Raw genomic sequence first — 288,358 nt, forward strand, 5'->3', positions numbered from 1 at the left:
TTTATTCAGAGAAGGCCCAGTTGAAGAAGTAGGCACTAGGCCGGCGTCCAAAGGACAATACAGAGACATTCCAGGAAAAGAACATTCTATGAAGTAACCCAGCAAATGCAAAGATCATGTGGCAGAACAAGATTTGAATGTTGCCAGAAAACCAAGAAGCACTGTGGCAGAGGAGGAGCATGGAACAACAGAGAAGAGGAAAAAGTCCTGCCTGGACTAGGTGGGTTTTCTAGAAAAGGAAACAAGACTTCACACAAAGAAGCCTTGTGGACACTTTGGTCTCAAGCAGTGGAGACGTCTGCAAATCCCTTTAGAATCTGTGGACCTTTGCAGGTATACCTGTGTATATCCTTTTTATTGGAGCCTCCAAATGACCCCACATGAAGGTGATAGCTGAAAATCAGAAGTTTTCTCGTTTTCACAGGATAGAAATCTGGGTCCAGTTGAGAGCTTTCGTGGATCCTTTCCAAGGACTCCTCTAGTCTACATGGAAACATGGCCTGTGTGGGAGCTTTTCTAAAACTTGGGTCAATTCCAGGTCCCCTGCCCTCCTGAGATTCTGAAATAAAGGTCATAAAGCAATTTATCAACAACATAGAGACCATAATTTTACCCCCAAATAACTATCCAGAAAGTTAACCATTTGTGCCTGAGGAATAGGGGGGAAGCATCATCCTGGGGGTGTCCAGGGGCTCCCTTTTCCCTCTTCTCATTATCTCCCCAGCTACCTCCTCTCTGGCCAGAAGTTCTACAAAGAATGTATCACTTGTTTTACCACTGTACGCTCACCTCTAGCTTAACAATGCAAACTTGTGGCTAGCTTAAAGTGCAGCACCTCACTGTAAAAGGAATAAATTAAATTAAACAGAATAAACACCAGGAGCCCAGTGCCTGGGGAGCTAGGAGCATTCCATAGAAAGCCTAGGAAGGAGAATGGCCAGAGGATAAGGAACAGGACAATACCAAAAGAAATAACAAAATTGAAGGAACAGAGCCAGTTTGGTTATGGCAGCTAAGTAATTTCAAACTACAAAAGGAATTTTAGGCTTCAAAACTCCGGCTCCCAAATAGTGTTGTAATTAGTATTATTTTCAGATTAAAGAAAATACCACTTTTGTGTAACAAATTACCTCCATTTTAAAAGCAAAAATAATATATTTCACTTCATAAAAAATGCCCAAACGGAAGCATTCTTACATTAATTATTTCACTCTATTCAAAAAGCATATCCCTGCTTGCTTTTTATTATGCCTTCCAGCTTCTACTTTGAAAAACATGTTAAGAAGCTAGAAGGTATTTTTTAAAAATGAAAGGAAAAAAAGAAAAATAAATAATCTTTGAAGCAATTAGAGCCAAAATACAGAATGCATAAATATACATGTACATATTTCTTTATTTGCCCCCTAGATTTAATTCCCTATTTTCTTCTACCTCCCTTTTTGGCACCAGAACATGAAGCATCTTTCCTTCCTTGAGCTTCAACAGCAGGCAAATGTTTGCCCCAGAATTGAATCAGATTCTGTTCTGCGGATTGATTGGCAAGAGTTTTCATAAAGGGGTGGAGTCCCCAGAGGGCAAATACATAATTTCCATAATCCATTTCTTCTCTCCCCCCTTCCTAGGAACCTAAGTCTATTTCTGAACCATTTCGTCTGAGAGTAATAATTAGCAGTGCATTGCAAAAAACAAAACGCTGTCATCATTGCTTGGTGGGGGTCTACAGTTGCACTTGTAAAATAACTAAGAATATAATTTTACTGTGGGAACAAAGAACATATGTAAAGTAAATATTGTTACAGATTTTAAAGTTTCAGGAAGAATTTTTTTTTTTAATTTGAATATTATATGAAACCAGGAGAAAGAGAATTTAAAATGTATTCTCTCAGTGCCTGCCTTCACTCTGTTTGCTGGGGCTGAGGTAAAGGTTGTCACTTACTTGGTGGAGGAAGCTGGAGCACGGGCAGGATCTCGCAGGCTTGAACTTGAAGCACTTTAAAAAACATTGAGGTATCCCCCTGAAATGAACCTCAGTAGCAGAGTCTAGAAATCCATCTCTAAATGAAAAACAAATATGCTGCCAGCATTAGACTTTAATATGAACAGATCTTGTTATACTAATATTAAAAATGATCTTTAAATTTAATGCATCTTTAATGGGAATCAGGAGTAGGAAGCTGGAAATAAATCTGTGACGATGTTGTTTGTACTTGTGATTAAAACGTTAACTGTATCCTGCGTGCCTGAGGAGAGGCCTGACTAATTTTTCATCAGATCGGGAAGAATATGACGTTGTGATGAGCTGAAGGGAATGTGCAGTGTTACCTGTGCTGATTTTGCCATGCTTGAAAGCAAAGTCAGTGCAGTCACATCCTATTTCCAGGAGTAGGGCCTCAGAGCCCATCACCTGACCAACAGCATGGCTACATGGCAGAAAACCACAGCCCTTTGCCTTTGCCAGTGGTCTCCACAGGCTCTTCTCAGGCACCAATCCGAACTCCCTGGTTCAGACTTTACCCCCAGTCCTGGCAGTGCCAGCAATGTGATTGATCACAGCATAGCACATTAGTCAGTGTAAATTAGAAGAGGGGGCTGGGATGCCAGAGGATGAAGGACAGAGCTGCAGATGTGAGAGACAGCAACAAAACTCCTGTACAGTAATTGATGTCATTAAGATGATCCTGAGTCATTGGGGAAAGCTAAATTGTGTACTTAAATTTAACTTTAAAAAAAATGATAGTGTACTAGGTGTCCCCAAACTTGGCCAAATAACAGAATGACCTTACGCATTCTGATTTAGTAAGTACAGGCTAGATATGCCCATGAACATGTATTTTTAATATGAGTCTTAGTAAGTTTAGATTTATCTGATCTATAAGATGACATTTGGCAGTGTTTATGCACACATTATCTCATTTTATATATAAAGACTAGTACAAAAATGTTAGATGATTGTCCTTTGTCATCTGAGTTATCCAACTTGAGCACCCCTTCTCTGAATTGCTTAAAACCAGTATTGTTTTGAATTTTGAACACTTTAGTGTTTGGAACATTTGCATATACATAATGAAATATATTAGGTAAAGCACCCAAATCCAAATAGCAAACCAATTTGATTCATATAAATCTAATGCATATAGCCTAAGGTTACTTTTAACAATATTTTTTTTTAATTTATGCATGAAAAAAGTTCTTATGGTATGGAATTTTCCATTCATGGTGTCGTGTTGGTGCTCAGAAACTTTTGGGTTTTTAAACATAGAGATATTTTGAAAATCTGAGATTTTTAATTTACCTGTAGTACTTAATAATACTTAGTAATTAAAAGCTAATAAAATTAATAAATAATAACAATAATAAAACCAGAGGTTGAACCTAGGCTATCCCCGGCCAGGTAGCTGTAGGGCTCTTCTGTTCCTTTTAGCTCCTTGGTTGTGCTGATTCTGGGCTTCTTATCTACTAACCTAAAGTTCTCAGAATACATAATCTAGGAATTTGTTGGAAATGCAAACTCCCAGTTCTTACCCTAACCTTGTGAGCTGCAGTGGGATCTAAAAATCTTTTAAAATTAACACTCTGAAAATTCTCAATACTCTAAAGTTTGAAAACCATTGTATGAACCCACTCAGATGTAAAGTTTTAAGGAGAAAGTATTGTGTTTCATTTGGCTGCTCTCAGAAGAATCTTCCTCATTCCCCAGAACTGTCTTTCTGTGCCATTTTGACTCTTTGTTGAGGGTCCTTCCAAATCTACAGGATCCATTGTGTTCATGTCCTTTTCTTTTACCCCCTTAAAAAAAACAGAACCCTATCCCCATAATTTAAGAGAGAGAACTGACACTCAGTACTGTCTTTCTCTTTTTTCCCCAATTATTTACCAAGATGCTAACTCTATAATTTTTATTGCAATGGAAAAGCAAACCACTCCTCAGCTCTAAAATCTGCACATGCTATCTCAGTCAACTGTGTTTTAGAAAACTGATCATTGTCTCAATTGACAACTCTGCTTCAATCTTGTGCACCCAAATAATTTGAGCATGCCATCTTCTATATCTTTTCATTTTATATGTATGTGTGAATAAAAACATTTCTTAGTGACCTATGTGGGGCCAAAAGTGATACCAATATGAGAATAATTACGAACAACTTACCCTCAAGATGCTGCCTATTTGTTGTGTGTATGAGCTATCCCTCCCTCCAACTAACATTAATCAGTAATGGATGGAATTAGCATGCATTACATCCCTCTGCTCATCTGATGTGGTAACTGAGACCTCAGTCCTGTAGTAACTCTGAAAGTTCCCCAGTGAGCTCTACTTGCCCATAGTGGTAGCTGTTTGTTGAACTTCCTTTACTGTCTGCTTTATCTTCCTTGCCTGTCGTCTTACCCTACCCAATGCATGTGTCCTGGAACAACTTCCCACTGGAGTCCTTGTGTTATGGTTTATATCTAGATATCCCCCTAAAGCCTTATGCACATGTAGGAGGGAATATGGGGAGGTGACTGGATTATGTGGTTGTGATTCTCATCAGTGTAGACTAGTCCACTGATGGGTTTATAGATAAATGTGATACCTAGAGGCAAAGTTTGGTTGGAGGTACAGGTCACTGAGGGTGTGGCTCTGAAAGGAGTATGTCTTTCTTGCCTTCATCTCTCTCTGCTTCTTAGCTACCATGCCTTGAGCAGGCCTTTTCTGCAATGCTCCTCTGCTACACTGCCCTGCCTTGGGGCCAGCCAATCATGGACTGAAACATCTACAAACTGTGAGCCAAAATAAATCTCCCTTCCTTTTACTTGTGAATGTTGATAATTTTGTTTCAGTAATGAGAAAGTAACTGACAACCTGACTTGGGATCTGTTTCTGGGGGGACCCCAAACTAATACCAGACCCCATTTGCCAAAGAAATTAAAAATGACTAGTCCAATGGCAAATGAATCAGAAGCTTCAATTCATTCCTAATATAGTAAATATTCTTCAGGACTGGCCAAAGGTTATAGGACACCTGAGAACCACACATGGTGGTGCATGCCTGTAATTTGCAGTCTTAGAGGATGAGGCAGGCAGATCACAAGTTTGAGTCCAGCAGGGCAACTTAGTAATTTAGTGCGACCATCTCTTAAAATAAAAGAAAAGCCCAGGATGTAATCATTGTTCAAGGCCCTGAGTTTAATTTCCATGAATGCAAAATGAGTGAGTGAATGGATGAATGAATGAAATGAATGACTTCCCCAAGTAAAAACAAAAGGAAAGACTCATCTTAATGTTTTTAAACATTTTTACTCTTCACCTAATGTCATTTCCTAAAGTCAAACCCACAGCTCAGGGGACAGAGGAGATTTGCAAGCATTATTTCTGTTTGATGAGAGAGACAGTGGCATCAGTGCCCTGCCACAGCGAGAAGCCGAGCCTCCTCTAAGCCTGTGCTTTGTGAGACACTGGGGAGCTGTCCTGCCGTGCTGGTGACAGAGCGGCCGGCCAGGCAGGGATCTGAACATTACATATTTGCTTGCCTGCCTGCTCCACACTGAGTGGAGTCCAACATGATAGGAACTGTTTGTTATATTATTTACTATGTGTCTCTAATCTAACCTTTTTATGTGTATGGGCTTCCTACAGAGTGAGGAGACAAATCTACTCCCAGAAGAGATGTTACAAGAATGTTAGCTGAAATGTTGAATAACGATAAATTCCTTTGAGTTTCTTGCAACGTTCTAACCCACCATGATGAAACTTTCATGTTTTGTCAGCTATTGTAATTTTGCTTTCACAAATGCAATACAAATTCTTCCCATGTAAGTGACTTTCACGTTCAGCAGTAACTTTCAGAAAAATTCTACTATTGTGATTTTAGATGGCATGTGTTTTAGGAGCTCTATAAAACACACACACCTAAGAGGTTTATATTTGAATTCCTTTCATTTTAGTCAGCTGTAGACAAGTTTCAGTCTACATTTTTAAATAATTGACTCCATTATATTTGATAAAATATAGGTTAGTTCTGCAGGCAATAGTTAGCACTTACATAGAAAGCTTTTTTTTTTCTTTTAATCTTCAGAAAGCTTGTAAATCTAAAACAATTTTCATATCCCTGTGAGGCAAGTAAGAAGCTGTAGAATTCCTAGTGTTTATAAAGGGAAACTGAGGAAGAGAGTTGGAATCTGAGGATATTGAACATGAAGTCCTTACAGAGGGAGGGGACCTTTACTCAGCTGAGTGAAGGTTGCTACCTTTTCTACTTTTCTCCTGGGCATCTGTTGGCGTAAACATCCAGGCTTATAATACTTGCAGAGGTTAGAAGCCACAATTAAAACTACATAAAATTAATTGGTGGACATAGAAGGATTTATGTGCCTTGAAATAAAAGTACTTTCAAGTCAATTTACATCTGTGACTTGTCGATTTTGTGCGGGGGTGGGTCATCTAGAAAATGAGGTAAGTATGCAATTATTCAAGTGTGTATTCCCTGAGCTACTGGCTTACATCAAAGCAGGATAAAAGAAGGCCACTGGAACCTCTCCATCATAGATCTCTACCATGAACCATATCAGTGTTTCAAAAGTAACTCTAATCTGTGACAAACTATCAGAAGAAGTCTGTCAAACCAGTACCTTTGAGTGTAATAGCCCACCTTACTGTTTCACAGTACAAAAATATGTGATACCTAGCTAAATTTCACAGGCTGATTTCTCTTTGATTGTGAGGTTTGCCCAGAAGCCAAAGAATAGAAGTGATCATTTGAGTAGTCAAAAGAAGATTCTCCCCTAACACATGCATTCCTGAAAGGACCATTTTGATGTAAGTCAGATAAGGTACCGCTCATAACAGCCTTTGGAGGAAATATGAGTACCAGATACAGATTGCAAAACAGAGGGCAACGATTTGCAGATCTCTTAAAGCAGGTATCATTTCACTAGTTATTCTCTACCTTTCATTTCATTATTTGAGTGGCCACTCCTGTTTATTTTTCTAGCCCGTGTAGATTCTAAACATGTTCTTTGATATTCTAAACATGTTCTATATAGTGGTTTCTTAAGAGAGTTTTTTGAGAATACCATCTTAAAAAATGAACCCATCACATTACCTTAGCTTTCAAATCTCTGAAATGATAAAATTAATGTTAAGATTGTTAAACTTTTTTATAAAAGTACTCTTTAGCCTCTATAGTTTTTATTACAAAATCAAACTCACACATATGTAAATGTCTTGACTTGGATCACTTCAAAGCAAACATTTTATCATGTTAAATGTATATGAATAGTAATGCTGTGCAAATTTAAGGGGAAAAAAAAAAACCCATCCCTCTCCCCCAATTAAGAGAACACATTTTCCAGATGGAACCAGGTGGTTCCAAATGTGACTGGTATTTCTGGTGAGATTGTGTTGGAATTTTGAGTACAAGAGCAATCATGCCTTACTAAAAGAGGGAGCTATCTTCACATCTCTATTTGCATAATTGATCCAGTATGCAGTAAGTCCTATAGCAGATGAGCACTCTGGGGATACCTTGTTTGTCTCAGCACATTCAGTGTCTGGGAAGCAAAGCCCATCACGTCCTCTAGTACATCATCCTTCCTCATGGATTTTCCAGGAGCTTAAGGAAACTTCTTCAACTAAAGATAACATAATCAGAAACATAAAAATGTTTCTTTTGGACAGATTTGACATGTTATAATGATAGAGTGTTTATAACTCAAAGTCACCCCCCTCTGCTGCCACTGCTTTATTTTGAGACAGCAGGCAGCACAGGGAAGCAGGCAGCTGCAAAAGTTTCCTACCAAGATGAAAGTCGTGAGATTCTTACTAAACACGGCCTGGCCATCAATGATGAAACGGGTCTGGATTCTTGGGGCTGTGGCTCACGGAGGCACCATTGTCCCCATCTCTCGTCTGAATATTTTAAGGTCAGGTAGCAATTCAGAGACAAGCAGGTAGAAATCTCAAAAAGGAGATATGGTTTTATTTAACCTAACTATGTTTGAGAAAAGTCCATGGGTGTAGTTGGTTTTCATTTTCTATCAAGCTATTTGTGGTGTATGTATAGAAACCATCATCTTGTCAGGCAATGGGGCCAATCAGGCGTATACACATGCCAAAATGACACTCTTTCAACAGTTCCAGAACATGAGTGGTGGTGCCCATACACTTTGAAAAAGTTTTGCCAGAGATGCAAATGTGGAAATGCCTGCCAGTAAACAAAGCAATTAAATTCTTCCAAGGGTAATTGTGACACATTCATATGCTGTACTGGGAATAACTTTGATGTACACAAAATTAAGGGACTCCTCTGAAGCCTGAAAAAATTACCTTTAAAGTGAGAGAAAGAATGAGCCAAATGTGGAGCACTGCCTTCACCCCAAATACCTACTTCTGAGAATGGTAAATGGAATGTTCAGACTGAAGATGCCAGAGGCTGAGTAGTGAGTCCAAAGGCCAGTGGATGGAGGACCTTATTTACATATCAAAGAGCCCAGAATTTATACCTATTATTCCACAAATTATAGAAATTTACTAAAGAAATAAAATAGACAAAAGTTAAGATCTGATTACTTTTTCAAATTCCTTATATGCAGGGTAACTTTTTCAGAAGCGTAATTAAAAGTAAAACAATTTAGGAAGTTGTTTCTAACTCGGGTGATTGAACAGTGATATCACTTGACAACTTAGGAGGGAGAAGGAATAGAATTCAGAGAGGGTGTAATAATATCTCACCAAGCAATATTCTTGGAACATTCACATGTGAGCAATTGACTGTACACATGAAAATATTTATTATCAAGGAAAATATTTATTATATTGATTGAGAACTTAGTACAGAAAAGGTAGAGGTAAACACACTACCTAAATAATTAATGTATGTGGAGTGCTTAAAACAGTAGAGAGCCATTAGCCAATGGGTCGCAAGTTTAAGTTAGGTTACATAAGTTGTGGAAATCCATAGTACAGCGCGCTGACTAGTTCATAATAATATATTTATACCTGAACACCTCTAAGAGACTAAATCTTAACAGTCCTTCCCATGCGCTCTCAAATGATAACTGTGAGGTGAAGGATATGTTCACTGGCCGGACTGTGGTACTCATTTCACAGTGTGTGCACATATCAAAACATTGTGTACTATAAATATAAATTTTAATTTGTCAGGTATAGATCAATAAAAAGCACTTAAGAGTTTTTGACACATAGTATGCCCTAAATAAGTGTCTATTACTAGTGATTACTATGATTACACTCTTTCATGGACTCTTAACTGAACAACTGAACTAAACTATACATTGAATTTTCAGTATTCCTTTCATACAGAAATTCTCCCCTTATCTGTGTTTTTATCTTCTGGGATTTCAGTATGCAAGTTAATTTCAATCCAAAAAGATTAAAGAGAAATATTCCAGAAATAAGCATTTCTTAAGTTTGACATTTACCCTTATGACTATTGTGATAAAATCGCACACAATCCCACTCTACTGTGCCTGAGATGTAAATTATCCCTTTGTCCAGTGTATCCATTAAGTATATGCTGCCCACCCATCTGTCCCTTAGCAGGTTAACAGATCTATTGTCACAGTATCACAACCTTTGTGTTCAACTTTTATTTTGCTTAGCGATGGCCCTACAGCATCAAGTGGGTAGTGATGCTACCAATTTGGATTTGCCAAAGAGAAGCTATGAAGTGCTTCATTTCAGTGGAAAAACCAATACACAATAAAATTGAGCAGAAGACTGATAAAATGCTGTAAGAGAAAGATAAAAACCACATTTGTGTAACTTTTATTACATTATATTGTAATATTGTTCTATTATTAGTATTACTTTTAGTCTTTTACCATGTCTAATTTATAAGCTAAGCTTAATCATACATACATGTGTATAGGTAAAATCATAGTATATTCAGGGTTTGGTGCTATCCACAGTTCCAGGCATCTCCTGGGGACCTTGGAACATATCCCCTGAGATTAAAGTGTGATGGAAATAGGGGCTGAGGGCACCATATGTTCCTTTTCTCCCCAAGGATCCATTCCATGATCTTTCACTCACTTGACTGATATTTCTAAGTCTCCTTTAATCTGAGTTGACTCTTCAGTTTTCCTTTATCTTTCATGACTGACACTTTTGAAAAGAAATAATCTTCAACACTGCCTTCACTGGAATTTTTCTGATGGTTTCTCATGAATATGTTGCAGTTACATCTTTGGAAGAATACCACAGCAGTGATGTCATACCTTATCAGTGCTTCCACTTAAGAGATACCTGACATTTGTATGCCTTATTGCTGGCAAGATGGACTTTAATCACTAGCGTAAGGAGGTCTGATAAGTTTCTCCATAAGAAAATTACTATCCTATTTTTGACCACTGCTGTTGTCTGTACCTTAGTGCAGTACTTCGGGCACATAATTGATTCATACATATTTGTTTTTGAATGAACAGAAGCTGTTGTTTGAATTTCTGTCTTTAAAGGAGGGCAGCTGAGCAATATATTGCCTTTCTGCCTGCCCAAGGTAGACTGTCAGGAGCAGTGTTTTATTAATCCAGGATTTTCCTTGGAAAGAGTGAGTAGGTTCACCACGTCTCCCCTTATACGACATCCATGCTGGACTTACAAAACACATAGACATATCGTTATGCTTTTGTGGGGAGAGAACCCAAAACCCTTTGTAGGAAGAGGGGGTAGTTAAGATGAGGTCGCATGGTTTTGGAACTCAGAATCCTGAAAAGTCAAAGGTCAACTTTTCATTTCTTCTCCTCTTATTATCTTGGTGATTTTTTTATTGTTACATGTTTGCAACACATGATATATTCATCTCGGGAAATGAACATAAAATATGAATTTTAATATATAAAGACGAATATATAAAATGTATAGAAATATAAATAAATATAGATATAAATACAAGTAAATATAAATATCTCTCATCTTAGCCATTTTACTTCCCTTCCTCTTCCTCTCCTGACCTCACCCTTACCTCCCTCTTAATACCCTTCTGATCCCCACAAAATATTTCCTTTGAACCAGCTTCTTTCTATGAGGGTAAAGGCAAATACCACATTTCAAGAATTCAGTGACTAAAAGTTTTATAGGCAGGAGTTCCACTAAGCTCTGTCGGGCTTTTGTATAATGCTTGAGTCTTTAGAAATAGTTGCGATAAATATTACACATTCCTCTATTTCTATAGTTGAAGAGAAAAAACATTTAAAATGTTCTTGCCTCAAATCCTAATTTACTCAGTAATTAATCTGAAATGAAAACTAATTTCTTTGCTTATTTTGACAAATATTTTAAAACAAAGGGGTTACTTTAATTTTTTAACTGACTTGCTAATCTATTTTTGATGACACTAATCTTTTTTGGCTGGAGGCAATAGCTGAGTGGCCTCCACATCACCGTTGTTCAACCTAGACTCCCTGGAGCCAGAGGTTCAAATCCCAGCCGGGTCACCCCAGCCGAAGGCTGATAAATTGAGTGCCTTGTGACGCAGTCCTGACAGGGAGGCAATCTTTCAGCAAAACCCTTGAAAGCTTATGTTTTCTCTGGACATTAATGATCCCAAATAAAGTAGCCTACGTGTCCTAAGCATATTTCTCATTAGTCTTCTAAGCGCCAATGCATGAGAGAATGTTTGAATTGTGGGGGTGGGGTGGGGGAGGTTAAACATGTTGAAAAAGACTAACTATGCCAAATGCTAGAAGATCCCAAATAGGTATAATGGGAGGGCCATCTGCTGGAAGCCACAACAACATGCTCACCCTTCTCCCCCCTCAGCGCACGTGATCCTGGGCCTTCTCCCATTTCACAGTTCTTCTGGAGCAGATAGGAAAGTATGCTCAATACATTAAAGAAAAGAATGTGCCATAGATGTGTAGCCCTAGTAGAAAGGGTGAAAGTGAGAATCGTGAATCAGCTTCTGGAGTCTTTTTTATTCTGTTTCCCTGTTACCTGTACCTTCGCCTCTACATCCAGGCAGGCCTGGTGAACTAGTGTGGGAGAGTGCAGCATGAAAGTATCAGGGTTCCCTGACACATGTTCAGTAAGCATAGGATTACCTGAAGGAGAAGGCCCAGCGGTGTGCTGCCGTCCTGGGGTCAGTGAGTAAGTCAGTTTCATGTCACAAATCTCTCTAGTGAAAACTATGCAGTTTGTATTGATCTTCCTTTAATGAACACACACACACACACACACACACACACACACACACACATTTCTAAATATCAACTAGTTGATGTGAAGTTACACACAGGCATAGATCTAATTCATGCAGATTCACATATATATTTGGTATCACATGATTATCCTGAGTGTTTTGTACCTAAAATGATCACCAGAAATCTAATGCATTTGTGTTATTTGTGGAATATGAAAATAGTTATTCAGTTGTTAATTGAATTAACTATTCTTCCTGGGGTCATTTATTTTTCATTCAAGAAATGTTAATAAATACTTTTATGTTCAAAGTAGCATGCTGTTCACTTTGCCTCTGTTTAAGTTACAGCACGTGTGTGTGCACATGACGTGACAAACAGGACAATTCACCTAGACGTTAACCTTCCAAAGGCAATAATAATGAGCAGAGAAGAACAACAAAAGTTATTGATAGATAAGTAACTTTGGCTGCCCTGAAAATAATAGGGGAATTGGATTTCAATATTCCAAAGTGACCAAATAGAATATTCCAAAGTGACCAAATAGAATTGTTGTTTATAAAAGTATGAAAAAATTGAAATATGCTGTATGACCTCTCTTAACTACATTTTTTGTAGAGTCAGCCCCAAATGGAGTAAATTGTATTTACAATGGAAAATACTTATTAAAGGTATTGGGAAAATTGTTCTGACTGGAAGTCTTGTGAAAGAATAAAATATTGTCTTCTTTTTCAAAGGATAGATTCTTCAATTTAAAAGCTGAGAACTATAAAGATTATCTAATTCATCGCCTCAGTCTTTTAAGGGGTCATGTACTCCTTTTAGAATTCAATTAAAATTGTAGACTTTCCTCTCCAGAAAAAAATCACATACAAAATGTGGTATACTATTTTACAGGTTATATAGATACTCTTCTTATCTCCAACTAAAACTTGAGTTTATGAAATCTTAGGCTCATTCAATATTCCCATTTAATAGATAAATAAGCTATAGCCCACAAGACGGCTAATGTTATGGACAAAATTGTATATCCCCAAATTTATATATTGAAGTCCTATCCTCCAGTACCTCAAAATGTGACTATTTGGAATTAGGGTGTTAGAAGAAGTAGTTAAGGTGAGATTATTCAGTGAGCTTTAATTTAATATAACTACTACCCTTATAAAAAGGAGAAAGTTAGAAAAAAATATACACAGAAAACACCATGATGATCTAATACATCTGACTCCAGAACTAACAAAGTCAGTTTAAACTCTCCATTCTGTGGCATCTTATTATGGCAGTCACAGCAGACAATACAGGTAGGAATCCCAAGTTATTTAATTAATGGTAAAGTCAAAAATGATGTCCCATTTCTCAGACTTCCTTCAAATCCAGTTATCTTTTTCTACTGTTGTGTGTCTTTGAATGGAAAGTGACAGATCAGAACTCTTGATCTTCTAATATTACTCTCCTTCCACAAACTGTATTATTCAGTTATGAAATTAAAAGATTAAAATGACTGTTATCAAATCTTCTAAATAGTTATGAAAATAGAGGGGGAAAGTCATGTCTCTTGTTCATTAGGAACATTCTGTGTAAAATCGTTTTTAGTGCTTGCATATCTTTACAGTCTTTGTAATTGGTGAGTCTCCCCATGCCAAATCCTGAATAAAGTACCTACAATGCTAGGATGGGTTAGAATAAGACTTTTCCACTGTAGTTTAGAACAAATCATTGTAATTAGTGAAAGTCATGACTGAGTATAGGAACACATCTAAAGAGTCCTACTATGTCACAATAAAGTTAGCATACAGGTGTAATTTAGTGACTTACAAACCAGATTCTGAAATGAAACGTCTAGATTTGAATTCCTGTTCTTCTACTAATTATAGTAATAAAGTTAGGTAAGTTTCTCACCCTCCATAAGGATTGATGTCTTCATCCATGGCATAGGGATAATAATAATATCTATCACATGAGCTTATTGTGGAGGGTTAAATAAAATAATTTGTATTATATGTTTGCACAGCATGTTCCAAAATTATACTAAATATACAAATATGACAACATATAAAAATCTTTTTCAAAAGCTAAAACTGAACATAGACATAGAAAAGCCTAAAACCAGCTAGGAAAAAGATAAGTTAAAAAAAAAAAACTATGATTTAGAATTATACAACTATTTAGGTCCTATACATAAAGTACAAATCATAAAATTAAAAAATTGATAAGTTAAACTTCCTTGAAATTAAAAACTTTCATTCAAAAGATATTGTTATAGGGCCAGAGGTGTAGCTCAGCAAGCGTAAGTGCCTGCTTGGAAAGCATGAGGTTGTGGGTTCAATCCCCACAACACACACACAAAAAGATACTGTTATAAAACTTTACTATTAATAAAACATTACTGTTAATACTATTAATAAAGATAAGCCCCAGACTGGAAAATATTCATAAAATGCATATCTGATAAAAGACTTATATCTAAAATACTTTAGAATTTCTTACACTTCAACAAAAATATATCAAATAATCAAGTTTTTAATAGGACAAAATATTTGAATAGATATTTCATCAAAGAAGTCCCTTGCACAAAAAATAAACAAATGAAAAATACCTTATATCATTATTCATCATGGAAGTTAAAATCATACTAAGGGTATACCTCACACCCATCAAGCAGCTGAAGTGAGAAACACTAACAACACTAAGTGCTGGAGAGAATGTAGAACAACTGTAACTCACACTCCACTGAAGAAAAGGACAAAGGTGCAAGCACCTTGTAAATTCATTTCTGAGTTCCTTAGAAAGTCACATATATTACCAACATATGATCTACCCATTTCCCTCTTAACCATTCACCCCAGAAAACCAAAAACTTGCAACATAGGTGTTGAAAAGAGCTTTATCATGATAGTGTATGCTGAGGTTAGAAAGATGAACCTCACAGGGATCAAAAGAATCTTTTGATTATAATAGATTTGCATTTTCCATGTGTGTTAACTACTTTTTCATTGCTGGAACAAAATACTTAAACTCAAAATTTAAAGGAGGAGAGGCATATTTTGTTTCCCAGTTCAGAGTTCAGCCAATACATGATTGCCTGACTCCAAGGCAGAAATGGCAGGATGGAAGGGGATAATGGAAAAGAGCTTCTCAACATATTGCAGCCAGAAAGCAGAGAAAAGAGAGGAGCTCTTTTCAGGACAAGAATACATCCTTCTAGGTTAGAACTCCAGAATTCCATCCACTGCGAACAGATCCCACCTTCTAATGCTACTGTAAACTATGAACACATGAATGGGTTAATTCCCCAATGAGTATGGTGCCCCATGATCCAGTCATTTTCCATCTCTGAACACATGAGACTTTAGGGAATATGTTAGATTTAAACCATAACAGTATGATTAGTTTCTCAAATATATATGTATTTATCTGCCAAAAATTTAGGTACACAGGTACCTTAAGTAGATATATTTTCTTTCACATAAATTTTATCTCAGTTGACTTTAATTTCACAAGGGAGTATCATCAGCCTTGGAGTCAGAACACTGAAACGTATGTCGAAGCTCTGAACTGAAAACCATATGTATGTTACTGAAAATTTTGGACTTCATTATCATGGAACAAATTGTCTGTAAATTGTCTGGTTATGTGAGATTTTCCATACTCCGAGTTAATTTATTAATGGCATGCAACACATAATTTGAGGCCATAGCTGCATATTTCATTAATACTTTATAGCATTGCTCTAGCATTTATTAACTATGATCTTAGACAAGTTATTCTACCTCTCTTGTTTCTTGGTCTGTGAGAGGGCAATATAAATGTGAATTTCATGTATTTGCATAAGAACAGTACTTGTAAAAGTGGCTGGTACTCATGTGAGTATTATATAAGTATTTAGTTAGATAGTGGGTGGAGCAATATTATTATGAGCATAAATGAAGGGCTCAAATCTTAGTACTGTTATAATAACTTCAGCAAGGTAGTCTGAGTGACCCAAAGTTGGATGACATTATCTGGTGTGTTGATTTGTTGGGATTGCCAAAATAAAGTAGCACAGTCTGAGTAGTTTAAACAATAGAAATTTATCTTGTCCCAGTTCCAGCTGCTGGAAGTTTAAGAACAAGGGTTTTCTTGAAAGCTTTCTCCTTGACTTGTAGATGACTATTTTCTCCCTGTGTCTTCACATGGCTTTTCCTTATTACATGTCTGTATGCATACTTTCTCTTCTTACTTAGATATTAGTCCTATTGGATTAAGACCCACACTAATGACTTCATTTTAACTTAATTGACCTTTTGAAAAGCCTATCTCCAAATATGGTCACGTCTGAGTTACTAGATGTTAGAATTTCAGTACATGAATTTGAGTAGGGACACAAATGAACCTGTACTGAATGATTCCCTGCTCATGAGAATTTCAGTGCTAAAACTGAGAAAGTCCTGGGCAAGCTGCCATGGGAGATCACCTTAAATTTCCCTCTTAACTTCTCTATGCCTAAATTTTCACATGAATAAATTAATGAATATGGTAGAATCTACCACCAACTGTTGTTTTAAGAATTGAAAAAAACATATTTGAAGCAATTGGAAATTTACCTAACCAATATAATGAAGATTTATTATTATGTTAATTTAGTAAAACCAAGATGTTACCTGGGATTTGAAATTAAGGACTTCAGGATACTTTGAAGGTCAATGAGTTCGAGGGTTTCTTGTTAACTGAAATGTCAAGAAGTATAGTAAATCAACAGGGGAATAAGATAATCAAAGTTTTTGTAATTTACCAAAAGATGTAGTAGGTTTAATCCTTACCAGCCCAAAGTTTAGATTGCCATAATTATTCTAATTTATGGAACACACAGCCAAAGAAATGAGAAGGATTTTAAATATTTCCATGAACCAGGATAGGGCTAAATTCTCCATTTTTAGTGAATAAACTTGAAAGACAAACAAACAACCTGGGGATGAATGGAGCTCTGTCTTAATTATAGCTCAAATGCTTTGCATTCAACTGATGACAGATTTCTGCAACTACTGCTAAGTTCTTGTTTTACTGTCCTTTCACGGTGTCACTGTATTCTTGATGTAATGAAGAATAAATGAAGCATAGAAGTCTCTGAAAAGATTTTCTTCAACTCAACCATTACTGAAATGAATGTTTGTTAGTATAAAAAATCCCTGCATTACACTATATGTGGCTTTCGAATCCAGGAAAATATCTTTCTCTTTTGTGGGAGCCAATTTGTCATTCCCATGATATAATTCTGAAACTCCAAAACAGATGAAGATCCACATCTTTAAAGAGTAAGACCAGAGACTGTGACCCTTCCAGGGGGAGAACCACCAGCGGCTCCTGAGATCCACGCCATGTTGGAACTTACGAAGCTGGGAAACCAAGCAACCAGCCTGCCTCCCTGCTAACCAATAGTGAACCTATTGGTGCACGGCCTAGAGTCAAACATCCCACTCCCCTACCCCCCTTTTCTGTCCCCCCATTAGCAAATGGGAACCAGAAATCTGAGCATCTCCTGGGAGGTTGGCCATAAAAAATAAGGGGGATTTTCTTCTACCATCTCTTCGAAGGCAAATATTTTTATTACTGTTTTGCTCTATTCTGATTACTGGTACTGCTCTATTCAATATTCTGTTTTGATAAGTTCTATAATGTTCTGTATTTCATTTTATTTTGTTATACGTGATTGAAAGAACAACTATTGTAAAGATAACGAAATATACTGTGATACCTATTACTGTTATCCCGGTAACCTGCTGTGAAGTTCTGTACCAATTTCACTACACGGTCTCAGTTGGCTTTATTCTGTATTGTTCTGTTGTTTACTACTTTCAAAATAAAATTTTAAAAAAAAGAGTAAGACCAAACTGATAAAGGATATATTTACCACTCATGTAGCAGGAATAAAGCAAGCTTAAAACTTTATTTTGATTGGTCAAAAAGGAACTTCATCTCCCCCACCTGAATAGCAAGAAATATCTGAGCACAATATTTGGGCTCTGTAGATGATAGGAAAGTATTGTACAGTGGCTGAAACTCCTTTGGGACTGATTCATTGGGGATTCTGGTGAGTGACATTGTGAACATATCGGAAAAGTTGTACATTTTGACTAAAAGGACTTTGAATGTCAAATTATCCCTGAATGTGATACACTGCAGAAAGAGGGTGTGTACTTACATCCCGTCCTCCTGATGTTTATTGTGACATTCAATAACGCACTTGCACCTGGCAGATGTCAAGTTGCATAGCCACAATGAAAGAGTCCCAGACCACAGAAGACTAACGCCTCCTTGGGTTTATTCTTAGGATGAAGACTCAAGACCTTCATCACCTAAAAAGGGCCACAAAATCTGAGTTTTATTTCCTTCTCATTCCCTTCGTTTGCACTCTAGACACAGTGGTTGGTCTCTTTGTTCTTCTTTGTGATCTCATCCATTGTTATGATTTTAAATATTATGCATACACTAATGATTCCAAATTTTTTTTTATCACTAGCCATGAGCTGTTTACTGAGTTGTAAACCATATATTCAACAACCTATTCCACATCTTTCCTTTGATAACCATTTGGTATCTTAGATATAGGCTATCTGTCTTAAAATCTGTGTCTCTGAAGCAACCTTTGAAACAAAAATTTATGCGCAAATTATTTATTTAGAAGGTGGTAACAGGGAACACTAAAGAGGGAGCAGGATTAAGAGAGAGGCAGGAAGCCCATTAAAGATGCATTTTTAGGCAGGTCTCTGTTGTGGGGAGTTGGGAATCAATTCTGCTGGGAAACTCCAGGAGACAATGTAGAACACCTTGTAATCTCACCACCAAGAACTGAGGGATCTGCTAGTGCACCTCTCTCTGCATTAGCTCTGGGAAGCATGGGAGGATAGAGCTCGCTGACACTTCCAGCTTCTCTGCACCACAGGCTTGAGGGAGCTTTGGGGCAGAGCTGCAAGTACTTGTTAATCGGAGCCTGAAATTCCATATGTGAGAATCCTAGTCTCCATTGTGATAGTACTGGGAGATGGGCCTTAAGATGCAGTTAGGATATAGGAAAGAGTCCATGGGAATTAGCCCTTACAAAAACATTAGAGAGCCTATTTCTTTTATCTACTCTGTCATGTGAGAATACAGCAAGACCACAGTCATCTGGAAAGCAACAAAAGGACCAGTAAAATCCAACCATATAGGCACCCCAATCTTGGATGTGCCAGACTCCATAACTGTAGCAATTTCTGTTGTTCAGGCTACTCAGTACAGGGCATTTTTGTTATAGCAGCCTGAGCTGCCTGAAATACTGCCTTCAGCATTCACAGGTTTAGTGAGTGCCAAGGGTTTATGGGTGGAATATCAACATCATCTGCTACACTGTCCACATGGAACTCTTTCTTAGGCTTCTGATTCTCAGTTAACTCTTTCTTAGGCTTCTGCTTCTGCCATTTTCATTCATCAAGAGGCCCAGGCAAAAATTTGGTGCCAAATTTGATGCCTCTGTTTTTTTTGCCTACCGTTATCCAGATCCATCCATCATAACGGGACAGTGCTAATCTCCTCAACCTGATCTTCTCTACAGGTACCATATCAGTGCAAACCGATCACTGCTATGTAGACATTTTTTACTGGTCTCCCCTTCAATTTTATGTCCAAAGCAATATATTTTTAAATGTAAGTAAATAATATTCTTTCCAATCTTAATGTGTTCCAAAGATGGCCAGATTCTCATTGTACTCAGAGCAGAATCTGAGCTGTACACAGTGACTTACTAGGCCCTGTGTGATCTCTGTCTTCCCAACTTCATAGCCGGCCTCTCATGCTCAATATGCTTGAGTCACATGGCCACCTTGTCACTTCTTCCCTAAACTGCTTCCTACTATTGCTGTCCCCTTCCAAGATGGGTTCCCCCTTGCCATTATTTTTGCCACCTTTTTAGTGCTACCTCTTTAGAAAGGCTATCTCCGTTCTCTAAAACAGCTCTGAACCTGACAGAATTCTGTCTTTGTCCCATCTAATTTTCTTCAAAGCACTAACTAGCTGAAATTAGGGTATTTATTCACCATTTTTAAAATTTTCTTTCTTTCAATTAAATTTAATCTTCATAAAGACAGACTGTATCTCATTAAATGTAGTCAAAGCACCCACGATAGACACATATGAGGGACTCAAAGAATCAAAGAGTGCTGCTTGCCACTCCCGAGGGCCTTGGCAAGGCTGTTTCCACTGTTGCCTTCTTTATTAACTGACATCCACATTTCTTTTTCCATTTCTTATACTTATCCTTCATATGTCACCTAAAACATTTTCCTTAAAGAGGTCTTCCCTATCCTATAAATTAGAACAGCATCTCTCTCAGTTATATACTATTCAAGACTCTCTATATCTTTCATTCAAACATTTACTCTTTCTTATAATGTGACTTATTCAGGTGACAATTTGACTAAAATCTTCTGTTAAACTATGAGCATAGGGTTTCAGTATACTTTTTTTTTAAATGAATAAAATGATAAAAGATATGACCATAAAGAATACTGAATATGGGATGGACTTACAGATGTTTATTAAAAGATATGAGTTTGACCTCAGGCTTCAAAGATGTAAGAAGATACTTAAATAATATATTCAAAATGCATTCAAGCACAAACACAAAAAAGCTATAGTAAGGCCAACACATAAACACATCTAAATGAACTGCACACTCTCACATTGTTCCTTTGTGAACTTTGATGCATTAATATTTTCTACCTGAGAATGTGAATGCAGTCTTTTGTGCTTTATTGAGGTTTTCCTCTATGGAAGTGTATCACAGAAATCTCTTTTTGTTCACCATGCTTTGACTCAAGGGTTTAGGCTTTATTATGATCTGGGTCCCAACTGGATAAGACACAAAGTCCATAAGATCATTTCTCTTTTATAACTTATAGTACACAATATTGTCTCATTTCACTGAGTTAACAAACAAAGACTGGAGAACAGTCCATTTGGAAGACGGGAACCAGTTAAAAAGAAGAGACCAGAAAGATGGAACAAAATATAGACATGTGGAAGGACTTAGAAGAAAATTTAAATGATGTTCTTTAAAATCATAGTACTTGCAGATAACATGGCACACATATACATAATCTAGGGCACCGAAGTGCAAACAAAATCTCAAACATAGCCTTTCCTTAATAGATCTTGTCATAGAGTTGGTAGAGGTTTGTTTTACTGAAAAAATATAATCCATGAAATTGTAAAACAAGGTAGTCATTTTTACAAATTTTCATAGGAATTGGCAAACTACCAAAGTTATTTGACAATATTAGGAACCTTATAATATTCCTGTCTTATATCACAATCATTTCTTAAAAACGCTAAGAAAATCTCCAAATACATGTATAAGGATTTTTAATAAGAAATATTCCTTGCAAAAACTCATAACTGTTAGAAATGGGAATCAAACTAAATTTTTAATGCTGGAATAATGGTTACATACATAACTATAGTTACATATAATTCATTATATGTATGTAATAACTTATGCAACCATTATATATCATAATTTTAAAGTATAATAATATGCAAGAGTTTCCCTAAATGTGACATTAAGGGTAGAACAACATTTTCAAAACCTTCTTATAAATTATAATACTTATTTTTTACAACAAATATTTTATCATACTTATAAAATAATTGGTTTCTCTGTTTTGTGATGTTATAGATTAAATCCCAGTCTTCTCATATCTTAGGCAACCATTCTGACATGAGCTATGCTCCAAGCCCTAACATATTTTTGTGTATCTTATTTTTAAGTCTTAGTATCAGAATAAATACTGGTTTTAAACAACTAGTACAACAGTTCTTGTTATTGTATTACAGTATCTTCGTTGGACAGCTTATAAAAATAAGAAAATTGCCTTCCTTGATTTTCTGATTTTCTAGCCGAGAGAGAGAGAGAGAGAGAGAGAGAGAGAGAGAGAGAGAGAGAGATTTCACAGAATCTGGGAACAAGATTATAATGAACCCTAACAGAAGAATAGACAGACCAGTCTCTTTCCTCTGTTTCATTTTTACCATTGGCATGCACGTTGTTCTTGTTCTGTCTCTGCTTTTAAATCAAGTTCTCTATTTCTGTCTACATGGCAGAAGATAGTTACACAGACAACTCTAAACTTCATATATTAAGATTTTCAGACATTAAAAAATTTGTTGAATCCTTATCTTGGTTGTAATTCAAATTGTTCTCTTTTGAGTCAGTTGCACAATTTTGGGCCACACAAATGCAGTCTGAGAAGATGACTATCAGGGTCTCAGCCATGAGCATGTACACAGCACTTGCCAAAATCCAGAAGCTGTATGAACTGAGGATCCCATGATTAGTAGTGTCTCTAAGGTAGAGAGCAAAATATTATCTATGTTATCAAGTAGGATGTTTCTATGATGGGTGTTGATATTTATAATTCAAATTCCTTCAACCATAAAGGGACTGTCTTGATCTTCATGTCTTTAGAGGTACAGTACAGTTCCTATCAAATTGGGTTTCTTTGAATATCAAAATTAAAGATTAAGACCAGTTTTGCTTATTACCTCCATCCTCACTCCTTGGCTTTTTATTTCCCCCTATTTTGACTCCTATTTCACTGTCTTTTTCCTCTGAACATGAGATAATTCTAAGTGGTGTCTGGGGCTTCATGCTCCTGTATTCAGATAGAAGGAGACTGAACAATGATCCTCCTAACAATTAAACAAAAGTCCCACATATTAATATAATTGTATCCTGTTAGGTCACATGCCCATCTCTAAACCAATCATTTCAACTGTATAATTGGAGCCAAACTGAAGTCTGGACATTCTGCCTAACCCTTTGAGTCAGTGGAAAATTCATCTTTCCCTGAAATATATGGACCACACAGATGGAGTACATATCTTGCAAAGAATGAAAAAAGGATCTAAATTAGCCTCCATTAGCAGTGCTGTTTTTTTAAATATTAGTGCAAGGAGTAATTGCATCATTTACATAATTTTCCTTTCCATTTTTAGATTTTCTAACATAAATATCTATTACTTATTTAGTCACATACCCCAACAACAACAACAAAAATTTGCCACGATTAACATGTTTTTCTAATCCTCAGTTTCAGCCATAACAGCACACACTCCCTACTCCTAATATTCTGATATTTTATGCCCTCCTGAATTTTTTTCCTGGTGTCTTACTTGGAATTTCTATACCTGCTTCCCCACCTCCTTTTGTCATTTATAATCTGCTTATGCATCACCCTCTTTTGAAATCTTAACTGCCTTCCCTATTTCCTCTTTCGGAGGCAAACATTGCTAGTTGTATGTATCCTAATAGCAATTTATCCTTAAAGACTAATTATATAACTCCTAATATGGTACTTGTCACGCAGTATTATTAAATGCGTGCAACTTGCCAAAACTGAACATTTTCTAACCTTTGACAAAATTAACCAAAAATGTTTTGCTTTTTAAAAATAGCCCTGGAAATTCTTCAGTATTAGCTAGATACCCAAGTCATCAAAACAGAATTGAAATAATTTAAAATACATGAAATTAAGTAGTTTTTGTCTTACATGAATGTACTTTGAATTTATAGTTGCTGCATTGGTTGTATCAACTGTGTATTTGAATAAGCAGAAATTAAACATTTCATACTCCAAGAATTTAACTTAAATAGTATAGACTGTGCATCAATCAAGGTAGTTTAAACTTCTCAATATGCCACTGCTATTTGGGCCACTCCATGATTATGGAATCCCCAATGATGACACTCGGGAATCCTCCTGTACCTCCTGGATTATTTATCTCCCGTTCTCAAGGTTAATTCACATGAAACAATTTCTCTTGTTAAATGCCAATTTTGCCCTAAGGTATGAATGTTTAATCCTCATGAAGGTAGTGGGAGTTACACATGTGCAGTGGTTACAGTCCCTTAACTAATTAGTGGTGAGAGGATGTTAATAAGAGAGTGATTTATATAATACCAAGGAACTGCCAAATACAGTAAAATCTAATTTAGACCAACTGGTGGAAAGCCAGAATTAACTGGTAAAAAAAAAAGTAGGAACTGAATGATATTCTGAAAGAAATTACATATAACTTTCCACCATATTTGTCAATTCATAGTATATTTCAGGCTTTAATGGAGCAGAAGGCAAAAGGGGAGGGGTACCAAGTAGAGCTTTTGGAAAACTTGTTATCATTTGTGAAATATTTCAACATAAATTACATTTACAATTGAGGCTTTTTATAAAACTATTGCTGTCCTAAATATTTTATTAACTGCTGTAGTTTGGCAATGTAATGGTTTTCAAAAGCCATGTATTAAATGCTTGGTCCCCACCCTGTGATGTTACTGGCAATGATGAAACCTCTAAGATGTGGGGCCTGGTGGAAGATCTTCAGGCATTTAGGGTGAGCCCTTGAAGGTGATATTGGGCCCCACATCCTTCCTTGTCTCTCTGTGGTTTCCTGGCTACCGTAATGGAAGCAGTCCCATTCCACCACATGTTCCAGCTGTGGTGTACTACGCCATATCAGGCCCACAGCCATAGATCACCAAAATCACAGACTGAAACCTTTGAAATCACGAGCCAAAATGACCTTTTTCTCCTTATATATCATTTGCTCCAGGTATTTTGGCATGGTAAGGAAAACTAATACACATTATTGCATGCTAAAAAATTCATTCATAAACTTGATATTAGAAGCTCCACTCTCTGAGGACCCAAAAAGGCAAATAAACAGCTCCCAGCTAACTGATTAGCCAGTGAAATAAGACATGCAAACCTGTTAGCAGCCAGGAGTTATTAGTTATTCCCTTGCCTTTCATGTATAATACATGGTAATAGAATACTTACTATATTCCAGTCACTGATCTAGGCACTGGGGTGCAAAAACAGGTTTTACAGGCCAGATTGGAGTCTTGACTTAATTAAAAATACTTGGGAATCCCCTAGACAGTTTTAATTTACAAATCTGGTTTTATTTCTACAACTAAATTTGACTTGGTTAGACCCAAACTACAGAGAACTCAATCACATTTCTGAGACCATCATAAAATCATTTTGGTGTATAAGAGACCTCTTTTAGTTTTTGGTTTTATATATATATATATATATATATATATATATATATATATATATTCCTTTATATATGTATTTTTATGTAATATATATTACATATATTCCTTTATATATGTATTTTTATGTAATATATATTATATATATTCCTTTATATATGTATTTTTATACAATATATTATATATTCCTTTATATATGTATTTTATACAATATACTATATATTCCTTTATATATGTATTTTTATATAATATATTATATATTCCTTTATATATGTATTTTTATACAATATATTATATATTCCTTTATATATGTATTTTTATACAATATATTATATATTCCCTTATATATGTATTTTTATACAATATATTATATATTCCTTTATATATGTATTTTTATACAATATATTATATATTCCTTTATATATGTATTTTTATATAATATATATTCCTTTATATATGTATTTTTATATAATATATATTCCTTTATATATGTATTTTATATAATATATATTATATCTATTCCTTTATATATGTATTTTTGTATAATATATAATCCTTTATATATGTATTTTTATATAATATATATTCTTTTATATATGTATTTTTATATAACATTTTATATATGTATTTTATATAATATATATTATATATTCCTTTATATATGTATTTTTATACAATATATATCATATATATTCCTTTATCTGCAGAAACTGATGCCATCCTTCCCTTTACCCCAGGTAAACATTCCAATACATTTAATGCTGCTGATTTTATCTGCACATATTCCTATAAAGCATGAATTGTTAATGCAATTTGCTTGAATTTGGGGTACATGAAGTATATGTTGGTATGTATATATATATATATGTTTATAAAGTATATTATATATATATATATATATACATACACACAATGGATAATCAAAAGATACAGTGGATGCTTAAGTATCTTTAAAAATTGTTACAGTAAAAGACATATTACCGTTAATTTTTCTCAGAATGCTTCCTCTTACTCTGAACACTTGTCCTATCATTTTGTCCACTTTCTAAAGAAGTTCTAGAAGTGCTCTTTCATGAGTGTCTTCATGAGATATGATAAAAAAATATAGTGAATTCTTCTACCAATTGCTATCCAACAGAAATGCGGGTTTGTAAAAATATTACAATGTCTTCATTCACCATTTCACTGGATCTGGCACCAGGTAGCCTCTGGGTCTTCCCCAAAGTCAAAATGACCGGAAAAGGTAAATATTTTGAATCAGTTCAGAACATCAAGGCAGCCACAATATCCCAACTAAAGACACTCGGGCAAAGAGGACTTCCAGAACTGCTTCAGAAAATGACAAAAAATGATGCGAAAAGTATGTTTAAAATGGTGGGGGGTAGCATTTTGAGGAAGATTTGTGGTAATGTGTCTCTTACCACAATAATTTTTAAAAATTTAAACACACCACATTTTTAACACATCCCGTATATGTATATGTAGATGTATATATACCATTTATAACAACTGTTTTGACTTTGTTTTTACTCAGCTCTATTTTTTAATAGTTTGTAGTACATAGCATTTACATTTTTTCTGGAATTGGTAGAGTATTTCACACATCCTAACTCCTTACATTATCCCCTTATCCTCCACTCCCTTCCCCATCCCTCCATCAATCAATCCCTTCCCATTTAAAAACAATCTATGACTAGTGGCTTCTAGTGGCTGCACTGTATTTTGAGGCATGAACCCAGCATAATTTATATGGTAATGAGCAATCATATTGTTTTTAACTTCATTGTGCCATCAAGCTAAAAGAAACATCTTCATAAGTGTTCCCTTATGAATCTGAGTGAAAAGATATCTGGTTTATATACCTAGAAGTACAAGTATATAGTTACAGGGAATAAAAGTACTTAGTTTAAGAACTTCAGAGCAATGTATCAAGGCTCTTATATTTGCATATGCCTGCTAATAATTTGGATTATGCAACTAATTCTTGTGCATATGATGGATATAATTAGAGCCTCATTATTGTTTCATTGAGTAGTTTTCTAAATACTGATGAATCTCAACACAAGTTTGTCAATCTTTTGACTTTTTCATTGTATTGCTATTTATATCCCTTGCTTGTCTTTCCATTATTATTCACCTTGTGGAAATTCCACTTGCATATTTAGATACTTGTCGCTTACCAGTATTGCATTTGAGAATATAAATATATGTATATGTTTATATCAAATTGTTAGGTACCCACCCAGTTAACAAAAGGGGCAAACTGGTACAATGTAGTTCCATCTTTTATGATAATATTTTCCTCCGGAATAAACTTGTTTTCTTCAACATCCTCCACAAAGTCTTTCCTGTTTAAACTGTGACTCAGTGAGCTCAGATGATTATTCTCTGATTTGTGGGTCTAAAATTTCTTATAATTTCACAACTTTAATTCCCCCTCCCCTTTAAATCTGAATCTCTTTTTGAAGGCCTGGAGTCTCATCTCTTGTTATAAGCTTCCCCTCAAAGTCTCAAGTGGTCATAGGTGGGGCTTTTTAAGAGATGGCTGGATCTGGAGTGTGTAATGCTGGGATTGATTAATGGTACAATGCTAGTTTCAAGGGCATTAGGATTAAGGATGTAAGTACACTGTTCTAAGTAGCCTAGATAAGCTAAAAGGGACAGAAAGACCCTGTTAAGGATCCTTGGTTGCTTGCTTTTGCTTTTTATGGTCTCCATGATCTGGTTCTCCTCTGTGATGCCACTCTGCCAAGCTACCCTGCCTTGAGGCAAGCCAGTTGTGGACTGAAACCTCTACAAACCGTGAGCTAAATAAACATTTCCCCCTTTAACTTGTGGCTGTTAGATATGTTGTCTCAGCCATGAGAGAAAAATAATGAAAACATCTCAGACAACTTTTGACATTAAGGTTATAGTGTTTTCTCTGCCCCTGCCACAAGCTTGTGCTGTGGAAGCATGGAAGATTCTGCCACAAGCATTTGGGAACACTGCTGAACTTACCCTTTACAGTCACATTATTTGAAAGCAGTGTCTTCTTATTTCTGTCAGCTTTTTAATATTTTTTTAAAAATTTTAAAATATGGTATTTTATAGCTTTTTCCTACCGAGTTTAGCATAAATACTTCACTTTTTACACCATGACCAGAAATTGACTTTCAATTATTTTAAATAAAGTTTGAAGCCTAGCTTAATAAGGATTTCTGTGTGTCCAAAATATTCCTTGACTTTATTTTCAAAGGATAATTTTGCTGGATATAAAATTCTGCTTTGACAGGCTGTTTTTCCTTGCTTAACCTTTTTAAAGGAGCTATTATATCTTATCATGGTTTTTAATGTTTCTGATGCTATTAACATAAATGTTTAGCACAGTTCCCCTTATATATTTTCTCCCCTCTCATAATTCTTAAAGATTTCATTATCACCAGATTTTAGCAATTCTATAATGATGTATGAAAATACAGTTTTAAGTTTTAGTTTCTTTCTCTTGATTGGATTGATTGAATATTTTGGATATGTAAACAAATTTTTTTGTAAAATCTAATTTTTTTTTGTCATTCTGTCCCAAGCTCTGTCTGGGACTCTGATCACATGTATTTTAGTCTTTTGAATATTGTCTCACCATTCTTTGAGGCTGTAGTGATTTTTTGTTTGCTCATTTTTACCTTTCCCCCTGTGTTCCTATTTGCATAGTTTCTTTTATTTTGTATTCACACTCATTGATTTTTTTCTTTTGTAGTAGTTACTCTACTGTTAGACCCATACACGTAATTTTCATTTTAATTATTGTAATTTTATTTCCACACATCCTACTTCTTTCTTTATGATAGTTTTTTATTTTGCACTGAGATTCCTTTTTGTTCCTTTGTTTATCATAATTCCTGTTAATTATGTACAACTATGTTAACATTCTCATTGGACAGTTCCATTATTTATGTTATTGCTTGGTCTCTTTCACTTAGCTAATTTTTCTTCCTTTAGGCTTAACATTTGCCTGTACACTCCTGTGTTCCTTAATCACTACATACGCTCCACATCATGGATGCTATGTTGCTGAGGGTAGAAGTTTAGTATTTGGCCAGTGACTCAAGTTTCTCCATATGAACATTTTAAAAGCTTCTTCTTTGCCCAGTTCCTTTAAAGACAAAGTCTCTCACTCATAATAGCATTGGGTTTTTTTTGTTTTTTACTTTATACCAGGCTTATTGAGACACAACTCACAAGTAAGTTGAGGAGCATTTGGATTTACAGTGGTCTAGTTGAATATTTTTTCAATTTTATGATGAGTTTGTTAAGCTATTAAATGTATTTTTACTATATATATATATATTTTTTTTTTTTTTTCATCAGTACCGGGGATTGAACTCACGACCGCCTGCCTGCAAGGCAGATGCTTATGCCACTGAGCTAAATCCCCAGCCCCTTTTACTAAATATTTTGAATGTATGATGACTATATTGGGAAATAACCCCACTGTAGGTGGAGAAACAATCTGTGTTCTGGACACATTAGAACCCCAAACTCTGTTCTGCATTTCCTCAGTTCAACAAAATTATTTGGATTTGCTCACTGTAACAATTAGCTTTCCACTGCTGTAATAAAATATCTAAGGTAATTAGTTTATAAGATAAAAGATTTATTTAGTTCATTGTTCTAGAGTTACTAGCCAAGGATCAGCTGGACACATTGTTCTGGATCTCAGAGGCAGATGCATGATAACAACGGGGAACCATGCAGCAGAGCAAACTTTTCACCTCATGGTTAGGATGCAAAGAGAGAAAGGGGCCAGTGCCCCAAATCCTCTTCACAAACACACCCCAGTGACATAAACACCTCCCTCAAGGCCCTGCTTCCTGAAGGTCCTCAGCACCTTCCCATACCACCACCCTGGGGAGAAAGCCTTGGGCATAGAACACGCAACACTTAACATGCAAGCTATGATATTCATCTTACTCCACAGCCTCCAAATGGGTTCTAGGCAGAAAGTCAGGATGGTTATGGCTCTTGTTTGCTTACCTCCTTTTAGGAATCAATTTTGTTCTGTGATGTATTTTCTTCACCAACTGAAAAAGTAGTCATTTCATATATTTTGTATATTTTATAGTTGTTTAAAGAGGAAGGGATAGTCTGATATGAGTACTCTGTCATGACCAGAAACATAAATCTCTGAAGTATAAAGATGAAGTATGCAGTTAGCTTATCTGGCCCTAAAGAGAAATCCAGTCCAGAACCTGCTGTAGAACTAAAGCTAATGGGAGAATTAAATTACACCAGTCATTTATAGAAGAATGTTTTGTGGGCATGTGAGCCTGACAAGAAGGAACTTAGATTAGACAGCCTCTAAGCTCTTCTCAGGATCTAGATTATATATTTGTACACTTAGACGTTAAAAGTAATAAAGACACAAATCAAAATGGATTAAACAGCAAGTATACTAATTGGAGGTATTGTAGGCTTCTGGGATGATTTGATCCAAGGAACTCATGAAATTCGTCATTTCACCTCTCCAGTCAATCATCTACAAGATTACTTTTAATCTAAGTCTGATTCTCCTCATAGTCACTTGGTGACTGTTAACACTTCTGGGCTACATGTTTGTTTATTTAAGTCCAGAGAGAATATCTCTTAAACAAAAGGCTTTTTGTCTTCCCATTGTCTCCACCAGTTAGGCCTGAATATTGTATTCACTTGTGAGCTTACTACTTAGCTAAGAAAATGGGAAAGGCATGAGCAGTGCATTTGTAAGAAACAATCATCTGATTGGTTTAAATAAATAGGAGATCATCTCCAGGATTCCAGAGATGGAACTGGCGTCATTCAAACCACCTGGCTGCCACATAAAAGCAGGAGATATTAAGATGAGAAGCACAATTCTCCTTCTAATTACACTTGAAATTTTGAAAATATACTACTTTTCATTATAGGAAATGTACTTAAATGTTTCAGATAGTATAGAATTTTTTTTCTAATTCTTAGATGTACTTATCAAGATGAAAGAGCTTATCAATATTTTCAACCAAAAGTAGCTTTTTATATATTTTATGATAAAAGATTGATTGGAATTCCACATGCTGAAATGTAACAGCAATAGTAGTTGTCTCTGAATTATTAAATTCTGATGACTTTTTTGGTTGTGTGTGTGTATGTGTGTGTGTGTGTATGTATATTTCTATCTTGTGCATTAGGCATATATTTGTTATGTAATTGAGAGAATAAATCCGTTAAGATGATGCTTTTGATGTTGCAAAAAGAAAGACAGCATTTTAACACTTAGAAGAAATCAATTTTTAGTTTCTGCATCATTGCAGCCTTAGATAACTTGAGTTCATGTATTAGCTCTATAAAATGGGGCTAAGAGCACTAAATGTATCTGGCCCCTCACCATATCTATTCATAAATAATATTAATTTAAACCTGACATTCATGTGGACAGGAATCTTTTTTCATATTTTTTTCAGATAAAGACTCAAATATTAACTAATGCAGCCAAATGAAACAAAGGGTGGAAGGACAAGCAGATTTGAACCCATAGTAGGCAGGCTGCAAAGCTGTTGCTCGCCATCTCTTCAGAGGTGGGTCTGAAACTTCCGTACACATCAGGACCCTCTGAGGGACTTATTAAAGCATGCCTTTCCAGACGCCACCTCCAGAATCACTACTGAGGCAGTCACCTGTGGCCAGAGTATTTGCATTTCTAATGATGCTCTAGTGAGGTTATTGGGGCTAGTAGCAAGATTACATAGTGAAATCCGTCAATACACATCATGTTTTGTGAACATTTAGCATAATTCCACATACATGGAAGTGTTAACTGTTCTTTATTTAGATGTCTGGTCATCACTGTCTTATTCTTGTGATTTCTGTATTCTGACAAAATCCCCTGATATAAAAAGATGTTTGAGTAATCTTTCCTTGAGTTATTATTTCTAGTGCTTTCTCCCATATCCTAAATGGTTTTCTAGTGGTCTAGAAGAGTTAATGTCTTTCCCACTTTGTAATTTAATGTTAGGGAATAAATAAACCACAAGACAAAATCTGTTATCCTATCAATCCATTTACCAGGGTCTTGAAAGCATTAAAGTAATTTATCACAAAATAATGTCACATGCATAAAAAGCTTTCTGTAAGCTCTTGTTTCATTTTAAACTTGATTTTTGTCCTAGTATCTACTCTTCACTACAGCTACATAGGTGGGTTAGTAATAAATTTGCCCTGTGGGGCTCTATTACCTTAAGGATAGTTTTTCTCTTTCATTATTATATTGAGTTTTCTACCAGCTCCAAGTTTGGGTCAGGAAGATCACACAACTGGCCTAGAGACTCTGCAGTTTACTGAGTAGCAAATTGGCTATTTTTGCATGTTCCATTCCTCAGAATTTGTGCGATGTGGTCAGTTTGGAGGACTTATTTGATGATCCTCTAGTAAGTCATCAATTCTGAATCTGACTAAAAGTTAACAATTGTTTTCCTAAAATCATTCATCAGAATAAGAAGGAATTTCCTGCAGTTTGTAGTATGGTAAACTGCCATACAACATATTGGATAGGATGGTAGTTAAATGCAATGTTCTCATTTTATGCAAATGGATACTTTTGATTAAGAGATAGATCTGGGTAAAAATATAGATTTGGAGGTATAGATGTATCTTCTACTTTTATTCCCGGAACATTTGAGATCTAGGAATCTGAAAAAGAAATACTTTTGTTAGGATTCTTCAAATACAAAGACAATCTCACTGGAGCCAGCCTAGCTTAGGCATTGAAGGGGACTATATCCAGAAAACAAGAAATCTCCATGACTTCCAGGCCAGGAAAGGCTGGACCTCTGAAAGGGACCAGAATATGACACACAGAATACAGCCTAAGATACCAGGCAGTGCTCTCTCTCTCTCTCTCTCTCTCTCTCTCTCTCTCTCTCTCTCTCTCTCTCTGTCTCATCTCTGCTTTTGTCTTCACTTTTGTTGGAAACTTTTCTCTCCCTACATCAACTTTCTGAGCTTCTCGTGCATATGGGAGAGAGAAAGACCTATCTGCAGCTCCTAAGAATACATTCTGTACTCAGGATGTTGGCCTTGATGCCCAGTGGCTTCTCAGACTCACCTTAAAAAGTGAGTTCCTAATAGACTCATCCTACATCAGATCCCTAAGGGCACACAGCACAGAAGGGATGGACAGGAGGCTACTTTAGAAAGTAAAAAGGATTTCTGATAATGTTGATCATTGTAAGTTGGAATAAAGACATAAAATACCTACATTCTAAACAAATTATTTTTAAAGAATTGTTTGTATTAGTAATTCCACATTTGGTGTCAAACCCTTAGAAACATAATGTGCTACAGAAAATCATGACATCTATTTCCTTAGCTTTTCTGGGTCTCTTCCTTTTCTCTTACAGCAACACCCCATGTGTTCATTACATCATGACTTTTTCCATTCCCTAAAGTTCTAGTGATTCTGAGTCACAAAACTTTTGCTGTCTGCCATAGCAATGATGTAGGAAGAAACACCCCAATGTCCACCCACAGAAGACAAGATAGGCCAAATGTGAAATATACATACAATGTGCTACTATTTGACCATAGAAAGAAATCACATTCTAATACATGCTACAACGTAGGTGGCATTGAGAACAGTAAGCTAAGTAAAATTGGCAAGGCATAAAAGAATAAATATATGTTCCACTTTTCTTGAAGTACGTTGGATAAGCAAATATATACATAAAGACAGAAAGTAAAGTACAAGTTACCAGAAGGTGGGCAAAAGGAGCAGAGGGGATTTACTCTTTAGTGGGTACAGAGATTTTGTTGGAAAAGAAAAGATGTGATGATGATTCCACAGCATTCTGCTTGATGCCACTGAGTTGTATACTTAAAAATGTTTAAATGGTAAATTTTGTGGTAAAAATGTGTTAAATGGTAAATTGTGTGTGTTTTACTACAAAAAAAAAAAAAAAAAAAAAAAAAAAAGCCAGGTGCCATGACATGCACTTATAGTTCCAGCTCATCCAGAGGCTGCAGCAGGAGAGTCGTTGGGCTCTAGGAGTTCAAGACCATCCTGGACAACATAGTCACACCTGGTCTTGAAACAAAAATAAATAAATAAATAAATAAATAAGTGAGGCATTTCATCCTCTTTGCATTGGTATGTGGAGTAGTATAGTGAAGTGGGCTGTTGTATTTATCTGAAAATCTGTAGGTGCAAACTTGATGTCTCCTCCTCCTCCTCTTCTTCTTCTTCCTCCTCCTTCCCCTTCTCCTTCTCCTCCCCCTCCCCCTGCCGTTGCCCTTCCCCTTCCCCCTCCCTCTCCCTTTCCTTCTCTTTCTTTCTTCTTTTGGCATTGCAAGTATAATTCCTATAAGATCTCTAGTTTTTCTCCAGTTGTCAACTTTCAGCAAAGAAACAGCCCCACCCCATCTCCACCCATAGTCAAGACTAGTAAGTGAAGCCATCAGAGCAAATTTCACCCCAAAGTCAATCTTGCCAAAAGAGTCACTGTGGAGAATGAGTTCTTCTCTGTAGAAATGTAGAATGTTAGACCAACCATAGTGCTTGCCAAACTTTAAATAAGCCAAGGTCAAGATTTTTGCTATATTTGCAATTGCTTGTACTATGTTACTTTATTTTTTATACTTACTCATTATTTTTACTGAAATATAGATTTAGAAAGAAAACTTCATTGTATTATTATAAATATAAAGCGCATATCCATTATCATAAATGGAATGTAAACCTTTAAATAAATATAATTTTAAAGCAAAGCATGGTATCAAATTCTTATTATTGTCTATCAAAGGAATAAGGTCTATCTTTTCCTCTCAAATAATGAGTTGTTAAGTCATTCTAGCAGTAAATACAGATGTTCTCATGACTTACTGAAGAGATTGGATACCATTTTTAGTGGTGACAACATTTTCCCAGCGAACCAAATATGTTCTTTGTTGTTTCTGTGTAACACTTCCCATTGTTTAAGCTTTTGCTTTGCATTTAGAGATTTTTTTAAATTATTGTTTTGTTTTGTGATATTAAGGATAAAACCTAGAGCCTTGTGCATCTAAGCAATGGCTCTACCCCTGAGCCACAGCACTGGGCCTTTTTAAAATTTTGTTTTGAAGCAAAGTTTTGCTAAGATACTTAGTCTGGCCTGGAACTTGGCTCTCCTCCTGCCTGAGCCCACTGTCTCATTTGAATACTTACGGTCGTGTCCTGTTCTTTAGGACACATGGATCTCATTCAGCCTTGTTTTAGGGATAGTAAAACAGATACCTGAGAATAAAAATACTTTCCCAAGTTGTACCATTAATGGTACTTCTTTAAACACTTACAATAACTAACTTGTGTTGAATGATCATGCCAGGTGTTCTGTCCAGTGTTTCCCAGGCATCCCTTCTTTAAACACTCACAAGAGCTGCTCAGCAGGCATGACAGGGCTTGGAGACTGTGAATTTGTGGCCCAAACTAATGCTCTTACTAAAGGATCCTATTAGATGTACCTGAGCCCCCAAATTCAGCAGCCAGCTTCTTTAGAGCTGCTGCCCTGCGCACTTCTTTTTATGTCCCTGGATTTGACTAGATGTAAATTTGCAGCACTGCTTTCCTTCCCAATCCCAGGTCCCCTACTGGGTCTCCCGTTCATTTTTAGGAAAGGAAAAGTAACCACTGAGTTTTTAGCAGAAGTGTACCTGATGAAATTTTAATCTTGGGTACAGAAAGTATTAATTTCATATGTTAACCTAATTTCATTGCATTTTTGTTTTGTATATTCATTTTTATTCTTTTCTGCAAAGGGCATCTATTAATGTCTGAGATTACATCACAAGTAAATCTTTTACACATGTAATCTCTCTCAAATAGCAATGCGTGGAAAAGCACGGGAGACCACATAAATAACAGCCATTTTTCTTTTCAGCACAGAAACTTTGCTTTTCTTTCCACTCAGCTGCTTACTTCTGTACAGCAACAGACTGAAGAAGATCATGTTGTATGATTTGGCATCTACAGAGTTTATATTTTTCAGAATATTTAATAAAAGGCCACCAAATGTTAAAATAATTATCCATTTCCTCTATGTGTGCAAGTTTTTTCCATTGCTGAATTCTCTAATTACAAAAATTAAACTGTTTTATTAATTAAGAAACTACCGTAGACATTGCAGTCACTGGGAAAACTTTTGTTTCCTTCATGGAGATATAAATCATTTTCTCAAATGATTTTCTAGCAGCTTCCACAAATCTTTCTCTGCTTAAATTTCTTCCCTTCTTTCTTATGTCAATGCCTAGCTTCTATCATTGTGTACTTAGCCCATTGGACCTTTAAGCATTGTATTTATCATAAAATACTGGTACATAAACATTGTATTTATCATAAACACTGGTATGATATAATATCATATAAATATTTAACTCAATTGTCTATCTTTTGGTGTCGTGAAAGACAGCAAGAATGAAATAAAAAGTATGAAAAAGAAAAACTCACAGCTAAAAAATGTGAATTACTTTGCTGACCATCCTTTGAACAATCTACTGCCCCAGAGTGAATATGAGATACATGACTCTTGTGTTCCATTTTCAGGTTTTCGTTCTCATGTGCTTATTTTTTTTACAGAATCACTTTCTCCCCACAATGAGTACGACTTGGTGTTTTGTGATTTTTATCTTAACAACATGCACTATGTACACTGATTTTAGATGTTAATAAGATACATGTCTGTATGCAAAGTCAAAGTGGTTTTAAGAAAGGTAGAGATATTGAGGTGTAATAAAAAATATAGTGTTTCATTTTTTAAAATTACAGTACAAACCACACTACCATTATTCCCCCTCCACATGCTCACCCTGGCTTCAAGCACACTTACCGATCATTCTCGACATCTTCTGAAACAGTTCTTGAAGTTCCCTCAGTGTCCTTATGTGGGTGCCTTGATGCCATTAATCAAATAAAAATATTTACCTTTCATGCTCATTTGAAGAAGATACAGAAGCTGCACAGTGCAAGTTCTAGTGAATAAGGAGGATGAGGACACACTGTAGTGTTTTTACCTGCCTGCCTTGCTTTGGATGGCCCTTGGCAGCAGCATTTGTTGCAAGCAGCTGAGTTAGAAATATTGTAGTCAGTGAGACAAGATTTGGTCCTCAAAGGAGCCAGTGCAGATACCTTACAACTGTGGGGGAGACATATCTCCTGCTGTGGGCCAGGCCTCAAGACAAAGGATCAAACAAATGCATCTATATACTAAAGGCTGATATTCTAATTAGCTCCCTATCACCCTGGAGTCATGATCCCATCATGATCCCTAGGGGAAAGGTCACAACTCTAAGAATGCTCCCTTCCTGCATGACTAGCTTTCCCATTTGTACCTAATGTAATCAACTTTACCCGAAGTATTAACCTTACTGGCTAACTATAGTTATGTCCCATCTTATACCCATCTGCCTTGTGAGTTCCCAGTCCGGCCCCCCTGCCTTGAACCCATAGTTTTGCTCTATAAAAGTCCCTAGAAAAGACAGTCTTGGGCAACCCGCTCAGTCCCCTTCTGTCTCTCTCCAGACAGAAGCTTTCTTTTCCTCAATAGACATATTCTACTGTTAACCTCAATTGTTCCTAAAATTCATTCTTCGATTTTAGAGAACAAGAACCTGCAGACATAGTAGGTGGGGAGTTTCATACCCCTATATCACATTCGCCATAAGTTTGCTTCTACCTTGTAAATACTCTCACAAAAAAACAGCTCCAGAACTGCTGAAGGAAATGACCAGAATGGTGGGATAAATGTGTTTAAAGCAAGTATTTAGAGGGGGATATGGCTGTATGTCTTTTACTACAATAGTTTTTAAAATTTAAATATTCATCGTAGTTTTTTTTAATCACTGTTTGCCATGTGGAATATAAGTTTTCCTTTGTTTCCCTAACACATTATGGGGTGTCATCTTTTACCTTGATTTTCCCATTCAGCTGTGCAAAACAAATTGTCGGTCTCCTTTTCCTTCAATCCTACTTGCATATGAATGGCAGGAGACCTTCTCTCTCATGCTTGTCTTTTGTAAGCTGCCTTATGCAACATGGTGTACAGGAACCTTTTACTTCTTCCAAGTAGTTTGTTTGGACTCCTAGAGAGCAAAGCCCACAGAAGCTGGGAGGTGGGCACATAAGAAAGTTCCAGGGAATGGGACAAAGCATTACAGTATCTTCTACAACTTTTCATGCCTTTTAAGACATGAACAGTACAACTCAGAACAATTACAACTAAAATGTAAACCTGTATACATGAAAAAGTTCTAACGAACAAAATTGAGAATATGATAAAAAGTTACAGAATTTTAAATCAGCTCCATTTTTCTTTCACTGGAGGCTAGGGAACGGAGGAAAAGGCAGAATCAAGTGTTACAGTGGTTCTGTGCCTGGAACCTGAGTGAAGGGGGGTGCCACTAAGAACTCCAGGAGTGGATCATGAGGAGAGATGCCAACACATGAGATGCCAATGGGACACCAGAAAGATGTTCCTAGGAGTGTGTTCACCCATTTCCTTCTTGGAAAGGTATCTTTCAAGCCTGAGGGTGCAGCTCAGTGATAAAAGCGTGACCCCGGGCTCATTTCTCAGCACCAAAAAAAAAAAAAAAAAAAAAAAAGTCAAATGCATTTTTCATGTAGTTTCTCTGTGTAGAGCATTGAACTAACATGCAAAGGATACGTAATGAATAAAATTTTATCCTTTAGAGGCTTACAGTCTATTAGAGAGATATAGACATTTAGACATTTGGTCTATGTCAGAGTGTGACCATCTGGACTTTGAGTACAGATCAGTCAAAAAAAATAGGCAAATCTCCTGCTTTTATTAACAAACTAGCATGGAAAAATAGACAATATGCAGTTAAAATATGTCTAGTAGTCATGAGAGTGATTAGGAGAAAATAATACAAGGTAATGTAGAGGGAAGTTATTTTTCAAGCAGAATCAGAGATGTCTTAGCTTAAAAAGGTAATGTTTAAACTGAGGTACAAACAAGAAAAAATAAAATCTTTAGAGGATAATATGGAAAAGTATGTCAAGCAAAGGGAAGAGCAGATGCAAATTCTCAAAGTCAGGACAAAGTTTCAAGTTTTGGAGGAACAGAAAAAATGGCACAGACTTGGGGTCAAGCAGGAAGGCTGAATCAGCAAGGTGGGAGCAACCCAGTTGGCTAAATGGATCTGGTTTTACTGATTAAACTGAAGCTAAATCATGAAACTTCTTAAAACACAGACAGTACGAATTCAAATAATAGTACTAAGTTGTTTTTTTTTTTTTAAATATAGTTAATGTCAGTGTTTTTCAGATTGTCTGAGGAGACAATTTCTTTGCAGTAATTCAGACTAGAAACATTTGTAAAATAAAATAAATATGAAGGAGTAGGAAATTAAAATGGCAAGGAAACAGAAAACGCAAGCTCATTTTAGAATTATGATGTTCAACAGTTATTGTCATATTGCTGTGAAAGTTTCTGAATGCTACATCTCAGTTCCTGTGCTTATTTGTGTAGGCTGTTCAGCAGGTCATGGACCATATTTTAAGTAGCCTGGACTATGTAACTGAAAGTTTTTAATATATTTTCAAAAGCTTTCATTGTTTACTGATATAATAGGAATAGTGTTGTTTGATAATATTCAATTAGAAAAAGTACATAATTTCATCTTATGTTCTGATGGTAACGGGGTGTGTGTGTGTGTGTGTGTGTGCGCACGCACACATACCGCGTGTATGTATCCTACTTGGATGTTATTAGGTCTTTGATTTCTTTAAAGTACAGTAATATATGAGCCTAGTGTCCCCAATGTGCTTTTGGCATTATTTATGAAAAACAGTCTTTAATTACCAAGCTTAACACATTATCCTTGATGGAGACTCAAATCTCTTTTCCAACTTTAAACTGAGCAAAAGCTTTCATCTGGCAAGGTACTGAAGCCCACTATGAAAATTTTGTGCATAGAATTATCACCAAGAGCTATTTGGCAGCTTCTCCATCTCAATGAAAAGGACTCTGTATTTTATCTTCACACAAATAACTCTCGCCACCATATAAATTATTTTCTCAATTATCTTTCAACCTTTTTGCAATAAGGTTTCCTGAATAAGAACTGGAAATATCTACATCACAGTCCATGTCACATTTCTTGATCCAAATTCTTTTAATTGGTTACTTAGCTCAAATCTATTTCAAGCACAACAATTTCCTGTAGATCTGGAAAAGCAGGGGGAAATTTTTACCTCATCTAACCCTATCATAGACTATAACCCCATATTAATCTGGGAGGCAGCCAATACTTTTCTCTGGAGTAGTGTTACTTCTCATTTAGTCTGCAAGATATTTTTGCATTAGAAATGAAATTTGGTAATTGCAAAAAGAGATTTCCAACACACATCTTCCAGTTGATCCCAAGTGAAACGTAAGCCACTAGAGCATCTTACGGCATCCAGTCCAATCGCAGTGTTGCCTCTTTTTCTTTCAGAGCACAGATTTTATACTTTTGGGAGAGAGCCAAGGGAAGTGCTTGTTCAGCACGCTCAATTCCAAAGAAGCATCTAATTTTATTATCTCCCTCTGTGAATTCCAGAGAACAATGGGCTAGCCAAAAGTCTACAGTGTGACTCAGATTTTTAAGTTATTTTCAAGTCAGCCTCACCCTTGAACCACAGCTCCTTTCCCGTGTCTTGGTGGCATGCAGCTCCACTTCTCTCTGTCAAGCCTGAGAATCTCTATCACTTTGTGATCATCTGACCCAGTAGATAGGTCTTCGGCATGATCAGTCTTGGGAGACACTGGTGACTGTTGACCACGGCCTGAAGTTTTAAGTCACATGGAAAAAAGTTAGGCTTTTCTGGAGAGAGAAATGTTCTTCCTTTGTAGTCCGAGAAGCAGCCTCAGATGGGACCATGTCTAAAATACTATGTGCATATTTGAATAAAAGCCTTGAAATGCTGTTATCTAAAAATCTGATGAAACAGTTGGCTCTATCTGAAAGAAGCACATGTTAATTGCTTATCAAACTATCAACTTGAGTTTCACAAAATGACTGATGTCTCTGTGAGTCTGTGAGGAGAAAGCACTACATTTTAAAAATAATTTTAAAAAAATAAATAGCAAAAGGGAATACAGAGAGAACTCACTGTCATTGATCCATTACTATTTTTCTCAGGTAAAGTACTTATTGTTTACATGCTAAATGCTTTCATTTGGGCATTAAATGACCTCCTAAGTTTGCAAAAATGTGATTTCTATTTTTCAAGAAAAAGACTTTTGCATGATTTGAAAAATTAGCTAAATGTGATTCATAAACAAACTGGTATTACTAATGTGTCTCAAGGGACCTTCTCAAGAAAAGAAAGAATTCCTTGGATTACCTCAAACCAATTTGGAATTTCTTAGAGTCCATGACCTTTCTTTCTCAAGCTAGTTTTGACAGGGTGAGTCCTGAAAACATCAACAACAACAAAAACATCCTCCAAACATTTAGTCGTTTAACAGAAACACAAGGAGGAGAAATAGTAGCCTGAGTTCAAACACAGGGAGGTAAATAGCAATAAATTGCTAAGATGGAACTTTCTCACTCTTATCCCTGTTTCCTGCCCAGTGAAGCACAGAAGGCTTCCTTGGTATCAGGAAGGTTTCACACATTTGATGGGAATGGATAAGCAAACTCCCCAATCTTCTAAGGAAAAGAAGCTGATAGGCAGCCAAGCAAACATCCCAGCCACAGCCAGGCAGGTAGCCACACGTTCAGATGCTGAAATAATTCCACCGACGTTTACAGTTCTTTTCCCATTTTAAAAGCAGTAATAAAAATCTTACAAAGACTTTGTACCTCCGGGCAGTACTTTTCTGTGTTTCTTTTGTTGTTCTGGCTTCTCTGATTGATTACTGCCCTGAATCAACACCCCCTCGATCGCACCTCTCTACTTGAGCAGCTGGGCAATTTTCCTCCCTGCCCTCCTGCTCAATCCCTTTCATCCTGCTCTTGGCATGAGCCCTTGATTGCAAGTCTTCTTCTCATTCTGGTCCTCAGGTCTTTCCATCAGGGCCCTCCCCATCCTCTTTTGTCCCCACTTGCCCAGCACTCTACCTGCTCAGTGCCACCGCTCTGAGCTCCCTCATTCCGCACCCCCCTGCGGCTTGTCCCCTCTCCTCATCTTCTTTCTACGTGCTGGACAGGCTCCACTCCACAATTTCATCAGGTGGCCTGGGGGTGAGGGTGAGCAAGCTGTCACTTAAGCTCCCTCTATCTCAGCCAGCCTGAAATGGAAAGTGTGATAAATGGAACCGTACGAGGCTCAATTTCGTCTGGAAATTTCAAACTTATGATGTTCAAATAGGTTCATAAATTCGCCCATAACGCGTCTCTGCTCTCCCTAATACCCAATTGCAGATTTCAACTGAGCAGGCCTCTCTACCTGTTTTTACAGCTCAAGATACTGTATTTGGATCTTGGCATGCATCTTGAGCCTTCGCTTTGGCGTGTTTTTCATCTAGTGCCCGTCCGGGGTTGCAGCCACTGCATACATATTTGCTGATTCTTTTCCAGGGGACAAGTGTCAACGGTGGACAGCGCCGGTCGTCTTCAAAGGAATTTCACTCAGGGCTGCTTTTATTTCTTTGTTTCGAAAAACCAGTGCTGGCTTTGTTGTTGGCAAATATGTTCCTACATGTCCTATCCTGGGGAAAAATTGTCAATTGGAGAATCTTTAAATTGTGCTCTCACTGCCTCCTTGAAATAAAGGCTTTGCTCCTCCATTTTCCCCTTCTCTGTCCCTCGTCTTCAGGAAATGGGCCTTCAGGTGACATAAGCATGCGTATCCAAATGGGAAGCAGAAAATTAACAGCTTGCCTTTTCATTCGCTATCCCAGACTGCTAATGTTAAATTTTTCTGCAAAATTTGAGACGTGGCTCAGTTAAATGTATAAAAGTTTAAAGAGAAGTTTAAACACATGGCATTTCCCTTTATTTCTCTTCATTAATGTATAATTACACAGGCAATAGAAGAAATTTCTTTTGCATCCTCTTTGGCCACTTTTCCCAATTCACACACCCTAACCAGATGTAAGGGCTATTTTTCACATTGTATTTTCTTTCTGCATGTACAGTATGTATGTCTGTAGAAAAATGTCTTGTGGGTTTTTAAGATAAAATAATCTTTTTGGTATGTTTTATTCCATATCTTGCTTTTCCCAGGCACAATACATTTTGGAGATCTTTTTAAATCAGTAGATATACTTAATTCATTATCAATTGCTCCACAATCCTTTAAAATGCTTATTTCAAGTTCTTGAAAATATTCCCCCCATAATGTATATTAAAATAGTGTACACATTTTCTATTTTTCACTACCTAATGTGTATTAGTGTTTGCTTTGTTTTTCTCTGTAGTATATATGAAGTAATGGAATTAAAGGTCTGTCTATTTTTAGCTTTCATAAACGTCACTAACTTACCCTGCAAATTGACTTTATCAGTTTGGCAATATCTTCTTGTGAATCATTTTTCTTTTCTTCTAGCATTTATTTATCATTTTATTTTACTATTCATTATGTCATTTCTAATATTTGCCCATCTGAAAGCACAAACAAATTGTCTTAGTCTATTTGGTCTGCTGTTGTAAGATACCCTAAATTAGATGGCTTCTGAAGAACAGAGATTTATCTCCACCATTCTGAAGGCAGCAAGTCCAAGATCAAGGCAGTAGATTCAGTGCCCAGAAAAGACTGCTCTACCTCTGTCTTCACACAGTAGAAGGGTCTCAAGGGCTCTCCCTCTGACATGTTTTAGAAGGGCACTAATCCCACTCAAAAGGGCTCTAACCTTATCACCCAATCTCACAAAAGACCCAGCTCTTAAAATTAATACTTTGTTTGTTAGGATTTTTAACATATGAATTTTATGGAAGCACAAACTTTCAGTTTATACTACAAATGGAGGAGAATTTGATAAACAATGCTTTTTTCTAACTTGATAGAGTGTGTTCTTCTGTGTGTGTTGCACCATTCCCCAGTACTCACCAAACTAACATTTAATGTGTAAAGAGATCTCAATTCAAATGCTAAGTTCAGAACAAAAGTGAAATATATATATCAAAAAGGGCTAAGAATATTTTCCTATCTTAAGTTGTTGGTACAAAAGAAATCCCAAAGAATACTAAACTATTTCTCAGATTGGAGAGGATTTATTTCAAAAACTGTTTTCTATTTTTTAAAAAGCTAACTTTTAGTGTGTTCTATCAGTTACAGTAATTTAAAACACAGCCCTTAGTGTGGGTAACACCAGCCCAGACATTAAGAAAGGATAGTGACGAAACATTTTAAGAAAACAATTTATCCTGAAAAATTCTATTTGAGTTAAATGTATGCAAACTTCAAAACTTGGCTTTTCTCAACTTATTGATCAGATTCTACTGTGTATTTTGTGTATAATCATAGTCTTGAGATTTTTAATTCAGTTCCTCAATAGGTCCACCAAGTGTTTTTTAAAATATATATCATTTAAACCAGGAAAAACACAACAATTCTTAAAATATATATGGTAAAATAGCTTTGGTAAAAGCAGTAACGAGTATCACTGCACTGTTAGACATTCACAGTAATATTAACATATCAAAGGATCCAGAAGTCCTATATCTAGACATGGCCCACCTTAGTCCTAAAGCCCATTTGTCTGTGATAATCTATTTTTCACATAACTTTTTAACATCCTCCAAGACTGTTATTGCAAGCCTAACACTTTGAAATACACTATGTAAGTACGTAAGTAGTAAGTATTTGCAGACAGAAAGATAGGAAGCCAATGAACGTCAAGGGGAATGAAAGTAAGCAACCTTAAGCCAAACAGGAAAAACATTGTAGATTCTGGGAAAGGAAACTAATGACGAAAGCAGAAGATAGACCGCAGTGAGCCACAGGAAGATGGTATAACTACATCCAATAAATAGTTATTGACTCACATGCATCGTAGGCCCTGTTCTAGATTCTAAGGATGAAACAGTCAACATGAATAAGAATTCCTACTCACTTTAAAACATTTCAAAATAGAAGTTAGAGTTCTGAAAGTTAGTAAATGTATATATAATGTTACAAATTTCTATATATCCAAAGATGCCATCAAGGAAAAGAATTTTGAGACATAAACTTAGAGCATATTTTAAAAATTCCTTTACATGAATAAGAAAATTACAAATAGGCCAGTGGCAAAATGATCAAGGGGTATTCACAAAGGAAGAAACCCGAGTGACAATAGATACACATAAGAAACAGCTTAAATACAAAATCATACCACAAAAAGATGCTACTCAACTAATATAACCAAAATAAAAAACTAATTTCATGTGATTACAAGAAAATGAGAGCCTGTTTATAACTCACTGGTGTAAAACTAAATTGTATAACTTGTTTGGAGAACATTTGGTCTGATACCTCCCAATAAAAGCATGTGAGGCACAAATATGAGCCATACTTTCTAGTAGACACATTTTCAAAAAGTAAAACAAAACAAAACAAAATAACTCGTTTTAATAATATATTTTATTTAACTTCGTGTATTGGAAAGGTCTCACCTATTGTGTTCTATATAGGTAACACATGCCAATTTGAAACACACATTTGTCAGAGTCTTGACAGCTACATATGGTAAATCACCACCACATTGGACAACACTGTACTTGTCAATAATCTTAATGTTGGCTTTAAGAAAACCAAGAATTTGAAGAGTCTTTGTTGCACACTTGTTACCAAAAAAAATTAAAAGCAAAAGTATGAAAAATATTCATCAACAAAAGAGTTTAAAATTTGTGGTATTTTTCACAACATACCTTATGATAGAACATAAAAAATTATGAGTTAGAGGTATACTTAAAGGTAACTCATGTGACAAAAACAAATTGTAAAACAAAAACAAATTGCACAAGAATGTATATAGTATGATAGTATCCAAAATGAACTATTTTCCTTAAACATCTATCAATAATATGTATATGTGTAATGTATCTGTGCAAATGTTCATTGACTTACAGTGAGTCTACATCTAATAAGCCAATTGTAAGTTGAAAATATCTTCAGTTGAAAGTGCATTTGATTCACCCAATTTACAGAATACCACAACTTAGCCAAGCTCATATTAAAAGTACCCAGACTACAGCTAAGCAAATCACTTAACACAATGCCTAGTTTCTAATAAAGTATAAAATATCTTATGAAATTTATTGCAAACTATGTTGAAAATATTGCATACATAATAAGGAGTAATTAGATGAGTTTTCACAGTATTGTAATGTCAAATAAAAATCTTAAATAGAGTCATTGTAAGTTGAGGATTGTCTGCAATGGGTGAAAGGCAAATAAGACAAAGGTAAACATTAGGTAGTGTTTATTAAGAAGAGAGAGGGCCAGGCATGGTGGCACATGCCTGCAATCCCAGCACTAGAGAGGCTAAGGCAGGAGGATTGCCATGAATTTGAATTTGAGGCCAGCCCATGACTACATAGTGAGGTCAAGGCCAGTCTGAGCTACGCAGAACTTGTCTCAAAGAAAAACAATGGATAAAGGGAAAATACTGTAATGTAGGAATGGGATGTGTTTTCTAACCTAGGGTGGCTTATATATTTTCTCATGTCACTGTAAATGCTTATTGTATATATAAATCATTTTAGACTGTTAGCAGGAAGTAGTGAATAGCATGTTCTGGAGTTTCAGTTCTCTAAATCAATGTGAACAAAAGTTTAGAATCATGAATTTTTCTTTTCTTGTTTTCTGTATATAGTGAATAGGTATTAAATTGTTTTTAGATGGAGCATTTGACCAGTGACTCTACTTTTCCCGCAGTGTCTTTTTGGTCCTTGAGTCTGGTTTGTGCAGGTTTAAATAAAATGTGTGGCAACTCGACAGTAACACCAAAAAACCCAAGACATCCAGAAAAGGACAGCAAGCATGCACACTAGGAGAGGCCAGGGAATGGACAGTCAGTGCCTTTGCTTGCCATACCTTCAGAGACAGAGCTTGTTGGTAAAGTCAATAGAGCATACTCATGATTTAGTGCCTCAGTTGTCATTTCTGGTAATAATTTCCTGTAGGTTGGACAGTTGGCAAACTGGTCTTGTTTCACTCCAAGTCTTGTTGAAGTATAGTGGGGCAGCTACTAGACTAAAATCTATTAAAAAAGCATGGATATTGAAAAGTGGATGAAATTAATTTTGGCTCTACACCCACCACTTTAAGAAACATTCGCCACAGACTATGGCCGTTCCAGGGGGAGAACCAGCAGCAGCTCCTGAGATCCACGCCATGCTGGAACTTAGGATGCTGGGAAACCAAGCAAGCACCTCCCCTCCCTGGTAAGCGGTGGTGGTCTGGCAGACTGCAGCCCCTCCAGGGGGAGAATCAGCAGCAGCTCTTGAGATCCACACCATGTCGGAACTTAGGATGTGAAACTAAACAACCAGTCTGCCTCCTTGTTACGCAATAGTGAATCTACTGATGCTGATGCACAGCCTAGAATCAAATATCCCATTTCCCTATCCCCCTTCCCCCCACCACCACCACCCATTAGCAAATGGGAAGCAGGGATCTGAGTGTCTCTTGAAAGGTTGACATAACAAACAGGGGGGACTTCCTTCTACCATCTCTTTGAAGGCAAATGTTTTTATTACTATTTTGCTCTTTTCTGATTAATGGTATTTCTCTATTCAATATTCTGTTTTGATAAGTTCTATAGTGTTCTATAATTCATCTCATTTTGATATATGTGATTGAATGAACAACTATTATAAAGATAACAAAATATACTGTGATACCTATTACTGTTATCCCGGTAACCTGCTGTGAAGTTCTGTACCAATTTCACTGCACGATCTTAGTTGGCTTTATTCTGTCTTTCCTGTTGTATACTTTCAAAATAAAATTAAAAAAAAAGAAAGAAAGAAAGAAACATACGCCACACGGACATCCCCCAAGAAGGCTGATTTGATATCAAGGTGCTATATCAGGCACTTGGCTTAGAACCAGTACAGCTTCCAAAACATTCTCACCAAAAACCAACTTAAAACAAAACACTACTGAATCAAAATAGGGTTTTCTCTATTATTCTGTAGTGTTTTCTTTGTTGTATTTGATAGGCAATAATTTATTATCCTACAGAACACTAATGTCACATACTTTACATATATGTTACAATAGGACAATGTGTTGCAATTTGCCCAATAATAAAAGTCACCTGAGTGGTAATGACAGCTGCTCCAGGTTTTCTCAACACAGGCAGAACTAGCGTCTCATAGGTAGGGCATCCTTTTCTGTAACAGGGACTCTCTAAGTTTGGTACCCAGGTCAGCAGTATTAGATCACCAGCAACTACAAAGAATGCAAAGTAACATGCTGTACCCCATATTTATTGAATCAGATACTCCAGGGTGAGTGTGGGGCTTGGCAATTTTATTTTAAAAAGCCATGTAGGTGCTTCTGGAGTCATTAAATGTTGAGAATCACAGGCCAAGATCCTGGCCAATCAAAGTACAGCAGGAGATCGTAGCATCAGTATCATCATGGAGCTCAATGGAGACGAAAAATTCAGGCCCCATTTCTAAATCTGCTGAAAAAAATATCTGTAAGTGATTACTTTGATCACTAAAACTCTAGAACATAGTTGGGAGGACAAAGACTGGCACTCTATTTTGGTGCCTGGTTTTAATGCCTATATATACTTCTGATCAGACTCATGCAGACCTTGGGAAAGTTATTTGACTATTTTCATCTTCGGTTTCTCCTCCTACAAAACAAGAATGATATTAATACCACTGGTAATCTTCAGAGGATTGTCCTGAAGGTGAAATGAAATAATATATCAATAGTTTCTAGCATGAGTCCTGACACAAAGCAAGTGCTCAGCCAGAAGTGACTATGGATATCTTTCAATCTTTTTTAAAGATTACTTACCTAACCTTGAGAATATATCCATAAAGTTATAAAACTGGATCACCTGAACCACAAATCCACGAACCTGAAATAATTATGTACTTGAAATTTGAAGGTCTCATAATAAATATTTTAGCATTTATAATCAAACACGCAGTAATTAGACAAGAACTGCAAGAAAGTCTTAGAAAATGGCACACTCAGCCTAAGTGGATTCTTCTTAATGTGCCAGGAGAAGTCAGTGAGACTTGGCAGACTAGGTAGAGACACACAGTAATGAAGAAGATAGGATAGGTTGGCCCCCAGTTTTCTCTCAAATAGGAAGATAAGTTAAACTATTTTTTTCGCATTCAATTTACCCTGGAATATGAAAATAAGGTGTTTTTCATGTTAGTGCACTCTATGGTGTTGAACTTGCAACTGAATCAGGGATAAAAGCAAGGGAATAAACAGGAAATTGACTGTTCTAAGGATGTGTTTTGCCACCAACTCAAATACTTACAATAAGTACTTTTTGTATATATTTTTTAGTAATCTGACCCATGTTATTCCCTTATTTGTGAAATAGTTCTGCTCTATTCCTACATATCTTCTGCTCTCTGCATTAGTTGCAAGAAATAAAATTAGAACAGCTTCATGTTTAACAGAATATAAAGTTCAAAGAAGGCCATACTTTATGCCTTGATAGAGTCAAGGAAGTGCCCGACTATGGGCACCTTCAGGAACGGAGTTTATGAATTAACTGGTGCTGAAAGCCCACAGAGGGAGCACAAACCGTTGTTTTTTGTGGCACATTAGAAAACAACAATGACAAAAAAAACAGCTATTAAAAATAAATTTCCTTGGCAGCGTGGCATGAGATAAAAAATTACCTCCCTGTGTCTAGAGTTCAACAGATATTCATCAAGAGTCATATTTTCTGGTTCAAAATTCGGTCAGAAACAAAGTAAGGATTTATGAAAAAAAATTTATTATAGGAGAAGTGAGGTGGCCTGATGTTTATTCTGGGCTTATCTCCTTGTATTTATGAAGTCCTATAAAGGCCGTAATTCTCCTCACTGATTCTGTGGCTTCCTTTGGCACATTCCCTATTTCTAGTAGTAATGAGCCACAATCTGTTTCACACGCAAGCAAATATGTAGTTTCATACCCTACAAATTTAGGCTCCAAATTTGAAATTTCCCTTTCTTGATCAAAAGAATCTTATATTTCTCATATTTATAACTTTCTTTCTAAGGAAAAACTCAGAGACACTCCCATGCTTCTGCCTGAGAACCTTTTACATTCTTTGTCTTCCTGAATGAAAAGTCAAAATGAATGCTCTTATATCCTGAGTGTATATTTCATCAGGTTGCTACTTTATGAGCTCTTGTTTTGTTTTTTAGTGAAAGGTTTACTATTGAAACATATACAAACATCTATGTACATCATTATCCCTTTTTAGATATTTGTTATCTAATTGAGTTATTTAAAATATAGACAATTTTCCCAAAACCTCCTTTCTGACAGTTACTTTATGCAGTTATCTATCAACAATGATTTTCCCCCTAATAATATGTGTTCACTTTTCTTGGCAAAAATGTTCAGGCTTGAATACTTATAAGACCAAATATTAGAAATTACGTGTGTGCTAATTAAATCTTCACATACAAATAGTTTCTACCTCTGATATTTTGAGAGCTAAAAGTTTGGCTAACACACACTTGTAAAAATGTTTAGCATGCTGGCTATCTGGCTTCGTCACCACCATGATAGTACTGAGGTTACTGGCTATTCAAATGTTGTTTCAACCGAAGTCCCAGTTGCTGGAGTCATCTGGAAGGTGCTCTACGTGGCCAGCTGTACCTTGTAAAGCTAGTTGTTGCTTTTTCCCACAACTACTTTATCAGCAAGCTGTGATTGGTTGATTTTCCACCATCCAAACATACCTGACTACATTGCACTTTTATCTGTTGTAACTTTTAGATGAGACTTTATATCTCTTCTAATCTAAAACATGAGCTCCAGCAGCATCCCCTTCTGCCTCATTTGGGACGTAAAGGGGACTACATATAATAAAATTTGTTAACTGTCGCTGGAATGCAATCATTTAAAGCTAGATTTCTTGTCTGAGCTCACCAAGATAACTTTTAAAGTAGTGCAAAGGATACTGGGTCTTATTATTTTCCCATCTTCAATACAATCTTGTGCTTGACCCTCATGGTATCAACATTAAAACTACCCCCATACATATGGCTGCCAGAACGTAGCAAAGGGAAATGGTTAAGTGATTTAAATTCTTTACCACTGAAAGCTTTTAGCTCATTGATGTTCAAAAATAAGTTGAAGAATCTAGCACAGACCACTCAGAAACTTACAAAGCAATGTGCCATTCACCAATCAAACACAAGCCAATTTCCAGCTATACTACTTTCCAACTACTCATGGAGATCCAGTTTAAAAGAAAACACAACCAGAGTCTCTTCTTTATGGTCTTCAGGCTGCCACTGAATTAATGCAAAGAAGTGGCAACAGAAGCTAATAACTATTCCTGATCATTGAAGCAATCTACAGAGGTGGCTGGGAGGCAAAAGAACTGGGAGAAATTGAACTTGATGGGTGGAGCCCTATAAATATCCTCTGTGCTTCTTTACTATCCCCTTTGCACAAGGCAGTGCCGTGGCATCTGCTCCCAAACTGTTCCCATCCTGTTCAAAAACTGACCTGAATATATATTGGGCTTAATGACCAAATGTTTAAAAATTCATTGCACAAGAGCAGCTGAAAGCAGTTGATTGGTTTGAACTTTATTGTATGCACCTTGCTTCCCAGAACCGCAGTAAAGAGGAAGGTCAGCTGGTAAACATTTGGGCATTTAAAAATAAGAGGCCCTACATTTCCCAGTACCCCTATCAATTTTCTTTACCCAGAGCATTAGGCCTACTGAGTGAGTTCTTTGTGCTGAACTGGCAGGCGCTCTGTTGGTTTTTATCTGCATGTCCTAGTGTACGGGGGTTAGAAATGCTTTGGAGAAGAGGAAGTCAACTAACTTGTGTTACATCCCAACCTGGAAAAGTTGTCCACCCTCATGGACTGGGGAGTCATTTCAAACTAAGGAAGCAGGAGAGTTTAATTTTTAATTTTAAAAAATTAATTTTTTCATAAGTACCATTTATAAATACCTGTCCTTCCTAGAAAGATGAATCTTCTGAAAAATTCATATTTTAGCACAGCACTCTAAGTAGACTCACCCCTGGACTGGACTCCACAGGTGTGTTCTATCTGGGTTAAGGAACAGAAACCTTCCCATAGTCATACTTCCCTTGTTGTCTCTAAAGTTATAGTCTCAAATCATCGCATTCCCCTGAAGTGTATTGTTGGGAAAAGAGATTCTTTATTAAAACAATGGTTGCTTAGCATGAGGAGACAGCTTAAGCAATTTAACTATAGCTCACAGTAGGCTTTTAAAGTAGAACCTAATTCTATTGAAACTAGTATATTATTAAGCACACCCTCTCTCTCATACCAACGACTTTTATGCTTTTTTTCTTTCCTACCTGTGGATCCAAAACCTGTGCTTCTCTCCTCTAGCTGACATGTGATCAGTCTGATTCTATTTATCAACAGTGCTGATATAAACAATCCTCAAAGAAAATAAGGCCCCGAGGCCTCGGTTCCATGGAGCCTGTTGGACGGAGGCATTTGAGGAGGAGAGCAGAGCTGAGGACACTGGAGGACACGGCACACTTTTTCTTCCCACAGTGACGAGATATTTCCTCCTGCGATCTCATGGCATTTACTGCTGCTTTCATGCCTGCCATCATTTATTTTATAAAAATTGGATCCTTTGGCTTCATTTGGAGGCCCTGGAGTATGAGTGAATGTGTGTATTAAACCCACTCTTCTCTTTAACTGATTTATTCCTTTCTTCTTTATAATTTTCTCCTTCTCAGTGTGTAGTCCTTTGTCATTAGAATGATAATCATAATAATAGCGGGGATGTAATTTCCCATAATGCTAATAGTAGCTGTGTGCGCATAGACACCCAGTTTATTCTTAGATTCATTTACGCTCTGACTTCTTCATGTCATATTTAAGTACAGCAGGTGTTTATCTTCATCAAAAATGTTTGTTGAGCTCCTCCAGGGAGCATGGGGCTGGTCCTAGGTGCTGGGGGCTTACATAGAGCAGATTTAAAGATACGGAAATACTATTGTTTCTCTCCAAGATCCTGGAGTTGGAGCCTTGTTTCATTTCTTCAGATGTTGTACATACAGAACCGTTAGTTCTGCTTACCTTAAATTTTCCTGACTCTGTTTGCAAGGATAAGGAGACCAAAGCATACTAAATTGAGTTATGAAATGGTGCCTTGCTTTTAATATGGTACTCTGCTCTAACAGTATAATTGAGAGGGATTCTCTTTTGGCAGCCATTAGACAGAGAGAATACATGGTGATTATATAAGTACTGTGATTTTTTTTTTCCTTTTCTGACACTCTTCAGCAGCCTAAGAACATGCCATTACTCTTCATGGTGCCCTTATGATACAAGTGAACAGAAATTTAAGTGGATTCCTCCACTTAAATGGGTTACACATAGTAATAATACCTTTTAAGTCATACTTTGCCTTTAAAAAGTGCTGCTTATTCTCCTCATTTTGTTAGAGATACATTCTGAAGTATTTAAAATAAAACCATAATAATACGTGTAATTATTCAAGAGTTCATCGAGAATAATGATGCCAAATATACATGTTTGTTAAAGCATTGAAAAAGTGCTTCCTTGTGGTTCATCTTGCTAAGGTATCGCCGAAGCCCAGCTAAACTGTGTAACAAGAAAAAGGTATTGTCTCTATTAAACAGATGAGAATAATGTAACAGGTCATAAACTGCTAAAGATCATATAACCAATAAATGATTTCATTAGGAACAGAATTCTGATTTTCTAAGTTCAAATCTAGTGATTTGTTTTCCTTTTAAAAACCATACTAGGGTCCTCATTGGTAATCATAACTGCAACTGAGAATTTTAGTCATGGACTTCACGTTTAAAGATCTGGCTTGACAAAAATGTTACTATCAAATAGCATATCTGAACTTATTAGACCAATTGTCTAAGGCAAACCTTAAGATAGTCCCAAATGAGCCCACAAACACCTAAAATGGTCATGTTTTGGAAAGACAGCATAATATTATAAGGATAACTTTTGGGGTAAATCAGGCTATCTGAGTGGCTCTGAATGGGTTGTTTGCTCTCTCACAGCCTCAATTCTCCAACTCTGTAACTCTGGGAAAGGAAGTACCAACTCAGAGTGGTAGCGAGTAATAAGTGAGGTACTATATTCAAGGGTTCAGCACAGTGTTAGCTATGGAGTAAAAGTTCAATACCACTAAATACTGTATTTTTACTGGTAAACTTACTATCTATGCTTCCATTAAATTAAACCTCAATCAGTACTCCTATAAGACTTGTAGTGACTGTGGAAACTGAAAGCTATTACTTAGGAAAATACTCTAGAGGATGCAGGGCACAGGAAGATTAGTTAAAATAGGTGTACCTTGGTTAGTATAATGTACTCATGTATGTCCACCAGGATATCAAATAGGAGAATGAATAAAGTCCAGAATCAAGATATTTGCTTTTGTCTAGGGCTCAAAAGGTTTGGAGACAAAACAAAAATATCACTAAAGATAATCTAATTCAAGCTTATTGGTGATAAAAATTAACAGCTACATTTTCAAAAGATGAATGGATTAATTCAAGAAGAGAAAATCTGACTAGTCAGCAAAAAGGAAATCCTTTAGGTCATGAATACTCAGAAACTACAAACTAAAATAACAATGAGATCTACATTACCTGCCAGATTGTCAAAGAATATTATTTAAAATGATAATACCAGTTACTTGTAGAGATGTACAAAATAAAAGCAATCTCATATATTTCAAGTAGAAATACAATACTAATGACATTCACGAAAATTAAATTGTATATGTGGTTCAAATCCATTTCTGGGAATCTGTGCCTTGGATATAAAGCCACAATATATGTCTTTAGATATAAAGATATATGTTACAGTGTTCATAGGAACAAAATGCTGGAACCAGTAAACAGCTAACCATAGGGATGAAACTTCCACACTATGTAATACATTCAGCAGAAACAATGCATTAGCAATATTTACAGAGGTGTTATTAAGCAAAAAGAGTAAGACATGCCGAGAAATATTTGTCAAATGGTGACATTTTAGGAGAATAAACAATATATAGCGATAAGTATGAACATGATAGATGAGCATTGATAAAAGTTAGGACAAGTACATATGAGAATGTTAAGACTATAGCACACAAGAAGTAAGAAAACTTTCAAGTGTACCAAAATGATCCACAAAAATACACACTGAGATATGACATATTCCATTTGTTATGGCATAAAACACAAGATATACATATATGTGTATATATATATATATATACACACATATATCTTGCATGTATAGGAGAATTATTTGAATCTATTAACTTATGGGAAGTTAAAAGACTGTATAATAAAGTGAATGGAAGAGTAACTGGTATGACATGGCGCTATGTTATCTAAACCACAAAAAAAAAAAAAAAAAAACCAAATATGTCTCACTGTTTTGTCTGCACACCATATCCAGATGTGTGCATGTCATTTAGGTGAAGCTTGTTGGGAACACAGCATATTTCTGTGTCTCTATATTGTTTACAGGTGCTTCTGTGCTCTAAGTACAGAATTGAACAGTTACAGCAAGAACTATGCTACCAGCAAACTCTGAAATATTTGCAATGTAGCCCTTTATAGAAAAAGCTCATTGGTCTTTCATATATGTTATATGTGTATTCATATAAGTAAAAAACAAGGTAAAGATGTAAACTAGACTGTTACTATTGGTTATTAAGGGAACATGTCTGGATGAGTAAGGAGGAATGATAATTAGCTTTTGCTAAACTAGTTACAATGTGTATGTATTATCATAATTTGAAAACCAATAAAGGATAGTTAAGCTGTGATAGTTTAAGGAAGAAAAAAAAGAAACAGTAGTCTTAGAAAACTAATTACTTAGAACATAGAAGCTAGGATTATTCATCTATCAATAAACATCTGAGTGGATCCCATGTGTTATGTATAGGAGAGCCACACAGAAGTGAGAAGGCAGAGTCTTACAGGCTGGTAAAACAACCAATGTGCAGCCATGAAACATGCTAAGATGATGAACAAAACATGCAGAGAAACAAACATTTCATTGAGAGACTTGGGGAATGTTGCACATAGGAGGTAACATTAGTGATGTGTCTTCCAAACAAGTCAGTGTTTATCTGAATTACTGTTCAGACAGAACTGAACAGAAAGTGGGATGGCTCAGCAGGTGTGAATGTCAGCTCATAGCTCATCCACAGAACAAGAAGACGTTAGGTGCAGGCCAAGAAGTGTTGCAGGATGTAGGGAAGTGGTGCAAGAAGGCGAGGATCAAAGGTAGGTTTGACGTAATAGGCAGACCTTACCTGTGGGAAGGTAATGTAAATTACTTTAGAATCTGTTGTATCAACAATGAGGAATCACTTTGGGATTTTAAAAATGTGAATACACTGATACTGAGTAACTGGTCCAAAATCACAGAATTAGTAAGTGGCAGAAGTGGGATTTGAATCTAGATAGTCTAGACAGTGGGGTACTAGTCTGTACTCCCAACCATCATGTTTTTCGATCTGCAGTGAGTTTGCTCATTCCCTTAACAAACATTCATTAATATTTCACCATATGACAGGAAATTTGCAAGGTATTAGGGATGCAGGTGTGCCGTAAAAGTTTGATCATACCCTGATGGCAAGCTAGCAGATGAATTGATTAAAAATTTTTGACTGCCATTTTGCATTGAAGATCTTGACTCTCATTCAAACTCCAGGCAGAGACATTGATTACACGTCTACGATTTCTGCGGAACAGAATATCAACAGCATAAGATTTGCAGACCTTAAGAATGGCTTAAGTAGATTGCATGAATGATGCAAACAACAGGGTTCATAGAGTTTGTCCCACTTGGATGGTTGCCTGAGGAAGTTTGGGTGGCATGCCTTTACTTCCATGTGAACTCTTACCAGATTTTACTGTCCCCATAGTGATCCCACACACAGCACTCATCCAATTGTCCTGATGCTTCATTAGGTCAATTCTGCAGAACTCTGGGTCACTGCTTAGAAATGCAGACTCCAGGATTTATTAGTGCTGTCTCCCAGCAAACACAAGAAATTCACTTTAGCTCAAACCACCCAAGCATGACAACTCTAATAATGATGTTTTAATAGTGTCTACTGTGTTAAAGTTTTTTTTTTAATCTGATATCTGACATGAGCTAACATAAGCAATATCATAGCCCCCTCCCACTTTTTTTAATAAAACAGTCCCTTAAATGAGGAACTCAGTTGTACTGTACTGATAAAAACCTAATGATTTTTAAAATGACGTTTTACTCTAATATTTATAATTTCATTGTTAACCATGATTGTATTGTGGTATTTCAGGTTATAAGCAGTAATGATCCCCAGCCTAAGTTCATTGAATTCACCTCAGAAAATTTAGGTAACTAATTATCCGAAACTACTGAGGCGGCGACTGTTTGCTTCCTGTATGATTACGCTATAATATAAGGTTTTTCTCTAATGGAACAAAACTAATCCAAATTCTTCACTTAGTATGCTAACTGGCTACTCTAAAAATTGCTGTTAGGTTACTTGCAAATTTTTGTATAATGAGTATTCAGGTTCGACTTAACAAGGTTGACATTGTTTGGGGGTAACAGATGTGTGCTTATAGAGTTTTAAATGAAACCGAGCCCCCAAAGAAGCTCAATAAACAAATGACAGTGTTTGGAAAAGAAAGAAGCTTGTTTCCTTTGATAGGGTGCAGGGAATTTAACCAACCTGTGTTTATAATTACTGTCTGGTTTAGTTAGTGCGAAAGAGTCTACTTGCTACTCACTTATAAATAAACAAAATAGGTCTACTTTCCTATTTCTCAACCTGTCTGTTGGAGCTTATTTTTCTTCTTCTGTCTCTTTTTTATTGACTACAGACAACTTACTTTATGTCCAAATTATGTTGTTCCATTTTAAACATTTTATTGGTTTTAGGTACTAGGTTTTAAGGGGTTTTTTCTTCCTTAATTTTCTGTCTGACTAATAAAGATGACACCTCTTCTTATATTTCAAGCAATCCTTCCCATTAAAACTAAATTTGAATCAGTTGTTCACATTAGGATGTCTGATTGGATACCAAAGATGATATTTTTCTTGGCAGGCAGGCCTACCCAGATAATTATAAAACATCAAATGAACATCATCACTTTGGGGCCACAGGACAACATTTCAAAGTTGACGAAGGTCGTTGTTTGGACCTTGTGAACGGGACCTTGTAACATATTTTCATATGAGAAAAATTTCATCTTTTAAATATACAAAAGTATGCTATTTAATTTTGTGGAGAATTGTAGAAATTCACTAACTGTTTTGAAATCTTTCCTTAAAGATTTTTCTATCAGCAAACTCACTGCAGTATGTCTACTGTTAGTTAATTGGAGTAGGTATATTAATTTAAACTTCAAATTGGCTTTGCAAGCTGATTTTTTTTATTTTTCCCTCCACTTCAGAATTACATGTGCCAACATAAAGATAGGTCATAAGGAATAAGATATTACATTTTCATTTCTATGCAGTAATATATTTTTAAAATCTAGCTAACCAATTTCTTTCTCAACATTACTTTGCCAATCGAAATTAATACTAGGCTTCTATTTATTATTGAAATCATTCTTCTTTGTAAAGACAGATTTTTTACTAGGGTGTGGGTTTACCTTTTGTGAAGATTGCATTAATCCATCACGAAAATTTTAAAACTCAATAAATTCATTTTACCATAAAAGATGTATAAAGCCATAAGCATTTTCCAGATGTGGATGTGGATATAAGTAAAGAAAACGCGTCTGTTCTGAAAAGGAAAAACTGTTGACATTTCTTTGAAGTGTAATCTCTTTTGTTTATTTGGTTTTTAATAGCTTCCAGCAGTTAGCCACATATTTTTTAAGTGATGTTGCTCACATACTTTTTATTTTTTTTGTATCATGAGTGGCATTAACTTACAGCCATAAACTTAGAAATTTAACCTGTAAAGGGAGGAGATCATCATTTAGATGGGTAATTGAATAATTGCCAAAAAAGTGCAAGACACCTTTGTGCTTAGAAATTTTTGAAGTTAGAACTGTGGGGAAGAGTTCAGGGAGTCAATTTTCTATTGTTTTAATCTTCAATGTTTATTTTTAACAGGCAATCTTTAGATGTTGCCTATTTAACTGGCAAGAACTTTTTATTCTTTCTCTGTGCCAATCATTTGACCATTGAATTTTAACTGAAGAGAAAAAAGAAAAATGTTCCGGATTACTGTTGTGTGGGTCACCTGCATTGCAAGGCATAATGCATGCCTGCATGTGCACAGACATGCACAAATGTAACTGTAAATGAGAGGGAAAATTTAGGCTGATAAAAAATCATTAAAATTGACTGAGTGGCTGAAAAGGCTGTGACACTGAAAAATGGAAACTATTTGGAAAGTAAGTGAAAACTTAAAAAATATATGTACAAGCTTTTGACATTTCATGATGATTTATATAACAGGCTGCATGAGAATTAATTTGATATCAGATGTAATACTGCACAAAGCAGAGTGCATTCAAGGTTGAGGAAATTTTTATATATAAATTAAGTTTGGGAATCATTTCTCATTCTGTCCAATCAATGTTTCTTAACTATTACTAACAATAATATGATTCTCCAAAGCTTAAAATGGTGGCCTTCATATGCAAATGTATTCAGGAAGGTATACGTTTTATTCCTATTCTGATGTACATTTGTAGTATACTGTATTGAAATGCTACATTTTTCTAGTTCGAGTTGATTTTTATATATCCAAGTTGGAAAAGTAATCCTAAAATGCTACTAAAGTGAAGCAATTGTTATTAGGATATACATGGAAGTCATGTCCTATAATGTTAAAAAAAATCTTAAGATAAACTTATTTTATGTTTTTTAGACAGTTCTAAGCAATGTTCTGTATGCACTGGTAATAAAATTGTTTTAAGGGATGCTCCTTGACCAGCAACTCAAACTACATATTAAGATTTGCTCTGTTTTTCATGTGTTTTCCATCAAGGAAGTCTGTGGTTACCTTCCTGATTCTGCTGGACTGGAAAAACATAGCTAATATGGTGAGATCTGGAGAAAGCTTTGATGCAGGGGCTTTGCAAATAAACCTCCAGATGCCATATGGTTTACATTCACCTCTCAATTTATTTCCTATAAATGTCTATTGAATATTCCATTGAACCAACACATGTGAAACTAGAGCTGAAAAAGAGAACAGTATATAGAATACTTTGTGGCAGCAAGTGATTATCGTATTTCTCTCCTAATATTGCTACCAGCCTTAAATGCAGAGCAAATTAGTTAAATGCCAAAGTTCTCAGACTTAAAGCAAAAATGAAGAAAAATATTTTACATTATCAAAACAACAGACCATTTTTATGTTTTAGGTAAAGCATCTCACCCTCTAGAGCAGAGGCAGCATGGAACAATGTGTTTAAGTTGGTGACACTTAAAAGAATAAAGTTCACGGTGCTCAGATGCAGAAACAAATACTATTAAGACGCAGCAAAGGAAAATCAAGTGTTAGGAGAAACGTTTTACAGGAATCTGTTTGGGAATTGACGTATGTCATATCATCTTTTCTGGTTCCATTCTGATGTGGAAGCCAGGCATGCTGCCCTGTGATTTCTGAACAAGGTTCAAGGTTCTACCAACTGGCTTACTTATGCCTCGCCTTTCCAAAACGAATCCCTCCTAACCAGTATCCCAAAGGGATGGCTGGAGACTATTTTGTACTTTTAGATAATTGTCCCCCAAAATTTAACCTACTGATTTTGTCTGTATGAAATCCATTTTTCCCCAATGAACAGCCCTACAAAAATACAAACACAGCACACCTGGCAGTGACCTAACACACAGTCCATCAGCTTCATGCTCCTGTGACTGTTGGTGTCCTCTCTTGCTTGGCATTTATATGTTAGTGCCAAAACAGAAGACATAAGAACAAAACAGGAAAAGGAGAAAGGGAGAATTTCCTCAGATATGGTATTTTGTTGGCTTTCAGTATTTGATTTGCCAAGTGTTTTATTCAGTGTTTTAATATTAAGTGTTTGGTAATTTAATAAAACAAATCAGAAAAGTACAACAGAACTGAATGTCAGTAAGGTAACTGCACATGCAAAGAACTGCATAAATCCTTAAGAAAGACAGAAAATGAGTACTTCCTCAGACTCTAGCCAGACCATAGCTTGTCTCCTGGGATTACAAAGTTTGGGTGCTTTATACATGTGATTAGGCTCATTTCCTTCACAAAAATAATAAGGTATCACATGGCAAATCATCACATTTTAGCCAATGTCTTATTTATTACTCACTAAAGCCACAGTGTAAATTTATGCTTCTAGAAACAAAGCAGTACTTAAAAATAAAGCGAGGAGCGGAGAAAAATCACTTGAAATAGCTGAAAATCTTTTCTGTGCACATCATTCTTTTGTAACACCAAAGCTGGTATTGAGAAGCCTTATATAAAATGTAAAACTTTGAAACTGAAAACAAACATCTCATTCACATTTTTTAAGATAAGTGAATGGCAAAAGAGAAATCCCTTATTTATTATTAATCATCAAAGATGCTTGAGATATTTGCATGTATTTTTCCTCTATTTTTACTATCATTATTATAAAATAGACACTGTCGTATTCTCCTAACTCTTAAAACTTCATTTTTAAGGTTTTCTTACCAAAATCTTAGATTATAGAGTTGAAAATGTTAGAGGTAAGAAGCAAGACTCTAAACTTTACATGGGAAAAATTCATTTCTAATTAAGGTACATACCTAATCATAAAAATTTTTGTGATAAAATATATCATTACTTACCAAGTAGAAAATTTTACTGTGCTCGTTTTACATAAATGCAATATATAATTAATATGTTTACTGCTTTCTAATTTTTAAAATTTAATCTTTTTTTTAAATAATGCAAGGTTAAAATTTTTTAGTGACCCATTCTATCCCACAGTCATTTTCCCCTTTTCTTTTGTTTTTGGCAGTGAAAATGCATCTCCCTGTTATAGGGCAAGGAGAAGAAACAATTCAAGAAATTCAAAAGCATATATCCCAGGAGTAACTTCTCTTAACTCATTCTTGAATCAAGAAAATTTCAAAGATTAAAGGTGAGCTTGCACTTTAAAAATGTACCTCCTTTAAGTCCACCCTCAAAATCCATGCACGAGCAGTAAATCACATAATCAAAGTTGCTGTTTGTGAGTGCTCTATCCATGACGTGTTCCTATATTAAATAAGCATTTTAAAGGAGTAAAATTAAGAAATTCAACACATGTTTTCCTCTGGTTTCATTATGATCACAAGTTGATTTACTAATTTAGGAGGAAAAATTAATATATTTCGCTCTTCTGTTCCCTGCTGAGAGTAGCAGAGTCTATGAAATAGTGTCAACTAATTCCCAGAACAAAGAAATCGCCACTATCTTACATTCTCTGGTTCCTGAGCGGCAGAGGATTCCAATTTTTGTTCTGTTGAGGATACTTGTCTTCAATTAATAATCATAGCACTGACCTTACATCGCCCAGTGTTTTTACCTTGGCAACTAGTGCCCCACGGCCCAGCCCCTGCCAAGTCATGTGCACGCCCTGCGGGTGCACTCTCTCTCTGAACCCATCAACTTGGCACTTAGTGAACTGACCTGAGAAGCCTATTGCCTGTCTAGATGAAGAGCTGTAGAAACATAAATTACCCCAAATACTATCATTCAGAATTGGCTTTTCAACAATAGATAGACAAATTTCACATTTCAATGGCCTAGAACTGATATAGCTACCTGGGAAGAAAGGGAATAAAATATTTAAACTGAATGAACAATCTGGATCACCAGCTGCGGTACTGAATATTTGATCTTGAGGACAGTCTGACGATGTAAGTAGTTCTGGTTTCTCATTATTAGGTGGAAGAGGTTGAAAGATATTCTAAGAGTCAAAAGTTCTAAATGACTTCTTTTCTAATATGAACAGAAATAGATTCCGAAGTTTCAGGAGGAAATTTGAGATCAATGAATGCATTAGAGCTAAAAGGCAAGAGTTGGATCTCTGTTATGATTTGCAAAAATATGTAGAATTGTTTGGTCCTCCACCTGTGGCGCTACTGCGAAGTGGCAGAACCTTTGGGAAGTGGGATCGGTTTTAAGGAAGTGAGGTCATGGAGACATACCCTCAAAGGAGAAATTAAAACCTGGCCCCTTCATGCTTCCCACATTATTTCCCCAGTCACCACGAATAAGCTGCTTGCTCTGTCTTATGCTGACACCATGATGTTCTGCCTTGCCAAAGTTCCAAAGTGGCATGGCCAAGTCACCATGAATTGAAACTACTGAAGCCATGAATCAAAATAAATCTTTCCTTCTCTAAATTAGTTAATAGTCTCAGTTATCTTTCACAGGGACAGAAAGCTAAATAATGCCATCTCCAAATAGTTTCCCATGAGAATCTCATGTGTGTATTCTAAGTGTAAGAGTAGACAGATTTTTAGAAGTTTTAAAATGAAAGTACTTTCCTAGTCCCTTTCTGGCTGTAGGATTAGAGCATCAACTGGTAAAAACCCTAAAGTAGACTTCCAAGCCATTCTAATCCATAAAAAAGATGTCCCACTGTAGGCATTTCTCTTGGAGTCTTTCTTCTTGGTCATTTCTATATGATCATAATTACCATTTTCTGATCATAGATATCTGGATAGAAAAAGCATCAAATCACAGTGGTTAGAGTTGTGACACAATGTAAATATGCACCCCATCTAAATTTCAGGTAAAGTGCAATACAAGTGTGGGTTTTTTTTCCCAGGATGATTAAGGTACTGTCCAAATGCGTTAAATATTTTGGTGCATGAAACAAATCTTCCCTATGTCTCAAAAGCGTTCTTAATCCCTTTATCATTAGAATTAACGGGTAGGGATGAAGGTGCATTCTTGCCCTCAAATCACTCATAAACTTCAATCAATGTGCTGTCTGCTACAGTGACAGGCATGTGAAAATCATTTCTTCATTTAGATTCAATTCTTGAATTTCAAACAACAGAAGTAGTGTCTACTTTAAGAAAAGAAACAGAACAAAGTTTGTTATATGTCACTTGGATTGCAGAAGGGGAAAAATACACTCAGCAGCAGAGCTGTGGAACCACTGCCACTAACCTCCATCCTCTGGCAGACCAATGAAGACTGGATGGATTTTGCTGTGTTTTGAATATTCCTTAAAATCATTCCTCCTAAAATTCAACCATCCCTGAAAAAACTCTGATTCACCCAACATGAGTCATACATTACCACAGACCCTGAGAGGGCAGGACATCAAGACCACATACAATGGGCAAGAAGTTGTTTCACAAAAGGACCATGGATTCTGGAACCAAAAAAGCCAAACACAACCAAGTATCCACTGTGATTGTTTCTCCTATGGTCACATTGAAAGAGTAGAGGAGCATCCTGGAGAAGTGACCTTGTCTTGTCACTCAGCTAAACAATAAAAATCAGAGCCCCTTTCACATGACACACAAGAATACTGTTAACAATATATCCAGAGAGCTGCTATGGTCCAGCCTTATATGTGTATGGGTCAGCGTCTGCCTCCAGCATTACCAGGCCTCAATTTTTTTTGTCTGTGGTGTAAACCTATAACCAAGGGGCTCCTAAACTCTATGAGTGTGTGTGAAAATATTTTTACAGAATATGTCTAATGCGTTGTCTGACACAGCTGGAATAAGAAAGGTTTATACATACAACATTTCCACTCATTTTTTCCATGGGATTTGATGCATAGCAGGCACTTACACATTTGCTGTTCAGCAAGGCTGAAAGTGTCATTGTTCAGTGACTGTTGTTGGTATGCCACAATTCAGAACTATAACACAGTTTCAAGATCACAGAGGGCCCAACTTTCTATTCAGATTCCATGTTGATAACCAATAGACTAGGAATAAAACAGTCCTGCACATTTGGAAATCTAGCTATTTCAAATCGTCTCATTGGTTGATTAGTCCCTAACTGCTGTGTAATACCTTTAAGTACTAAAATGCTATTTCAGAACATCTTATTTTCATTAAATAAGAATACTGAATGATTAGCCTTGTTGAAAAAATGACCTTCCAACTATTCCAGGAGCTCAAAATATAAGACTTTATTCTTTTCAAATCTATGTAAGTCCATGAGAACTTTGGAAACAAAGGTATTCTTCAAGCCCCTTCTCACCCATAAACAAAAAACAAACAAACCAAAAAAAAAAAAAACCCTACTTTCTATGTGTAAATTTCTTTTTCATTTTGTCCAATTTTCCCCCCATTTCTTAGTGGTAGACATCATTTTCCTATGTCATCTCAAATAATATATGAGATATTATCTGACTATAATTTACTAGGTAAGTGAATGAAAAATGCTTTCATTTACATGATTAACATTTAATTAACACTGTTAATTAACATTGATTCTTTAAAACTTTTTCAGCTGAAATATTACACTTAACATTGACCTGAACTTTTAAAATAAAAGCTAGGTGTTAAGAAAGTAGAGGGAAATTCATGATTGATAACATGTATTATGATCTAGCCTCATGTGATCTGGGTGGAAGTTATGAAGTAATGTGCATTGTACCATATAAACCCTAATGATGGTTAATGCTAGCTAATTAAGATGAACACTGAATGGAGCTAGCCTGGCTCACAAGGGTATTAACATCTTATTAGAGTCTAACAAAATATTATTTTAGTCAAAGCCGTATATAGTGAATCACTTTAGATTCTCACTAAGAAATATATTTGGAACCAAATTAGACATTAAAACAATATTCTAATCATTGTTGCCAACAAAAGTAATATTAAACACCTTCTTGAATTTAATGTTGAACCATGTGGGGTGCATTGTTTCATTTTGTTTTATTAAGCCTTAAACAGAGAAGCATGACATAACTTTATATTATCATCCAAGAGGAGTGATTATTTGCCACCCCCAGTTTTTTAAAAAAATATATGTCTCACACATAGCCAGGTAACTGCATTCAGGTAATATAAAAATATCCTTTGGACTGCATGCTAGACATCAGATTTCTGCAACCAAGATAATGTTCGTAAGTTTTCTTTTTCTTTAGTAAAATAGCTTTAGGAAGCACATAAGTGGACTGAGAACATTAAGCTAACTTGTTGATTTAACTGGCTTGTGAGAGTCACTGGAAGATGATGGGGTCATGGGAACACTATACTCATGAGTGGATTAATCCATAGATGTCTATAGCTGAAAGTGGTCTTAGGAAGGGAGTCTGCTAGCTGGAGGTGTTCCACAGGGACCTGCCTTTGGAAGTATAGTTCTTGCTGGTGCTCCCCTCCTGTGCTCTGCTTCCCAGCCAACATCAGCTAAGCAGCTTTGATCTGTCATACACTTCCACCATAATGTCTCTCTGCCTTGGAGCCAGCCAACCCCAGACTGGAACCATGAGCCAAACAAATCTCACCTTTAAATTGTGTGAATCAAGTATATTGTCCCAGTAATGGCAAAGCTTACCAACATAAGAACAAACCTAAGTTTGAGCAAGGTATTTTGCTTCTGTAAAAATAGTAGGTTTTTTGACCTTCAGATGAAAGGATCGTGACATAGGGTCAAAGTCCTATTAGTTCCTAAAATACTTTAGTTTCAATAAATTTAGGTCAGTTATTCAATGTTTAAATGCCTACACATAGTAGGAGGTAGACATGGAAAAAGATACTACCTGATAATACAACAGAAATATTCTAATAATTACAATTTCATTATTTCATAGGATTTAGGTGTCTCAAACAAGGCAACACTCTACTTGTAATGAGCTTGTCCCTAAACTGAAGCAAAAGGCCAATTTGTTTTGTAGTAGAGTATGCTACTCATTGACCCACTGAGCTATTTCCAGGACCTCTAAAGGCAAACACTGAGAAATGCCTTATCTGAGAAACAAAACTTGCAAATAAAAATAAAAATAATACACAGGATTTGAAGGACAGAGGTGCTGCTTACAGAGACTGCCTTGTAGCTTCAGCTTGAAACCCTTGCCCTGAAGCCCACTCCTCCGTGATAAAGGGCCAATGTTGTGTCAGAGCATATGAATCTTTGTATGGGATCCTTTCCACCACTCATGCCACTCTACCTCTCATGGCACACAAGCCTGGCCAGAGCATTTGTCCTCAATTATGTGCTGAATCGGGGCTGGGGATTTAGCTCAGCGGCATAAGCGCCTGCCTTGCAAGCAGGCAGTCGTGAGTTCGATAGAAAGGAAAAAGACCAAAAAAAAAAAAAAAAAGAAAAAATTATGTGCTGAATGTGTAAATGTATGCATGTGAGGTAATCAGGGGTCCCATTTGTTTCCCAAAACACTAGATAAAGAGGAATATTTATTGAATTGAATAAAATGTTTGAATGACAGCCTCTTCCATAAAAAATAGCATCTATTGGAAGAGTTCCTCTGAAGCAAGATGCATACACATTCTCATTTTATAGCACTATTGAAAGGTTGTTAAGAGAGAAAAGAACAAAACTGAATACTGTTACGTTCTGTTAAGGTTTAATATACCTTGAGTAAAACCATCAGCTGCCAAAGAAGGATATACATGATATTATCAGCCCAACGTGGTATGTAACCTGAGGGGAGAGACAGGCTGATCAGAAGGCAATTAGAAATTCTTTGTCCCTGGATCAAAGTCAGCCTAGAGATAGATTTTAGTCAGTCAACTGTTATATCTTATATCTAGATGTCCCTGCAAAGCCTTATGTGCTCATAGATGGAGTTTTTAGGAGTGACCGGATCATGAGTGTGCAGTACTGGATTAGCCTACTGAATGGTTTCGTGTAATTCTGCATTGGTTTGACATGGTTCTGGGTGTGTATGACAGACTTCCTAAAGAGGGAAAACCCACTCTGCCTGTGGATGGCAGCAACCAATAGGCTTGTAGCCTGGATAGAATAAAAAGGGAAAGAAGCAAGTCTCATTGCTTCCTACCTGCTGCTCCATGAACTGTTTCTCCTTTGAGAGTCTCCCTCCTCCATGCCACCCTGCCTTGCAGCCAGTTCACTACAGACTGAAACCTCTACAAACTGAGCTAAAATAAACCTTTCTTCCTTTAACTTGCAGGTGTCTGGTATTTGTACCAGTAATAAGAAAATAACTAAAAAAATAAATATAACAGGTGAGCTTTCGTTTACATTAGTTGCTATTATTTTAAAATGGGAAGATTACTTAAAATACAAATTTCTGACTAAAAGTCTGAAGTCTAGACAACAAGCTCAGATTCTCTTTGGCCCCAACCAGCAGCTTCCTCAAGAAGACGGATTCCTTTTTCTCTTTTCAAAGCCCTGAGCACAAGTGCCTAGCTGACCCATTAGTTATTTGAGTTGTTAAATCTGCTTTAGCTATACTACTTGAATTTTTTTTGAAAGAAAATAGTATTTATGGATTTTATATGGAAAAATTTTTTAGTTCTGGGGATTAATCCAAGGGTCTTTGCAGTAAGTTACATTCCCAGTGCTTTTTAAATTAATGTGTTTTTATTTGAGACAGAATCTTGCAAAGTTCCCCGAGCTGAGAATAAATTTGCTATCCTTCTGCCTCACCCTCTTAGAAGGCTAGGATTACAAGCATGTACTACCACATCTAACTCATAAGGAAGAATTATTTTTTATTTTAAAGAGAAAAAACAAAAACAATGATACAAAATTTCAAATCTGGAGAAACACAGACTGTGAGGATACTTATTGAAGTGAAATACAGCTTAATGTTTGTAGTATTTAGTGTTTCACTGACTCTGCAGGCCTAAAGCTTGTAGTCTGATCATCTATTCAGAGGACAACAATACACAATATAGCATCTACGGGGGGAGGGGTCTCCTTCTGAAGTGATAGCCATTGTTAATTCATTATTATCTTGTTTTAAAGTCCTGTGTCATTTTCATTGGTTTTTGTTGTTGTTGCTGTTGTTGTTTGGTTTGGTTTTATCCTGTTTTGCCTTGTTTGATTTTATTATATCTAATGGCATGGGCAACTATTTAAAAAATAACAAGATATATTATGGTAGCCATTTTGGATTTACTATTACCTTGTTTTGAAGTTCTATATTGCATTCTTTGCTTTGTTTTTATTGTTTCTAGTGTGTTCTGTTATGTTTGATTTTACTATGTCTGATGACATGAGCAGCTATTTTGAGGACAGCAATAGGCAACACGATAGTCATTGTTGATTTCTTATTATCTTGTTTTGAAGTCCTGTATCACATTGTTTTGTTTTGCTTGGCTTTATTCTCTTTAAAATAAAAAAAAATTAATGTATAATAGATATTGTGAAAGTGAAAGGGGGAAATGTCTGAACAGGGAATTGTATCATTTTCATTTCATTTTGATTGGTTTTATTCTATTTTGTTTGGTTTGATTTGATTATATCTGATGGCATGGGTAGCTATTTCAAAGATAACAAAATATACAATGGTAGCCACTGGTGATTTCCTATTATCTTGTTTTGAAATCCTGTGTCACTTGCACTGTTTTGTTTCTATTGGCTGTATTCTGTTTTATTTTGCTTGGTCTTATTCTTTTAAAAGTAAAAAAAAAATTTAAAAAGAAGATATACGAGAGTAACAATGGTTAATATGTTGCATATTATCATCTTCAAAGTAGTTGCTTATATTACAAGACATAGGCATGAAAAATTGATCAAATAATATAAACACAAACCTTTCTTTTGAGTGAACTAACAGAAATTAGTACTATAACTATCTTAGCTATAATATTTTTGTCTCCTTTTTCCTTCCTTCTTTTCCCCTTTCCTGCTTCTTAGTTTCTCTTTCCATTTGAACAGTTTCTTCCCATAATACCTATTGTGCATTTTGGATTTTGGGTTTTCAACTTCTTACACTAGGGAGGTAACAGTGTTTATACATGCATGTCTGATTTATTTTATTTGTGAGTATGGTCTCAAGTTGCATCCATTTACCTATAAAAAATCTCAAGTTTATCCTTCTTTATAGCTGAGTAAGATACCATTGTACAAAAATACCACATTTTTTATGCATGTCTTGGTCAATGTGCACCTGTGTTGTTTCTAAGATTTAGCTGTTACAAATTGCACTGCTATAAACATAGGTGCACGTATATTGCTGTGGCATGATGCTTTTAATTCTTCCAAGAAAATACCCAGAAAGGGAATAGCTGGGTGGAATGGGCCTCTAATCCCAGTTTTTTTAGAAAGCGCCACACTGATTTCTACAGTGGTTGTACCAGTCTATACTCCCACTAACAGTGGACAAGGATTCCTTTTTCCCCACAACCCCTCTAGCATTTTTTATTGGTTGATTTCTTGGTGGTAGCCATTCTTCCTGGGGTAAGAGGCAATCTCAGTGTTCTTTTAATATGTATTTCTTGAATAACCAGTAAAGTTGAACATTTTTTCATATATTTATTTGCCATTTGTAGTTCCTCATCTCAGAAATGTATATTCATCTTAGATGTCCATTTTTGGACTGGGTCTTTGAATTTGGGGGTTCTGATTTTTTGCAATTCTATATATGTTCTAGATAGAAGTCCTTTGTCTGAGGGCCAGTTGGCTAAAGTTTTTTCTCAATCTGTGGGTTGTCTTTTCACTCTGTTGGTGATTTTTTTTTTTGATGCGCAAAAACATTTTAACAAGATGGTATCCTAGTTGTTGATTCTTTGAAATACTTCTGAGCAGTCTGAGTTTTGTTCATGAACTCTCTGCCTACCCCTATGCCTTCCAGATTTCTTCCTACTTTCTCTTCCAGTAGATTTAGTGTTTCTGTCTTAATATTAAGAGCCCTGATCCATTTTGACTGTAGTTTACTGCATGGTGATAGACACAGGTCTAGTTTTAGTCTTCGGCATGCAGAGAGCCCGTTTTTCCACCATTTATTAAAGAGGCTATCTTTCTAAGACTTTTTAAGGTACAAAAATATTCTGAAAAATCATTTTTGTAAGCAAATAACAAGCAATATACACAGTATAATTCAATTTTTAAAATACCTATGAATGCATATGCAAACATGATTTGCATGCATGTAGCATATTTCATATACAAATAAAAATATTTTTAAAAGACTGGAAAGATACATTCCAGAGTATTTACACTGGTCACAATGATTGCCTTTAGTTGATGAAATGTCAGATGACTTTTTTTGTTTTATTTTTCCATCTTCTTTTTCCTTTTTCTTTTACACTGCATGCAATGAACAATGATTTGTTATCTTTTTGATATGAAGGAAATTTTCCAGTTCCATTTCTGAATACCTGTGGTTGTCAGTCATTTCCACCATTTCTTTTGTGAGGGACTCTGCCCGCCATATCTTTGTAAGCTCTGCTATCCGCATGTTTACCTGCCAGCAGCACCCAGCGCTGTGTGTTTGTTTTTCTCTTCTATGTACACACTGGTCTCTCCACTGCTCACATCCTGAGGTGCTTCACGTTGGAGTGACTGACAGGGAATCAAAATTAAAAACACCAGTTGGCATTAAAGGTCACTGCCTTATTAGAATTATTCATTCAAATACAATTAACTTACCCCTGCTCTGGGGGAAAAAGAAGAGTTTACGCCGGGGAGAAAGGAAGATCTAAAGGGTTCTCCATTTACAGCCCTTCTCCCCTTTGACTATTTCCCCCCAACAACTTCATAGACATGACAGGCAGCCTGAAACAAAGAAAGGGCAAAGAGTGGGAAGGTGTTTCCTTTGATAGACATGAGAGAGGGCTAACTTCCTTATTTTGAACACAGAATAATGTTCAGGACAAACAGGTTCTTAAAAAGCCTTACTCAAATAGTGATGCACATAGCAGAGAGTACAGGTTTTGTCTGCCTTTGTTATCCTAAAGGAGTGGAAGCTTATGAAAGAACTGTGATTGACCACCACCTACAGGAGGTGGCACTGTCATAACTGGATCATTGCTGCACCTGTGAAATTCTCATAAAAACTTAGGATACTGCTCTAGCAGTGTGCACTCCATGCACCTAAAATATTTGGAACACATTCCTGAAGACTTTAGTAGAATCCTCTCTACAACAAAGAAATCCTATCCTAGATGAAGAAGTCCTATTTTCTTTCTTCATTTGACTTTTAAGTCAGAGAACCTGGGTATCAAATCGTGACATGGTCCCAGGTAAGTCACTTAGCCTGTCTTAGTCAAGAGACATTTCTAGACAGGAAATAAAAATCATGATTCTGTTCTAGGGATTAAATTATAGCAAATTTGTACTGCTTTCAATTGCATATTTCAAATAAAAGAAAGCTTTGATGAATATTGGCTGCTATTATTTATTATGACTGTGTGCTAAGAGTTGAAAAGAAAAAGTTTCTTTAAAAAAAATCAATCCATGCCTTCAAGAAGCTTGCAATTGGGGCTGGGGGTTTAGCTCAGTGGTGTAAGTGCCTGCCTTGCAAGCAGGCAGTCATGAGTTTGATCCCTGGTATCGATATAAACGAAAAAGACCAAAAAAAAAAAAAAAAAAAAAAAAAAAGAAGCTTGCAATCTTCTCAAGGTGAGCCCTAAGGGAAGTAATTCAGCATGGCTTGAACTGTGTAGAAATCAGAAAGGTTAGTAAAGTCTGGGGCAGGAAGTGAATGAGAAAGGGGAATGAGGGTAAGTGGGCACAAGGATTCTTTTTTATATGATAGAATTGTTCTGAAATTGGATTGTGGTGTTGACTAGACATCTCTGTATGCTTATTAGAAATCACTGAATGGTACATTTTAAATTGATGGATTTTATGACATAAGCAATGCCTCTATAAATGCGTTGAGCCTGTAGGACAGCCTGATACCTGTTTATCTAGGCAAGTGGTAGTGAGACCATGGTACGAGTATCATTTGTTCTTCCTTTAATATGAAAAATATTAATGTGTGAGTTGTTTTTTCTAAACTAAAACTTCACTGTTCAGGTTTAATTGCAACATTGCCACTTGGCAATAAATAAATAGGTTTTGGATTATAGCTTGGGCAATCATCTCTAAAAGATTCACCATCACTGATCTAAGCATATAATAAGAATAGCACATGCATAAAGGAAGAAACAGTTTGTAATACAGAGGAAAGCTTCACAGGCCAAAACTGAGTCCCAAAAAGCAGGTAGCTTTTCACTCAGTGGATGGAGATACATTCTAAGCACAGAAAAAAGTATCAAGTCCCTCAAGCCAGTAGGAGTAAAGTAATTTGCTGAATCAAAATTAATTTGTTGACCACAATTGAATATTGCCACTTTTTTATATTATGTGGATTGCCCAGTTTGTGAGTATTCTATTTTCATTTCACAGTGCCACCAGAAGGTATCCTTGACCCAAGAGAAAGAAAGGTAGGGTAAAAATTATAAATTACATGCTTCCCCCAAATCATTGACCTGTAGCTTTGAAATGTTCTTGCTCTACAAATGGACATGTGAATAAAGAGATGAGAGCAGTAACTCTGTGAGGTTTTTGATTATGTTCCTCTTAAATAGTAGTGTTTGCTTGCTTGCTTGTTTGTTTTTAAGCAAGCGAATAAATAGAAAACAAAGCCCTGGTATCCGCTTCTCAGGTTCCGCAAGAACTTTTATGTGCACTCATGGGCTGGAGAGAGTCTTTGTAATCTAATTTCCCAAAATTCTTAGTCTTCAAATTCAAATGATGGCTTCACTGCATAGTATTTTTAGCTCATAAAAACCAGGTTATAGATAAGTCTGTTAACTTCTTAGTAAGTTTTAAGGAGCTGTAACCAGTACAAGTAAGAAATGACTTGAATTTGCACAACATTTGTCCAAAGGTATCAAAAAAAATACTAACTCAAGCATACTTAGGACTTATTATTATCCTGCTAATAATTAGAAAAATCAAGTGGCCGAACACACTTACAGGATATAAATGGAGGACCCTGAATAAGGACACAGTCTTAAACTTGGTCCAGTCCAGGATTCTCAGCAGTGGAGCAGAAGGCAGATTGATGACCCAGCTGCCAACACTACTTTTCCTGCTCACCGAAGTTACAAGTAGACAGCCTGCAAACAGACGGGGAGGCATTGCCATTGGAGCAAATCTGGTCAAAGACTGAGAAAGTTTTGAGAAACAGGTGAGGTCTGTGTGGTCTCTGCTGGCAGTCCACTGCCCACAGTTTGTCTGTTGCATTTACCAATGTGTTTTAGAACCTCTGTTTTCACGAATTTAGTGCTATGTATACATATAATCTAAATCTTTAGACCAGTAAACTCCAAAGAGAAGCAATTTCCAGGGCTGAATGCACCCTCATGCTCCAGAAGACTCATAAAATAAGAGCTCATTATTGACTTTACACATGGCTTAGAAATAATGCTTAATCACACCCCATTTTCTTTGAGAGTTTGAGGGGTTTGTTATTTTTTTAAGCTTTCCCTGCTTCTTTCTGGTCCCAGAACCATAGCAAAGTTCGCCAGAGAAATAAACTTCCTATATAATTACAAATCCTCAAAAAAACAGAGTGTGTTTTACTTTCTCCAAGAATGAAACACTGCAGTCAGGTCAAGAGCAGTGTCAAGCAAACAACTTTACTGTTTTGAATTTTCTAAAGGCTGAGACTCCAGATAAAGCAGCTGCCTCTTGCACACAGTATTCCTGTGATCACGTGTCATGATTGATGACAAGTCAAAACACACTGTGTTTACTCAGCTTTCATGTGAATGTGGTGGTCAGGATCTTGTGTGGTTCTGGATGTTATTAGATAAATAAGGCCCATAAACACGGTAAAGGTCTGTTTTCCAAACAAGGCAGTGTTTCCTTTCCATACCTTTAGAGGTCAGTTTTAAAGCAGAAATTCATGAGTAATATACCAAACCAAAAGGCTTGAGTTCCTTCATTTTAAGACTTTTCAAAGTAATAAATAATGTATATTTGCTGTATTTCATTCAAGGTGGGTTTCTCAACTCTGGGATTTGGAGGACATTTAGCAGCACCCCTGGACACAACCCACTAGATGCCAGTGGTAGCTCCTAAGTCATGGCAACCAAGTGTCTCCAGACATTGCTAGATGTTGTCAAGGAAGCAAAATCTCCTTTGACTTTTGATTGTGAGTCACTGGTCTACTGTTTTGAGTATACCATCAAGAAAACAAAGTTCAGAACCATCTGATAAGAGTTCACAATATGTAACCAACTTAAATGTAACCAACAAAATTAACTTTTGACAAGTAAATTTTAATTAAGCAATCTTTTTTAAAGATAATTTTTAGCTAGTATGAGTAATGGGTTAATCTGAAATAAGAGGATACAGTATTTTTCAAAGTGAAATCCAGTTTTTGTTAATCTGCATAATTCTGTGTTATACTGAAAAGAACAATTGTATTCAATTTTTGTTTCAGGAAATACTGTACCAGCTCAATGCAAAAACACTAGTGAGGTCATTTTTTTTTTTTTTCTTGCTGACTAAAACATTCCCCTGAGAAATTTCAGTCATTTCCTTATACTACTCTAGTTTATCCTTGGCCTTTCCTTAAGCATATTTTAAGAAATTCTTTGCATATTCATCTTCATTGGCGCTTCTGGTGTTATAATGAAGCATTTGTTATAAACATTAGTGACCATAATCAGATTTTAGTTTGAAACCTTATATCAGGAAACTTTTGTAGGAAAGAATAGAAGTGCAGACAGTGTTACTGAAGAAACAGTTAATACAATTTAAATAAAAAGGTTTATGGTTAATTTCAACTCATTTAGTGAATTGTAATTATATGATTACCTATAGAACCTCCATAGTATGGTATTTGAAAGATCAAAGTTAGTGAAAAGTCAGCATGTAATTAGTTTCTTGCTTTGGAGCATTAGGTAGAATTACTGCAAAGAGGCAAAACTATCATTTTATAGAGACCCTTAGGAGATTTATAATGATAGTAGACAAATATATGCATACAATATCACTCGGTGTGCTAAAATTTAATTTTTGTGAGGAAATGTGGTTGAAGATGATCACAATACATGGAGATGTTCTTATTTTAATATTGGTGGCTGTTATTATTAGAGAATCATATCAAAAGATATGTCACCAGGGAGAAAATATCATTTATAAATCACTAATGAGTAGCAAACAGTGTTTAGCTTGGAGGTATGAGGCATCTCTTCACAATGTGCATTTATGATCAAACACAAAAGATCAAGTGTAGAAAGAATAGTAGATCTATATTTTATCTCATTCTGCTAAGGGATATTTTTCTGTAGTTAGGATTTCAGTGCCTATATTTCATTTTCCTGCTCATCAGAAGAGACTCTGCATTTAGAAAATGATCTTCATTGTATCTAATTTGGAATTTAACTGTTAAAATAATGTATGATTGTACAGATTACAGATTATATAACTTTATTTATGTTCTGAGAGTAAGGCATACTTGTGCAACTTGTTTATCTAGGATAACATATCAGGAAATCTCATGGCTGAAAACAGACATCTTTTGGGGACCTTTTGAAATTTCTTGTCTTTTATTGGAAAGTGAAACCAAAGGTTGTCAGGCTCTAAATTGTAAATCTTTAGGCCTTCAATTTGCCATCTTTCAAGTTGTTACAGTAAGTTGAAAATGATTTCCTAAGGAAAATCCTACTTACAATCCTAGGTAAATCTATATCCATGACTACATTTAAGCAGCTGTTGAACTGTCTCACGAAAATGCTGAGACTTATATTTTTATGCTTCTCTCTCTTCTGGTTTTCTATCTTTCTTTTTTTATCAACACTGAAGATTAAACCCAGGGCTTTCACATTGAGCTATATTCTTAGTCACCTAAGAAATATATAATGAATATGTACATATTATTTTTTTTAATCTTGAGACAGGGTCTTGCTAAGTAAATAAATTTCCCAGGCAGACTCAAACTTTTGATCTCCTACCTTAGCCTTTCAGAGTACTGGGATTGCAGGAATGTGTCATCATACCAGAATGTGTTTTTTACCTTCTAATGAGGAAAATCAACCCATTTTCCTCAACTTAGTGCATACAAAACCTTATGTGTTGCAACCTACCCAGACTCATGGACAAACCATCATCCAAAGCAAGACCCATTTGCAATACTGTGCTGTTAGTGTCATTGTTGTTGTTGGGGGGTGTGGTTTATGTGGCCCTGTTTCTTCCATTTTCCCCTGAAATATTTCATATTGTTTTTGGTTACTGACAAGTGGTGATTCTAAAGCCTGCTGGTCCTTTGAGACAGTGCCCTCTCACTATCTTGAAGACTCATGATAGGCCGGAACCTTGAGAAATGCTTTGTTCCACCTCTTGTGCAGACCACTGATTCACATTACTAAGGGTTTTTTAGGAGAGCCCTTGAGCTTTTAACTTCTTATCTGCATTCTGAGAGACTGAAGCGGAAGGATTGCAAGTTTGAGCCTAGCCCGGACAACTTACCAACTTGGCGAGAACTTGTCTCAAAGTTAGAAAAAATGCTGCAAGTGCAGGTTGGTGCCAAGACCCTGGGATTAATCCCCAGTACCACTGGGAAAAGAAATATAGATAGATATATAGATATAGATATAGATATAGATATATAAAATTTCTTCTCCTGAAGAGCTGGTTTGCTTTTAACTTAGAAAGAGCACCAGTTCTGTCGTTTTTCACATTTCCTTACCAGTGTTAAATTCTAAGAATTTTAGAGTCACTTGGTCATCCATAATGTGCCTAAGGCTTAATAGTAAACATTTGTGGTCCAAGCCTCCTTCATTTTATTTTATTTCACTACATGTGTTCCTGTTCCTAGTCTTTCATACGTCTAATTTAACCTATCATCCTGTAAAGCGTGTCTTCACAAGTCTTTTTAAATATTTCTCATAACTAAGCAGACATGATATGGGGGAGCAGCTAAAGTTGGAGATTGATTACACATGCAGGGATGGAGCAAGGCTAGCCCTGAAACGCAGGCATCCGAGGCGAGCCACGTGAACGAGCTGCTAGGCAGAGGTGTCCCGTGATACCAACCTACCCAGAGTATAAATAAACACACTGTAGTTGTTGGGCGGTTCTCTTCTCCCTTTGGGAGAGAAGGCTCCAACTCTCCTCAGCTTTCTGTATTCTGACGCTTGTCTTTATTTCTCCATCCTCCACTGTTTGTCCCCCAGTGGAATTTGAGAGCTTTGCTAGACATAGCAATAATATGATGAAATGACTGTAGAGGTCATACGTTCTAGTATTTTCACATTGGCTAACAAGTTGGGAAGATCTTCAGTGAAAGCAGATTCCTATAGTTAATTTAATTGTGAAATCCTTCTAATTCCTTCAGGAGGCATCAGACCACCAGCTCAGCTGACTCTTGACTATGATAGCCTGGCTGCATCAAAAAAAGGGAGACCTGGAAACACCAACAAGATAAGGAAAGATTCAAATAGCAGAACAGGATATTCATAGGAAAGTTAAGGAACCTGAAGGCGTGCTGCAAGAATGTAATTGTATATCAGCTGTGTGGAAATTACAGAAAAGATGCTGTATAGAGCAGCATCTTATTTATTACCAGCTGGGTTCCCTCTGTTGCTCTGAAGCATTACTGAATATCCTCAAAATATTCCTATTAACTAATACGCTCTGGAAGACGCTGACTTTAGTTGCTTGTAGCATGTATGTGAAAATATTTGTTTTGTTTGGTTTTTTGCATTTATTTATTTATTTATTTATTTATTTATTTTCGCACTAGGGACTGAACCCAGTGCCTTTACTCTAAGCCATGTCACCATCTCCAGCTCTTTTTTAAATTTTTATTTTTATTTTGAGGCAGAGTCTAGGTCACTAATTGCCCAGGCTAGGCTTGAACTTGTAATGAGCATCCTGCCTTCATCTTGCAGAGTGCTGGTATTATGGATATGAACCTCCATACTTAGTTGTATAGGCTTTTTGATTTCAACACAGCACTCACAGCATGTAACATGAACCATCTAACTTTTGATTTGGATTCGTATTCACAGCCTGTTATGGTTTAGACCTAAAATGACTCCCAAAGTCACATCTGTTCAGAGGTGGGAATTTTGGAAGATGATTGGATCACGGGGGTACTATACTCACCAGTGGATTAATTGATTGATAAGTTCAGTTGAATGTGCTGTTAGGAGACAGGGCTTGATTGAAGGTGGGTCAGTGTAGGCATGACCTGGATGGATGTATTCTGGTCCTTGGCTCCTTTCTTCTTTCTCTGCTTCTTGCCTTGTCTGGAGTGAGCAGCTATTTTCTGCCAGACTCTTCTACCACACTATTTTTGCCTTGGAGTCAGCTAACGATGGACTGAGCCCATGGGAAATTGTGGGCCAAATAAACTTCTCTTCCTTTAAATTGTGGGTATCAGGTATTTTGTTCCAGTGATGGGAAAATGACAAATAGACAGCACCTGTCTATTTGTTTGGCTCATATGACAATTAAATTTAATTGTCAGTTTAACATCTACATTATTAAAGTACACTTGTGGGTGTGTCTGGATGGGTCATGGGGACATGAGTTTGGGGAGTATAACCGGTCCCTCACCCCTTCTTTCGTTCCCTTTACTCTGCTACCTGGAAACCAGAAAGTGATCAGTCTTGCTCCACCTTGCCCCGCCACCATGATATTACTGCCTTGCAGGCACTTGACCATGGACAGAAAGTTTTTAAAAACAAGGCAGACTAAACTTCTCCTTTTTTTAAATTTCAGGTTTTAGGTATTTTGTCCCAGCAATGGGAAGCCAACCAGTACAGCCCACAACACCTCATACTACATGTTTTCTGTTTGTTTCCCTCTAATCATAGTTGTTTTGTCCAACTTCAGGTTGAGGTTACCTTGGAGTATGGTTGACTATTTCTGTGGCTTTCCTTCAGGGTTTTCCCACTAAAACGAATTCCATTTACACTATGTGTCTGTATTTTATGTCAAAAACCATTTCAAATACTTGCTTAAACTTGGTGAGAATCATTTTTATTACTTCAAATTTTCCAATGTGAAGAAAACAAGACTGATTTGCTAGAATATATTGAACCAAATAAAATGGAGAGTGTTGGGAATATCCTCAATGTCCTTGTCATAAAATGGGAAGTTGTTTATTAAAGCTTTTTGGAAAAAAAGGAGGAGGTTGGAAAGTTATTTTATTTTGAACTCTGAGCCAAGATAACATAATCTGTCTAACAAAGCAATAAATATTTTGTAACTAAACCCTCTTGACTATAATCATTTAAAAATTCACTGACTATTATAAAATTAGTCTATACTTTAGTGGTCACAGTAAAAGTTCCCTGGGAAGAGGGAATAATAACTAAAAGTTGTAAGGGAGGCTTTTGGGATCCTGAGACTGTTCTGCTTTTTAATCCGCTGCTCATAAGAATATGTTCTTTTTTTTTTTTCAAAACAATGTTGTACTTTTGCATACATGTTTTAAAAGGATTTTTTAAGTTATTATTAGAATATCCAAAGAGATAGACAATCTCATACAGTAATGAGATTTTTGATTCTTATGACCTCCATGGACACAATATGGCAATACCTATCAAAATTATAAATGCATAAATCCTTTAACCCTGTATTTCAGTTTCTGAATTTTGACTACAGATAAATTGACACATACAAAAATGATGAAAGTATTCGTTGTAGCAAGAAAACACAAGGAACCTAAATCGCCATTAGTAAGACCCGCTAAGTAAAGAATGTGTGTTATGTGATATCATGCCACTGTTTAAATTTTAAAAGGAGCTTCCTACGTACTTATTTAGAAAAATCCAAGGCACATTAAATGAAAAAACATAAGTGTGTGTGTGTGCATGCATATGTGTATGTTAAAAGAAGGGAGTTTATATAAATTTATTTTTAATTCAAGAGCATATTAGAACTGAGGTGATCTTATTAGTAATCTATCTTTTTTGTTATTCTTCAACTACTCCATAAATTTCTCTTTCAAAAAAGACTTAATTAAAAATAATTACAAACTTAAAAAATAGACTCCAACTGTGGTGAAATTGATATTGTAAGGCTCATATTGCCACTCAATTTGAAAAGAAAATCACAAAGTCTAAAAAAAAGTTATTACATACAGTTTAACCTTCACAAGGTGAGTTATGAGTCAAAATTCCCTAGAGCCCCTCCAGTCTCTTTTCATATCATTTAGACTGTTTCAAAAATGTGGTCAGAGAAGAGGCATTAATTCCTTATTACAAAAGCATGTAGCTTCCATGCCACAGGAATGTGCTCCAAGAGCTGACTTCTCAAACCTTCTCTCTGTTGAGTGTTTTCCCTTCTTTTCCCTTTGATTCACTCTGATCTTTGATGAATGAATGTGAAGCTGATCATATTCAATATTTTTATTCTCGCTTACATGATTAAGAATGTAAGTGCTTTTCACAGTCAAACTGGTAACGGAACAAACAGACCCAGGAAGGGATCCAAGAAGAGCAGAGAGTGTGGCCCTTTGTCTTCAGAATGAAGAAACTAAATTTTTGATTTGTGTAATGATTTGCCCAAGGTAACTCAGGTTCTGTTCCAGGATGAGAATTTGGGTTTCCTGACACAAAGTATATCATTCTCTGTTGGGCAATCCTAGTTTGCTTAGACAAAAACTGATTTGCCAGAGATGCACCTTTGGACACTACAGGCACCCTCTCCTCGTTCTGATTCAAAGCAATGTGGAAGTGCTGATGGGTGACTCTTGATGATATGTGACTACCTTAATGAGAACTCTGTACCCTTGGGGGTCAGTGGTCTCCCTGAAGTTTAATGAATTTCTGATCAATCCCTGGAGACAGGAAAAGAACCACAAATAGGACTCTTAACTCAGCTGGTGGAGGCTTTGTATAAAATTCAGAGGAGGTTAAGAGAGTGAGATCAGCTTCCATAGGAAAGTGAATTGTGTCCATTACATTAAAAAACCAAAATTGTTTTACACAATCTTAGAAAAGTGAAATCAGGGCTGGGAATTTAGCTCAGTGGCATAAGTGCCTGCTTTGCAAGTGTGAGGTCATGAGTTTTATCCCTGGTACCAAAAAAAAAGAAGTGAAATCATAGGTTTCACTTTTGGAGTGATACATAAGTTTCATCTACTAGGCCAATATTGACTACTCAGTTCTGATAGGTAAAGGCCATTATTGCCACAGATAGAAAGAGAGCCATGACAGAATGGTGTAACTCAAAGCCTTTCACACAATTTATCCTCATTTATTTCTGCTCATATTATTTCTTGAGCACAGAGTGACATTTAAGATACCTTAACATTTTTAATAGTACATATTTGCCATATATGTTGATCACATTCATCATAGGAATTTGTACCTGTACATATCTTCATTCATTTTTTCTCATCTCCTTCTCCCTTCTCCTTCCCTCCCTTCAACCCCTTGGGTACCTTACTATCTTGTAGGGAAAATAGATACTCAAACAAAAGACTTGAAAAATTCCACTTAGGAATTCTACAACTTACTTATGATTTCTCACTTTTTTTGAAATCAAAATTATGTCTTCTCCATCATCAGTTCCTTTCAATCAAGCATGTATTTATTGAAGAAAATTAGACAGCATGATATGCCAAACTATCCCATCCATCGGTTGTTTCAAAGTCTATGCAAACCCCTTTCTGGAATGAAGCACCTTCCCCCTCTTTGTCTCCAAATTCTCTCTCTTCCAGCCTGCTTTTGCTACCGTGCAAATCTCACAATTTACATCACAGAGAAAGTTTTATCAGAAACTCCACATTTAAGGATTGCGGCATGTGGTTCCCTAAAATAGAAAGCTTTGTGACCTTTTTCAAAATCCTCCCCATCCCATATATCCTTCCCAGATACACAGCCCATTCTTTCCGTGGAAGAAAACAGTGTAAAGAATGCACAGCCAGCAAGAGGCTTTGGAGCTCAGCAGGGCCCTGGTGGATGCATGCATATACATGGGATCAGGGGCGAACCGGATGGACTGTCTCTCCCAGTGAGTGAAAGTCTTAAACCGAGATTAACCTTGAAGCTCAAATTAGATAAAAACAAATAGAAATTTCTCCACAGGAATAAGAGCTTAATATAAAGGAAAAGTATTTCGTAGCCCACATAACTTTAATTAAGATGAAAGGGTTTCCGAGTATCTGCTTCCTCGACAATCTTATGTTTAAAGATGTGTGTTGAGCTCAGCATGAAGGAACTAGTCTATGCAGCTCATTATTCACTTTTACAAGGGCCTACTTTGGGAGCTCTTTGTAAAGCTCTGGTGTTCACTTCCAGTTTTCCCTCCAAGTATGCCTTCCTCTAGGCTTTCTTACATTCTCAGAAAATCGGTCGACCACTGTATTGCAAAGCAGGTACACTTTACAAGGAAGACACGCCTTCTAGTCGAAGGGAAATGTCAACAACAGGGGCTGTCGCCTTTCTCCAGGGCTGCAGCTCTGTATTGGAAAGCAGGTGGGACCAGTTGGGTATGAAATTTCTCACATGGAATTCATTAGGACAAGTTTTTTCTTACTAGAGAAAAACCTAGTAGGCACAAGTGTGTGCACAGAAAATAAAACGAACACATAAACGTGCTGACAGACTCAGAAAAAACTTTTCAGCGAAGCTGTTAAAAGATTGACTGGAGTTTTTGCAGTCATCTTACTGGTATATTTCTGATGCTTTGGGTAAACATGCTTCCATTTCCTTGTGTGTTTTTACATCACACCTGGATATCAGCATTTATCAAAGAGCTTGGTTAGAAACAGGTACATCTCTGGAGCATCTAGAATAGCAGGTACATGGATGTCACCATCCCAGATATGCTCACTGTTGGCTTCACAACTTACTGATTTGCCTTCCCCAGTGTTAATTTCTGATCTTTAAGAGGAAGAATTGTAGTAGTATGTACAGGTTTTTCATAGTCAGAGGATTAAGTCTGATCATTATTTCATCTAAGTGTGCCTAAATCGTAATAAGCATTTAAATACATTTCAGCTATTTTTTTATATAATTAAAGATTAGATGTCAAAAAGCACACATACTGAAATATTTTCTCATAGTTAAACTTGATTCCTTTTAGGTAGGCTCTTAAGCAAATTATTTAATGTCCTAAGGCTTCAATTTCCACATCTGTAAAATGAAGACAATATTTACTTGCTTTTTCTGGGTTGTGTAAAGATAATGAGATAATCTATAAAGAGAGAGATTAAAGGTAGTAAGATTTGACTGAATGTGAAAGATTAGCAATTTCATTTCAGATCTGTAGCACATGGTAGAGAAGTGCTATCTTTGGGAATCCAGGATGAATTATGTCTCTTTACTGTTATCTTCATGGATCTAAAAATTGTAGGGAGTGTGAAGTTTATAGAATAAAATAAAAAAGAAAAAACCATAGGCCCAACAGTTCTTTATTTTTTAAACAGAGGTTTTATACCTGTTATGCTGTGGATCTAAAATGTACCCCAAAAGCCTCATTGTTCAGAGATGGGGTCTGGGAGGAAAAGTAGGTCTCTGGGAGTGTGGCCCAAAGGGTGCGCTCTTGTCCCTCCTCCTCCCTTCACTCTGCTTCCTGGCTGCCATGTTTTCCTCAGCCAGATTCTTCCACCAGAATGTTTCTGCCTTGGAGCCAGCCAGCCACGAACTGAACCTCTTGAAACCTTTAGATAAATAAACCTCTTTCCCTTAATCTGTGGTGCCAGGCAGTTGTACCAGTAATGGGAAAAACTGGCTAATACAGTGTACAAATAAAACAACCTTGGCAAACAACACATATCAGCATCTCCCATACCAGAAGGCTCCATTCCTTGGAAGATTAAAATATCAATGCCCATTTTAAAAAAGCAAAGATAGTCCACAATAAAGAAACACATGGAACATAATTTTATTTTGTGTTTTCTAGTTTTATTTAGCCACAAGTCAAATTTTTCTATAGTATCTCTTACTGATAGACTGATAGAAACATGTCCTGGAATATGAATATGATCAGAAATAAAATAATCTAATACATTTGAATCAGATTGTTGTTCCTGATCTTGGATGAGCAGCAATGTCTCATACTTTTTAAAATTAATATCCTGCAGAAATATTACTCAAAGCGTTGCTCACATGAAGTTAAATGATATAAAATATAATAAGTCAACACCCATATATGCCTTGCTCATATCAGTGCGAGTAAGATAAATAAATAGTCCTCCCTAAAACAGAAATCCAAGAGGTCTGAGTGATACAGTCTGTACAATCCTCTCTCTCAGGCAAGGTATCAAACCCAAATATTTACAGGGATCAAGGTAACATTAAGAGTCAACCCTGCTCATTGGTTCTGCAGGAAATACATCAAAAGTCACTTTTTCCTCTTAAAACAACAACAACAAAACTTTTCTATCTTTCCCTCACTGCAGCAACTCTTCTGTTTTCCCATTTTTGATCAAGAGATTTCCAGTCTTAGGAATGTCGTGCGATTGCAATAACAATGGTACTTGCTTCAAGCATAAGGAATACATCAACAAGGGTAAGGAACAGCAAGCTAAAAGCAAAATACTCCATCTAAAGGACATACTGCCCTCTGCACCAGTGAAGTGATACAACAGTGTGGAACTGCACTGACACAACTTTGGATGTTCAAAGGGAGCCTAAAATTGTGTGATTTAATCTAAAAGCTCTCAATTTATACATATTTGCTGAAATAAAACAATTCGTGTGCCCCAGTGGCGTTTATTAGCACCTCTTAGGGGAGTGGGCTTGTAAGGGAATGTTCTGATGGAATTGTAAGGTACCATGTATCAGAAAAAACAGCTATCATGAGCCCAGGTGGACCTAATCCTTTAGGTCTCCTCAAATCCAGGTCAGAATCTACAGTCCACATGTCAAGCATTCCCAAAAATTCAAGTCTGAGGAAGGGGGAATTGCTAATCAGAAGATATCAGAGCCCTGTAGAGTGTTAGTGGGCTTTAGAGTGCTTAGCTTAATTATTCACTCTTGCTGTACTTTGGATGATTGTCCCCCAAAGTTCCATATGTCAAGGTTTGGTCCCTTTTGTGGCAATATTGGGAGGTCCTCTATGGACCTATAGTAGGTGGAGCCAAATAGGGGTCCTTAGGTCATTGGAGGGATGTCTACAAAAGGGGTTGTGGGACCTGATCTGTCTGCCCCTCTCTCTCTCTCTCTCTCTCTCTCTCTCTCTCTCTCTCTCTCTCTCTGTCCCTCCTACCCACACCTCTTCCCTATACTTCTCTCTTCCTCCATCCTCTCTCCTTCTTTTCTCTCTGTTTCTTTCTCTGCTTCCTGCATCCAGACATGAGCACTTGCCTGGACACATGATCCTGCCATGATGCCACCCTCAGCCACCAGATCGGTCTTGAACTTTCAGAGAACAACCAGAACCATGAACCAAAGTAAAACCTTTCTTTATTTCACAGGTACCCTATCTCAGCTATTTCATGACAGGAACAGAAAGTTCAAATAATATTTCTGAGTGATGGCTGTGTGCCTGGCACTGTTCTGAAATCTGAGCATATGTCAGGCAACAGGACAAACCAGTCCCTTCTTTCACAGAGTTTAGGCACAAGTGGTAAGTGCCTCTGTTTCCTCATTTGTTAACAAAGAGTCATTGTAACCATTCAAGTGTGAGATGGGGAAACAGAAATGTGTTTTAGGTGATATGTCTTATGAGGGAAAAACAAGGTAGGAAGTGGGGCCAGAGAGTGATGGAGACTGGGTAGATGGTACAGTAAAGAAGAATGAAGTCACTAGGAAAACTCTACTAAGGTACAAATTATGTAGCAGGACATTTCACCTGGGAACCTAACATGTTTCCAAGTATTTGCTAATGCCAAGCACCATAAGCTTTACATGAATTAAGCCATTTCATCTGCCTGGCCACTATCAGCAAGACAGTGCTTTGATTATTTCCTTTTAACAGGCATGGAAATAGAGCCTCAGGGACGCTCAATCCTTGGCCATCTCTCGAGAGCTCAGTCCACCCGTGCTCCTGAGCCACTCCTTTGGTTCTGAGCTCCACTTTGGTTTCCATTTGTTTTCTGAGGTGGGGTGGAGTTGCTGAAGTTTTGCTTTAGGAAAGGAAGAGGCGGCCAAGAGAACTCAGCCATTCCTTGATCCTTTGAACCAGGCTCTTAACTGTCATCTATCCTCTTCCTCCTCCACATCCATAGACCAAAGAGAAATGAGAAAATGCATTTTGGAAACCTAAAACATACATGATGAATAAGGTATGTCTTATATACAGTGTTTAGGATCAGGAGTGTTTGGGGATTTACTTTTTTTCCGATTTTAGAATAGTTACATGTACATAACATCTAGGGGATAGGGCATAAACCTAAACATGAAATGCACTTGTTTCCTATATACCTAATGCATATGGCCAAAGGAAACTTCATACTGTATCTTTAGAGTATAAGCAATAAACTTTCATGTAGAATTTTCCATATGTGGCATCATGTAAGTGCTGCAAAAGTTTTGGATTCTGGAACATTTCAACTGTGGGTATTTGGATTAAAGATGTTCAGCCTTTAATTTGTTTTAGACTTTATTTTTCTCAATTTATCTTGTACCCATTAAATCTTACTCTGATTATTTCCATTAATGAAGAAGTGAAAAAAATAGTTAAATAATTAATTTCTGAGTTAATAGTTAAATAGTTAATTTCTGAGCTTCAAAAATAAGTGGTGGCAGGGTATCAAGAATTCAAAGTATATGGCATTTTGTGTCAGACTCTAATCCTGGCCCTGTCACTTCTTTGCAGTTTCCTTGCCTTCCTGATAGACTTATCACTCTGCATAGACCCTGCTTCCTAGTAGGTACTCAGTAAAAAATATTAAAGTGAGTCACTGAACTTGTAGTCCCATTTGTTTTCTCTCTAGACAATTATTGGTGCACACACATCTCCAAGATTCTTAGAGATCCTCACATCAAGGTTGTCCCTAAGTGTGACATGGCATCATTGATAACACCCAGTCTGTTGCAAACAAAAGCATTTTCCTACAGAGCAAAGAGCAGAATGAACTTTTTTATTCACTTGGTGCAAAAAGCCAAAATTAACATCTTTTTGCTATTACATTCAGCACGGAATATTTAATTCAGCCCTAGGTCGGGAATTTTTCAGATTTTTAAAATCATTTGTTGAACTAAGAGCTTCACTACTCCTGTGAAGCCCATCATTTCCTGGTATTAGATATAGACTTTCATTTAATTAATTTTAATACAGTAATTTATTTTTATATTTTCTTCTAATCTTGTCAACCCAATGTGGATTTTGCTTTTAATAAAGTACAGGGTAAGCTACTTAAAGTGAACTAATTGGGCAAAGCCTGACTTGTCCAGCTGATCAGAATGGACATCTGAAAGAAGATGGGCTGGGGGGAGGACGGGCAGCAGGGGGAACGGGAAAAAAAGCATGACGAATTCCTTTCTAGAGTCTATGGGGCAGAGGTAGCAACATGAGCAGGACTTGCCTAGCGTACAGAGTATAGCTGGGACCTGTGCAGAACCCCAGGAGAGAATTTAGAAAATCAATTTCCTTTATAGTTTAACCAGCAGCCCTAGCTATTATGAGAAAACAGGGCAAAAATCATTCTGAGTGATTGAAATGGATTGTAATTCATTCCACAGTCCTATATGTGATTTTTTCCTATGGTTTGTGCCTGGGCAAGACTGCTCTTGAGGACTAGTGTGTGTATATAATCTCATATAGATTCTTAGCTCTACACTTGTATTTTCTATCCTTTAAGAAAACTGCAGATCTCTTATCAAGCGCTCTTGTGTTCCTCTTCAGTTGTGTATTGACCTTGCCCACACTGTCTTGAGTAAAGCACATGCTAGATATTGAGGTTTAAGGAATGCATCCTTGTACTACTTGTATAAGAGAAGTACCCCTCTCTTGAAGTAAGAATCAACTTAGTCCTGTAACCCTCATTAGACTTGGCCTGTACTATTACCCTGGGCAGCAGTTATGGAACTAGACTCCCTGGATTTCAACTCCAACATTCTTGCTTGAGATCATATAGTTTCTTACCTGTAAACTGAGGATATTTCAACATCAGCCTCACAATGTTCTTGGAAGGTTACCTAAGTTTGTATATAAAGGGTTTAGTGCAACTCACAGAAAGTAAGTGCTGTGTGTTAGCTAATATTGATTATTTTTCAGACTCTTCAAACCCAACTATAATAGACTTGAGCAATAGGGGTTTCATCGACTCACGTGATGTAAAAGTACAAAAATAAACCTGGATGCAGATGTACAAATTATTTTTTCCCATCTTCCTTTCTATCTCTCTCCCCTGCTCTCTTGCCTTCCCCGTGTTGGCTTCTCTTTCAGGCAACCCTTCTTCTTGTGCCCTCCTTATCCACCACACATAAAATGGCCAAAAGCTTCCAATTCCCAGAAAACTCTCTAATGGAAATGACAAATTGACCTTTCCTGTACCCTGAAAAAATGTCTGGAACCATGACTCAGTGACGGGCTGAAGGCCTGTACTAGATCTGGAGCCTTCACTGTGACATCTCAGTACTTAGGGTAGACCTGTATCATATCTTATGGAACTCAAGGAACAAGAAAGCAAAATCTCTTTGAATTAAGAGTAGAAAAGTCGTGACTCCTTAAGTATAAGGTATAAGTCTGTTACCAAGTGAAGAGAGATACAACACACAGTTGACAGACCACAGCTAAATCTTCCGTGTGCTAAAATCCTTTATCAGTATGCCCTACAGCATCCTACTGCAGTGGTTTCTGGTGTTATATGTAGTAAGGAAGAGCATTCACCAAAGGATGAGCCCTGTACTCTACAACTATTTTTTATTCTAGTGTACATAATAGATCTGTTGAAATGGTTTTTATTAACATGCACACATACTTTTCTAAAATATACCATTGCACATCTCTTTTTCTTTCTGTGCCCTACTCTCTCTGTCTCTGTCACACACACACACATACACGCACACGCACACGCACACGCACGCACGCACACACACACACACACACACACACATACATACACACACACACACACACACACATTTCTGTTCAGTCAAAGCAGATGAGCCTAAAGGCAATGCATGGGCCAATAGTAGCAGATGCTCTAAGGATACAGTCACCTCTTTTCTTATAACACTATCTATGGAAGCCCATCTTCATCCCCTAATCTTCCTCATCTGTGCCTTTTCCTCCTCTGGTGACCATCTGACCCTTTCAAAACAAGAGAAATCTAACCATGATAACAGGCAAATAAGCAAAGTATGTGATTGAGGGCTAGATGGTGAGTATATGGTGAGTAGGGGCCTGTTCATTCCTGTCTTGGTTGGCTCTATTTACCTAGAAGGAAAAAAGTATCAGCATGAGACAAGGGTAATGAAGGGGTCTTGTGGGTCAGAAGAATTGGAAGGAGGAACAAGGATAGAATGTGTGGGTCATGGCAGAACGTTGTGGTTGTATCTAACATGTCCTCCAGAATGCTCATTGTGTTGAAAGCCTCATTTGCTGGTGTTCTTTTACAATTAAATGGATCATGAGGACTCCAACTCCATCAGTGAATTAATTTGTTGATTGGATCCTGTTTGATGGCATTAGTGATAAATGATGGAAATAGAGGGTAGGTCCTCGCTAAAGAGGATGAATCATAGGAATGTGGCATTGAGAACCATCTCTGATCCAAAGCTCCTTCCTCTTATGCTCTGGCTCTTCCTTTACTCCCTGCCTCCTGTCTCCCATGAAGGGAGCCACTTTGCTCCACTATAGGTTCCCCACTGTAGTGTTGCTGCCTCATCATGGGCCCAAAAGCAATGGGTCCAAATGACCATGGACCAAAAACTCTGACACCATGAACCAAAGCAAACCTTTATACCTTTTTTTCCCCAGATATTTGGTCACAGACACACACACACACACACACACACACACACACACACAAAGACCAGGCAGATTCACTGTGTTTACTTGGCAACAGAAAGACCACCTGAGGATTGAGGTTTCTGGAGGCCAGTGTGTCAGGAACACAGCCTCATGGGAGAGTATTTTGGGCCAGGAATAGAGGGATAAGAAAGGTCAGGAAGATAGGGTTTGGGAAATTGGGATAAAGACTTTGGATTTTCTTCCCAATGAACCCTTGCTGGAAATTATTTAAATTCTTTGCACCTCTGGATTCCACTTCTCATAAAAGAAGGGGAGAATATATAAACTTCACCCTAAAATTTTTGACCCTGAGAGACAGCAAGAATTAATTTTTAAGTGATCATTAAACTAACAGCTCAAATCTCCTGATTATACAGCATTTGTTGAAAAGTAAAATTTCTCACTCATGTATTTCTTTCTTTCTTTCTTTCTTTCTTTTTTTTTTTATTCTTTGAAGAGCTTTTAGCATTCCTCCAATATCTTGATCTTCAAATTGCTCTCCTTTTGGAACTTGTTATATGGATTTAACTCTAAAACTTTTCACTAAGAAAGCAAATAGGGGTCAATTGGGGCTGGGGATTTAGCTCAGCGGCATAAGTGCCTGCCTTACAAGCAGTCCTGAGTTCGATCCCTGGTACCGATAAAAAAAAAAAAAAAACATAGGGGTCAATCATTCAGAGTGTATTTTTTGAGCAGAGATGATGTTCCTACCACTGTGAACATATTTTCAATATTTTTGGAACACTTTGCAAAAATATGAAGGTGAAAAGGTTAAATGCGAGTGTACTGAAATTTGATGGGCAAGTCTGAAACCAGAAATAAATATTCCTTGACTTGTAGATTGATAACAATGCCAAGATTTCTCTTCTGTGAGGATTTTTTCCCTGTTTCTTAGTATTTTCAGGTAAAATCTTTTTCATCTTTTTCCGAGGTTACTGATTATAGCATCATTAGTATAGAAAAAAAGCATTTCATACATCTCAAAGTCTTAAAACATAAAATAAATTGTCCATATTATAGAAAACACACAATTCACAGCTTTTAAATCCTCATGTGAAGATGCTGTAGGGAAATAGTCCTGGAGTAAGTGAGGAATATACTAGACTGAATTGTTTACTATAATTTCAATTTTAAGTGAGTATGCTTTTTATTTATATAATGCTCTTGACAAAATGATTTTCGCAATACAACATGACTATAGATGATTTATTTTGTTTCTTTATGAACATTTAAAGCCTTTTGTATAATAAACATGTATTCTTTTCCTGCTGAAGCTAAAAATCAAATTTATAAAACATCATAATTTTCTGATGTCTAGAGAAAATAGGTTATTGATAAAATATACCAACATTCTTCTCTCCCAATAAAAAGATTCTCCTATTTCCCCACAGATCACAATCTGCAGACAAACAAAGGTCAACCTAACTTAGAGGACAAGCTCCTTGACCCACTTTATAGAGGCATTGTTGTGGTGGTTGCCATAAATTTAATTTCTATAAAAATGATACACAGATAAAGAACTGTCTTGTTTAATTTTCTCTCATTGTTAAGACAAAATATCTGACACTCAAAATTAGGGAAGAAAGGGTTTATTCAGCTTACGATTTTTGAGAGTTTCAGTCCATACTCAGCTGGCTCCATAGCAGGGTGGCCTGGCATAGGGACAGCCCCCATGGCATCAGCAGGTACCAAAGGTGACAACAGCAAAATGGAAAGAGTGAAAAGCACCCCTTTCTTCCCTCCTTTATATTGTATGCTAGCTACCTGTCCCTGGGTAGGAGCAGCACTCACACTGCCACCCCCAGTGCTAAACAACAAACCAATCACAAACACTAGACTCAGCCACCTTTGAAAGTCCTACCCCCATGACCTCATGAGGCTTTAGGGGGACATTTAAACACAAATCATTACATTCCCTCCATCTACGCTCCCAAAGACTTATGTACATTCTTTATGCAAAAGACATTTAATCCATCTCCAGGAGTTGCCAAAGTCCTAACAGTTTCAGCACTGCTGAGAAGTCCAAGTCCCAAGTCTCCTTCAAGATCTCAGGCAAACACTCGGCTGTGAGCACCTGTACAAATGAAAACAAAATTAAACACTTCCAACATTCAATGATACAAGATAAACATTACCACTCCAAAAGGTACAAGCAGGGGTATATGAAGAACCGGAATCAACATAAGTCCAAACCCCAGCTGGACAAACATTATGCCTTGCAGTTGCATGTGGAATACCCAAAGGAATCTGTGGCAAGTTGTGAGCTCCAAAGGCCTTGTATGGTTTTGCCATTATAGCACTTCTGGTGGTTGTAGCTCCCATGGCTTCTTTCTTGGGCTGGCTTTGTTCTCTTCTTATAGCCTTCAGTAGATAATCTGTGTTCCTGGCTTTTCCAAACTTCTGAATTCTCCACTGTATCTTTAGCTTCACATTCATAGCTTCACACACTGCCCTCTCAGGGGCACACTGCCTGAACACTTAGGCCTTCTAAAATTGGGGTGGAAGCCTTTTTAACCTCAGAATTCATTCATTCTACATGCACTTAAAATCAGCACCATGTGGATACTACCAAAGTCAGCGGCCAGCTGGAGCAGTAGCCAGGCTTTCCTCTCTCTTGACTGTAGGAGTTGAGTGCCTGGATCACTGGGCACTCTGAATCTCATTCTGAGGAGCAAATTCTCTATGTTGCCAACATTGTGGAACTTGGTGTGGCCATCACCATTTTGAAACCTCATGTGGCCACCATTCTGGAAAATAGTAAGATTGTTGCCATTCTGGAACATAGTGCTCTGTGGAGTTCTCTTCAAAGCAAAGTCTTTCACTTTGGCAGTTTTGAGGCTGAAAAGGGTGGAGACACACTGCTTTCCATGATGCCTCCAGGCTGTCTTTTCTGTTCTTTTGTTCTTCTCAGCAATTGAGATTTTAGCTGTATCTTTACAGTCCACAGCTTTATTAGAGCTTCCTTTTTGGCCAGACTTACAGTGTTTTAAATCATCCTGCTGGGCTCTTTGCTCTTGATTTGCAACATAAATCTTGCCAAAAACCCCCAAGAATAGCCGTGCCACCACCTCAACATTCAATTCCCTTGAAATGTTTCTTGCCAGATTAATTAGTCCAGTATCCTTAATCTTAGTCTCAGGCAAAGTCTCTGACATGAACAAAATGAAAACAAACTTTTTACCAACCCATAACACACATCATCTGGACTCCAGCAGTCAATACAGTCTTTCTTAGCAGAAACCTCCTGAGCCCGGACTTTACTGGCAGAATTTATATGAGCCTTCTGTCCTCTGGGCTCCAACCAGAATCTCCCACACAGAGCAGTCTAAGGCATTCTGGCTCTGCTCCTTTAAGAGACATCTCTGAACCTTTCCAAACTCTTTCCACAAGCCATTTCCAAAGGTTCTTAATCCCCATGGTCAGGTATAGTCACAGAAACAATCCTACTCCCTGGTACCAAAGTGTCGTGGTTACTTTTCTTGTTGCTGAGACAAAATACCCAACACCCAAAGCTAAAGAAGCAAAGGTCTATTTAGCTCACAGTTTGTGGAGGTTTTAGTCCATACTCAACTGGCTCCAAGGCAGGGTGGCACAGTGCAGGGGCAGCCGTTCATGGTGGCAGCAGATACCAAATGTGACAAGAACAAAAGGTCAAAAGGAAAAGCACACCTTTTTCCCTCCTCTATATTGTATGCCAACTACCTGCTCCTGAGTGGGTGTAGCACTCACACCACCAATCCCAGTGCTAGAAAATAAATTAATCGCAAACACTAGACTCAATTACCTTCAAAAGGCCTGTCCCCCATGACTTCATGAGGCTTTGATGAGGGACATCAAATACAAACCATAACGAGAACTGACTGGGGTTCAGAGTAAAACAAAATTCCATATACCAGGCCTCATTTTCTGTACAATGATAAATGACTCTCACATTGTTTTTTGTGCATAATTTATTCCACATTCATTTAACTAATATGTGAGGGTTCATTATTTGTTGACAAACTCTTTATGGAACTCACTACATGCCAGCACTGTTTTAAAGTGGGACTTTTGTTTTGTTTTGCTTTTTGGTTTTTATTTTGTATAATTTATCTTTATTGGGCAGATAGTATCTGAGTTTTATTAATAGGAAAATTAAGACATGAGTAACTTAAATTATCTGAAATCCCAAGTTCAGCATACAGTAAAATGTTAGATTCACATCACACAGTCAGCCTCAAACATACACACTGCCACTATGATGCACTCATTCTTGGTTTCACTTGCTATTAAACAGCAAGATGGACCAAGTTCCTATCCTCAGAGAAAATGTGCTTTTGTGGGAAGACAGACGCCAAACTCAAAACTCACACTAAGTAAATGGACAATTACTAAAAGAGTACAAAATACTGTTAAACCTGGAAAAGAAATTGTATAAAATATGTGTATATGTGCAAAAACAACCATTGCATTTTAGCCAGTGATAGGATGGCTCTATAAGGTTATTCCCCATATGATCACCACATATAATAAAGAAGGAATTCATTGAAGGCTATATCAGAGATGGGCAGTAAAGGAAACCACACTTCCTTCAATGGTTTGTTGCAGTCCAAAGCCAAGGAGGTATTACCCATTTTCAGTTAAGAGGCAGTGTGAGAGAACCATTCAAAGGTGTAGGAACAGCTTTCTCCTAGAAAAAGAATTGAGAAGAAAATGTTCATCTGAGCAGAAGTGTGAATTCCTGTGCTGCTGTGGAGTGAATTGCCAATGTCTTACTAGTCTCTGCACTCAGAAGTTTCCATGACCCCTTCCGGTCAGGAAAAGATGAAACTAAGTCTAAGAAATAACCTTAGTTTGGATCTTTTATTAGATTTCATCACTATACATTGAAAATTTTTAAAAGTATAGTCTAGGGGATTTTTTAAAAAAATTTTTGGCTCCTTTAGCAGAAAAAGGGAAAATATCTTTAATTGGCAACCAGACATTGGGTGGGTAGCAAAACACAACTATATGATCTAAATCTTAAAGATTTTGTTTGTTTGTTTTAGAATTTCTATTTTATGACTTTTTAGCCTGGACTTATTAGTATAATTTGCAAAATCCTTGTTATGAAATCTTTTGGGGATAGACAAATTCCATTTTAGAATAAAGTTATCTGTCCAGCTTGGTTCAGTTGTTCACAAGGCTATACTGTACATGTGGAGTGCAGCATCTTCTGATCTGGAGAGATAACAGATTATTTCAGATCTATGCAGAATTTAATCCAATATGACAGTGTATAAAAACTGGATGTGTTATGTTGTTGGAAGCCACCTTTTGTGCAGAAGTCAGAACTGCATCAGACATGACCTTCTGTGTGAGTGGATGGTCTAAGATGTCAGCCATGTTTCTTTGGGATCTCTGTCCCAAGGCTGTGTGCTCCTATGCCAGTGGTGAGAGGCTTATCTCCACTTTGATTCAAATTTGTTTCCACATCATTTGTAAGAGCACAGAAGCTTCTAGAGCATTTACTATGCTTTTAGCACACTCCTTTAACTGTCTCCCTTCTGTATCCCTGCATGTGTCTGTTACAGTTTGTATTTAGATGTCCCCCCAAAACCTCACGCACTTATAGGTAAAGCATTTCAGAGGTGGCTGGGTCTAGGGTATGTGATACTGGGATTAAGAGTGCCCAACCATGGCTATGAATGGCACTGGACAAAATGCAAGTGGCCTGGATGGAATATAAAGGGACAGGAAGAAATTGCTTTGCTACTTCACTGCTGGAGTATCAGACCTCCACCCCACACAGAACAGGTCCCAGAGACATAGAAGAGACTGGAAGTTGCACACATGAAATTTCTGAAATGAAAACAACTGAAATAAAGAAACAACTTCATGAGGCTGTAAAAGAAATCATATTAGAAGTAATATCTCAGGTAAGAGAAGAAATGATAATCATAATGAAAGAATTGCTGAGCATATCTACAGAGGACATAGATTTTTTTAAAGAGCATAAGGAAAATGCTGGAAACCTTTAATGAAACATATAGGAAAGAATTAGAATACATGAAACACTCCAAGAGATATCCAGGAAATTAAAAACTCCACTGAAAATTGGTAAAATCACTTGAAAGAAACTGAAGATAGACTTTTAAACCTTGAAGAAAGGATTGCAGCTATAGATCACAAAAGAAAAAATCTCTTAAAATAACAAGGAACCAGGAAACAGTAATTCAATGACTACAAGATGATGCAAAGGAAAATAATTTAAGAATGACAGATGTCAGTGAAAAAGCAGAAGTCAACAGAAATGAAATAAAAAGGTTATTACAAAAGTGATAGCAGAAAACTTTCCAACTATGGAAAAAGGGCCTGACATACAGATATAGAACTCCAAATAGCTGTGAACAACATGCATCTACACTCAGACATATAATAATCAACATCCCAGAAATTCAGAGCAAGAGCAGAATATTAAAAGCTGTTAGAGAAAGAGAAACAGATCAAAGGAAAACTGATGAGAATCACAGCAGACTTCTCAACACAACCATCAAGTCAAGAAGAGTTTGGAGGGAAGTATTTCAAATCCTGAAAGAAAACAACTTCCAACCCAGATTGGTATACCCTGAAAAACTATCTTTCAAAATTAATGGAAAATAAGATACTTCCATGACAAAGAACAGCAGAAGGAATTCATGACCACCAAACCAACAAAGAGTATTGATGGATATTGTAGAGAGAGATAAAGATGATGTGGCTCTAGGAACAGTGGCAGAGTGGGGGCACCAAGCAGGACAGGCAACTGAAGAGAGAAGAAAAATAGAGAGGCAACAACAGGAAAATAAGACTGCAGAGACAAGCCAGTGCATGCTGATCATGACCATTAATGTAGAAGGTCTCAATTCATCAATAAAAAGAAACAGGCAGAGTGAATCAAAAAACAAGACCCACCAATATGTTGTATACAAAAAACACATTTAACTCAAAAGAAATTCATAGACTAAAAGTCAAAGGAGAGAAAACACTTCATTTGACAGGAGACTAGAAAAAAGCAAGGGTAGTTTGCCCATCAACTGCAGAATAGATAAGAAAGTTATGGTGGTTTATGTGATGGAAAGCTACTCATTTATAAAGAATAATCTCAAGGCTCTTATAGGAAAATAGAGGCAATTTGAGATCAGGCACATGGGTGAAATGTTTTGGACTCACATGGATGAACATAATATTGTCTCCCTAATATAAAAATCTGAAGTAGTTACTGGGATCCAAAATGAACAATAGATATTGTGAAAGAGAAAGTGGAGGAAACATCTAAAAGGGGAAGGTAGAAGCCCTTGTTAACTTCCTATTATCTTGTTTTGAAGTCCTTTATCATTTTTAATGTTTTATTGGTTTGGTTTGGTTTCATTCTGTTTTGCTTTGTAGATTCTATTATATATGATGGTATGGGCAGCTATTTTAAAGATAACAAGATATATTTTGGTAGCCATTATTGGCTTCGTATTATATTATTTTTAAGCCCTGCATCATTTTCATTGTTTTATTTTGATCAGTTTTATTATGCTTGATGGTATGGGCAGCTAGTTTGAAGATAACAGGAGGTATTATATTAGTCACTTGATTTCCTATTATCTTGCGGTGAAGTCCTGTATTGCTTTTATTGTTTTGTCTTGATTGGCTTCATTCTGTTCTATTTAAAACTTTAAAAAGCCTGACCTGCTTTGTCACAGGCTGTTTCTCCTCTGCAGTGCCCCTCTACTATATCACCCTGCCTTGGAGCTAGCTCACTATGGACTGAAACCTCTGCAAGCTGTGAGCTGAAATATACCTTTCTTCCTTTAACTCTGGATATTGGATTAGCCTCAGCAATGAGAAAATTATCTAAGACAGTGTTCCACTATACAAACCTGATCTCTAGAGGTTGGCTACTAAAATATAGAATGGAAATTAAGATAGATTTGCCTCTCATTATATACCTTTCCTGGAAATCTGGAATTAGAAAGAACAGAAAGTTCATTTCCTTGTGGGCATAAAAGTGTTTTTCTGAAACTTTTAAGTTTCTGAGGACAAACTGTGTAGCAGATCAAGCTGTACTTCCAGGAGAAAGAAATTAAAATAGGTTCATAGGATGTGTTAGTCAGCTTTCCTTTAATGAATAAGTGAAATCAATTTATAAAGTGAAAAGGTTTAGATTGGCTCATGATTGTAGAGGCTTTAGTCCATGATCATTTATTTGGTTGTTTTTGCTTAAACCAAGCTTGATCACTGTTCCTTGGAACTGAAGATTGCTAAGTGACATAGAGACTTTAAGAACGCAGTGAAAATAATCAGCATATTCACATATGACTTCCTTTAGAGCTGGCTGCATTATTCATGGTGTCCATTTGCCTGATGAGAGACATAAATATATATCACCTGTCCTCATATTAAAGTAGCAACAAAATCTTGCAGTTGAAAAAAAAGAAAAAAGAAAAACACAAAGAAGTTTTAGTTTGAAAGAAAGTAGCAGGCATTTCCTCAAAATAGCTCTGACCCAAACCCAGCCGTGGCAGATTCAACCGGAGGGATATAAACAGAAATCACACCCTGACTGCTATAATTAAACTAAACTAGATTTTAGAGGAAATTCTTCTTTCTGAAAAGCAAAGAGTCTCTAGAGTAGTTCAGTCTTCCTAAGCACTTATGAAAACAATTATCAAATTTGATTTGCAAGTTAAAATCGTTTTTAAAATAAATCAATATAAAAATAAAACTTTATAAACCCTTCCTATTGATGTTAACCTAATACTAATGCAGCAGTACTATGTGTTTCCTGTAGTTATGTCTCAACATAACATGATTTAAATAATAATCAAATTTAAAACAGTCTTTGTCATCGTGCTTTTGTCTTAATACTCTTGTATGTTAATAGTCGCTTTATCCATATTTTATCTTCCTACTTAGTCTGATCATACTGTTTATTTCTATGGATGTGAATTCTTGATAACCTTAAGAGGATTAATTTAAAGGAAACAGGCTTTATTAGTTTGGATTTGTTTTATTAGCATTCTACAGTTTGATTAGAATGAGAAAGTCAAGAGTCTTGTTTGCCAGGCAGAGTAAAAGCGACATAAAATGAAATAAACTGAACCTCAATGTATTACTGATAGAACACAAAGACATTTTCCACAGAAATATTGTTAAGTAAGAAGGTTCTTGTAAGAGACAATAGAGGAGAGCAAAGACACTTTTAATTTATTTCTCCCAAGTCCTTTTGGTTCCTTTGTAGATATCTTTAGTTAGGGGAAGGGCATAATTTTTCTGTAAAGAGAATTTGGAAAGGAAGGTGCCAAACTATACTAGACAACTTTATTGAAATATTAAAATATTTACCATATTTCAGCATAATATTTGCAGAGGGAAAAGGAAAATTTTCTATGAGCATCTAGAATATTTTTTCTTAGATTTATGCAAAAAGTAATCTGAGAAAAATGGAAAATTAATCTTGGGGGGATTCCTCTGAGAATATAACTATAAATTATCAAGAGAGCTTTTCAAGTGGTTAACAATAAATAAATAAGATTAGAGAGGGACTTTTTTCTAAATAACTTTTTTAAAATGAGTTGAGCTTCTTGTAGAATGGGAAAATGACAAAATGGGTGTGGTCCTGGGTCTATCATTAAAATAGATACATGCTTATATGCTTATTTGCATATGTTTCTCTCCACCCTCATCTTCTCTCCCAACCCCCATAGTTTGATAAAAGCAGTAGCTGGTTATAGATTTGGAGATGTTCCCTGTGAAAATCATTTTGAGTAAAGGCATATGATTAGCTAAAATTGTCAAGCCAAAAAACAATAAGTGGGATAAAAACCAATCAGAACTTCTCACTTTTTCTTTTTTTCTTTCTTCCTTCCTATTTTTCTTTCTTTCCTTTTTATTCTTTTTAATTTTTACCTAGACTTTGAGAATTTTAGGAAATAGGATAAGGAATTTATTCATCAGTCAAATGGAAAATGTTGTAATAGCTCACAAATACTGCTCCTAATCTAATTGTTTCATAAGAGAAGATCTGCCATCCGAAAGAACTCTTTTAGGGATGCCAGAGAGAAGTTAAGTAATACTGAAGTTGTCTTTTGAGTTTTTTTTATTTCTGGGACTTATTACAGATAGTGATAAAGCCTAGCCTAGGACTGGCCCAGGTACTCTGGGCATGAAAATATACCTGCCTACTCACAGTGCTTCTGTGGTCCTTCAGTGTGATACAAGTACGCCCACTGGCAATTAGAGAACCTGCTTTGAAAGCTGCCTCTGCTACTTAGCATCTCAGTGACAGTGGACAGAAGGGTCTGTATCTTCCCATCTACATGGTGGATGTTCAAGTATTACCTATGAAATGTAATTCACCTAGTACCTGCCTTACGCATAAATACACCCTGTGAGGATGTCAATATTTCTAAACTTCTATCATAAGAGTCTCTTCAGCTAGGCCACAATTGCAGCTTCTGTCACAGTGTCATTCTTAAGGGCCCCACCTCATTCTTCCAGACAGCATAGAATTGAATTTTGCAATGCAGACAATTTCAGTGAGTCAGATATTTTATTTTTATTTTAATGAATTTGCCCAAAGTTGATGCTTAATTTTGTATTCTTCTTTCCTAGCTTTATTGCGGTATAATTTAAAAATGAAATTATATATATTTTTAAAATATAGTGATGGTTTGACACATGTATACACTGTGAAATAATTACCACAATAAGGCTAGTACATCTATCATCTTTCATACGTATGAAGTGTGAGTAGGTGTGTGCGTTTGTGTGTGTGTGATTGCAAATATGCCTCACCTTAGCCAACTTCTAATATACATCACAGTATTATATTGTCTTAGTTACTTTCTTATCATGAGACAATGCCTGACACCTACTTAATGGAGGAAAGCTTTATTTTGCTTCATGATATTTAGACAATTCAGTCTATCTTTTTTAGCAGGCTCTTGAATAGAAAGGGCATGTTGGGAGTTTCTGATGGAAGAATGCTGCCTCAGTCATGGTGGCCAGATAAAAGTCGCACAGGAAGGAGCAGGGGAAGGTGTCTCCTTCGAGTTTGCATCCCAGGGAACTCAGCTCGTGACTGCAAGTTAGCCTAAGAACCCCCATAATATAATCACCTTCCACCATCCCCACCTCTGAGATCATGAGGCTTTGAGGGGACATCCCAGGTCCAAATCACAATGTATAAGGTCACATGTTGCATATTAACTCTTCAGAACTTACTTGGTAGTCAGATCATCTTTTGTTACTCCTTAAGCTCAGTGTATTTATTATACCTTCTTCCCTTCACTACAGACTATATTTCCAAAACCATAGTCAAAATATCAAAAGCTGTTTGGAGAGAATTACACATTGCCATTCTAATCTAACTGCCAAGCACAGGGACTGTGTCCGTGGATTAACTCTTCATTCTACTGCTGTGGGAAGGAGACTGGCAGAAATCTATTAATGTTAAAATCCTGTAATAGGAATATTTTATTTGTATGTATTTTAAACATTTTAAAATGTATTCATACACATATTGCTATCTGTATTGTCATAGTATTTTGCCAAATTTATTTCAATTTTTGAGGAAATAAAACATTGAAGATATATATAAAGCCCAATCCCAGCATCCTCCAGAGTAATCACTATTCTAACTTCTATGTTTATCGCTTACATGTATTTATACCACTATTTTTATGCATAAATGTAAGTTTTCAAGTTTCACAGAAGCAGTATTCTACTTTATATAAAATCCTGCAATCATTTTATTTAGTATTTTTGAAATTTATAATCATACCTGTAATATCACTCATGTTCTCCATCATATAATATTCTGTTGAATGAATATAATGAAATTTATTGATCCATTCTTCTACTATTAATGGATATTTAATTTATTCCACTTTGTCACTCATACCAGTAATAGTATAAACATTCTTTTTTCTTTATTAGTTTATTGGTACAATTTAGATATACATAATGATTGTGTTCATTGTAGGAAGTTTGTAACCATATATGACATATCTTGATTCCCTTTTTTCCAACATCCTAGCCTCTCTTCAACCTCTCTTCCCTTATTTATTTATAAAGCATTGTTTCCATTTTAATCATCTTTTATCATTTTTTCTTTTCCCTTCCTTCTTTCCTTTCCTCCTTCCTCCTCCCTAATTCTTCTTTCCTTTCAAATAACTTTTTTTCCTATTTCACAATATCTGTTGTACATTTTGGTTCTTATTTACTGGTTCAGTTTCTCACACCAGAGAGACAAGGCAATATTTTCACATGTGTGTCCAATCTATTTCACTTAAGAGTATGGTCTCAAGGTGACTTCATTTACCCAAAAATGTCCCAAGTTTATCCTTCTTTGTGACAAATAGTAGTATTCCACTGGCTGTATCTCCTAGTTCACCTGCAAAAGAGTTCCTCTAATATACATTTCCAGAAGTAGAGCTGTTAGATGAAAGTCTAATATACATTTTCAAACTCACTAGCTCTTATGAAGTTGCACTCCTGAATGGTTGTGAAAATTACAGTGCCAGCAATGACACATGGAAATTCCTGACTTTGCCCAGCAGTCTTGACATTTAATGTTTTCATCTTTCTTACTTCTTTGAAAAACACTTAGGAATAAGTTGGATTTTTAATTTGCATTATATGGTTTACTACTGAGATTGGTTCTCTTTAATATGCTGATTGGCCATTTAAGTTTTCTGCTCTAAAAGAACTGCATATTCTCATTTGTGTGTTATGTTCTATGTACATACTTGCTTCACTTTCATTTTAGAAATTCTTTCCTTATTCTGAGTGGTAATCTTTCGGTGTGGATTTCTGGATAGTCCATATTATAACAATGTTTATGGAATCCATGAATCATCGGCTGCATCCTCTAAAAACAACCAATTAAACCTCTCCTCCTTTAAATTGTAGGTGCCAAGTTGTTTGTCCCAGTGACAGGAAAACCAGCTATGACAATGTGTCTATAATTTCTTTAAGAAGCCCTTTCAGATGACCCTGATAACTTACCTTCCGTCTTCCTAATCATAACATAGGTTCATACCAAGTTAGATACAGAGAGGTGGGAAAATGAAACCTTTTAACTAGAAACATGGAGCCCCAACAATGTAGAGGGCTTTGTTATTTGATACAGAAGTACAAACAGATTTTAATAGTCTGTCCTGTGATGCTTTAAAACATGTAAGATACGTAGATTTGTTCTTTATTTTTGGTACCGTAATGATCTTGTCCATTTATATTCCCTAGTTAATATGACACATAATGGAATTTTTTCCATTTTTGTAGTTAATCTTTGAGCTAGCAATATGGGAGAATTATTATTTGCCCTAGTAATTTGCTGATAGTTTGGAGATAAGTATTGTTACTGCCTGAATTGTGTTATCCCCGGGAACTTCACAAAGCTATATGCTAAAGTCCTGACCCCCTGTCTCTCAGAATGTGACTATTTTGACATAGGATCTTCAAACATTATTCAGTTGAAATGAAGTTATTAGAGAAGGCCCCAATTCAATATGCCTGATGTCTTTAAAAGAGTTCAGGCCACAGACACTCATAGAAAGATGACACACACAGGGCAGAGAGACATTTACCACCAGGTCTGGGCCTCAGAAGGAAGCAAGCCAGGGTGACCATTCTGCTGAAGTTTAATCTCTGACTTCCAACCTCCAGGACTGTGAGCAGATTTCTGTTGTTCCAACTACCTAGTTTGTGGTAGTTTGTTAGAAAACTAACAGACTGTGGTAGTCTTAGAAAACTAACACAATAATCAAATCTGATTAATAACAGGAGTTTCATCTATGATTGCAATCCTAGAGATTTCATTTCTGCTTCTAATCCTGTAGCAGTCACATGAGCTCAAAACTACTAAGAAATCTGAAGTTTTGCCACTAACCATGTCAACTATAAACATTCTTAGATGTAAAAATTACCTAAAACCAGTTTACTGAGTGATTTTAAATTATTTCATTTTATTGAATGCTCATTATGTAGCTATCGATCATTTGATATTTGCTCTTTAATCTTTTCTTTATTCTAGCAATAGATTTTTCTCAGCCTGTGTTTCAAGAAAAAGACCCATGTTTCTAGGAAGGACATATAGATGTAAATTAAATTTCTAGCATTTTATTTAGAATTTTGCCTTTTGCCCATAACAGAAATTTTTCTGTAATATTATTTGCTTATGTTATTTTTATTTTCTTCTGATATATAAAAATACCAGTCACAACAAGATTAAGATATTTTTCTGTACTATGAAACTTTGTATGAGTTATAGATTATTCGTAAGTTCAAATTTTAGTAAAATTTGCCTCTAATACATCAGTTTTCTTTGTCATGAATGCATATTTTATTGAAGCTATTTTTACAAAATCCAGTCTTAAGGCTATACATTTACCTAAAAGTATCACTTTTGCTAGATACCACAAGTTTTAGTATACAGTACTTCAAATTTGTTGCTTGGGATTTTCTCCTTTATCCTAAATAAATACATGGGTTGCTAAAGTTTTGGGTTGTGAATTTCTAATTTAATTGTATTATCCTAAATAATAATATCTTCTTAGAAATTAGCAATTTTAAAATTCAAAATCAAATCAGCATTTCTTGATTCTGATCATTCTACTGGGGTTATGGTCAGTGGTAATATAGGTAACATAGGGGGGAGTCAGATAAAAGATACACAGAAATTCTGTGTACTGGTTTGGCAAATGTATATTTGAAACTACTTCAGAATGAAGTTTAAACAATTTAAGTTTAAGCAATTAAAATACACTGTTTTATTAAGTACTCAGAATCTGATTCAACAAGATGTGACTTGAAGTACACTTTTGCGCATGTTTCAGTGCGTATCAGCGCACTGTTTGAGACACATGCTCTGGGTTCAGATACCAAGGCCCCCACTTCTTCTGGATTATCCTTTATTGGTTACTTAATATCTGTAGATTCCAGTTTCTTCTCCCCGTAAAATGGAGATAACAACTAGCTGCTGCGTGATTTAGGGTTATGAGATCTAATAAGATAATGTGTAATTCCTAAGCTTGATAAGCAATTATAAATAATAGTTGTCATTGTCATACTTCATCATTATCTTTGTTCTCAACTTTCTCATGTGCATCCTGGCGTGCAATCATGCATTGAGACCACTGAAAATTAAACAAAATAAAACATTTAGCTGTCCAGGCACACAGCATTTTCATTCTTCACCATCCTCATTTAACTGATGGCTACCATACTAGACGGTGCAGATGTCAAACATTTCCATCGTCACCACCTCTCTCCTGGAAAGCACTATTCCAGAGTTTGATACGCTAAGCAGGCGAGAGAGAAAGGTTGGCTGACCCCTCCAGGAAGCTGCTTCAGCAAAACAAAAAAATCAAGAGTGAAGGAAAAGGCTGGGTGCTTGTCCGGAAGTCACAGATAAAATCTTGACTAGAGACTAACAGAGTCTTTCTCAGTCACACCGTACTGTTCTGTGGCAGATGAGGGAACTCCAGGAAATTTCCAAAAGGGAAAGATTTGGCCGGGAACATCTCCAACAGAGAAAAGTTCAATAATTGTGTGAAATCACTTGATGCTGACTTGGCCAAATTTCTGTGGTAATTTTGATCCTCACAAAATGTCAGTTATTTCACACACATTAAAAAAATATTTGTAATGCATAATTTCAGCGACTCTGAACAATTTGCCAACATTTCTCATGTTTTACCTTTGAATTTTCTAAGATTTCAGACATGTTTTAGTCACATTCAACATAACTAGGTTATTTTTATTTGTTCATTTCTTTGTTTGAAAAGCCATGTAATCTTATGAACTTGTAGTCTTCTCATTTCTCACAATTGACATGCAAAACCCATTAACTCTTCTTTCAAACAAATATCCAGCCCAAATAAAATTGCATATTAATAAAAATCAAAATGGCCTATTTGTGTTTAAATTTTATAACTTTTGGAACAGTGCATATGTTGTTGGGTAAAAGTAGATAAGTGGGAAGTAAAATAAGTTTAAAGTGAATCAGCAAAGAAGGTCAGAAAAAAAGATCTAAAAACACAGTAAGCTTCCAAACTTCAGTAACCTGAGATTTCATTTGGACAGATTTTGTCATTATAAGCAACAAGAAATGAATGTGACTATTTCCCAAAATCTCCACTATTTCCATCATTTCTCAACACTTTATACTCATAAAGGAAAAAGATCCTATGAACATCTATGTACTTTCAATGAAAATTTTAGCAAAATATTTTTCAAGAAATATAAAATAAAGGTATTCTTTGCAACTAACAATCAGTTCTATTTCCTTCCATCAAACATACCCATTTTGAAAACAAAAACAAAATGAGCAAACCTGTCTCTCATCCATTTGAGCCATCATAAATCCATATCAGGAGGTATAAGATTTAAAAGTAAGCTTAAAGATTTGCTTAATGTAGGAGTAGAAATAGAAATATAATTCATTTCCTGATCACTGATCCTAGTTACTTACCTCATTTTCTTGACTAAACAAATTTGTCACAGAGAAAATTCAATCAAGGTTCTACCTGGACATGTAGAATCAAGATGGAAATGTAGAACTAACATGTAATTTGAGCCAATTAAAATAACAACAGTTTTAAAATATTCAAGTTTACTATAAGCAAGCATTTGTTGACAATTTAAAACAGTTCAAATGGAACAATTTACTATAGATCTAGTTGCAATTTTCCCTAGGTTACAGTTTCCCATCCAGTTCCAGAACATATTTGGAATTTTTTTGAAAAGAAAATTAGCATGGCATTGTTCACACATATTACCATTCAAATTCTTTAGATAATCCATTAAATATTACTACCATGTCTGTGAATATAGCTCAATGGAAGGATGCCTACTTCTTGCCTAGCATGTGCAAGGGCCTGGATTCAAAAATTTTGATTCAAGTACCAAAACCATTTTTACTAGAATGAACTTGAGAATTTTGAAGTGCAGAATATCTGTAGAAGAAATAGTCTATTCTAGATATTTATTCCAGACACAACATCATAGACTTAAACTAAGATACTTACTAGGCATTCTTAGGAAGCCTATGTTGTTACTTGAGATGGCTATAGTTTCCTAGCATGTATTCCCATCACGTCTGACAATGAGTAAATGACAGAGTCATGGTTTGAGACCTCCAGTTACAAGTTTCTGTGTATGAAAAATGTAAGAGTCAGAAACTGGAGTGATATCAGTGTAAAGGGCCTCAACCACTCAACAGTTTATCCCAGGCATCACTTAGGCAGGGTGTTTCTTGCGTACTAATTATCCTGAGGATTTCTCCAGCAGGTGCCATTTGAGCCAGTCAGTTCCTGTTTAGAAGCCGAGGTTCGTATGTCTACTTATTTGTTTCATATTAACTATTTTTGCATACTTTGTATTCAGAACTTTGTATTTGATGTTTGTTTCTAGTGAAATCTAATAAGTTCTGGTTATTTTTTCTTACTGATTTGTGTTTCTTTTATTTGTGAAAAATAACCTGTAATTTTGTGCTATAGTCTATAAAAAACTCTTACTGTAACTACCATAGATACAATTTTTATACTCCTCCAGAACTTGCTGATTTTTATAACACAAAATATTACAAATATTTGAGACACTGAGGCTGACTAGGAAGGAGGTACTGAGAGATCTGAAAAAGGGAGACATGTTAGCATATCAGAGAGGAAAAATCTGTTATAAATAGAAAGATGAAAAACATTTCTCTATCGTCTACCATTTATCATACAGGAATGATAGAACTTAAAAGAAGAATTGAAACAAAAAAACCATCAGTGGTCAATGATTATAATAATTCAATGGGTGGTGTGGACAGAGTTGGCCAACATGTAGCAAACTATTTTGTAATCAAAAAGTAAGGAAAATATTATTATAAAATATTTATGTACCTTGTTGACAAAAGTATATGGAACTTATTTGTTATTTATTCAAAAAAACAAGGGGATTCAAAAAGTCATTTACAAATTTAGGTCTCATAGTCCAAATAATTGAAAAATATGGTAGAGCAAAATACCAACTAGGACGTTCATCGTGGATGTCTTCACCATGACATTTAATGAGCAGCAATTTTATTGAAGTTATACCACCCACAGAAAAAAAGGAAAGGCCAGCACAATAATGTGAAGTGTGTTGTTCAAAAAATGACAGTAATGCAAAAGTAGTTTGGAAAGAGAAGAGATACTATGATCCAGATTATAATGTTGAGATGCATATTAAATGTTTTAAGATATACCAAACACAGAAAAAAACTTTAATAAATTGTATAAGCTTGGTGTTTTTATATGTCATGTAATATTATCTTATAAAAATTAATGCACAAAATATGCAATCTTTGGTCATCCTGTATTTAAATAATTAGACTGATATGTGCTTAATTTTGACAGTGAATGACACCTGTTTGGTAGTTCCCTAATAAGTCAGTGTGGAAGCATCCTCATACCTCAAGAAAGGATGTCTTGTCTTTGTTTCTCCTAATGATAAACAGGCAAATAATCCTGCTACTTGACAGTGATGGTGAACTTTTTAGAGACCTAGTGCCCAAACTGTAAGCCAGAACCCAAAAGTTCCAACATTACAATTAAACCCGAATACTGAGGTTCTAGTTAAGAAAAAACAATCTTTGGCTTAAAAGGAAAACTATAACAGAGCTTTCAATGATACAAACAGCCTACCACAATGTACACATCATAGATTTGCCACCACTGGGCTATGATAAACTTGTCACATCAAATGACAAAAACAAGTTCATTCCCACCTTTGACTATTTATTAGGAGAAGCTGTTACTTCTTGATCTTCAGATCCAAGTATTTACTGAAGCCCATGCTTGCAAAATGAGTGAAAACAACAGAAGTATTTGTAATTATTTGCTGAGTTGTCAACAGTATAGAAATGCTTTTTTAAAATTAGTGCATGTATTGCAGTATTAATGTTTACATTTCTCGTAGGAAATTGCTATGCGTACATGGCGTATCTTAATTGTCTTTTTCAACTCCTATTCTACTCCATCCTCCACCTCCTTCCATCCCTTGATCTTTTTATCCTTTGAGAAAGATCTATCTCCCTATTTCCTATGTCTTTCTCCATATTTCCTATTTCTATCTTTTACTCTTCATTTATAATTTGGGTTTCTCTTTTAAGAGAATCCATGCAATATTTAAGCTTGTATATCTGATTATTTCACTTAACATTATGATCTCAAGGAATCATTCTGCTATAAATGACTCAAAATTTATCATTTTTAAGCCAAAATAACATTCTTGTTGTATGTAAATACATTTCCTTTATCAGTTCCTCAATTGTTCATTTTCTTTATGTCTTCATCTGACATAAATAGGCTGTTTTCATAATCTAGCTATTATGAATTGTACTGCTATAAACATAGGTATGCATATATCATTGTAATATGATGTCTTTAACTCTTTCAGGAAGATTCCTAGAAGATAATCAGCTAGGTCAAATGAAATTTCTGATTTTAGTTTTTTGAGAAATCTCCATACTGATTTCCATGGTGGTTATACTAGTTTACTTTCCTACCAAAAATGTAAACAGACATCAACAAACTTGTAAAACAGATAGATAGTAAACATGTTAGACTTCATAAAACACTCTTCATTATAACTATTCCACTCCATTTTTCTAGTACAAAACTAGCAATAGACCGTATATCAATTACATGAATATAGTAGCAGGCCAAACAAACTATATATATCCCTGAAACTTAAATGTCATAATTTGAACATCATACAACTTTTATTGTTAGAAGATATTCTTCTTTTGATTTTTAATCATTTATTTAAAATGACACAGCAGGATGAATTCAGTTCATAATCTATGGCTTGCCCAACTTTGCTTTAAAGTTTTCCTTGAGCAGCTTAAGAATTTCCCCCGATTTTTTTTTTTTTTTACTATGTCAGTAATTACTTTGGCAAATATTGTTAGGTAGGAAAAGCAAAACAACTTAGTTATCCACATTGTTTTGAGTTGTATAGAAGGCTTGAAGTAATGCATCTTATAATACATTGCCCTGTCCAGGAGTCCATGGGCCATATCTTTGTGATAATAAACTATTACTGATTGCTCTTCTTTCTGAGCTGGGCACACATTTTGTACTTCCTTTGTAATTAGTTTCTTAACTAGTTTTTGCCTGTAGAACTGAACCAGAAATTAGGTACACTTCTTTTGTCTCACGTGAAATCCTTAGTTTTATCTCTTTTCATTGGCTACTGAAAGAAGGGGACAGAGGCAACTGATAGTACAAACGTGGGTCTCAAAATCATCTAGGAAAGCTGCCTATACCACAGTTAACTGAACTGTGACATGAGCAACACACAAACCTTTATATTATTCCAGCACTGGAATATGGCAGTTTGTTACTGAAGCACAACTCAGCCTCACCTGACTAATGCCATCCGAATTGCCAACCTGAATGCTCACTGGAGTGCAGAGCACCTCGTGGCTGCTGACTATGCATTTGTTGATCACTAATTGATGACACGTAGCTCTCCTCATAATTACAAATTTGAATATGTCAGGTCATATTATAGCATATTTATGTGAGATGTGGCCAGGTTTCACTAATTCTATGCATGAATTCAGAAGTAATATTAGGTAGCAACTTTGTGCTAGCATGTTTGTTGGATCCCACAAACTACAATGTTCTGTTAATGTTGGGACAGTGGCACACATTTGATGAGCTGCTTGTGTGCTAGAAAATAAGCTGAGAGATAAAGATATGACATGACAAATTTATCTACACTGTGCTGCACCTCAGACTTCAACATGAAGAGGGACAAACTAGAATTTACTCCAAGGAGAGAAACCAGAGATTCCAGGCTATGGAAGTGTATTAAAAGCATATGTTACCTGCTTCCTCTGGGCGTTCATGTAAGTGATGAGAATACACAAATGAACAAACCATTTCACTCCACAGTAGTCACTCTATGTTGAGGCAGATGACAAGGTCAGAACCACATCAAAGGCATAAACTTAAAGCCCCAGGAGTACAGGGCAAAGGGCCAGTGACACTGCCTAAAGGTACTCAGGGAGGCTCCAAAGAGGTAGCATGTGAACTGCACATTGAAAGAAGATGAAGGATAAGCCTGGTCAGAGGAAAGCAAGTGTTCCTGTGTGTCTGGCTGAAGGATATGAGAAAACCTGTGTGATACAGCAGGAGAAACTCTGTACAATAAAGAGATATAGACAGAAGAAAAATAAAACCCAGATTGATCCGAGTATGAAGGTCTTGGTTGACACTCCAATCAGGTTAGACTTTTCCTGTTGGCTGTAGGAATCATTAACAATTTTGCAATGGAAAGAGTAACCTGGAGATCTGTAGTAAAAAGTAAATAAGAAAATTTCAGATGCTGACAATGCAATAAAGAAATAATAGTTGTACGTATTTTATAGCATCGTACTACATTTCATTAAAATACATGTGCAATGTGTAACTGGAGCATGGGTAGGGTAAAAATGTACTTTAAATGATGGCTGGAGAAAACCTTTCTGAGAAGGTGAAATAGAACTGTAACATGAAACACATTTGTCCAGAAAGTTTCAAAAAGGGGAAGAAGTGCAAAGGCCCTGAGCCAGAATGGATTTGGGCATGTTGCAGGCTCAGAAAGGCAGCCAGAAGCTGGATCTCAGAAAGAGAAGGTGGGAGTGGTAGAGCTTGTGGTGAGAGAATTCAGCTTGAACTCCCAAAATAGTGTTTTAGATCACAGTAAGAAGTACAGACTGTTTTTCTAAAATGCAATAGGAAGCCCATTGGGGTTTTTTCCCTAATGTCACAGCAAGAGCTGTCTAGAAGAAGGATTGCAAATAGACTAGAGGGTTAGCTAAGTGGTTGTGGGGAACATTTTTATACAGTCCATACCAGAGATGAGTGCATTTGCAGAGGTGCTGGAAAGAACTGGATTTCATGGGAATGTATTTTGAAGAAAGCCAAGAGGATGTGGCTGGTGATTGTAAGGACTGAAGTCAAGGGAGGAAGCAAGTATCTACCCTTGGTCTTCACTTCTCCAGCTGGAGGAGAAACACTATTTATTGAAATGGGAATGAGACAGAAAGAGGTTAAGAAAAAGAAAGGGAGTCTGGATTCTGTATGCCAGGTTTAATATTCCCATTAACTGTCCTAAAAGGTCTATCAAGTAGACAACTGAGTATCAGAGCTCAGTTTGGAGAAGGAGGAACTAGAGATAAAGTTGGAGAGTCATTAAGCATCAATTATAAGTAATGCCTTGATACTTTGAGATCATATAGGAGGGTGTCAAAGTAAGAAAGAGCTAGAGACCTAGGACCGAGCTATGGGTGACTGAGTAATCACATGACAGATGGCCTGCGGAAGAGGAAGAACATAAAAATGAGCTTACCAAGAGGCCAGCACTATAGAAAATCAGGTGACCACAGTCTTGTAAAAAAAACTAAGACAGGGTCAAGTGTGTAGGTCAGTTGTAGAACATTTGCCTAGCATACATGAGGCTCCAGGATTTTTTCCCAAGAATACAAGATGAATACATTTTTTAAAATATTTTAAACCAAAGTAAAATATGAATAGGGGAAGAACATGTTTTAAGGAGGAAAGGACCACCCCTTTAACTGCTGTTTCAGCTATCAAGTGAAAATGGACAGACACTGACTATTAGATTTTTCCATGAGATGGTTGCCTTGGCAAGAGCCCAAGGCTGATGATATGTTGGGGGGGGACTAGAAGTAATTTCTAAGATTTCATTTTTAAAGGAATAGAGAAACAGAGAGTAGATGGTAGATGGAGGGGAATTTGGGGAAATAGAATGTGGGTTAAGAAGGATAACAATGGAACATATTTGTTTGTTGATGAGAATAAACCAAAACCAAAGAAAGGAAAGAAATCCACAGTATAGGAAAAATGGAGTATAATGGCAGGATCAGCATCATTGAGAAAATGTAGAATCCAGAGATAAACGGAGAGATTGCCCTTCACTTAGACCACGCCTGAGAGCAACTTCCTGCACAGGGGAAGGCAAAGAGGAAAGTTCCAGAGGCCAGGAGTTTCACCTAAGTGGGGCCCTCTGTGTCCATTTCACCTATTGTGTAAATGTTTGGAAGAAAAGAGGAATCAGCCCCTGCCCGCCTGGGGGAGATAAAACTTGAAAACTCTGTTTATTAAGTTGTAACAGTTATTTGAAAGATCTCCAATGCTTGGAATTAAAAGTCACCTTGAACTTGCCAACATCTTAAATTTCAACACATATCTTCAGGTGTGGTCTGGGTAGTAAGAGATTAGTTCATCCTTCAACACAGACAGGAATTCTATTAATCCTGCCTGACTGCTTTAAATGTATGTAAATTCACAGCACATTATTTGGAGCTTGTTTAATATGAGCCAGATAAAATTCCTGATTTTTCGTATGAACAAATGTTAATTTAAATAACCTATATTTTGTGCTGAATTCACTGGAGGAAGCTGTTACCTAAGGAAATTTATACTTATATCTGTTAATTTTTACTTTATGAGTCTGTTTTATCTCAGTGATTTCCTCTTGTAATTTAGAATTTTACCTTTCATTCAAAATGCTGACTATCCATTTAGTTTTGTGACATCCACAGATTAAATGAGAAGCTTCATATCCGCCCAGCTGGCAATCGCCAATCTATTAATCTCAGGAGAAATGTTAGTGCATTTTTTCTCTTTGCATGTCTTTTATTGAAAAGTTTGAAAAAATTTTTATAATAAGTATCAGCTCTGTGCTAGAGTATTTGGAGCCTATTTATCTCCTTTCTGAACACCTGGACAAACTCAGCTGGGTCCTGTACCACTGACTGAAAGGGCTATGTTGTCAGGCACTCCAAAGATGCAATAATACACTACTATTAAAATATTTTATTTGTTGAGCATATACAACGTTTTAAAAATCTTTACTCAAATAAATTAATAAATAAATTCCTGACTCCAAATCAGGCTGTATGGTAACACGATTTAAATGTCTCCCTTCTCACATTGTTTGTTAATAGGTTTATGAATCAGACGCACATCTGAGAAGCCACTCATTCGCAGGCATGGTCCCTTAGAGTGTATCTAGGACCACCTACTTCCGTTTCCTATGCAGCACAGGATCGGGCGTTTCAAATCATGTTATGACTAGCCCACAGTTCTTTCCTCTTGCTCTTATAAATGTTAAAATATGTTGGCTTTCCCTTTCCAAAATCCCAGCCTCACTTCACCTTCTCCCATGAGAGAGGATTTGTGTCTTGCATTTCATCCTCAGTTCCTGAGCCATGAAGCAATTAAATTCTCTCTTCCCAGGAATAGAAAGTGCGTGCCACATATTTTAGGCTTTTGCTAATATAATACTTATTTTGCAGGATCAGTTTAGGAACTAGTCAATCTAGTCTAGATTAAGGTATGGCATAAAATATAACTAAAATCTCAGTGGTGCAGAAAAACAAAAATTTACCTACACGCTGGGAAAAATCCACTGGGGCTAGGCACCTCTCTGTGACATGTGTGTTCCATGTGGTGGCTCCTGCAGTTCAGTAGCTCCCACCACGTGACGCCACTATATCAATGTGGCTCCGAGGTTGCTGCAGAGGAGGGAGCTGAGAATGTACACATTAGTTGCTGGATGTTCCAGAGTGCCAATGAAACATATCACTTACTCTTACAGTTTTTGGCCACAGCTATGTATATGTCTCCACATAACTGCCAGGAGGCCAGGAAATGTGAGCAATATAAGGATAGTTGCTAAGGAATAAATATCCTTTCCGATCTATCTGCCATAGTTTAGTCAGACAACATTTAATCTGTTCTCCATTTCCACAGTTTTTGTCATTTCAAGAATGCAATATATGAAATCATACATGCTGTAACTTTTCAGGATTTTTTTCACACAGCATAACTTTCTGAAGATTTCACCCAGATCTCTTCATATATCAACAGTGTATTCGTTTTCATCACTGAGCAATATTCTGTGATATGAATGAACCAAGTTTCTTTAATCATTTATCTGTAGAAAAACATGGATTATTTCTAGTTTTATGTGTTATTAATAAAACTACTATAAACATCTGTGTACAGGTTTTCATATCCATTTCCCTAGAATAAATATCTGGGAATGCAACTGCTGGGTCATATGAAGGTTCCATACTGTACTTAGTTTTGCAGGTGGCCACCAAGCTTTTCAGGGTGACGTTAGCATTTTATCCTGCCACCCAAAGTAAGAAAGATTCGGTTTCTTTGCATCCTTTCCTGCCTGCCATTGTGTCCCTATGCTTTATTTATGTGTTCTGATAGGTACGTAGTGACAATCAGTGTCATTTTGTTTACATTTCCATCCAGGCTGATGTGGACTATTTAAGCACTACCTGTTCTCATCTGCCTCTGTATCTTGTTTCGAGGAAACATTTCTTCATGTCTTTCACCCATTTTCTGATTGGAGTGGTTTTTTTCCCCCATACTGTTGAGTTTTGAGAAACTTTTTATTGTGCTAAATGACAGCCCTTTGTGAGATATGTGGTTTGCAAATATTTCCTCCCAGCCTATAGTTTGTCTTTTCATAATTTTTAACAAAGGCTTTCTTAGTATAAAGGCTCTTCAGATAAAGCAGAGTTCATCACTTTTTCTTTTTAAGAATCATGCGTTTGGTGTCAAATATAAAACCTTTTGCCATGCCCTGGTTTCCAAAATTTTCCCATTTTTTTTTCCTAAAAGCTTTATAAGACCATGCTCTGTTTTGAGTTAATTTTTCTGTGAACTGTGAATCTTAGATCAAAGTTTAGTTTTTCACCTACCCATGTATATTTGCCCCTGCACATTTATTAACAAGGCTACTTTTCTTCATCAGAACACTGTTGCACATTTGTCAAAAATCAGCTGGGCAATCCCTATTCCTTGGCATTCCAGGAGTAAAAGCAGAAATTACACACATCTTTGTCTTCTTCCTGATCTTAAAGCAAAGGTTAGCCTTTTACTAGTAGGTATGATGTTAACTTTAGGGTCTTGTAAATGCTCTTTATCAAACTGAAGAACACACTATTTTTCTGTGACTTTTTAATCATGAATGAGCTTTAAATTTTGTCAAATGTTGTCTGTGTCAATTGATATTGTCATGAAAATTTTCTTTTATGACCTGTTAATCAGATAGGCTATATTAATTTTTCAAACATTATCTTATTCTTGTATCCTTGGAATAAATTCTTCTTGGTCATGGTATATAATTCTTTTTACATATCATTGAATTCTATTTGCTAATATTTTCATAAAGATTTTTGCATTAAGAAATGTTATTCTCTAGTGTTTCTTTTCATTTTTCTTCTCTTTTTGGCTGTATGTGTACGCTCTTTGGTTTTATTATCAGAGTAATAATATCTTCATAAAATGAATTGGAAAATGTTCCCTCCTCTTCTTTTTTTCTAGAAGAGATTGTATATAACTGGTACTAATTCTTCTTTAAACATTTGAGAAGATGTTTCAACGAAACCCTCTGGGACTGAAGAGCATTTTGTGGTAGAGTTTTTCAATTACAAACTAAACTTCTCTAGTGGTTATGGAGAAGTCTACAGAGAAGACTATCTACATTATCTCTTTCATATTGGTGATTTGGGCTAATCTGTGTGTCCTTGAGGAATTGGTAAATTTCTTTTAAACTGTTGAGTGGAGTTGTTTGTTGCATTTCCTTATTCTTTTGACATCTGCAAAATCTGTAGTGATACCTTGTTTCATTCCTGGAATTTGTAGTCTGTCGTCTCTTTTTATCTTTCTGTAAGTTTGTCAATCACCATTGCTATGAAACGAGCTTGTTATTTCATTGATTTTCTCTATTTTTCTCATTAAAACTCATTAAATTCTGTTCTTCCCTTTATTAGTTCCTTCATTCTCCTTGCCTTTGGATTTATTTTTCTCTTTTTTTCTAGATTTAAAGATAGTGGGATTTTAGGCTGTGGTCTTGAACCCTTTCTCTCTTCTTTTGAAACAATTTTTCTTGTTTATTAATTTGAAATTTTTACCCCTCTTTTCCAGCATCTAGTGCTTTAAGTTTTCCTCTCAGCACAGCTTTAGTTACACAGTGTGATTTTAATATTTCAAAAGCTGCTGCTGCTCATGAAATTGCTCGTATTGGTCTGTTTTTAGCTTACCTCCCATATCTTTGTGCCCTTCGCTGGCACTGTGGGCAATTCAAAAAGAATATGCATTCAGTCGGTTTTTTTTTTTTTTTTTTGGATGTTTCTTCAAATGTCAATTAGAAATTTTTAGCAGGTGATACTTACTCTTGCTGACTTTCTCTAATTTTGGGTCAGTTGTTTAAAGTTGGGTATGGAGGTCACCAAGTATAACTTTGAATTGTGATTTGCATATTTGCAGCTCTGTGACTTGATGCATAGACCTTCTGGATGACTTCCCCAGTTATCTTAGCAAAATCCACCTTTTTGTCTCAAGAGATCATGAATCTGAAGTCTACTTTATCTAATACTAGTATAGACATTCCTCTTTCTCTATGCTTTGTTTTTCAGATGTTTGCAAGACAAAACTGTTTCTGTCTGTTTACTTTCGACTTGTATATATCTTTATATTTGAATAATTTCCTTTATAATTTATTTCTATACTTTAAAGTTAGGACTTAATTCTGCCATTTTTACTTTTTGTTTTGTTTGTTCTGTTTTTCATTTCTCCTTTTTCTTTTAGGCATTTTTTAGGTGTCATATATCTTTTTCTGTAGCATTTTTTGCTTAGATTTTAAGTGATTATTCTAGATGTCATATTTATAAACAAAAATTATAATAGCCTGCTGATTTGTCATTTTACTACTTTGATTAAAATGCAAAAATCTTACCTTCCTCATCTCCTTGTCTCTTCATGGAGTAGTTAAAACTAGATCAGATTGCATTACGACTTTTGTTTCAATCATCAGACATAATCTGAAAACTGAAGCAAAGAAAAGCAGAGTTTATTTAGCCATATTTTTGTTTATCACATTCTTTTTCCATTACTGTTGTTCTGGTATCCTTCACCTCTCATTTCCTTTTGTTTAAAGAACTTTCTTTAGCCCTTCTTTTCAGGAAGAGCTGCAGACAAGAAGTTCTTAGTTTTTCTTCATCTACAATTGCTCCACAAAGCCCCAGAGGCCCTGTTAAAGTTTTCAATCTATTTTCTCTGTCACTCAGATTGGATAATTTCTGCTATCCTTGAGCACCAAGGATAATTCTGCTATCCTTGAGCACTTGTCCCCTCCCTTCTGATATTGTACATTTTTAAAATTTTTTTGCTATTACACTTTTTAGTTCTAAAATTTACACTGGGCTTGTTTTTACATCTCTTATTCCTTTGTTAGTAGTATTTATTTTTGTAAGACTTTCTGTATCTTTCCTTTGCTTAAAACATTTTTATCTTGGCAGCTTTAAAAATCTTTGATAACTAACATCTCTGTCTGCTTGGTGTTACCATCTCATCTTCTTTCGTTTAGTTTTATATCTTCTTTTTTTTTTTTTGGTGTTATGGTTAATTACAGAAATCTGGAAATATTTCTATTGCAGTTTAAGATTCTGGTTCTCATTCAGCTCTGTATTAGCTGGTTTTTTCTACACCTCCAGCTGGAGATGAGCAAAATCAACACCTTATGACTCTCCAGTGGAAGCAGCTCATGGGTCCCTCTTGCCTCTGATGATGCTGAGATGGTGGTGGGGTCCCCAGTATGCCAGGTGGGGGTGAAGGGCCAAGCTCCTCCTACGATCCCCAGCAACAAGGCAAGGATGAGAGAGCATTACTTGTGAGGAAAAACAGAAGCCTGCCTCCCTCACCAGCGGCTCCTGGCTCTACCCCAGTGCTGGTGTCAGGAGTCGCCTCACCACCTCACAAGGGTGGATTGTAAGGGTCCTCAGCTGCTGTGTGCGTGTGCAGATAAGGTGAGATTACATCTTTTTTCCCTTGAATATTTAACTGGAGTAGTGTGGTTAATTTCTGAAGTTTTCTGTTTTGTTAAGTTACCCCTTTCCTAATTCTTGGACAAGAGTTGGTAAACCTATTTGGAACTGCTTCTTTTTTCTTCTATATCCTTTGGTAGTTTTGGATTGCTGGCTTTTTTTTTTTTTTTTTTTTTTTTTTTGGCTTTTTCCTTTTTCCTTTTTTTTATCGGTACCGGGGATCGAACTCAGGACTGCCTGCTTTCAAGGCAGGCGCTTATGCCGCTGAGCTAAACCCCCAGCCCCTGGCTTTGTTATCTATAAGTCTGGTGTCCATGATGCCAAAAAAAAAAAAAAAAAAAAAAAAAAAAAAAAAAAAAAATAGTGCCCAGAAAACTTTCACGTTCTTTTTGGGTCTTAGGCTCCCCACCTCTTTTTTCTACTTTTCAGAATTCTGTGTTAATTTTGAATTTCCAAATGAGATAATATAGTAGCCATTGTTTGTTTTCTGTTATTTGGTTCTGAATGCCCTGTAATACTCTCATTTTCTTGAATGTTTTTATACTATTTTGTTATGTTTGATACTATTGTATATGAAATTATACTCAACTATTTCAAAGAAAGAAACATTGTGGCAGTTACTGTTAATTATGGCTTGTCTTCTGGTGAAATACTGTGTTGCCTACATTGTTCTGTTCTGATCTGCTTTGTTATGTCCTGTTTTGTCTTAATATTTTAAAATAAAAAAATAATTTAAAAAATTTCAATTTCCAGGATTTTTATCTGTACGTAAGTGAAATAAATAGAGAAAAACATGTCTATCCATTTTCCCAGAAATGGAAATCCATGTTTCTTTTTTTAAAATAAGATAAAGGCCTCAGAACAAGGACCCTGTCTTTGAGTCTGACCACTACATTTCATATCAGTTAATGATTAATCCTACTGACAACACTCAGAATAGTTGACAGAATAACTCAAGTCCACTTACAAATGGCACCCATCTCAATCTCCTGCTTAAAACAGGACCCTAACAGGTTGTGTATATTCTTGACACTATCTACTTAACTAAGATATCTCTCTCTAATAAAAGAGAACATTACATTTGGAGTATGTCCCCGTATATTCTTAGATGATATTATTTAGCTCTGATGAAGCAGTGTTAATTTGCCAGTTCAAACTAGATTGTCCAGCATTTAACATTTTTACCCATATTTTTAAACTCCACTTCAGAAGTCAGAATCACTTCCTGAATTCTCAGGTTTTTAATTATTCACTGTTCATAGACATCTCCCAAGCATGGCTGGAGTTTAAAGTTTTCTTCTGAGACGCAGACCAATGTATTCAGCTGACCATCTGCCCTTGTTGTCTCTCTTCAAACTTCAGGCTGTCTTTAGCCTCATCCCTGACATTGTCTTCCCTACACTCATCCAACAAACCTAATTCTTATCTAATGTGCCTGGGTAAGTCAATGAGTTGCCTAGTTCAGGCTACTGAATAGCAACTGACACAGCTCTGACAACCCTACCCACTTGGTCTATCTGCCTAGTGGTATAAAGTTGAGAAAGGTCTCTTTAAAAAGAAAATAGGTTATTATGTACGATAGTATAAGCAAAAACTTTTAAAGACAAGGAGATTATACAGAAACCATTGTTCATTTTCTGTTAGTTGATTCTAAATACCCTGTAATACTGTCATTCTCTTAAATGGTTTTACATTGTTTTGATATATTTAATGCTACAATATACGAAGTTGTACACAAGGATTTCAAGGAAAGAGACAATATGGTAACTATTTTTATGTCAGGATTATCTTGTGGTGAAACACTATTCTGCTTAAATGGTTACGTTTTGATCTGCGCTGATTTGCTGTTATGCCCTCTTTTATCTCAATTTCCACTCCATTATTTACTTTTTTATTTTTATCCTTTTAATTAAGGGAAAAGTAAATAAAAATAGCAGGATATATTATAACAACCCACTTTGACTTTCCATTATCTTGATTTAAAGCCCTGTATTACTCTCACCATCTTGTTTTTGACTGATGTCCCCCTGTTCTGCTTTGCTTGATAGTACCAGGTTCGAAAGTTTAGGCAACAGCTGTGAAGATAGTGAGATTCATTATGACGCCCATTCTCAATGACTTTTATCTACTTTTGAAGACCTACAATGTCTCCAATGTTTTGGTTTTGTCGGTTTTGTTCTTTACTGTTTTGTTCAATTTAATTATAACTGATGATATAGGCAATTCTATTAGAGATAGCGGGAGGCATTATGGTAACCATTATTGATCACCTTGTATTATGCTTTTACATTATCTATTATGTCCACCCTTTTGATTTGATTGACTCTGTTCTGTTATGTCACATTTGGTTCTACTCCCTTCCAAAAAAGTAATAAGAACTGTGGGAGTAACAAAACCCAAAATGTGTAATTGTCATTGTACAAAAGAGAGGAAAAGAAAGTGCTCTAAATGATATAACTGCATGTATGTTTAAGTGTATAAGATAGAAAATGATATCACTGAGTTTTATAGGATCATTGAACAGAACTGTTTGCAGTCTCACTGTTGCAATGTCCACTTTACAAGCTTTAACTTTGTGTCTTGAACAATTATTTCTAGGATGACAATATGTAATCCATTAACTAGTGATTTCCTACTGTTTATTTTTTCTGTAAATCTGTATAACTTGTACCCTTTCTCTGCTTTTTTTTCTCCTTAAATAAAATTAAATAAATAAAGAAAGAAAGAAAGAAAAGAAAATAGGTACATTTATAGATTTATCATAAATTTTATTGATGTAAAAGATGTACAGGGTTTGGGTGCTGCTCAGTGATAAATACTTAATGTGCTTCACAACCCTAAGTATACCACAAGCACATACGAGGGAAGGAATGAAGGAAGGGTGTGAGAAAAGGGGAAAAGAAATGGGAGAAGTAGACAGGGAGGAAAGAAAGAAAGGAAGAAAGAAAATGTTGAGGACAAAGTTCGTAAATAATAATGTTAAAATGCACAATATTCTATTGTAAGTTTTATATGGCCAACTGATTCTCACAGAATGTTTTCACTGCTTTTGCAAAACGTTCAAATCCACTGGCAGTTGTCAGTTGAAACGAATGAATGATTGCATTTCTGGTGTGTATGTTGGTTGATAATTTCTTCTACATTATAGAGTAAGACAAGAGTAGAGCAACAAAGAGGTACACTAGAATTTCACTGTTTTGTCAATAATGTGAGTGATCTCTTTGCTGAATTGAGTAAGTTTTCACATACTGAAAGAATAGTTTCTGTTTTATGTGACATTAGCAATGAAACAGCTACATGCATTACCCATATTTAAATTTAATCTGAATTAGTAACATTTTTATATCATTTTCTTAAGTCTACAAAATCAACAGTACAATAAATCAAGCTGTGATTTATGGCTTTGACAATTGCCAAAGCAAAACACACAATAGCTAATTTCAAGCTACAAATGTGACATAAATGGATGGGGATTGAAATGACTTGCACGAAATACACCACCATATAGTATTTCACTACAGAAACACAATAGATATAACTATCCTCAGGAGCACAGCTAATACAACAATGGAATAGAATAATTAGGAAGCAATGACTTTTAAATATTTTTACCTATGCTTTGATGTAATTTACTTAACTGTAAGTTTATATCATTTAATTTGTAATAATGTCTGTTTAACAAACAACTTGCTAATTCCCTATAGAACAATCAGAAAAGCAGCCTGAGCCAAGTCCTACACCATCCAGGGCCTAATGAATCTACCTAAACCAGATCACTTTCCTCTACTTCTAGCGTCGTATTCCTACCACATGTTTTCACCGTTGTGTCTATTAGACCTACTGAATAGTCTCTTGTCATTCTACATCTATGCTCAACCCTTCCCGACTTACTCTTCATACGCCAGCCAATATAATTTCCTTAAAATCTCAAGTGTGTTCATGTCCCTAACTCACTCACTCACTAACTGGTTTTTTCGATAAATGACTGTTGAGTTTTATGTCCTGAGTGCTGATTTAGTTGAGTAGGATAAATTTAAAAACAAAACAAAAAGTCTCCTATTCCCCTGGAGAATACATTTTAGTTGGGAGGGGAACAGAGATTATAAATAAAACAAATAAATTATACCATACATCTGAAGGCAACAAGTGTGACAAGAGGAAATACTGAAAAACAAGGCAAATGTGAAGACAATGTAAAATTACAATTAAGCCTGATGCTCAGGGTTTGTCCTACATACAAAGTGAAACTGAGCAGGACTTACAGGAAGTAAACACTGGACCTTGGGTTTTGACAGGAAATAGCCAGAGGATACAAGGAGCCCAGCATAACTACAGTGGAGTTATCTGAGATAGAATTAGAAAAAAGTTTTAAAGCACAACAGAGGAGGACAGAATGTGAAGGTCTTGTAAATCATTGCAAGGACATCAGCTTTTACTGTGCCAAACATGGGGGGCCCCTGTAGGGCTCCGAATAGAGGAGAGTAAACTTTTTAAGCAGATAACTTGCTTGCAATCCTTTGGTGGCTTCCCATTGCTTCTAAGAGAAATTCCTGAGTTCTTCACAAGTCTGTATGAGCTCCACATGATGAAACCCTTGTGCCATCTCACCAGTCCACCTCTTGCTTCCTTTGTCACTCACTATCTCCCCTCTTCTTCCCTCAGGTGTTGAGCAGGGTACTCCTTTCTACGTCAGGCATGTCCCTCATCAGACACTGGCAGTTGCATAAACTTGTCCTTCATAATACACTTATCTTAAGTGATTGATTTTAATGTTATGATTACCTTTTATTGTTTGATTGCCTATATCCACTGTTACATCCTGCTAGAAGAGAAGCTAGATTTGAGCAGGGATGTTATCTTTTGTGTTCAGTAATTTATCTCAGAGAATTAGATAAGTGCTTGCCACATAGTGGAAACTCAATTTTTTTTCAGTGAATGAATGTCTTATGTATTAATATATTCCCAAGGTATGGCTCATAGTTTGTAAAGTTTTCATTGAATTAAAAGTTAATTGAATGGACAAATGAATGGATGACTGAGTAAAAGGAATGAATGACTGGTGAAGTAATCCTATATTTTCAGTGCAGAATTGAAAGTCTGGCACATGATAGGCATTCTATAATTTTTAAATGAATAGATGATTGAATGAATTAATGGATTAATGAATAATAGAATAAGGGAAAAATGAATGAAGAGATGGATGAATGCATCATCTTTAGTAGAGTCAGAGGATTTTCATCCTTTAAGAAGAATCTCAAATTATTCTGAGTGGGTCACTTGACCAGCCCATTGGCTCCATACTTGGTTCCTTCCCATGGATATATTTTGAAGAACATTTTTATTAGCTTTGGAGTTACTTGCGAGGTACTCTTGAATTCTCTTTTGGCTCCCCTGCATTCTTGTTCACACCTGACCTGCCATAGTTTGCGGATCTCCCTGGTTTCCTTACTTGGGCCACATTTCCAAGTGTCCCTTTGATCTCTGGCACATATTTTCACTGGGCTTCCAGTAAGGTGTTTTTAAACAGTCTCCAGATTTCCTGTGGCTTATTGACTTTTTAAATTATTCCTTTCATTTGTTTTTCCTAACCAATGCCTATACTTGTTCTTAGGTTCTCTTTATAAAATTGAGTAACCACACGATATATAAATTTTCTTTTCCAAGCCAGAATGGTCACAGTGTTGTGAGTATTCTGAGATACTTTTTCTTGCAGGTCTTGTCTGCCACTCAAAGCCAAGTCTGAAATATTTTCCTGCCTTAATAATTCCAAAAACATTTTTCTAAGAGAAGATCATTTATCTTATCCATTAAGCCTATATTTATACCTCTAATCTATAAGTGAACTGTAAATAGTGTCCAAGAAAGCACAGAACATGCAGTGTGTAAGTATTATAGGGAGAAAGAGAAAAAGATGTGTGTGTGTGTGTGTGCATGCATATGTGTGTATATACTGTGCAATAAACAGGCACTTTAAAAACCATCACCTTCATTTCTAACTGTGCAAGTCTCTGATCACCATTATTCTGCTGTAGAAACCAAAATCTTCAGATGCAAGTCATTAAATATTTTTGGTTTCAGTCTACAAAGGTCAAATGCTAGCTTCTTTTTTTTAAATCTTATTTTCATATGTGAAGACCTGTCCAGAAAAAGTTCTGCAACCAAGCAGCAACAGAAATCATTTAACCTAACAAAAAATCATTTTGTACTTTTTTTTAGACCATGTATTTCATCAGTCAGGATTTTTCCTACCAAAGATGTTTATTTTCAAACATTTGCTTTATTTGGCTAAAAGGTAGATTCTTTGCTACATTTAATAGTCATGTGTATGTTACACAAACTCAAGATCATAGAGTTTCATATGTGGATTTTTACCAGAATAAAGTGAACCAGAGATCATATTAGAAATTTGAGCCTATGGTATATACACACTTCTCACAAATATTTTAGCAGATGACTGGTCCTCAAAACTTTTATATGATAAAATACTTCACACAGTCACTGTTTACTTAGATTAGAGATTGTGCTGTGTGCAATATATTGTGCTTTAAATAGTGAAAACTGCAAATGTACTTTTTGCTGCTTCAAACTTTTCAATTGGTCAAGTTGTAATGAAGCTTTAAAAACTTAGTGATATGTTTTCCATCCATGATATTGACATATGCACATAATTACCTTTTTTCCTTTTTGATACAATTTCATTATTTGTCATGCTGGCCGTGGCGTACCAATAAAGCCAAAATATCATATTAGAATTCATGACACTTTTCACATTGTATTATCAATATGTGGAAATAATTGTCTGCTCTGAGATTAAATTACATTATTGTGTATCTTTTTCATGCCTAATAAATAATGATGGATGGCTTTTATTTTCATCACCACCTGCAACCATTTAGTCACCCCTTGATTGCTGAAGATAAAATGATAAAAAGCAAGTGTTATGTTGCAAGCAGAAAAATGTAGTCAAAACAGTTGTATGTTCCTTGTTTCCATTTCCATTATTTTAGTCCCTAAAGAGCAATGCACAGTGGTCTATAAAAGATAGCAACCTGGGGGAAACATAGCAAACAGTTCACAGAAATGAGTGGCGGAGGTGGAAAAATATTTTTTCTAGTAGAACAATAATTATTTTTTAGTGCATGATTCTTAATCTGAAAATGAGTTTTTTGTTCTGCTGTGCAAATCAGTTACGTGCAATTAGAATGCAAAGCAGAGGCACTCTTACTGTTTAGCCTTTTTTAAATAGAAATGAAAACAGCCCAGAAATTGTAGCAAAGTTGAAAACGCATGCTAGGTAATTTTGAAATCCAAAGACATAAAACCATGCATAATAAAAAGACCACTCTAAACTCATTACATTTTTTGAAATTGGCAATGGAAAGGCTTAATTTTAAAATTAGAATTTGCTTGTTTGGAAACTTATTAACTACGTTTTGAATGGCCAAGTACATTGCCAGTGTAAAGGTGTGCTTTGTTTGTCTTCCTGTATACAATTCCATGGTCTCATAATTTGGCTTTATCTGTGCCTGACCTTCTCAGGTTTTGTTTCTTTAATTCTTCAGCATTATGCTTAAAACAAAATTGTTTTATCTTTTTGTTGAAACTTTTGGGTTAAAATTATAAACAGTAAACGCTGTGAGTCTTAAGGGAGAAAGAATTGCCTCAGAGATTTATGATGCTATTAGATTTCATCTCTGAAGAACGTCAAGCTTTTTTATAAAATAAATACATGATGTTTATAGTGGAAACTAGTCATTTGATCATTTCAGTTAACAACAGTGAGGTAAGAAAGCAAACTGTAGACAAATCTTTTTGGTATTTGGTTATGAGTCACAGGTTGACTCTTTGAAGAATTGTTTCACGTTTGGTATCTTTAAATCAAAAGATGGTGATCTCTGGCATAACAGAGACTCAGACCAAAAGCCCAAGGTAATCCTATCAAATGTCAAGTTCTTGCAAAGAGACAGTCCATTATATGATGAACCCCAACTGAATGCTTATGCTGTGAAAACATAAGCTGGGTGTCCTATTACTGTTCTTCCCAATTGTCTTAGAGCATCCATTTAAAAAGAACAGAGGAGCCTTTCCCTTGTTTATAGCTGTTTTACTATCTGACTACCCATCTCACTCTATAATTAAATGCTGTGAATAAAATAATAAACATAATTTTATTTGTACCATTACTCACTGCAGAAATTACATCTTTACATTTCCTATGAGACTCAAAGAGTAATCATGCTTTCTTCCTTCACATTGGAGAGATCCGTGCCAAAGTCACAGATTTTTCGAGATTGCCTGAGCCTGGAGGGTTAGCAGAGGAACACTGGAGACAAGGTATTTTGCAGTGTATACACACATGCAGATTAGCCTTTCTTGATAACTGAAATTCTTTATACCTGTCCCACAAAAACAGCTTGGGAGACTAATGCTGAATAACAGACTCGCATCAAAATGTCCCAGAGCTTAAAACCAGGATGTCTATCTGTGGGTAGAAAGCCACACAGTCTAAAACAAAAAACCAAAATAAAGTAATATTTACTATATACTAAAACATCTCTACTAATTAGAAGCCCCTGCTAGTCTTTGCCCCACAGTATTCTGCAGAAATCCTAAGACAACATGGCTTCCTCCAAAGATACATGGCTGCTAACAGAACGTTCTAGAACGCATCCTCATGAGACGGCCTCAGTTTTCTCTTGCCCATTCTTTAGTCAGTTCTGATTGTCCTCAGCCCAAGTCTTCCTAGCTTAACCTATCTGAAAAAGAACAAAGAAAACATGTTAAATGTCTGCAGTATAAACACACAAAATGGAAACACTGAATTAGCTCCAGAAGATAAATCATTCTCTGTGCTGTTATCATTTTTTTACATTCACATTTTCTATCATGCTAGTAGTTTGCTAGTTCTCGTAATATTTCCTGAATCTACATACATGCTGCACATATGAAGACAATGAGAAGTTTTTAATGTGCATCGAAATTATGAACTCTTCCAACTTGTGTGTTTGCAAGAGCAGTGTGCATGGGCAGAATAACTCACATCAGGCTGATGGTTGAAACATTGGAATCTATAAACTCCCTCACCCTTAGCCACCTAATCGTTTGGTGCTCTGGGCAAACAGTTGCTCTACACTTCTCAGAAAAACGTTTGGGAAAAAATACTCTGGACTAATAAAATTAGGGTTTGAATAGCAAAAAATCAGTCAATCAATATCCATGAATATTTTTGAAAACTTAAAACATTTAAAAATTATACATGCAATCATATTTTAGATAGTATACTTATATATTAATGTAATTTTTAAAATCAGAGGGAAAATCACTTAAGAGAACAGCTAATGCTCAAAATCTCACCACCAAGTAAGTAACTCTGGACAGAGATTCTTAACATAAAAGTAATACCTGGGCAGTAAAGATTCATTCAGTTAGACATTCTAAATGTCAACATTTGTTCAGTTTTCAGTTGAACTTGGGCAGCACAAGGAGATTGCTTTCACTTTCCCAGCAGTTGCCATAAGTCCTGCTAGTGTTTAACAACTCATCCTGGACTCCAGAAAACACTGTGTTAGGGAAGGAAAACCAGACTCTTTGGCTAGAGTTGTGGAAGGAGGGTGGTTCCCTATGAACTACATGACTGCATGTGATGGAGGCAATTTTATTTTGGCAACAAATTCAGGGTTTTGTATTCAATGTTTTTCAGATCATTAATTTGAATATCCATAAGAAAAATTACTTATGAAAGGTTTTGACTCATTTATAGAGCACAGATAATCGATAATTATTCTATTTAATCTTCTGTGTCATGGTACCACAAGTTTAGGAGCTCTTGCAACCCGGAAAGCAATTGGCCCAGATTTTAAGTGATGGTGATTATATGTACTTACTCAAAGATTGAGTCACCTGTGTTCCAAATCCAGGTGAAGAGACACAAATACTTGATGAATAGTCAAGATGTTGTCATAGATCAGCTTTCATTCTTTGATGGAATGTCTGGTACTCTCAATTGTTTTCAAAATGTCATATACAACCCCTAGGACATAACACTTTATATGACAATCATTTCTCAGGTGAAATTATGCATGGAACTTCACAAAGCATTGTGGCTCCATGATTTTTTTTTTGGAAAAATGCAGAAATGCCTGGTGCAATTTATGGCACTAACCACTGGGTCAGGGGACTTTCCTTAGCAATAAAACAAGAGCTCAGTTTCTCCCATCTTAATATCTAGACCCAGGACAATTTGGTATAGTTCCATTACAGTGTATTTTAAACTTTCCTTGAAGTTCAGGAATATATCTTTTAGATTCCGTCAGTACTTTAGAAGTGCGACTCGCCAAACCAATCAATCTAGTACAAAGTTTGTTTTTAGAATTCAAGTTCCTTGTTACTGCTTTGCAAGCAGATGTCTTCAGAGATATAATATGGTGAAGAGATTATGTGATTTGGGGTGTAGCGATTCTGCCAGTTATAATTAAAAGGGCCAACATCCAAGTTTTGTTTTCTTTATAAACACTGTAGAGTGTGTCGGTGGCCAATCTAAAATTACCACAGAGGAGTGTGTGTGCTCATCTTTAGCACAAGATAATGAAGATGGTGTGTGAAATGCACCATGGTTATAATAAGCTGATGGACTTGCGGTCCTACGCGCAAACTTGTCCAAATGTAATTATAGGAGTTTTAAGAGAATTGTTGCTTCCTAAACTGACTAGTCAAGTGATTCAAAAGTTAATATCGCCAAATTAGCAGCCTGATTTTGAAGCTCTACAACTGTACCTTGAAAATATCTACCTGGATCCATCATACGTTCTTCCAGGGAAAATACCTTTTAGTAGCATCTCAGTGCAGGGTACCTGTTTAGTTTTCTGTGTAGGAATTGCGTCTAGGAAGGTGAAAATGTATGTAAAAATGAGAAGGAGAAAAAGGCTGGGTATCTAGCCCTTTCTCCCATGGACGGAGAGAAAGGGCCAGTATGAACCTGTACTCATGCTTATGTGGTTGGGAGGGTGAGACTTCTGGGCTCCACAGCACCAATCACAAAGACAAGAAACAAGACTGCGTCCAAAGAAAGACTTAAAACATCTCAGTATGATTACTGAATCATAACCCTTTGGGTATGAGAATATGTATTATGTACTTTGAAATCCTCCACCCCAAAAATGTGAAACTAGAGGGGAGAACAGGGAAAGGAAGGTGAGAAAAGACAGTGGAAATGATCCAAGTACCTCATCTGCATGTATGAATCTGCCAAAATGAACCAATAAAAATATGTGGAAAAAAGAAATAAATGAAGCTCTCTGTAGCAGGGTTTCTGTTTACAGTGAGAAAAACAATGTATAAAATATTCAAGACATCAACATATAATTCTCTTGAGAATTGGGAAACAGTTTGAAATAGGGCCATCAGTACCAAAAATTTGGGAAAAGCAAGATATTAAACAGATGAAATTGAGGGAAGGTCTTTTCCATGTGTGTTGCAGGCATTATCTTTCATAAATTCTATGAAGAAATCAAGACACCATAGTATACTGCCGGTAATGAGAGTCGGGGAATCCCAGCACCTCTGATGGAGAGTCTCCTAGGTGATGGCTAGGATGAGAGACTTGTAGGTTGCCAAAGGGGCTTGGGTGCTAGGATGACAGATAACAAAATCTCCCTTAAATCAGCTTCATGTTGTGGTTAGTTTCATTCAGTTTGGATGTCCTTGGTATACTAAGGTCAGTGTCTCCTGCATCAAATTTATCTGATTGAACTACTCAGTAATTCATGTTGTAAAAGAAAATAACACAAAATTAAAACTTACTAAAGTTTATCAAAATATTGATTAGCCAAATTCCAAAATTTTTTTCCAGTGCTGAACTGTTTTTAGGTTTTCTTGGGCTACAACTATCTTGTCATCCGACTTTCACATCATCACATATTCTCTTAGTGGACCTAAATCCAATCCACTCTCCTATAGTCCAGCCAAAGCACTATTTTTCAAAGGTAAAGAGACAAATCTGACTCTTTAATGTTTTAAGAAGAGCAAAATATTTGCACTTACCAAGTTTGGTCCCTGCAATCCTACTCCCATTCCCATCTAGCATCATCTTACCCAATTTCCCTCATCTGTCTTTCCTCCACCCATCCTGACCCTCTGTCATTTTATCTTTCACCATCGGACATCCACGTGGTAAGTGCCTATCTGCTTCCCTCAGTGTAGACTCCTCCTTTATGGGTGCTTCTGTCTGACAAGACCATAATCCTCTGTGTCACTGGAATGGTCATCATTAGGGTTTCACATTTATACATGGATCTGTTGGATAACATCTCTCTCTTAGACTTTATGAGAGAAACAATTGTGTTTACTGAGTTCATTGTTGTAGCTTCTTATCCCAGTGCTTGGAACATAGCAGTCAAAACTGCATCTAAAATGAGGAACTAAATACCCAGATACCCTTAAGTTATATTTTCATATGTCACAAAGGCATTGTCTCTATGCCCTTGTTGGAGGTCCTAAGGAATGTAGTTGGGGGCTTCTCTACTCTACTATTATTACTAATCAGGTTAAGTAACCCTGGTTGCTAAAACAAACAGTTCCAGTAGTTTATCAGTTCAACAAAGCAAAACTTAACATTCCTTTCTTAGTACCTGTTGGGATTGGACTGAACACTCACTCTGCTCTGCAGTCACATGTGGACCCACGATTCTTCCTTCTGCTGTACATCCCTCCATTGAACCCCAGAAGTCGCTCTAGATGTGCCATCCAGTAAGCAAAGAAAGGAAATGGTAAGGACTGCAAGAGGTACATCACTTCTTCCCACATCCTATTGGCCAGAATATTGTCAAATGACTGTACAGGATTACAAGGGTGGCTGGAAAGTGTGAGTTTCCTGGTTCTACCTGTAGTTTTTTAATTTTTATTTTTATTAGTATGTGTTTTTACTACATAATGATTACATTCATTGTGGGGCTGTCAATGCATATACCTAACATACCTTAGTTCTTTTTTTAATCTTGCAGTTAGATAGAGTAAGTAAAATTTATCAGCAGTCACTGGATACTTCAAAAATTACCAGTAGAGATAGGAGAAGAGTCCACACAACCAAACTCTCCAGTAAGGCAAGTGCCAGCATTAGAGAACTGATTTAGTGTTATTGTGTCTGTCTAAGAATGTGCTACACAGCTTGGTAAATACAGTTTTCCTACCCCAGTGAATCTCAAAACAAGTGCATTTTGAAAATGAACTTTGAAGAATCAGCTGGAGGGGATACAGATTGTTATATTCCTTTTAGGATTTTTCATTTTCATATTGTGCTAGTTAATGTGCCAACATGAAAATAGCTTTCCACAAAATGGAAGTTACACGATAAAGTTGGAATTGGTATTATCTCTTGCTGAATTGCCACAGAATCTCAAGCAGAGTGATGTCACATTGGAAGCAAGGTGCTCTCCCTGAATGTTTCCCTAAGATTCTGTCAAACAGATCAGGAAAATAGGATGCATGTAGGACTGACTGTTCAATCAACAAGCACAAAAAGACCCTGATAGATGAATCAGTCGAAAGAGAATGTGTACAATAACTGTCTGGCAGTATTGAAAAAGTACCATTTTATGCTTGACATTGAAGATTTGCTCGAAGAATAATTTATCTGAGAAAAAATCAACTTGCTCTATAGAACTGCCAAATTTAGTGTTTCTATACCTAATGCATCTACATCAACCTTAATATTTGGGAAAGTTTTTCTCCTTTCATTTAAGTTTTTCCTTTGAGAAAATATGTAGTGTGAACCTGCCTTGCTCTTTGTTGTACAAAGCAAACATTAAATTGGATTTCAGATTAAGTGACAGAGGCAGACTAAGATTAAACACCAAGGTCATCTATGAAATTGATTGAATAGTTTATTTAATCATAGTATGCTCTGCCTTAAAGAATTGCTTACCAACTTCGTCCTTTTATCTTGACTAGTCAGTAACTCATTGAATACCTTCCATTATCAGTGCTTCCAATTTTGGAACAGGAGAAGAGATGGTGGGTGTGCCATAGTTAGTTATTCTATCTCAGCTTTCCTTGCTCCCCTTTTACGTCATTTCTGAGGTAATAAAAGATGATCTCTAAACATAGTCCCGTGTTTCACTGCATCTAAGATACGGTAAATTGCATGGCACACCATTTTTTAAAATTTACCACGCAGAAAGAAAAAGCGTGCCGCTTAAGCTATAATGTAATGCTTTCTTATCACCTAAAATTTTTATTCTATACTTACCAAAAGAACAGTTTTAGACTTAGACACATATTTTTTATCATATTTCACACTTGTGCAAACATAAAAAGTAAAACATAAGTAAAATAAATTGGTTAAAGTGTTCCCAAAATTTCTGCACATTTATAGTCCAACCCTTCTGAATTCATTTTTGACACAGTTGTTGATGTTTGTGTTTGTCCACATGCTCCTGTCCTCTGTGCCATCCTGAACATTAGAATCCTTAAAAGAATGCTCTGCTATTATTTCTAGGACTTTCTTCCAAACTGCTCAACTGTAGCAATTTTCATGAGCAAGCACAGGTGCTGATAATTCTGTCACAACCGCTGCAAGCATATTATGATGCTCTATGTTAAGATAGATGAAAAAACACACAGAGAATTTGTAAAAATGCTATATATTATTTAAGGTATATCTGAAAACATAACCCAACAGCTTGTCTCAATTGTCTAATCCTTTCTGCTGCTTTTGGAATACAATATAAATCATACTACATATCTTTTCTTTCATTAGTCTTCTATATTCATACAGATGTTTATTTGGAAAGAACACTCTCCTTCCTGATATAAACTCTCCGAGTTCTAATTCCAGTGAAACTTGATTTACTGCATTAATTATAATTTATATTTTATTTTTATAGAAACCACAAACTTTCCATGAAATTTGTGTAGGTAATATATATTAAAATCTTTGTCCCTCTTTTTCAAACCTTTTAAAGTCAAAGTTTAACTCCTTCTAACCTTTCAAAGTCAGTAATAAGACAATGTAGGCATTCCCTGGGTAGCATACTACAGTCTACAGTAAATCAATCAAATGTTCTTTTAAAAAGATGTTTTGCTAGCATCTCATATTTTTATTTGAAAGTTGCTTTTCTTAGTCTCTGATAGATCTTAATATTCTACCCTTTCCCAAGCTGGGTTTCAATATTATCTCTCCTACTCTTGTCTGTATCTCTAAAGTAGATAAATTTATGTAAAGTTTAGCTTAACTTACTTGGGGGTGCTTAATGTTTGAAACAAGCCCCTTACAAACATTTTTACAAAGTCTTAAAATCCATGTGTATTGTGAATAGCAAACTCAATGATTATCTGGTTTACATTTGTTTTGTTTTACAGGCTGGCCTAAACTGGGGGCATTGTGGTTTCTATTTATGAGTCATCATCCCTAGAGATGTTCTACTGAGCATTGTAATTCCATCCTAACAACTTTTGCCATAAAAACAAAGAATTCCTTATCAATTCCATTATTTTTTATCTGTTTCAATCATTCTTTCCTATGTGTTTGTGTTTTAAAATACATTTGCCATGCCAGTGACTGTGTGAGTCTTAGAAATGCAACTAGACAGATGTACTGACCATGGTTACCAAGGGAGCAGTTTCCTTGGCGATGGCCAACTGTCATCAAAGCAGTCCACATTCTCTTTCCCTCCCATGTGACTTGCTCTCACATGTTACAAAACTTAGGTAGTAGAAGCAGCTCTTTGCAAATGAGGAGCCTCAATCCTCCTAGCATACTCCAGGTTTTATGAAGCAAGCCGCCAAGAACAGGTGGTAAATAATTGGTGAGTTTCTTTGAAAAGTTTTATAAAAGCCCAAGACCACAATTCCCCCTCAAGAATTTCTAGTTCCCCCAACTTTCATTTTCAGGCCAGTTTATCCAAAAGGTACCAGCCAATATCCAAAGGTCAAAGATGCAAGAGATAAATAACAAAGAAAAACTCTTTTGCAGAGTAAATATTTCCTAGTGCTTAAAGGTAAAAGTGTGAAGAATCAGAGGTGTTCTTAAACATGGCTTGCAGCCAAACTGCACTGTCTTGCTACCTAATATGTCTGCAAGTAGCGAATAAGATTACTAATTCTTATTTATATGTTTTGATTCTGCAATAAAAACTGATTAATATTAGTTAATATTTTTAAGCATTAGAAAAATATTTACTTATATTCTTAAATTTTGAGAAACTTAGCATGCCATTCAGAAACTCCCTTAGACTATCATGTTCTCAGAGTGTTCACTGCAATTGGTACTTGCTGAGAAAGAGGCCTCTGTGTGAAATGCCTCCATGTGCTACGTCCTTCAGCCCTCACAGTAGCTGTGGCTGGCATATCTTAGTGATATTCCCACTTTACAGATGAAGAACTGAGGCTTTGAGAGAGATGCCAAATATCTATAAGTAGTAATTCGTGTGAGAATTTGAAACCAAACAGACTAACAACAGATTCTATACTGAAGAAGAAATTTGGAACTCAGCCCTTAGTCTCCCTGTTTTTTGTGTCCTAACCTTGAGGTGAACAGTTTGTCTCACGTTGCCACCATGATGAGTTACCTCACCACTGACCTAAAAGCTATAAGGCCAATGTAGTGGTAGATGAAACCTACAAAAGAGTGAGCCAAAATAAACCTTTCGTCTTCATAAGCTTATTGGTCTCAATGTTTGTAATAGTAACAGAAAGCTAACTCATAAAACTTTCAAAACTTTTCACAGACTAAAATTTTTAAAACAAGACAATATTTATGTCCCCAGTGATGCTAATCAATGTAGTCAATCAGTCATGTTAAACTTAATCTGCTTTGACTGTATAGTAATAATCTACTTTATATAATAAAACTTTATTCCAAGAGAGTTCTAGGGCTAAAACAATTTGAGAATTATGTTTTTGGAGATGAAAAGTCAAAGGAGGCATTTTTTGTATCTTAATAAATATGCAGTAGATGTCATTCTATTTCTGTTCCAGTCAAGAAAAGAAGAAAATGACTTGAATAACAACTGAAAGAAAGACAAGCAGAAACACCCATTGATCCTATAGAAACAGTCCCAAAATGTGTTATGGTAACATGAACTTCCCAAAGAAGCTTTTGGGTATATAGAAATTATTAGAATAGTTCCTTCCTCCTCTGCTTTAGCTGTATCTGCTTCAAATGAATCAGTATTTGGTACACGCTTATGTCTACCTGAGAAGGTTTCTTTATACCTCACTTGTATGCTAAGCTAAGAATTGTGTTCAAATTGGAAGAATTGAGCCATCTTTTGAGAATGGTCTTGATCAATCACAGTTTGTGGATTTATAATAAATATGCTTTAAAATATTTTAAGATTATACTTTTCCTTAGTATATGTATTATGCTAAAAATTAAATTGTGAAACTCTTCTCTAATGTCTGCCTTTCAAACAGCATTTAGAAGAATTTTCAGTTTGGCATTTAGGCACCAATTATTAAGTATTTGCAGTATTATTTTCTTTCTAAAAATGGATACCTCCTAACTGTAGCCCATTACGACTCCATCTTTAACAACCACGCTGTGGTTTGGGGGTTGTTGTTTTTTAAATGACACAACATGATTGATGTAATCTGGCATGATTCATCACAATGTCAAGCATCAGCAGAACATCTTGGGAAAAAATATTCATCAAAATCTATTACTGTAGAAATTGCCACTTGTACATTCTTTTTTGGAATAACTTCCTGAGTGGTGAAACAACACCTTGTTGATGTCAGAGCACACGTTTTTAGGAAATGTGGTTATTAAAATAGGTGTTCCTGAAGTCCCAGAGTTGCCTGAAGTTTTTTCAGTAGGCATCTAAGGACTATCAAGCAAAACCTCAAAGAACTTTCTTTCACTTACCTTTGACTAGAAGTGCAGTGCTGTGACTTGTCCTCCTGCCTGATCCCACTTTTTGATGAGCGGGGATGAGGGTGGCTATGTGTAGGTGGGATGCAGCTTAATTAGATGACAGTAGTTAGGGAAGCAAAGAGCTAGATGGTAGGGTAGGCTCCTGTGACAGTGGCTTCCATGAATAGGAAGGTGTTTGTTACATAAATTCCAGGGTCAGAATCTAATGCCTCTGTTTTTCTCTGCACAGACATTCAAAGACTAGCTTCACTTTCCATGTCAGAACAGACAGCAACCCTGAGCGAGGCCAGCTGCCCTCTCTTTTCCAAGTGCTCTAAACCCAGTTCATTCTGATAGTCCTAAGACAGTGAGAGCATCATGTTTCAACCGGCACCTTCTTCATTTGGTGTCCTTGGGAGAAACGTGGAGAAGGAAGAGCTCCAAGTCTAAAATATTCTGAGCAAACAAATACCAAAATTCCGTTATTAGGCAAAGGAACTCACTAGTTTAAATATGTTTCATTTTGCATATTAACTTTTTGTTAAAAAAAGAAACAAAATCTATTTCTCCATAGATAATATTCACTATATCTCCTTAAGCAGTCAGTAATTCCTGTTGGAACCCTCATTTAGGCAGCCCCTAACTGTCTTTTTAGCTAGTTTTTTTAAAAATATTTGGTGCTCAATTAATTCCTTAGTTTGCAATCCTATAAATAAGGAATTATTTCCCTCTTTATATTTGACATAAAATTAATTTTGAAAATGTTACAATTTTCAAAAGATTTGAGGGAAAGTACCTGCTTAAAGATATATATTCACTACTCACAGAAGTTTTGGGATTTTTTTTTTTCTAAGAATGGTCTTTCAGAATAGCTTCACGCTGTGTTTTCAAGAATCATTTTAATGTAAAAGCTCTCTCCCACCTCAGTTTCACACATGCTACCAAAATATGCATCACATTTACCGTTACCGTAGCTTTCTATCCCTCTCCCCCTCATACTCTGAGTTTGGCACCCAGTAAAATTATTCATTCTACTGTTTGTTTTGCCAGTCATTTCATCAATCCTTTGAATAAAACAACAATAAGGAAAAGGGAATTCTCCCTCCTTTTTTACCATTCTAATATGCTAAAGGAATAAGAGTAATTAAGCCAATGAATGATTAAATATATAGTGGGAGATTTTGAGTGCTAGAGGGAAGATTATTAAACTAAGTCTTCCTGAAGTCCCTCCTAAAGTTCCTAAAGTCACCACATGTATATGGAGAATTGTGGATATTCTCACTTATTTGTTCATTTATTAAAAATATATTCATTGCTGGGGATTTAGCTCAGTGCCATAAGTACCTGCCTTGCAAGCACACAATCATGAGTTCAATCCCCAGAATGAAAAAAAAAATTTATATATATATATATATATATATATATATATATATATTCATTAAAACATTCATTGAGTACTTGCTGTATTTTTGGAAACGCACTAAGTTAGAATGGAGAAGAAAGCATGATAGACACAAGTCCGGGCTTATATCTCATTATTGCAGACAGAAAGTTTCATTTGACTGGTTATGAAGCATTGCGAACCCTGACAGTATGGTACAGTTCTGAAGCAGTACCATCATTATTGCAAGTGTGCCCCATCTTGTCCCTTCATACCACATTCGGGCTCATGTATGAGTTCTTCAGCAAACACTGCAGGTGCTCTCCTCTCTCAAACTTCTTAAGAGTGGCTTAAGGTCTTTGGATGCCTTAGTTTCCACTATGTTCCATCCCCAACCACCTCCCCAGGGTAGCGCAATCCTGGCCCATCTGACACACCCAAAATATTCACAATACTGTCATGTCAAGTATAGCAACATAGACTGGTTATTTGCTGCCTTCTCTTTAACCAATATGTTTTCTCATGTTGAAAAGAATGTAAAGAGAGATGAACAAGGGTGATGCACAAGCAAGTGTCCAGCTGGTGAAAGGAACCAAGTCTTTCACCCTGCAAATACCAATCATCTTTAAAACAGAATATCTTGAGGGCCCCATCTTGGCTGGCACCTTGGAATAGAACTTTCCATTTTTGTTTTCCACAAGACAGTGACAGTTTTGGCAGCAAATTGGCCACCAAAGAATAAAGAATTAGTAAATGGAGGATAATCAAATGTGCTCTAAGTACAGTTGGGGTGGGCAGAGAGAGGTTGATAAGTTAAATGTATACAAAAACATCAATTATCTGTGAGATAATGCCAGAAGGTCTAATTGTATTATTAGAGTCCTATAAGGAAAATAGAGAATAGAGAAGAAAAACATTTGAAGAAATATGTTGAAGATTTTCTAAATGTAATTCAAAAAACGTCAGCTAGTATAACTACTAAATAAGCCACAGTCAGATATTAGATTCGACCAAGTTAAATGGGTTTCTCTCCTGGAGTGCTTCTTATAGCTTTTAGCATATACAGTGCAAAATTCCTACAGGGAGATATATACATTTCACAATTTTTTAAATGTACTCCTTTTTAGGAGAAACTTTTTCTGGGGTGTTATGATTCTCAGAAACATATTTTTAGGAAAATTTGATACAGTGGCAGTAAAAGATAAAAATAAACATAAAATTCGGAGATTCCATTACAGTGATGTAGAGGACATGGTTATAAACACAATGAAGAGAACAAGTAACTTTACCTGAGACCAAAAAAACTGTGCAGATAACTAAAAATATGAGTACTCCAGATGTACTGAGGGGATTCAAGGAAAATAAAAGGTCAAAAAATAACTTCAATTGCTAAAATTCAGTAACTTGGACATGACCTTTTTCTGGAGCAGGATCTTTGTAGAGGTCATCAAGTTGGATTAGGGTGAACCCTAAGTCCAGTGAGTGACATCCTTACAAAGAGAAACTCAGATGTATGGACACCTACACTGTGAGATGCCACATGAAGCTAGCTAGACACAGAGATTGCAGTGATGTAGCTAACAGACCAAAGAACAAAAAGATTGCCAGCACTAAAATGAAACGAGGAAGCATTCTTCCCTGGAGCAGTTAAGAGCAATAACGTCCTAGTGTACATCCTGATTTTTGAACATCTAAACTTGAGAAATACGAGAGAATATATGTCAGCTATTTTAAGCTCCCTCATTGTGGTACTTGGTTACAGCAATTATGTAAATACCAGTTGGAGCTATACAAGATTGCTCTTTCTTCACATGTGGGTGAATGCCAAGCCACTTGCTATAATTCAACCTATTAATACTTTCTACACGATGAACTAGGTTCCAGAAATGTAAATCTGCATACCCAAGGTCACACAACCGGAAGTAAAGCCTGGATGTGAACTCCCAATCCAGCTCCAAAGCCCATGCTTTTCATTGATCTTTTCAAAATAATAACTATGCAGCTTTCCAAAGTATAAAAGAATGTTTTTTAAGTTTAGTTTAATTTTCCTCTGCTTTTCTTATCCTCGTGCTATCACCATATTTTCATATAGATTGGATGACAAAGATGTCTTATGAGCATTGGAGAGGAGTTGGAAAAGTGTGTAACAGTCTTAGACTCTGTGTCTGTATCAGTAATCTGAGCTTAAAACCATATCCTCCTTCAAGTGCAATATGAGCCATAGCCTTGTTTTCTTGCTGCAAGTCCTTCAATGTGAGATTATATAGGTAGAAAAATTATATCTAAATTAATAATCTCTACCTTGAGTTTGGTTCATTGTCTCAATTACTTACAATAATCTGTGGTGAGAAAAGTTAAATGAAAATCTCAAAATTAAACATCAGTTTTAAATTGTGTGTCTTCCTGAACAACTTGTAGAAATATTGCACTATTCCACTGTGGTGGATTGACAACTGGTGGTCACTATAGAACACCCAGCTGAACTAAATCAGTGTATTGCTGGGTGTGGAAAGCCCAGCAATAAGCATTGTTGCCAAAAACAGAAAAAGGAGAACTAGAGAAGAAGAGGTGGTTCAATTGGTCCTACCGGAGGAGCTTGTCAAGCTGGCTTTCCTTATATGAATTCCGTTGTTTTTATTGTCAGAAGAGCTCAGGATCTTGTCACTGAAGATTGCTGTGGTACTTTTCAGGGGAGCTCTGGTCCTTACTTTGGGCATTGCTTCCTGGCTCCAGCGCAGATCCCTCAGCCTGCTGGTACAGATCCTTCATCCTACTGGTGCTTTGGGCCTTCCCAGTGCAGATCCTTGGTACAGACTAGCATGAAACATTGTTGTGGACTCTAGGCCTTCAGCTGGGTTCATGCAGGACATTACCATGGGCTCCAGGCCCTCAACTGGATTCTTTGGGTCTCTGCTGTGTGGAGATTTCTCACACGGTTTTGCATTTAACTCTTTGGGTGAATATTATAACATAATTCAATAAATTACATGTCATGTATTCATTCCTTTCCCTTGCAAAACCTAACTACAACAGTCACACGTCTCTTAATGGCAGGTATAGAGTTTGAAAAATGCATTGTTAGTTGATTTCATTGTTAAAAAACAGTATAGGGTGTACTGGTACAAACTGGGACACTGTTACTAGGCAATACAATCTTTAGTCACAGTTATAAAATAATGCTATAAATTATATGTTCTGTATTAAATTTTTTCCTTGCAAACCCTGACTACATCAAAATTGGTACCAGGAGAGTGAGGTCATTGCTGTGACGTTGCCTGGCCATGTGGCTTAAGAGCCTTGGAAATTAATTTGGAAAGATTTTGAGCAATTGGCCTAAAGGCAGTCCCTGTATGATGTAAACTATATTGAACACTGGTCAAAGCCTGGAAAATCAGAGAACTGATGGAAATGCTACTGGTTAAGAGGAAGCTCGGGAGACTTCTATTGAGAAAGACTGCACTGGCTGGTGGATGCCAGGTAGTATATTGTGCTTTGGCAGTAAATTGGTCTGCATTTTGCTTGTGTTTAGAGATATTGCCTGGGTGGCAGAAAAATCTCAGTGCAGTCTATTGTTTGGATGGTGACATGGTTACTGTTCTGAGCTTTTGGCCAGATCTATGTTGGAAATTAAGAGTGAAAAGCCAGCAAGGTGATTTGAAGCATTTGGCCAGAGGAGAGACTCCAATGGATCTGGGGATTCCAAGGATGAAACAGAGGAGAACATGGTGGTTGAGAAGAACAGGAGAATGAAAATATGAACAGAAGCCTTTCGCCCGAAGATAAGAATGCATTCAAATTACAAGGGATTCCTGTCTTTTAGTCTTGCCATTGCCAGTTGTTAAAATTTAATGGAGCGAGGATTGTGATTGTAATGCAGGAATGTGTTTTTAATGCAGTTTTTAGATAAATATTTACAATCAGGTTAATTAGTCAAAGTAATGTGGTTTTAACTTTGAATTTTGATCACCTTTTGAATATTTTGTTATTGTTGCATAAATGAGTACAATAAGAATTATATATACGTAACTGTTATATTTATGTAGATCTGAATAGACTAAAACACATTAAATTTTCACAAATCTGCCACTAGAGACTAATTTAAAGAAATGTGTTTGGTTGCCAAATTGACAAGAGGTGGACTGCAGTGGTTGGTTAATTGAGCTAATTTGAGAAGTTTAGAAGTTTAACTAAATCAGCTCAGTAATTCTACACCCGAGGATGTAGAGGACCAACCCTAGAAAGGCTCATCACCTGAATGGTATAAAAGAAAATGAAGAAGGATGGATGGACTTCCATTCTTCAGAGAAGCTCCAGTCTTTGCCTTCAGCTTGGACGTCATCTCCTGGTTTCTAGTGCAGACCCTTCATCTTCCATTTTGGATCCTTCAACCTTCCAGCATAGACATGTCAGCTTTCTGTTGCAGACGCATTGGCCTCCTGCACAGGACACTGCAGTTAACTCCAGACCTTGGACTGAATCCTTCAGTCTCCAGTGTGCAGGCACCCTCCTCTACATGCTTCCTTATCCAACTCTGTGGCTAACCATCCTGAGCCAATCTTATAATTTCTTATACATTTGTATATCTTGTGTTACATCTGTATCTCTAGTAAAACCCTGACTGATATACCCACCGTCCTGCCTGGGGTGTGAATTATCCCTTTGTCCTGTGTATCCATGCTGTATATCTTACACACCTGTTAGTCTTTTAGTAGCTATATTAATTATCAGGTTGGCTGTCATGTTCTTGCAGGGCTTGTATTTAAGTAATCCTCATTTTATTTAATAATGAACCCAAAGTATAAAAGTATTGATTTGCTAATTAAAAATATGCCAAAGTAAAGTTATATTTCTCCCCTTGGCATTGTGATACTGGGAATTGGATCCAGGGCCATCACACTGGGCTACAACCCCAGTTCTTTCTTTTAACTTTTTAAGACAAGGTCTCACTAAGTTGATAAGTTGTCCAGGCTGATCTCCAACTTGCAGTCCTCTGGCCCTAGCCTCACAGAGTGATGGGATTACAGGTGATAAAGTGCTTTCTTTAAATGGAAAGAATGAAAAGTCCAATAGGCATTAGGAGAGAAAGAGACCACATATACACAGGTTTATTACAGTAATATAATAATCACTCTATTTTATTATCTATTGTTATTAATCACTTACTTGCCTGATTTATAAGCTTAACTTTATCATAGATATTTATCTATAGGAAAAATATAGCATATATATGGTCCAATACTGTCTGCAGTTTCAAGCATCCATAAATGTCTTAAAACGTATCTCCTCCACAAAAGATGGGGCAACTATAAGATACTATACACATGGAAACACAGTAAACTCTGAAATGAATTGCTAGGCTTTTAAAAAAAAAAAAAAAACCTCACTACCATGCCCAGTTCAACTCTAGTTTTTAAAAAGCTCCATCCTCTTGTTAGGCAAGTTTACCTAAGAGAACCTCTGTCTGTTCTGAAGTTTTGATCTGAGGTAGAGACCCTAAAATAGCACTGAGATCACATAAGGCTTGTTAGGAGTCACAGATAATATGACCAAGATTTTCTGCTTCCTCTGTGTTAGCTTTTTGCTCAAAAGAGGTTATCAAAATTGGCTTCCAGCAATTTGGTGTTCCCCCCACCCACGGCCCCATCCAGCAGAAAATCTCTCTTCCTTCAATTACAGAATAAACATCCTTGATTCCAGGCACTGGCCGATCTTGGTTGATAGGCATATCTTTGAACCAATCAGGATATAGCCAAAACCAGTACGCTTAACTTGCTCTTCTCACTCGGAAGCTGGGAGAGAAATCAACTTCCCCTAGAGTATTGGGCATGGAGGAAAAACCAGAGGAAAATCAGACAAAAGGAAATACACTCTGCCAGACCAAAAACACCACGAGGATATAAATGAAAGCTTACATTTAAAATACGTACATTAGACATGGTTGAAAATAACTCATTACTTCCTGGATCTGGGTAGCCATAATCACGCCATATCCCTTGAGTCCCACAGTGTGTACCTTAATGGGCCCGTGTTAATTGGTCACTAGTGAGGAGCCCATGGCTTTCCCCTGCACAGGCATTTTTAAAAAGGTCCCACTGAAGTCATTTATATATTTTAGAGTAGTTAATGTGCCCCAATAGGCCTGCAGCAAAAGATGCATTTTCAAATATCTAATGAGTAAATGGAGCATTTAGTAAGACACAGTCTAATTACTTTAGGTCTTTGTAAAATATTAATTTAAGGCAACTGCAGCGTTAAGGAGTAAGTTTGCCAAGTGGTGCTCAGTGATTTAGCTCCACGACTGCCATTAATATCAATAGAAGTCTTGCAGCTCACTTGCCGCCCATTGCTTTGGAAATGTACCCCTAAGGTATAGAAATCAGCTATGGTGAATTTTTTCAATTAAAGTTTCAAAGGAAGTGCATTTAGTTTTTGTACATAGGCATATCACCTGCCTGGGTTGGACTGTGGTCTTAGGCACAGATGTCCATAAATTCAGATCCATGATCCACGTTGTGCCATTACTACCACTGAAAATGCAGGAAAAAATGGAATTTCAGACCCCAGACAAATAACTGTAAGAATAAAGCCATCATCACTACAGGAGAACATGTTTTACCTTGGAATCAAAAGACTTCCTAAGAATCATGCATACACCATTCAAAATTTGTTAGGACATTTTTTTAAAGTGGCACATGTCAACTTTAATGCACATTGAATTGAATCCTGAATGATTCTGAATTGAAATTTGTAGAGGAGTAAGTCACAACAACCCCGAAGTCACGTTGCACAAGACTAGGACAAATTCTTAGCTACTGAACTGGTTGGTTTTGTCTCAGTGGGAGAGAATGAGCTGAGAGTTTTTTCACTCCAATCTGGAATTCCTTAGTCTGGGGGTATAGCTCAGAGGCACAGTGCCTGCCTGGCAAACTCAAGCCCAGTACCAGAAGAAAAAAAAGAAGAGGAAGAGAAAGAAAGAAAGAAAGAAAGAAAGAAAGAAAGAAAGAAAGAAAGAGAGAGAGAGAGAGAGAGAGAGAGAGAGAGAGAAAGGAAGGAAGAAAGAAAGGAAGGAAGGAAGGAAGGAAGGAAGGAAGGAAGGAAGTTAAGGAAGGAAGGAAGAGAAAGAAGAGACAGAAAGAAAAAGAGAAGAATCCCTATATGTAGGTAAAACAGCTTCTTCGACATGGGCTAGTGGCTTACTTGCCTGACCTCACTTTATTATCCTGGTTAATGAGTTCTCCAAATCCAGTCATGAAGATATTCTGGGAAATAAGTAGTCATCCTTTGCTCCTTACCCTTGAATGAGGATAGTTCTCAACTCTGGCCCAGAGGAGTGGTCATGGGGTCACGGTGTACAATGAGAAACTTAAAACTGGAAGGGCTGTGGAACTGTAAAAAGGAATCGTGTTCTGGTGTTTTCATGAGAGAATCTTAGATATGTAGGTGGCTGCGGAATAAGAAACTTCATTAACAGGACGGCCCTAATCCTCATGAAATAGGGAATGGCATTGCTGTGAGTGTTTGTAATCAAAAGATTTTAGAGACAGCTGTTGCTGTTTCTTTAGCTTAGAAACAACATTGCTCGTGTAAGAGAATATGCAGCAAGTGCATAGTTTTAAAAAACATCCCAGTTGTTCCAGTTTCATTCATAGGTTTATTTATGGTCATGCCACACATCTTCAAGCTCAACTTCATCGGAACCCTTCTCCTAGAAAGTCCCCAGTTTTTTTTAGTTTCTGGATCCCTTTGCAAATTGCAAGAGCTAATTTAATTTTGGGGTGGGCAGTCTTAGTCCCTATGTTCCCTTTCAACTCCAGCAAATATTTCATTGTTTGTAATGCCTCTTAATACGCTAAACAATATTTATGCCACACTCTACAACATTTTATAACTTTCTTCTAATTGCCTTAGCAGTCTTTAAAACCAGAGCTTAGCACTTCGATAATAAGCGTATTAATTTGTCTAACGTTTAAGTTCTTACAAAGGAAGAGACAAGCATTAATTTTGTTTAGTTAAAACAAGCTTTGCTTTTGAACAGCAGGTGGTAATTGAAACAAAACAAGGACTCATTAGAGGAGCGTCTGGTGGCTCATGATACAAACAGAGCACACTAGAAAACCCAAACACAAGAGCCCTGAAATAAAGTGGTCATCATCTAATTAACAGAACATGTTTTAATTACCGAGTAAACCATGCAGCGCCGTGTGTCAATTTAACTGATGTGCTAAGTGCCAGTTTACAATATCAGAAACAGACAAATAATTGGAATCTAATTACATGCAGGTCTATTGCACACCAGCGCCTCCAGCCCATCTTAATAAACAAGTTTTTACATCAAACCATGAATAGCAAATACAGCCGTGCTGTTAATTGCTACATTGTGATATTGGGACTTTGCCAGCTCTGACTATTAAAATAAGCTCTTGTGTGGATTGCAGTTTCTCTGCTACGCTTTAATTAGAATCAAATGAGAGGCAGAGATCGGGCTGTATTACTGCAATTCAATATATGTAAATAAGATAACTGGCTAATCTTTTTATTTTATTTCTGAGCCTCCATGCAATAGGCGGTTTAGTTATGGTAATAGGTTATCACTTTGCAAATGAAGTAGACTTGTGCTGTGAGATGAATCAAGAAACATGTAGTCTTTGCTAGAGTCTAAATATTCCCCATCATAGCACGTGGGATCCGAAGAACTTTCTTGCCCAAGATATATGGTGCTATATTTTTAATGCCCACATCAGCCTAGTTTTTCAGCAATAGCTTTTGATGTTGTATTTCACTTGTCCAAATAAACGTGTGATCTATAACATGCTATTTACAATGCTCAGATAGATATTTCAAGATAAACTCTTTTAATGGAGAATCATTTCTTTGAGTACTTGAAAGGTTGCAGGAAAGGTCTACATAAATAGTGTATAATGCAAATTTTAAATTAAGACCAAGGCACAGATAATGCTCATATTTCATACTGTATATAAATGTGCTGCTTGTCAGAGAACTAATCAGGGATTCAGAAATACCGCGTATGAAAATGAAATCTATGGTAGGGCCACTGATGGGCCATTTTTCTGTATTTTTCAAATAGGGAAGGAGATAGTATAGCTATTGTTGAAAAATTACCAAGTAATGATCTCCTGGGAAGATCTCCTTATGTTTCATTAGAATTGTAATTAGAAGTGGCCGTGACCTTGGGAAACCTGCTTCAGGAGCAATCGCTCCTCTCTTTTGTTTAAGAAAAACCTCCAAGTTGTCTCTCCTCATGGGCCTGAGGCAATGTTAACTGAACTCAGTAGAAAGAACGTAATAAAACACTTAAAATGTGCTTCTCTGTTGCAATAAAGGGAAATAAGCAAATACAGAATGGGGTGTTATCTGGTCAACTTTAGTTGTAGTTCATCATTTAAATTAAAACTATCCAGAGACTTCTTTCCTAGGGGATTTCCTAGGTCAAGCCAGTCAGTTACAACTGTCCTCCAATGAAGACGGGGTAGCTCTATTGAGTATCTGGAAACTCCCAGGACTTTGAAAACAACCCTAAGCCATTTGCAACTTCTGCCCTAAAGTATGAAACCCAGGCCACTCATTGGCTTGAGCTAAAGTCAGCCTAAAACAATACTGTGCAAACTTGGCACAGGTCCTCGCCTATTTAAATTTCCATCACACCATTGTCGAGGCTCATGCCTTTCACATGGTTTGCCTGGTGGCTGTGTTCCAACTCCCACAAGGGAGCAAGTGCACCATGCGAAATACTGGAAGGGCCCACATGTTTCCAACACCTCATTGGATACTTCAGGGCAGGGGTAAAAAACATTCCCGGTACTCCTGCTGTTGGCAAAATCACAAAGGATTTCAGCCTGGTACCTCATCCATCTCGGTTCAAAAATGAAATGGAGCCTCCTGGTCAATTGTCAAAAAACAAAACAAAACATAAAAAACCACCAACTCTTCATATCCCCTGATTTTCTCCCATCCTCCATCTCGCCTGAAAAATCATGCCAACACCAGTAACAATGTATAATCAAAATGTTTAAAATGCAAAGCAAATGTACATAAAAAATGTACAGAGGCTGGAAAAGGAATGTAATAAGGTTAAATTTTACAAGCATAATTCCATATGTTGAAAGCATCTTGTAGTTATGTCAAATACAGATGAAGCTATAAATTACCCCAGAATCAAAAGTGTCAAGTTTCAGGCTAATGCTGAATATATATATATATATATATATATATATATATATACAGCTTCAGAATTCTTATTAAAATATGAAAACATGCTAAACATAGAAAAGCTAACAACTGTACCAAAAGCAAGACAAAGTGTTACTAATGTCTGCCAACTGGTATTAGTCACCAGGGCAATCAATCACACACGAGCAAGCCTCCATGGCAGGCAACCAGGAAAGCTGAAACCCACCTCTCCTCCATGGCTGTCTTATTTGTGGTTACCTCTGCAGAGATTCCTCACGATTCCATTTGCACGCTGTTAACCCTGAGAGGGCTTGGTTAGCAAAAGGAAAACGTTTATTCCATTAGAATGTCTTTATTTCTACTTAAAACACACACAAAACTGTCAGCAATAGACAGATTAGGACTTTGGGCTGAAGCATGTGCTTGGTTTTATTTTATATTTGAATTCTAATAAATTATTTCCATGGCATTACAAAAATTTTAAGTGGCATGCTGTCAGAACTATACATGTATATGTCTAAAAATATACATAGTGTTTGAAAGCTGTCACACCCAGGGCTGTTGTAAACATCGCCCTCATTTGCTGAACAACATTGTTATGTCTTTGGTCCCAGTAATTTTTCCCCATGTTATAAACCCAATGACTCTGGATTCATCTTATCTCTAAAGTAGAATAGTCTTTCTTCAAGTGAGTGATCTCAAAGATTCCACATAGCATATGGAAATAGTTTCTTTCTGAAGCATCTTGAACCAAGTAATAATATAGACCTATTTGATGAAGTTAAAGTTGATAAATACTTTCCAACCTTTATGACAATGAGACCACAATATTTCTAGCACATTGAAAGGATTCTTCTTCAATAGTTAGTACAATAGCATCTGCTTTTGCTAATTTGGAACTGAACAGAAAGTTAACTTAACCAAAAGTTAAAATAACTATTACAAAAGTTAAAATATGTCTTCTCTTAGATGTTGGTAAAAGGTATACACTGATGGAGTGCTACGAACTGAATACTTGTACCTCCCCAACAAGTCTTATATTGAAATCCTAACCAACAAGGTGATAGTGTTAGAAAGTGGGTGGAGGTTTTTGGAAGACGATGAGGTCATTTGGATAGGATTTAGAGCCTTCAAAATGGGATTAGCAGAGAGATCACAGAGAAGCTAGACATGGTGGTGCACACCTATAATCCAATCTGGGAGGCTGAAGCAAAAGTAGCACATGTTCAAGCTCAGCCTGTGCAATTTAGTAACTCAAGTAAATAAGAATCTATCTCAAAATAAAGACCGGCTGAAAATATGACTTAATCCAAAGGCCCTGCGTTCTGAGAGACCACTGAGAGACTGTGCATGAAGACACTGTGAGAAGACGGTGATACGTAAACCCAGACCTCAAATCGGCTAGTATCTTGATCCCAGAATTTTCAGCCTCTAGAACTATGGGAAATAATTATTGTTTATAAACCATCCAGGTTATAGTCTTTTATTACAGCAGCCCAAACAAAGAGATTAGGAGAAGTCTTTTTCATAGTCATGCACTTCTTCCCTTGCCATCTCATGTGTGTTTGTACTGTGTCCAACCCTGTGCTCCAGGCTGGTGCCCAAGGACTCGCCTGCATGGAGAGCATCATCTGGGGGAGAAGTTCAACTAAAAAACTAGGTGCTAAGGCTTTGATATCAAATACAAAAGGAAGGATTGGATAGGAACAGGAAGAAGCACCTGCTAGAGAACTCTAAGCCTCTAAGGAGTAAATAATACTTAGAGAGGTACCTTGCTTTTTTACTTATGGCACCAACTCACAAGTCACAGAAACAAACTCTATTCTAAGTAAAAGAGGTTTCATCAGAATGAAATTGGAGGTAGGGACACACAGAATGTTGGCTGCTGCAAAACCTGGCTTAGACTTGGGCAGGAAAAGAGGACTAAGTAATAGGAACCAGAAGCTAATAGGCATGTCAGAGGAGCTGCCATGCTTTTCATCTTGTTATCTGCTCAGGACCCAAAGCCCTGGGAATACTTGTGCTTAAATTGTACTTCTTCCTAGGCTCTTCAAGATGGGTGACCCCCCCTTACACAGTGGGAACCTAGTGTAAAGAATGGCCCTACCACCAAGTGTATAGGGACAAGGCAATTTCCCCAAAGAAAACATAGATGAGAAGAAAGAAATAATGGTCTAAGGCAAAAGTATCTGAAAATCTGCTTGTTTATTCATTCAGCATCTTGAAAAAGAAATGCCTATTGTTTGAATTAATCAAACACAATGGTTTGCTCATAGTATTGTAGTAAGATGCTTCATTAACTAGTTTTGGATCTATATAGGTTATCAAGCTAACTGCATTTCCCATTTCGAAGGAGAAATTTCTGAATGAATAATTGTAAAATACTTCAATTGGTAAACATATTTAGGCAAAATAACCCAAATGTTTATAGTATGTTTTGTATGTAATATTACATACAGCTGCTAAAGATCAAACCCAGAATCTTGCACATATTGGGTGCGCACTCCACCACTGAGATACATGCCAGGCCTCCCAATGTAATTTTTTCTTTTTTTGATGCTGTTGATCAAGCCCAAGTCCTTGCACAAAGAGGTAAGTACTCTACCATTGTGCTACATTGCCAAGAGCCGATTTTAAACTGATGAATTCATGAGAAAAGTGAACAAGAAAATTATGACATTTGATGTCGTAGACTTTCCCACTGAGAATCTTCACTACTTCTCAGTAACTTTTGCTTTTGTGAGAACAATGCAGACCAAAGGATGTATAGATATGCACTAAAAAGAACTGTGCTAAATTCAATGTAGGATCATCTATTGGATCAAGACCATACAGAAGCTCTCTGTACTGTATTTGCAACTCTTTTGTAAATCTAAAATTATTTCAAAGTAAAAATATTGTTTTAATTGCAAAATAACATGTACATAATAGCTATTTAATGCATATAAACTGCATCCTACCTTGCATTCTCTTGATCTTGAAATGTCTATGTTCATCAGTTTTCTGAAATAATGTCTTTATTGTTCCTTCTTTAACAAATCTTTCTAGATATCAAAACAGAAAAAGGGAGAGGGAGAAAAGAAAATCCCAAATCAAATTTTCTCTGCTTTATTGTGAGATAAACTTATTCAATAAGAAATATCCAGATATATATCTGTGAGGGCATTCTAATACTGACACTACAGAAATACACTGCTAATGATAATATAATTGCTTACTGGTTATGTTAGGTAGCTAGTTATTCTTTCCATTGCTTTACTTCTAGACAAAACTAACACTTTCAGACATCTTGAGAATGCTATAGTTCATCTTTAACAGATAGAATTTTGTTCTTATTTTGTTAAATGTTACATTTACATAATTGTGTATGTCATTGGTGTTTATGAGGATATACCAAAATGTACAAGTTTTCCCATCTAAAATATAGAGACTTATTAGTATAAAACCAGTAAAAGTATCCCTCAATGTAATAACTTGGGGTATCTGGATCTAGGAAACAAATAGGTTTTAGATAATGTGGACAAATTTTCTTATTCTGCTCTAAGATTAGTCTCTTATTCTTTGCACAGAAGTTACACTGGTGTCAGGGACGATTTTTTTTTTTTTAAATCACAGAATATATTGCTTTAGAAATTCCTGACAGTAAGCCAGATGACATTGCTAGTGGTTGTTTTTGGGTTTTGAAATTAAGTGTCCCTTAAAGTTTTACATCTTAGTTAGGTTAGTCAAGTCTAATTAAAATCAAAATTACTATTGTAAAATAACACAAGGTGATTGAATAGTTAACTATAGAACTTACTGTTGTCGAAAATATTCTTATCTCTAGACACAAAGATATTTATATGAAAACTGCATTCTTTGTGACAAACCAGAATCTTATTTTGCTGTGGCCAAATGTAATGGACATCTGTTGTTTTTGCCCACCCAGAGCATATTCCTCCCTTTGCTATTTATTAGCAGACACTGGGTTTTCAAGGAGGCCCATTGCCCTCCTCACATCAGTTCATCTGGTTTTGGGAGCACCCTCATCCTTTCCCACAAACTTCCAACCCCTCTCTTGAAGGGTGGACTCATGACTCAGACCCAACCAGACATCACAGTCTTTCCTTTGGCCACAGCAATTGGCTCAATATGAATATTTTTCGGCCAGACCAAAGAGATGCAATTCAAAGGATCATACTGGAATGACTGGAATAAAAAGCTCTTATTCCTGGAAATGGATGAAGGAAGATGTCAGCCTAGAGCTACTGGGGGCAACTTTGTAACAAATTCAGCACAGTAAAGGAAAGGAGACCAAATTAGTGACAAACCAGACCTGTAGCTGAATTCAGCCATCCTAAAGAGAACTTTTTTCTATTCTTAAAGTAACCTTCATGCTTCCTCCTTACACTCGTTTGAATTTGTTTTATAGATTTATAGCTCTTACAACTAACATAGTAATACTTAACTCATAAAATTTCCATGCAGAGTCTCATTCTCAAATGAATCTAACTCAGATGAAACTTGTGTTTCCACTCATTTCATACATATGTACTGAACACATACTATACAAAGCAACAAAATAAATAAAAAGATTTCATCAGACATCCTCCAAGCCTTCAAGTGAAAATGTACAGGAACTTTTCAGAAATTGATTGACTTATCTAGGGAGAGAGAAAGAAAATCTGAAATTTTCATTTCTGTAAATGAAGTGTTACAGTGTTATCCCAAGAGGGGTAATTAGTTAGGAAATCCCTAGAGTAGAATATAAGGAGCATGGGTTCAGTATATAGATGGCCTGGATTAAAATCTGGTTCTGTCTCATTATATGACCTACAAATTACTTAGATTCTCTTAGTATTGATTTCCCTTTATGAAAAGATAACACAAACATACCTTGATCAAAAAATTTTTGAGGTATGAGAAGGTACTCATAAAGTCTTGGTTACTTTTCTCTCCTTATGGAGACAAAATACCTGATGCCCAAAGTGAAGCAAGTAAAGGTTTATTTATCTTACAGTTTTTGAAGGTTTCAATCCACACTCAGCTGGCTCCAAGACAGGGTGGTTCTGCTGAAGGACAACTATTCATGGAAGCTGCAAGTAACAAGAGCAAATGGGGGAAGCACACCTTCTTCTAGCCCTTACATTGTATGTAGCTCTCCCTACCCCTGGGTGGGTACAGCACTCACACCACTAATCCCAGTGCTGGACAACAAATCAAACACAAATGCTAGATTCAGCTGCCTCCATGACTGCATGAGGCTTAGAGGGGCCATCCAAACACAAACCATAACACAAAGTAAATATGCATGCTATATTTCATTAAATGGTAGTTTTTAATATACTTAACATGTAATTCTCATCAATTTCAGAATTTTGAGTTTAATATCCAATGAGAAAAGTGTTACTTTACTTTTTATCTATAGTCCACATTGCATTTCTTTACTTTAGACTCTATGTAGATAAACAACTGCATATTTGTGATAGCCACTAGAATTTCTCAGGGCCAAATGAACATCATGTTCTAAACCAAGTTCAATATTTCTGTCTCACCCTAAACTCATGTATGTTTCTGCATTCACTATGGCGGTAAATGATATCATCTTGTACCAGTGTTTCTGCTCATTCCCACATCTCCTTCATCAACCATGTCAAAGCCATGGCTACATTAACCTACGAGCCTCTAACTGGCTTTTCTGTCTCTGTCCTTTTGGCCATTGATCTGAATCTGACACAGCAATCAGAATTCTCTTCTTAATTAACACACTTCCTGAAAACTAATGATGGTTTCTCATTGTTCTTTTAGGATAATACTATCTCTTAAAATCTGATGTATCATCACTCTAGTCTCAGCCCTTAACTCTTCCCAACCACACATTGCTTGCTAGTTGCCAGTCTAGAGCCAGAAACATTTCTCATCTTGCCTATACTTCTGTTTTGATTTCTGAAGTTTGAAAATATGTTTTCTTCTGCCTAAAAGCATATGGTACCCACTTTCCCCTCTCTTTTTCCTCTTCCCTTGGTTTAATATTTTCTGTGCCCCATCCTACCTTGTACTTCCTCCAAATGTCCTTGTTGACTTGCCCCTGATGGAGTACATATTGAGGAGAACCTGAGCCTTTTGATCACATAACCTGCCATACTTTATATTTATTTTTAAGTGGAGATGGAGATGCAGTACAGTAGAATTACTAAATTCATCATCTACAACCTGGTTTGACGAACCTTCAAGTGATCTAAAGATAAATATTCAAGAGACAGGTTGTGAACTTAATTGGGGAAAAAATTCACATCTTTTTTCACTAACCTCAAACTGAAATCTGTCATTTCCTACTGGTACTAATGGAGGCATCAAAACAAAATCATATAAGGAATAGCTGGGACTTTGTCAGCAACAGATCACAAACACTTTATATTACATTACAGTTATTGCTGATTTCTTGAAATGTCATGTATGCTTATCATCATTTCTAAATTATGACACTTGCTAGATATGTTACAAAAATTATGTAATGTGCATTAGTAGAGGTATGTGTATTATTATATGACAATTTTTAAATTTACTGAATAACAATTTCATAATCTTTGATTTTATTTATAACCTGTATCTATTTAATGTATTTGAAGGCAGAGTTTTCAGAAGGAATTCATAAATTTCAACATACATCAAAAATATTCTATGACATGGAAGAGATATGAACTCTAGCACCTGATTCGAAGCTCCACCAAGCGAGACTACCTTGCTCTTATACCACACGGGAAGATTCACCACTGAATCGTCGGGGCTTTTAAGCCTGCAGACTTGCAGGTCTCAGGAAATGCATGCTGAACTGATGAAACCTGAACACATTTTAGCCTGACCTCTTTTATGTGTACACTCCCATGAATCTGGGTGACACACTTGTCCCAGGAAGAGAAGATCCAGTGGCTTCCATCCCAATCCAAGACCCATCACACTGGTCTCTTAGTCAGTTAGCTGAGATGAGATTTTACATAGCATATGGCATTAATGTTTTAAAAGATACCATGGGAATCAGTAGCCTATATAAAAAGCAGCTGGCAACATTGACCTTGGGTGATGCAAAGACAGGTGAGGAACTGTCACTGAACAAGTGTGATCTATTTAATAAAATCCTATTTTTAATTTGACTTGGAGCCAATTTTTCAACTGGACAACTCTTGTGCAAACATCTGCTACAACCTTTGTTCTTGCGTGCACAATGGGCAGCTTGTGGAACACAGGCAGTTGTTAGACTTCCTCCACTGGGCCCCTGAGTGAGTTGACAGCTGAGCTTTTCCCAGTTACTCCCTGTAGAAATGCTCAGTGGTCAAATCACTCCAAGCACTTTCTCACCAATGCCATCTGACTTTACATAAGGCTCATGAGAAGATACTTAAAATTTTTTTCAAGAAAAGATACCTAAGGTGGCAATACAAATCAAAGGTCTCAGAGACTCTCACATAGCTCTCAGGAGGTTTTTAGGAGCTATTTCCTAAAATGAAATTGCATTTGTGCATTCATTCATTCAAGCTGTTTTTGAGAGCCTGTGTGTCAAGAATTTGTTGCTTTTTTCAGGGTAGGAGTGTCAAAGGGAGTTAGTAAATCGGCAATGAAGAGTTAGGATATACCTTACAGACGATACCACTTTTCAGGTCCAAGTGGGTTGGAGAAATGAGAACTTACAAGAGACTTTACCATATCTTCTGTGTTGGTCCCCAAGAACCCCCAGAACAACAAAAGTAAAAGTCTCATTCCAAAACTGGATTGAAGCATCCCAGAGGTAATGTTCTTCTTAGCTGTAGAGAGTAGATTGCACTGTGGGAATCACCTGGCCTGTGCCTCACATATACCTGAAACTATGGGGCTTCAAGTGTTTTGTATTCTGAGAATTGTTCTAGGTGATTAAAGGAAGTTGGAAAAAAAAGTTTTCTCTTTCAGCATAGTGGATTTAGTCTCTATCACCTCAAAGATCTGCAAGCCAGATGACCGACATCCCCAAAGAGTTATATTGCAGAAGTAGACTATGAGTCTGAGTAATTCTTTATTTCCCACTCATTCAGGCAACTGATCCTTAACTTTCATCAGTGATGCCAAACAGATCCATGTGGCGTGTCTTCTTTAACAGACTGGAATGGACTGTTTCGAGACACTGTGTTGCGGATTCCAAATCCACGGTTTGGCTTAACTGGAAAGAGTCTTATAATCAGCAATGTTAGCCGTGGACTCTTGGCAGGGAAACAGCAAGCACTTACAACCTTGCCAGCTCTTACCGCCTTGCTCCATCCTCTGTCAACTTCAGGAAGGGAGAAAAGGCATCCATGCCAGTGTTCAACCCTCTGCTCCCAATGGGAAGTAGCTTTTGAAATTAGATCATTATGAGTGTGCTCACTCTGTGAAGAACTGTATATTTCACATTTCCCCTCTGCAGTGAAGATAATTGCAAAACATATCCAACCAGGAAAAATAAAAATAGAATTTGTTTGGAAATAAAACAAGATAGATCTACAACCTTCCGTGACCTGTCCTCCCTTTTATAAGTGGAGGGTCAAAGGAAAGTAATTATACCCTTGGTCCTCTAAATAAAATGCTACTTGCTTTAGAGATGATCTCTCATGTGGCCAGGGTATATTTCATCATAGATGGCTTCTTTAATCAAGAAAATTTGTATACTGAGAGAGTGGAAAAGAAAGCGGCTAAGGATGGAAAATGTCATCATTTACTGTTAGGGAAAATTGCATGAATCACAACTCAGTTTTTGTTTGTTTGGCTTTTGTCTGTGTTGTTTCCATATTTTTGATTAGCTCACTGTCAACCTGGTAACCCTGTGTGTTTCAGGAAAGTACACAAGCAACAGAGACCTCACCCGGCTATGGCATTAAAGTGTAGAAACCTCTGAACACAGGCAACCCAGCATCGTTCTTGCTGCTCACCGATAGCTGCAGATGCTCAGCTTGCTTCTCCCCCACCGTCAGTAAGTAAACCTTTGTCTTCAGACTTGAGATTTCATATTTTGCCCATGTCTGCTCTATTTTCAGGCATCATATCCAAATCCCTTAAACAAAGAAGAGAGAAGGTGATTCGCTACAAATTTAAAAAGCGATGCCATTCAATTCTGGCTTTTTTGAATCAGGGAAATAATTTAACTTCCCAGGAAACTCTGCTCAGTGGTTTCCACTTCTCATTACACAGAGCTGTATGACATAAGCAATTCTAGGGGGCAGGGAACTGAGGAAGCTGAGTATTTTTACCTAGGCCCCTGGTCACTCCAAATACAATGAGGGTTCTGTTAAAATAAGAGGAAAGTAAGAAATGCACAGAGGACTATAGTAACGTCACCCATGATAGGTGAGAACCTGAAAATTGGCCCTAAGAAGGATAAGGATGGCTTGTGCTTTCCAGAGCTCACAACTTCTCTCTTGCATGGAAGAGAGACTCTTCTCCTGCCCCTTGGGTATATTACTTGAGTTAATGCTGTTGGTAATGGCCATTGTCCAACTATTTAGTATTGATTTCCTGTCTTGCAGCAAACACTTATTTCCAGTTTCTTAGCATGCACCCTGCTGACACACATAAACACCTACAGTGATTGACTGCATCCTCAATACATGTCCAGCCCATATTATGGGGTGCATTTTACCTGATGTTATGATTTATATCTAGATGTACCCCAAAAGCTTCATGTGATAATAGCTGTGATGTTGGGAAGTACCTGGATCTTAGGGGCGTGATACCAATGATGTGATACTAACCTACTAATGAATTTATAGCTAAATGTGACTTGGAAGGTAAAGTGTGAGTGTGATCACTGGGGTCATGCCCCAGAAAGGCAGGTATTACACCCTCCTCCCTTGGTCTCTGTCTCTGTCTCTGTCTCTGTCTCTGTCTCTGTCTGTCTCTCTCTCTTTCTCTCTCTTGCTGTCTCTCTCTTGCGCTCTCTCTCTCTCTCTCTCTCTCTCTCTCTCTCTCTCTCTCTCTCTCTCTCTCCTTTCTCACTGCTGTGCCATGAGCAAGCCTCCTCACCCCTGCCCCTTTGCTTTGCCAGTCTGCCTTGGAGCCACCCAGCTATGCACTGAAATGTGAACCAAAATAAACCTCTCCTCCTTTAAGTTAGAGTGTTTGGAGTTGTGTTTCAGCTATGAGAAAGTGTTTAAACCTGACTAGACCTAATGGATACTATCTAGAGTTCTATGTACAGTTTCCTCGTACAAGCCACATTACTCTGTGGTTTATAATAAACTTTTAAGAAAACAATTATTAAGTGATGGTGCATACAACTTCATGAATTTTATACCGAATACGACCTGATTTTGGAGAATGAGGGCCTTGGATTGTGGCAGGTTATTAGAATACTCTCAGGTAATATATTAACTCTAATTTTGTCAGAATCCAATCTATAAAAATGTTATTCATGTGTATCTTACTACCTTCACTGTGTTTTCTTAAATTTAATCATAACCTATTCAAAAATTGCTTTTCTCCTATAACCAGATTTCCTGGGTTAAATTACTTCTTCAGGATCAGTTAATTTGGGTGCCTCCACCACCCCCTACCCTCTCCCCTGGCGTCATGTTGACCCTCACTGCCTTGAGAGATTAACTGAAAATTCTGGAGAAAGTTTTGGTTTTGACCGCTGTGCAAAGCTGTCATTCAGAATAAATTGGTCTAGAATCACTCAAGATTCCAAACCCCTTAAAAGCTAGTAAGAAGACATTGGGTATCAGTAACACTCGCACTGAGCACACCTACCTCTGCCCCATAACTAAAGCTGCCTGTGGGAGTTATATGAAATTAGGTTTTGTTATTGGTATTCAACATGAGCTATTATATTTTTTTCTAATAATAGCTTCAATAATAATATAACCTTTGTTTAACATGGGCACCTGGTTAGCTAAATGAGACCCCAGCTGTCAGTGAAATACCTACCTCAATATAGAAGGTAAAAGTTAATAAATTCATAATATGAGTAAAGAAAATAATAATAATGCTTTGCTTCCCTCCAAGGAATTCAAAGCACCGTGTGGGTACCATTTCATTAATCTCTAGATAAATCTTAGGTGTGTGGTGGGGGAAATGCAAACATTAGAAGAAACTGACTGTGGAATTATAGTCTGCTTTGACTCCCAGATCAATCCCAAATCTCCACCTGCATGGTGTCCACATGTTCCAAGCTGCCATAATCTTGCCTGAATTACTACATAGGTTTAACACATTTCCCTGTAATTATTCCTACCTCTGTGTAGTCAGTCCTTCACAGACAGAGTCTGTGCTTTTATTAAAGTCAGAGGGCATCACTCCTCAGTTTAAACCACTTCAGCCTACCTTCTCCACCACTTTTATCTTTCACCCACTCTACCTACCCCATCAAGATCAACTTCCTCTCCTTTCCTCAAGAGGCCAAATGTTCATCTTCTCAGAGCCTTCAACTACCCCCCTCGTCTACCACACCCAGGCTTTAGAAGAGCTCTCCCATTCTCACCCTTCAGGTTGTTTTTCTTAGTCACCTTATCACAAACTTTTCCTTAAGCTTTCTGTCTGCAGCAGCTCAGTCCTCCAAGTGACTCTCCATCCCACAAGCCTTTATTTTCATACAGCGTTATCTTCCTCTGCACTTCTCTTGCTTACTTGCCTGTGAAGTTTCCTGTTTGATGTTCCTTGCTCTTATACCACTCACAGCTTCAGTGTAAACTCCTGAAAACAAGTAGGTCACCTGTGCCTCTCTCACGTGTATCTCTGTGGCTTACCTCAGTGCTTGGAGCCCAGCATGTGTTCATAAATATTTTTGAATGAGTGAATTGTGACATAGTTGTTGTCTGTATCCTGCAGAACTCCTCTTATTTTCCTATTTTCCATAGTGACATCTGAATTCAGAAGGTGTACATGCATTTGTGCACCAGCAGGAACACATACTGGCTGAGTTCTTATTTTCCGCCCATGCTACGCTGTGCTTTATGGGGACTTCTCACTCAGGAGTGCCAAGTTTGCCCTCTCTGCAAGTAATACCCAATATCCAATCTCTGTTCCTATGGAGAAGCTCACTGCCTGCATTCAAGTCTCTTGTTTCCTCCTGGCAAAGCCTTCATTCATGTTGAGTTGTCTGATGATAGAAAGATCCTTTCTTTTAATCCAAGGGCTAAATTATTATAGATTGGATAAGGCAAAGAATGTGAGATTGTACAAAGATGCAAGAGACACTGTCCAAACACAAGCAAGAGAAAATAAATTCCATTAGCAAAAGTCCCTCTTTCTAACACTAAGGATCCTGTTGCATTAATCAATCCTACTACAGTCCCTTTTGACCACTGTGAGTTTATCAAATTCCTGATGATAGATCATAAATCTAGTTGTTCCTTTATGGATGGTATTTTTTTTTCCTAAGCAAATTTCTTCTAGGTATCTGAGTATGAATCAAGCCCTAACTTTAATTCACTGACAGGAATTAGCCTCCTTAATAAACTTGGAAGCTGAGATCACTGTGGCATCGTGACACTCAGACGCTTAGCTGCTGCTAATCAAATCTTCTGCTTCTTTCTTGGAGGTGCACAAATAATCCTTTGGAGTCTTCGGAGCCCAAGAAATCACCATTTTTGTGCACAGGAAATCCATGGGAGGCCCATTTTGTATTACACATTCATATCAGCTATTTCTAACCTTCCTCGTGGGCATAAGTGACTGTGTTCAACATTGTTTGTGTAAAGGGCAGTGAGCAGTGGAGGAGCCATGCAGCAGAGATCCCTGGAGCCAGACCAACCCACATTTTACCATAAGCTTGTCATAATCTACTCCTTCATCCCTCTTTTTGAATGGGGAAATAGACTTGGACGTATCTGTTGTATATGTCAAGGTCTCTCATTTGTCAAAGTATTAGTGGTCCAATGTCAACATAAATACATCTGTCCATAAATCTTGACAGGTATAATGATTTGTTGCATTTGAAAGGCATGACTCAAACATTAGGCCCTTTTTGATTCTTAACATGATTATCTTTAAAGCCAGGCATTTCAGTTGCCTTCTGAATTGACTTCTGTCAAGTGATTGAGTAGCTCCTGCTGACTTATCTACTCTTATGAAGTTAATACCAGCATGGCCCCTGCTGCCACCCGCTCGAAGGCCACCTAGACTGTGACAGAAATTACCTTTCTCGATGTGTTCTTTATTCTTTGCTGCGGAAATGCCTTCATTTTCTGTCATTTTGTTTTGTTTCTGAGTAGGACACTGTTGGCTTTTGTTTGTTTTTCAGCAGGGAAATGGATTCAAGGCATGGATCAAATGAAGTTTTTGCTAGCACTTAGATAACTAGGAAACTCATGAAACAAAAGAAAAGGTGGGAGAAGGAAGAGTGCTGCTGTGAGGCAACATATACCTTTCTAAGTTTGTTAGTGGAATCTGCAGATTAAAGAGGAAGAAAATTTTATCTGGTAGTTAAATAAAAGAGCTTTTCTTCATGGGATCCCATTGAGTGTTTATTAGGTGCCGACCCCTGTGCTAAGAGCTTCATATTCAGTATCATTTAATCTTCACAACAATTTATGAGGCATTATTAAACCTACTGCCCAGGGCCTGGCTTGTAAGCTATCTAAGGCCAGGAGTTCATAAGGAGTGGAGCAGGTATCTGATGCTTAGCTGTGTGACTCAACAGTGGTCTGATATGAGACCCAAAACAGTTAATCCTGTCCTAGATGTGGTCTTGTCTCCTTTATTTCACTTTCTAAGGAGCAGATTGATACTTTAATTGATACTGCTCTGAAGTATGCAGTTTGTTTTTCAGCAGGATAATGGCAATGGGAAACGTGGCTAAGACCGCACATGTGTGTGCTAACAGGTGTCTAAGACAAGCCCAAGCCTTGATCTCTACTAGCTACTTTGCCATTTGGAAATCTTCCTTCTCAGAGAATTTTATTATAAGATCTCAAAGCCTGGTAGGTTAGGAATATGTAATATTTTTAAACCATGACTATTGTGCTCATTTTAAAATATCTAATTCTCTAATTTGTAGTTTTAGTTTTTAAAAATCCATTTGGTTTGCAATCCACACTTTCACTATTCTTGCTTTTATTCCTTCTCTTCCTTCTTTCTTCCATCTTTCAAAAATACTAACACTGACAAATCTACTATGCTGAGCTCTTTGGAAACCCTTTAATCCCAAACAAGTTTCTTCCTGTCCTGAGAGTCCTCTGAACATTGTTTCTGTTTGTTAAAATACACCAAATAGAAACTTTCCTGAGTAGAAAAGTGAATGTGGTGCTAACTCTACTGCAAATAATTTCTTTAGAATATTCACTTAAAAGCATATTTTCCGATTTGAGGACGTTATGTATTTCTTAAATACCTAGTAGGTGGACTCTGAAAAAACCCTGAATCTGATCCGAACCTTCCAAATAACCAGCATGGAAGCTGATATATACAGGCTAGCATGTATACACACAGGTGAGCATTTCTCACAGTGAAGGAATGAGTGTAAAACAATTTGTAACTACCATAATAGGGACAATGATTATAGGTGCTAAATAGATTTCTCAATCAAAAAATCATGAAAATATGGATATATTATATTTTTAAATGTTACAATTTACCAGCACCCATTAATAATAAAACCATACAGAACACTAGAATAGATGTCTTTATCTCATTATGATAAAAGCCATCTACGACAGCCCACGAGTCAGCATCATACTAAATGGACAAAAACTGAAAACTTTTACTTTAAAATCAAAACAATTATGCCACTGTCTCCACTCTTATTCAATATAGTCCTAGAGACTTAGCCATAGAAATTAGACAAGAGAAAGAAATAAAAGGAATAAAGATAGGAAAGGAAGAGGTTAAAATATCACTATTTGAAGAATACATAAAACTCTAATACAAGACTCCAAAAACTCCACTAAAAAATTACTAGATTTAATAAGCAAATTTAGTATCATAGCTGGATACAAAGTCAACACTTAAAAATCGGTGGCCTTCCTGTACACTAGTAACAAACTCACTGAAAGAGAAATTAGGTAAACAATACATTTTACAATAGCATCCAAAGAAATGAAATACATAGGAATCTATCTAACAAAGGAGGCAAAATACCTCTACAATGAAAACTACAGGACTCTGAAAAAGATTGAAGAGGATATTAGAAAATGGAAAGATATCTCTTATTATTGGGTAGGAAGAACCAATAGGGTGAAAAGAGCCATACTTCCAAAACTGTTATCCAAATTTCATGCAATTCCAATCAAAATTCCAACAGCTTATCTCACAGAATTAGAGAAAACAATCCTAAAATTCACCTGGAACCTGAAGAGGTCTAGACAAGCAAAGGAAATTTTGGGCAACAAAGTCAAGACGGGAGCATCACAATCCCTGAATTGAAATTATACTATAAATTATTGAAATTATACTGTGATTTTAAAAAAGCCTAGTACTGGTTTAAAAAAAAATCAGGCCTAAAAAGCAACTGAACAGATTAGAAGACGCAGAAACAACTCCAGACATACTAAGCAAACTTATCATTGACAAAGGTGCCAAACACATCTACTGGAAGAAAGATAGCCTCTTTAATACATAGTGCTGCAAAAACTGGCTCTACATATGCTGAAGATTAAAATTGGACTCATATCATTCACCATGCACTAAACTGAATATGGACTGGATCAAAGATCTAAATATTAAAACAGAAGAATTAAATCTGCTAGAAGATAGATTAGGTAAAAATCTTGAAGACAGTGGTATAGGCAAAGCATTTATGAATAAAATCTTGATGACACAGGAAGTATCACAATGAATCAACAACTGGGATCTCATCTTATTAAAAAGCTTTTGCACAGCAAAAGAAACTACTAAGAGAGTGAAAAAGACAGCCACAATGTGGGAAAATACATTTTCCAGCAGTTCCTCAAACAAATGATTACTACAAGAACATTAAAAACTCAAAAAAATCAGTCCTCCCAAACTTAAAGACCAATCCAAAATGGGCATCTGAGATGAATACACATTTCTCAGATGAATAAACACAAACACCAAATAAATATATTGAAAAAATGTTCAACATCACTGGTCATTTGAGAGGTGCAAATTAAAACAACACTGAGATTCCACCTCATCCCAGAAAGAATGACTATTATCAAGAAATAAATCAATAACAAATGTACCTGGGCTGTGGGGAAAAAGGAACCCTTCTCCACTGTTGATGGGAGTGTAGATTGGTGCAACTACTCTGGAAATTAGTGTGGAGATTCCTCAGCAAATTTGAATTAGAGGTCCCATTTGACCCAGCTGTTCCCCTTTTGGGTATTTTCCCAGAATTAGAAACACCATACCACAGTGATATATGTACACCCATGTCTACAGCAGTACAATTTGTAATAGCTAGAACTTGGAAACAACCTAAATGCCCATCAACTGAATAACAGATAAAAAAGATATGGTATTTTTAAACAATGGAGTACGGCTAGTCATAAAGAAGGATAAATTTGAGACCTTCATAGGTAAAAGGATGCAACTAGAGACCATAAGTGAAATAAATCAGACTTGTACAGGTAAACTCTGGGTTGTCTCCCTAGTGTGAGAAGCTAAAAGAAATTATACGTATGTGGGTATATATGAATTTATATATGATAGCTAAAATAGTTATATTACTAATCTCTCAGTTCATTAAAAATAAAGGTTTGTGCTAACATTGTTTGGACAATTAAATGCAGATAGCAATGAGTAACTAATTGAAAGACAACAATATGCAATGTACTAACCATTGTTATGCTCCAATTAACATGTTTTGAAATCTTGGGGCTTTTTTCCTCTTTTAAAATAAAATAAAAAATACTAATGTGAAAAATTATAAGCCATGGATGTAGTTCAGCAGCATAAACACCTGCCTGGAAAGCACAAGGTCGTGAGTTCAATCCCTGGTACCAAAAAACCATTTGAAAGTTACAATTTAATACAGTAACATAAGAGTAATAGGTAAGTTACCCTTACATTGAGCATGAGGAAGAGAAGCGCACACACTGGTGGGATGAATGCATGAGCAAAGCCATAAAACAGAGGTGAAAATATCCTTGGGAGGGCTGGGCACTGTGTGGCCAGTGGAGGAATGTAGACTTACTTGTAAATGCTTTCACAGGAACCGTTCATTTCTGGAACAGTAATGATATGGCATGAATAAATGAATGTCTTCTGTTCATTAAAATATCATCTATGCAAAGGATGGCATGAAAAGGAGAAGAGAGTAGCAGGACAAGCACCTGCTGTCCCTGTCCTTTGCAAACACACTCTTTCTGGCCCTCACAATCCCCACAACTGTCACCTCTTCAGGGGGGACTTTTCTAACTGCCCAGTCTATAGTTGCTAATCAGTCATGTTCTATCACATCACTCACACAAGACACATTTTCTACTCCCAACAATGCAAAAAGAATGGACTCTTTTCTTTTGAATAACTGGTCCCTTTCCAGAGAACAACGTCTCATCTGTTAGATTTTTTTGAACTTTAGATTTGTGGTCACCTCTCGCCACCCTTAATCCCATTGAGGTTGAAGATGAAGACCTACAAGTCAGGGGATGTGATAAAGGTGTTAGAGTTGACCACTTCAAGTAGGACATAAAGAAGTGGATTCTGAAGTGTGGCTTGCACCTGGAGAACTCGTAAAAATAGATTGCTACACACCAACCCAAGGGTTTCTGATTTGTGAATCTATGGTATGATTCACACAATTGAAATTCTAACATATTTTCAGGTGCTCCCGATTCTGCTAGGCTGGGATCCACATTTTGAGAACCACTAATAGAAAGTAGAAAGTATAGTGAGAAAAAAACAGTCCAACGTGACTTCCCCAGGCTTGCTATCAGTTAGGCAGGAAGTACAACGCAGACAGCCACTCCAGTCCTCAGCACTCCACAATAAGCTAGTGTGTATATCCTGTTTCCAGCAGGCTGCCCAGCAAGGCCCAGGGGCTGGACGGAGGGGTGCTCCTGTTTCTTTTGGGTCTGCGTAAGAATGTCTCCAGGCATTATGATGTGGTCACAGACATACAGACATCGCCCAACAGCCTCAGCTACTCCAGCACTGCTGCTGTCACATTCTGCATGAATTTGTTTCCAACGTGGCCTCTGTACACCCCCACTACCATTCTGCACTGCGTCCAGGTCACATACTTCTCATATTTTTTCCTGTGAGTGATATTAGCTCACCACTGGGTTGGGGTAGAAGTTGTGTGCAGAGATGGTTAAATGAAGGGGAAATAAGAAGCTTTTGGACAGGGGAAGACGATCTGATATGAAAAGCTAGGAGGAAAAGGGGGAAAAAAACAAAGGCAAAAACAAGAGAAATGACAGAAAATAGACCTTCTTTCTATGTCATCCAGGCAGCGCTGAGGGTTCCTCTCTGTGTATTCCCACAGCTCATTGCTCCCTACATCCGTGTGCAAAAAAGTCGTGTGTGAAAAATATCCATTAAATGAACGTGAAAGAGCTCATTCAATAAGGGTAAAATAGAAGTTCTAGGCAATAAGAACGCCTCGTGCTAAACTTCAGTTAAAGCATGTTTTCTCTCAGTAGTAGTTCTAGCAAAGGTGCTTCTTGTAATTGGTGAGGTCTTAGGAGCAATGAAACGGAGTGATTCTGGGAACAACAATTGCAAGAGAAACGCTCACAACAAGGTTACATTTTCTCAGGAACTCTTCCAGGTGGCCATTTCCAACATACGCTGTTTCAATATGCCGTGTGGCCTTTAGCATGACAAGTATTTGCTCTTTCAATAATATTACTATTATCTGCCTGCCTGTCTTTTCCTTCTAAAGCAGGGGTGGCAGACATTTTCTGTTAAAGGACCAGAGAATAAACATTTTAGGCCCCAGGAACCTAAAGTCTCTGTTGCAGCCTTTTAGTAAGAAAGCTGTCATAGACAATACACAAACAAGTGAGACTTGCTACATTCCAGGATAACCTCATTTACAAAAAACAGGCTAACAGGCAACAGGCTAGATTAGGACCGTGAGCCATAGTTTGTCTTTCTAGGATGTATAGGGTCAGAGAAAACATAAGCTTGTATTTTTCATTGACCATTTCTACCAGACAGTATTTTAAACAATTGCTTAATTGAGTTTTAACTTACATACCTTACAATTGACCCCTTTAAAGGGTCAGTGGTTTCTTTAAAGGTTCAGTGCTTTCTAAAATACAGAAATGGACAATCAATACCACAATCAATTTTAGAAAAATTTCATCACCTTAAAAAGAAATTTTGTACTCTTAGCCATTATCCTCTTCTTCCATGACCACCACCCTCCCCTTCCCCTGTGCTTAGCAATCAGTAGTCTAAGCTGTCTTAGATTTACTGATTCTGGGTATTTCATAGAATTAGAATTGTATAATATGTGGTCTGCTATGACTGGCTTCTTTTATTCAGCAAAATATTTTCAAGGTTCACCCCTGTGGTAGCATGTGGATCAGTACTTCACCCCTGTATTATGCTCACATAATATTCCACTAGATGATGTTCCATGTTTTGTGTATACATTTAGTCGGATGCTTTGGTTGTTCAGAAAATATTCTTGATTCTTAGCCTCTTCAATTGTGTCACTAAAGCTCTAGAACTACACACACACACACACACACACACACACACACACAGAACCTCTCTAAGAAGTTTCAATGACAAGACTAAATCATAGTCATTAAAAAGAGGTGGAGAATTTTCTATGGTCATAAAATTGATATAGATCATTCTGGCAAAGTACCATATTCCTAGGTATATCCTACATTGCCACACAATAATATTATTTATGGAAATTATTTATAAGAGAATTATTTATTTAAATTTTTCTTCACAAAAGTGCTTTCTTTGGTACCTACCACGTTCCAGGTATCTTTTACCTGCTGAGCAGAAAAGACAACATCTTTTTCTTCCCCAGGAGCTGAAGTTCTGATGTGAGGAACTCACTGAATAAGCTATCAGACACTGTTGATAATCAGCCAACACAAAAGAGCATAATGGTAGAGATTGTTGAGAGTGAGCAGGAACATAACAATTTAAATTTGAGGTCAGAAAAGCTCTCTCAGGAGGGGAAAGATTTGGGATGAAAGTTAAAGAGCTTGCCATCAGGATGTGTAGGAGAAGAATTCTCCAGACCTGGGAATTCTCTGACATGGGAATGAGCTGATCATGTTCATGGAAGGGAACAGAAGTCACTGTGGCGGAAGTGACTAACCTGGATGAAATACCTGGCTAACCCTGTATGAGCAAAGTGTTGCTTCCCTGGTTTATTTCTCTTTGAATTCTCAGGATGATGTTTCCAGGATTGTATGTGGTCACCAATGAAAACAAGTTCTAAATAACCTAGAGCTGCTGACATGGTGATGTGCTGGGGACCAGGATAGCCTTTGAGCTTTGTCTTCTACCCTGCAATGCAGTGCTGCCCCCAGGACACTACCAACTGTATTTGCCCTTTCTCTCCCGAATTACTAGGACTGGCCAAGAGGGAGCACTTAGGGTAATCTAGAAGGCAGAAAGGTCTCACTCCTTTCCTTAGTACCTTTTCGTCCACGTCAGCAGTTGGCCCCACTGTGCCCCTCAGAGGTTCCAGCACAAGCAGGCAATGTCACCGCCTCAGAGCTCTGATCTAGCGCAGTGCAGTTGAGTTCCTGGGATTCCGGCATCACCCAGTCCATCCCCCTTTCTATGCCTGGGCTCCTGCTCCTGAGCTCCTAGTTGCTGAAAACACCATGTCTTACCTCTGCCTTCCCTGCCATAAAAGTGATAGCTATTGCCTGCATGGACCATCACCTCCACAGTCCCTCATATCCTTTCAGCTCATCGATATCTGTTCATCTGATATCTTTAACAATTGCTATTCAACAATTGCTATTCAAATAGCAAGTGTGGATTCTCTTTTCCTAACCAACCCAAGACCCAGCTATGTAATTTTCAGGGCTCAGTGCAAAATGAAAATTTACAATTCCTCCTTCCAAAACCAGGAATGAATAGAAAAAAACATAAATGTATAGTATGTTGAGTACAATTAATGGCAACACATCTTTTACTGTAATCAACATTTTTAATTTAAACATTTATGGTACTTCTCAGCCATACCTCATGTATGCATAATAAAATATAAAGCTTTTCCTTTCTTCCAAGCTCTCTCTTATTCATGTTCTCTATTTTGCTCTGCCTATTTTAAATGTAAATGTAAGAATATACATTGGGTCAAGGACTCACCCAGCTTCCAGCCACACTAGACTGGGCTCTCCAGGTTTAGGGCTTGCCTAGGTGAAGTCCAGTAACCTTCTTTCAATCCAGGGAACTGTGCTGCAGAGGAGGGACCTGGGCTGCCGGCTGGGGTGAGTTCCTGCACACCATCCCAAGCCTTGGAACAGTTTAAGATCATTGCTCCCAGTGGTCAAGAACCTGCCCAGCTTCCAGCCACACTAGACTAGGCTTGGGAGGTTTTTCGGCCCAACTAGATTACACCCAGCAACCTTCAATCAGGGGAGTTGAGAGTATGTGAAGTGAGTTCCAGCGCGTTGGTCCTTGCCAGGGGAGAGCTTTGGACCATCATCCACAGTGGTTAGGTGCCTGCCCAGCTTCCTGGAACACTGGAGGTGGCATGGGAGGTCGTGTGGACCTGACTAGACCATGCTCAGCAACTTCCATTCAGTTCCAGGGGCCGAGGGTATAGGAGATGATTTGTAACACGCCCAGGGGAAGCCTTGGAACAACACTTGAAACATGAAAATATAGGAAAATGACAAAACGAAAGACCGAAATTCAATCTCAAACCTCCAGTCCATCCCAAGAAAGCCTAGGAGCCATGTACATAGAAGAAAATACATGCCATATACCTGAAATACTGAATAAGAATATACATTGAACTCATACAGGTACTCAATGAAATTATATAACTTGTATTTCATAGCTCTTATGTATAGATTTTAGTCTCATCAGAACAGCACAAGTGTTACCAGGCTTTAGGGTGATGGAGTCACTTGTTAGGGGTGATTTTTATGTTCTTTCTCTCTTGCACAAAGAATTGAACAAAACAAGTATAAACAGTGGCAGAATTTTACATTTATCAAAGGTTGGAAAAACAGGCTCTGCAAAGCAAGTTTGAACCAAGTAAAAGTAGGAAAAAATGGAGAAAACACTTTAAAACACGCTACAGCATAGGAGGAGCCATCATGAAGAGACATGGTAGCAAATTCCAGCTAATGTGAAAGCCACATCTACTAATAACATCAAAATACGCAGCAAATCAGATGGACTTGGCATAAATTGTCTGTGTTTTTCAACCTCTAACTGAACAAAGTCATAATTGCGAATCTCCTGGTTTTGTGTGTCACTAGTAATGGTCTCTTACTTGACCAGCATGAAGCCAGCATTGAAGTCCCAATGCTATGTGAAGTCTAATTTTTTGAGAGGAGGAGCTACTTCCCAAGCCCTGATTTTGACACAAATTGTTTTTCTCTTTCTGTGGCAGCTTTTCACTTCCATATGTAAATTTAATTACTTGAGAGGAAAAACATACAAGTATCTCAGGTGATACTTTAATGACCATTTCTAATGGGTATAGTGTAAATTCCACATTGGGTTCTTTTACAATGAGAAGTGATAATGTGCTTAGAAAGCATACAGAGTTCTTTCTTACTGGAATCCCAATTTCAAATTACACTTTAATAAAAATAAGTAATTTTTTAAAAAAGACTAAATTGACCTTTCAGTGAATAACTCTATAAGCCACAAGGTGAAGGAACATGAGAAGAATCTGATTTTTTTTCCTTTCCTCATGTCTTGTCATTTGACCCATAAATTATCAAATTTAAACATTTCATAACTGAAACAGAAAATTCTTTTTTTTGGCTTGCTTGCTTCTTAAAGCGTATTTATTTATTTATTTATATTTTTCTTTTTACATAAAATCCTATCTGGCAAATAAGAAAGAATGCAAATGAATTAAGCACAGAAACCTTCCTCACTAAAGGTACACAGAAGGCCTGAAAACACATGAGACATTTCTAAATATCACAAATTAACAAACACTGAAAGCAGGCTGTTTAATAAAAAAAAAGGAAAGATAGAAAAAGAAGGCTTTTTGGAACATAAGGTTATTAAAAGACATTTTGAGAGGAATTAAATCCCTTTTGCACCTTTAAACTCTCTTTCTGAGCCATCAATAGTTTACTGGGGATGGAAGCCATTGGGGTGACACACCCTTCACTTATTTGGGGAATGTGATTTTCCATCCTGCCATTTCCTGGCACCCAGACAAGTGTTATAAAAATATGTCATCATAAGCAGCCTAGAATAAATACTCAAATCCTCAGGATTGTTTATCATTTCTCAAATGTCTTCCCAGGTTTTGACAATCCTAGACTTTGTTGCGTTTGGGGAGGGCAGGTTGTCTGGAATACCTGGGGATAGCTAAACCAAGGGTTGCTCCACATAAGCCAGGAAGCATCACAGCATGTGGCATCGTGCCAGGTGGCCTAAAAGGGACCATTTCTAAATAGATTCCTGGATTGAAAGTCTTACATGGAGCAATTAAAACCAGCCCTCCAGTTTCATTTGATTTGGTAGAAATATTTTTTAATTATCATTTGTATCTTCTTAACCAGGGGATGAAATGGAATCATATACTTCCATGAAAGTTGGAAATATGCCACCATATCAATATTATGACATTCAGTGATTACTGAACATGTTTAGGTTCAGTACAGCACCTCTGGAGCCAGTGAACAAGGAGAAGAAAGATAAACTCACACCATGTTTGTCCTGCAGGAGCTCATATGTAGTGGGAGGAACAGATTAACACTCACTAGTTCAATGCCATCAAACAAATCCTACCAGAAGAATGCCACCCACCTTTTATGGCAATGCTGGGCCAATGTCAAGACAATCTGGCCTCACTCCCCTTTTAAAAAACAATGTATACACAGTGTTCATTTAACATGCAATTGCACTTGATTAGTTTACCTCTCAGTATGTGAGATGAGGTTGCATCAACCTAAATCTAGATTTTTCTAATTTTGCTACTTTTGATTATTCTACATTTTTTCATTGCAAAATGCAGTGGTGTTGGCCATCTGGAGAATAGCTTCCTATTAGGTATTATTTTGAACCAACTTGCAATGGATTGGTGAGCTGTTATTGAATAAAGAATCTGTGCCTATGCATCTGTTGATAAACAAGCTCACCAGCCACAACATCCTTGTGTAAACACTACCGCCCGATATAGCAGGACGTCTGTTTCAGCAAGGATCTGGCATTTCACATGACCTTAAAGAGTTCCTGGAGGCTCTTAGTTTCCAATGACAGCCTGCCTTCATTTGTTAAATAAATAGCAATACTTAGCTTTTGCATTGTTATATTCTCTTTTGAAACACTTCCTATAGCCTGACTTTGCCAGTACAAAGCTGGCTTTTTAAGTGATTTGTCTGTGACCAGGCAGTTTTAGAACTTTTACTTCCTTAGACTGTGCTAAAAAGCAATTCAAGAAGACTTAAAATTCTCCTGGGGGCTGATTTTATAGCAACAGTGAAAGCGCACAAACCTAGCACTCGCAGCCAATTTCTCTCTCCAGTGAGGAAACAGCATCCACTGTGGAGCCTCCGCACAAATGGTTTAACACCATCATAAAACCACTAACCATTGGTATTAATATGCTTTTTATCATGAAATTTTTATTGAAAATGATATTTAGAAGCTACTAATTTGGCGGTGATTTTTACCCCCCAGTATTTACAGTGGACACAGTTTCTCCTCCACTTGGAGGGCTCTGGAATGCCTTAGGGTATCAGGCTGGAAAAGAGAAAAAAGAGAAATGGACTTACAGGGCCACTGCCTGGGTGGCCATGAGCTCAGCCACAGGTGGCCTTTGATTTTTAGACTTTATTCCCCAGGTGAGCTCGGCCAAAAAAAGAAATAACTTACACTCTGTCACCAAACCTCAGCCCTACCCCATGCCATGCGCATTTGGGAAGTGGCTGGTGCACTCATAAGGCTGATCTTTGGCCTCAGAGAGCAGCAGTGTTGGTCTTGACATTGGCCCTACACATAACACTTAAGAAAACCTGCTCCTTTCTCACAAAGAAGTCAAAACAGACTGCACGCTCACAGAGATGGTAGCGACGCATCCAGAGAGAGAAAGAGAAAGAGAGAAGAAAAAAAAATGTTTGTGCCTGCATCCTTCGTTCCATCTGGCACAGGATTGGAGTAAACTTATTTGGACAAATGGGCTCAAATTGTTACACTGCAAACCCTAGAGGCTTCTGGGAGAATACCAGTTAATGTCTGGGCGGACAGTGTATAGCACCCACACACATGGCCAAATGTGAGCCCTACACATGCCACCCAGAAAAACCTGGGACTTTCCCAAAAGGAAGTGAAGACAGACCGCACACTCACGGAAATAGCGTTTGTGCTTCTCTGCCATCTGGAACAGAAGCCCGCAGGAGTAACGTGGGGGGAGAGGAAAGGGCTGCTTTAACCCAGTAGTTACATGAGATCTGGCTATACCCAAACTGTTGAGGGTCAAATCTCAGGCAGATTTTGCTTCAAACTTTGCTTTCAATAGCAAGCTCCTGTTGAGAGATCATACTAATATTCACTAGCAAGCGGTTTACACAGAAGTCTTAACATGCTTGTATGTGCGTAGGAAACATTTGTGTATATGTAAAAATTCTATTACTAAGTTTGTTTCTATTATAGGACAAATTGCTTGCTCATGAAGACAGAGAAGCATTTACTTGAGGGAAAATGCATTGCTACTAGGGTTTGTTTTATTCTTTTCTTTGATCTTTGATTTGGTTTCTATGAACCAATCCAAGTTCTACCAAAGAAACTAGATCTCTTCAGATTTTACTCTGGAATCTTACCAGGTTCTTATTGAAAACTACCCCATAAGTGTGACTGGATCTAGATATTTGGAAATGTTATGTCAGATGCACATTCTTGGGAAGCATCCACCCCAGCCCTGTATGCCCAGCTGACTATAATATACACTATAGTTTATGAGCTCCTGCCTCACAGATTGTGTGGAATGTGGTTGGTTCTACAGCACACTTTGGATAAGGTAAATGTCTCTACTTTCCAATTTCTCCTTTGTTGTTTCCAGTATGTCCTCATAGTTAACCTCAGTAAGCTAAGGTACACTTTCTTATGTGCATTAGTGCCCTCTGTGGAGTGAACCAAGTGCATTGAAGGTAAATAAAGCTAAATGGAATTTGGACCAGAAAAAGCAAAATATAGACTGCTTTGGCTTGCCCACTGTGTATTCTTGGAGACTCCCACCTCCTCCAAAAATAATAAGTGACCAAGGCATAACAAAACTCAGGAGTTCCCAGAACAGTTCTTTTTAAAAAGTAGAAAAGACAAAATCTGCTCCCACCTTAGCAGTTAATTTAGCACACTACTTGACCATATGTCCTAGCAAGAGCATTGCTTCTGCCACGCCCTCCCTAACTGACTGAAAGTTGTGAGCCCCGTAGGGTGACTACAGTTCACAACAACTTCCTGAATATTCTAGAAAGAACTAGAAAAGAGAAGTTTGATGCTTTCCGACAGAAACAAGTGATAAATGTCCAAAGACAGGGCAATGCTAATGACTTTGAGTTGATCATTATCCATCATATACATATATCAAATAATCACACTGTACTCCATAAATATGTGCAATTATTATATTTTGATGAAAAAAGAAGATTGGTGTGACCCCTGTGCCAGGAGCCGTGGTGACTTGGCAGTGTCTCTGCTTTGTGGAATTGCAGTATTTTTGTTTCTTTCCTTTCCACACACACACAAATAAACAATAAATAAAAGAAATTGTGTACAATTGTTATAAAATTCATAGAGCTTTAAACAATCTAGGAAATGAATGGGTTCAAGGGTGGCCTGGCCAGAGTAGGCAGCCCATTAGTTTCTGGAGCTGAGTAGTCACTATATTTGTCTGAGCAAACAAGACTCATCTATTCAACATGTAGAATACAACAATGAATATTCAGACTCAGTTCTGATTTTTGGCAGGACCCAACAAAACTGGAAATATTCTTTTCTTCTCCTTTCCCCTGGGTTTTATGAATCTCCCTGGAAAGGGGTTTGAGAAGTCTCTGCAGGAAGGCTAGCCCCAGCTTCCAGAAACTGCTTTGGTCTCTTTATGTATATTAGAACAATTAACATCTAGTTTCACCATACAAAGGACTTTCTCTCCTTTTATGTTTTACTTCTTAAAATTCCCAGAATGGTGTACAGTAAAACTGTTCACTTGAGAAATTAAGTACCGTATGTGATAAGACAGTTGGATGAAAATTTTAAGCTGTCATTAAAAATGATTATAATTAGGACAAACTACAAGAAAATGCTTTAAAATTGAGACCCAAGTGAATTAAAAATTAAGGGGTGTATTATGTATTATCATGTTGAAGGGCTGGGTTTTACTTGTCTAACACCCATTAATACTAATATGATTGCCTACATAAATCCTCAGTGCTGAGATAGGAAGACCCTCCCTTCATATGTTTTGGTGGTGCTACCCACAAATTTGCAGCATGCTAACATGATAGCAAGTACTGTGCTCAAAGGCATAGGGCAAGAAGTGAATATAAACAATTTACCCAAGTTTTGAGAGTTTCTCCCAAGAAATCTGAACTATCCTGAGAGGACATTAAAATACCTCACACCAGGCTGAGTTTTCCTCTCTTCCTGAAGAATGTTCCAGAACCATCTAGGGTAAAACTATAACTATGACTGTTATTGTTGGAGCAGGGAAGGGGTGAATGTATGCATCTATAGGCATCTGGGAAAATTAGAATAAACAACTCTTTCTCACGCCTGAGTATCTAAATGTCATGTGGGCCAAGTTCAGCTTCTTATTAACAGGTCTCGAGCAAAGAACATCGTATCACAAACTGGATCTGCCTGCTTCAATCTCCCATGGATTTCTATAGGTTATCCTCCTGTCTCTGATCTCTTTCTGTATGAGATAATCCACTATTCCAATTTGTACATTCTCAGTCAGGGACTGGAATACATTGTGAGAAAACTGAGTTCCAAAGCTGCTGCTTTTGCTTACTAATGTCAAGTCTCACAACATCAGTGAGAGACGCACTAATCTAAAGGAATATCGGGAGTCAGTGCCATTCATGGCCTACTGTGGAGAGAACTAGACTCCAGCCTTTCCTGTGAGTCGGGACCATTTACAGACTGTAGGGGAGGAGAATAAGGAGACAAGAAGCCAAGCCCTCCTGTGAGTTGTCACCAAGTGTGTGCAGGCTGCTGGGAGCAGAACCAAGCACCAGCCCCTTCCGGCATACAGACTGAGAGACAAAAAGAGTCAAGGTCTCCCCATTCCTGTATTTTCATTGTTTCATTTGGTTTTATTCTGTTTTGTCTTGTTTGATTTTATTAGCATGGCATGGGCAGTTATTTCAAAGATAACAAGATATGGTAGCCATTTGGGATTTACTATCTTATTTTTGAAGTCCTGTGTCACACTGTTTTGTTTTGATTGGATTTATTCTGTTTTATTTTGCTTGGTCTTATTCTCTTTAAAATAAAACCTACAAAATAATAAAAAAAAAATTTAATAAAAGGAACATCCTCACCCTTTGGACCCTTTCCTCATCTTGTGATAAAGGAGGGAAGAGCAGGGCTATGAAAGTCTTGCAGAAATATCTTCCTTTGCTACAGTACCTGGAAAAAGACTAAGCAAGTTTGATTACCAAGGGCATGCCCACAAATGGTGAGCTGGCCTGACATTTAGTAGGTGTACAAAAAATTTTGTTGATTGACTCCATAGCATAGAAACTCTCAGAGTTAGGTAACTATAACAGGCCTTCAGTTTTTATAGAACTGATATTGACAATTGTTACCATTTAAGAGACAAAACAAGGTACCATATTTTTGTCACTTCTCACTGGCAGAGGTGGCCCCCATCATTCCCACACCCTGGTAGACACCCCTTTGTGCAGTCTTTACCCCTTCAGCATGTTTAGGTGTGTGCCTTCCCTCCAGCCAATGGGATTAGCAGAGGTGACATGTTGGGTATTTCAGGTTATAGTTGCATACGTTTGTAATGCAGTCTAGCTGTATTGTCTTTCTCCTTTTTCTGGCTGTAGTAAGCACAGTGCCTTACAAGGCCCACATGGCAAGATGGCAGCCTACAGGAGTTGATGGTACCCACAGCAAAGAGCCAGCCAAAGGAATAAGAAGCTTTCAATTTTGTAATCACAAGGAATGGAAGCCACCAGAAACCTCCTGAGCAAGAAAACAAGTCCTTCCCTATCCCAGCCTCCAAATGAGACCCAGCCCTACCAGACAGACACCCTGGTAGTGTCCTTGTGAGACCAAAGCAGATGCCCAACTCTGCTTTGAACAGGTCACCTCACAGAGAACTGCGGAAAGAAAGGTTCCAAGTTACTGGTGACTTTTCACACACAAGAAGTGAAATACCCGGATGAAAATTTTAATTTTGTGCACGGCAAAGGTAGGATTTAAGAGTTTATCACTTGATTCATGGATGAATGTCTTAACATCACTGTATTTTCCCTTTACAACTTGTCTTATACAAATACTACAATTTTTACTACAAATGTAAGGAAGTCCCTTACATTTTTTCACTTGATATTGGGCTACTATTTTTAACTGAAAGTATGCTTTCTATGTTCTCAAGATGTATTCCTCCCAAATGTTGAGTGTGTCTGCCATATAACCTTATATGATGAATGAAACCTTTTAACAAAGTACCTTCAGCCCTGAATCCTGAATGACCTTAATCAATTCACCTGGAAGGGAGATTCTTTTATTATTAGTAGTATTAGTATTATTTGTGTGTGTGTGTGTGTGTGTGTGTGTGTGTGTGTGTGTGTGGAATGCTGAGGACTAAACTCAGGGCCTTGCACATGCCAATCACTCTACCTTGGAGCTACAACCCTAGTCCAAGACTTCAACTTTTTAATTTTCTTAAATAAAATAATTTATCATTATGTTGTCCAGAAAGACATGATGAAATACATTGTAAACAAGCTTAGGGGTCAATGATTAGGTGAATCTGCCATGGGCTCTCTGGATTCCAACCAAAGCCATTGTCAGTGATGGTAAATATATTTGCATTCCTGAACAAAAGAGTTTCAGGAAATTGCTTAGATTAAGTTGCTTGCTGTGTTGGTTTTTAGGTCTGGAGAGGATTTTTGTTTGTGTTTTGTTTTGTTTGCTTTGAATTTGTGTTTTTGAAGGAGGACTTTTTTATTTGGTTGGTTGGTCTTTGGTCTCATTTTATTTAACTTATTTGCTCCTTAGATGAGGCTTCACTGTGTTATTCAAACTGGTCTAAAAGTTCTGGGCTCAAACAATCCTTCTGCCTCAGCTTCCTAGTTAGCTGGAATTAGGTACACTCCATCACACCCAGTTTTTTTTTTTTTTTTAAACCCCTCACAAACCATGAAGGAGCTAGTGAATATTAGCTCTGATTATGAAAGTCCCCTCCCCTGTTCCTTTTCTCCCCATCTCCTCCTTTCTTCGCATTATAAAACCCATTTCATTATCCTAGTGGAATTTACATCTTAGTGGGGTTTTGTAAAACCACAGCAGTTTCTCCTCTGACTCACCAGCTGACTTCCACTGGATATGACATATTGTTCAGCCAATCTGTGTGATGCAATTGCATTATCACAAGTCACTGTGTCACTGTGCAGTTTTTCCCTGCGAAAGACTGATAGCCCATGCTGGGTCTCCATCTAGCCCTTCCTGGAAACATTACCTTCCTTTCCATATGGAACTTTGGGGTCCTAATAAACATCTTGGAAATCGCTTATTGAATCTTTGCTGTATTCCAGGCATAGTGCAGTGCTTTAGACACATCTGGATCACCCTCATCCATTCTTTGAGCCTGATTTGTCTGCTCATTTAGCACCAGAGGCAACCTACGATGAGAGTCTATGCTCATTCACATTAGCTTCCACATGCCACCAGTGTGTATTACATGTGCTGATTTGGAGGCATGACTGGATGCAGGGAGAAAATGCCAGTTTTTGTATAATTTAAACAAAATGAAAACTTTCTAAGCCAATTTCAGTAAGAGAATTATCCTAACATAATTTGACATATAAAGTAATAAAAACCTAACTTTTCCTAATAGGTTTTCCCAGCAGCAGCATAAAGAAATGGAACCCTTGTGTTAGACACTCAGTCCACAACTTTAGATCTCGAGTCCAGTGTGAGTTGGTCTTCTGATTGGCCTCCTGGGCCCACCTCACCTGTCTTAACCAGGATTTCCTCACCTGTGAAGGAAGGTAACAGGCTGAAGTTTTATCTAAGACCTTCAAAACAAACAAACAAACAAACAAAAAAGACCTTCTAGGTCAGAGAATCTCTCTACCTGTTCAATTGTTATAACTTTCTTTATGGCTATCTTTGAAACTGTTTTATCTTGACAAAAAGTTGATATATACATTATATATCCACATATTAGATACATAAATACACATACACATTTTGTTTCTTTGTTCTTAAGGTGACAAAAGGCAAATTAGCTTTGTCTCTTTTTGGGCACTGTCTACTGGGGAGCAGTAACTTACAGTCATGGGGCCTCACGCTTCTGAGAAAGTGCCCATGTCACACTGACGAGGCATTTGGGAACTGTCTCCCCACATCCCGCCCCACCAACCTGGCTGTTCTTTAAGATTAAAGCAGACTGATTAGCAAAGAACCCCTATTCTAGGCCATAAAGTGAAATTCCTAGAAACTGTGACACAGAAACTTATCCAAAGCCAAAACACCCAGGTGGGGAAAAAAATTAATAAATTATCAGGATATTTTATATATACAATTCCAAATATGGTTGCATGGAGTTTGGAAACATCTGGGTGATGAATTGGAATTTCGCTTTTGCTTCAGCTCTTTGGCATAACATAAACACAGCCTGCAAGTCCCTAGAGATAAATGGGAGAAGCTGGAACTGCAAAAGGTAGATAGAGAAAGAATCAGATTTTAAAACTGTGGCCCATGCTGCTTGCCAAATGGGAAAAAATGTTAAAAATTCAAAGCAGCCCAAAGTTTTCTCTCCCAGAGTTAAATTAAAGATACAGTGTCCCAGGTAGCTATAAGTAGAAACTATTTTGCATATTCTTTTACCCTTTTGATGCAAAGTTGAGAAAAAATATGTATTTTTTTAATTTTTAGTTTATATTTGTTTTAAAGGCCTAGTAGCATGCTGTTGGTTACAGTTTTCTCCTACTGATTCTACATATGAACAAAGATTTGGGGCACTAAAGAGGTATTTTCTGAAAATAGTCTTCAAAAGTGCTATTCCTTTAAAAGTTTCAGATAAAGATATTCAGTGTATAATACAGGCAATTACAGTATGAATTTTAAAGGCTTTCACATGCAATTACTTGCAATAACTTAGTTTCTTTTCCAGCCTATAATAAATCAAGTATATGTAAATGCTACAAAATTTAAATATGAGTAGAGTTTTAGTACACTACTATATCACTAGGAATCAGTATTTTTGTTATATATAGTACTGTTTAACGTATGTAAAGTGAAAAATCTCATCGATTTGAATTAGCTATTTCAGAGTTTGTAGAACTGGCTTGAAGTTGACACTTTATTAGTGAAGTCATTCTTCATTGAAAGCTCGTATTAAAGGTGTAAATAAGAAGGCAAATGGGAATGTATAAAGTACTTAAGAATAAATTTAAAGTACTTTAGAAGTATCATTTGCATATGAAATTATTATGCTAATTATAAGTAATTCTTATTAAAGTAGGTCTCCTAAGATGATCTTCTAGGCAGGTTCCCTTAGTGAATTTCAGTTACAGAATGTGGCAGAAAGTAATAAAGTGAGTTTCTTTTAAATACTGTATTCTCTAATTCAGAATTTCCATTAAATATAAATTATCAACTTGCTAATTAATCCAAATTGCTGACATCTTACTAGTAATTTCCACCCAGTTCCTAACTCTTGTTTACAAAGTCTAAGTCAGTCTTAAAAATTAGAAAATCGGTTCTGGTGGCACATGCCTGTAATCCCCAGCATACAGGAGGCAGAGCTGGGCTACATAGCAAGTTCAAGGTCAGTCTGAACTACATAACAGGACCCTGTCTCTAAAATAGATAAATAAACAAATTTTTAAAAACATAGGATTAATCATAGTTTTTCTAACCAAATTTTGTATTTTCAAGCATCAGACAGGTGATGCTTTTACAATGTAATAGTTTCTGTTTCCCAAAGCTAGGCCTCACATGTAGATAAAAATTTCTGAAAAAAGAAATAAAAAATAGAAAAACTTTCTGACATAGGCAATTCAAATTAGAATTTATTGCCTCCTTAACTAAAAGGATTTTAAGACCAGAGTTTTAAGTAAAAGTCCAGTGAGAAGTTGGGAGATAGAAAAGGTCAAGTACCAATATAGTGAGTGATGAGATCTACCCAGTAAGATATGTAAGCAAACACATCATTTGTTTGGTCACTAGGTATTTGTGTTTAACTCCCTGTCACTATGATATCAAAGTACCTATTTGGAAAATAGAGACAATGCTGATCTTGAGTATAGTCTTGAGTTCTCTAAAGCTGACATGATGGTTAATCTCTCTCTCCCTCTCTCTCTCTTTCTCTCTCTCTCTCCTGAGAAACTGCTAACTACAAAAGACCTCTCTACTCTAGACTGTTCTATTCTGAGACAACACCCACCTATACCTGTCCATGATTGCTGGGCTGAAATTTGTCTTTCTCCTCCCTCTAGAATTCTGGAAGACTCTGTTGTCTGTCTCTATTAAACCTTAAGCTCTCTTTCTATTATTTGAGAAGATCCTCCCTAGTAAGTTTGTACCTATTGCAATTCTATGAATGAGATCACTTTGTCCTGTGCATTTTGCCTGTCCTGTTTTTGCTGTGACTTGAACAGGACTGGACTCCACCTTCAGTTCCCTGCTTATTCCAATTAGGTAACAAGGGTTCTGGGACCATTTCGTGCTCCCTTCCTGCTTGGTAATCTGAGAACCCAACAGTGAGTTCAACCCTGAGCTTTGGACTCTTGTTCCTTGGTAGTAAAATACAGATGTGATTTATTCTTTTTGAGTTCTCACTTGATTTCAGACACTGATTTTGGTTTTATGGTCTGATCATATAGAGATTTCAGTACATAAATTATTGGCTTATAAAAATCTTGTTTCTATTGGAACCTACCTGGAAATTAGATTAGATCTTTTTGACTTGCTCAGTTTTTCAGTTCTCACAGATTTTTTCCTCCAAGTATCTGGCTATAATTCTCTAAACTAATGTTTACAGTGTTCCTCCCTCCTGCCATAGTTGGCTTCACCACAAACTAAAACTGACTGTTAGATCCCTATCAGACTTTACATTGCAGCTGGCACATGTCTCCAAAACCTGAAGTCCAAGAACTAAACCTCAAAGGACTAGAACTGCCCCTGCCCAAGCCACTGTCTGAACCACTAAAAAAGCCTAGTTATATATGCATTTAGATGAGAGGTAATAATGTGGACCATCTCACCCAGAACATCAACCCCACCGACTGATAGCATCAAGAAATTGTATGTGGTGGGTGTGATGACATGTGTCTCTACTCTTAGGTCTTTGGGAGGCTGAGACTGCAGGATTCCTTGAGGTCAGTGGTTTCAGGCCAGCCTGGGTAACAGTGAGATCCCGTGGCAAAATAAAATAAAGTAATAAGATAAATGTTATGGGGTTAACACTGGTGGTCAACTTAACACCAGCTGAGTAAAATCAGCATGGTGCTGATACGTACTCAACTGTTCTCATCGTCAGAGAAGCTTGGGACCTCACTGATACTGAGGTTTCTTGTGGTAGTTTTCAGGGGAGCCTCATTCATATTTTGACTGTCTCTTTTTGGCTCCACTGCAGAACTCTCAACTTACTGGCACAGATCCTTCGCCCTGTCGGTGTAGGCTTTTGAGCTTCCGCCGCTGACCCTTGGGACTTTCCAATGCAGATCCATAAAACAGACTTGCATGAGTCATTGTTGTGGGCTCTAGACCCCCAGCTAGACTCATGGGAGGCAATGTCATGGGCTCTAGGTCTTCAGCCGGACTCATGCAGGACATTACTTGTGGGATTCAGGCCCTCAGCTAGATTTTCTAGGTCTTTAGCGTTGTGGACAGATTTCCTGTACTTTCTTGTATTTAACCCTGGGTAGCCATCATAAAATAATATTACAAATTCTGTGTCCTGCATGTAATTGTTCTCCTTGCAACCTTAGACCACAACAATATAATAAAATAATAAAGAAAAGAAATAATAACTGTACAATCAGAAGATTTTCTTCCACTAAGTTCCTGAAATCCACTGAACTGGCTTCCTTAGATTCAGTTTTTGGATCTTTACTGTAATACAACCTTTTTATGAATATGTTCTTTTATATACTAAATAAAAGCAAAGATAGACAATGCTGAACTCTGCCTGAGCCAGTACTCTCAGAAAGCAGCTATGGCTGAGAAATCTCTGCCCTTTCTGTTCTGAGAAAAATTAATCACGGAGGACCAAGGACATGGTCTAAACTAAAACCCCTTCCTCGGCAACCCAGAGAAGACCCTAAGACATGACTTCTTTAGTGAAATGGACTGAGTAAAATTATACCCTTAATTATTCTAGGTTTATTCTTTCACAGAAGAAAGTTTCATTAAAATTTATATAAAGCCACATACATCCTGAAAGATTACAGTATGGTGGGAGTGGTATTCAAAGTTACATGAACAGTCTCAAGTCTATAAACGTGTTGATAGGTACTTGCTCAAGGCACCAGGTTGTTCTACAGATAGTTCAAGCTAGTGCAATAATTGCTGAATCTCTCAGCCGGGGATAGACTCTCAGCTGAGGTGTAGACTCCTCAAAATCTCTGACCCTCATTAGTTTTATCTCTTCAAAAAAAAAAAAAAAAAAACAATTATCCAAACCCAGAGAAAAAAAATGAGACAGGAAAATTTCCTGACTGCCTAGCTATTTATTTTCTGTGAATGAAATTGAGTTACTTGTCAAAGTTTAAAAAAAAAAAAACTGATTCACTTTCTGCTATCACTAAAAAAAAGTCCATCGAAATCTGCCATGTGGTCAGTGCCTGATGTTCAACATAACATCTATTCCCTACTCCCTTCTGCCATCTGTATTTCATGAATAGCAATAGTGAGAAAAGAAGACAAAAACAATAGTACAGAAAATATAAAATATGTAAATTGGAAAACTAAAGAATTTCTCTCCATAAATGAAGATATGATAGCATAGGAAAATGTATCCCTGCAATCTAATTGATCCTCAAACTAAAAGTACAAAGAAAAGAGACTTACCTTTTGATTAGTAATATAAAGTCTAAGTTGCTTATGTCACTTTTGTCATTCAAGTTCTGTTTTTTAAATGAAAAAGTATCAAGAACACTCCATCTTAAGAGGATGAGCTGTTAATGCTGTAGCTTTTAATAACTGACAAGTCTACATTTAAATCCCAGGCTGTACATAAACTGTCAGCATCCAAATTTGCTCAGACAAACAGAACTGGAGAAAACAAAAATAACGTGAAGAAAAAAATGCGCTATTAACAGCTGTGCAAATAACCGCAGCAATGTAGCCTAATAAAAGGATTCCAACAATCTTATTAAGAACCAAAGAGAAGTACAAGTTGCTGCACATTGTGTTAGAAGGGTCAGCTGCTGTATATTTCCTTTCAAAATCTGGTCCTTCTGTCAAAGTTACTGCACCAAGTGGTCTAGAATACCTTTCAAAGCAAGCTGTTAGGCCGAGGAAAGTAAGCATTGATTGAAAATGTTGAGAAAAGTGGAGAATGGTCAATTATTATATTCTTTACCCTAATCGTTTGTGATCACACTTATATTTGAGTAGAATTTCAAAACTCTCCAGGTCAAAATTGAGGGCAGAAATTTTTTCATATCCTTTGATGTCATCACCGCTCTCAGTCAAAGCCCCTTTGGCTAGATTAAAACTGGAATGGATTGAATGTGACCTGAGCTGTGAATCCTGCAAAATCCAGGGCACAGTTTTGTGAACTGAAGGAACAAATCCAGACCTAGAGATCTGAGTTCTGCTCAATAAAAATATCACATGATTTTAAATTTTTATATATGCAATTTTTAGATTTTTCTAGTTTCCACTTTCCAAACAAGGGACAGATGAAATAAATTTACATGTTTCATTTATCCTCACCTATATAGTGTTATTTTCAACATATAATCAATTTAAATGTCATTTGTGAGATATTTTACATTTTTATATTAAATCTTCAAAACCTAGTGTGTACTCTATCATTAAAGCATGTCGCCATTTGAATGTTAAAGTTTTTAATATTCAATGTATAATGTATCTTACATAACAATAAAGTTGTGTTAAATCGGAAAATATTTCATACTGTGTGAGTTTCTAAATTAAGATGTAAATTAATTAAAATTAAATTGAATTTTAAAATTCAGCTCCTCTGTGGCACTAACAATATTCTCAGTGCTTAGGGACCACATTCAGTTCAGGGAGGCTGTAAAACTCTTGAAGTCATAGGCATAGGCAAGCACTTCCTGAACAGAACAACTGTTGTGCAGGAAATAGTTCTTAGAATCAGCAGTTGGGATCACATTAAATTAAAAAACTTTTTTGCACAGCAAAAGAATCAACCAACAGAGTGAAAAGACAATCTACAGGATGGGAAAAAAGTTTTGCCTTGCGATTCTCAGACAGAAGGTTCATATCTAGAATATATAAAGAACACCACCCCATACTCACACATAAAACAACCAATCAAGAAGAAGTACAAACAGGTAATAAAAACATGAGGAAAAGCTAGACATCACTGGCCATTACAGAAATGAAATTTAAAACAATAATGCAATTCCATCTTTTTTTTTTATTTTAAAGAGAATAAAACAAAACAAAACAAAACAAAACAATAAAGCACATCAGAACAGAACAATGCGAACAACACAGGAACAAGACAACAGGAAATCAACAGTGGCTACCAAAATATCTCTTGCTTTCTTTGAAACAGTTGTCCATACCTTCACATGCAGTATCTATTTTACCCCAGAAAGAATGGTCATCACCAAGAAATCAAATAACAAATGCCAGAAAAGCTGTGGGGTTAAAGGAACCCTTCTACATTGTTCATTGGATGTAATGTAACACAACCACTCCTGAAAATCAGTATGATGATTTCCTCAAAAGACTAAAACTTGAAATTCCACTTGACCTAGCTATTTCCCTTCTAGATGTCTTCCCAAAAGAGCTAAAGACATCATACTACAGTGTATATCCCTTTTTTATTTCTGGCATAACAAATTGCTTAAAACAACAACAAATCTTTCATCTTACAGCTCTTGTGGTCAGAAATTTGAAATCAGTCTTACCAGGCTAAAGCCAAAGCATCAATAAGGCTCGTTCTTTCTGGACAATACCAGGGAGAAACCATTCCTGCTTCTTCCAGTAAGTAGAGATTCGTGACATTTCTTGTCTCCTGGTCACATTGTTTCAGCTTTGCTTCCATGTATGTCACCATGCCTTCCACTGTGCAAATCTGTTCCTTCTTATGACTTTCATATTACATTGAGTCCACTCAACTATTCCAAAATAATAATCTTTGTCTCAAGATTCTTGTTCAGACTTTGCCTCTACAGATTGATATTTGAATGCCCTGTAATAATGCAATAATGGATTAGGAGGAGAAAGGCACACAACTAACATGCAATGTTTATGGGTGCCACACAAGATAGAAATTCAAAGACTGAGTGAAGCTTCAGGGCCCTCTTCTTTGAGAAGAGGAAAATGGGGAGAGAAAGCTGCAGATGATTTTAGATGGGTGGTAAGTGATTCTTAGGAGAAATGAATGCATGCAAGAATGAACAACAGCCTGGACAAACATCTTCTAGGCTTTGAAATAGGCAAGAATGAGTTGTTAGATGGCAAGGGTAGCACTGCCCTATGAAGGAAAGATGTGTCATTGTACAGATAAAGTCTCTCAGATGACCTCTTTAGAGAATAGAAATGAATTTAGTGAAAATAGTTATAAGATCCTATAGTTTTCTTTTCAAGGATCAACCTTCACTTGTTAATGAGATTTTTAGGGGAGGAATCCAAAACAATCTTTGTCAGGTAAGGAAACTTCAGAGCCAGCTCCTCCCTTGTCTGTGGAGGGACAAGGACCCGGTCAGAGCCACTCTGATTCTAAAGCAGCTCCTAAGAACTTCATTTTCTTTTCCTTAGAAGTGCTCAGAGGATCAGAAGATCATACTTGGGGATGCCATTTTCTGAGCCCCAATCACTTTGTCTGCAATGTCTTTCTAGCCATGTAAAGTAACAGCTTGGAAGTAAGCATGTGAGCATTACAAGAAAGGAGAAAACATATTTTTCCTTCTACTGTTTAGGTTCTTGCTGCACTTCTGAAATAAAAGAGAGATAAAAAAGAGAATTTACATATTTACTTAATATAGTTTGTATGTGACATAGAGGCCTACATAAGGAAACGAAGCTAAAGAACTAGGTAAACCTGAGTGTTTAATGCCAGCTTCATTGAAGAACAGAGAGTCGTGGAGAAATGTGCTAAGCCAAAGAGGGAACTGAGCATAGAATAGTAAACCAGGGGTAGTGGCGAGCCCACTCATTCAGATTCTCCTTGGTGTCCAAATCTTCAGTCATAAGGATGCTGCTTTCCCCTGAGAATATGGGAAGACATCGCTCAGCTGAGGGTCCATGACCTGCTTCAAGGCAAGGTCAGGGAGTTATTCCCACACCTCCGTCCTTCACATTCCTTCACCTTCAAAAAATTTAACATGCCAAATTTTGACATAGCACATTCTGACCCTCATTAGCATATTTGGGGAAGCATTATTCAGTGTATCACACCAGGTTAAACAGAAAGAACATGACTTCAGATATGCTCTCCAGAAATCACAGTGACTGTTAGGTGCACAATGGCCATCCATAAACAAATAAGGAAATAGGCTCACAGGTTGTTTTACAGGACTTTACATGAGGATGAATGATTGCAGCTTAAAGAAGTTCTAGTTCTGTCTGTCCAGCCCCTTCGTGTTATCCCTTTGGGAAACTACTCACCATCACATTGGTCATAAGCTTCAAATCACTGCTGTCTTGATCCAAGTCCTGCCCAGTCATTACAGCTCATTCACCTGGCCAAGGTGGTGGGTCCAGGAGTAAGCCAAGTGCCTCTAAATGAATTTTAAACTTGAGTTGTTCCTTCTGACTTGCATAGTTGACACTGTGCAAATCACAGATGCAAGCAGCTGTCTTTTTTTTTAATGTATAAAGAAACTCTGCAGGGGAAGAGAATAAAGCCTATTTATATATAATAGGATAGACCCTGGGAAAAAGAGAAAATCTTGACCATGTAATGTCTGTCCCTCCATCAAAGTCTATCTAGCATTACTCTTGGACTTTGTTGTTAAATAAAACACGTGTTTCTTCCTTATATAAATCTGGTTATGTTGCTGTCACTTGCAACCAAAAGTATCCTCACTAATACAAGCCTCAAAAGGAAGGAGAACTGGAACTAGACAATCTCTGAAACTCTATGTTTCTCCTCCTTGACTCTATTTGAATTCTTTCTCCTCCTTCCTGCTAATTGGCTCAGTTAGCTTTTTTTTAATCATATGATAAAAAAATGGTCTTCTCATTGCATCTCCTTCTTGATAACATCCACCAGGGGCTAGCATGGATGAACTTCAAAGAGAAATTCCCAGGACAGAGAATATTTGCAGCTTGATTTAAAACTGATGACTGTGCAGGCTTTGAAAGCCATGTCCCAGGGGCAGAGGTACAGCTTATTTCAAAACAGGAATTACATGAGTAGGGTGCATTAACAATAGGTGACCATCATGTACAAACCCCTTTCTCTAATACTTCCCCAAAAGGTGCAGTCTATCTATGTGAGCAAAGAGTGAACATCCAAAAACACCTTCCTCTAGTGATTCTAGCCCTATGTGGAGTTGAAGGTTGCTCTTTACCTCACTCTCTTCTTCAAACAAAACCATTTCTAGTTTCAAGCTATAACCCAACATGCTACTACAATGACAAGCAGAGACATCAGGATTTGGAGCAGATTTATTTATGTTGATAGGCACTGATGGAGATCATTCCCAGAATATCAGGTCCTGATCTCTGGTGGTCTGGGGCTTATACAGGACAAGCAAGCAGGAAGTACAGAAGCAGTATGTCTTGTCAACTGGGGCTTGGTTAATACAATGTGCATCATAATAATGCAGCTAATGCAGTAATGATCAGAGGCAGGACACTGGCCTACTCAATGAACTGACACTCTGAGAGGGCTTATTAGAAAGTGGGGCCTAAATGGATGAGATGGATCACTGGGGTCAGACATTTGAAAGACACAACTTATTCCCAGCCCCTTCCTGTTTGCCTCTTTCAACTTTCCTGTCATGAAGTAAACAGATTTCTTCCATCATATGTTTCCACCATGATGTGTCCACCTTATAGCCAGGAAACCAGAGACTAAACCTCTGAAACCATGAGCCAAAATAAACCTCTCCTCTTTTAAATTGCAGGTGTCCTGTATTTTCTCTGAGCCAAAGAAAGATGATTAATGTGCAAGCATGGTGTATTCATTCATGCATCCAAAGATTATTTACTGAGTTTCCACTACAGCTCAAATACAAGGAACAGAAACACAGACAGCCAAAACAGACAAAAGAATCTCCACTCTTGTGTAGTTTTAATTCTAATAAAAAGAAACAAACAATAAAGAAAATATAGATTGTATAGTAATCCCAGTAAGGACATTTGTGAATAATAACAGAGGACTTTATATCTTCTATTAGTCTATTTGGGAAAGGAAACAAATGAGGATGCAGGTTGTTTAGAGATGGTACACACAACAAAGCTGCAAATCACACAGTAAGTTTTCAGCCATGGTCATATCTCAGCACTGCATCACAGGAAGATTATAGTGGAAATGTTTGGTCAATGGTATTTCACCATTTAATCACTACTTCGTAGCTAACCATGCAGATACTGACGCTTATGAATGATGTAAATCAAGCAAGTAAAATTTGAATTTGCCTTGCTGAGAAAGCTGCTCATTTAGCCCAGAAAGACCAATATCAAACAGAGAGCACTTAACCTGGGATGGGATTGGAGTCTCTTCATCCATTCTGTGCTGCTATCACACTATACATGAGACTGGGTAACATATAAAGAAAAGAAATTTATTTTCACATTGTTCCAGCTAGGTAGGCCAAGATCAAGGTGCTGGCAGGTAGGGTTGGTTTCTCTGCTTGCGTGTTGGGACCTTAAACTCTCCCCATGAAGCCCCACTTCCCAATATCTTGCAATGGAGATTAAGTTTCCAACACATGAATTTTGAAGGTCGCATTCAGATGATAGCAAGGGGAACATGTTACTGCCATGTACTTGGTTCTTTGAAAAAGAAAAAGTACCCTCTATCGTTCATACAGGCATTCATTTCTGACATACAATATTGGGTCTTATAAATAACAAAATATAGAACTTACAGTGTGAAAATTTGAGAAAAGGTAAAAATATGAATTTGTTACTGCTTTGGCCATGAAACTGAGATTATGGCCCAGAATTAAAATGACAGTAGCCTGAGGTGTAGCTCAGGGTTAGAATACTTGCCTAGCATATGTGAGATCCAACATTGGATCCCCAGTACTACAAAAAAAGTAATGTTCTTCAGTGGTTAAAATTTATACAAATATTACAGACATACACACACTCTTTTTCTCTTCCTCCCCCCCCTCTCTCTCTTCTCTCTCTCTCTCTCTTCTCTCCTTTCTGCACTCACACACACACACACACACACACACACACACACACTTTCAACCAGTGTGTTTGATATTATCTTTTCTATTAAATTGAATAAAGGGGAAAGTTTTCAAAAAGAGTGTAAAATAAATATTTTTTCATGGAATGTAGTCCAACATGTGAATAAATATGCTTTTCAGCACCATCGCGGCAGGATACCACGGTCTGAATATTTTTGCAGGCTCCAGATCTACATTAGGCAAAAGCAGCCCTCAGCTATCAATAAACACATGGATGTAGCTATGTTCCAATAAAAGTTTATTTACAAAAACAGGTGCAGGCTTTTGGATTATGGTTTGTCTACCTCTGTCTTAAATCACTCATCACCTCTCTCTGTCTTTGTTTTTCATCTGGGTTCATACTACCACTGCCTTTCCCCCAGACTATTACAACAGAATTCAAACAATCCTAGCCTAGCCACCTACATTCTCGTGTCCACCCAAGACTGCCTCTGCATATCACTAGGCAGTTGTTTCCAGAGACACATCACACTCACACACACACGCACACGCACATGCACATTGCATACACACATGCACATTGCACACACACATGCATGCACACACAATGCATGCGCATCCGTGCTCATTTAAAAGCCTGCCTTGCCTTCCCTTGCTCTGATAATTACCAGCTTGGTGGCCCTGTTAGTGCCTGCTGCCCTTCCTGAGCAAGGCCCCGTCTATCTTGCTGCTCAGGAATCTACTCCTGGGCCCTCAAGCTCCCTGTGCTTCTTCCTGAGTCATGCTGCCAGGCTTCTGGCTGTGACACCCTTTCTGTCAAGAAGTATCCTGATTAGGTCACAACAGCATTGATACAAGCTATATGTGCTTTTCTCTTTCATAGCATTCACCTACTGCCTGACACATAGTAGGTTATACTGAAAGCAATGTGACATAGAGGCTTAGCAAAAAAAGAAGAGTAAAAAATAGGACACCCTCCATCCATCACAGTTTTAACTAAGCCTTGCTTCCCAATGCTGCAGGGAAAAGAAGCCCAGAACCAAGAGAAACAAAGGAAGCTATTATTTGGCTTTGACCAGGCAAGGACCAGACTCCGATGATTTAAATGAGTATATATGGGCAATATTTTTTATCCTGAATACTTTTCTCCCTCATTACTGACCTTAGAAACTAACTTTATTTGAATGCAACAAAGTTTATAGTGTTCCAGCAGCGTTGCTCTCAGTATAACAATAGCTCAGGAGAAAAGGAAAGAGAGGAAGGGCCATTTGAAGTTATAAAGAAAGGAGCATTATGTAGCTCACATTTTAGAAATTCAGCGTCCCAATACATAGTGCAGGCTCTGCTGATGGTTTTCTTTCTAACACAGTTCCTAGACAGGACAGAGCATCACAGAATAGGAGACAGTCTGTCTCTGTGTTCTCCTCTGACAGCCACCTGTGCACGTTTCCTTATAACTTACCCAGCCTAAGGTGCTATGCTATTAGAAACAGAAAATGAATTAACATGACACTGCGTTAGAAAGACTCCTAGGTTACATCTAGCTCATTGGAAAAGAACTCTGACCTATGAGGTAGAGAAAGGCAGTTCCCAGGCTATAAAATCACAGAAAAACAAAGGGCAGAGTTGCCTTTGGATTTATCTTTCAATGCCTGAAACAATCTGATTTTATTCGGATTTGTCCTCTGGGGGAGGGATTTCCTGGAGGCTCTTTCAGGTTCATTTTGCTTCTGGAGTCATGGATCTGGATGCACGGGGTTATATAATCCTACGGAAAGCGCATCCATGGGGACAAATGGGGAGCGACAAAACAGAAGGCTGAAGACATGCTGGGACTAATCTGTTTCCCAGTGCAGTGGTGTGGCCTGCTTCCTGCTTAAGTGCGGCTCCTTGGGACTCTCGTTTTCCTCCTGAGTGAAGTTGACACAGTTTTGGCATCAGCTTCGTATCTCCACTTAGTGCCATCAACCAGCACCAAATCATTGTCTCACAGTCATTGTGACAACCAGAAGTCACATTCAGCTGACAAGGAAATTATTGCTAGTATAAACAAAAGTTGAGGGAAATGATTATTGTGTGTTCTCATTATCTGGCTTTCAAACTTAAATATTTTGGTCATTAGGAAGCATTTGTTTTCAAAGTAAAATGAAGAACATAGACTGTATTCGGGAGGGGAGGTTAGAAACCAGATTCATTTTTGTCTTTTAATGAGACACTTAACAAAGATGAGTAGACACAGTCAGCCTTTCCAGACAAATGTGCCAGAGGCTGGGAAAAGTAGGCATGAGGGTTGAGGGAAGCACATCAAGACTGAGTCCCATTTCCACAACCAATGGCCTTACTTTATTCTGAAGTATGCTGACATCCAAATGTGCATTAAACCTTAAGCTCCTTCAAGGTCAAACTGACTCTACCACCGAAGCCCCGGTGCCAATTACAAGTGGTGGAGATCTGTAAATTTAGTTGAATGAATAAATGCATGGGTCTCTGTATTAGGCATTTTCTCATCACTGGGACAAAATGTCCTCAATTTAAGGGGGGAGAAATTTATTTTGGCTCATGTTTCAGAGTGTTCAGTCCATGGTTGGCTGGCTTCCTGGAGAAGTGGCATAATGGAAGAGCATGGAAAATACAGGTGTTCAACCCATGGCAGCCCATAAGCAGAGAAACAAGGAAGAGAGGAGAAGCTGGGGACAAGACTATAGCCTTCCAGATCACAAACACAGCGCCTCAACGCCAACAGCACCGAAGCTTACCGAACTCATCAGTGGATCAATCCACCCATGAGCATAGCACCCCCATGATCTAATCACCCTCTAGCATATGAGACTTGGGGGGAAATTAGATCTAAACTATAATGGTCTGTGTCACCTGGGCATTCAGGTGACATGCACTTTTGAGGGAGCTGGATTTAAAAACTTTTTGTTTCTAAGAAACATTTTTCCTTCAGTTATGAAATCAGTAAAGACTAAGCTACTGAGGTACCTAACTTTGCGTAATGCTATGATAGGGACATAGCTTAGGACATTCTTGGCCTTTGGGTTTGACTGCTGAGAGCCAAAAGTTTGAGCTGTGCTCCTCATATGTAGGCAGGTAGGTCTCTGAGAGTCCTGGAAGTGACAGAAAAACGTGGTACATCCTCTTGTGCCTTCCACTCAAATCTTGTTATTATATGAAACACAGAGCGCTTGGGCTTACATCTGGACTATCTCCCCACAGCCTCATGTGTTTAGAAGGTGACTGCACCATGGGAGGTGATAACTGACTGGCTGTTAGGTGGAGAGCCTGGCGGTGGTGGGTCACTGGGGTGCAGTCTCAGAAGGATGTTTCCCCATTCCTGGCTCCCCTCTTTTCTCTCTGCTTCCTGACTGCCATAAGCTGAGCAGCTTTCTCCACCACACCCTCCCTGCCTTGAAGTGGGCTGACCAGGGAGCGTAACCATGAGTTTGAATAAACCTTTCCTTCTTTCTTTAGTAGGTAATAGGTGTTTTCTCCTAGCAACAAGCAAGTAACTAAGACTCGGGTGTGATAGGAAATAAAATCTGAAGCATAATGAGAAAAATAAAGTATAGCTACACAAGGGGACCCCCAGTACATTTCTTATAGTTATTTACCTCTGTTTTGACCTGGAAACTGCCCGTGACTCCTGCACAACTTCATGTACAGCAGTGGAAATAGTTTGCGAAGCACTGATCAGTATCTGGCTCCAGGCAGATACCGCCTTCAACATGTAGGGTCTAAGTCTGGGTGGGCTTCCTATCCAGGAAAATGCAAACTCTCCTCTCAGTTCCTTCCCTTATAAGGCGAAGATAACAGCAGGGCCCACGGGTAGTTCTGAGAGCAGCGCTCTGAGTGCCGGAAATGCTTCCTAGGCAAGGCTGCTGCTGTCATCTTTCTCCTTGTTCTTGTTCTGCTTTTATTACAGGCTCCGGGACAGTTTCAGAAATTAGAAGAACTAACGTATCTACAAAGGAAAGCCATTGTTAAACACTGGAAAAAAGAGATGAATAAATATAAATTTAACCTAAACAATGCTTCGCAATTTTAACTTAAACACTGGGTTTCCTATTGCAAATTTAGAGCTTTTCTGTAAGGGATTTGCCAGCTTGTCCTGCTCATGTTATATTTACCCACTTAAGTATTTAATGATCTGGGTCTATTTTGAAAGTTCTAAGGCTGACCAACCTCCTTCTCCTACTCCTTTAAAGAAAAGCGAGCGAGACTGCCCGTGATGTCTGCGTGTCTAGTCCCAAGCATCAGTCCTATCTTCTCTTTTCTAGGTGCTTTGTCTTTGTCTGTTTCCTCCCACTTCAGCTACAGTAAACAGTACAGGCACAAGAGAAAGACCACAAACAGTGTCTTTCATTCATCACGGCCCTCTCCTAAACTTCAAGACAACTTTCTCCAGGGAAACATAGATAACACAGGCCTTCCAAACAATGAGCAGATAAACACCTAAAACAGGAGAAAGTTGGAAATATTAGGCCTAGCTTTTCCAGTTAGCCCCGTGGAGTCTAGTGTCAGCATTTGTACCAGCAGTATTTATTATAAATAACCTGGAGCTACCCTGGTCAAACACACATAGAGATTTAACAGAGAGGTTTCTCTCCTGATTTGCCAAAGGCACGCTAAGGAAGTTGGAGAACTTCAGGTCCTTTTAATCTTTAATTGTTGCTATGTGCTCTGGCTTGGAAAAGGCTAGCCTCCCAGGAAACAAGCAATAGAAAGTTTCCTTCAGCCTCACAGAATTCAAAACATAATTTCTGAGAAAATTTCTCATAAGAACAACTAAGATTTAATCATTTTCCATATATGAATTTATTGGTATTTTGCTACAACTTTTTTTTTTAAGAGCTCTCAAATTTGTATAATGATCAAGTTGTGGCTATTTTGTGCTCAGAGAGAAATGAAGATACAAGTACAGCATACAGTAGGGATGGTAAACTGAGGCCTGTAGGCCAAAGCCGTCACCTTCTTGGTGCTATCTATGGCTGTTTTCTCACAACAGTGGTAGACAAATATGCTAGCAGAAACCCCATCGTCCACAGGCCTATTGTATTTCCCATCTGGCTCTTTGCAAAGGAAATTTGCCAGCCATGATATACAAGTTAGATGCTAGTCTTGGGCTTGACTTCAATGCTGCCATTTACTTTGTGACCTCGACAATGAACTGATCTAGACCTCAGTTCTCTCTGCTGTGACATGGGTACAGTGACAGCAGACCTTAGGAAAGGTATGGTTCCAGGTCAGTGCATGTCAGATGCTACTAGAGAACCCAATAACCAAATGAATGAAATAAGGGCTAGTGGTTGCTATTCTTAGTTTGCTTGTGGTGCCAGCACAAAGCTTGATAGAGGACACTCCCTGGAGACCTGGGTGGTAGAGATGAGACGGTGTGAGGTTACAGGGCAGGATAAATGTAGGGTAACCCAGAGCAGAGATGTGGCAGGCAGGTCTCTTGGACACTCAACCAGTGATGTATTAATAGGTGTATATTAATAGATGTATTAACCTATTTATTAACCTTCCTGGGGGATTTGTTTTCTTTTGCTTTGGTTTTGTGTGCTGATTTATTTGCTTATTTTCATGTTGAGGATCAAGCCAAGAGCCCCAGCAGGCTAGGCCTGTGCTTTACCACCAAGCAGTATCTCCAGCCTCTACATATTAACTTTTACTTATTTACACACTTTATTTATGCACTTACTTTTTTTATTGTGACACTGGGGATCAAACCCAGGGCCTTCACACTGAGATATATCCTTAGTATTTTTTTTTAATTTTAAGACAGAATCTTCTTAAATTATTGAGTTGCCTAGAAAGAGCTGAAATTTAAGGTCCTCCTGCCTTGGATTCCCAGAGTCCTAAGATTACAGGACAGGTAGTAACAAATGTAAGGGGATAATGTGACTATTTCAAAAAGGAAGGTTTGGATAGAGTATACCTGTAAAAAGAAAATGAGCATCCGGGGTTAATAGTGCTTATCCCACCTCAGCCTAAGAGAGGAACACCTGTGACTGAGATTCTTGGTGTACCAGAGTAAACCAGTCCCAACCTGAAATCAGGTGCGTTGTGCTATCTTAGTCTGATACCCTTAATATTAAATACCTGCTCACCAAGCAAACTTCCTCTTTTTTTTTTTTTCTTTTTTGTCATTTTTGAGACAGGGGCTCACTATGTAGTTCAGACTGGCCCTGAGCTCACTTTGTGCTGGTACTAAACTCATAATGATCCTCCTGCCCCAGTCTCCTGAGTGCTGGCATTACAGGCATGTGCCACCATGCTCAGCTTCTAAGCAAGTTTTTGATTATGATTTGGCTAATTCCGACACTGACATTCTTACCCAAGTACTGAAATCTATGACTGGGTTTGGGTACTCAAAATCTTTTTCAATTATATCTGAAGTCTCATGATTCTGTGGCTTTTTCTGGAGAGAAGATTCACAGTTGTTCTCTTGGTCTCAGAAGTTTTCATGAGCCTCAAAACATTAAGAACCCACTGGTCCTTACAGTGGGGATCCCATGAGAATTATGTCTCACCATAAACAAAGACTTTGGATTGCTGGATGTATTCAGCAGTGTTGCTGATGTAGAGATTGTACAAAGAATAATCTGCCTGGTGGGGCACACAAAATATACTGCTTCCCACATAGCAGGAGGGAGAGTGGGAGGAGAGAGAGAGGGACACACACAGAGAGAGACAGAGAGACACAGAGACAGAGACAAGGAGATTTGTGCGTCAGGCTGTACCTATTGATGAATGCTCTGATTTTTTTAGGCCTCAACTCTTAATGGATGACAAGATTCAGGCTAATGATTCCTGTGATCACTACTGGCTAAAAAGTATGCCTTTTCCCATTTCAATCTCCTTTAGTAAGTCCTTCATTAAAAATTGTTTCTTTTAATTAATAGTCTAAGGCACATTTAGTAAATTGGGCCTGATTTTAAATTTTTTTATGAGAGCTCCAACTAATTTTATTCTTGAACCTGAATGACAATTTGGGGGGGAAAAAAGTCAGCTTTCCCAGTGAAAGCCTTGCCAAGAAACAGGAAACTATCATTTTTCTCAGGGAAAAATACACAATGGTGAGAAAGGTATGGCGGATGAAGTGAAAGGTTTACAGGTTCAGCTCTGAGCGTGTCCATATCCGGTGAGGCTGGCCGGAACCTCGGGACATGTTGTTTATGACTGCACGCAGATTCTGGAAAGCACAAACCGAGGAGGCCAACAGCTGTCATCTATCTCTTCTGGGAACATTGTTGTTTTGAATTCGGGTAAATATCCCTGAGGTCCCTCGGATACATGCTATGCCAAGCACCTCAAGGGGGATAGTGAGACTACCAGCCCAGAGAGGACCCTGAGGGCTTTCTCTGTGTGTGCCAAGATGACAGAAAAATAGGACGGAGCATTCCCTGATCAATGTGCTATTATGACATCAGCCGAAAATTGCCCCTGATTTCTGAGGTAAGTGTTCCTTTCTCCTGCCTCAGAAAATGCTTGATAAGAGCTTCTCAGAGTTCCATTCCTCCCAATGGAATTCAGATTTGGGGACCCTTATCCCTCCCAGACACAGCCACCAGCTCAGAAAGCCACACAGCCTCATGCATTTGAAACTAGAGGGTGCAGACTGTCGCATGGGCAGCAGCACTGCTGAGAGGAGCTGCAGAATACTCTGCTTGCAGTAGAACACTACCAGAGCAAAGTGGTTATAACCTAGACTTGGAGATTGGATTAGACTTAGATTCAAATCCCGACCTGCTGATTCCTAACTGAATCCCTTCTCTTCCACAGAATAGTGGGGATGGTGTCTTCCTCACAGACATGTGGGACTTCACAAAACACAGGGGTAGTACTCAGCACTCAGCAACTACCAACACGTGTACCATCTCTTGTAACTTACCACCATCACCATTACCATTGATGTTCCCTCAGCCCAGCTCACCAATCCAGTTCCCCTCCAAATAGACAGCAAAGCACTGGAATGGGTGTGTTAACCAAACTGTTTTTAGACTGTTAATTACAAGCTCACTTTACACAGGAAGAGAGTACTTAATCATGAACCTGCACTCATGCACATCAGTCCTATGAAATCCAGCCATCTAGCTTCAAAGACAAATGCTATAGTGTGGATCTTGAATGTTCCCCCAACAACCCACATTTCTGACTTCCCTACTGAAACCATCAATAAAAACTCAGGTGCAGTTGTAGTTGAACCACAGTCAGAGAAAGATCACTGGTCCAGGGATTTAGCTCAGCAGCATAAGCGCCTGCCTGGCAAGCTCAAGGTTGTGAGTTCAATATCCGGTACCAAAAAAAAAGAAAGAAAAGAGAAAGATCACTGGTGTCGCTTTCACCTCTGCTTGTAGAAGACTTCTATGGCACTGGGCTGTGAATGAGCTATCTTTTCCTGCTTCGCCTGCTCCACCCAAATACACAGGCCTCTTTTCCTCCTGTAATTCCTGCTGCTGAATCCTCATGGCCACTCTAAAGAGAAATGCAAATGCTCTGATTTCTTTTCTAGACCCAACTTGGAAAGAACTTCCCTGGACACATGTGCAGTTGACTGCAGTTTAGAGAATTTTTCTAACCTATAGTGAAAAGGCATAAACCATCAGGCAAGCAATTTTTATCACCAATCCTATCCCAAAGCACAGATCCAAGAATACTTCTGAACAGTAGCAAATAGTTGGCCACTGTGTCTTGTTAAGTGTAGCCAGAATTTCAGTCAACATCAAAAATAATCAGGGAGAGAAAGCCTCAATTCTAGCTATATGGTATAAATCCACCAAAATTCACGTTTAGTATGCTCCATCAGGTAGAGTCCTTTCTTACAAAAATACAAAAGCAAACTCCTGTTAACATCAGCAGAGACAATTTACTGGGAAAAGTACCATTGGAATGCTCTCAGCTGCAAGTATTATTTGATTAAAAGGAGGTTTAATTTTCTATAGTAGGAAAAAGTCTGAAAAGAGGCAGCCATTAGGTTTTTTTCAATAACTAAACAGTGTAAAGACAGAGAATTGACTTTTCCCTCATGGTCACAAAACAGCTGCCAAAACACTAAGTTTTGTCTATGTTCAAGGTAGAAAGAAAGGGAAAGGATTAGCTGCTCCTGTTCCTTTTTCAGGAAAGGAGATGTCTGCTTTAGTCTCACCAGAAGTATATCACTTAAGCCCATAATCCTTAGTACAACAGAGGCTGTGAAAGTGAGTTTTTTTTCACTCTCTATAAAAAAGAAAGGCAGATGGTATTGGAAATGGGAATCACGTTAACCCATGTTCACAGGCTTAGCATTACACATAGAGTATTTTGTATCAGGTTGTTCTCTTGCAGGGAAGAGGGATTTACCTAGGATGTTTGGTAACATTGCTGACCTCCACTCACTAGATGCCAGCAGCCCCTCCCCAAGTGGTAACTATCAAACTGTCTCCAGATTTTGCCAGTCTCCTGAGAGAGGACTGTGCCCCGCTGAGAACCACTGAGTCAGTTCAATCACAGCTTCTGCCATAGACTGGGAGGCCATTCCGAGAAATATGACAAGGAGCAAAGCCAGGCTGGAAGAAGCAAAAGAACAATCCTTGGGGTTTAGGGAGCAGGACCTCAAATACGCCCCTGCCAAGCAGTTACTCATTTCTCAAGACAAATAGCTTCCCTCTTTGCTATCCTGGTCTTGGGTTCCAAGCCTTGCGAGATGGGGCAGCAGGCATGATGACTGTCCTATCCCCCACCGCCGAGCTGCCACATGGCAGGAGCAGCAACCATTGTCCAAAGGTGACAGGGTCCAAGCAAGGACAATGGGTGCTAGTGAGGACTTACAGAGTACCTACCGCCTCTCTGCGGGCTGGATCTGTGCCAGATCACCATGGGAAGGGAGGTGGCAGCCAGCCTGTGATGGAGCTGGGGCTGGCAGGCACACCTAGCTTGATGTTTAGTCTTTGCCTGAGTAAGGGCCAAGGTCCTTTCCTACTGTGGTTTCATTTCAATTCATCAGATGCATTAAGGTAACCGATATTTGGCCCTCATGAAACAAAGCACCGATTGGTTCACTGGTCTCCACACACTTTGCAGAACCTGACTGCACAAGTGACCTTCCTCTATGCACGTGGCCCCTGTCAGCAGAGTCTCCAGGGCCAGTGGTGGGTGTGCTATTGGAGGAGTCCATGGTGGTCTTGGGCTGTGGCTTCCTCACTACCTTGTTAATTGATTTGGTGCCATGGCGGAGAGGAGAGGGATGGCAGCAAGGGGTGGAGGGAAATGGGGATTAAAAATGTAAATATATGATTATGTTTAATAACCTTATACTCAACATCAAATCTGTTTGTATTGACAAATAAGTATGCAAATGTTTATATCAACACTCACTTCATTAAAATAGTAAATGGTTGAAGTTAATATTAGTGCAGCATTGAAATCTTGAGTAGTTTTGATTACATAGCAATAAGCTACTGATGAGTATCATTATGTACCAATCACACAAAAATGAGCCACCGAAGGCCACATTTCCAAAATTGGGTTGAGCAAGTATATCTACAAAAACAGAGAGAGACACACATCAAGTGCCAGAGACTTTCTCTGACTTCCTATTAAAGCATAGTTCAGAGATACAAAATGGAAAATTCCATCTGCAGAAATGCAATCGGACGTGCAATTACATAATTAGTGCCCCAAAGGAAGTGTACACAGGTGTTTCAGACTACAGTGCCGCTTCTACCCCCATCCCACCCCCCTTCCATTCTCTTAAATTTTTTCCAGAGGATGAGTTTTAACCTTAAGTCAAGATATTTTTAAAGGACCAGGATCTTTATAAGTAAGGAGGCATGAGTGTATATGTTTTTCTGTTCTCTAGCAAAGAAGTGGGCCAGAAATCATAAAGGAACCCACCATGTGGCTAAGTTCTTTAGTTTTACTACTTCTCAAGTTCTATACTTGCTGAACCCACTTTACCAAACTAGTGCAGGGGAGATTTGCCACTGGAGAGGATGAGTTGAAAGATGCACAAAAATGTCAAACTAAAATGGTTTGAGAATTTCAGAGGCTCCAACTGAGGTTTTCTTAGACTTAACAAAGTTGGCTCTGTAGTTTTCATAGCCTGTATTTTACATTTTCAGTCAAGCCTGGATGGAGTAGAAATCCTTTGTGTTAAGAAAATGCTGAAATAGAGAAATGAATTACAATAGTTTTTTTTTTTAATTCTATAGCAATGAAGCTCTTGTCTGGCAGCAATCAATCAGCGTGTAAGGTGGTTATTGCATGCATAGTAGCAGGAAGGTGTTTGCACAGTGTGTTAGTCAGCTTTCCATTCCTGTGACCAAATGCCTGATAAAACTAAGTCAAAGGCAAATAGGTTTATTTTGGCTCCCAGGTGCAGAAGTTTCAGTCCATGGTCAGCTGGCTGCAAGGTAGAAATATGGCACAAAGGTGTAGTAGTGGATAGCTGCCCATCTTACAGAAGCCAGGATACAGAGACAGAAGGAAGTGGCTGAGTACCAGAGTCCCTGCAGTTACCTAATGATCCGTTACCATCAAGTAGGCCCCATCCCCCAGGTTTCCATTACTTCCCTTACTTCCCATTACTTCATAATGCAATCAAATTGTGAGTCCATCAATGGGTTAATCCACCAATGAAATTAGAGACTCCATGTTCGAGTCTCCTTCGGAAAGTCCCACCTCTAAAACATGAGTCCTTTCAGGGACATTGTAGATCAAACCATAACACACAAGTATCTACAATAAACACTGCTTCTGAAGGGTTGGCAGGCAAAAGATATCTGCACAGCGAAATGCCAAACTTAGGGAGGAAAGCTTAGGATCCAAGTGCTCGGCAAAAGGAAAGCAGAGGGCTTTTGTGGTGGGAGGGCTGCCTGAGCAAGACAGAGAGGCTGACCTTGGAATTGGACTAACAAATAACCTGGCGATAGGCAAGGGAGAGATGGGGCATTTTTGATGACAGCAGGAAGCCAGAAACAAGGATTGAGAGGCCCTCCTTGGAAGGAGGTTACGAGATGACCAACAGCATGCAGAGCCATGGGAAATAAGACAGGACTGGGAGACTGGAATCACATTACACTAGTTCCAGAGTATCAGCCAAAAGCATTATGGAAAAGAATGCAGTCACTGGGAGCTATCTTGGAATTTATTTATTTTGAAACAATCTCAAACTTAAAGCCAAGTTGCAAGAACTTTAACTTTCTGACTTGATGCCTGATCACCTCTAATACTGTGAAGTGTATTCCCTACAAACAAGAGAAATTTTCTACATAGCTACCATATGAATATAGAAATCAGGAAATTAACATTATTATAACACATATGTTGTCATCTGTCTGTGGCTTTCTTCAGTGTGTTGCTGTTTTCTTGATTTCCATGGCTTGAAAACTTTGAAGATTATGGCCTTTACGTTTATTGAATACCCCTCACGATCAGATTCAGGTGACTCAGCTTTGGTACACACATCTAGGAAGAAATACTGTGTTCTCCCTGGTGGTATTCTCTCTGGGGACATGGAATTGTGTTTGTTCCTGGGGATCAGCAGGTGAAGGAGGTACTTTTCAGGCTTCTCCATTGTAAAATGACCTTACTTCCTTTCACTAGGAAATTTAGGACCGAGAAGTAAAATTCACATTAGCGGTTAGGATAAATTGCTGCATTTTTACCAAGTAAAGAAGAAATCAAAGCCTAGAGCTCATAGATGGCACATAACAAGGCCCTGGTAGTACGTTAACTTCTCAAGGGAGGGAATACATTCTCAGTCTCTCAACTTCAACTCCAGCCAAGAAGCCTTGCCAACAACTCTCACTGGACCTCTCAGTGTCCCAACAGCAAACCACACGGCCAAGATGTCAGAGGAAATGCTAAGTGTGAGTTGTTGAAATAGCATCTGTTTGAGCAGCTGTACCTGTGCCTTTCTAGTCGATGTGGATTGTGACATAGTGAGCATAGGAGTGATTTTAGAGTAACATAGAACATCATATGCTGAGAGGTGCCCACTTAATTAACTTCAAGGAGTTTGTTTTCTTTCTGGCATAGAGTGCAAGCTGAGGGTGAGATTTAAATTGTTTGGCATTTTAGGTACAATTTTCAGAACAAGTTTACAATAGAGGACAAGGGACAAGAGCCAGAAAGATACTTTACTTAAGTCAATAGACAGTGAGCCATGTAACACAACCCTTCTCCCTTGCTTCCCACTGATCTGTATCTTCCCAAGGACATCACATCTACATGGAAAGGAAGGACTACAGTAGGGCAAAAACCCTGAGTTCAAAGCAGACTCTGCCACATGCTGCCTTTGGATAAACTAGTTAGCTTAGCTGAGCCTAGGCCTCCAAGTGAAAAACAGAGAAATTGGTATAGTTCCTCACAGAGACCTTATGAGAATTAGGTGATACTTTAAAAATGATAATGCAAAACTCAAGGCATAAGGTTGGAGGTTAAATATAACTGTTATTTATTGTGTCTGCCCAGGGATTTAGTATAAGATTATGCAAATCAAATGTTTCGAATAGTATCTATATGATGGAATATTACTCAGCATTAAACACAAATGAGTTATCAGGCCAAGACTTAAGAGAAAAGAACTTAAAATGAACATTGTTAAATGAAAGAAGCCAGTCTTAAAATGCTACATACTTGATAGTTTGAACTGTAATACATTCTGGAAAAGGTTAAAACTGTGGAGCCTAGAAGAGAAAAAACAGTGGCCAGTGATTTGGAAGAGGAAAGGAGAGAGACACAGATGAAACAGAGAGGATTGTTAGGGCACAGAAACTGTTTTGTATGACTCTAATGGTGACTACCGGGCATACAGGCATACATAAAGGAAACTCATAGAATGTACCTTATGAAACATGAACTTAATGTAATGATGGACTTCAGTCAGTAACAGGTTATTATTGATTCACCAATTGCAATAAATACACCTCACCAATGCAAGATGTTAGTAACAGCAGAAACTGGAGAGGGAAGGAGGATCAGAAGAACTCTGCACTTTCTGCTCGATTTTTCTTTTTCTTTTTTTTTTAAATTTATTTAGAGAAAGACTAAACAAAACAGAAAATAGGTAGAAATAATACGCTCAGAGAAAAATAAACAGTCATAGTTGATGCTTACATATTGTCATTTTACAAATAGTTGTTCAAGGTACAAAAATGGAACATGTAAAGTGGGAATTCAAACAGCGAGACTGCAAACAGTTCTGTTCAACTGTCCAACAAAAACTTAGTGACATGGTTGTCAATCCTGTACACGTAAACATACATGTAATTATCCATATCTTCATTTATGTTTAGATTAAACAAACTAAAGCAGGTTAAAATCATTCTGAACAAAGAATAATACTATTGCTGGATTTCATATCATGACACTCCAAGATCAGCACTGGGTACTGTAGTGTCTTTTTAAATTTTAATTTAAAGAAAGACTAAACAAAACAGAAAACAGGTAGAAATAATACATAATTTCAAAGAAAAAATAAACGGAAATCACTAGTTGATGACTACAGATTTCTCACAAATAGTTAAAGATACTAAAGTGGAGCATATAAAGTGGGGATTCAAACAGTGAGATTGCAACCAGTTCTGTTCAACTATCCAACAAAAACTTAAAAATGAAGTTTCAAGAAAGCTTCATTTTTAAGTTTTTAGTTTTAAGTTTTAAGAAAACAGAAAAAGAAATATGGTTATCAATCCTATACATTTAAACATACATGCAGTTATCCATCTCTTCAATTATGTTGAGAGTGAATAAACCCAAGCAGGCTAATATCACTCTGAACAAAGAATAATACTATTGCTTGGTTTCACATTATGATACTCGAGGTTCAGCACTGGGTACTTTAGTGTCTCTTTTTCTTCAGAGTATCTGTTCATTTCATCATGTGTCATATGATCAGTTCTCATAAACTGTTTATAGATTCTACACATGCATGAGTCTTAACATGTATTTCTATCCTTTTTATATTAGAGGGAAAAACAAAACAAAGCATGGCAAAACAAAACATATTCCTATAAACACATGAAACAAAATAAACTTATAAGACCATTGCACAAAGAGTTCTACCATGGTTCCTGTTTTGTCTCTTGTTATCTCCAATAGAATTGGCTGTATCATCAGACATAATATAATTGAATATACCAATACATGACAGTATTAATAAAAACACAACTTTGTATATAGCATAGAACTTCAAAAACCAGCAGTTAACAAACCAGAATGTGTATCGTAGAGTCCTATCATCTTCAGTGTAGTTGCCTATACTCTCAGACTTGATATTAGCAATCATATCAGTTTTGAATAAAATATTTTCTGCCTCATTTCTATTATGCTCTTTCTTTGCCATCAGTTGTCTGCTTATCTTCATTCTGTTTTCTGGTCCATTCATTGAGGCCTCTCTGCCACTGTTTCTGGAATCCTAGTACTTTTCTCTCTCTCTAGAATGCCCTGCAGTATTCTCTGTAGAGTTGGATTGGTGGTTGCGAATTTTCCAAGTTCCTCTTTATCTTAGAAGCATCTTGTTTCTCCATTAATTTCTAGGACAGTTTAGCAGGGTATATCAATCTGGGATGGAGGTTATTTTCTTTCAGACCTTGGAATATTTTGCTCCAGGCTCTTCTTGACTTGATGGTTTGTGTCAAGAAGTCTGCCATCATTCTGATGGGCCTTCCTCTGTAAGTTATCTGTTTCTTGTCTTTAACAGCTTTTAATATTCTGTTCTTATATTGAATTTCTGGGATCTTGATTATTATATGCCTGGGTGTAGCTCTGTTTTGGTTGTAGGTGGCTGGAGTTCTGTATGCCTCATATATCAGAATATCATTTCCTTTTCCTATGTTAGGGAAATTTTCCTTAATTATTGCTGTGAATAACCTTTGTAGTTCCTTTGTTTGTACCCCAGCTTCTTCATTCATATTCTTTATTCTCAAGTTATAGATCTTTTGTCATCTTCTAGGCTTTGAATTGTTACTCCTTGTTTCCTTGTTATTTTTTAAAATTTTTCCCTTTCATACTCCCACATTGCAAACATGTCCTCCAGTTTGGATAATCTATCCTCAGTTTCTTTCAAGCTGATTTGCCATCTTTCCATAGAATTTTTATTTTCCTGGTGATCTCTTTGAATCTGCTTCATGTATTCTATATTTTTTAATATTCTTCATCAAATGGTTCTCTCCTTTGTTTGAGTTCCTCCCTTCTTCCGTCCGTGTCTGCTTGATGGGTGCTTAGTATCTCTTTTATTAATCTTCTTATATCATGCTTTATTTAGCTAAATATTTCACTTTTGAACTCATCTATGAGGTCCCGAATATATCTCTTTATGTTCACTGGCACTGTGCCTGATATTGCATGTTTGCTGTTCTCATTCTCCTTTGTATTTACCTGTCCTGGGTCAATGTTCTCAGGGTTGGGACCTGGGGACATTTTGTTATTGCTTCCTCTTCCCATCGTCTTTGCTTCTTCCAGGAGGCCCCAGTTTCTTTCTTTGTTGGTTACAATCTTTCTGAAGCACACTGGCTAGATGACCCTTCACACTGCCATGTGCTAGTGAGTTGCTGACAGGGACAGTGTATGCTGGCCCCTCCCCTCTGGATCAGTCAACTTCTGATGCTTCACTTAGTGTGGTTAGTGTGTGCCACTACTGTAGGGACTTGATTTCAGATAACCTATTGAGTCTCAGCCAGGTCATGTGACCCAGACCTAGCTCACCCCACCAATCCTGTTCCAGAAGGGAACAATTGGCTGAAGTCACTGCTGCCCCTTCTACTTGCCAGTCCTGCCCAGTCCCAGAATGTTGTCTGCTGAAGCCCCCCTATTTAGGGAATAGCCCCACTCCTGTCACTTGCTAAAGGTCAATGTAGGTACCCCGCCAACTCAGCTCTCCTTTTGGCTCACTGATCTCTAAATTCAATGTAACTGTGCCTCCAGTGAGTTGAAGTGGCATGACCTCAGACGGCTCGGCAAGTCGCAGCGGGACCTCGGCAAGTCATGGTGGGACTTCAGGTGGTCGGCAAGTCACCTTAATTTCTTCATGGGATGAGAGAATCCATCTCCCTCTGTTTGGGGCTCCCCACTGTGTATTATGTTGAATTCTAAGTTGAATATCTCAGGAGGCCTCTGTAACCAGCTGTTATCTATCCGCCATCTTTGCTCCTCTCCTTCTGCTCGACTTTTCTATAAACCTAAAAATGCTCTAAAAACTAAAGTCTGCTAAGTCCTGATGAATAAATAAATAGATGTTGGTTGGTGAGCTAATGACAGCATTTTATCATCCCTCAATTTCACAGATCCTATAGGGTTTTTTTGCTGTCTCATGTAAGATTATCCACATCTCAGCCTGCTTCCTGAACCATCCATACTGACCTTCTACTCAGGACCAGCAAGAATCCACATTTTGCCTTTGAAGGAATTTGAAAATATACCTTCCTAAGGGGTGCTGCCCAGGGGAACATGGCTTTGCAGGCACAACCTGAATAAAATACTTAGCTCCATTGGCCTGAAAGTAATACCTCAGTGGTAAAGCATTGGTCTAGGCTGTGTGAGGCTCTAAGTTTGATCCCCGAAGCTGGAAAAAGGTGTCTAAATATTGGGTTCTCTATTTCCTCCTTAGCAAGGACCACCATTGGTAGTAGATTAAAAACCTTTTTGTGGCTTCCCTGTCACCCCATTATTTGGAGTAATGTCTTCACTAAGAACTGTTACCTATACTGCCTGCTGCTGGGCTAGAGCTTTCTCTGCTGATGCTCTTGACACACTGAGGGCCTCACTGAGGATCAGCAAGTGAGTGGCCAGGATAAAATCTCCCTTAGGAGCCCATAAGTCTATGTTTCAACAGTCCCAGACTCAGGACTTTCTCTCCCAGGCGTACCTCCCACTTGATCTCTGGTATCAGGCCCAGAATCACTCTGGTGACTGAGGTAGGCTTGGACCTGACATCACCCTAGCCTTCCCACTAAAATCTCTGGTATCTATGTGTTGGGCAGGTGAGAAGAGCAAAGCCTCAGGGAAAAGGATCCAGCTGCTCAAAAATGAAATATTCAGCAAGTGTAAACCCAGACAGCCTTGTTCACCTACCCAGATTGAAAGATCATGCACAACACAACGGAGTAAAAAATGCCCTTCATTTCACTCATCTCAGCACTCTGCAAGACTGGGGTAGGAAGCTGAGCGCTTTGAGCCTAACCAGGGTGATGTAGCAGTTTAGGAGATCATCCTCTCGAATTATAAAAATAAAAAATGGTCAGGATTGTAGCTCTGGGCAAAGGCCCTGGGTTCAATCCTCAATACAAGGAAGAAAGAAAGAAAGAAAGAAAGAAAGAAAGAAAGAAAGAAAGAAAGAAAGAAAGAAAAAGAGAGGGAGGGAGACAAGAAGGAAAGGAGGGAGGAAAGGAGGATGGAAGGAAAGAAGGAAGGAGCCAGAGGGTTCCCACACTGGAGACTGAGGCAGGTAGGAAGCAGGTTTAAATAGGACCCAGCCCGTGAGTGTGGTATGAAAGCAACAGATACAGTGGCCATGAGCAAGCCTGAACCTCACATCTCCAGTCTGAAAATAGATTTGCAATTCTAGTGCTAAATAGTAAACTGAGACAGGACCCTACAGCAAGAAAAAACTGTTCATACACATCAGAAAAGCACCAACCAAGTTGGGTGAGGTGGTACACACTTGTACCAGCTACTCAGGACAGGGAAGCAGGAGGATTGCAAGTTCAAAACCAACCTAGGCATTATTCCAAGATCTTGTTAAAGAAAAAAGAAAAGTTACAAAGGAGCTCAGTGGTAGTGGGGTGCTTTCCTAGCATGTATGAAACACTGGGTTGAATCTCCAATACCGAAAAGGGGAAGGGCAGGAAAGCGTAAGGTAAGAGGAAAGTTAAGAAACAAAGAATAAGAAAAAGAAAGAAAAATTGTGAGGTGGTCAATGTAGTATATGCCTATAACCCCACCACTCAGGGAGGCTGAAACAGGAGGATCTCAAGTTCTAATCCAATCTGGGCAACCTAGTGATTTAGCATGACCCTGTCTCAAAATTAAAAAGGGCTAGAGATGTAGCTTAATGCAAAGGCCTTGATTCAGTTCTCAGTGTGGCAAAAAAGAAAAGAAACTCTCCAAATATCGTCACATGTAAGTTTGTAGCTGAACCTCATAGAGTGTTTATTTACCCATAGCTGTTGGGTGGGGTGAGAGCTTGCATTTCTGGCAAATTCCCAGGTGATAGCAATGCCCTTGGTCTGAGAATGAGACCTTGAGGCCAGTATTGTAGAGCTAGGATTACAAACCAGTGTTCTGAAAACCAAAACGTACTTCCTCGCTTGCTTTATTTTTATCTATGCAGAGGTTTGAATTTTTAAGTTATTTTTATACTTAAAAATCAGGAAATTTCATGCCAAAAAAATTCAGGTTTCCATGTTCAAACTTTGAGAGATTCAGAAACACACATGCATGCATCTATTCCATCCCACTTGTAGGCAGGGGTATGAAGATCTTGCCTTTAGTAGTTGTTTTCTTTCTGGTTCTTGGAGACATAATTTGTAACCCTGAGTTTAGCATTTCAAAGTCTAGCTGGTAATGTGTATTTAACATTTGGACTTTAATCCACTACTCCTTACTTTCATGCAGGCTTTAAATTATTTTATTAACTAAATTTTAGAATCAGAATCTCAGCCAAGGAAGCAACTGTTGATTGGGCCAGCATGTTTTAGTTAAATTGATACTAATCTATAAATCCACATTCAGAGATTATTGTATACCTGATCTTTTCCATGAGTTTCTCAGAAAGCAAAACAATTCATTGTAAGGAAGATATCTGATTACATACACATATAAATCTATGAGCCTGAATCTAATAAATAATGTCACAATTGTTAGTGTACTGACATTTATGTATTAAAACAGAATGACTCTTGTAGAAGTCAGGAGTTAGAAGCATTTAAAAAAAGATAGGACAGAAACTCAAAGTGAACCAGGGATCCCACCTGTATGCTATGAGATTATTGGGCTTCCCGTGGCAGTGCTAGCAGGGTTGTTGGGAACTTGCAAGACTGTGTGGAATATCCCGGTGGTACAGAGCACACCAAAGGGTGGTACTGAGAGGCTCAGCCACTGGGAAGTGATTAGGTCATGATGGCTCTACTCCCTCAGTAGGCAGAGTCACATAAAAGACTGAGGATCTGTTTGCCCCGTCTGAGGGAGGAAGCCAAAACAAGGTGTCACGTTTGGAAAAGAGTGTCGATCAGATGCTGACCTGCCTATATCTCAGTCTTGGACCTGTCAGTACTCTGAACTGTGAACAATTGATTTATACCTTTTAAAATTAACCAGTCTAAAATATTTTGTAATGGCACCCCAAATGGACTAAGACACCTTCTATATGAGATTTTTTTGTTCTTATCTGAATTCTCTATTTACTGGTATTTTGATTGTCTAGTAACTCTGTTTTAGGAAAACTATGTAAACAAAAAACTTATAAAGTTTATAACACAAGCTAAATGAGAGTTGTAATATTTCATTTTAGTGGGATAAAATAGGCTGGTTTGTTTGCGTCTTGTTTTGCTAGAATTCAGTCATTCCATCACTTGTTTTGAACTTGCTTGCATTCCACAACTTGCATTTCAAGTTGTGTGGCACTGAGACTGCATGATTTTCTGGAAACTAACATGTCTGAGTCACCATGACTCTAGCTGTGGTCTGAAAGACCAAAAGTGTCTACATTTCCTAGGATTCTGCCATGAATACAGAATCACAAGTCTGGGCCAACCTAATCAAAAACCATAAAACAAGATCCTCAGGTGATTTACTTAAGAAATCAAGCTTAGAGAAGTAATACTCTAAATTAAGCATTAGATGTAGAAAATCTTGGATCTCAGAAGAAAATGGAAGCCTTGATGCTTTGATTTAAAAAAAAAAACTAGAAAAATAATTTTCAAGTTGGAAAACCCTTTGCAAAATAAATACGAAAACATTTCATGTACTCACCTATGATAATAGAGATGTATTAGTGTTCATCTATTTTTTTAAAAAATACTCAATGAGCAATGGTTTTAAATAAATGTGAACATTATTAATCAAATCATCTATGCAACTTGGAAAATAGTCTTTGTTTATATGTGTAAGTTAGTATTTCTTTCAGTTCTATGAGCAATACTTGCACACATATGATTCTCATAACGCTGTAGCAACTTCACAGCTCACAGACGGGGTGGCAAGTACTGCTCTAGGAAAGTCCTGATTAATAAATCATTGTTAGAGAATTTATTTCTTTGCTGTGCAAGAGATCAAGAGCAATAGGAGAAAAGACACCTCAAAAAGTTTTGAATAATGATTCAAGTCCATCTTCCAGAACTAATTACTACCTTTTAGCAGGGCTCCTTGAATTTTAGTGAGAATCACCAGGAGACTTGGTAAAGCTGAAGAGGCCAGCTTGGCACTGCAGAGAGCAGGACTCTGCATACCTCTTAGTATTTCAGGTGATGCCAACACCACCCAGGAGTAAGAATCACTATTGGGCATCTGGGTTTCTCAGTCTCGCCTCTATAGGGGTTGGGGCTGAATAATTATTTGCTGTATGTGGCTTTCTGTGCATTTTACCATGTTTAACAGCCTTCTTGGTCTCTACTCACCAAAGGCCAGTAGCAATTCCTGCAGTTGAGGCAATCAAAATGTCTACAGCCATTGCCCAAAATCCCTGGCAGGGGCGTGGGAGTAGGGTCATTTTTAGTTGAGAATCACTGGCCTACAGAATGAATACCAAGCCTATGCTGGAATGCTAGTGTGATATGGGGGTTCCACTGAGACCTTCACAAAAGCTCTAAAACCAGAGAGCTGAGTAACTCTGCTCACTCACCCAAACTTCCTGACAAATATGAGTCTCAGACTATGAAATCCTGTTCTATTCTGATCATGACAGATTCAGATTAACCCAGCTGAATGATTCGACACTACTCCATGGTTTGAGTTCAACTCAGAGGCAATGTGCAAGGCTCCACCAGACATTTATATTCTGTCAGGGCCTAGTCACACTTGTCACACAGCAACCAGACCGCTAAATATCTCCTTCAGCAAGAGAAAAACTATTTTCTAAAGCCAATTTCCAACCTCTGTTTGAAAATTGTAGTCCACAAAGATGAAGAACATACAGTTTCATTTTGTTTCAAATTAGTGTGGTAAACAGCTGGCTCTCTTCTTTCAAGTGGCAGCCTTAGCTCCATTTGTTAGCTGTTTCTGATATTTCACGTATCTTTTATTTACTTAACAAAGTTTGACAGGAAATCCTCCGACAGATAATATATCTCCATTAATAGGTTGACTAAGAGAACATATTCTAAGGTTTCAGATGGACTGGACCAATAACTTAAGATCTTTGACATTTGTGTCAACTCTCATCCCATGGTTCATGCCATTCTGTAGGGCTTTCCCTCTACCCAGAAGGTCTTGGGCGTGTTTTGTACAAACAACACATTGATATTTTTCAGAAGAGACAGGCCCTTTACACCATTATGACCAGATATCATGAAAATTAAAAGGCCTTATGAGAAAGCCTGATAACCATAAACATGATATTCTGACATAAATCAGACCAACATACCGAGTGAAAATGAATCAGTATGGATTTCTAGGTGGATTTGGGAATTTCCCTAGAAGAGAAACTCTTCCTTTGCTTGTGTGACAAGTGGCTATCAGTGAATATTAGGGAGTATCACCTAGGGATACAAGTTCCTTTATCAGTGTGTTAATTAGCCTAATATACTCTCTCCTTTGCAAGAAATAGAAAAACAATTTTAAAATAAGTCTCATGTGGTAGAGATTCCTCCGTTGGTTCCACAGCTTTTTATATAGGCATTCCAGAAACTCCCAGAATAAATTAAAAGGGTATCTTGTATCATTGTGTTTACAGAGAAATTATAGAGACCCAGCCAAGCAAGAGAACATCAAAAAAAAAAAAAATTTCCTGTATCAGATGCTTCTCCAACGATACATGGTCCCAATTCTAAGAAGTATTTCCAATAATTGATTATGCAAGGCACATATGATGTAACACTGCAATTTATAGCAGAGATAAAACCCAGATAGAGCACTTACCTTATAACAGTATTAATAAAAAGGTAATTATGAGGGTTGGTACTAATTAGAATGTTCACTTAGAATCAAGATAGAATGGCCAGAATTGTTTCCTGGTGTTAGAACTCCATTCTTTAACTGAAAAATTTGCATGGCTTTTCAGAGCAGACTATGAAAAATTTTTATGGTTAAGATGGTGCCTTCTAAACAATGGTTTGAAGTTGGTTTTCTCCTCCATATCTATAAAGTCATCTGTCAAAAAGTTTGTCTTTCACAATATCTTGCAGTATTGTAGGGTACACATTAAATATGTCATGTGTTCAGTGGGTTGACTCCTATCATCCCTGCAAATAATGTACTGCAGTCCTAGCCATTTATACTGTACCTGTGTATGTGGACTTCTTCAGAGATAGGGACTTTGCAGACCTGGTCAAGTGAAGGTGAATCATACAAGGCCTCCCCTAACTCAAGTGAACAGTGCCCGTAAAGGACAGCAAGCATGTGCCCACTGCAGGGAGGGGCGCTGTAGAGATGGAAGAAAGATTGAGGTAGCACAGCTACAACTCTCAGTTACCCAAGGATTGCCAGCAACCACCAGAAGCAAGGAGAGGGCTGGGGAGCAGATCCTCCCTCCCAGGCGCCAGAAGGAATCAGCCCTGCTGACATCTTCATTTCAGACTTTTGGCTTCCTGAACCATGAGAGAATAAATCCTGTTGTCTTAAGCCACCCAGTTTGTGGTAATTTGTTACAGCCCTAGGAAACTAATACTGCATACATAACTTTTTCACATCTACATTAAGGAGTGTATTTTTACTCCAAATAAGCCCTTTAAATTTTATGTTTTGGTTGAGAAAAACCAAACTTTTTTTGAACCAAATTTAAATGTTTAAAAAGTGTAGTTGAGACTAAAAACGAAAGTAGACATTTGATTTCATTTCAGTGTACAAAAGATAGGTTCTTGGATTCAAAACCAAATATCGTTTTCTGTTTCAAAGCTGTGATTCTAAAGGGCAACCTTCTGGACGGGTCTGAAGGTGGTGGAACAGCTTAGTGGGGGAGTACTTGTCCAGCGTGTGTAAGGTCCTGTGTCCCATCTCCAGCAACACACGTGTGCACACACTCACACACATCTTCTAGAAACTTGGAATCCACTCACTATGGGAAGAGTGGACATATAAAATAAAAATCTAAAGGATCTAACTGCCTAAGATGTCAGGTAGCTGTCACAGCTCTGTGCTCTGAACCCATGTGTTTCTTAAAACCTCTTTCAATAATTGACTGTGCCCTAACAATTCTAAAAGAAACAGATCATTTTCCTGGTACAGGTGGTAAGAAATGTTAGGCCCAAAACAGATCTCATAAGTACATGCATTTCCTTTCTATAAAAAAAAACCAACCTCTAAGGAAGAACAAAGAAATATATTAAAGATATTTTTGAACATTTATGGATGTTTATGAAGTTAAAAAGAGTCATCAAAATTCTACTTTTACATTTCATATCCTCAGATATAAAAAGTCAGGGAAACCTGGAAATGTGAAATATAAACATTTTAAAGTTGCTTGTTAAGGAAGAAAACTTCAATTATGTGGACGTTTTACTTGCATGTAGCACATATTACTGTATCCTTCAGTCTTGATTATAACTTGTGTTACTTTAGCTGCCAAAACATAACATTTAATTTTGGAAACAATTTTTAATTAATTTGTTCTTATTTAGAAAATTCTTATGAATGTAAATGGGCTTGTCTGTGATCTGTGTTGATATTTAAGGTGCTTACATAACCATATGGAAAAACGAGATGAAAATTCCTGTTTACATTTCTTGAACATTTTACATATTTTTTAAAGTTCAAATTTTTTAATGTTAAAAGTGTTCTTGTTTATAATGCATGTAAATATGTTTCCAGAAAAGTAATTTTAATAAATGTCTGTTTGCTTGGATTGAAAGGCAATCCTTTCAGTTCAGCTTCTAATATAACACTGGACCCACAGGAGATAAGGCAAGTCATGAAGTTGCCTTTCTGTTCTTTTCTCTCTTTTTTTTTTCTTTTCTTTTTGTCTTTTTGTTTTGTTTTGGTAGCTAGGATAGAACTCATGAAATCATGACCTCACCCTGGCCAGGCAGGTGCTTGTACCGCTGAGCTCTATGCCCAGTGAAGTTGCCTTTCTTGAAACTAGCATCTGTCATTGGTTCATAGATGTCACATTTGGGTATTTTGCAGACCCCTGTGGCACAATGTCGGAAATTTTAAATATATTTTTCATTAAGTTTAAGCCACCTCAATGTTTCAGACTAATAGCCCTACAAACAAATTTAGTTGCCTTTTGCAGCTATATTAAGCAGTTTAGACTTTGCTTTTAAATATGAGTGCCTTTAGGCAAACATGCTTTGCAAGTTCCTCTCAGTGCTCTGTTCTCTTTCAGTTTCTACATGCTTCTCTGTTCATTTATATTTCATGCCTAGCCCCTCAAGGCATCCGGGGTTTTGTTGGTTGGTTGGTTGGTTGGTTGGTTGGTTGGTTGGTTGGTTTTTCCCCCTTCTGGCTATAACACATTCTCTAACAATTAGTAACCAAAGTTGCCAGTTTCACCCATCACTGTATGAAAATTTAACCATGTGGTTTGTCTTTGAAATCAGAGGCTCACCAGAAAAGCCCTGGGCTGTCCCAAGAGAAGCCCAGCTTGGGAAGAGCACACACAGTGAGCACTTGAGGGGAAGAGGTCTGTGTTCCCTCCAACATTTGCCACCATAACATGAAGCAACTGAATTTGCTGAGTATACCGTTTCAGGAAATACCAATAGCACTCCAGCACCCATATGTGAGGATACATAGGTAGATTATGATGATGTCTGGCCCAGCATGGGACATAACCTGCTTCAGTCATGCTGAGAATATTGCAAGAGAAAGTAGAGCACAGGATTTAACATTGAAAATTAGAAGTTGATCCTACTTCTTAGAGTAAAATTGAGATTGACAAAATTGAGGTTTATCTGCATAAACCCTTTAACAAAGATGTGGTTCTGAATCACAATTAAGGAACTGGGGGGAAAAATGAAGCTGAGGATTTGTCCTGTTTAATTTCTTAAAGGAAACTCTTCACAAAGAAAAGAACTAGAGAACGAAAGATACACAGTGACAGCCCCCTTCCTGGCTGCTTTTGACTGGTTGCAGGAAACTGTCTTTGTGGCTGTACATTTACTCAAAAACATAGCTTCTACAAGTCTTAAAAGTTCTGTGATCATTTTACAACTTCAAGGTAGGCTCCAAACCCTTGAAGCACCTAACTCTCCATGTGCTAGAAGACCAAGGATTTCTTCTTGAATCATTCTAGCACTGGAATTTGGGTTGCTTGCATTCTGAACTCAGGTCAGTTTTCCATCATTGAGTTCAACCTGTTCTGTCTGTAAAGTTGGTAAGTAAAAATAAACCACAGACTAATTAAAATAGATCCCTTTGTAATGTATTTGTATGAAAAATATTTTCTGCACCAGCATCTCTTAGTAATTGGCTGGAGGACCAAAATGTTAGTGGATCAAAATAAAAAGCGGTACCAAGGGCCTCAGGAATACATATTTCCACCACAGCATGACCAGAACACAGTCTCAGAAATGACTTCAGTAAGTTCACAGGACAAAAGATAAGCACACACAAAAAAAGGTCAATCATATTTCTTTATACTAACAGTGGATATTTAAGAGCAAAGTTATGATATTTTACTATAGGTTTTCAAAGTGTTACCATTTGGAAAGACCAACTCAAACACACAAAAAATCTCTCCAATGCTGCTTAAAACCACAAGTGAATTTATAATAAATTCAAAACAAACTTCAGTGGGAAAAACAATTTGAAATTAACAATTAAGTGTCCCATGTAAATGAGAATTTATGAACTGAAAAAGCAGATAATTAAAGAATCTTTGATAAAGATAGGATCAATTAGAGATTATAGATTGTTATGTCAATTTTGTATCTGAGGGGAGATTTAATTGACATCTGTTAAAAACTCTGGTCTAAATATGATGTCATTTAGGGATTGTTTAAATCTTCCTCCCTCCCTTCCTCTCTCCCTGTCTTTCTCCCTTCTCTCTGAATATGAATGAAATCCGTGCCTCACTAAACCGAAAACTCAAACTCACAGATGACCCTATAAGAACATAAACTACCTAGCCACCTGCATGTGGAAGAGACCTTTCTCTATATTATCGTTTGTATAAGGAGTACACAAGACCTTTGATGCTGACATTTCTGACTACTACTTCTTGCTAAAGTCTCTCTGAATCTGATTATAAGGGAAGGGTTCCATTGTTGCCAGTGAAACAAATCAGAACACTAACGCCTTCTTTAAACAGATGTTTATTGATAACATATAAGAATGTGCCAAGCTCTGGGTGGTGTTGACCTCTACCTCCCCTCTTACACCCCTACAAATGACCACAAGCCCAGACGCATCAAGGGAGCTGTTTTGGAGTTTTCCTGAGGTAGGAAGTGGGTGTTTAAATAAAGATATTTTTTAATTTCCAACTAAAGCCTTATGATCCTCTAGTTTTATTGAGCATAATGCTGAACTGTGGCTTATTGGACATCATAAATGTGTTGAATAATAGCAATAATACAGTAATAGCAGCTCACATTCCTTTCATTCCCACTTTATGTTACTGTGTTAAACACTTAAGTTATCTCATGTATTCTCATCCTTCATTTAAATTTCCATTTTATGGATGAGAAAGTTAAGACCTGTGAAAAAAATAATCTAACACATGGCCATCTGGGTAGGAAAGAGCTCAGTTGAAATGAAAACCATTGATCTGACCCCAGAGTCAAACATTTGGCCACCACGACAAACCGTGTACAGGCTTTCTCAGGAAGCTACTCAACCATCTGTTTATTCAAAGAAGTGCTTAACTTTGGAGGACTAAATGAGTGTATAATTTTAATAAACCCTAAATGTTGTTGAGGATTCTCACTTATTGAACACAGGCTCAAATGCGCCTTCTCAATAACTCATTAAAGTTGTTTGAGAGTTTCATGCCATATAGTTTTGACATTAATTTTGGTGCTGTTTGAAATTTTCATGCCATCTAGTTTTGGCATTAACGTTATTGCTCTTCATGTGGTTTGGATTCTTCCTTAGAGGACTCACCAGATACTAGTGTGTACTGGCTAGACAAAGCTTCAGGGAAAAAGTATTTTTCTGTATTTATTGTTTCTAATTCAACAATTCAGTTCAAATAACTAAGGAATTTATACTCCCTGTAAAGTACAAAGCACTAGAAATACTGAAGTCACATGGAGATTACCTTCTATAGGAGAGAAAAGACCAAGAGTGGGCAAGTAAATACACATAAGGAAAGTTGTAGCTAAAAGTTGGACTTGTTAATCTGATTTTGTACAGGACAGTCAAGGAAGATTTCTCTGATAAAGTCACTTTGGAACTCCAGCCAAAAGAAAATAAGAGAGCAAATTATAAGGGTTGCTGGAGGAAAACATCCTGCAGAGTTCAAAGAACCAAGGAAACGCCCGCCTAGTGGGTGCATGGTCAGGTAGAAGAGCAACGAGAAGGATAATATGGGTTGAATTGAGTGATGAAGAAAAAAGAGATCAATGAGCCAAGTCAGATGAGGGCTGTCATTCAGGGAAAGTCTGGGCACCAATCATTTTAAGAGCAGAAGAGTGGCCCAGCCATTGGTGGGTGCTGAGCAGAAGGAAGACATGAAATGATCTTTAGAAAGCAATGCTTTTGCTGTTGAATTAGTCACATGCTATAGAAAAAAATGGTGGAATGGAGAACACAGTTAGATAGTTATTGCAATAGCCTGGGCCAGTGATGACGGTAGCCATAAGGATCAAAGTCAGGGTCAGGAATGCAATACACTTGGAAATGATTTCACAGGCTGCACCATGTAGGATGTGGAAAACACTTCACAGAATCAGGAACATATTAAGGAAGTATGGGGATTTGCACCTTGAACTTTCAGATTCAATCAATGTAGTTAGCAAGTATTTTGTAAACTTATTTGAGTTGAACAGTGATGTGTATGATGAGGCCTGGAGAAAAATCAGGAGTTAGCCAAATGTGAGGCAGAAGGGGAGCATTCCAGCCTCCCCAACACACAGGTGGACTCAGGAAAAAGAATATCCCCCATCAAGTGGAGAAGGTGACTCAGTATGGACCACAAAAGACCAGCAAAGTTTGCCATATGCCACCTAGGTTCCCTTACTGCAAGCAAATACATGTCAGTGTCAGGTCTCTGCCGACCCACTACCCAAATGAGCTTGTACAATATGTGTTTAATACTGCCTTGAGTTGAGAACCTGCTTGTGTTAAGACAAAGATACTACTCTTCAAAAGTTTATGTTCATGTAACAGGTTCTCCTCAAATGTGGCAGCTTGAATATTAAACCACTGATACACTCACCCTGTGATATTTATTGGGCACCCACTACTTATTATATGCAACAGTTACATTAGTGTTGCAGATAAAGCAATGATCAATTTTTTTTTTAAAGTTCCCCACACTGACGGACAGACCATGGAAAAATAAGCAAAATGCAGAATATGTTGAGTAATGATAAATGCTAAACAGAAAAATGAACTAAGAAAGAGAATAGGACTTGTAATTTTACATAAATTATGTCTTAGATATTCAGGAAATCGTTTACTAATGCCCTATTTTAAAAATCGTAAATGTGGTCCAAATTTGGAGGGTCTTCACTTGAAGTTAAACCATTCACTTTATGAGAAGGTTAACAGTGAATGTTAATTCTCAGCTCTCCAGATCCCTGCCTTAAATAGGAACTGTCTTTTATATTAAAACATGAGGACAGTAGCCTTTGGAAAAGATGAGCGATCTAATTAAAATGGAGAGATTAGCTGCCCTCAGAATATTTGCAAAGCCTAGAAAGGTAATTTAATGAAATGTATACAATTTTATCTGGCTTTAATTTTTAATGAGATAATTTATAATATGTGCCTATTTCTATCACTTACCTGCATGAGACAAATGGTAAACCTATTTGCAAATAAGCGGAAGACAGGAGTTTCTTTCCTGCTTAGCTTAGGTAGGGATGAATTCTCAGTTTCAGACTCTGTAAGTAGAAAAGGTCCAAGGATCTAAGCTACGTGGAAAACTACACATCAGAGCAAGCTGGAGAGTTATTTTTGTCTAAAAGATTTTAACTCATGAGTATCTGGGAAATAAGAGGTCTTTTATTTATATCATGATAAAATATGTGATATGGCTATGCCAGAAAAACTTTTAAATATTAATGAGCATCCAAATTCTCCCCTCCTTCCAAACACATGATAGGCTTAAGTTTTCCCGTCACCTTTGAAGGTAGGCGTGGCCCAATGTCTTGCTTTGACAAATGAGATGGAAATGAAAATGATAGGTATCACTTTTTTGAAAGTTTTTTGGTTATTAACATATATTAATTGTTGAAACTGGGGCTCAGTCTATTTGCATACATGTATGCAACACTCATTCCACCCGGTCTCCCGATATCTGGTAACCACTGCTCTTCTCTCAGATCCATACTTTTTAGCATCCACAAATGAGTGCGACTCTGCAGTGCTTGTCTATATCCTGTTACGTTCACTTAGATCTGTCTTACATCCACCATTTTGCTGTAAATGATGAAATTTCATGTTTATTTGCTGAGTAGTACTCATTTGTGTATATAAATATATATACTGCCGCATATCTTAGCTATCATGAATAGAGCTGAAAAAAATGGCATTTAAAAGTGCCTCTTAGTTACACAGGCTTAGTTTTCTTTGGGTGTACAGTATATTCAAAGGTAGGATAGGGGGACCGTATGGTAATTTCTTGAGGAAATTCCAGGCTGTTTCCCATTAAGGCTGTACTAATATACATTCCAGCTAACTATGTGTAAGTTCATTCTCACTATCATTTGTTATTTTTTGTTTTGTTTGCAGTGTCACTCTAACTGGAGTAAGACGGTGTTTGACTGTGGTTTTGATTTGCATTTCCCTGATGGCTAATAGTATCGCTCATTTTTCCGTATTTTTGTTGTCTATTTGTAATTTCATTTGTGAATTGTCTGTTGAGATTATTTGCCCATTTTTAAATTGGATTACTTGGTTTTTGTTTGTTAATTTGATATATCACACTTATTCTTTATCATAAGGAAATGGTCTCAGTTTTTCCTCACTCAGTATGATATTGTTTGGAGGTTTGTCATATATAGTTTTTATTTATGTCCAGGAAAAATTCTATCTTTAATATGTTTGGGGTTTTTCTTGTGAGGACATGCTAAATCTAATCAAATACTTTGAGTCTATTGGGATGGCCATGTAATTTTTATTCTTCATTCTGTTTTGAATATTCCTGACCCTTTTGTTTCCTCTTTGGTTCATCTTTGTGACTTGATTATGGCTGTATGATGTCCTCATTTTTTTCTATTTCTCTTGTATATCTACCATTCTACTGGTATTTATATGTGTTCATATACTGTAATTCATCCTATAGCTGTGTATATTTGTTGAGTTTCCTATGTGCAACTATCTTTGCAAACTTTGCATGAATCCAGTTTGATAATGGGAATAATATTTTTGCTGTGAAGTTAAATATGATCTGGTTGTGTTTCATCGTGAACTTTTGCATTTATGTTCATCAGGGAGATTTGTCTAAAGTTTTTTCTCTCTTGTGTCCATCAGGGTTTGATAACCAGATAATGCTGGCCTTAGGGAGTGAGGTTGGAAGGATTCTTCCTTTGGAATAGTTTGATAATTCCCATTAGTTCTTCATCAAAAGTTTGGTAAAATTTATCTTCCCTCTCAGTACTGCTTTTATGATATCCCATAAGTTTTGTTATGCTATTTTTCTATTTTCACTTTTTTAGAAATTTTAACATTTTTGTTTGATTTCTTTGATAACCTATTTCATTAAAAAATAAATTTTTCATTCTCCATGCATTCAAAATCTCCATGCATTGTATAATTCTATTTGTTGATTTGTAGTTTTAGCTCATCGTGATCAGAAAACATATAGGATATGGTTTTGATCTCTTAAAATTTTTTAAGACATGTCTTTTGGCCTAATACATGGGGTATTCTATAAAATATTTCATGTATTGATAAAAGAACATGTGTCTTACACTGTTTTCTTAATATCTATAAGGTACATTTGATTCGTATAGTAGTTTAAGTGCACTAGTCATTGGGGTATTACTGTTGTTTGTATTTTGTTTTGTTTTGGATGGATGACTGTCCACTGATGAAAGCACTGGGTTTTTATTTGGAGATTATTTCTGCCCTGATAATGTTCATTTTATAAATTTGGGAGCTTCAACGTTAGATGCATATAGATTTGTAACTGCTATATCTTCTTGTTGAACTGAGTACTTAATTACTGTATAGTGACCTTCTTTGTCTCTTCTTACAGTTGTGGTCTTAAATTCTATACTGTCATATATAAATATATTCACTCCTACTTACATGACGTTTCTATTTGGTTTGAATGTCGCTTTTCATTCTTTCATTTTCAGTGTAGATGTGTTTTATTTGATAAAATGAATTACTTGAAGATCTCTCATTTTTCAGTTTTCTTTTTTAACTCATTCACTCAGTCTATATCTTTTAATTCAAGAAGGTGGTCAGCTTAGATTCAAGGTTATTATTGATATACAATGACTTTGATCGTTTTGCTGGTTTTGTTCTAGGTATTTTAAATATCCTTTGTTCTTTTCTTCTTCTCCTGTTCATCCTTATGGCAGATGGTTTACTGTGATAAAGTTTGACATGTGTCTGTTTGTCTTTTGTGTATCTGCCATTCTAGTGGAATTTAATACTTTCATATGCTTTCATTAGTGTAGTCAGCTTTGTTTTGTTTTGTTTTGTTTTTTTGCTTCTGAATGGAGGACTCCTTTAAACATAAGTATGATAATACGATCATGAATTCCCTTGGGTATTGCATATCTTATGGAGTCTATTTCTCCTTCATTTTGAAAGTTATCCTTATTTGGTACAGAATTTTTAGTTAGAAATTATTTTCTTTCAGTACCTATAATAGGTTGTTATCATTCCATTTCCTCCTGACCTGTAATGTTTGTTTTGAAAAAAATCTGCTATTAGTCTACTAAGGATGCCCTTAAATGTAACTTGGTACTATTCTCTTGTAGGTTTTAGTGTTTGTCCCTGTTTTATACTTTTGTTAATTAACTATAACATGCCATGGGTGAAAATCTTTTCTGGTCAAACCTATTTGTGGTTCTATAAGCCTCCTATGCGTGGATGTATATACTTTTCTCAAGATTAGGGAAATTTTTTGCAGTTATTTCATTGGTTAGGTTTTTTCATGTCATTAACTTTTTTTTTTCTTCACATCTGGGTACTCTGAAAATATGGGCATTTGTTCACTTAAAGTCATCCAACAGTCTTCAATGCTCTTTCCTCTTACATTTTCCTGACTGGAACATTTCAAAAGGCACATCTATATATACATAACTTTCCTCCACTTTACCTAGTTTGATCTGTTTATTGATGATTTGAACTCTGCTTTTATTTCACTTACTGAAAACTTTTCCAAGATTTTTGTTTTATTCTTTTTTTCAAAGTCTCTCTTTGATGAATTTCCCATTCATTCTATAATGTCTTCTTAATGTTACTTAACTGTTTGTCTATATTCTCTTTGCGCTCATTATACTTTTTAATAAACTTTCTTCTAAATTCTTTATCAGGCATTTTGTCTATATTGATTTCTTTAGAGTGTGTTGTTAGAGTTACTAGATTCCTTCAGATGTGTCATATTACCTTGATTTGTTTTCATATGTCTCATGCCCCTGGATTGAGATTTGGTAGAACAGATATTCTAGTAGATATTCTACTACTTTATGAGGCAGTCTTCTCAGTGAGCAACTTTTCTTGAAATATGTCTTGGGATATTGTTTTGTGTTGTAGTCAGGGGTTGTACAGAGAACAATTAGAATCAGGACATGGAGTTTATAATATTTTTAAGGTGGTTACCCAGAGATAACACTGGGAAATGCAGGAAATCTATCCACAACATTAAAGACACAGAATAGTTAGCCAAGTGCCTTAATCCCACAACAATGTCCTACATGAGTTCAGATGAAAACCTAGAGCCTATGACAATGCCTCCCACAAGTCCAACTGGAGATCTAGAGCCCACAAGAAGTACTCACACCAGTCTCTTTTACAGATCCATGATGGGAAGGTCCAAAGGTCAGCGGTGGAAGCCAGAAAGTCTATGCCAGTAGGGGTAAAGGAGCTGTGCTGGTAGGTTGAGGGTTCTACACTGGATCCAAGAAGTCACACTCAAAACAAAGACTAGGCTGTCCTGAAAAGCACCACAGCCATCCTCAGCATCATGGAGGCCCCAAGTTCCCCTGATGATAAGCACAGTTGAGTATATGCTAAGAAGCCAGCATGACAAGTTAATCCTGGAGATTAAGTGGCACCTATCTTCTCCTTTGGAACTAGGAAGCAATGCTCGATGTGAGGACCAGAGCTTCTCCAGGAGAGCCAATGGCTCAACCAGCAACATGAAGGAGAACCCACAATGCCTCAATGCCTCATCGCCTTTCTTCTCCTTCTCCGCATCTCTATTTATGCTGACAACTTTCCTCAGGTGGAACATCTACACTTAGTGCCATGGTGATTTCATTCTGCTGGTGTTAAGTTGACCATCAGTTTCCAATTCATAATAGTTTGTTACACAGTGATAACTTTGTCCAGCTGGGCACCAAGGTATAGTCTCCCAGTGACTTATTCGGCTATGGTTAATGACTTAGGGAAAGGTGTATATTGTGGCAGAGATTTTACAGTCTCCCCAGGACTTTCAAGAGTGGAGACGCTCCAGTAGTTCAGGAAGGTGTCTTACAGATAGCAATGGGTATGGGCTTTCACTGTGTGTGAGCCACTTTTATAATGTCTTTGGTGATGGCAATTTGCTTTTGGGAGACAACAGTTTACTCAGAAACTGTTGATGTTGACTGTCATACTAGGAGGAGTCTCTGGATCTGGTGGTTACTGCCCCCATGAGGGGACTGAAGCACTTGTCCTCTGACTAGTCAGTCCTAGCGGCCTGACCTTGCATGGCAAGGAGCAGAAGTAGGAATGGCATGAGTTTAGTAACAGCTGGATCCATGATATTCCCCTGCTCTGCTTTATTTGTAGTGGATGCCCAGGGGTAGATCTGTAGCTGGGGCTGTATTCTACCCCCCTCAGTTTCAGTATATGTCCAGGAAAGGGAATGAGCATAGGGCCAGGCAAAGTTCCTTTCAGACCGTTTGGCCATGCATACCAGAGTTGAGACAGTGACTGGAGCTGTTGGCATTCCTTTTTGCCTGTCTCAGCTACAGTACCCTCTATGCCCTTCTAGGTTACCACTTATCCCAGGTTTGGGTCACAGTCACTCTGCCAAGTCAACTTTGGTTCATGAGGCAGCTACCCATGAACCACTCTTATGAAAGTGTCTACAGAGTCCCCGAGATGGGCACATGCAGGGATATCTGACCCCAATGTCAGCTAAGTTCATATAGTAGCTCACCACTCAAGATAGCTCTTACATTCCCTGGGAGATGGTATAAAATCCTTTTCGAAAGTATAGCATCTGGGCTGGGGATTTAGCTCAGCGGCATAAGCACCTGCCTTGCAAGCAGGCAGTCTTGAGTTCGATCCCTGGTACCGATAAAAATGAAAAAGCCAAAAAAAAAAAAAAAAAGAAAGTATAACGTCTATGCAAATTTTAGGTTATTCATCCAAGTGGGCCACAAGCCTGTAATGATTCTGAAACTTTACAATAGCTATGATTGCTTTGCTAAAGCGTTTGCTGTAAATTTTTTTCACCCTTACCCATGTAAAGGAGAATACCCCTTTGCCCTGACTGTGGAACACAGGTACCAGATTCTGGGCTGTTTTGTTTATTTTTCTGTGCTATGATCCCTGAATTCTGAACTTTTAAAAGGTTCCAGGCTTTCTCTTTCTTATTTCTAATGTTTTCCCAAGTTGCTCTCATGTTTCTTTGGTTCTTTGTGAAGTAGGTTAGTGCTAGGCACTTATATTCAGGCATCCTCCAGTGTGAAGATTTAAATGTTTGTGTGTGGTTCCCTATGTTTCCTTCTTCCCAAGTTGACCATCACAAAACCGTGGAATAAAATAGATTAGTCTATTTTAGCTAAGGTAATGAGGAAGAGAGAAATCTATGCTGGGGTGTACTGAATGAGTGACATTCAAAACTTTGTTCTATTAAGCTACTGATAGAGGAAATTTTGTTGTTAAAAGATATGTTAACTTGTTCTACTTAATGCTAAGCCAAATCTGAAATCTCCAAATACAACACATAAAGCTATAAATGAGAAACCTGTGTCTATGATGAAATTCTTTGGATTAACTGGAAAAGAGTGATATGTAGATGTGGCTAAATTATGTTGTAAGGCTGTTGGGAGTCATTGTCAAATTGACCTGGAGGAGTCCGGAAGAACATGGCGGATAGATAGCAGCAGCCTCAGAGGCTCTCTGAGAAACTGCACTTGAAATCCAGGAAGTCCTAGCCAAGGGGGGATATTCTTTGCCGACCCAGGAACAAACTAAATTAAGAGAAACCAACTAGAAACGCAATCCTGGTGATACAGCAGGAACAGATAAGGTCTCAGCACAGAAGCTAGACCTCCCACCACTGGAAACTGCGATCTGAATTTCCTGCAGCCGCTATTGCGTCCGGGTCAGCACAGCGGGGGGAGAGAGGCGCGAAAGCTTAGAGAGTGGGAAGCATTGAATGGAGTTGGGAGCAGGGCTGGCTGGGTGCCCTGCATCAACCTGCAGTGAGTGAGTGGATCGGACCCTTCCATAAAGAAGGAGGCTTCAGCAGAGGACATCCTCGGACTGGGCAGACTTCCTGGAACGAGATGCTGTAGTGACTTCAGTCACATATCCCCCTCTCAAGCAGGATTGGTGGGGAGTGCCTGGCCTGTGAGATGCCGCTGGCTGAGATCCAGTAGGCTAGCCCAACCCAGGTCCCAGCGCCTGGAGGTGTACCCTAACGGTGAAGCCTTCAGTAGGTTGACCTGGAGAAGTGGGCCCAGCATAGACTGCCCAGGTCTGTGTCTCCCTGGTGTGCTACAGAGGGTGGGAACACCTACCTGGCGCAATTCAAACAGACTGTGGCCAACAGGGAAGGAAGCTGGGCCTCCTATATATGCTTATATATAAGGAACAAAGAATATGGGAAGAGGGAGCAACAAGAAAGGGTCCTCAGCCCACAATCCTGAGAAACATGCAATAGCAGACATGGCACCAATAGAAATAAAGCACTATCTCCAGAGCCTCATAGACGAGTTCAGGAATGAAGTTATTAATGACCTGAAGCAAGACATAAGCAGAATAGTTAGAGAAATGCTAAGCACTGCCCAAGAAAAAACAGATGGTGGAATGGAAGAACAAAAAAAAAGGGGGGGAGAATTGTTTGATGGAGAAAATAAGAAAGCACAGAATACATGAAGCAGGTTCAAAGAGATTACCAGGAAACTAAAAACTCTATGGAAAACTGGCGTTACAGCTTGAAAGAAACTAAGGATAGATTATCTGAACTGGAGGGCAGATTTGTAATATGGGAGCATGAAATGGAAAACTTCTTAAAAATAACAAAAAAACAAACAACAACAATACAAAAGCTAGAAGATGATAAGAGGATCTATAACTTAAGAATTAAGAACATAGGGGCTGGGGATTTAGCTCAGCGGCATAAGTGCCTGCCTTGCAAGCAGGCAGTCGTGAGTTCGATCCCTGGTACCGATAAAAATGAAAAAGACCAAAAAAAAAAAAAAAAAAAAAAAAGAATTAAGAACATAAGAGAAGAAATGGGGACACAAACAAATGGACTACAAAACTATTCACAGAAATAATCCAAGAGAATTTCCCCAATTTAGCAAATGGTAAAGATACTCAGATATGAGGCATACAGGACTTCAGCCACCTACAACCCAAACAGAGCTACACCCAGGCATATAATAATCAAAATTCCAGAAATCCAATATAAGAAGAGAATATTAAAAGCCATCCGAGACAAGAAACAGATCACTTACAAGGGAACACCCATCAGAATTACAGCAGACTTCTCGGCACAAACCACCAAATCACAAAGAGCATGGCGGGGGAGGGGGGAATAATTCAAGCTTTGAAACAATAACCTCCAGCCAAGATTGATATATCCTACACAACTGTCCCTAGAAATTGATGGAAAAACAAGGTGCTTCCAGGATAAAGAGGAATTAGGGGAATTTGCAACCACTAATTCAACTCTACAGAGAATACTGCAGGATAGTCTAAAAAAGGAAAATACCAAGATTCCAGAAATAGTGGCACAGAGGCCACAATGAATGGAGCAGAAAACGAAATGAAGAAACAAACTGACAACAAACGACAGAAAAAGAGCTCAACAGAAATGAGGCAGAGAAGATCGAAGGTAGGAACAGCTATTTTGGAGAAAACAAGACATCATAATAGCTAGTGCTGATTTAGTATCAACATGTTTTGAAGTCCCATCAAACTTGTATTCTTCTGTCTCCATTGGTCTTAAAAGGTTGTATCTTATTGGATTTTATTATATATGATAATATAAGCAAAAACTTTTATAGACAAGGAGTTTATATAGAAACCATTGTTCATTTTCTGTTAATTGGTCCTAAATACCCTGTAATAATGTCATTCTCTTGAATGGTTTTATAGTGTCTTGATGGGTTTAGTGCTACAGTATACGAAGTTATACTCAAAGATTTCAAGGAAAGAGACACTATGGTAACTATTTTTATGTCACGATATCTTATGGTGAAACACTATTTTGCTCAAATGGTTATGATTTGACCTGCACTGTTCTGTAGTTATGCCCTCTTTTATCTCAATCCCCCTTTTTTTTAGTTATTTACTTCTTTTTATTTTTTTTAATTAAGGGAAAAATAAATAAAAAATAGCAGGATACATTATAGTAACCTACTTTGATTTCCTATTAACTTGATTTGAATTCCTGTATTGCCCTCACCATCTTGTTTTGACTGATTTTCCTCTATTCTGCTTTGCTTGATAGTACCAAGTTCGAAAGTATAGGCAACAACTGTGAAGACAATAAGAATCATTATGACGCCCATTCTGGTTGACTATTATTTTCTTTTAAAATCCTGTAATGTCTCCAGTGCTTTGGTTTTATTCTTTACTGTTTAGTCCAATTTTATTATAACTGCCAATTCTTTTTAAAATAGCAAGAGGCAGTATGGTAACCATTGTTGATCACCTTATATTTTGTTTTTACATTATCTATTATGTCCATCCTTTTGATTTGACTGACTCTGTTCTGATATGTCACATTTGGTTTTACTCTCTTCAGAAAAAGTAATAAGAACTGTGGGAGTAATAAAACCCAAAATGTGTAATTGTCATTATACAAAAGAAAAGAAAAAAAGTGCTCTAAAGTTTATAACTGCATATATGTTTAAGTGTATAAGATAGATAACCATATTACTGAGTGTTTTTTGGATCATTGAACAAAACTGTTTGCACTCTCACTGTTTGAAAGTCCACTTTATATGCCTCAATTTTGTAACTTGAACAACTATTTCTAAGATGAGAATATGTAATCTATTAACTAGTGATTTCTTACTGTTTTTTTTTTAATTTTGTATTACTTTTCTGTTTTTTTTTTTTCCTTTTTCTCCTTAAATAAAAAAAAAATTGACCTGAATTTCTGTTCCTGGTCTTTCACTTTAAATATACAGGGCTTTGGGCAAGATACTTAGCATTGCTGATTCCACATTTTTTCCTTTGCTAACTAGTGGGAATTGTAGTGTGTTACAGCATCAAATATAAAGTCCTGGAACTTAATAGGATCTCAGAATAAGTCATTGTTCCCCTTCTTGTGCTGTTTTCATACCTAAGCAATTCAACTTGGCCACAAAATCATACAGCCTAATAAGGACACTAAGCTTTCAAAGGTAGTTAAGCTGCATCACAAGATGAAAAAACATAAAAGAAGAAATAAATTAAAACAAATCCCCCAAGAATCAGGTTTATTTAATGTAAGTAATTATATCTTCAATACATTGGAAAATAGTTTCCAGCTTAGCAGGTAAAAAAAAAAAAAATTGTCAAGGGTTGGTTAAGTTTAAGACCACAATGATCACAGTCACAATGTGTGGAAAAGTGTTACTCTTGTGAAGCATTTTTTGCACAGAAGGCAGTGAAAGCACATGAGGATTGTCTCAGAGTCTTTTTAAATCATCTTATTTCTTCTCCCCACCATCTCCCAAATCTGAATTGCCACCGAGAGTAAAGACCGGCTGGCTAGGATAAATTATGCTATAGGAAAAACTGAACACATAGACAAACAAAAGCCCCTTTAACCTCAGTGGCTTGTAGAAGCCAAATATACTGTTTGCTTATAAGATGTATCCACCAGGGCGGCTGAGGTGAGTCTGTGCAGCATCCTGAGCCCTGAGAGACTTTAAGATCATCGCTCCCTGAGCTCAAGGACCCACCCAGAGCCCAGCCATACTAGGATGCACTGGGCAGGTTTCAGGCCTGCCCAGGACATGCCCAGTAACCTTCTCCCAAACCAGGAAACACAGTTGGCAGGTAGAGTGAGTCCGCGCACCATCCCGAACCAAGGAAATTTTAAGATCATCGCTTCCAAAGCTCAAGGACCCACACAGATTCCAGCTACACTAGACTAGCCTTGGTAGGTTTGTGGACCAATTATATTACACCCAGCGACCTTCTTCAATTACGGGAGTTGAGAGCAGGTGAAGTGAGTTCCAGGGCATTGGTCTTTGTCTGGGGAGAGCTTTAGCCCATCATCCACAGTGGGTAGGTGCCTGCCCAGCTACCTGGGACACTGAAGGTGGCACGGAGGGCCTGAGGGCCTGACTGGACCACACTCAGCAACCTCCATTCAGTCCCAGAAGCCTAGGGCATAGGAGATGATTTCCAACACATCCAGGGGAAGCCTTGGAATAACACTTGAAACACAGGAATACAGGAAAATTACAAAACAAAAGACCAAAATGCAATCTCACACCTCCAGCCCATCCCAAGAAAGCTTAGGAGCAATGTACATAGAAGAAAATATATGCCATACACCTGAAATACCTGTAATAATAGCAACTGAAATAAAGAAGCAACTCCAGGGAGCTTTAAAGGAATACAAATACAACTTACCAGAATCTGGGGATGCAATGGAAGCCATCCTCAGAGGAAAATTTATTGCACTGAGTTCCCACATCAGGAAAACAGAATGAATACAAATAAACAACCTGATGCTACACCTCAAATGTCTAGAAAAAGAAGAGCAATCAAGCCCAAAGCCAAAAGAAGGGAGGAAATTATAAAAATCAGAGCAGAAATTAATATAATGGAGACTAAGAAAACAATCCAAAACATCAATGAATCAAAGAGTTGGTTCTTTGAATGAATAAATAAAATTGATAAGCCCCTAGCCAACCTTATTTTAAAAAGGAAAGAAATGGCTCAAATTCATACAATAAGAAATGAAGAAGGTGAAATCACTACAGTCTCTGTGGAAGATCATCCACAGAAGATCATCAATACCTATTTCAAAAACCTCTACTCTCATAGGTTTGATAATACAGAAGAAATGGACAGATTTCTAGAAACATATGAAGTACCAAAGCTAGGTCAAGAAGATGTAAAACTGCTGAATAATCCTATTTCTATTAATGAAATTGAAAATGTAATTAAGTTCCTACCTACAAAGAAGAGCCCAGGCCCAGACAGATTCACTGCAGAATTCTACAAGAAATACAAAGAAGACTTAATGCCTGCACTCCTCAAACTCTTTAATGAAATTGAAAGGGAAGCAATCCTTCCTAAGTCATTCCTGGAAGCAAATATTACTCTAGTACCAAAACCTGAGAAAGATCCAACTAAAAAAGAGAACTACTGGCTCTCCACATGCTGAAAACTAAAACTAGACCCATGCCTATCATCATATACTAAACTAAAATCTAAATGGATGAAAGATCTGGATATTAAAACAGAAACACTAAATCTGTTGGAAGACAAATTAGGTAAAAATTCATGAACAGGAATCAAACTGCATGGGAAATACTTCCCAGAATCAATAGCTGGGATTGCGTCTTACTAAAAAGTTTCTGCATGTCAAAAGAAATCTCCAGCATAGTGAAAAGAAAACCCACAAACTGGGAAAAAAACTTAGTGAACTGTCCCTCAAACAAAACACTTCTGTCTAAAACATATAAAGAACTTTTAAAAGTCAGACCCCCAAAATTCAAAGACCCAATCCAAAAATGGGCACCTGAGATGAATACACAGTTCTCAGATGAAACAATACAAATGGCAAATAAAACATGAAAAAATGTCATCATCATTACTCATTAGAGAAATGCAAATTAAAACCACACTGAGATTGCATCTCACTCCTGAAAGAATGGCCAGGATCAAGAAAACTACCAACAACAAATGCTGGAGAGGCTGTGGGGAAAAGGGGACTCTCCTGCACTGTTGGTGGGAGTGTAAACTGGTGCAGTCATTGTGGAGATCAGTCTGGAGATTTCTCAAAAAGCTGGGATTGGAAGTCCCATTTGTTTCAGCTATTCCACTTTTAGGCATATTCCCAGAAGAACTGAAAACATCATACCACAGTGATATATGTGTACCCATGTTTATAGCAGCACAATTTGTAATAGCCATATCTTGGAAACTACCTAAGTGTCCATCAACTGAGGAATAGATAAAAAAGCTGTAGTATTTTTATACAATGGAGTACTACTCAGTTATAAAGAATGATCACATTGATATATTTATAAATAAATGGATGCAACTTGAGACCATACTCATAAGTGAAATAAATCAAACTCATGTGTATAAATACCATATAGTCTCCCTAGTGTAAGAAATGGTGAGAGTACATAAGAGTTTATAGTAATCATGATTCCCCATTACATTGCTCTGAAGCCTTACAATGTCTGCATTCATTAGTTGGAATGGTTTTATCCTAGTTTGTTTGATTTTATCATCTGTGATAGTATAAACAGCTATTTTAAAGAAAACAAGACATTAGAATAGCCAGTGCTGATTTAGTATCATCTTACTCTAAGGCCTACTATGCTTTTGTTTTTCTGTTTCCTTTAGTTCTATCCTGTTATATCTTATTGGATATTATTATGTGTGATAGTATAAACAAATTTTTTATGGAAAATGAAATAATATAGTAGTCATTGTTCATTCTCTGCTATTTGGTTCTGAAAGCCCTGTGATGCTTTCATTCTCTTGAATGGTTTTATACTGTTTTGTTATACTATCATATATGAAGCTATACTCAACTATTTCAAAGAAATAGAAACTATGGTAGTTATGGCAAATTATGGGTTGTCTTGTGTTAAAATGCTGTGTTACTTGCATTGTTCTGATCTGATCTGCTTTGTTATGTCCCTCTTTTGTCTTAATCTCTTTAAAATAAAATAAAAAATAAAAATAAATTTTAAAAAAAGATGTATCCACCCAAAGTTGCTGCTCCACTCCAAAGCTCTTGGTTGTTGGCCCAGGCTAGAGAAGTGATGTGTATCCTAAACATTACCCATCCCATGGGAGATGAAAAGGCAAATGCTACACAACCTTTAAGCTTCTAGTCAAAAGTTATGTATCACCTCAGGCTTTACACTGGAAGAAGGTCATAGGCCAAGCTAGATGCTTGTATTGGGAAAAAGGGATAATATGGCCCAGAGAGAAGATATAACTATACACGAACCATAGTAAAAATGATCCCAAAGGACAAGACACTTATCCCCACTACAACACTGTGCTTCTGAAATGAATGCCAACTTCACTGAAAGAGTGTTATCACTGTTGCCAGATCTTCCAGGGCTGAAAAAAAAAATGGGTGAAAACCATATTGACTCCATAATTTCCATATAAGCTACAATAATGTAGCAAAGCATGAAATTATAGTTAAGAGAATTTAGATGGATGTTCTGTCTAGCCAAGACTAGAACTCTGTTCTCTGTGAACACCTGTTGTTCTTCTTGCTTTGATCACAATTTTAAAAACTGACAATACTTCCCTGTGATAGGTAGTGGGTAGTACTCACTTGTTTAGAAAGTTTTTGATTTAAGAATGATTTAAGTGGTGAGCAGCCAGTGCAAGCAGGGAGATGCAGCCACATCTGCGGCTGCTTGCTGTCCACTGCCATGGGAAGACTTGCTTCCTGCAGGCAGCCAGTGCAACCAGGGAGACACAGCCACATAAATCCTGTGCATGTACAGGCCACCACTGAAGACCCTTGCTTCCTTTGGACAGCCAGCAGCCACTAGGAAAATCAGACCAATACACCCTTGTGTGCCTATCACCACTGGGGGAGTCCTGGTGTAGACATGCAGGATGAGAGAAGAAGCAACCACACCACCACACACCCCTGGCCATCAGGGAACCCTAGTGTAGCTGCACAGGTCTGGAAAAGCCTGCCCCATGCCCTACTACCTCCCTTGGAATCTGGGGTCAGAGGAGCCTAGATTCTTTTCCCATTCCCCTACACTGAGGAGGGACAGCCAACAAAGGAAGTGCCTGGGACCCCACAACCAGCTTGTTGGAAGGAACCCAGGAGAAAGTCAAGATGAAGGAACAAAGGACAATCTCAGACCTTCATGCCACACAGGACAAATCTGAGAGATACAGTCATGGAGGAAAATGGAAGTCACACACCTGAAATCTCTGAGAGAATAACAACTGAAGTAAAGAAACAACTTCATGAGGTGATAAAATTCATCACATCAGAAATAACATCTCAGGTAAAAGAAGAAATCACAAGCACATGAAAGAATTGCTGAGTGTATCTAAATAAGACATAGACAAAAAAAAAAGAGGAACATAAAAAAATGATGGAAACCTTGAATGAACAATATGGGAAGGAATTACAATACATGAAACAGATTCAAAGAGATATCCAGGAAATTAAAAAGTTAATCAAAAGCTGGTAAAACCACTTGAAAGAGGCTGAAGATAGACTTTCAGACCTTGAAGTCAGGATCACATCTAGCATTCATGAAAGAAAAGAGCTTTCAAAAATAACAAGAACCAGGAAATAACAATTCAATGGCTGCGAAGTTGGAACTTGGGGGATCTACCAAGAAAGCAATGAGCCATTCTTCCTGTTAAGCAGCAGCACAAGCGAGCCGCGGGCACACCAGGGAGAGAAAAAGTCAGCATCTTCCTAGAATCAGCCATACTGGAACTTCAGGAACAAACCAAGAAAGCAATAAGTGATCCTTCCTGGTAAGCGGCAGTGCAAGTGAGCCATAGACACTCCAGGGAGAGAACAAGTCAGTGTCTCCTGTGAGAATCAAACACCCCATGGGCCCCACCCCCACCGTTAGCAACTGAATAGTTTCATTGATTTTGTTTTTTGTTTTTTTGGTACTCATGACCTTGTGCATGCCAGGCAGTCACTTATGCCACTGAGCTTAATCCCAGGCCCTGGAGGACAGCTACATTTGATAGCAACTGAGGCATGTAAAGCAACTAAATACTTGTATTGTTTGGTTGTTATGCTGACCTGAAGCCAGAGGTCTGAGTATCTCTTAGGAGGATGGCAATATGCAATATAGCAAATCTGAGGGATTTCTTTCTAGCTTGTCTTTGAAGGCCAATACTGTTTTCATTGTTTTGGCTTTGTTCTGATTGTTTTTGCTCTATTCAACATTGTTTTGATTGATTTTATAGTGTTTTGATTTTGGTTTGATTTTGCTATACCTGATTGAATGGACAACTATTGTAAAGATAACAAGATATACTATGGTACCTATTATTGTTATCCCAGTATCCTGCTCTGAAGTCTGTACAATTTCACTGCATTATTTTGATTGGCTTTGTTCTGTCTTGTTTTATTGTATTTTACTATGTCCAAAAACAAAAAACCAATTCAATGGCTGTAAGACAATAAGACAAAGCAAAGAAAAATAATTTAAAAATGATAAGTACCAGTGAAGAAGCAGGGGTCAACACAAATGAAATAAAAAGACTATTTACAGAAGCAATGACAGAAAACTTCTCAAGCATGGGAAAAGGATTTGCATACAGATAAGTAAGGCATACAGACTAATTAAGTAAGGCATATTAACTAGCCATAATTAAAGTAAATCTACACCCAGACATATATATTAATCAAGATCCCAGAAATTCAGCACAAGAACAGAATTTTAAAAGCTGTTAGAGAAAAGAAACAAATCATCCATAAAGGAAAACCAACCAGAATCATTGCATACTTATCAACACAAACCATCAAGTCAAGAAGAGTTAGGAGTGAAGTGTTTCAAATCCTGAAAGAAACAACTTTCGACCCAGGTTGATGTACCCTGCAAAGCTGTCTTTCAAAATTGATATAAAAATAAGATACTTCCATGATAAAGAACAGCTGAAGGAATGCATGATTACAAAATCAACCATACAGTGAGTGCTGAACGATATTCCAGAGAAACATAAAGATGACTATGGCAAAACAAAGCTGTCAGTCAATACCAAGGATAGACATAGCACATGGTGTAGAACAGAGTACAAGTTTATCAACAATGGTTATCAACGTTGTCCCTTGTTTCCTTAAAAAGAATTGTCTATCTTATTAGATATTATAAAGTTGGACAAAACAGTAGAGAACAAGACCAATAAAACTTAGGCATTGTAAACATTACAGGACTTCCAAAGAAGACAATAGGCAATGTTTTTGGAACATTGAACACAGCTGTTTGCAGTCTCCCTGTTTGAATGTCCACCTTGTGTTCTTTGATACTGTGATTTGAGGAACTATTTTCAAGAAGATAGTGTGTAATCTACTAGCAGGTGATTTCTTACTGTTATGTTTTTTTGTTTTATTTTGTTTTGTTTTGTTTTTGTTTTGTAGTTCTGTATTGCGTGTACCCTTACGCCGCTTTGGTTTGTTTTGTGTTTTTCTCTTTTTCCTCTTAAATAAAAAAAAAAAAAAAAAAAAAAAGATGACTATGGTTCCAAGTACAGCAGCAGAAAAGGATCACCACATGGGACAGGCAGTTGAATGAAAGGGAAAAGTGGAAGGCCAACAGCCGGAGGGTAGCATGGCAGATATGAACAAATACATGCCAATTTTAATGTAGATGGCCTCAATTCACCAATAAAAAGAAATAAAGGTGGAGTGAATCAAGAAATAAGATCCATCAATATAATGTATACAAGAAACACATTTAACTCAAAAGGAAATTGATAGACTGAAAAATGAAGAAAAGGATACAATTGTTCCATGTGACAGACCAGTAAAAAAAAAAAAACAAGGGTAACTTGGCCCTCAACCACAGAGTGGATAAGAAAGATATAGTGTTTTCATACAATGGAAAGCTACCTAGCTATAAAGTAGGACCATCTCAAGGCCCTTGTAGGTAAATGGATACAACTGGAGATCATGTTTGTGGGTGAAATGGTTTGAACTCATATGACTGAACACCGAGCTATCTCCCTAACATAAAAAACTGAAGGAGTTGGTGGGATCCAAAATGCACAGTAGATATTATGAAAGTGATAGGGGAGGAAGCACCTAGGAGGGAATGGTGATAATCACTGTTAATTTCATATTATCTTGTCTTCAATTCTTATATCATTTTCATAATTTTGTTAGGTTTGGTTTTGTTCTGTCTTGTTGTTTGATTTTACTGTGCCTGATGATATGGGCAAGTATTTTGAAGATAATGGGATATATTATGATGACTATTGTTGACTTACTATTATTTAAAGTCATAATGCTTTCATTCTTTTGTTTAATTCATTTTATTTGGTTTTGTTTTGTTTGATTTTACTATGTATAATGGTATGGACAACTATTTTGAAGAAAACGAGACATGGTAGCCATTGTTGATTTCCTATCATCTTATTTTGAAGCCCTATAGTGCTTTTATTCTTTTATTTTGATTGGTTTTATTCTGTTTTATTTTGTTTGATTTTATTGTGTGTGAGACTATGGACAGCTATTTTGAAGAAAACTGGTGACATTATCGTAGCCATTGTTGATTTCCTATTGTCTTGTTTTGAAGTTCTGTGTTGCTTGCATTGTTCTCTTCTGATTTGATTTGTTGTTTTGTTTGTTTTATTTTCTTTAAAAATAAAAAGAATGATTTAAGTCAAACTAAAGAAAAAGTATACTATCATTTTGTTGACTTGACGAGAAACTACAAGTCAATTAATTCCTAAAAACTTTCAGTCCATTAAGAAAATAGGATAGACTGAGGGAACCTTCTTCCTGGCCTGTTTACCAGGCCGGTCCCTGCCGGACCTTGAGTGGAGCAGTGGCAGCTGGGAATCATGCCTAGCCTGAGGGAACTCTCTTCCTGGCCTGGGGACCAAGCCCTGATTCCCTGCTGGGTCCAGTGAGTGGTGCCATCACAGGGAACCCCATCCCAGACTGGCAGAATTCTCTCCCACACCTGGAACAGCACTTGAAGCTCCAAAATACAAGAAGATGACAAAACAAAAGACCAAAATGCAATCTCAAACATCCAAGAAAGAAAGCCTAGGAGCCATGTGCATAGAAGAAAACACATGCCGCATAACTGAAATACCTGAAATAATAGTAACTGAAATAAAGAATCAACTCTGGGAAGCCTTAAAGGAATTCAAACTAGAAACAATCTCTCAGGTAAAAGAAGAAATGATAAAAGAAATGAAGCAGATGCTAAACGTAGCTAAAGAAGATGCAGTTAAAAAATTGGAGGAACTAAACAAAAGGATAGAATCCCTGGATGAACAATATAAGAAACAAACAGAATACATAAAACAGATGCAAAGAGATATACAGGAAATTAAAAAAACTCCGTTGAAAGTTGTAAAAACTGCCTCAATGAATGTGAAGATAGAATCTCAGACCTTGAAGACAAGATTGCAGCCAGTGAACAGGAAAGAAAAGATCTTTTAAAAATAACAAGAAATCAGGAAATAACAATTCAACACCTGCAAGATGACGCAAAGAGAAACAACATAAGGCTGATAGGGATAAATGAAAAAGAAGGGGACAACATAAAGGATGTCAAGAGGATATTTAGAGAAGTAATAGCTGAAAATTTCCCAAACACGAGATTGGAAACTGATATCAAGATCAATGAAGCATATAGAACTCCAAATAGCCATAACCAAAATAAATCTACACCTAGACACATAATAATGACCATCCCAGAAATCGAACAAAAGAATAGGATATTAAAGGCTGTCAGAGAGAAAAGACAGATGACCTATAAAGGAAAACCCATCAGAATCACAGCGGACTTCTCAGCACAAACAATAAAGTCAAGAAGAGCATGGAGTGAAGTATTTCAGATCCTAAAGGAAAATGATTTCCAATCTAGGCTGATGTACCCTGCAAAACTGTCCTTCAAATTTGATGGAGAAATAAGATACTTCCATGACAAAGATCAGCTGAAAAACTTCATGACTACCAAGCCAACCCTGCAAAGAATACTGAAAGACAGCCTAGATACATTTAGGAAAAAACCACTAAACAAAGCAGACAATTAAACAGAGCAAAAAGATAAACATGCTACAGCAGGATAACATGGCAACAATAAACCAATATATAACAGTTCTAACTATTAATGTAAATGGTCTGAATGCACCAATAAAAAGAAACAGACTGGCAGAATGGATCAAGAAACAAAATCCAACCATATACTGTCTACAAGAAACCCATCTAACCCAAAAGGATACTCACAGACTGAAAGTCAAAGGATGGAAAACAATACTCCATGCAACGGGAACCCAAAAAAAAAAAAAAAGTGGGGGTAGGTATTCTGTTTGCAGACAAAGTGAACTTCAAACCAATAATGATCAGAAGGGATAAAGAAGGTCACTACATACTGGTTAGGGGAAAACTCTAAGAGGAAGAGAAAACTATCTTAAATATATATGCACCAAACTCCAGAACACCCAGTTATATAAAACAAGTACTAACAGAAATGAAAAGCCAAATCAGCAGTAACACAATTCTAACAGGAGATCTTAACACACCATTGACACCAATGGACAGATCAACCAGACAGAAAATCAACAAAGAAATAAAAGAACTGAATCGCATCTGTGAACAAATGGACTTAGTAGACATATACAGAGTACTCCACCCAACAACAACAGAATATACATTCTTCTCAGCAGTACATGGTACATTCTCTAAAATAGACCATATATTAACTCTCAGAACATATTTAAATAAATGCAAAAGAGTTGAAATTATCCCTTGGATGCTATCAGACCATAGCGCTATGAAATTAGAAATTAATGATAAAAGGTACTGCAAAAATCCCACAAACACATGGAAACTGAATAACACACTCTTGAGTAATCAGTGGGTCACAGAGGAAATTAAAGAAGAAATTAAGCAATACCTACAAGAAAATGAAAATACAGATACAACCTACTGGAATCTGTGGGATGCAATGAAAGCCATCCTCAGAGGAAAATTTATTGCACTGAGTTCCCACATCAGGAAAACAGAATGAATACAAATAAATAACTTGATGCTACATCTCAAACAGCTAGAAAAAGAAAGAGCTGGTCAAGCCCAAAACCAAAAGAAGAGAGGAAATTATAAAAATCAGAGCAGAAATCAACACAATAGAAACTAAGAAAACAATCCAAAGAATCAATGAATCAAAAAGATGGTTCTTTGAAAGAATAAATAAAATTGATAAGCCCCTAGCCAACCTTATTTTAAAAAAGGGAAGAAAAAGCTCAAATTCATGCAATAAGAAATGAAAAGGGTGAAATCACTACAGACTCTATAGAAATACAGAAGATCATCAACACCTATTTCTAAAACCTCTACTCAAAGGTTTGATAACACAGATAACACAGAAGAAATGGACAGATTCTTAGAAACATATGAAGTACCAAAGCTTGATCAAGAGGGTGTAAAACTGCTGAATAACCCAATCTCTATCAATGAAATTGAACATGTAATTAAGTCCTTACCTACAAAGAAGAGCCCAGGCCCAGACAGATTCACTACAGAATTCTACAAGAAATTCAAAGAAGACCTAATACCAACACTCCTCAAACTTTTCAATGAAATTGAAAGGGAAGCAATCTTTCCCAAGTCATTCCTGGAAGCAAATATTACTCTAGTACCAAAACCTGAGAAAGACCCAACTGAAAAAGAGAGCTACAGACCAATCTCCCTAATGAACACAGATGCAAAAATCCTCAATAAAATATTGTCAAATAGGATGCAGCAAATCATCAAGAAGATTATACACCATGACCAAGTGGGATTCATCCCAGGCATGCAGGGATGGTTCAACATACGTAAATCAATAAATGTAATCCACCATATCAATAAAGCCAAAAGTAAGAATCACATGATCATTTCTATAGATACAGAAAAAGCCTTCGATAAGGTCCAACATTCATTCATGATAAGAACTTTACAGAAAATTGGAATAGATGGTCTTTACCTTAATATAATAAATGCCATCTACAACAAACCAACAGCCAGTATCATACTAAATGGCCAAAAATTGAAAGCCTTTACTTTAAAATCAAGCACAAGACAAGGATATCCTTTATCACCACTCCTATTTAATATAGTACTGGAAGTGCTAGCCAGAGCAATTAGACAAGAGAGAAAAATAAAAGGGGTAAAGGTAGGAAGAGAAGAAGTTAAATTGTCATTGTTTGCAGATGACATGATACTCTACATAGAAGACCCCCTAAACTCCATTGAAAGACTCTTAGATATAATAAATAAATTCAGTAATGTAGCTGGATACAAAATCAATACTCAGAAATCAATAGCATTCCTATACATTAACAAAATCACAGAGAGAGAAATAAGAGAAGCCACGCTCTTCACAGTAGCAAGCAAAAAAAAAAAAAACTGAAATATCTAGGAATTACTCTTATGAAAGAAGTGAAAGACCTATACAGGGAAAATTATAATACACTGAAAGAAGAAATTGAAGATGATCTCAGAAAATGGAAAGACATCCTATGCTCATGGATAGGAAGAACAAACATTGTGAAAATGGCCATTCTCCCAAAACTGTTATACAGATTCAATGCAATCCCAATAAAAATACCATCAACATACTTTATAGATGTAGAGAAATCACTCCTAAAATTCATCTGGAACCAGAAGAGACCTAGAATAGCAAAGGTAATTCTAAGCAGCAAAGGCAAGGCAGGAGGCATCACAATCCCTAACTTGAAGTTATATTACAAAGCAACAGTAGTAAAATCAACATGGTACTGGAATCAAAACAGAACCGAAGATCAATGGAATAGATTAGAAAACACAACCACAACTACAAACACACTTAACTACCTTATCTTTGATAAAGGAGCCAAGCAGGTTCGCTGGAAGAATGACAGTCTCTTTAGTAGTATTGGAAAAACTGGCTCTCCATTTGCCGAAAACTAAAACTAGACCCAAGCCTATCACCATGTACTAAATTAAAATCTAAATGGATCAAAGATATGAATATTAAAACAGAAACACTAAATCTATTGGAAGACAAATTAGGTAGAAACCTCGAAGACATAGGGGTAGGCAGAGAATTCATGAACAGGACTCAAACTGCATGGGAAATACTTCCCAGAATCAATAACTGGGACTACCTCTTATTAAAAAGTTTCTGCAAGTCAAAAAAAAAAAAATCTCCAGCACAGTGAAAAGAAAACCCACAAACTGGGAAAAGATCTTAGTGAACTCCCCCTCAGACAAGGGACTTTTGTCTAAAACATATAAAGAATTAAAAAAACTCAAACCCCAAAATTCAAAGACCCAATCCAAAAATGGGCATCTGAGATGAATACACACTTCTCAGATGAAAAAATACAAATGACAAATAAATACGTGAAAAAATGTTCATCATCATTGGTCATTAGGGAAATGCAAATTAAAACCACACTGAGATTCCATCTCACTCCTGAAAGAATGGCTAGGATCAAGAAAACCAACAACAACAAGTGCTGGAGAGGTTGTGGGGAAAAAGGAACTCTCCTACACTGTTGGTGGGAGTGTAGACTGGTACAACCTTTGTGGAGGTCAGTCTGGAGATTTCTCAAAAAACTGGGATTGGAAGTCCCATTTGTTCCAGCTATTCCACATCTAGGCATATTCCCAGAAGAACTGAAAGCATCATACCAAAGTGATATATGTGTACCTATGTTTATAGCAGCACAATTTGTAATCGCCAGATTTGGAAACAACCCAAGTGTCCATCAACTGAGGAATGGATAAAAAAGTTATGGTATTTCTATATAATGGACTATTACTCAGTTATAAAGATGGATCACATTGAGATATTTATCAATAAATGGGCACAGCTTGAAACGGTACTCATAAGTGAAATAAATCAAACTCGCATCTGTAAACACTGAATAGTTCCCCTAGTGTAGGAAATGATTCAAATATATAAAAGTATGTTGTAACCATGGTTCCCCATTATGTGGACTTGAAGCCTTATAAAGTTTTCACTCATTAATTGGAATGGCTCTATTCTGGGTTGTTCGATATTATGGCCTGTGATGCAATGAACAGCAATTTTGAAGAAAACAAGACATCATAATAACTAGTGCTCATTTAATACCATCTTGTTTTTAAAAAGTGCCCAAAAGGATACAACAGCAAGTGTATTTAGGTGTGTTAAATAGATGACCATATTAATGTTTTTGATTGGATCATTGAACACAACTATTTGCAGTCTCACTATTTGAATGTTCACCCTGTAGGCTTTGACCCTGTGACCTGAATCACTGTTTCAAAGATGATAGTGTGTAATGTATTAATTGGTGATATCTTACTGTTTTTTTTCTTTTGTAGTTCTGTATTATTTGTACCCTTACACTGTTTTGCTTTGTTCTGTTTTTTTTCTCTTTTTCCTTTTAAATAAAAAAAAATAGAAAATAGGATATAAACATGGTCCTAAATTGTTAAAGCATAATAATCCACATTATACCATGCTTTCTCATGCCTCTAACAGATAAGTTGATGATTTGAACTTAGAGCCTTCACATCTCCCTGTTATCCAATTGACCCTCTGCTTAAAGTCTATTTCTCTCTTGATGTTTTTAGACCAGTTACTTGGATTGAGGTCAAAGCCACAGTGTAAGCTGGGGGAACTTCTAAGTGTAGTTTTAACTCTAATGAGAGTGAAAATGACCATATTTATGCTTTTAGAATTATATAGGCACAAATCCAATGAAAAAAGAGAATCTTTCTTAATTGCATTACTGATGTCTTTATAAAATTAAATGGAGTTACTGACTAATAGTTACTAAATATTGACTGATTCACTGGTAGGTTGCATGCCTTTTGACATCTTTCACTGTTTAAAATATCTGTAAGAAAATGTGCCACTTTTGCCACCTAGCACATCTTAATAGAGACCCAAGCCAATAATATGATGTCTAGCACACACCTCCAGGATTCTCAGTGCCCACTAACATGATTTGGCTAAAACATCTTCTCCACATATCTTCAACAATATCTTGGCTCTAGGTCTCACTTCTTCATATCATATCCAAAATTTATTTCCAAAATTTATTAATATAGATATGTTGAAATGCTGCTTTTGACTCTACTGAGCTATTCTGTGCTGTAAACATTTAGTTCTTCCTGTCATCTCTGAATTGGACAATCAGTATCCACACTGCAAATCATGACTGAAAGATAATACATTAAAAAACACTACTGCCAAGAGTGAGATATCTGGTTTTGTACCAGTTTTGAAAAATAGTTAAATCTTGAATGCCTGATGTAATAAGGTAGAATTCCATGTTTCAAAAAATATTGTGATGGTAGTTCTTATTTTTTATACATATAACTAAACTGTTCCATTATGACAGCTGACAAAAATTAACAGTGATTCCTGAGCATAATCTAATATCCAGTTCTGTTCAAATATTTCTTTATATCTCAAATGTCTCCTTGCACATGGTTTTTGGGAATTGAAAAGCAAACAAGATCCACAGTATTTGGTAGGTTTCCCACTTTCTAGATCTGGCTCATGGAATCTTCATAGTATTATTTTATTTGTTTCTCTGTCTGCATAATTTCCATTACATACATCACTAAATCTATGTAAGTGATTAAATAAATTCTTATAAAATTTTATTTTTGAAAAGATCTTTCAGGGTAGGACTGTGTATTTTTTTTCCTTGCATTATATCAGAATGCACATAATTTCTGGTCATTCCTTGTTTTGGAGATATTAAGATTAGTCAAGAATATTGCTGACAAAAATGGGAAGGGTTTGGGTTGTTAAATCTGTTCCTATTCATTCTGTGGTTCAATTTCATGAGCAGAGCTTTGGCTATGTATCTATAGGAGGTTTTCATATTATAGTTTCTGATTAATAGCCAGTAAACCTAACAAAACATAGTGTAGAAGTTTCTGTTTTTAGCAGACTCATCTAAATAAATGAAGTTAAACTTCATTGATGAAAATGCTAAGTAGAATCAGTGGGCCTACAAGGTGAAAACATTACCATACAAACTAACATATCATTCCATTATTGGACTGGCATTAACCCCTAAATGCAAATTGAAACCTGGGAAAGAATATGCAAGGCCAAAATAAAATAGTGTATTATAAAGGACTCATGATATGTGAAATTCTGGGATTTTATATGTTGATATGAATTGACACTTGATACTTTGAACAAGTTACATGTGCTCACTGTATAAAAATCCTTAAAATGATTCATTTTAAAATAAATAACACAGTACCCCACTTTGAATAGGACAACTGGCCGAATGCAGGGGTCTTGAAATATAGTAGCAAAGTTCTCTGGAGGTTACATTGGAATCATGTAGGGTTCCTACCCAGCTCAGTTTCACTGAGTGAAACTTGAAAAGAGCATAGTTCATCCACCATAATAAATCTATAGGAATTCCATTGAGGGTGGTCTAAATACATCATCTAAACCAAAGCCTCTCAACCTCAGCACTATTGACATTCTCAGCTGGAGGACTGTTTGTTGCACGGGACTGTGCTGTGCATTCTAGGATGTTTGTTAGTATCTATGGCTTCCACCAACCAGATGCCAATAGCAAAACCCAATTTGAGCAAAACAGAAATGCATCCAAACTTTGCCAAATGTCTGTGGTGAGGGTGGAGGAAAGTCACTCCTGTTAACTGTTGGTCTGCAACAATTACCAAAATTCTCTTTCCCAATTTGCCAGATGTATCTTATTTTAGACCCCAAATGGGGCCCTAATAAACTCATGCTTCTTTAAATGTGTACCAGCCAAGGCAAAGATACCCCCAAATTCCTGAAACACAACTTAAGCAATCATTCTTATGCCATACCAATGGTGTCATCTATAGCAAAGCTAGTGGATATCTAATACTTTACTGTTTGGCTAAGCACTTGTAGATCAACTGCTGAAAACAAGTAACTAGAACCAAATAAATCTTGAACTTTTACTCAGATTTTATATTGGCTTCATTACTTTCTGTCCCCATGAATTTGTCTGCTATCAGTAACTCATATAAGTGGAAACACACAATATGTTTTCTTTTCTGGTTGACTCTGTCACTTAGCATAGCATGTTTGAAGTTGGGACATATAATTTATAACATGTGTCAGAATTTCCTTCTTTTTAAGGGCTAAATAACATCTCTTTCTCTCTCTCTCTCTCTCTCTCTCTCTCTCTCTCTCTCTCTCTGTGTGTGTGTGTGTGTGTGTACACACCACAGTTTGTCCATTCATTGACTGATCAACCCTTGGATTTCTTCCATCTTTTGGCTATTATGAGTCATACTGTGAGTGTCATTGTACAAATACCTGTTTAAGTTCCCACTCTTACTTCTTCTGGGTATATCACAAGAAGTGAAATTACTGGCTCATAGAGCAGTAATTCTGTATCGTATTCTTTGAGAAATGGCTATGTCATTTGTGCCACCCACCAGCAATGCACACAGATCCATTCTTGCCACAGGATCACCAACACTTGCTTTCTCGGACTCTCTGTCTGTCTGTTTTTAAAATAGTGACCCTTCAAACAGGTACAAAGTTGTATCTCATGGTTTTGCTTTGCAGTTTCCAAGTTATTAACTGGTCCATGGCATCTTTTCATGTGTTGGTTTGCCACTTGTATATCCTCTTGTTTATTCACTTTAAATATGCATAATAATAACATTAATCATAGGAAATTTGTACCAACTTTGATGTCTTTTCGATGCGATATCAACTCAAGTTTTTGTCATATGTTTTGAGTTGTGTTCTACACCACAGATATTAGGGCCATAAATCCTCAGACTCTAATCACAACTGTATAGCTTTTTAGCTCTTACATTATTTTAATCTCTATAAGCTACCATTTCCTAACAGCAAAATGTCAAGAGTCAAACAACCTTAAAGTGGGTTTTGAGAAGAAAATGAAGTAATATCTTATATAAAATACCTTGGATTTTTTTTTCCCACATGCTAAGAATATTTGATGCCTGTGACATCTGTACACCAGAAGATAACTACAACCAACAACAAAATGATGAAATGGTATAATGTCATACCTAAAAGGTTTCAATAATCATGAAAAAAGTAGTAGATGAGACCATATCATTTTCTCCTTGACAAGGTATGTCTGTTCTAGCTCTTATTTGAAAAATAAATAAACAGAAAATGCAGTAATCAGACCTGGATTTCTTTCCCTTATAGAAAAAAAGATGAAGATGAAGTAAGCATGTATGTCACAGAGTCATTTAGGATGAAGAGCCACTAGAATATAGGTAAAGCCTAAGTAGATGCTTCAAGTGCTGGCCCCGTTACTGAACTATAGTCAGGAACTTGGTATTGGCAAGTTGGCTACTAATAGATTCCTTGGGTGGTCATCTTTTTATCATATGGATCGAGTCATGTACAATCAGAAGCCAATGATAGGAGATGGACCACGTGGGAGTGTAAAGGCTTCCTAACTAAGAACATTTTCTTGTACTAGATTCACTCTTTGTTTCTTCTGCTTCTGGGTTTCCTGAAAAAACATTCTTTTCGGATCTCTGAGGAGTGCCTTTTTTCTCTGGGTTGCCTTGTACTCACTCTTTTCATCAGGCTAACTCAGCAGTCTCTGGCGGTACCCACAGGTCTCTCATTCTCAGTCTTATTCCAGGAGATTTTAGATACCCATCAAGCCATGAGCAAAATACTAAGGTGGAACCATGTGGGTAATCTCCAGCATTAGTGGTAGAATTTGAGCAAGTGTGAAGGAGTCAGAAGGAAATGTACATTTAATGAGTGCCTAGTTTAAAAGAACAAAAATTACTAACGTGGGAATGTACATAAACTCAAACAGCTTCTCCAGCCTGCCAAAGGAAAATTTGAAATTGCCAGCCCAATTTTCTTCCTTCATTCTTCTAAAGAATATGGACTCTTTCCTCTAGGAGAGGGGCCAAGTAAATCTGCATAATAAAAGGCTGAGAAAGAGAAGATGGGAGAAGAAGAGGAAAATAAGTCATTGGCTAAGGGTGAGGATTTTTTTTCCAGGAATTGTGGAAGACAGAAGGCCCTGAGGGGTTGCTCAGTAGGAGTCAAGTGGCAGGGAAGGAAGAAAATGTTGATAAGTGCTGCTCAAATATTTGGCCTCTCTTTAATGGAATTTTTTTTTTTTTTTTGGCAGTTGAACTATGTTTTTTCAAATTTTATTCCATGAGATTAGCTATGTGGGAACCTCAGATTTATTAAGATGACACCAACATATTTATCTACTTTTCTCACATGGATTCAAAATTTGATCTGGATATTGGATATGTTGATTTGGATTTGGATATTTGATTTGGAAATTGGATATGTTGTTGCATTTTATAGAAACAGTAGGACACAGTAAGACTTGTTGAGTCAGGCTGGGTTCAAAACCAATTATAACTATGTGTTAACTTTGTATAATACCTAACTGCTCTATGTCTCAATATTATCATCAGCACAATAAAAATAACAAAATTAGCTCCTAGATTTTAGTATACGCATGTTCCAAACATTGCATGGAACGTAATCATACTAAAACTGTATTTGCAGCTTGTTTTTAATAATTCTGGTATCCCTGAAGAGAGTTAGCGTTACTCAAACCCATATTTTTTACATGCTGCATCATGATCATCGACTGTTTTCAGAGGAGTAGGGCGGAACCTTAGAATGGATATGAACATCAAGGGGAATGCTATCAAAAGAAAAAGTGAGCATCTCCTGTGTGCCTAAATGATGACAAATGAATTATCTTTATGCTAGGCAGCAACTGAGCTAGGTCAACTTACTAACCTCACTGTACAGAAGGAAAAATTGCAATTCCAAGGCATCAGATAATTGGCCAACAACACAATGAATGAAATAATAGAGTGGAAATTCCAAATTCAGACCTGTGTTCTACTACTTTATCTTAGTCTGTTTTCTGTTGCTATAACAGTATATCTGAAACTGGATAATTTAGAAAGAGAAGAAGTTTTCTTAGTTCACACTTCTAGAGACTAGAAAGCCGATTAACATTTCTCTATCATCTATTCAGGACATTTTTTTTATCTTTTTTTTTTTTATTTAAGGAGAAAAAGAAAAAAAAACAGAAAAAGGGTACAAGTTATACAGAATTTCAGGAACAATAAACAATAGGAAATCACTAGTTAATAGGTTACATATTCTCATCTTAGAAATAGTTGTTCAAGTTACAAAATTAAAGCATATATAGTAGACTTTCAAACAGCGAGACTGGAAACAGTTTTGTTCAATGATCCAACAAAACTCAGTAATATGGTATCTATCTCATACACTTAAATATGTATGCTGTTATATTCTTTAGAGCACTTTCTTTTCCTTTCTTTTATACAATAACAATTACACATTTTGGGTTTTATTACTCCCACAGTTCTTATTACTTTTTTTTGAAGAGAGTAAAACCAAATGTGACAGAACAGAGTCAGTCAAATCAAAAGGATGGACATAATAGATAATGTAAAAACAAAATACTAGGTGATCAACAATGGCTACTATACTGCCTCTTGCTATCTTAAAAAGAATTGCCTATATCATCAGTTATAGTAAAATTGAACAAAACAGTAAAGAATAAAACAGGACTTTAAAAGAAGATAATAGTCAACTGGAATGGGCGTCATAATGAATCTTATTGTCTTCACCGTTTTGCCTATACTTTCGAACTTGGTACTATCAAGCAAAGCAGAATAGAGGAAAATCAGTCAAAGCAAGATGGTGAGGGCTATACAGGGTTTCAAATCAAGTTATTAGGAAATCAAAGTGGGTTACTATAACGTATCCTGCTTTTTTTATTTTCCCCTTAATTAAAAAGATAAAAATTAAAAAGTAAATAATTTTTAAAAAGGAGACTGAGCTAAAAGAGGGCATAACAACAAAACAGCGCAGGTCAAAGCATAATCATTTAAGCAAAATAGTGTCTCACCACAAGATATCCTGACATAAAAGTAGTTACCATAGTGTCTCTTTCCTTGAAATCTTTGAGTATACTTCGTATACTGTAGCACCAAACATATCAAGACAATGTAAAACCATTCAAGAGAATGACAGTATTACAGGGAATTTAGAACCAACTATCAGGAAATGAGCAATGGTTTCTGTATAATCTCCTTGTCTATAAAAATTTTTGCTTATATTATCACATATAATAAAATCCAATGTAGGCCATTTTGATGTATTATGGTCAAGATCATCATGTGGCAAGATATAGTACATACACCAAAGAGATCCTGCCTTTGTAACAAAGCCAATTGTGCAATAATTCATTAATTCATGAATGGATCAATCCATTCATAAAGTCAGAGGCCATATGATTTAGTCACTTTCAAAAGCTCACCTCCAAATACCATTAACATGTGACTTTGGGATTAAGTTTCCATCACATGAAGTTTAAGGGAACATTCAGCAGCAGTCTTCTTCTTAGAATGGTTTTGCTGAGGATTTTTAAGACATAAAAAGATAACCCATTGTTTCCTGGGACTATCTAGGAAAATGTGATACCTCTGTAAATGACTCAGGTCTACACGGGAGAATGAACGCTAAGCTGTCCTCTTGCAGGTTTAACCTTGTAGCCCACTAATGCGTGGATACTCGAAAGCAAAAACCAATCCAGCTGATGATCTGCACACCCTGCAGTTACTGGATGGCTGCCAAAGTTGCACTTAGTGAGTGAAGAAAGTGAAGTTCCCTCTCTTTTATTCTTGGGGCAGACAAAGTTAAGCATGTGACCTGCGTGAAACTGTGTAAAGTCACCAAAATGACACACATGCAAAAATTAGTCCACTGTAGCTCTCGTAGAGCCAAACACACACCACAGACTCTTTCCATATTTTTAAGAACACAATCTCTGTTTGACAGTCTGAGAAATGAAGTACCTAGGGGAAAGGCTTTTCTGATAGACCTAAAACACAGAAGAAGTCTTGTAAGTTTGTTTTTAACTCTCACCAAATGCCATTAGCAATTTTAATTCCTGAGTATCCACTCATTCAGTGGAGACAGATAGCTTGGAAGAGGCTCTTATTACCTCTGTCCAAATCGGCTGACATTTAACTGGGAAATTGGCTCCGTTCTTAGATGACAATGATTATACTTCTGGCTGTAGAAAGGAAATTCCAATAGGCCTTTGTTTCTTTAGACAAATTGCTTTTGATTACCTGCAATATGGCACAACTCTACCAGGCACTGAGAAAACAGTGACTCATGATAGTTTAGACATTACTTTTATGGAGCATGTGGATACCTTGCCTTAAAAGTGAGCAAATTCTCTACAGGTTGAATATCTCTTACCTGAAATATTGAATACCAAAAATGTTTCAAATTTTAGAGCATTTTATGTTTTCAGATTAGAGGTATTCCACTTGGTATTATAATAGGAGAAAAAAGAATAACAAAAGATGTTGACCTGTAAGAATGTGTAAGAAAAATTGAGACTGTTTAACACATGCTCTGAGTTTGAGATTTTCTTTTTTGGTTCTCAGTCTGTGGGCCTCATAACATTAGAGCATAATATTATTGCCATTTATTCAAAAGAAAAACACAACTTTGAGGCAAATTAAATGTCGACCAGTTTAGCTGACCCACTTCCACATTAACATTGGAAAAACTTTTCCTTTAACAAATGCAATTCTTCCAATGTTAGACTGAACTCATTTATTTGAAAGTAATAGTAATTAGACCCAATGTCAAATGGAGCTTAAGCTAGAAGGAAATTTTCTCAGGTCATGAAATCAAATTGCGCTGCAAGTGAATTTGAATGGATCAAGACCTTCAGTGCATCAAGAATATTTCTTCTCCCATCGGTTAGTTCTGATTGCTTTTGAAGAGCCAAGGAGCTTCTAGTTTACATTTTTCAACATGGCATAAAAAATAAAAAACTACTTTTCCCATAATTCCCACACAAATTCTTATGTCTGAATCCATCAGTCAAAATTGAAGATAAAGGTGTTCAAAGCATGGAAGTTTTTGATTGCCCAGGTTTGGCGTAAAGCAAGCCTACTAGAGTAAGGAGAAGTAAAATCCTCCAAAGGAAGTTGAAGAACTGAGAGGAAAAAGAAATCTACTTCTAAAAGAGAGAAACAAAAAATATGAAATACCCTTTTTAAATGGCCTTTCCATGCTATTAGATATACTAAACGACAAATTATTAAGAGTGAAAGATTTTTGTGAACATGTAAGAACTGATAGGGCTACTGTTTGGATAGGGTTTGTTTCCTAAAGTTTGGTCCTTAGCACAGCAGTATGGAGGTGGCAGAAACTTTGAAGAGATGGACTCTCATAGAAGATCATTAGGTCTTGGAGGCACCACCCTCTGAAAGGAGTTCGGTAGTTCTCAGGAGACACTTTACAGTTCTCTCACAAAGGGGTTGTTATAAATAGTGTGAAACTGGCCCTTCTCCAGTCTCTGCTTTCCTGGGTCACTGTGTGATGGCTCTCTCACTCTTGGATGTGACCCTGCCCTGCCGAGTTATAATGCAGCTGGGACGACCCTTACAAGAGGATGAACAGATTGGACCTCCAAAAGTTTATTTAAAAATGAGATATAATTTCACATGGCATTTAGTATAGAGCCCAGTTCACAGTAGGAGCTCAGAAAACTTTTGACTTTTTATTTTGTTTGTCTCTTTCCATAAGTAAATGATGTGGGGGAAAAACATTTAGTGTACTATCATGCTGATTTGCACCAGGACCACTTACTTAATTTTTAGGACCAAATGTAGTATGAAAACAAATGAGGCCCTCAGCAATTAAGAATTTCAAGATTAAAAAAAAAAAAGAATTTCAAGATGGTGCCTACAGAGCATTAAACCAAGTGCCTTCTAAGCATAGAGATTGCTGACCAGTTAACAGGGCTCTGATCCTCATATTACTTTGGATAAAAAAATAATAATAATAATGTGAACGAAGATCACTTCTGAGAAAGAGCAGAATGGGAATATTTGAATAAGATCTACCTCCCAGAGAAAAATCTCTGAGAGCAAGTTTCATTTGCTTCTCCTGCTGGGAGCAAGGATAAGAAGAGATGGATCCATTCCCAGGAGATGCCACTTTCAATTGATTTTAAGGAGGTGTAGAGGAAAGAAGAAAGGCTAACTTTTTTCCCCTCTAATTTGGATGGGAAGCTTTCTGGAGATGGAAGACAAATGACACTATGGAAAAGAATTTTCAGTGAAATAACATTATAAATAGCTCTGAAAGCATAACAAAGTGAAGCCAATAAAAATGGATGTGTTGCATCGTCTGAAATTCCACAAAGATTCCCTTTCAACAATATACTGTATTAATAAATCTGTTTTCTTTGCATCATTAAAATCACGGAGCTAAGAAAGTTTTGGCTGGATTGATGTCATTTTTGTCCTCACTCAACTTACTTGAGCAACAAAGAACTGTTTTGATCTAAGAGATTTAAAAAGACATTATTGAAAATTTAATTGCTATAATTGTGGAAAATCTTGTTTATGCTCAATTGTGAGTCATTTTACAGTTCATCAATAGGAAAGAGAACATAAATACCCTCTAATATCCATATACCTCAAAGATAGTGAGGGAAATCCTCTTGTTTTTCCTGATCCAAACTAGTCCCAGATAGTGACAATGATACCCAAACTTCAAATTTAGGATCAAGGTGCTGGGCCATACCCTCCTCATTTTGATTTAGGTAACAATTAGCGTACATTTTAACCATGTCCTATAGAAAAGTGACACCATCAATTCAAACATTATATATACATTTATTTAAAATCCAATGTATTAAAAAAAAAATAAAAACAGTACACTGGATGACAGGGACATATTTGCCTTAGCATCCCAAACAAAAGAAAGGATAAAAGTTAAATAAAAACCCAAAAACAGAGTTTTGAACAGTCGCTTAAAGGAGGGCTGATCTTAACAGGGAAGAAGCCTTAGGAATGGTGGTTAAAAAACAGATCATGAAGAGAAAAAATTGCAAAACAACTTTGCTGTTGGCATATTGTCAAAAACTGAACCAACTAACTTCTTTCCAGGGACATGGAGACCCAGTTAAAATTTTAGCTTTTTAATTTTAAAGAGAATGAAACAAAACAAAACAAAGCAGAGCAGAATAAAACAATGCAAATAACACAAGTTGTCAGGAAAAGACAGCAGGAAATCAGCAATGGCTACCATAACGTCTCTTGTTTTCTTCGAAATGGTTGACCATGCCTTCACACACAATAAGTTAATATAAATCAAAATGGAATAAAACAATCAAAACACAAGAATTAAATCCTTAAGGGCTTTCAAAACCACACACTAGGAAATCAGTAATGGCTACCATAATGTCTCTTACTTTCTTCAAAATAGCACTCCATATCTTCATACATATTGAAGTCAAATAATTGAAAACAGATCAAAACCAAGAAAAAAAGCATTATTTGGCTTTCAAATCAAGATGATAAGACACAGTTAAAATTTTATGCTGTTCCCTTTTCAACTGAAGTGGAACATTGCACGTTAACTGAACTAGAATCCTCTTGTACTCAGATACCATTTTAGAATCTTGAACTCTGTAAACTTCAGACCCTGAGCTATGGAGTTGGTGATTAATTGATGTCTTATAGAAAGTCAATTGACTGCCCCCTCCAAACATGCCTCACCACTATCAAGGAAATCTCTCCAGCAGTTGGACCAGGCCAAATAAGAATGGCATGTAACCATAACTTGGTCAGGCCAAATAAGGGAATGGCATATAACTGTAACCAAGCCAAGCCAAATAAGGAAATGTTAGACTATTCCCCCAACCCAAAATTCAACCCCTATATAATTTTTAACCATCCTGTCCCAGGGGTTGACATCCTGATTCCATGTCCTGTGTCATCCAACAGCTAGCTAATAAAGCTTGTTCACTTATTCTCAGACTCCATGGGTGATTCTTCACATTCACTATGACATTTTGGAAGCTCCAGGAAGATCCCCATGACTGGCTCCTTGTCAGGGAAGATGATGACCTGAGCCCAGAGCTTGTTATCAGGGGATAAAACGGTGCCCTGACTGAGTTCAGCCAGTTCCCCAGACTGTGGCAAAGGAAAGGCTCTTTGTTGCAAGATAAGGGAAACAAGGCAGGCCCAACCAACTTAGGTAACATTTTGGCTTCATTTTGGCTTGTCCAGGGACTTTTATTTCCCAGACTCTCAAGACTCTCTACAGTACATGCCCTGATTCCCAGACATAAGAATCATTTATTCCAGTCAGAGACGGGTTAGAGGACTGTGGGTTTTTCTGCAGTCCCATTTGGTTGAGATTTCATTGGTTGAGCTGGATTATTCCACCTGGATTTTCTTTGTCTGTGGTGTCTTTGTGTGCCCCCAGGCACCTGTAATTTCAGGTCTCAGTTCCATCTATCATTACTGTTTTTGTCATTGTGAGCATCACACTCCTCCCTGGCCTGCCTGGATTCTTCTTCCTCCATGCAACCAAAAACTCTGACAAGGACCAACTGGCTAACGCTGTTACTAAAATAGTGCTTGTTTTCAACCTCTTGAGCCTAGGATTGTTCTTTGGACGCCTGGTAGAGTGAGCTTGAAACTGACCAAGGTAAGCAACACTGTTTTACCAACTTTTGACTGTTGCCATGGGAACTAGTCCCTCAAAGCCCACTGTACTGCAATGTATGATTAAAACTTTTGACAGATTTAGAAGTGACTAAAGAGTAAAGATGAAACCCAGAAAATTATGAACCTTATGTGACCTAAAATGGCTGTCTTCTGTCACTTGATGGCCAGCCGAGGGTTCCTAGAATATAGTCACAGAGAGGCCTGGCCATCATGATCAGTTCCCCTACATTGATTCCTGGCATGGTGAGAGCTCTCCCTCCTTGGGGTAGAATGTACACAACATGTGAAATCCCAGAACATATCCTCTTTCTTAAAGGAAAGACCACTTAGGGAAACCTCAGCCAGAGGTTTTGCCTTTGGTGCCTGAGGAAAATGACCCACTTGAAATGTCGCTCCCTGCCCTGCCATACCTGGCTACCTGCTGGCTACCAACAGCCATCTCCCAAGGTAGATCCTGACTCCACCTAAGAAGCCTCACCAGCCACCAGACCAGTGACTCGCTTGCCCTTGAAGCAAATGCCAGCTGCATGAGAGGGAAGACAGACTTGGTCATTGTTGATGTATGTCCCTTTTAGTACTAGTGATCTCTACAATTGGAAAACTCAGAGTTCTTTTTGTCTGAGAAGCCTTGGGCTCTTATTACTCTCCTCAAGTCAATTTTTAGGACCTCCCAGCCCACCTGGGATGATTGACAACAGTGTTTGTTGACCTTTTTCACCCCAGAAGACAGAGATAGCATTTTAAAAGCAACCAATAATCATTTTAGGAAAGGAACAACAGGGACAGAACAGGTTAAACAGGAAGTTGTAGGTGAGATTTTACCCAAAAGGGCCCCAACCTGGGACCCAAACATTGCAGACTGTATGCAGGCTCTTAAGACACACCATCAGGTTCTACATGGTCTGGCCATCACCACCAACCAGCCAAAAAATTTCAATAAGATGGCTGAGGTGTTCCAAGGGCCACCTAAGAGTCCAATGGCTTACTTGGAACAGATATTGGAAGTTTATCAGACCTATACCCCATTTGATCCAGAGGCCCCTGAAAATTGTGATCATGGCATTTGTCACCTAGTCAGCCCCAGACATAATGCAGAAATTACAGAAACTAGAAGGGATTGCATGAATGAATGTGTTCCAACTGATAGAGGTGGCACAAAACGCCTATCATAATAAGGAAGAGATGATCAAGAAGGCAGAGGAAGAAAAGGAAAAAAAAGATAACAGAAAGATCAAGCTAAGATTTTGGTGGCAGCTTTTAGAGAAGCCAATAGACCCAATATGAATCAGAGACTTAAAGAAGAAAAATTCAGGTCAGGACAGCACTGCTCCCCTCTAGACCCAGACAAATGTGCCTACTGCAAAGAAAAAGAACATTTCAAGAGAGAGTGCCCTGAGTCGCTCAAGAAAAGAGAAAAAGAGAAAAGTTCTGGTAGTTGAAACAGGGGACAATTCAGACTGAGGGGTTTGCAGGTCCCTGTCACTGTCCACAGAGAACCCATGATACAGTAGATGTGGGAGGAAAATCAGTCAAGTTCCTGGCGGACACTGGGGCAGAGGTTTCTGTGATTATCCAACCAATGACACTAACTACAACATGCAGGGCACATATCTAGGGCCACTGGGGAAACCTCCACCTATTTGTTCTGAAAGCCCCAGTAGGCCCAGTAAGTTCAGCAAGGAGATCATTTGGTTAGTCACTCATTTCTGTTGGTGCTTGACTGCCCCTTCCTCGTTTGGGAACTGCAAGCCCAGAGCTCTTTCACATCACTCTCACTGTGAGAAATCCTACCCCTGTTCATCTGCTCACTGTGACCATGCCCATAGATGATGAATATCACCTCAGAGAGGAAGGAGACTCCTCCTCCTCTGCAGTCTCAGTCCCCCTCTTGTGGACTCAATTCCCTTTAGTATGGACAGAGGACACTCCCCCAGGATTGGTGGCTCACATTCCCCTTGTTGTTGAGCTGATGAAACATGAAAGACTGATTCATGTTAGGTAATATCCAATGGTCGTGGAAGCTAAGAAAAGAATTAAATCCTATATCCACAGGTTGCTTGAGGCTTGGCTCTTGAAGGAATGCCAGTTTCCCTAGAACACCCCTTTCCTGCTCATTCAAAAATAAGACAAATGAATAAATACCACCCTGTCCAGGACTTGCACACTGTCAATGCACTAGTCATCACCTTACATCCTATGGTCCCCAACCTTTATACCCTGCTTAGTCTCCTTTCCTCATTCCAGACCTGGTACACTGTGCTGAATTTTCAAGATGCTTTCTCTTGTATCCCCCGTCTTTGGGATCACAGGAATTATTTGCTATTGAATGGTAGGAACCTGAGAGAAGATGTAAATGCCAGTTCATCTGGACAAGGCTTCCCCAGGGATTGAAAAACTCTTCTATGATATTTGGGGAACCCTTGTCCAATGAGCTGATGCCCTTCAGTCAAGAAAGTCCTAGTAATTCCTTAATCCAGTATGTTGATTGTTTACTTCTGGCTGCCAAGACTAGAGAGGTATGCCTTCAGGAACAAATAAAGTATTGGGCCTACTCCAAGACAAAAGATATCAAATGCCTAGAAGAAATGCCCAGATTGTGTAAAGTCAGTCAAGTTCTTCAGATTCACACTTAAATATGGGACTCAAATGCTGTTGACAGCCCAAACCCAGGATACCTGAGTTCTCAAGAAGCCAGGCTTTAGAAAGGATCTAGGGAGTTTCTGGGAACTGTGGAAGTACTGTTGTCCTTTGATCCCTAATTTTGCATCCTTATACTTCTGTATGAAGGCAAAAGCCATCCTCCATTAAATTGGAGCTCCAAATGCCAACTGGCCTTGGCCCTCCCCAATATTACTGAGCCTTTCCAATTGTTTGTACATGAAAAGGAGGGCAGTGCTTGGGGCATCCTGATATAGATTTTGGGGTCTTGGCATCATCCCATGGCATACTTGTCCAAGAAGCTAGACTATGTAGCAGTACAGTAGTCTCCCTGTCTGTGAGCCACAGCCACCACTACCATACTGGTGAAAAAAGCTGATAAACTGACCTTGGGGCAGACTTTAGAAACAGTTGAAATTCTACTGAGAGGACCTGGTGCCAGATGTCTGTTAGGAATCAGGCTGGCACAATACCAGGGAGTCCTTTGGAAGATCCTAAGTTGACCATAAAAATATCCAGGCATTGAACCCAGCCTCATTGCTGCCTACGTCCATGGAGCCACCCAAACATGACTGCACCAAATCAATCAGTCTACTCAGTGTGACTGGACCTCCAGGATTTATCCCTACAGTACCCCAACTAGACCTTGTTCTCAGATGGCAGAAGTATGACAATAGATGGAGTCCAGTGGCCAGGGAAGATATCATCTTGCTAGACCAAACCATCTGGTTAGAGGCACTTCTTTCTGGGACACTAGGCCAGAGGGCCAAGCTGGTACCATCACTTGGGCCTTAGAATTGGAGAAGCATAAACAAGCCAATGTCTACACTGACTCTTACTATGCCTTTGCTACCCATCACATGCACAGGGCCAGATACAGGGAGAGGGGTTCCTGAGAGAAGGGGGAGAAGACATTAAAAATTCATAAGAAATATTAAGCCTACTGCAAGTGATTTGGCTGCTATGGGTGGCTGTTATGCACTGGCCTGGCAGCCAAAATGGAGACTCTTTAGAGGCCCGTGGTAACCATGTCCCAAATTTGGCAGCCAAGCAGGTAGCCACTTTTTCCTGAAAAGTGCTTGTAGCACTGTACCTAAAAAAGCCACGGTACTCAGAAGTTTAGTTGAAGTGAGCGAAATAAGAGAAGGCAACTGATAAGAACAGATAGCAGGTGATTCCAGGAGACATTATATTCCTTCCTAACTCTTTGGGACACTTTGTGATACATGACTTGCATATCCACACCCATTTGGAGGAAACTGCTATGGCAGTATTGTTTCACCATTATTGTTATATACCCAGACTTTGGGCATTATGTTACTCTGTGGTCAAGAGATGCAAACTTTGTACCTTAACAACCCCACATAGCAGCCCTACCAACATCCTAGCATTGAAAGGCACAGGACCATTCTCTTTGAGGATGTTAAGGTAGATTTCACTGAGGTCACACTGTGACTGGAAACTGGAAGTATTTGCTGGTAGTGATCTGCATGTTCTCTCAGTAGGTAGAGCCATCGTGACTAAAACTGAAATCTGCAGGGGAATGTCTATGGCATTTCTGGAGTTGATCATTCCCCAGTATGGGCTCCCTATGACTGTCAGTTCAGATAATGGACTGAAATTTGTGGGATAAGTGGTCCAGGAGCTGGCCTTGGTTCTCAAAGTAAAATGGAAACTCTGTACAGCCTACTAACTCCAAAGCTATGGACAAATAGACAAAATCACATCTTCAAATTCACCTCAGCTAAGCTTTGCCAGTAGATGGGTGCAACTTGGACAGCTATGTTGCCTATGGCCCATCTAAAATCCCAGTGCACACCATACTGAAATAGCCTCATGCCCTTTGAGATCATGTTTGGACAGCCTCATCTGCAAATGCCTGTGATGGAAAGATTCTAAGATGCCGGGTCAATCGACCTTCATAACCAGATGAAATCACTTCATTGGGTCTTGGAGGAACTGTGGCAGACTGTCTTGGAACCTCACTCCATACTCATACACATATCCTTGAACCCCTTGCAGCCTGGAGACCAGGTTTTGGTCAAGAACTGGAAGGACAAATCCCTCCAGCCTAGATGGGGCGGGCCCCATGAGGTCATCCTTTTCACTCCCACTGCTCTTAAAGTTGCAGGACTGATTCCATGGATCCATCATTCACAGATCAAGTGATAGACTAGGACACAGCCAACTCCATCTGATGAACCAACCCTACCAGACAATGTAGAAAAGCTCCTGCCCCCACTGATCTCAATGACTTCTACAAAAGGAGCCTTCAGAATGACTAACAAAACTGTATTTCATCTATTTGTCTTCATGCTTCTGAGCTTGACAACCACTGTGGAGCTGACCCACAGATTCACTATGATTCATACTGATGGGGTACTCTCTTAAACTTGACTAAGTGGGAAGGCACTGGCACTCTTGAGATATGAATCAGTGTCTGAGACCTGTGGCCTAATGGGCTATTTCTGGGGCATTGGTGGGGTGGGATTGTGACCCGCCCCTGTGGACCTGGAATTTATCTTTGCCCTCAAGGCTCAGGGGCCAAGGTGAGTTGTATCTCTAACAGTAAGTATCACTGCCCGAGATGGAACTGTAAGACTGTGGAAATCTATGCAGGTAGATCCACATGGGTCAGGGAGGATCCATTCATCCAAGTAAAATGGTACCAAATCCCCCACCCTAATTGTGACTGAGGGTTCTGTAATCAATTAGGATTAAGAATCTTACATCCAGAGAGACAATTCTTACATCCAGAGTGACAATTCTGGTTCTCTGGAAAGACTTGAGAAACAAGACTGTATATCACTGACCGCCTCTCCTTACAGGACTTTTTAAAAACCATTTTCAAGACCTTACAAGCTATCCTCCAGCCCTCCAAATGGTCTAGTGCTCTGCTCCTGGACATTCCCATACCCATTCTTGAGACATCGCCAGCTGTGCCACCCTCAACTACTCCTTTGGGAGTCTATGAAATTCTGAACTATGTTTTGGGGTCATAAATACCACTCAGCCTAGTCCCACAAAGGATTGCTGGCTCTACATTCAAGCCAGATTATGCCCTATTATGCCCTCTTATGCCCTATTATGCCCTATTATGAAGCATTGGCCTCCCTTGAAAAACTCACGGAAACCAACATGAGATGTCCAAGAAGCCTCCCAATCCTATCCATTCTCTTAGAAAATGTCTATGAAGATAACACATGTTTAGGTCTACCATTCCTGGTCTCCAAATGACACCCTGTAACTTTATTCTGCATCTTACCTGAAAAAGGCAGGCTCCTGATGGATCTTGGTTTCTTTTTGACAAGGGATTGTTTTAATGTCTGAACCCACAACACTCTTTTGGGAGTGTGTTGACTGGTTATCTGCCTCCCTAAAGTAACCACCTTAGCAGGGGAAGAATTGGAGCTTTTGGCTTACAAAATAAACTGAGAAAGACATTCTCCTGTTCACCTCCCTACTTTGTTGAGAGCTTCAATAAATGGCTCATTAGCTTTGGTGGTAAACGCCCTAGTCTGAACAAAGATTGGGATCCATTTGTTCCAAGGAATTGCCCAGACAATTGAAGATCTTCAACATGCAGTTCAACAGTTACATGACCAGGCCAACTCACTAGCCAAGATTAGGAAGGCCTAATCTTCCTCTTTATGAACCAGAGTGGGTTATGTGTTGACTTGGATGAAGAATGTTGTTTTTATGTCAGTAATTCAAGGGTCATTAAGGAAACCCTGAGTAAAGTTTGAGAGTGCCTTGACAAATGCATGTGAGATCTCCAATCCTCTCAAGGTTGGCATACCAAAATATATAACTGGAACCCTTGGCTGACTTCCTTGCCCACTAGTTGGGTGGGTTCCCTAATATTATTGTTGCTAGACTTTATGATCGGGCCTTGTCTAGTCCAGTGGATTCTTGAAAGGCTTCATGAGGGGTTAGATCAAATACCCAGTCTTGGCAGAACACCCCAGGTATCAGCCCCTAGAATCAGAAAGTAGTTTGAAAGGGCACCTTCCCATCTGGATGAAAAAGTGTCCTTGAGGGGGAATGATGTGGAACATTGCATGTTAACTGAACTAGCACCATTTTGTATGCAGACAGTGTTTTAGAATCATGAACTGTGTAAATTTCTGACCCTGGTGCTTAATCAATGTCTTGTAAAAAGTTGATTGACTGCCCCCTATTTGTACCTCACCACTATCAAGGAAGTCTCTCAGGTAGATGGACCAATTAAAGGAATGGCATGTAACTGTGGCCAAAAAGGACATGTTAGTCTGTTCCTCCAAACTGAAATTCAGCTCCTATATAATCTTTAAGCATCCTGCCCTGAGGGGGTCAACATTCTAGGATCCATGTCAGATGTCATCCACTGGCTAATAAAGTTTGTCTACCTTATTTGTGACCTCTGTGAATGATTCTCTGCATTTGCTTTAACACAACAAGAACTTTGCAATAATGGTGCTCTGTTTCCACAACATGCATTTCCCGTATAGAGGTTCCTCTGCAGCTCATAATCACAGGTAAGGGATAATAGCTCAATTTACCTCAAGGAGAAATTTGGATGTATTCAAAATAAAGGTCTAATAGTGCCTTCCCTGGTCATTTCAGGGCTTTCATTGTTCCTCACAGCATATTTATCCCCAAGAAAGGCAGAAGAACTTTTTTCTAATAGACTCTTGAGAGTAAAGCTTGAAGAATATGGTAAACAAATCTTATATAACATTCTTGTCTCATTGGCTGCTATATTCAAGCCCTAAAGATCTAAGGCACAATCCTGCACAATCAGAATTGCCATGAAAACAGATTTCTGAACCACATCATCATTCAGAGCAGAGTCTTAGAATCTCTATTTTTAAAACTTCTCATAATGATCCTGACTAGAGATGACTTACCTCTGTACAGTTTAGCTCTTTTCTCTCAGAACAGAACAGAGATTCATTCTTCTCCATAAACATCTACACTCACTACAGATGTTTTCTAGCCTTAGGAAGCTTAAGACTGGCAAAGACTATATATGCCTACATAGAGTACCACCCCCTTCGCCCATGGTTTTGCTTTCTGTGGCTTCAATCAACCATAGTCTGAAAATACTAAATAGGAAATTCTAGAAATACTCAATTCATAAGTTTTAAATTACATGCTGTTCTAAATAGTATGATGAAATCTCACAGTCACCACATCCAAGGGGTGAATCATTTCTTTGTGCAGTCTATCCACACTGTATATACTACCCCCCTGCTAGTCACTCAGTGACTGTCTCAGCTATCAGAGTGACTGTTGCGATATTGCAAGGCTGTATTCAAGTTTTGCTTTTTAAAATTTTAGATTGTTTATTTTAAATGATATATAAAAATTGTGCATATTTATGGGATAGCATGAGATGTTTCAATACATTTTATACAATATGTAATGTCTAAATTAGGATAAACATATCTGTCTTTTCAAATATTTATCATTCTTTAGGACAAAAACATTCAAAATCCTTTTCTCTAGCTCTTGGAATTATATGATGCATTATTATTACCTATAGTCACCATTTTTTTTTTTTGTCTTTTTATCAGTGCCAGGGATCGAACTCACAACTGCCTGCTTGCAAGGCAGGCGCTGATGCCACTGAGCTAAATCCCCAGCCCCTATAGTCACCATTTTTAAAGTAGCACATCACAACTTCTTACTTTTATCTAACTATACAATTAACTCATCCTTAGGAGCCTATGACTATACCACAATGTCAACATCATTCGCCTTGCTTTGTCTCTTTGTATAAGCATTATATCATTTCACATCATTAAGCGAAGGACAAGCATAGTATATGACATTTTGAAACTTATTACATTGTGTTGTAATAATTAGTTATCATTAGTTATTAATAATACATTACTCTACCTAATTTATAAGTTAAACTTTAGCATAAATGTGTATGTATGGAGATAAGCAATATTTCTAGGACCAGTACCATCCATGGTATTCACTGAAGGTCTCAGAACATATCTCCTGCAGATTAAGAGGGACTACTATAGATTAAGACAAAACAAGGATCAACAAGCCATGACCCATAGGTCAAGTCTTCAGTCTATTCATGCAAAGTGTTAGTGGAACCCAGCCTCACCCATTTGTTTATGTACCTTTATTCCTGCTTTCACTGTTTAAGAGCAGATTGAATAGTTGTTTCAGAGATTGTATGACTCCTAAAAATGACAACATTTGCTATTTGACCCTTTAAAAAATGTTTGTGAAACTTTTGTTTAGAAAATAATAATAGGAATATATTTGGAGTTTATGATATATTTGAAATTAGACCATGTATGATAGGTGAATCATGTGATGGAATTCCCTCAGGAGATCAGGGGGACAGGAGCTAATCTTCACTATTTCAGTTAAGGAAACCCTTACAAAGAAGTACCATAATGTAGCCAGGGTTACCCAGCCTGTGAAGAATACAACTAGGATTTAACCTCTTATTCCATTGTCCATATTAGTAGCCCATCATGCTAGTAGCCACTATTCTCTACAACACAAAACTTCTTCAAATCCCTTCCTTGGGTGGAAGAAAAACTCCTAAGTGGGGGCACCACTTAACTAAATGATTCATTCATCTGGGGGGAAAAAAGGAAGGATTTGACTGGATTTAACCTAGCCATTAATGAGCTTGTTAACCCTGACCTTTCAAATCAATCTTCTATATTTACCTCTATCTTTTAGGAAGGATTCAATCATTTTCTAGCAATAAAGCACATTTGCTTCTTCTCGCAATCTAATGATCACTTGCTATAACACTAGACGTTGTAGCAGCCCATCAAACCATTAGTTATGCATAAAACCTATTAATGTACAGTATTCACCATTGCATTTTCTTTCAAGTCAATAAAAAGGAAACAATTTATTATAAGGGGATAATATCTACTCAGTACATTAAGAGCGTCCTTTTCAGAGTTATGTGTTATGTCAACCACATTTAGAGCCCGAGATAGTTAGGACAAGCCTAGGCTTCTCTCACTGGCTTATCCACATAAAGCTGTGTGACCTTTCTGGGAATCTAAACTTCTTAAGTATTCGTTTCTTAATCTATAACATAGGGATGACACTACCTACTTCAAAGAGTTCTGGTGGAGGTTAAGCCTTTAGGAATACATCAGTAAATAGGATGCTCAATGCAGACTAATTGTTTTATAAGTTACAGACAGATTGAAATAATTCTTTCTCTAGTCCCAAAAATGTTCAGTCATATAAGAATTAAACTGAGCCTGGTGAGGAGGATTTCTCCCAGATCCCTGAGTCTCCCTACATTGGGCATTGTATTAATCGGCTTTTCATAAAAGTGACAAAAATACTTGATTGTACAATTTAAGGGAGAAAAGTTTTATTTTAGCTCATATTTACAGAGAACGAAGTCTATGAGCTGCTGGCTCCAAGGCAGAAACATCATGGCAGAAAGGCAGAGCAAATAGAATCCACTCGACTCAAAGCAATCAGGAAGCAGAGAGGGAAAAGGCTAGAGAAAAGGTGAGAAATGAGATGTAGTCCCCAAAGTCCTGCCTTTGCAACCCATCAAACGCCCAAAGGTGTCTTTTACTAATCCTTTGGGCGGATCCGAAGCCAATCAAGATTAACCATTGCAGTTGGGCCCTTGTCAACTTGACACAGAAACAAATCTTCTTCAACCGTACCTAATCTCCAGATAAAGATGATAACAAGTTCATACCTCTGCCTAACATGATCCAACTATCTTGTATACAACCCAAAATGCACTCATTCCTCTCCCAAAGTCTGATCATCCTCAGCACTGCTCAAAAGCCAAGTCCAAAGACTCCTCTAAGACTGAAGGCAAACTCTTAACATGTGAACCCCTATAAAATTTAAAATGCAAATTACTTGCTCCCAAGATACAGTGGCACAAGGTAAACAGATATCCAACAGGGCTTGAAAAGGAGGGTCTAGGAAGGCATCCCGGACTGCAAATGCCAGTCACTTCTCCAGGAGAAGGACACACTTCAACTAAAGCTGAAATTTTCAAAGTGTATTTTTAACTCTCAGAACTAGCCAGAGCTCAGCTGCTCCACTGGCTTATTTCTCCACATTGAATGCCTGACCCCTGTGAGATTTCCAGCCACAAAAAATGTGCCAATTAAAAAAAGTCACAGGGCGAGGGCAATATTTAAAACAATTCACTCAACCAACAAATATTCTGGGAGCTTTTAACATCTGCCTAGGAATGGCAAGGCCCAGTATAAAAAAGTGACAAGAAGTGGTTTTCAGCTTACAGCCTTTCTCAACAAGGCAAAAACCCAAATAAATTAGCAAATCCATCAAATAGGAACATGTGGTCCTTGCCCTTAAGGAACACTCATTTTGGGGTCAAGCAAGTGATGGTTCAAGCCAAGGTTGCTGGCCCAGGTTGGAATATGGTCAGTGCTCCATGAAGGCCATGGGGAGAGATTCCTGTAGGCTTAGAAAACTAGCACAGGAGGCGTGCTCTTAACTGGTTTCCACAGCGTGGATAGATGCCTCCTCCCTGGTGGGAAAGAAACTATTCTCACAAACACCACAATCAGGAACTAAAAGCTGTGTTACAACAGAAAGAATACATACTAGTAAGTTCAGTCATGCCAAAACAAAAAGTTTAAAGATATAAGGTATCATGGGCAAGAGCTGTAGGTTAGTTTGATGGGATATTGTCGACAGCCTTGAGAGACTGACTGGAGAGGTGAACTTTTATTCTGACTGTTAAATAGACCTGTACCCTGAGCAGTCCCTAAAAATAAGTCTCTGCAAGAGACAGCTGAGTGCTATGGGGACACAGTTTCACTTCCCCTTCTCTCCAATTTTTTCTTCCTAAGAAATCCATGCAGGTTTGATGGCATCATAGCACACTGCATGCTTGGCATTACAGCTGCAGCATTGAAACATCAATGAGGTGACATCCCATGTATGCATTTGGTTCCAAGGATGACTCTGAATGCTACAAAGTGAGAAGAAGGCTACCAGCTTTACAAATTCTTGGACAGTTCCCTGGAGGCGAGAGCCTGCTGTGTCCCTCTCCTATGGGCAGGGCGGCCAGTTGGTTTCACTAGGTTGGAACAGATCCCTGCTTTTTTGCTTGAGTGCATGAAGTAATTGAATGTTTTGAGAACCTGATGTTTGGAGAATATGAACCTTTTAACATCAGAATCACACTTATTTTGGCAGCAGACTCGGGCACAAGAAGTGCCTGGGAACAGTCTGACAGAGTCAACCACAGCCTCCCCCCTCCTTGAGCTGTCTCTGGGGTGGACCCTTATGTCTGGAGTAGCCATCAGGGCAGCTCTTCTGTGAAATTATCTTTCTTTCTTTTTGCCATGCAGGGAGGGCTCAATTCCAGTGACTTCTAGTGCTTAAGCTATAGATCCATCTTGCCTCTATTCTTCTATTCAATTTTCACAGTAACCCCATGAATGGACCATCTTTATACAGATGAAGAAAGTGAGATATATGGAATTTAAGAAATAACTGTCAGAGATGGAATTTGAACCCCAGGCACACTTAGTCATGTAATCTGGGTCCAGGAGCTCCAACTTTTGGAGTTACCATGTTGTTGTCTGTAAGGTGACAAAGTCACCTGCTAGGGAGGATCTAGGTAATGGTATAAATTTGCTATTCTCATGCTCATCCTGGTGCCTTTTACAGAACAGCCATTGTCATTGTCACCAGTACATACTTAAAAGGGACATGCAAATGAAATATCTTTTAGGATATTATTCTCACCATCCACAGGACTTAGGCTAAGTGGAATAAGATACACAGTAATGCACTACATAAAGATGTTTAGGTCAACAGTAGACCATATATACAATGAGAATTCCATAAGATTTTAATAGAGTTGAAAAATTCCTATTGCCTAGTGACACTGCACCGTTATAATACCATAGGATAATGCTTTACTTGTGCATGTGTCTGTGTGTGTGTAATGCTGATGTATACAGACTTCCTACTGCAACACCATTTATATGAAGGTACAGTGCACACAATTAGGAACAGACATGCTACTTGATAAGAAACAAGTATGCTGCTGGTTTCCATACTCCTTATAATATTGTTTTCATCATTATGTTAAACTATATTACCTCTACTTATTTTTCAAAGGTATACTATAAAAGAGTGTGTTGTTTTAAACACAGTCCTTACAGCCTCTGTATGTAATAGCTATCCTATACAAGTCTGTCCAAGCACATGCTATAATGTTCAAACAAAGCAGGATGGCCTAACAATGTATTTCTCACACTATGTCCCCATGGTCAGGTGATTTATGTGCACTAAAGGCATAAACCGAAGACACATTTGATTATCTAGAAAAGGCATTCAGCAAGAGATATCAAACATTGCAAAGAGGAGTAGCCTGGCACTTATCCTGGATCTTGGTGTTAGGGTGAAAACAGATAGCCAGACGCAAGGGTGAGGATGTAAAGATGGTATAGGTGAGGTTTGAATCAGGCAGTGGCATGATATGTCCAATTAATTAGAGGAAAATAAAGATTTCATTGTAGCATTGTTTACAACACTGGAAAAAACACAGTAATAGGTGATTAGATTAACTGATTATGATTATCTGTAGAAAAATATACTCAAGAAGCTGAAGATAGAGGCCAGGGTTAATGGGGCACACCTGACTTCCACATCTGAAATCCCAGCACTCTGGAGGCTGAGGAAGTAGGATCTCAGCAAGTTCAAGGGCAGTCTGGGCTACATGGTGAGTTCAAGACCAGTCTGAACTACATAATGAAACCTTATCTCAAAAAGACAAAAAAAAAATGTGGGATTTCAGGTATTTTAATTTTCTAGTGAATATTGATAACCTTTATGAATAAGAAGTTAAAGGAGATCTAGATAGACAGGTAGATAAATAGTTGTAGATTCAAGGAAGAAAGGAAACAAGGAAGGAAGGAAGGAAGGAAGGAAGGAAGGAAGGAAGGAAGGAAGGAAGGAATGTAGGCAGGCAGGCAGGCAGAGGGAACCGAAGCTTACCCACGCTGGGGTAAACTCTCTTCTATAAGCATCCATGGTTTCTTGTACTTCTCTTTGGTAGCACTCAGTTTGTGTGTGGACTATTTATAGAGCGACTGAATAAGGCCTGTATCTTCCTCAATGTGTATGGTGAGCTAAGACTCACAAGCTTAGGCCAGCCAGCGTATTCCCACTGGTTAACTCAGTGCCTGGTACTCAGTAAGCATTTGCTCCAGTTTGCTCAGAGTTGTTCCACACAAACAGGAATGAAGGAATAAATAAACCTACATTACATTTGCAAGTAAAAAAAGTTATAAATAACCTCTGACATTAAGAAGTCAAATCCTATCTGTTAGTGGTATCCATAAGGATTCTCAGTCCTGGCTTAGGTCGAGGGAAGAGAGAGAGCTAAGAGGTCTGCCTGCCTTGGGCACCCTTAGCTTGTATGCCAGCAAATCAGCCACCCACTCCCATGTTGAATACAAAACAAAAACATTCTGTATTATACAAAATACATCTTACATATAAAGACACATGCATATGCTGTGTACATGAGAGAATAATATCATGAGCAACTTATTTGGAATGCTATTCACTAAATGCAGTGATTTTCATTGGGTGTTCTTGACCTTTCAATTCTCAGTCACTATAATTTTCTGGTGAGTGTTAATAACCTTTAAGAACAAGAAAAATGGGCTATTTTCATGTTAAATTTTGTAGCCACTTTGGCCTCATCTGGCACTGTGCTCCCATGTTCCTTGTCAGCCCCACCCCGCTAGCCTGGAGACCAACCTGCCTCACCCTCCTTGTCCAGCCTCTGGAGGCTGTGCCAAGAAAACTGAGCAACCCCTACCTGGAAGAATGCTGGGGAACAGTCTCTCCTCCATGTGTAAGGCAGTGCCACAGCCCTGGTGGTACCTGAACTTCTCTGAGGCCTATCATGACAGAAAGAGTGAAGAGGATGTGTACAATCAGAACTCTAAAGGACAAAAGTGAACTCAGCCAACATACAAGATGAAATTAAAGGTTAGCTGACACCCTACTCAACCAAAGACACTTTTTATTCTAAGGAGATAATAACTATCTATGAAACAGCCATCCTGTGACTGCTCATTTCTCCCCATCCACCAGCACAATAGAGGCCCAAAGCAGTATATTTTGTATAATATAGAATGTCACTGCTTGTTCCTCTTGGGCAGTGAACAGAGTAGCTGACTAGAGTATCTGATTAGGAGGTCTCAGAGCAGCCTGCTGTTTCAGGGCTCTCCAGAGAAAATCAACCAAGAGGATAGACACATGGCTACTGTATTAACTTTATTTGTATGATATAAAGTATATAGGAGATTTATTACAGGACTCGGCTCATGCCACCGTTGAGATCAAGGACTCCAACCAAGCAAGCTAGAGAATCAGACTGTCTGGTATTGCAGTTCAATCCAAAACAAATGCCCAAGCCACAGAGGCAATGACAGTGGAGGACAGGGAAAGGTGGGTGAGCCAGCTCCTGCAGAAGCACATTTACTGTCTTCTTCCCCTTGGTTCTCATCAGAAGGTTTGCATAATGCTACCCTCATCAGTGAGGACTGATGTTTACCAGCACCACCAGATCAAGTGCTAATCTTTTCCAGAACTACCTGATTGACACACCCTGCATCTGGTCATCCTTTAACCCAATAAGTAAGGTTGACACATCAAATTAACTAACGTTTCTGCCATGAAGAAATAGGTCTTACAGACTAGAAATGCTTAGGATTAAGGGGCCCTGTTGAATTTTAGCACTGTGTCTCTATGTGATCCCAGAAGTTACACTGTCAACAGGTACACTGTTGACAATTACCCTTCCCAACAAGTTGTAGAGTAAGCAAGTGTGAGATGTGGTAGTTGGGCAGCTTTTCATTTCTCAGGAAATTCTGATGCAGGCTATAATCATGTGAGTATACACTGTGAGTCTGGAACAGGGGATCCTACCCCACAGCACTGCCCAACCTTGCTCACCTAGAGTCTTTTTCTCATGAAATATCTGGATTCAGAAGAATTTGAAAAAGAATATGCTTTCAGAAATTCTGCCAACATTCCCAGTACAAAAGATGGAGGAGGCGGGGGGGGGGGGACAAAAAGAGAAAAGTAAAAAGAAATTCTGCCATCAATATTTGTGGCAAGAGACTGAGAGACCCTCCAGGTGTATTTTGAAATTGGTTAAGAGGCCCTTTCTTTTCAAGATTTAACATCACGTTGACAATTAAATTACCAAAAGAAAAAAATTGCTATAGGTGTCAGAAATGCAAGGTGGGAGAAATGGAGAAATGGTCAAATGGTACAAATTGGCTGTTGTAAGATAAACAAATTCAAGGGACTTAAGTGTTGTGCCTGAGGACAATAATTAATACTATTTTATACTTGAAACTGGCAAAGAGAGTAGATGTTAAACATTCTTACCACATGCACACACAAAAAAACCATTACTTAATTGAGGTCATGTATATGGTAATTAGCTTGATCATGGTAATTATTTCACAACATATATGTGTATATATATATATATATATATATACTTTGATACATATATATTGCAAAATATATATGTATCAAAGTGTTGTGTTATACAATTCTATTTAATTATACCTCATTATATCTGAAAAAAATAACAGCATTAATTTTTGTCTAAATTGATAACTGTTATGGTTGTGTCTAGTTGTCCCTCCCAAGCTTCATGCAGTCATTGGGGTGGGCTTCTGGAGTTTGTGACTGAGTCATGAGCCAATGCTGGGATTAAGAGTATGAGTGCAACACCTGCGCCAGGGCAGGTAGCCTGAATACAATACAGGGGACCAAAGGAAGCACCTCTCTCTCTCTCCCTCTCCACCTTCCCCTCCCTTTCCCCCTGCTGTCTTATTGCTTTTGCTGTCTTCTCCCATCATGAATGGTTGCTCCTCTTCAATGTGACACTCTGCCTTGGAGTCAGCCAATTATGGGCTAAAGCCTCTACAAACTGTAGGTTAAATAAACCTTTCCTCCTTTAACTTTGGTCTGGTATTTTGTCTCAGCAACAAGAAAAGTAACTAAGAGAATAACATATAAGGCTGCTTAGAAAAATATAACATTGTAAAATGGGTCCCACTATGCCTCTGATTTCTTCTACAATTTTGGGTTGTGTTTTCTGAGATAGGACTCCCCTTTTCCTACTAAATTATTCAAGACCAAAGTGGAGCAGTGACACATTCCAAAGGAATGACCCCCTGTCCCTGGAAGTGGTAAGGTTTCAGCTCCTCTCTTATCCTGGTATGGATTAGGTCCATATGTCCCTCCAAAGCCTCATGCAGTCAGGGGGGAGAGTTTTCAGAGATGACTGGATTAGAATGCGTGGTGCTGGAATTAATTCATGGTGCAATGCTATGATCAAGGACAGCAGGATTAAGTGTACGTGCTACTCACCCTCAGTAGCCTGGACAAGATACAAGGGAGAAAGAACTGTGATCATCCCTTGCTTGCTCTGCTATCTTCTGCCTGCCATCAACTGTTTTTCCTTTCCAATGCCTGTCTGGCATGCCACTCTGCTTTGGAGCAGCCGATTATGGACTGAAGCCTCTACAACTTGTGATCTAAATAAACCTTTTCTCTTTTAACTTTGAGTGTCAGGAATTTTGACTCAGCAATGAGAAAAAAAGTAAGTAAGACACCCTTTCTTCACACGTTACATTTTCATTCTTGCCTTGAAATTAATTTAGTATTTTTCCAAATCTAGGAACTCTCCTTTCCTTTCAGCTAAATCAGAATTCCTCTCATATCTAGGGAGACCCTAACTTCCCAGTTGATGGGATAGTATAGAATAGTATCATTACAGTTCTAGAATAGTATCATTACAGTTCTAGAATAGTATCATTACAGCTAAAAAAAGAGTTTTCCACAAGTACTATACATAGCATAAATAAGCTAGAGGCTAAAATAATATATAGCAAGTTGTGAGGAAAGGGGTTGATTATATTGATACTGTATTTTGAAGAGAGAAAATAAAAGTGATGGTGGTCTACTTTTGTATTTAAATTCAGGTTGTAATTATAATCATGTGTACTTCTTCAACTATTTAACAAGATCGATAGTGTGACAGCATCAAAAAATTCCCTTTACTCCATGAGACTTTTCTACCAGTCCTGAATATTTTGCAAAAATATTCCAGAGTTGTGGGAGATAACTCCAGTGTCTCCCTTTGAATCCAAAAAATTACTGCGACTGAGTATTTGGAGATTCATTTCCTTATACTTTCAGATATGTAAAAAGGTGGCTAAGGTATTTCCTTCTCTTCAATTAACTCTGAGCATGGCAAACAAGGCCAGCCCAGGTGCTAATGTGCAGCCCTCACGGATGTGAGAGACAACTCCAGTGACTCCCTTTGGATCTAAAACAATTGCTGTGACTTTGATTACCTGGGGACTCATTTCCTTACACTGATATGTGAAAGGCTGGCTAGGATATTTCCTTCTCTCTTCCATGGCTCTAAGCCTTGCAAATAAGGCTAGCCGAGGTGTTCAGGTGCAAAGTCTTGCCATCAGACAGTCCTGTTTCCTCGCATGGTGCTCTCCACATTACAGGTTTGAGCTGGCAAGACGCAGAGCAATTTGCTCCAGGAATGTCAACTAGGTAGGAGCCTCAAGATAAAGGCATAAGAGTTTGCATATCCAAAACCAAAGCAGTAGCCCCTCCCCAAAACAATTCTACTGCTACCTTAATCAGGTTATGTAAATTGATCCTTCTGCATATCTTTATCTCTGCAAATTACAGACATGCCGTCCTTGCACCTGGCCAGACAGCTCAAATTACTCAGTAATCCCTGACATCCTGACTATCGTTCATCCCTGAGCAAGCCCTCCCTTTCTTCACAAGATAATAAATGCTAGGAGAGGCCTAGGATCAAGGCCTTTGTCCGCATGTCCTCACGGGAAATGGACTTAGGACCCCTTGGCTGCCCTTAACTTGGAATACACCTTTGTGTTTTTACTCTCACCCTGGATTGCTTTTGTGGTGGTAGATTGGAATTGACCGGCTGGGATTCCAATAATGTCTCAATGAGATTACAAATACAACTTTTTGGATTGTGAGGAAGACTAGAAAGAGAATTACAATACTCAGGTGACTAAACTCAGTTTTTGGGTTTCCAATACAGAGTTCCATTACATCCTACAGTTTTTTCATAATTTATTGGTATCTCCATTGTTCTGTTCTGGAAAGTCCATCTATGTGCATTTGCTTCTCTTTCCTTGTTAAAAGAATCTACCAGTTGATTTGCATATGCTTCCAAAGTTGATCCTACAAAACTTCTCCTTACTCCCCAAAAGTAGTTTTCCAGCATAATTTTTATCAGCCTCATGAAATTCTGCTCTTTTCCCAAGACAATTTCACTTTTTAATCAATTTGCATCGTTATATTGGATGGTTAAAAAATAATCCATGAGAGTGGCCAGAAACACTTTAAAATGGCAGGTAATGCTAAGTGGAAAGAAATGATTGAGTGAAGACAAACATGAGTATCTATTACTGGTACAACAACATCTGTTTTCTTTGGAAACCTGGTCGCCTGGGGAACTTGAATCATGTGAAACCTTTTACACCATTCTGAAAACTCCAAACTTACAGACCACTGATCCATTTTCAGCTTGCACATTTTACAAATGTCAGATTTATAAATAAAATGAAGATGTGAAGTGTTTGATGGAGTGCTAGTTAAATTATAAGGTCAGAATTTTAAGGACATTTAAGAGACAAAGTCACATAAAATCCACCAGTGATAATGAACAATTAGGATCCTTCTGCTTCAGATTCTCAGATTTTATTCATGTTTTTGTACCTAACAAGGAATAGTAGTCCTGCTAAACACATTCAAAGATGGGTACATTTCCTTCTATTTATATAAAGATCAAAAATAGCCAAAACTAATCTCTTGGAATTCATCTATAAGAAATATCACTTTCCTCTGTTGCTTTATTTACTCAATAATTTATTTGTATCAGTATAGACCCATCCGTGCATATTAGTTTTGTAGTTTGAATTATAACCATATATGTTCCTCTTTTTGCTCAAATTGTTCTTTCACTGACCATTGGAAACACCTGTAGATTGGTTACTGTCTCTTTTTGATATCCTACATACACTTTTGCTTTCTGAGCACATCCTTAATTTCTGGAAAAACAAGGCAGGATCATCTTATGTTTCCCATACCTCAGCCCTAGAATCAATTATTTTTCCAAGAATTCCTAGTTGCTGTTGTTGAAAATCATGTAAAATAATGATTCTTGAAGATAAGAATTTTTAAAAATGCAGCATTGTTAAAAGTCCTTGGTACCTAGTGAGTAAGGATTAATTCTTATAGGATGAAAGTTCACATGACTGCCAGGGTATTATCAGTGTATTAAATGTTCCAATGTGTTCTAGATATATCATGTCTTAGCTAGTAATGTCTTAGAAAAAAACAAATAGGGGCTGGGGATTTAGCTCAGCGGCATATGTGCCTGCCTTGCAAACGCGTGGTCGTGAGTTCAATCCCTGGTACCCCCCCCCAAAAAAAATGAGCTTGGCCTCTGGGTGCTACATGACTACTTACTTAACTTCTTCATATCTGTTTTTACATGTAAAATGGAAGTAATAAAAACACCTATGAGGTAATGAAATAAATCATTATATTTGAGGTACTAAAAACATGCCTGGCACATGTGAGTGCTCCATGAATGGTAGAATTTACCCTGGCTATATTGTACTAAAGTGTGGCCTATATGATGGTTTTGAAACACTCTATCTCCTATGGCAGCACTAATTGATTTACAGTAATTTTCCATTTTTATATGATAATCTAAACTGGAGGCAGACTTCATTTTACCTTGTGCTCTAGTCTGAGGAATGTAAATAACCACCCCCTCCTTCTATAGGATGCAAAACGAGTTCAGAGAATGAGTAGGAACATGTGCTTCATTACTGATAAAAGTAAGCTTATTATTTGAAGTGGACATGAAGTCCAAATGGCCTGGCTACTCTTCCCTCAATGGCTAAGGGAAACGGCTTGGCTCTTTTGAAGGCCAAGGAGGAGGGCAGCCACCTTACTGTTGCATAGGATTAAAATGCCTGTAGATAGGCCATGTGTACAACAGTGTGCACCAGTGAGGACAGGGGCCAGTGGAGGCTCCGCCCTGACTGACTCACCCCTCGGAAACATGGCCCTTTCTTAGGGGAGAACTAGTGAGGTGGAGAGGAAACCTCCAGCTCCACTCAGTCATTCAGAGCGGGCCTGTGCTGCCATTTCACAGACCCGCTCTTCTGACAGGCAAGGAAGGAAATCGTTCTTCCTATCCCGGCCCCTTCCCGTAAGTGGGAATCACAGAAAACACAAACATCCCTTGCTACTCCCTTCCTACCGTTAAGAGGATTATGTCCTGTGCAAAGAACTTCAGCAACTGAGAAAGGCCTCTCTGATTTACCTGAGCCAGAAAAATGCAGGCAATCTGATTTATTGGATTTTTTTTTTTCTGCTTTTAAACCCTAACTGCATCCTCAGGCCCAAAATAAATATTATATGTGGAAGTCCGTTGCTTTAATAGTACAAGAACAGTTTTGTTTCCATTGCATAAATTCAAGTTTGGATAGGTCAAGAGACTTAGGCAAAAACCACAAGCCTCCCTTTCTGTGTGGATCGCCTGACCAGAAAAGAGCATTTTCCAGCTTTTATGAATGGGCTGATTGGCAGTGCTGAGCCCCATGGTATGGATGTGGCCAAAGATACCTAACTCAATGACTGGCCTTGCAAAGAGGTGTATCTTACCTGTCAGCACTGATGGATTGTGAGTGGTGCATGGGGTCTCCTGGCGAGCATCTTGAGGCCACTTTTGAGCTCAGCAGGAAAGGTGGCTGTGTTACCTGCCCTTGAGTCAGGCAAGGCAGAGGGTGCAGGGATTGGTTTTTGTAATTCTTCTACATTGGTCAGTGACACATGTCAAGTTTTGTTTAAATAATTTCCCCATTTATTAAAAATCTCAAAATGCTCAAACAACTGTTTCCTCTTTTTTTTTTTTTTTTTTTTTCCTTTTAAATTGACTCATCCTTGGGTAGGTGAGCTATAAGCAGGATGCCTAGCAAGGGTCAACAACTTATAGAACTAGCAGCGAGGTAATGTTACTAGACCAGCAAAGAAACAGAATTTATTTGAATTACAATTGTCATTGGCACTACTGCAGTAATTGTGATAACAACCATACAATGAGCATCTATAAACTTTGCCAGAGGTAAAATACCTAGAAACTAACAGAAAATATCCTTACGTGCCCATCCTAAATTTGTGTTGGGTTGATTTAATGACATTTAGGTTTTTAATACTGCCTGGAATTAATACTTATGTTTAGTGGAGCATAGAATGTCCAATTTTGTGTCCGGTGTATTGAAAACCCATTGTTCCTGGACCATGTTTTGGATAGGACCTCCTTTCTTCACCTACACACCAGGCTGGCTGTCAAGCCTTCTAACACGTGCAGTTTTCTTTGGTACTCATCTTCTGTTTCAGGCATTGGTTTATGTACCCCTGTGACACATCTCACGGTCATCACTGTTAGTGCTTCATAGAAAGTGTTCATACAGGATGGAGTGAGATTCCCACATGATTCTTCTGTTCTAGCTCATATAGATGTTAGAATCAACTTCTGTCCCTTCCCATAAACTTTGTTGAAAATGAATTAAATTGGGAATTGAATTAAAATTGTATTGATTATGAAGATCTAATTGAGGAGAACTATGACTGTGTAATACGACCTCTCAACTATTTAGTACTTTTGATAGTACTAAATAGTTTTTAAAATTAATGCGTACTATACTTTTTTCCAGTGCTGGAGAGTGAACTCCCAGCCTTATACATACTAGGCAAGTATCTGCCACTGAGTTACACGCCCAGTTCCTCTCCATGTTTTAAAAATAGGTATATTCATAAGGATATTCTCCTTGAATACATATCAGTATTAGTTTTTATCTTATTGAAATGAACAGAGTTGCCATTATTGTGAAGAGAGGTGATGACAGAAGACATCAATATCTCGTTTCTGATGATCTGAAAGTGAACTCATGGAAAAGTTTTCCATTATGTATGATCTTTGCTATAGTTTTTGTTGCCAAGCAATTTTCAAGTTGAAGATACTTCTATGTTGAGAGATTGGGTGGATGGACTGATGGATGGGTGGATGTATAGATAGGGATAGACAGATGAAGGATGATAGACAGATATAGATAAAATACCATAAATACATATATGGACTTTAATCAGTATATATTTTCATTGGTATTTGCTAACATTTGTCATATTTTTATTTGCTAGATGTCTTAGTTACTTTTTACTCATCGCTGAGACAAAATACCTGAAGCCCAAGTTGGGAAAGGAAAGGTTTATTTCTTACAGTTTTTGGAGGTTTCAGTCCACACTCAGTTGGCTCCAAGGCAGGTGGGCATGGCTGGGCCGCAGTTCATGGCGGCTGCAAACAGCAAGCAGGAACCAGCAAAGGGCAAGACACACCTTCTTCCTGCCATTACATCACATCCTGGATCCACCCCTTTGTGGGTGGAGCACTGACACCATCAATCCAAGCACTATACAATGAACCAATCACAAATACACAACGTAAACTCATGAGGCCTGGGGGACACAGACATAAACCATGACACTAGACTTGCAATTTTTCCCTTTAATGTTCTAAAGTCAGACCATCCCTATAGCCTAAAGACTTACTTGAGTGTGGCATCTTCATAATATATATTTATTTATTCACATTCCTTTTACTTAGTATTCATGCATAAATATTCTTAGGAGAAATACGTCAGGTAATTGCTTCCTTCTTTTACCCTTATCACATTTCAGGGTCACAGGTGCTTGTGAATTATAAAATGAGGGGGCTGAGGATTTAGCTCAGTGGCATAAGCACCTGCCTTCCAAGCAGGCAGTCGTGAGTTCGATCCCTGGTACCGATAAAAATGAAAAAGACAAAAAAAAAAAAAAAAAAGAATTATAAAATGAATTGTGCAATTCTCTCCCTCTTTCCTTTCTTCCCTCCAAGAAAAAAAAAAGCAAGGTAAGGGTTATCTATTCTATGAAACTTTAGAAAATCGCACCCCTAAAATCACTTACCTCTGGGGCATGTTGTTGAAATGGATGGATGTACAATTATTACTGTGATTTCTATTCCATTTTTATCTCCTGCTAACCTGTTTATTTTGTCTTTCTTATTTTATTGGCACAAGGTGGCTTGTAATATTTTCCTTTAATCTCTGTGATTCTTTTCTCCTCATACTATTTGCATTTTTTTCCTTTGTATAAATGATCAGTCACCAAAGGTTTATCTTTTGAAAGTCCTAGTTTTCATTTTTGTTAATCTTTGCTTTTCCATGTAACATTGATGTCCTTTCTTTATGCTTCCTTAGTTAGCTCTATTTCCATTGTCAATTTCATTTTAAACTAGGTTGCATATTTGACATAATAAATTTAACTGTATATTTAAAATATGCAATTAATAATATTTTACAAGTGTATGCACTCATAAACAATCACAAAAATGACAAAATCACATCCACCATACCAAAAGTTCCCCTTACCTCTTCATGATGAATCCCTTCATCCCACACATCCCGGAATACTAGTCCACAGACAACTGCTGATCTACCTCTTTACCCTTTGAATCAGTTATACTTCATACAATTTTCTACACACAAAATAACAATGTGTATTTTTGTATGACTTTTCTCAGATCAATTATATTATATATATCTTTTGAATAAAATGTCCAAATCTTTTGCTCATTTTTAATTGGATTGTCTAGTTTCTTGTTACTGAGATTTAAACATTTCTTATATATTTTGGATGCAAATTTTTTATCAGATACATGACCTCCAAAAAGTCTCTCCAGATCTGTAGTATATCTTTTCCTTAACTTAACCATGTCTTTCAAAGAGCGAAAGTCTTTAATTTTAATAGTCTGATTTACCATGCATTTTCATTATCATTCTTTTAGTCTTTCATGTAGTAAGAAAACTTTGTTTAACCTAACCTCAATAAAAATTTTCCCCTAGGTTTTCCTTTCTTCCTTTTTTTGCTGTTCTTTTTGAGACAGGGTCTCACTATGTCTGCAGGTTGGCCTTGAATTCACTATGCAGCCCAGGCTGGTCTTAAACTTGTGATAATCCAACTGTCTCTGCTTCTCTACTGTTAGGGTTGCAGGCATAGGGTACCATGCCCAGATCGTTCCCTGTTTTCTTCTCCTTTTCCTATTTAAGGTTCATGTTCAGATTTAAAGTCTATTTTAAGTTAATTTTTGAAATAAGGAATGAAATATAATTAGAAAACCATTGTTGTTCATATGGATAACTAATTGTTCCAGCACAATTTCTTTTTTTTTTATTTTAAAGATGGTAAAATTAAACAGAACAAAATAGGACATAAGAAAGCAACGTAAGAGATATAAATTTCAAAGCTAGATGACGTGAGATCTTCACTATCTATCATATTGTTTCTTGTTTTCTTCCAAATAGTTGTCCATGTCTTCACATACAGAGAACTCATACAAAACAGAATAGTGTAAAATTGATCCAAACAGAATAAGGAAGGCGTTTTAGGTCTTCAAAACTGGACAATAGGGAAGTCCCTAATGGCTATCCTAGAGTCTCTCCTTCTCTTCAAAATAGCTGTCCATACTTGCATGTATATTGAAGTTCAACAAAACAAAACAGGCTAAAATAACACCATTAATTAGAACAAAGAAAAACAGGGATAAAAGTATTTACCTTCAAAGAGATGGAAGAAGGAAATCTCCCCTATTTGCTATATTGCCTGTTGTCAACCTCTCAAGGGATGTCCAGATCACTGGCTCCCATTTGCTAATGGCGGGGAGGAGAGATGTGATGTTTGATTCGCAGCCCACATGCCGAACAGGCTCACAGCAGCTTACCAGGTGGGGAGGGGTTGCTTGGTTTCCTGGCACTCCAGGTCCCAGCATGGCTCAGGGCCCAGTAAATGCCGGTGGCTCCCATCCTGGGCCACCACAGCCTGCCACGCTCACAGCTGCCCACTGGGTGTGTGTTGGCGGGGAGGGTTGCTTCAAGCTGTTTCTTTCTAATGAATTGACCGTTTCACTGCCCAAGTTCTGGAATGGCCAACAGAGCATAGAAAGACATCTCTTTAGGTTCCTGCTTGAAACCAACAGCATCAGGAAGCTGCCGGCCTTGATTCAGGGCCAGTCCAGCACAATTTCTTGAAAGACTCTCTTTTCCCTACAGAATTACATTTATACTTCTGAAAAAAGATGTCAGATTGTACATATAAGTGTAAATTTGTGTCAGAATCTATTCTTTTCTATTGATCTATTTGTCTATATTTTGGTCAATTCCACACTATCTTGCTAATGGTAAGTTCATAATTAGTCTTAGCAATAAATAGTGTTAGGCCTCTGATTTTCTTTTCATTTTTTTTCAGTTATTTTAGGAATTTTAAGTCTTATGTATTTCCAAGGAATTTTAGAATTGGCTTCACAATTTCTAGAAGTAGTACAGCAGGATTTTTGCTGGATATGTGTTGAAAATTCTAAATTAAATTTGAGAGAATCTATAGCTTAACAATATTGAGTCGCTCAGCCTGTAACATTTATTTAGGTCCTCTTTAATGTCTCTTAGCAATATTTTGTGGTTTTTACATATTTTGTCAGCTTTGTCCCAGGGTATATCATTCTTTTCAAGGTTACTGTCAATGATGTTTTAAAACTTCAGGTTTACATTTTTCATTGCTATCGTACATAAATAAAAACAGATGGTATATATTGACCTTTACCTAGCAATGTTGCTAAACTCGCTAATTCTAGTTTCTTTTTGTAGATTCTCTCAAATCTGCTATATAAAAGTTTTACTTTTTCTTTTTCAATCTAGGTCTCTAGTTACACTAATGAGAATTTCCAGTACAATGCTGAATATGAATAATGAGAATAGATGCTGCTTAATCTTAAGGGGATAGCATTCAATCTTGCGTCATGGAGAATGATATTAGCTGTAGGTCTTACACAAGATATCCTTAATTAGGTTTAAGGGAATTTCATTCCATCCCTAGTTTGCATCTTTTTATCAAGAAAGTATGTTAGATTTTTTTTCAGTGTGTTTGTTGTACCCATTAAAAAAAGTCATAATTTTTTCAAAGTCATAGTCTAGCAAATTATATTCTTTTTATTTAAAAAGTTTTGTGGTAAACATACATACCATAAATTTATCATTTAACCCATTAATTGTACAATTCAGTGGCATTCAACATATTCATACTGTTGTATAATTACTACTACAATCCCTTTCCACAACATTTTAATTGTTCCAAACAGAAACTCTATGTACACTAAGCAGAAATTTTCCAATTTTCCTTCCCTCATCTCTGGTAAACTTTATTTTAATTCTGTCTATGAATTTGTCTATAGCGAGTAACTTGTATAAGAATAATCATGTCATTTTGGTTCTTTTTGTGTCTCCACAGCAAGAGTCTGTCTTACATAACAGTGTTCTCAAATTTTATCCATATTGCATCATGCATGTGTTAGAATTTCTTTAATAATTTTTTTTATTTTATTTTTTGAAGCAGGGTCTCCCCATGCAATTTACACTGTGTAGCCCAGATTGGTCTTGAACTTTCAAATGATCCTCCTGCCTCAGACTTCCAAGTGCTGAAATAACAGACGTGCCCTACCATACCCAGCATTTTTAGTAATTTTTACAGTTCAGAAAACCTGATATTGCTAGAGCGAGCATTACTCTGTTGTTCTGTTACACTTTTATGTGTTCCTGAATTTAACTGGCTGGTTTTGCTTAGATTTTTGAATCTGTGTTCATAAAAACTATTGATATTTAGGGTTTTTGTTGTTATTGTAATGCACTCCTCTGACTTCTTAGTGTCAGTGGAACAATGGTCTTTCTTATTCACAGCTTTGAAGTTCTAGTATGTAACAGAATTTGTCAATCTAATCATTTAGTTCTGGAGTTTTCTTTGTGATTAGTTACAGATGCAATTTCTTGAGTAAGTATACGTATATTCAGGTTATCTATTTTTCTTTGATGGTTTGCATATCTGAAGGAATTTGCCTATTGTTGTATCTAAGATCTTAAATTCATTGGCAAACACGTGCTTATAACATCTCTTGTTATCCTTATTACAATCGTAAGTACATAGTGATGTCACCTCTTTCAAGTCTCATATTGATAATCTGCTTCTTCTCTTATTCCCTATGAAATCTGGATAGAACATTGTCAATTTCATTGACTTTTCTAATAGATTCTTCTCTAATATTTTACCATTTTCAGTTTCATTGACATCCAATCTGTATATTATTTTCTACTTATGTGGGTTATATTTTCTGTTCCAAACCACATTGTTAAGACAGGAGCTGACATTGTTGGTTTGATGCATTTTTTTCTTAGATATGAATTTTAGTTCTATTAATTTCCCCAAGTTCTGTTTCAGTAATATCCCACAAATGTTGATATATTTTATTTTCATTTTTATTTGGTTCAATTCCTTCCCAATTTTTTGATTCTAAGTTAGTTATAATGGGCTTATTTAGTTTCTAAATATATAGATATTTTCAGAAATCCTTCTATTTCTGTTTTAATTACATTGGTCAGAACATACTTGTATGATTGAATCCTTTTAAATTTGTTGAAACTTTTTTTATTGCTTAGAATATGGTTCATTTAGGAAGATAGTCCATGTGTACTAGAGAAGAATATGTGTTCAGTTTCTTTGGGGTAGAATATCAAAAAATAACCACTAAATCAAGATATTTTGTGGTGTTGAGCAAATTGTCTATACTGTTACTATATCTGTGCATAGCTTCTATCAATTATTGAGAGAGGTATTAAAATATACTAAATAGATGTTTCTATTTCACCTTATGATACTACCTATATTGTATACTGTATTTTAAATTTTTTCCTATATTACTACATTTATGATTTGTCTTCTTGATAATTATTGAGGAATATCATTGTTTGTCTTTGGTAATATGTCTGGTACTGAAATCTACTTAATATAACTACCAAAGACGTCTCTTGATAAATACAAATATGGAATACTTTTTCCACTCATCACTAATATGTTTTTCATATTTGAGCTGTGTGTCTTATTGATAGCATTTAGTTCATAACATCTTTATTTTCCAACTTGATAACCTCTCCCTTTTAATTATGATATTTACATCATCGACAGTTAAAGCAGCTTTTGATATGGTTAGGTCTAAACTTGTCACCTTAAAATTTCACTTATATTTGTGATGTCTGTTCTTTGTTTTCCTTTTCTGTTTCTGCCTTCTTTTGTATTAAATATTTTGTGATTCAATTTTATTTTCTTTGCTAGCTGATTTGCTATATCTTTGATTTTTATTTTAAACATATTTTTAGCATTTATACTTCTTTACAAGTTTCTTGTAAAAAATGCATATTGCACGACTCTGCCTTTTATCTAGCATCATAGGTTGTCTATTTATTAATGTGGTCTCTTTATGTTTACTATAAAATCATTTCAGTAAGACTTTTTGTTACCACGTTCCCTCTGCTCTAATACTGCATTGTTTCCCTCATTTTTGTACCCTACTACTAGCTTGAAAAGTCTGTACACGGTTTTCTTTTTTTCCTTTTATGGGAGAGTGGGGATAACCAGAGATTGAACTCACAACCTAGCACTCGCCAGACAGGGCTTACCCCACTGAGCTTTAGCTCCCCAACGCTGCACACCGTTTCCATAGGGTGGAATAGCCAAAAGTTATCACTAGTTCGAGATATTTTGTGGTGTTGGTCAAATCATCTGTAGTGGTGGCTGCTATGTTATTAAGATCCATATATTTTATCATGTTTCTCTGCCACATACTTAAACTTACTCCCCCACCAATTCCGGGTGCCGGCTGAGTGACAGCTACGTTAGCTTGCTCTCCTTCCTCTCCATTCTCAGATCCGAGCTGTCCTCTTAACACTCACCTTGATACTCGGATGGTTTCCTGCATTACTAAAACTGTATATTTTCAATTCTGCTTTTGGACATAAAAGTGTATTTTAGTATATTACTTATTTACCTTCATCTACCTAATATTCTCTAGGACTTGTTTTCCCTTTCTGCTGGAGTATTCATCCAAGAGCATGCTCTGAAAGGTCCACACTGGAATTTTTATTGGATGTTACATTTGAAGGATAGCGCTCTGTCTTCCACTGCAGTCATATGCCTGAGTTGTGTTATTTTTCCCCAACCTCACACACCCTGGTGATATTAGCTAACTTGGCTAGAAAAGTGGATTCTGAAGAAAAGTCAAAGCTCAGTCCATTGGGTAGGGCTCAGCTATTTAACATCTAGCATCAAAACGTGCTTTGCCTGTATCATGTTTCCCCTTTTCCACTAGTTGAACTGATCCTTCAAGAAACTTTCTTGTGCTTCCCTGGTAGAAACTACTTTTTTTTTTCTAAGATCAGACTCCCTTCACTGGATTTTTCTATGAGAAATGGAGGAAAAGAGAAGGCGGCAGCAGCTAAGAGTGGTTGTGCCTAAGCCTGTGTTATGTGTC

The 288,358-nt window shown here is 37.4% G+C and overlaps 1 long non-coding RNA gene and 1 other non-coding gene across 2 annotated transcripts; one reads left to right on the forward strand and one right to left on the reverse strand.

Annotated features, from left to right (window-relative positions):
- The first annotated feature begins 62,287 nt into the window (after positions 1–62,287).
- On the forward strand, positions 62,288–179,068 carry LOC134478423 (uncharacterized). The gene is made up of 4 exons (XR_010051040.1): positions 62,288–62,410; positions 132,535–132,675; positions 158,146–158,281; positions 178,398–179,068. It is a non-coding gene; the product is annotated as an uncharacterized LOC134478423 (long non-coding RNA).
- A 104,816-nt stretch (positions 179,069–283,884) lies between these two features.
- On the reverse strand, positions 283,885–284,021 carry LOC111757929 (small nucleolar RNA SNORA2/SNORA34 family). Its single transcript, XR_002792176.1, has one exon. It is a non-coding gene; the product is annotated as a small nucleolar RNA SNORA2/SNORA34 family (small nucleolar RNA).
- Between the last annotated feature and the right edge of the window lie 4,337 nt (positions 284,022–288,358).

This window comes from Cavia porcellus, unplaced genomic scaffold (assembly GCF_034190915.1).
Source record: "Cavia porcellus strain 051 isolate PalLab524CR breed Dunkin Hartley unplaced genomic scaffold, mCavPor4.1 scaffold_13, whole genome shotgun sequence".
Taxonomy (NCBI): domain Eukaryota; kingdom Metazoa; phylum Chordata; class Mammalia; order Rodentia; family Caviidae; genus Cavia; species Cavia porcellus.